Raw genomic sequence first — 245,897 nt, forward strand, 5'->3', positions numbered from 1 at the left:
CCCTGTGAGGAATTACAGAATCATTAGGGTTGGAAAAGACCTCTCAGATCATCCAATCTGACCACTGACCCAGCACTGACATGTCAAAATGTTCACATGTACCCATGTGCCACATCTACAATTTTTTAAACACTCCCATGGATGGTGATTTTACCACTTCCCTGAGCAAATTAAGTATGTGATTTAAGGTTTTTTGTCTTAGTGTTAACATGTCATGGCCCAAGAGACCAGTGTGCTGAATTACTGACATTATTGGGAACTTCTGAGGACTAACAAAAAGGAGCAAACAATGATACATTCCCATTCAATAAAGGGTGCTGTGTGTTTCTTACTCCATCATATCTGTCTGTGCCGCTAGGAGTCTAAACAGAGAGCTGAAGGGAGGAATACCTACCAAGCTGCAGGGCAATTCACATCCACCAAAATACTTAAAGCCTAGCTCACAGCATCACCTAAAACCTGAGAGCTTGCATGTTTCTCGGTAAATCTGTGGTTTGACCACTCCTTCACATTCCTACCACAAGAAAACTTCACAGGCTGAGTCTATGAAAAGTTCATACAGTCAGTGTGACAGGTATACTCTAGAGAGGATTCCTCACGTTAGACTTTAGAGCACTTCTCATCACTGCACTTGTATGAGGGAAGGGAAGAAACAGTTAAGAACATAAATGAGATCATACAGATTATTTTCTAAATATTACTAAACCAGTAATATTTATACATTTTTAAGAAACCTTCACAAAAAACAAAATTAAGCATGAACAGTTCAACATAAAAAGGTAAAAGTCCCATTGCTTAGTAATGCTAGGAAAAAGTTCATATTTAATCAGAAGTGGAAGTTCACAGCCATTTGTTCTAAAGACAGCGTTGTGTTTTAAATACAGCCTTGAAATTAGTGTCTTTATTAAACTCTTAGTACTAAAATAATAATAATAATAATAATAATAGTAATAACAATTACATTTAGATAGCACAGACAAAGCACAAGATGATATATAAGCATAAAAGTGCAAGTTATAACCTAAGTCAAAGTGCCTACTGGTCAAACAGGTTCAAACTATGTTCAGAGAACAAGCATAAACCAGACTAACAACAATCCATGCCTTTTGCTTTCCCTCTCATTCCCATCAGAAGTCATTGCAAGTAACACTGATAACAGTCTGAAGTGACATCAATTCCAAATGAGAGTACATGAGAGGAGAGTCAGGCCCATGTCTTGATGGAAAACTGATCCTCATTTCCTCTGTGCAATGCCAATTAATCCACAGGCTTTGCTCTGAATACCCGAGCACAGAGAGAAAGAATAATAACTTGGATGCCACATTCAAGGGAGGCAGAAGCAGCATTTAAGAGCAGGGGGTACATCAAGCCCTTGTCTGTTCCTCTGGAGTCACATCCCCCAGCTGATTTATTGACTCCAGCCATAAAAAAAATGACTAGGAGGGAGTTAAGTAACACTGCTCTTCATTTGAAAATTAAAAAGACTACCCTCAGAAGTATGATTTTTCCCTTCCTGTTCGTCTTATTTTTCTACTTCAGAGATAAAATATCTTTTACAATATCAGCTCATTATTGTGCTCATTCCCTTTAAAGGCAAACAGCTTAAAAGATCCTGTCAGCAGAAAGGGGTGGGATGAGGGCAGAGGCAGACCTTTTATTAAACCTTTAAAAAGATTTCTAACTTATTTTGAAAGTGAGAACAACAAAAACCATAAAACTCCAGCAAAGGAAAGCTGTCACTGAGATTAAGCAGATCCAAACTCCGCCATCCATTTTTCATACTTCTCCAGGTCTGCAGCAGAAACAGATTTGGAGATTTTCTTCAGAGCCAGCTCAAAGTCCCCCTTGGTAACTGGCATCTGAAGCTCTTCTTTAGAAAGTGCACGAATCTCTTCTGGAGTTAAGCCATTAATACGTCTTCTCATTGCCATTAAAGATGCATCCCTGAAAATACAGGACAATGCATGGCAGCTAATTGCTAGCAGAATGTGCTGTAAGCCTATGAATTTTGATTGTATACTCTTGCTAGAAACCACTGGCAGGAACACTTAGGACAGCATTTATTTACCATAGAAGATGCAGTTCACATCTTTCGTAGCTTCCATGTTCCCAGATCACTACATTAATTCAACATAAAGAATGCACTGGCACCAAAACCCATTTAAGCATATGGTAAATGTGCAGAGATAATTAAAACTATAAAACTGAAAACCTTTTACAATGATTCATGGAGATGAAATTTTACAGCTTTAGAGCAGAAAAGGGCAGGGTGGGAGACAAACTCAAAAGACTTTTTTTTTAAAGTAATCTGGATTTTTACACTGCATTTCTTTTAGACTTCAACTTTCTCCCTGCAGTGTAGCCCCAAAGGACAGTCAGCAAGGGTTAAGAGTGCAGCCCAGCTGAGCTGCCTGCTTGTCCATAGCACCTGGATGTGTGAAGGGCAGAGCAGGAGGCAACAGACACAGCATCACATGGCCCTGCAGTGCTGAGGCCATGGGTGCCTGTGGCTCCTCATGCTCTGCCTGTTCTGTGACTCCTCCCCAGCTCAGATCCTGCCAGCCTGGCCCACCAGCTTGAAGAACACTGCTCATTTTCTCACACTGTGGCCCACAGGCAGTCTGAAATTACATTTTCTTTTTCCCTGGGTTTTTCCCAGCAAGGGATAACACAAGCCTTAGGGAGAAAGGTAATTTCACTACTACGTGACACACACCGAGTTTTCAAATCCATGGAGTGATTTCATATTTTCAGGAAGGCAGCAGGGGGAGAAGAAAAAAGATTCCCAAGCCATACTCTTGCAGGATCAGTTTCTCTTGACAGGATTCTTAAGGGACATAGACTTCCTTCAGATAAGTTTCTTCAAATATCTACCCCTCACCAGAAAAGACTGATTTGTCAAAAATGAGATAAATTGTGGGAACAGGACAGAAATAAATTAAATGCTAATATTATAATCTATGTCCCCCTTGGACCTAGAAGATTCAGGGAGACACCAAGATTCAGCTGCACTGGGGGCTGTCCAAACATGCAGCACATAGAAGTCCCAAAGAAGTGTTCTGTGAAAGGATTTTTTTTGGATTATGGTCTAGCTCTTAAACTAATGTGATTTAAAAAAAAACCCAACAATCTGCTTTGCACTACATTAACAAATGCAGATAACTACGTAAATGCAGCCAATTGTAACATGAGATCAGCTCAGATAATTTTTTTCACTTCAGATCCAAGAAAAACACATCTCACAGAAAGACTTCATGGTATTTGGACCACTCCACGTGACAGTAATACATGAATACAGTAAATAGATGTGGGCCTAATACACAGACACTGTGAGCATGGCTTCAGCTGGAGTGGGTATTGCCTTTCATCAGATAATGCAAATGATGACTTCCCATGCAGTTCTATTTGCAAATTAAGGGCAATGTGTTACCTGCAAACATTAGTGATGTCAGCACCAGAATAGCCTTCAATCTTCTCTGCAATTTCTTCAAGGCTGATATCAGGATCTAGTTCTACTTCCCGAAGATTAATCTTCAGTAGTTCTGCTCTGCCCTTTGCTAGAATGTAAAAACATTTGTTTGAAGACTGGCAAGAGTTGCACTAAAAAAAGATATAAACACAACCTAGATTTTTCAGTGAAAAGTATGAACAAAAGAGTTCAATATAAGAAAAGAGAGAGAACAAGTCATAGTGAAGTGTGCAATCAAATATAGTAAAGTATTTGGTTAAATGCAGTATATAAAACAGCATGGTCGAGAGATATTTGTCAAAGTGATCTGTCACTAAAAACGTCTGTTATGTCTCAGGTGATAAAGCATTTGGTCACATATCACCCAAGGGCACAAAAGCACAATCCTACAAATTTCTGTTTCTTCTCGCATCCCTTTGGATCCACTCCATGTTCGAGGGTTTGACTGCATATTATTCATAGGGTTTCATTATAACTACAATAAGGATTCTATTAAAAAAGCTTCAGACAGCACAAACCCCTTAACAACAGGCTGAACTTTAAGCATATGTTTAAGCAGTTTATTCAGTTTATTCAGCTGGGACCCAAGAAATCAGCTGAAGTCTGATAGAAAACAGACACATTAATAAACCTATATTAATATATTTTCGATAGAAATGTCTTGGTATCCCACTTTCCTACCCAGATGCAGTGTGCACACAGTGATAACCAGCTGAGTAAATGAGCACTTATGCAGTCAATTAACCATTCCTCTTGCAGGGGGCACGTGCATATGTGCATTTGGGTGCACATGTTAAGCAGCCTAAGCTTGTAAGAGGGAATTTGACAGCTTAGGGCTCTGTGTTACTGTGCACAAGGGTGGGAAAGAAGAGAATGACTGGTTTCTTGGCTTTCACTGTACAGGAAAAATATGCCAGCTCAGCATCTTTATTCCCCAAGTGATCAATTTTTATGACCTATAAAAAAGGACAACCGCAACAGAAGTAGCAGGAGGAAAGGCTAAACGTCTTAAAGAAATGTCCAATAAAATACATTATGTTTTATTCATTGTTGCCCCTAATTCTTATTTTTTTAACTTTTGCAGAAGGAGAAATACAAAAGAAAAAAGAAAGCTTCTCTAGAGCTGCTGGTTTTGTGTGCTTTGCAGAACTGTCAAGAGCACAGAGTTATCCATCACACACAACTGGCACTAGCTATAAAATGGGGATTTATTATTTAGAGGGCACAATGTACACAGAGTATACCTGCAGGGAGTATCCTGCATCAGAGAACATTCTTCTAATTGTTGCTGTGGGGCGTAGCAAGTCTGTGCAGCATTTTGAAAATTAAACACTACAGAATATATGCTTGCATCAAATTCCACAATACACAGGTGCATACATGCTACCATGCCACTATTTCAGTTAAAATGCCTGACTACATCAAATCACACAACTCAGTTATAAATGCATCACTAAGACTTGCCCAGAGTAGCACAACATTCTTACTTGCAGAACAGATACAACAGAAACTAAGACTGGAAATAAAACCAGATCACATCTCCTATGTTGTCCAGGGTGTAATACACTGTGTTAAAAAACAATCTGGTTTAACTAGAAACAAGAGGAAGAGCTGATAGGATTTTAAACTAATTGGTGATAAAGACAGGCATCCTGTTAGGGGCTGTTACTGCCTGTAAGCTGCACAGACAAGCTGTAGAACTATTAAGTGTCCTTAGACCTGCTAAACTCAATCACAACCACTGTCACCATGGACATGCATCTTGTTATCTTGACTGCTCATGCAGGCAGATGAGGCATCCACTGTACCAAGAAGAAAGGGAGCTATGCAAACTTCAAGTGATAGGAATCTCAAAATTAATAGGACAGGTGAATGACAGCTAGGAAAGACAATACAAGCTGAGATGTCTTAGGGCAGGAAAGCAATCAGCCTGCTGCATTCTGAGTGACTGGAAGCACAGTAATAAAGGCAAGCAAGCAGTGATTTGCAATGAACTAAGCCTGTAAGTGAAAATTCATGGATCTACTTCTTTCCATTTGTCTGCAAGGGCATGGAGTGCATTTGCAATATTTGTGAACATGTCCAAAGGCTGCCTTTGATGATCACTCAAGGGCTGACTGTTAAACATTTAAAATAATTCCAGGCTCATTAAAACTAACTCTCTTTCAAAATATAAGAACCCATCAATGGCTTGCAATGAAATGCCACAGTTCTTTGTTTTTCAGCCCCCAAGCAAGCAGCATTTCTCTTTTTTCCACTCTTTAAAAATAAAGCGATCCAGACAAATGATTAACCCCTGAATTACACTGCTCATCACAAAACCATCAGGATTCCTTACAAGCACAACAGTCCTGCAGTTATCCTAAACTCATCTTGTATAGAGAGGAAAAGAAAATGGTCTTATCAAACACACCTGTGGGCAAAGGTATATAAATCCTCTTCTCCAGTCTTCGTCGGAGAGCTTCGTCAATGTCCCAGGGAAAATTTGTAGCAGATAATACCATAACCATCTTGGAAGGGTCATCGTTTTCCAGAGCACCACCTACCCCTGCAAGCATAACAGTTCAGAGCAATTTTACTCCAGAGCTCTTATTGATGGAGATGCTTGCTGAGAAAGACTGCACAGACAAACATAGCCTGGACAAAGTTAAGCAAAAGCTCTCTATAGTCCTTTCCAAACTTCCCATAGCTAGGTGTCACAAGACCATCATTATTACAGAGAGAGGGACAGTTCATTATTTTGCTGAGTAAGGGGAGGGCTTTCTTGGACACTGCTAATAACAGCAATATGTGAGTGTAGCCCTACTAGTCCCACTGACAGTGCTATCTCTGTCGAGTCTGCTCATAGAAGAAACAGGAGTCACTCAGCTTACCAAGTGAGGACTGCAAAGAGACCAAAAGCTTTTCTATCCTGAGCTTACCACAATGAACCTGCAAATTTGAGAACATTTAAAATAGTAGTTTATATACAGCAGTTTATACAGCAGTTCATGATAGCTGCAATATAAATGTGGCTATCAAACCTCTACACCATACAATATTCCTTAGATGGTCATGCTTGCTGTGTGCACCTGCACAAAACAGGTACTACATCTGACTTAAAAGGGTAGTATTAGCTGCCATCATAGAATACAGCAACAGCAGATCTCACAATGGGGTTCCACAGTTGGAGAGTCTAGCAAAGGGCAGAATTTTGTTTAAACTGAATACAAATTAAATACCTGCATTAAACTGCACAAATCTCCATTATCTGCTTCTCGTGCAGTCTGTGTCTCTTTAATATGTGCTTTCAAGTCACCCTAAAAATAGCCATTTTAGAAAAAATAAAGCAGAACACCCTTTTCAGTTATCTGTTGTTGAACACTCCAAAAATACACTCATCTCAAGTTGTGCTTCATTTTTCTCTCATGCATAAAGCCAGGTTTTCCAGATGGCTTGAGTTCTTACATTCCCACCTGTAAAGAAGCAGCATCCCAGCCCCAAAGCCAGATCTAAGTCCTTGTTACCATCCATTTGCACAAGCAGCTCTGACTTGACTCTGCGACTGGCCTCGTGCTCGTCAGACGTGCCTCTGCGGCTGCAGATGGAATCTATCTCGTCAATGAAGATCGTTGTTGGCGCATAAAACCGTGCCTTTATTCAAATGAAAACATCACTGTTAAGGCTGCTCAGCAAGCACAGGCCCTCATCAGACCACAACCCAGCCCTGCTGGACATACTGCATACATATCTTCCCTGACTGTCACAAGGGAGGAATTCAAACCTTCATTTAGAAACTGTCACATGCCGAGGTTTATACACTTTGAATTGTACTCCTTGGGTCAGTGTTGGTTGGCTTGCCCCAGCAAATGACATTGGAAAGGGGAAAAGAAACACTACCACAATAGGATACTCTTCTTGACACAATACAAGCAGTTTTCACATCCAGGTTTTAGGTTGGTGAGGGTTAGGCATAAGGGACAGAAGGGAGCTCAGCAATCCCAAGAGACTCAGGTTTTAGCTGTGAATATTACAAGAGTGCAGGGAGGGTCCCAGAGGTGTAGCCTACATGGACATGTCCTTCACACACCCTACATGACGGACTGCACCCACAGCTTCACTGAGGGGATTGTGACCATGATTCAGAATAAAAACAGAACAAAAACATGTATGGCTTCTAGAATAACTGTTCCAAATCCCTTCCAATTTCAAATCTACTTCACATGGGATTGCTACCCCATAACCAAACAAGTACTGAATTTCTGTTGAGGTCACGACTCTTGATTTAGTCTGGAAAATGCTATCCTAAATATGGGTGACGAAGCATTTCCTTCTTAATCCTCAGTAACACACCATATGTGGTAACCCAGAAATTATGTTTTTCTAATTGGTTGAGGGGGTGTCAGTTCAGTGAACTCCATGCTTTCAGCAAGCTACTGGAAAGGCAGGAAACCAAGAGTGCTGTCCTTCCTCACCTGAATGAGCCCCCAGAGCACGTCATGGAGGACATACCATTTCAAACAAGAGGCGGACCAGCTTCTCAGACTCGCCTCTGTACTTAGATGTCAGTGTAGAGGAGGACACGTTGAAGAATGTTGTCCCACACTCTGTAGCAACAGCTTTTGCTAGCATTGTTTTGCCAGTGCCAGGAGGACCAACCATCAGCACACCCTGAAAGGTGAGAACAAAGGTAATGAACAACAAATTAAGAAAACTTTGTCATTGGTACTTTACATAACACCTCTATATGAACCAAGATCTGGATTAAAATTAATAACATAATCCTCCTCAGTGTGAAACAGAAAACAAGTATCCTGCTTTTAAGGACAATGTGGAAGTGTTCTGCCATTCTTACCACTCCACTGGAGTCAAAACCACAAAAGCCAGTACCTGTTGCTTGTCCTAATACCTAGGAAATGGACAAGAGATTTACAGCCTTGCTCAGCATCAGAGTCTAGACTTGAACTTAGGCCATTCCCAGCTCACAAGGAGCTGCACATGCAGATGAAGATGGTAAACTCTGTTTTTGGAACAAAGGCCCCTTCACGAGAAAGTTTCACAGAAACCAAAATACTTTTGCAGTAAGTTGTGTTTCCTCAGTAGAGAAATTTTCTACAGAAAAACCATTTCCCAAAAGATCCTGACAATATGTATGAATCTGGTTGATGTTTACATTTGCATGAGAGCATTCACTGAACACATCAGTTTGTTTTTTGCTTAATCTCCCGATCTCAATGTTCCTATGACCACACTACTGCATCATAGCAATTTCTGGATGAAACACCATCCTCATCATGCTGGATGACTGGACTGCACTGCTATTCCTATTTTACAGATAAGCAACTGTGGCTCATGTGGACTACTGCTTAGTCCCACAAAAGCCTAATCTGAATTTCAGTGATTATTCAGAAAGCTTTAAACTACAAACAACTCTTATATCCACATCATCAGACTATCTTTCCATCTGTGGTCTGTGAAAGAAAGAAGCACACATGTCTGCAGCTCAGCACATTTACCCATCATTACACAAATAGTTTTTTGGTTTTACACACAGTTCTCTCAGAACTCATGTTAAGATTGTATTACTGAATGGGTTAATCACTCTTGATAATACTACTAAGTACAGCCATCTTTATGGGTAGTCTTTCCAACCCTTTCAGCAGCAGCACTAGAGAAGGACAAAACACTGTTCCATGCTCTGCACTGTGCTAGTATAGGGCCCTGTGATTTTAAGTAAATCAGTGAAAATGTAGTGCTCAAGCAGCTTGGGGTTTTTTTTCTCCTCCCAATTGCAAGATCTTATTACATGCTAACAAGAGTTTCCTAAAATTGTACTGTATTGCAAGGGTAATCAAATTAGCTAGTGTTAGAATTGCACATCATAATGTGCTTTGCAATTAATAACTTACATAAAATGCCGCAGCAATAAAATATCTGTTAAATGCAAGCCATATAGCAAATTAGATTTCATCTGTTCCTCACAAAAATCTACTTCAAAAAGCACAAAGAATGACATGGAAGAGATCTATAAAAACAAATCAACCGGGAATGCAATTATTCAAAAATGTCCCATTCAAAAGCAATAGCCTCTCTGTATTCCATTTTCCATTAACTCTTAATACCTTTATTGCCATTTAATACTTAGCTAATGCAAGCTCAACATACATTCATCGGTAAATTAAATCAGAAATGTTCACACGCCATCTCTACAGCTAACAGTCCAAAGTCACTCCTCAGGCTGTCCAAGGCTTCCTAAGCTCCAGAGCAGCAAGCATAAAAAGCAAATGGACTCTCTTTTCTCCCCGTGAACACTCAGACATTCTGATTTGAGATGCTGCACAGTTATACTGATATTACAGCAATATTGCAAATACAGCCCTGGAGTGACTGGGTGAAAATTACTCAGCCTGTAATATGCAGGTCAGAGATGACTTACATCTCTCTCTGAGCTTCAAATATGTTCATTTAATATTTTTTTTTAAACTTCACCTCAATTCAAATCACATTCAAAGCATGTGTTTGATAAACTGCGTTTAGTGCAGGACCTGGTGATATAGGGAAGTAATGACATTTTTGGGATATTGGTTCAATTCTCCACTATTCTGGAAGGTCAAATCCTGGCTTCAGGTACACATGCAAAAACTGAAACCCATCCATTGTTTTTCACCTCCTGCTAAGTACTACAAGAAGCATTACCCTGAACGTGATACTGGTGGCATTATACATGTGCATAACACAGGTGCAAAGCAGGGGGAAAGTAAGGTCTCAGGGGATAGAGACAGTAGAAATATCAGTTAAAAAAAAAAAAAGAAAAAAAAAAGAACTTGAGTTCACAGCAAAACAAGATGTGCATGGCTGCAAACAGAAACACATAGGATCAAGTTGCTCTTTCTGCAAACTAGGAGGCTGCCACTTACTATTTAAAATCCTTGACAAACACAAAGACTTCTTTATTCTTCTTCTAAGGCTCTGTTAATCCAAAGTATTCCAATAAGAAGCTGAAATGCACCGCAGGGAGTAAGTGTTTTGATGAAATCACTGCAGGGTTACTTCTTGTTGTTGTAACAATCACTAACAGAGCAGTGGGAAGCACAGTGAGCAACCAGGCTTTCTTGGCACAAAACATTTCAGAGAAACAGAAAGAGCAAACCCATGGACACTCAGAAACCCATGGCTGCAACTACACAGCACCTGTGTTGAATCAGGGAAGACAGCTGGCTCCTTCAGACAAGGCACAGTTCTCTGAATACAAGCACAAACTGTGAGGGCTGTCTTGGGAATTGTTCTCAGGGGAGCCTGAGCATCCAAAACCAGCTTCGGCTGCCTTTTTCCCTGAATTATTGTCCTGAATTCCTAGGCTCAACAAATGCCTGCTGCTACACTGATTACTGCAAGAAACAGCCTTCCCTTCAATACTTTTCATCCTTATAGCACAGTCAGAGGTCAACAGTAGGGAAAACACATGCTGTTCTGTGTGAAAAATAAATTCATGAGAGTTACAGCTTCACAAGTCACCAGGGAAAAGGCTAACAATGAAGACTCTTCATAGCCTTGTCAGAAATCAATTTGCATTTCAGACTGAAGAGAGGAAATAATCTTAGAATCTTTTCCATGTCTACAACCACCTGGTTTTCAGAGGTGACACTGCTCGGTAGGAAAAGGTAGTCTTGTGCAAAGAGATGGAGACTGTAACTCTTTAAAGGACCAAGCTGTTGCTCCTTTATCCCCTGCCACAGCACTTGGAGACAAGGTCAGTGGCATTTTTCACATTTCCTGCAGTCTGCTGAAGTACCTGCCTTAAAGACAGATGGCCACTGCCTCCTCTATGCATGCTAACAGGCGAAAAGAAAGCAGAGCAGATCTTTATTCCGTTAGAAGATTTTGAACAGTAGACAGATGGGGCCCCCATAGTCTATAACAAGAGTATGGATCAACTTCCTCTAAGCTGAGAAGAAAGAGATTCAGCTGTTCAAAATACACTAAAATATCACCCTACACATTTAACCCACAACATCTAGGCTCTGTCCAAGATGATGGCTCAGTTAACCCTAAGGTTAACCACAAGGCCACTGGTACTGACCACAAGCACTCTAACTCCAAAGGCTGGGGCCAGGTTCGCACTGAGTATATGTTTGGGCTCCCTCCCTGCAACTCACTAAAACTCTGCAGCAGCTCTCAAGCAGCAATCTCCCAGCTCCTGCTGAGTCTGACCTAGGTATAAGCCAGGGAAGCACAAGGACCGATCAGGAAAAGACAGAACAAGTGTTAGCAGAGCAAGATCCAACACACGCTGCTGAACCAGCACGCTGAACAGGAAACTACTCGTGCACACAGCATTCCCTACACACGCCACTTCCTTCCACACTCAGAGCAACAGACAACTTGCAAGTCTCTTTTCCCCAGTAATGCTTCTCAATAACCAAAAAAGCCTTGTTTTGTGACTAGTTATTCCCCAAACAAGCATCAATTAGAAGCAAAATAATGCAGCTTGCTGTTTACAGAAATGCTCGCCAAACTCCTCCCTCCTCTTCCTTCTTAGCTCTAAGCAAGGCCCAGACTGGGCTCACTTCTGGTCAGTCAGCCTAGTTCAGTCCTATATCCTTCCTGCTGCCCTGTCTGCAACTCCTTCTCCTACTCTGAATTTCCCACTCCAGCTACAACTATGCCCAGCTGCAAATCTAGACCAGACTGGCCCCCTCTTTCCTTGCTTCCTTTACCATGCATGCTGCAGTTTGCAGTCTGAGTGAGAAATAGTTGAAACATTGGAGAAAAACAGTCCAAGGATTGTTTTCTTCTGGGAAGTGATGACAACTGGACACCATAAGCCTATGTATAACTGTCTGTTAAGCATTTATGCTTCAGTCAATATAATCTGTTTGCTCACATCCTCAGGTTGGCATATAGAAAGTATTATAATAGCAACAAGCTATAAGTAAGTAAATAAACAGAAAATACTGTTTAGTCCAAGGGCCAGATACACTTCCAGCTGTTTCTTTCAGTGCCTTTTACATGAATCATTATGAGAGGATTTAATAAACAAATTCATGATCTTTTCTTTTTAGCCCTTGCTACAGATATCCACGTTGCAGCAGGAGTCTCACATAGCTACAGCTTGCCATTTACTAAAACATCACATAAATTCTCACCTTCCAAGGTCTTCTGATCCCTTTGAAAAAATCAGGCATCCACATTGGAAGAACAACAGCTTCTCTTAATAATTTCTTGGCTTCTTCCAAATCTGCTATGTCATCCCTGTGCAAGATGAAGAAACTTGTATAAGATTCTCATAGAACTCTATTTCTTCTATTTTTATACAAGAGAAACAGAAAAGCTTTTCACTTAGTACCATTTCTTTTAGTATGCAAGCATATGCCTCATGAGAGCACTCCTATCATACTGTGACCTAAAATTGAATCCACTTTTGGAAGACAGGGAAAAAATTATTTTCAACTCAAGTTACCCAGAGCTGCTTAATTAAAAATTGTTTTGGACAATGTGAACACCAAAGCAGTATCTTTAAAGATCTCTGGAGCATATGTTCATTTCAGCAGTACCTGTAATGAATGTACTGCACTTAATATCAATTAGCATCAAAAACTTAACTTTAATCAAATTAATAAACTGTTAAAGCAAAAGATCTCATTTTTGCCTGTCTGTAGAAGATTATCTTGTCTCCCTATTTTAGGAGTTTCAAGATGGGTAATTTCTCTCCTTTCTCACACTAGCAAAAACACTTGAATTGGGAAAATCCTCATACCAATGAATGCTTGGATTCCTTGACACAATGTCTCTTTCAAGAGCTTCGATCAGGTCTTTGTCGTAACCTGCTCCATCAAATTTTGGAATATCCCCATCACCAAATTCCTGGGGTATTTTCTTTCCCTAGAAGTGAAAAATCATACAGACCCATAAGAATATTACACAACTGACACACTTCCTGGCCAACCAAAGGTATGAATGCAGGAACAGCCCCACATAGGTGGCTGTGTCACAACTAGCTGAACACCAGAGCATCCAAAGCACATATTGAAGGTGCTACACTAGCCACCTGTCAGAAGTAACATCTGACACTATCATCACTGAAAAGGAACAGGGAAGTTTCACACGCATTGTCTTTGATGGAGGAAAACCAAGGTTCTCTCCCTTTGTTTCATTAAAGCCTTCCTGCCCTGCAATATCTGCTTTGCTCAACTACAAACTATCCATGTCTCGCCTCTCATTTGCATGCCAGCTTCAAAAACAATTAAAATGCTTTTCATAGGTTGTGTTTATTTAAGGGCTGCACCAAAAGCCCTAAAAGAAGCTCCAAAGACACCCAGGTTTCAATAATTTTTGCAACACACCAATGCTACATCAGTGATCAAGCCACACTCTGTCCCAAGTGGGCCCGAGCTTCTGGTTAGTACTTCCACAGGGCAGTTCAGCCGATGGGGGTGAAGTAACATTTTCCCTTTGAAGCATCGGGGCTCACGCTCCTCCTCTCTCAGTTCTGAAGGAAATCGCTTCCCCTCCCACCATTCAGGGTGCCTGAAAAGCAGCTGCGCTGGTTTAACGGAGGGGGCTGAGCAGGGAGCTACTTTAGGACTCTTAACTCAGCTTCTAAACACTATCAGCAGCAAGTTAAAGAATCCCAGCTGGCTGGACAAAAGCGTCCTAGACGAAGGCGGGTTGAGAGGCAGCTGGAGACACACAAATAACCTCGCAGTGGAAAAACAAAAAGGCAGCGATTACACCCCTCCCAGTTGCCGTTTGCCCACGACGACTTGGGAGGGAGTAGTTTCTCTTCCCACTACTTTTATTTCTTGCTTCCAAGCGAACTCTTGTGTTGTTTAGTACTTCTAACTCAGCTTTTTGCAATGGAAACGAAGCTCAGAGTTGTGTTTAAGCAGAAAGCTGGTGTAAAAAATGTAGTAGTCTGGTGTAAAACAGAAACGGTAAAAAGACACCCTGTGGAGTTTTCAAGATTTAAGGAGAGAGAAAATAGAATCCAAATGTAACCATTAAAAAATTAGTAAGAACAAGAAAACAGGACAATGAAATGAAAGGCAGTTGTTGTCTGCTACATACTCCTCTTGTTCCGCAATGGACTGGCATTCCTGGCAGAAAAATTTTTCTGCACATCACAGAACAATTGGTTTATCTAGTTGCGGTTGGGTTTTGTTTTTTCCTGAGTGACACCGAGTTAAGGCAGGAGCTGAAGAGCAGGGCAGGGAGGGCGGCACACGCCGGGGCACCCGAGAGCCCCCGAGCCGGGGGCAGCCGGCGCAGCGCGGCCCAGCGGGGCGGAGCAGAAACCCACAAATGAAACGGGGAAGGAAGGCCCGGGCCGGGAGAGCGCCGGCAGCCCCGGGGCGGCAGCACGGCCCCGATCCCGGCCCCGATCCCGGCCCCGATCCCGGCCCCGATCCCGGCCCCGCGGGACGCGCTGTGCCCGAGACCGCTGCCTCTCCTGCCCCTGCGGAACGTCCCGCCAGCGGGACGATGGAGAAGGGCGGCCAGCGGGCAGACATGCTCTCAGCATCACCTCGGCTCTCACTGGAGTGACACTGAGCTATTCTTTTTTTTTTTTCTTTTTTTACCCCCAGTTCCATAATGAAATCAAGATTTAAAGTAGTTGTAGTTTTCACAAGTAATACGATTGTTAATGCTGGTCCCAAATTGGTCCAACCTGCAATTCTCAGTCAGCAGGTAAGTGAGCATAGACTAGAAATAATGATTTTTTTAAAATGTCACCTGAAACTAGGCAGCAGGAGTAAGCATAATTTTTCCAGTCATCTCTTCGGGTACTACTTTCACAAAATAGCTTTAAATAAAGTTACTGTGATGGCTTCTCTCTAAGAGGGTATGCCAACAGATAGGTATACAGGGCTGCAAAAATCTACTCCCACCCTTGGCAATCCCATCTCATAATTTCAGGCAACCAATATCTGTCTTAAACATTTAGAAATCAGCTGTCCTTTCCATCAGGGAGAGCTATTAGACCTGCACTAACACACTGGAACAAAAACCTTGTTTCCAAAATTGATGTTATTCCTACTCCTAAATTTCTGCAATAGTTTCAGCAGTTCGTTCCTTGGTGTGTTCTCCACACTGATCCACTTGCATCAGGCTTTATGTGCTCTCTCTTCATTTACCAAATTAAGTCTCCTTTTGGAACATAAGCTGAACATAATTACCCATTCACTTTGTCAATGCTTTTTTTTTTCTCTCCCTCCTAATGTTAACATATCTTTCTTGAGTGTGGTTGTACACAAAATACTCCAGCTGTTTTCTCAGCAGATCCCCCCTATAATGGCACAGGTATCTCTTCTCTCTGCTGGGAACACCTCAACAATCTGGGATTTTGTTTACATTTGCATCCACAGCATTATTATACTGCTCCCCCTTCAAGGCAATCTCAGAAGATTAATCACATAGAATAATCTTGAGGGCTGTAATGGCCAGAACTGGACTCTGAAGACACCTTGCCTTCCTGCAGGTTCTTCCCACTGCATACAAATGCCAAATAACCACTGTCACACGCAGCCTCCACCCCTCACTGCCAAAGCCAAAGGTGGCACCTGACTGTGCCTCACCCCTTCCCAAGCAGCCAGCCCTTCCCATCACCACCAGGAAAAGGTAATGTGCCAAATGGAAGTTCAGCCTGGTCCAGTTTCTGCTGATACATCCAAATCTGTCTTCTCCTCTACTGCTGAGTTCCCAGCTTCTAGCAAAAACTCTTGTTACAGTTTCCAGGAACACAGCCTGCTGTTCTGCACCTCTAAACATTATCCCATTTCCATTATTCCAACACAGAGTCATCCAATTCTTCCTGTGCAACAGCCTCATTTGTCTTTTGTGGTGATGGTGCTTCCCAACTTGGTGTCATGAGCAAATTCAGTGCATGTCTCTTTTTTGTGGCAAGTTAAATTGGCACAAAAATATTAATTTAAATACAAAATAAGAGTCAAAAATTATTTGCCAGTTGACTGCCACTTCTCCTTTCAGTATTGCTTGTTTACTTTCCCCTTGCTGCCACTTTAAATTCCTCTACACCACACACTAGATTAACAAATTGCTTCCCATGTGGTATCTGGGTAGATGGATTTCTTTCTAAAGGACATTAACTAGAACTCTAAAGAAATCCTGGCAGAGGCAACACCTTTGCTTAAGAAACCATATTTCACTCTATTCCACTTTTCAATTAGTTCCGAGTCTTCAGCTTTTCGCTTTTCATCCACTCTAAATTTGTTGTAAAACATATAACAATTAACAACTCTAGTTGCCTGGATCATTTTTCCTTTCCTCTTCTCAACAGAGGCAATGTCAACACAACTCACCATTCACATGAGACAGCATCAAACTAAGTAAATTTTACTGTAAAAATGTGCTCCCAGCCCTGCAATTTCACCCAACAGTTCTTTCAGTGTTTTCAGTGGAGGTTATGCAGCCTTCCAGTCCCAATGCACGGAGGTCTGTGCTTTCACCTAAATGCAACTATCTCATCTCATGTCACAGTTGGTGATGCACAGGAGGATAATCAATCAAAAATAATTTAATTTTTTAAGTCCTTTCACTGACATGGCTGTGCAGCCCTCGGCTGTTTCATATCCTTCATAATATTTACTGTCTTTATCCACTGACAGTCTAAAATAATCTAAAGAGTACTCCCAGAAAAGTGTTCCACTACTTAGATATGGTATTATGCAATTTCTAAAAGACATACTAATAGCATTCATGCTGCCTCTTTAAACTGAAATATTAAACAGAAGCTAAAACTCTTGGTAATGCTTCAGCAGAAGGTACCTTGAGAACAAGCCTAATAATTTCCAGTGGAACTAAGAAGGAAAAAAACAACTTGAAAGCAGTATTTTAGGAAAAAAAAGACACATAAGGATTTAGTGGATAGACACAATCTGGTGGGTTTAGTTCAAAATTATTTATATAGCACTAAAAAATGTAATTTTATTGGCATAGTTAGGTTAAAATTACCTATCCCAAGATGGTTACTGTCAGAATGAAAAGATGTTATGGTCTAGAGAGGAAAAACATTGAAAGACAGCATTTGTTTCAACTGAGGCAGAGCATTTCTAAAATATATGTGCTATACTTACATTTACCTTGAAAAAAAAATATGCATTACATTGTGGTATTATAGGCAGGACAGCACACAACCTATTACACTGCAGTCAATGTCTTAGGAAATGGATAGTTCATGACATGCTCTAAGTAGTCCTATCCTTGCACCCAAACCCAAAAACTACAAAGCTGAAACATTTAGTAGGAGAAAAGATACCTGGTTACTTAATTTAAAGCTTCAGCTTTGCCCTATTATTTTTAATTGAACATGATAAGTTGCCAAATCTCTTTGATTTGACATAGCAGTCTATAGAACAAAGTTGCTTGATGGTGCAAACTCAGAAACTGAAGAACAAACACTTGTAAACTAAGAAAGGATAAAACTGAAAGGTAAACCTATTTTCATGCGTCTGTGCAAAATATAGGAAGTTGCATTAACTTCTTCCTCTTCCCACACCTGGCTATTTCTTCTTTCATTCAAAATCTTTCTCAAAGGCAAATCATGGATCCCTTACAAGAACCATTATATAGCACATGTGGATTTGTAACCTCGGGTGATTTTCAGTCACGTATCCCAGACAAAGGAACTAGAATAACCACCCAGGAGCTAGACAAAGGGGAGTACAAGAGCACATGTACTGGAATGTTTTGAGGAGTAGACATATTTTCCTTCTGCCACCTAGTGACCAATTTATTCGGGTAAGAGCAGTGTTTCAAATGTACCATATTAAATGGAACACCTCCATGACTTTTCCTGCACCTCACAGCAGTAGTACTGCTAATCACATTATTCCCAGAGACAAGTATTATACAAGTCATGTTGTTGTAGGCTCCTTATAGTAAAGCCCTATAATGCTCATCACCGGAAAGCTTGGAGAGCAGAGTTCACCCTCATTAGAGCTAAGACTTTGAAGGCTGCCTTACACAAGCACATCTGGTGAACCTGTCACACACCATGACTCCAATTCCCCATATAGCTGGCAAATCTTTCAATAATTTCACAGATCTTCATGAGATTTTTATAGCTTGCAGGAGGCACACTTGTTATTTTAAATCTTACTGATCCAGGGTAGAGAGATTTCTAAAATGCTTGATCTGTACAGTCACTCAGTGGCACTGCTGAAAATGTGCCTGGCCCTACCTTCTGATTGTCATAAGGGCTAGGATTACTTAATAGTTTTCCTGTGTATCAGAAAACAATTTATGATGGAAAAAGCATATCTTCAAGTTGTTCCTAAGCTGTCAAGAAGTGCAATAGAAAGGTCACAAAGGAACTAACCAAATTTTGGAAGAAAACTGGCCTAAATATTTTCTTATTCATCTCTCAAGATCTGTACAATACTGTGTGCCTCCATAGGAAGGCATGTCTTGTATCTTTGTCTGTCAGGAAAGTAATGCCACTTCAGAACAGTCTCAGCTTGTATAATAAACACCACAGAGTCCTTGGGTTCCTGGCACTAACTCCACAGTTAAATTTAAAAACACAAGTGTCTCAGAAACAGCGATTTGCACACTGACATTTTTCCAGCCACAAAACAGTCCTGGTTTTGACATCACCACTTTATACTGAATCACTGTTTCTCCTTTTCTTTCACTTCAGCACTGCTCCCTTTTCATGGATCTTCAGAAGAAAGTATCTCCAGATTAGACTAGTTTAATTCATTGCTTTTACTTCTAAAACAAAACAGTTCCAAGAAGCTTCTTTCTAAACACTATAATAAATACAATACCCCTTTCATAAACCAGAGAAAATGAATGTTGCTTAGAGTTTGGTTTTAATACTTCTCCCTCATATTATTTTCAAATATGTAACTTCAAATAATTTGGCACAGATTTACCTACCATCAATGCATTTATGGAACTGTTCTGAACTCCTAGGCATGCCTACATTATACTATGGTATGGCAGAGGTAATGGTACTGTGGAACTCCAGTCATAATGCTTCAAGTCTAGGTAAGGGCACTGGTCTCATTTTTGCACTTTTTATATTAATATCTTTACATTTACAAAAGTCCTGTATTGGATTCCTTTATGGAAGGAAAAAAAAAAAAAACAAACCAAAAAAAATACAACCCACCAAATATGGGGGGAAAGGAGGAGAAGGGACTACATGCCTGAATGACACTTAGAGATTAGAGACAAACCCATGGTCTTCACTCAAAGAATAAGAAACCCCCAGCAACAGGACACTATTCTTCCCTTCCTCAAAAATGTTACACCAAGATGGAGCAAACACGACAGAACTTTTCTTAATTTGGTGTAATTATTAATAATAAACTTTTCTTAATTTGGTGTAATTATTATTATTATTAATAATAATGATAAATGTCACCACTATACAAGCTTTGATCGTGGGGAAAAAGAAAGCACTAAGTTTTCCCACAAGTGATTATTGTGAATTTTATTATCTGTATTAAATGACTAAGAGTGCTCCCCTTTGCCACCTGCTGCAGCACAACAGCTCCCTGCCAAGTTCTTTCCCACCTCTTACCTTGTCATCCCTTGCCCTGGCTCTGGATTCCCTTTCGCGGCTGCCGGAGGATTTCTCCCCCTTGGACACCAGGTGTGCTCTGCCCGCGGGCCCGCGCGGCTGCAGCCCTGGGGAGTCTTTCTTCAAAGATTTGCCATCTCGGTTGGGACGTTTTATCTGAGGTGGAGCCCTAACAACAGCAACCACAACAAAAACATGCTAAAAACAGCGAAAAAAAGAGCAACATTAAGAAGGATAGATTCTAATTTGCCTTAGTACATTATTACTAAAGCTGCCAAGACCCTAAGCCTTATTTCCCTGTATCTACAAATCCAAAACCACATTCCTGGTTCTGTCTGATACCCAAAGTAAGAAGAAAAAACACAAAAGAACAGATTAATAACATTATCAGATCAGTATTCCCAATCAGTCTTAAAACAAACCAACACCCTTGTAACAAAAGAGGAAACAATTTAGCAAAAGTCGTCAAATCGAATATTCCTCTGACTCCAAGCCAGAAGATTATATTAGGCTACATTCACATGCACAAATTCTACAAAAAATAGATGACATTCCTGGTAAAATAAAGATTTTTAAAATAGAGACATAAAAAAAAAGGTGGCTAAAATCTTTGACAGGCCCCAAAACAAAACAGGGAGGATTTTAAACAATCCGCCTACCTCTGACTTCATTCCCCTGTGTGAAAATGTCAAAACATAAAAATTGCCTTGAAAGCAAAAGCAAACAGAGCTGAACTGCAATCACCTATATTTGTGTGCATCACCCACAATGTCAAAGAGTACACAGCAGTAGAATGAGGAGAAAGAATTTGGTTTTAAGACAAGAAGTCATTGTCATTTTTCTCCAGGGATTGAATTTGAAATACAAAAGTACAATAAACAGCCAGGAATGCCACCCAAATTTAATAAGTGTCCACTATTGAATCTTGTACTGATTCTTGTTTTGAGTAACTCAAAATTTGTTAACTCCAAAAACATTTTCCTGGAATATGCTTTAAATTAGGCACATTCTTAAATACATTGCTGGATACAATGGCAACATTTTGCTTTTCATGCATTTTCTTTAAACTTAACAAGAGAGAACAGTGCCTAAGTTTCCTTACTTATTTGCACAAGATTTAAATTTCAGCCTAAAAGAAGCAGATGAACTGTTGAGGGTTTACCACTAAGGAAAATATAAGAATAAATGCATCTTGAACTTTACATAACATTACCACAGAAAATCTGAGTTATTTCTACCACTCATAAAAGTAATCAGCATTAATATAATATTACACATATTCTTAGGTTGGGGTTTTTTTAAAAACAAAGATCTTTTTGATAATCATGAAGCACAGAAAGTTATAAATAAACTTGGCATTTCTTTCCGTTAACCAAGATCTCTCATTTTACTTTGCTCCTTTGCTTATGTGAGTATACACATGTTAAAATTCTGTGCTCTTATGTTAAAAAACTATTGGCATGATAAATGCTATTTTTGTCTGTAAACTGAATCTGTTTCCAACCAGCTCTGTTAGGTTGAAAATAGGGATTTCAGAAAATGCACAAGGATCTGTTTTAAGAAATCTATCAGCTAACTGAAGTTACCTTAAATATGGTTAGAGAAGAGATATACCATGCGTAACAGAACATGTTTAGCAATTAAACTAACCAATGGATTAAACACAGGTTGAACTATCTGTAGCTAGGGAGTGATTTCTAACCACCATGTCCTTCAAGATCCTTCAGTTCCAGCTCCTTACAGACTTCTCAGTCATCAATTAATTCTTTTGCTCAAATAAACTGAAATGGAAAAGTTTTCTCCTTGCACATGAGAACATGTCACCAAAAGCCCACTTACCTCTGCAGCAGATTCTAGTTCCACACACTTAGTTACTCCTACCAGAATAAAGGAGTGACTCTCTTTAGGATATCAGAAATAAATCCGACTGTAGTTTAAATACTTTTTTCTCAATTAATTATATTTACTCCTTATTACAAGTGAATAAATTAAATGTAATAAATGCGTAAATTAAATGTGATTTTCATGTTACAGAAGCATTCACAAACAAATATAAAATTATGGTGACCCACCTTTATTCCACCCACTCTGCTTGAGCCTCTCCTTACCTGTGTTCAGCTGGAACAGGAGGAGGCCAAACAGCTGGATCTCTGAAAGGCTCATCTTGACAGGATACAGAGATATCTGGAGGTCTGTCCATTTTAAAACTCTCTAGAGTGTTGACAATGCTCTTAACTTGTTCATATTCTTCAACTAATTCTTGTCGGACCTTGAGAAGCACGTATGTTATTTAAAAATTGTTACAATTCAAACTTTAAAAAGAACCAAACAAACACAGAAAGTACCTCAAGAACCTCAAAGGCAGGGACTCAGAAGACTTCCTATTCACAAACCCCAGACCTATCAGGTTGATGAGAGACATTTAACAGCAGCATAAACAATTGAGTTCATTTTCCTGCTTGTTAATGTCCCAAGCAGACAGGATTGCTAACACAGTGATCACTCTGCTGTAATGTATGCTGATGCCTGGATTTGTGTGTGCATGCTGACGTGTATGCACACGTGCTTTCACACTAGTAAGGGTGCTCTTGCAGATCTGCAGCAATGTGCTACTGTTTTGGCATAAAAAAATCTCTGATTACAGTCTCTGATGTCCTAGTTATAAAACTGGCCAAATCATTAAAATATAATATTACAAAATGAACTCTGTGAGGAGCACAACATTAGAGTGTGTCCAAAGGAGAGCAACTAACATGGTGAAAGGGCAAGACTTGTGAGGAGCAGCTGAGGTTACTTGGTTTGTTCAGCTTGGAGAAGAGAAAGCTGAGGAGTGACCTCACAGTGGTCTACAACTTCCTCAAGGCAGGCAGCAGAGAAGGTGCTGCTGATCTCCTCTCCCTGGGGACCAGAGATGGAATAAAGCTGCACCAGGGCAAGTTCAGATTGGACATTAGGTTCTTCACTGAGAGGGCGGTCACTGGAACAAGCTCCCCAGTAAAGCAGTCATGGAAGCAAGTCTGCCAGAGTTCAAGGAGTGTCTAGACAATGTTCTTAGTCGTGTGGTTTAGTTTTAGGTAGGAGCAGGGAGTTGGACTCAATGATCCTTATGACTTCCTTCCAGCTTGAGAGTTTCCACCAAGATTTTATTGATATATGTGAGTGTCATCAGTGAGATACTGGCATGGACAGAGGGAAAGAGAAGGGTAAACCCCCAAGACCCTGAACAGATCTCAAAACACTGCATTTACTTTACCAGAAGGTTTATGAACATCTATACAAAAAGAGCCTTAAGTACAGGAAGATCTTGATCATTTCACAGGGCAAAGCAGCCTTCTTGCTCTTTCCAGATGAGGTGACTGTATCTCTCCAAAGACACAAGACATCCAGCTCAGGCAGGATTATTCCTGCCCTGCTTTGCTGTCTTTGCTTTCTCATCACACAATCAGTGGACACATTCCCCAATGTGAGAGCTTCCAGCTGAGTTACAAATGTGATTGATTACTAACTTGGTTCCTTCAAGCTGTCTTCACACACATCCCTCCTGTCCAAAAATAAATCCAGCCAAACAGCTGCTGTGAGGTACAAAAGAATGATACAGCATAAATCCTCCAGGGCACCACTCCATGAGAGACAGCCACTTCCTACTCCAGTGCTCCAAGAGTACTGACAGGATCCATTCTATCAGCCTTCCAACACATGCAGAGAAATTGGTGGAAAACAACTTTCTAGCACTAACAGCCAGTGTGCTGTTGTTCACCTCACTGGACCAGCAAGAGGATGGTATCTGAAAACTGAGGGAAAGTGACCATTTGATGCTTTGGAAGATGAAAACAGACTAGTGTCTGCCAGCCATCTCTTAACCTGACCTGAGCAGACCAAACTCTGAAATACACACCCTATTTCTTATTCAATACCTGGCAAATCAACCAACAAGGAATCCTCAGCGTGTGGACCACAAAGGAAAACCAGCCATAAACTCCTAGAGGCCTTAAAGAAACTGACTCAGATGAAACCCGTGCAGAAAGACTTCCTTGCAGTTGAGAAACAACCCAGACATGGGCCAAAAAGGCTGTGCCACAATTATGAAGTTGACAGAGCAGTGTCTTTCAGTGATCACTGCTACTCTGAAGCAACCTAGGAAGGATGCAAATGGAAAAATCACTGGTTTAGACTCACCCAGTCTCCTTGTCCCCCATCATACACACCATTATGTGCCAGATCCCTTAGGAGGCACCAGCTCAGGTTTTAGAGAGCCTGAAGAATACTTTTAAGTTGTTTATGTTTAAGCAGTTTCAAGAGATAATGTGCCAATTAGCAGCTCACTGCTGCCAAATAGAAAAAAACTCCCTTCACTTCTCCCCAGCCACACTGCCCTGCTCTTCTGGATTCAATTCTAACATCTCAGTACAGTAAGACAGGTTGGTAAAATTGCAAAAAATGGCCTGGGAGGGAGGCCAAAAAAAAAAAATAAAGGACACTTCTGCTGGGTTAGCAAACTGCACATGCACACCATCCTGTGATCAGGTAAAACCCAGGAAAAAAAACAGGACAGGGGACAGAGGAGGGAGAGAAGCTGGCACAGATGGAATGAAGAAAAGGTAGGGAAGAGCTTGGCCTCCCTAGGCATGGCAGGATGTTAGCTGGATTCAGCTACCATGTGAAACTGCCTGGTCCCCAGAGGCAGGCTCTGGTACAGCCACTACAGTTGCCCTACCAGCCCCATCACCTCCCCTGGGCAGTGAGTGGTGTTGGAAGGCCCAACAAAAAGCCTTTCAGCCCATGAGATGGCCCCACAGTTTTGTTTTGACATGCCACCCCCAAGAATTTCCAGTAACCAAGCAGAAAACACATCCTATCGTATGGGTATAAAACACAGTGAACAAGAATTGAGTTCACTCGTTCTTAGTGGTAGTTACAAAACCCATTTCAGGGTTCTAACTCTGTATTTCATAATCTGGCAACTGTTATACCTTCTCCATCACCAGCTTTTATTTGCTATGCTAGAGCTTGTACTTCTATACCCATTGTAATAAGCGTGGGCATTTGTGCCTTGGTAAATACAAATAATGTGTGGGATTTTTCTTTTGTGGAAGAAAACTGATCAAGTTTATCTCTAAGAGTTTTCCAAACCTGAAATTACAAACCTGCAATTAGTGTTAGCTATTGAACAAGCTCGATCTTTTAAAAAGTGAAAATAAAAGATTCCTTAACCAGGTATCCTGCAACCCTGTCTGATCACAGAGTGAGGGTATAGCTCCTATAATGACACCTCTTCATGAGTTACCCACAGAATGTTTCTTAATTAAGTTAATCACAAGATGACCTACTAAATGTTAATGAAACAGGCATGAAGCAAAAAACAACAAAAGCACAGATTGACTAAAATGTGTTTGAAATAATAATAAGAAGAATTTACCCTTTATTCTTTAAGCAGGAATAAAGTGCACCTAATCAGTGCACCTGCACCAGTGACCATAGTCAGTCAGAGTGCCCTGCTGGCTGCTCCAAGCACTCAGGGAATCACTGAACTCCTGCCTGAGCTCCAGTGGAGGCCCCTGTGCTCTCAGCTCTTGTGCAACACGGAGCACATGGCTCTAACACGCAGCAGGTTTAGCTTGACAGCCGCTGGCCTTGTCGTAAGCCAGCACTATCTCCCAGGGGCACGCTCTGCTGTCATTCTGCAGCTGCTGAGCTGTCACTGAAGCTGCTCGTTCCTACAAGCCAGCTGTCTAGTAAAAACACTGCAGCAGCCAAGAAACTCTCTCAGAATAAACAGGGAGAACGTCAACACAAGTTCACAGTAGTGGACATGAGACTAAACCTACCTTTTAGTTTTGGGAAGGATGAGTTGCTTCTGATTTTGTATCTTTCCAGTCCCAGCCTGCATTTACATGAATTAATATGCCTACCTGCCAGCCTAACCTCAAAGCACAACAAAGTAACTTTCTCTTTTTTAAATGAGCTCCGGTGGCCTAGGAGTGAAGATGCAAATGGAGGTACACTTGGCCAACCCAAGTGCAAGCTGGGAACTCCCTGGATGCAAAACAAGGATGGTCTCAAGACCAGGTCACCCTGACATCCCCAGGATAAACCAGTCAAGAGATGATGATCAGTGGCTGTGAATTTTCCATGAAGTCAGAGGAATTCTTATGCTGTCATGTCTCTGCTTTGGTGGATCCTCAGCATGCATCTTTTGCCCTGTTTAAGATCTGCAGGGTGTGCCAGACAGTAACAGAATCCCTCTTCCCTGGTTAGCACTGATTTGGAATTCCCAGAAGCAGTACTGCATCAGCTGTAACTGAATGAGTCAGCTGTTCGCAGAGGAGATGTTAACATGTTCATATTCCTCCTCATCCCAACCATTAGCTCCAAGCAGGAGGAATCCTCAAAATCAAGACATCCAGTTGCAAAGCTGAAGCTGTCTCTCAGTGTGACATGAAATACAGCCCAACAAATACTTCCACAGAACATAATTCTGTCCAGACCAATCTGTAGCAATTTTAAAACAATGACACTTCTGCAAAGAGATGTAGATCAAGAGCATTTGGGAATCTGACCCAAAATCCCAACTAGTTCTGGTTCACCTGGGCTTTGACATTGCTCAATAAACTACTGAGAAAATCCTCTGTCATATACAAAAGCAGATCCAGGATGGAGCACCCGCTGTTGAGAAGGACCAAACAGGAAGAACAATGGTGCATGTAAGAGATGTAAGTTGGTCAGCTGCACAGCCACAGCTGAAACCATTCTTTGAGATGTTCCTCAAATGAACATTTTTGTTTTAAAATGGAACTTGTCCACAAACACACGAAACTTAGATCACTGCCCTAGAAGTTTCAGTAGGACAAAAACCCTGTTAGTGAGCTGCACACAAACCATACAGAAAGGAAGGGGATGCTTCATACTGACACTCAGCACCCCAGGAATCCTTCAGAAGGCTCAATATTGTGAATGTGTATGCAGACAGTACATCCCAGAGAAGAACTAGTTTAAGTAACATTCTTCTCCTTTGAGCACGCACGTACAAGGACATTCAAGAGTAAAAGCTCCCACAGTGTTAGTGATTGCTAAACTCCACCTCCAAAAGGCACCAGTGGTACTATCTTCTCCAGATTCCTCAGATGATGGAGAAGCTGAAGAACCTGAAGAACAGGCTAGTTCCATATGCTTGAGAAGACAGAATTTCAGGTAAAAATCAACTGCATTAATCCCCTTACCCCTGACCTAAGGGTTGCTTTGCTTCTCAAGCCACTTGCAAGAACCACACTGGTATGGGAATCTTTTGCTTCTGCACATTACTGGTACCAAGTGGGTTGGACTTGAAATTTGCTAAACTTACATAATGTGTATGGCATAACTCTTGAATGAGAAAGATCTAAAATTAATATCTAGATGTTGCTTTAATACTGTGAATGAGTTTTACTTGTGATCCAACTTCTCAGTTACATTTTTTTCAGAACAGGTTGTCATTCAAGACAGCTCCTTGACTGTGACTGACAGTGTGAATGTAGCTGCTGTTGGAGCTGGAAAGTAGCGCTAACATCCACATCACCAGACTCCTTCTTAGTCTGTCTCAAGAAGTGAGAAAGCACAACAATTATTTATTTATAAAGAGTGGGTAAGGAAAGCAGGTCTATCTCTATAGGTCTCACCTAAACATGCAAGCTCTGGTATGGAAAAGCTAGTAATTCCAGGGCTGCATTGTTTGCTCTTGGGCTGTATCACTTTGTTCCCACAAACAAATGAGAAGGGAAATAACCTAGGGATGAAGCCCTTCATTTTTTTTTTTCAGTCACACTTCTTATTTTTTGCTGTTTGTCTCCAAGCCTGGCACCAGTAACAGCAAAGCAATATTCTGACAAAGCTCATCTGCCACTACTATGTTGGGAAGTTCCAGAATTAACATGAGTGCACAGTGTGACAGACGCTACCCCACCTGCTGCAGATCTTATTTGGGACACATCTCTAAAGCATTTATGTGACATGGTCAGGAGCAATTCTTCTTTTGCCTAAAGGGGATAATTTCTGAGAAGGTGCCAACTTCAGATCCTCTGCTGGAGAGACAGCTGCTTTCCGCAGGGAATAAATCCTGGAAACTGTGTTGATGGTCCTTTTGTACTTGAGGTTTGTCTCCAATGTGCAGCACACATTCCATGGTGCACAGGCTTCTGTGAAGCAGTTCAAACAACACACAGTAACATGAGACTTGAGTGACCTTCACAACACAAGAGCTGTTGGAAGTTTATTGGAAGAATCAGTGTCATCAGAAGAAACACTAAATACTAGATGTGAAGACAATGCAGTGGTTCAGCTGCAGAATGAGGAAATCCTCATACTCTACCTTCACATCAGCTACAAGTTTGGCAGGAACTAAGGACATGTACTGGGCATGAACACCTTGTATCAGCATGTCCTGGGGTGGGAAAAAGCTTGAATACAAGTACTTGAATGTGAATATCTCCTACACAACATCCAGCTTACTACATTACCAGGAAAACTATCTCTGCTGGATGTACAGGCACATGCTTTGCAGACAAGCTCTTCATAGACATTCTATGATAAACACCTATGAATAGTAGTTACTACAAAGTGGTCGTTAACAGTGTTGTACTTATCAGTGCACAAAATACTCTATGTTAGTGTCAGAAGTTTCAAACACAAACCCATAAACAAATCATCTGCTGCAATAAAAAGGAAAATTTCCTTCTGTTTTCAGGTGATATCATTCAAACATATATTTAGAAAAACTCTTACTGAAATCATCTCTTTAGGTACCTAGTGCAAAATTGTATCTTTCATAGGAGATATGTTATTCTTTCAAAACATAGTCTTTATGCAACATGAATTCTTTATTCTTGGAAACATCTTTATATGGTTTTACTCCTTTTTATGTTTATAGAACACAGTTTGTACCATGAAAAATGGGCTAAAAAATGTGATGAAGACTTAAATACTGAAAGTAATAAAAATAGATGGGGTTCTTATATTTCACCTGCAGATTACTTCCATGGTTTCAACAGTACTCTGTCTAGCAAGGAGACAGATGTGTGCAAGATTCAGGATAAGAGTATGACTTGCAGTTTTAGAAACCTGATCCAAATTTGTACACTATAGTAATTTAGTGTACATTTAGGGTACATTTAGTGTTATTATAGTCAGACAACAATTCTAGTGATGCTAACCCACTCACTCACATTTTAGTTTACTGGACATTAGATGGCCAAAAGATACAAGGGGAAAAGAAAGTCCTCAATTTTTTCAAAAGTATGCAGTCACAGAGAGTATGCAGAGAGAAACAGACCAGGAATTAGACAGATATCCTAGGTGACAACAACAGAAGAATTGATTCAGTTAGAACAATAGAATTCCTTTTGAACACACCATGAAAAATATTTTCCCATGAATATCAACAAAATATTGTACAACTGTTGCCAACATCACTGAAATGTAAGTCCTCTGCATCTTATAGGGTTTGGGAGGTATAGTGTGGTTTTCAAATATCAAGTAATAGAATATGGTCAATGTTATTTCACCCTACCTGTTGCCATTTGCCCTTAATTGCTGGATCTCTGATTGACTGGCAATGTCTCTGGATTTGCTGGATGACACCCTGGTAATACACCATAGAAGAGTCATAATTCCCAAGGAGTGCATATTCTCTTCCTTTTTTGGCATTATCACAAATCTCTGCTAAATTCATCTTCACTAAGAAATCTAAAAGAGAACATAATTACCAGAAAAAATGAATTTTACATGCTGTAGAATAATTCAGACAGTGATGCTTTAGTTTTCTTATTTTTCTCATAGCTGAACTGTTCCAACACTGTTCCCATCCAGTCCTGCTCTTCTACAACCATTTATGTCTGGAGTATCTCTTTACTAGCCTAAAGTTTCAGATCATGAATCATAACTCTTTTATAGTGATTAAAACCACAACTTCTTTGCTGCCTTTGGCCTCAATCCTGTTAAATTAATGCAACAAAATTAAATGCCCTTCCCACACTGAAACTAACAAACTCAACTTTAATTTGTAGATCACCACAATGTATTAGCAGCCATCAGCTGTGAATCACAAATCACACGAGGCATTAAATTGCTTTTTATTCTGTTATATTACATACATGCCTAAATGTGCCAACCAGCATCAGGGATGTCTGCACTTCACACTTTCAAGAGCCCTCACCCTAATGAGATTATGATATGGTTGAATGACTGCTCTACTATAGATGAAGTTGAGAGCCTCATTCTGTTTAAATATTCTTTCAAAGTACTCCAACATCTACATGCTGACTTGAATTTTTTCATTAAATTTAACATGTCACTTCGAGATTTATGGCAGTTAGCAATCCAAATTTAACATTCCTTAGAACAGTGATTCCCAAAGTACAAACTTCCCCTAGTCCTCAAATTGCATGACTTTAAGGCAAACCCATAGCCCAGCTTTTCCCAGTAACCTGTCAAGAAAGAAATAACCCAGACATTCAGAATTCAGCTGTATTGTACAGCTAGGTTTGTATTTAAGGTTCAGGATTGAAGCAGTGCCTGCCCTTTTATCTGAATCCCATGTGACCCAAAGTTTAGGTCCCCACCACAGAAAAAGAGCATCAGTTCTTTTCCCTTGTGCTCTCAATGTGTGTGGGATCCCTGATATTCACCAAGACATAAACCTCTAGAAATGAAAAATAAAAAATTGCATTTCATAGCTATGCAATGCAGAGTTGCATTGAGCAAGAGGGAGGAGGTCAGCTCTGGAGTGGGGTTCACTAGTTGTATCAAGGGTTTGGCAAGACCAAGGAGATGAAGAGGAAACTGGGAAGGAGGGATACAAACACAGTTTAGACTACACAGCTGAAAACAGCCCATGCTACAGGAGTGCACACAGAAGGAACAGGTGGTAGGAGACAGAAGCCAGAACAGGCAGAAGCAACCTTTTACATCCTAGTGGGTTATAAAAATGTTAGTAGGTTTTATAAACAGACAAGAGCAAGATGGCATTAAGGAGCATGTGTCTTATGCTTTTGTACTCCCTTGTGCTTAGCAAAATTCAAACCCCTGACAAGTTAAACAGACATCCACACGAAATTCATTCTGCCCTGAGCAAACACGCGCTGCACCTCCCGAGGGTGCCACACCGATGGTCCTAACTGCTGCCTACAGCTGCACACCAGGTCTGCTCCACCACCTCACCACTCCTGCTCCCTGCAGCAAAGCCATGGAAACTGCACCCTCCCTTAAACCCACAGGTCACACAGCTTGCATGGGGCTGATGGCTTGGAGAGCAAGAACGTGCTGCTACCCTGCAGCTGACACTCCACCAAGCACAGCAGGACTTACTGGGCTTTACTTGTCCTCATGCTGTGCTGCACATTTCAGCTTGCACAGCATTCCTGCTGGCTGTTGTAAACTACTGGGGAGGAGAAAATCTAAGGTGGAAAGGGTGACAACCCTAATTTTGTTTCCTGACATAGGCAGGATACATCATTACCAAGATCGGGATTAGCAGCAACTAAGATAATTTAATTTTTGAATACAGAAGATTGCCACTAATAGGAAAAAAAAAGTGATGTCACCCACATTGCACAGGAAATACATAAAATGATAGGAACTGAAGATAGTTTATAACCCATTCAGATCTCATGAGTCAGCTTACAAATGAACAGAACACCATGTGGGGCAGAAGCCTTTGACCTGTCTTCAAACACATCCAGGTCAGGATCTGCTTCACAACCAGCCTGTCACTATTAAGAAAAGCATTCCTCAAATCTCTGGAGGTTTTCTGCATATGTAGTGAAAGACAGCAAGTAAATAAAACATTTTTAAGGAACTGCTGAATTTAATTCCTAGAAATCCATTAAACAGAAAACACACTTGCTTTACAACCTCTCATTGCTCCTTATTACAGCTAATTCCCACCCTCTGGGCATATTTAACTCTCTTTTGCCTTAAGAGGACTGATATTCACAACCAACTCCCTTAATTCCAGAAGAGTCCCCTGCTCACCAGAGGAGACAACCTCCTCATCTCTGCCTGTGGTGGGATCTGGGTCAATCCACAGGCAGGAGGCAAGCCATAGGAGCCATGCAAACATGTGCCCACTTCAGGACAAGGAAGATGAGAGGCAGGAAGCAGAAAAATGTACGCAGTTTTAAAATTGCAGGAGCAAACCAAACAAGACTCTCCCATTTCCTCCAGCTAGCAAGAGTATGGAGGCCTCTAGCCTCATGCTTGTGATGCCAAAGTTTATGCATGAGCTTGATGCCCGGTGTGTCACACTGAAGAGCTTATAAAACACTGACAGCACTGAAACTTGGAGCATGGAGGGAGGCTGGTGGATGTACACCTATGTACCTCCTGAATGGTCAATGCCTCCAGAGCTAGGCTGACAAAAGCCCTTGGATCTTTCTTGTGGATTCAGGCACTTCAGTTTTTACTTATTACCTACGCTAGAGGTAGGTAATAAGTAAAAAAGGTGTCATACAGCTTGAAAAGGTGAATATTTACCTGAGCTTTATTTGAAACAGCAGCTATAGGCCTCACTCCTAAACCAGTGATTTCCTGGAACCCCAGGCAGTTTGCTGAGATTCTACTGCTATTTAAAACTAATGCTAAAAATGATTTAAACAAACTACAAGCTTCCTATGCACACCAGTGAAGGTAATGTTAATTCAGAATATCCAAAGCAAATCAAAACAAGTAAGTCCAAAATCAAGGGAAAATCATTTTTTGGAAGGAATTATTTCCTGTGTTGTTTCCTCATCATCCCATTCTTCAATGTCAGGGATGGAAAGGGAGGGAGAAGTAACTACAACTAGGTGAGGACCTTTTCATGCTATGTACTCACTCTTTATTATCTATTCTACATTGTATTATGGAGTTCATACAACATCAGAGACATCCAAGGAACCAGAAATACAGAAATCATAAAGAAAGCATTTTGTTGTTTGTTATCTGGAGCTTTGTTTAGATATTTAATTTTCCTACCATACCACAGCCACATCTTTTAAGTAAATATACAGCCAGGGACAACAGTTGTCAAGTACATTTAGAACAACTTACACACTACTTGTGACACCAGCTTTTCATTGTACCGTTGTGTGGCTCTCTCCTGCACTAGACCGTAACAGCTCCACTGCAAGTCAAGATATCCTTGGAGATTCCTCAGTTCACGGATCATTGACAAGAAGAGACATTACAGACATTCAAGTCGGTGTAGCTGCCACACATGGGGTCTTAAACCCACTCGTTAAAAAACCTGCAGTAGCCAGGCTAAAAGGTCACAGGGGATATTAATCTCTATTCTGGAGCATAAGCTGAGCTGATCCCTATCTTGGGTCAGAAAAGAATTTTTCTCCCAGAACTAAAGCAATGCACAATGGAGCAAGATGCAAAAATCAGTCTCTACTTCAACATCAAAGCATTATACACACAAATATATCCATGGGCAGATACAGTGACTGTGTGGACGACAGGCAAAGGGGGACAACCTAGCACATTATTCCAAACTTGTGTGCAACACCAGTAGGAATGGATTCAGGACTGGCCCCCTTCAAACCATCTCTCAGCACTATCTCACCACAGTGTTACCAGAGGAGAAAATGCTCTCCCCTGTAGAGGGGGTCTGCAGCAGGGCTTTTCCCCTTGCTTGATCCCAAATATTCACTCTGCAAGTGCCAAAATGGAAGGCATCTGCTATCTCTACGTGTCTCTTTTATGCATGTGTTTTGACACAACCAGTGACACCACAGCATTCCAATTTTTCCACAAGCCCTTGACTCTTGCACAGGATGAAGGACTCTCATTAAATGAGCTGTTAGACACTTTTGCTTTATTCACATTGTTTCAATACTCACATCAAGCCATAATTAATACCTACTAATCAGACTTTTCTCCAAATCAGATGTTATTTCCCCACTGAGAGGGCTATACCATATGTGGATTTTCCTGGACTTGTGTCTTTCTCTGATCAAAATTTTATCCTGGCAAAACAAAAGCATTCCACAGCTTCCTGAGATTGCTGGACATATGCTCTCACATCATGGCAGCCCTGTAGTACTGCTGACTGGACAGCTGAACATCTGGAAAGGCCTGGACATACGCTGATGAAGATTGGTTGCTAACCCTGTTTCTCATTTTCTGTAAATCAGCCGTGCGTGATGTTGGGCATCCTGAAATGCAATGTAAGAGTTACAACTAATGTCACAAGACAGAGAGTCACACTGTTAGGCACCATCTCCTGAACACAGTGCTTATGACTGAGGTATGACTGTACATTCTCCACTTGTACAAGGCAGAGCCAGGATGATTCTCTGCCACGCACAGTCCCAGAAAGGTCAATTGCCACAGAGAGCAAAGCAAGCAAGAGAAGCCCATTGTTAAGAGGTTTTGATTTTTGGATTTGTATACTTTTCATGTGCAACCAGTTCCATTATCAGAGTCTAAGTCATAAACTGAAGTTGTTTTTTCCTCAAATTCCTCTTACTGCTTGGAAGTTTTTCACTACAGTTAATTGAAACCTGCCCTTCTTAAGTTAAAGCCATATTGGTTTTGTAAGCCAACTTTGACCAGTTTCAAACAGCTCTCTCTCCCTCAATTATGTCATCACTTAAATAGCACAATGATCTGATTTTCAGTCTTCTCTTCAAACTTAAAAATTGTTAAAACGGAGACATGTAACAGTATGACAATGCTTTACCTGAGAGAGCATAAACAGCAACACTAACTGGAACATTGTCAGAGGAACAAAAAAGTGTTTTTCCCCACATGACATGTGACTCCAACTAGAAGCCTACAGAATTCTATTTCTAACATAAATACAGACTACATTTTTACATGGTTGATACATTTCATTTGATTTTTAAGAATAAGATATTAAAAATACAATAATTAAAATAGATTAAATAAGTCTTTCCTGCTTTATTATAAAGATTATCTCTCATTTTGGTGTTGGATGCAGAAAAACTGATCTTCATTGCCAATAACAGTCTGTCCCTGTTCAGAAGCAATTGCTGATGCTGCAGACATTACGTTTGCATGACAAAAACATTTTAACTGATTATTGTCGGATAAAAAACAAACAAACAAAAATCTTGCCAAGTTTCACAGCTAAATCCATCTTTCCCTGTTAACATGGCTTTGTTTGAACATGCAGCTGTAGTCCCATGGACTGGTGTGAAAACTAACAATCATGACTTCACAGGATCACAACTCCTGTTAAAAACATATCTATAAGTAAAGACATGGCTCAGTTCCAGCAGATTTGAATTTAAACTACATGTAAATGAATCAAAGATGAGAAATGTGTTATGCCAGTGCTGTTTTTTCTTTTTGCTGTGTACATTAGCAGTGACAAGGCTGGCTACAACGGCAGCAGCAGACATCAGATAAAACACACACACACATACACACACACACACACATATATACCATCATCCAGGAAACCCAGCACCAAGGGATCTTTTAACTCAGTCAGCTGCTTTCTGCTAACTGGATTTTGGCCTCTTGCATTGAAAATGTTTTGCAATGGCAGACGTGGAGTTAATGGGGAAATGTGTATGGAAGTGGGAAGGAGAAGAAGCATGCATGCAGGCCTCAAACTATTTTTGTGCACATTCTTAACTTGAAACAGAGAATTACTTTGAGTGCAAGTGAAAAAAAAATCTCCAAATGAAGTAAAGACATTCATCACAAGTTAAAAGTAAACTCATAAGAAAACACTAAATAGGTGGCCAGTCTTTTAAATAAAGATTAATTTAGAGATTTAAATTAGAGATTTCATTAGTTTGGTGAACCAAACAGCAAGCATCCTGGAGAATGAAATAGCCATTTGCAGAGCCTTTGAAGTACAGTTCTCTGAAGAAGCAGAAAGGACAATCAGAGACAGCTGTGGCTGTGCCATTGCTAAAACTGAGTGTGAGCCATATCCTTCTCCAAGCACCTCATACACCAGTTTCAGACCCATCCATGTGGGCCCATCACCATCCTTGGGGTAATGAGGTGTTCATTAGCAAGGCCGGGTAGTGAAAAGAGCTAAAACAAACGCTGTGGGGCACTCTGGGGGGTGTAACTCCATACACACACAGGGGTCAGGCAGTGACAGCTCACCAGCTTCTGCTCCATCTTAGCCCAGGCTGGCTGCTCACCTCTCTCTCCTCTCCAGCACAGCCTCCAGGGCTTCTGGTACTAGTAACAAATCAAACCCAGGCCCATGATCAGTCAAACCCCTCCTCTGACAGGATGCAGGGCCCAGAGACCTGAAGGAATCTGTAGGGCCTGTCTGGAGCCCAACAAAGCCTGAGTCAATAATCCTTCTGGTCCTTTGTGGAGCCACTTGCTCCTCTGCATATCACGTGTGTAAGCACTTCTGGTAGAGCAAACATGCCACCAAAGGCTCCCAAGATGGGTCTGCACAGAGCCAGCTCGGGTTCCGAGCGTTTCTTAGGTTGGGCTCTGTGCCAAGAAAGGCAGTGGAACTGCTCCTGCACCTGGCCCTGGATACAGCACTCCCGTGTTCCCCCGCAACAGACCACAGCCAGCTCCACAAAGACTCAGTGCTGCTGCTGCTCCATTCCAGCTCAGCCAAGCTGCATCCCAGATAAGCTTTCCATGAATAACTGGAGGTTTAATACACTCACACAGGTGTTTATAACCCTGAGTCATAAGGTCAGAATTTTGGGCTGAATATTTTTCTGCCTCTTGAACTCCACTCTGAATTTCAAAGAATTGGCTCTTTAGGACTAAGGATATGTATTACATAAATAGCATACATCTTTTTAAATATACATTCATATGCATATTGCTGTTAGTGCTACAGACACCAAGTCTTCAGATTTCTCAGTTCATCCCCAGAAGAATCAGCTTTTTTTTTCTATTAATTACACAGAAAACCAGATAAAGGCCTATCATTTTTTTCTTGTATTCCATTTATTTCTTTTGATTGGGATTAGGTCAGGGCAGGAACTATTTCTCCCCATTACCTGCTCAAAAGCCCAAATCTCCAAGAGCCAGGGACCCTGGAAGCACTCTGCAGCTGCAATGTTCCCTTCTGCAGTGTGGCAAGCACCAGGAGCTGCAAGAAGCTGAAGCCTGTCTAGGATATAGCTGACATAGGGGTTGGGGGGAAAGGAAGAAAAAGGAAACTGCTCAGCAATCCGCAGCTGCAATCAAGCATTCATTGGAAAGAAACCTATCTCTGTGAAATGTGAAACTGTAGTAGGAATAGACATTCAATATTCATATACAAGGGAGTACTAATGCACTGATGCTTTTAAGATACAGATTTTCAGGAAGAAAAAATGACACTCCCTTATATACCAATCATAAACACGTGTATTTTAAGTATGATATATAGAAAAACTGTAATTTTATTCTCCCTCATGACTGTTAGAGAACACAAGATAAAGAATAACACAGAACTGTCAGGAGAGGAAATGGACAGAGAAAAGGGACAAATGCCGGTATCATGACAGAATTTTGGGGGAAAAAAAATAGAAATGTAGCAGAATAATTTTAAAAAAGTAACACTGTGTCCAGACCACCTACTGCAACAAGCTCATCAGAGCCCAAGCGTGGTAGGAGACATGAAACTGGAAACCATCAATGCAAACTGGCTGGGGAAACTTTCCAGAGCTCCCTCTGACCATTGCTTCCTTGGTACCCATTCCCAGCCTCCGGGCTGCTCGGCCTTCTGCACAGCTCTCTGTCCATCTGCTCCACCACTCCTCCTCCAGCACATCTCTCTCTCTCCATCCATCCATCCATCCATCCATCCATCCATCCATCCATCCATCCATCCATCCATCCATCCATCCATCCATCCATCCGCCCCTTCCCCTGTATTCTTTCTCTCCCCCACAGGCATCCAGACGCCCCCAGCCCACCCTCCCCTCACGGCAGGCACCCACCCGTGTTTCTCCCGCACCACCCCCATTCACTGCCCTGCCCCGCGCCTCCCTCTGCAGCCGCACCGCCCCTGCGCCCACCCTGCCAGCCGGCCCTGCCGCACCGCCCCTCCCTCCGGCCCCTCCCGCCCCGGCAGCGGCACAGGGGCTCCTCTCCCTCGCTGTTCCGCGGGCAGAGCCGCCTCAGCGCCCTCGTTCAGAGGGAGCCTCCCGTCCCCATAGGGCTCCCCTCCGCAGCACCTCTCCCCCCCTATCCGCCGAGAGTGCTGGGGGCTGTAGTTCCCTCCCTCCGCTTCTCCCGGCAGCCCCCAGCGCCCGGCGGGGGGCGCGGACTACACTTCCCGGCACGCTCCGCGAGAGATGGGGGGCGCCCCTGCCCTCCTCCAGCCTCTACCGCTGGTTTCCCCCCCATCCCCGCCGCCTCTCTCGGCGTGGCGGGGTCCGAGCCGCCGCCGCCCGCCGCGGGCAGCAGCGCCGTGAGGGGCTGCCCCGTTCCCGGGCCCTGCCGTTACCTGGGAGAGCCGGGGGTGCGTGTCCGCGGGCGGGAGCGGCGCGGGGAGGGGGCGCAGCGCTGCGGCTCTGTCAGAGCGGGGCCGGGGGGGGAGAGGCGCGGGGGGGCGGGCGGGGAAGGGGGTGCGCGCGCGCGGCGACGGGCGGTTGCCATGGCGGCGGCGGCGGGCGCGGGGAGGGGACGGCACCGCCGCTCCGGCCTCCGGAGCGCCTCCGCCTCGTCCTGCCGCCGGGGGAAAGGGATTTTCCTTAAGGAAAGGAAAACGCCGCGGCACCGGCGGCGATGGCTGCGGGCGCCGCCGCCCGGCCCGCGTTTAGCAGCCCTGGGCAGGGCTCCGCGCTGAGCATCCCAGGCGGAGGCGGGCGGGAGCCGGAGCGGCGCGGGGCCCGGCCGGGCAGCAGGGAGGGAGCGCCGGAGCCCAGCGACCGGGCTGGCTGCTGAGCCCGCCGTGCTCTGCGCTGTGCTGCGCCAGGGCTCGGGGCGGGGAGGCTGAAAACACAAAAACACAGAGTCACAGGGTGCGTCAGCCTGGAAGGGACCCCAGTGCGGCATCTGGTCCAGACTCCCTGCTCAGGCAGGGCCGTGCCACAGCACATGGCGCAATTGCGTCCAGAGCCTTCTTGAATAGCTCCAGTGAGGGAGGCTCCACAAGCACTCTGGGCAATCTGTTCCATTGCACGGTCACTGCACAGTAAAGAAGTCCTTCCTCATGTTCAGCTGGAACTTCCTGTGCATCGCGTTCTGCCCTTGCGTCGTGTCCTTGCAGCTGGAACCAGCGGGAAGAGCTCTGAATACACATCAGAGCTCAGAATACACATCAGAGTTCATTCACGCTCTGAATGCAAACCTCATGTGCCTCCACCTTGTCTGTGGGAGTGCAGAGCATACGTTTGTCCTGTGTGGGCATGCAGAAGGGCACTGGACTGTCTTTGCTATAGCCGTGTAATACACTTTCATAGTACCATAAAGGAACAGATTTAGGGATTTGCCCTGTTCCTGCGCCAAAGCGATCGGAGGCAGTCTCACAGGGTGGCACCCCCCAGTTTGTGTCATCTGAGGGTGAATGTTACCTAGCGTTTCTGAAACGTGCGGCTAACTGTTAATACGAGCAGCCTGGTGCCCTGTAAGGGGAGCCATGCAGTTATAAACCTTTCTAAGGATGTAATTTCACGGTTAATGCAAGACAGCCTGTGTCTGTATTGCCACCGAAAGGGGCAGTCCTGCATTCTACTCTGATCAAGGATATTCCCTCCTGTTTGTTATTTACACCGCAGTAACACTGATGATGCCATCTGGCAAGGCAAGCCTGGGATCTGATCTGGTGGAGAGCCAGTTTTGCTCCTCCAAAAAATTAACCGAGTTCAGCTGGAACTGAAAGTTCCTGAATTAGCTGAGTCTGTGGAGCTGCTGCAGGCACAAGGAAGGCAGAGGAGATGTGCAGGCAGGAGCAGCCCATTGAATCTGCAGCCCAGTGGAGCTGAGCTGTGTTTCTGTGTGCAGCTGCACCACTGCAGTGAGCCCTTACTGCTGAAACTGCCTTGTCACAGCTCTGAGAGTGTCCCAGTGATGATGATCTTGTGATCACACCCGATAGTTGCACACTTTTTCTCCAGAAAATTTCTGTTGTTGTTACTTTAAGGCAGCAGCATGAGGTTGTATCTCACAATAAGGTTCTCAGAAATGCTAACTGACACAAGTGAGAGAGCAGGGATTGAAACTAAAAGCTCAGTATGCCTCTTAAACAATACAGCATGCATGAATGTGTCACTCATATATCTACAGATCTTGCTTCCCTCAAAATCATGTGGAGATTCTTATGTCTTTGTGAGGATTTTGGAACCGGGGCCAAAATCGTGATGAATTCATAACAGCTGCAACTCTGGCTTCCCCCTTTCCCAGATTTCTCCAAACTTGCCTGCCCATGACATCAATTCCTGCTGGTTTTTCACATACACAAAAGCATAGATGCTGTGCAGACCTTACAGAGTTCAGCCTTTCTAGGGGAGAGCAGATGATAAGCAGCCTCGTCCCAGCACTTCCATAACATCTCTTCCCACAAGACCATGTACCTCTTACCACATTAGGCAACCTGTGAAGTGCTTTGTGTGAGGATTGTGTCCCCCAGCTAGGAAATTGTGACCCAGAGAAGGCTGGTAATTTGGGTGTAATCTCTATTTGTCTGGTTGGGGTTTTTTTCCCCATCCCTTCTTCTAGTAACCATTGAGTCGAGCGGGGCTGCTTCTTAGTGGCAGAGGGTCCCCATGCTACAGCTGACCTCCCTTCTGAAAAGCACTTTTTCAACACCAGAACAATACCAGTGTCAACCTATTTTGACCACTCTGAGGGAAAGTTTGGTGAGCATGGGTCTCCACAGGTTGCTAAGATAGGCTGTGGCTGTGTCAGCAGGAAGAACTGTGTCTTCAGGTTCCTGGCCACACACATTAGGTGTATAGGGTAATTCATGTTGGAGGGGACCTCAGAAGTTCATCTAGTCCAGCCAGACAGGCAGAAGTTCATAAACCTGTTAGTAAGCCATAAGAATGATAATTTTAAGTGTGAAATTTCTTAGCCTTCTACTGCTGGGTCAAATTTGAGCAAATCTGGCTGGACTTCTGCAAAAGATACTGCTTCCCTGACCTCCTTACTGAAGGTTCCTGCCTTCTCAGCAGTCCCTGAATTGAAAAACAGTAATGTTTTCAAACCATTTTAGTGCAAAATATGATGTTAAAGTCATTTTATGAGCAGTTTAGGCTAATTTGCAGGACCTTGTGCTGAAGCAGCTGGGACTAGTGTGTGTGTCTCATTCCACCAGCTCCGCTGTGAGGCAGTAATATCAGGCAAAGAGGAGGTAGGAAATTGCTGGGAGGGGAGATGACACCTTAAGCCACTGAAGCTTGTTCTACTTTGAGCATATTCTCATGGCTTACAACTGTTTTTTGATAGGGGCTATAAACCTAGCAGTTCTGGATAAGAGGCTATAAACCTAGCAGCTCTGGATGAGACATGATGATGGTGGGTGTCAGCGAGTGTGGTTAGGCAGGATCCAGCTGTGTTGGTGGAGGAGAGCATTACTCACAGCCAGACCCCAGAGACTTATCATGGCCCTTTCCAGCAATCTGCAAATCTGCCAGCAGAGCTGATTGTGTGCCCGCTCACTCTGATTTATTCTAGTCAGTTCAATCAGAAGCTGATAGAAATTAATGTAACTCTTTTGCCATGAACATTAGATTTGGTTCAGAAGTGTCTCTTCAGCTAGAGTAATTGCAGACACTGTCAGGGAAGTTTAAAGCTGTGCAGTCTTGGGGTCTCTGACAGATTAACAAAACTGGTTTCTGAATTGATTTGGTTATCATTACATAAATTCCACTGACTAGAGGGCTGGCACAGGTTTTTAGCACAAAGTAGCAGAGAGCTTCATTTGTAACCTCCTCCCACCCACAAAGTTCTGCAAGGAGAAGGTTGAAACCATGTGAGAAGTCTATGAATTATGAACTGCCCTCTGCTTCTGTCTTCCTTTCCCATTGCAATTATATTTAACTAGACTACAGGAATTATTGTGCCTTCATAATAAGCTTTAATGCTCAGATGCAAACATAACTCTTTACCAAAGGTCTTACAGGCTATATGGAGAAATGCTGTAATAATGAAAAGGGAAAAACAATAGGGAAGCAGTAGGGAGAAGAAGGTGCATGTTACGTATTCATGGACATTACCCTTCCAAGGGAAGTTATGCACAAGTCAGTAAAGGCATCAGTAGACTGTTAATTTTCATTCACACATAATAATTGTTCTTCTGCATGGATATTTTTATGGAATTATATTTACCACCATGACACATCCACCAATTTTTCTCCTAGGAAAGAATTTCAGAGTCTGAACCCTGAGAAAGATTTAGTCAACATCCTTCCCACAAGGCACATCTCAAAGTGCTGTGAATTGTTAATAGAGAACAGTGTAAGAGAAAGCAGTTGATTTTCAAACAGGATTGATTGCAATTAAGCCAGAAGGTGAGAGGTGGAGTAGACAAGGATGTTTTTATTTATCTGGTTAATGTAGACATCTGTCAAGTAGACTTTTGCTTCTGAGTTAAGACTTTGGGGATACAATTCCTGCTTCAACCAAGGTGGATTGTGGACTGAATGTGCTTAATTTTTTTCCAGTGCTTACAGCAGACTCATCTGATCAACATAAATGTAAGTGTTTGCACTGTAGATGTCTAAAGGTAGGTGACAGGAGTCCCACCCAATGTGTTGAGTTGTTAGAGCCTTAGAGAGGGAAAGCTGCCATGGCAGTTTTAAGTTGGTTGATTAAAATGATGAAGAACAGGCTAGTGTTACTTTAATGGAAATCACAGGTCGAAGAGAAGACAGATCTTTGAGGTGAATTGAAACAAGCCCACAGTACACTGGGAAAACAACCCACCTGTTCTGCTTTGAGTCTGTGGACAGAAATTAGAAAAATAAACAGGAACTAGGATATTGTGTTTCTTTTATGAGTATACTTAATATGTTGGAGTATTACTTTTTGGAGAGGAATAAGAAAGGAGTTTACAGGAGTCAAAACAAAGAGAGAGGAAACTTGCACAGAAACCTCAGAGAAAGTAGAGTCATGCCCAAGGAGCTGGATGTCAGCAACTGTTAAGTGAAAACCTGGACCAGGAAAGAAAGTTTATTCACACCATCTCGACTTTGTGGCACACCACTAGACAGTATCATGTGGCAAAGTTCCCTTAATCCGTCTGCTGGGGTTGAGAGCTGAGAGAAAATCTCTTGTGATGTGCTTTTGTTTGGTGGTACAACTCTTTCATGGTAAAATGTGAACTTTAGGCTGTTTCTTAAAGATGTGACATTCTGGAGCTTCACTGTCTGGAGCTTCACTGTCTGGAGTTTCACTGTCTGTCCCACTGCAATAAGTTTGAGCCTCACTGCTCAGTTTCTGCCACATGTGCAGAAGGATGGAGGTGTAACCAAGTTCCTTTTTGTTTTGTAGTAAGTAGCACAGTAGAAAAGGTACGCTCAGCTGGTGCTTCTGCTGAGCACAACGCAGGCAGAGTCAGCTCTTGTAGATTTCATCAGGCAGCGAGCTGCCCAGGGTGCCCATGTAAAATGACTGGCAGCTCCCCACCTAACGATACCCACAGCACCTGCTTCTGGGCACAAGTTGCAATACCATGTATGATCCATTGGCAAGTTTATTGAAGGGATGAGGGGTTAGTGGAAGTGGATACAACACCACAGGATAGTAGGCTTTGATAGTTTGAACCAGTTACATCAGTTGAGCCCATTAACTCAGGCAGAGCCATTTTAAGTCATGCTGGTATATATTATTTTCATTCCCCTGTAGATGTTTTTCTGACTTAGCTGTGGCAGTTTCAAATCAGGGAGCTGTTGGGCAGCTTTTTGCACACACTGTGTAGATGCTCAAACCACTAGAATAAACAAATCACAGTCTAATACATATTAATGGCTTGCCCAGCATGTTTGATTTCTTAGGCATGTTAGTTGCAGTTCCACAGTGTGAGACACTAGAAAATGAATTGGTTTTAACAATCCACTCCTGTAAACATATTCATCCAGGAGAGAAGATAGCTACATTTAAAGAGCATTCCTTCCACAACTTTGAATAGTGCTGTGATCAATGGCAATGAGCATGTTTACACTGGAGAAAGACACACTGAAAATTGGTGTTTTGGTGTGTGCCTCAGTATCAAGATTTTGCAGGGCAGGAGGTAAGCCATGCATCTTCACTGAAAGAACAACTTCACAACTTCTGGCATTTTTTGATAAACTCTGAAACCCACATCTCTGAATATGTAAAAAGTTCTGAGTAGATAAGAGCAATGTAGACAAGATGTAATTATAGATCAAAGCTCCTAATTGAAACACTTTTAAAAAAAGTTTGAGGAGAGCAATAAAGTTAAATATACACTGGTGATCATTGTGAAGAATCTATTTTCCCTTTCTGGTCCCCTAAAATGATTACTACTGGGAATTTGCAGTGGTTTCCATGTGAACAACTTAATCTGGTTTGTATCTTAAGAGTAAAATTGGGAATCTTTTTTTAACTTCAGAATTTAGACCGTCACTGAACAATGTGCGTTCTGTTAATGTTGTTCATTTATCTAATAAACGAGCAACATGGTTGTGTCAGTAGAGGATTGGTGGCACAAAGAACAGTATCTCATAAAAGAACACGCATTGGCATCACAGCTTCAGTGAAACATGTTTTAAACTATTATAACATCCCATTCACATTCTCGGGGGAATATTCACTGCCTACATTTAAACATCTAACTTAGATGCCTAAATTTGGAGGCTTGTCTCCCTAGATGCCTTGCATAGTTGAAGGAGTGAGAGAGGCTCCTCCAGAGAGCAGTTCAGACTGTTAGTTAGGCTTCTGCTCTGAATTATCTAGAGGAGCCTCTTCAACTTCGAATGCCTTTCTGTGCTATTCTTTGCATCTTTTCCTTGGTAACTAAACTGACTTACCTGATCTCCACCCCTCAGCACTTGTTCTTGCCTTCTGCTTTACATACCAGTCTGTCTCTTGGGCTAGTACAGGGGTTGATGTGATGGTACTGCCAGCTAGGTTGGTGAAATCACCTGAATGGAACCCTGCTGAAGAAGGTGTAACTTTTAACCTGGGTTATGTCTGATATTCTTAATTGCATGATCTTGTAAACAGATCTGAGGAAGGGATGATCTTTAGCAAGGGACAGAAATGCGCTGTTGACCTCTTTGCCAAGTGTGTAATCAAGAAAAAGATATTTTTAAGATGTAAGTTAAGGAGACTGACTTGTATCTAAGCATCGTTCTGTTCAAGTACATTATTTTTATACCTTTACACTTTCAAAAATGTCATGAAAGTTTATTATGGTTTGCATCACTGTAAGAAAGATATAATCTAGCCATGTGTCTCTATTATCTGTGTAAAAAGTGGCCATAATTTATACAGAATTATTGATAGTATTTACAAATGTACCATGAAAAGGTGTGCCAAACTTTATAAAGAAGCCTAGAAGCGTGGTGTTGCCACTAGCATAGAGCAGCTGCAGTCAAGTAGGAGTAGCTTAAGAGATTCCCCACCCATCAGCCATGCTGGATGCAGTGTGCCTACCTTTAATGGTTTACAATGCAGGCATCTGCATGTGAACTAGTTGTCTAAAATTCTTTCCAAATTCAGTGGAAAATCTGGCCTTCTGGATGATGCTTTATATGACCCGTGAGAGATGCTGAGATATGAAATGCCGACATTTGGGCAGCTGGATCCCACCTCCAGGCTGAGCAGCTGCTCCTTGTACATGGAGCCCTGCTGACTACAACAAGCAGGGTTCAACTGCCCTGTGTGCTGACCTCTGAAACCACCCAGGCTCAGCTGCTAGTATGTCACTACAGCTTCATTTCCTAATTGTTAAAACTCATTCCAGTTCAGACAGACTTGATGCTACTGGTGTCCACCACCAGGACACTTTTGCAGTCTCTGGCAGTTAAGGTATTTCATGTTGTTACAGAGTTAACCATCCTGTTATAAAACAGTATTCTTTTAAAATAAGCATGTATTAGGAATGTGAGCCACAAACCCAATGAGGTGAGAGAATTATTAGTAGTTTTTAATAGTTTTGCATTGCATCTTTTGCTGTTTTTTAAATTCCTGGTAAGCATCTTAATAACCTGTGAAGACATTACCTGTGACCTTCTATTGCTTCACTCACCCAATTGCTTCTTTTAGCTAAAGTACTCACCTTTTTCTGGTCCTTTTCCATGCAAGTAAGAATAAAAATATTCCTAAAGATTTAAATAAGGAAGAAGCTAAAATCCACAAGGAAGCACAGCTGAAGATAAACCTCAATATGCTAAGCTGGAGTTAAACCTATATATGCTGTTGTCCTTCTGTATGCATTTCCTCATTCAAACAATTTTTCATGTCACCTTAAAGGAAAAAAAAAAAGAGGGGAAGTGTTACATTTAATTTTCATGCTTGATGCATTTATAAATGTAATGAATTTACAAAATGAGCCTGTTGTGGCTTAACCCCATTAGGCAGCTCAGCCCCACACGGCTGCTTGCTCACTCCCTGGACAGTAGGATGGGAGAATCAGAAGGGTGAAAGTGAGAAAACACATGGGCTGAGATAAAAACAGTTTAATAGGTAATGCACAAGCCCCACAAGCCAGCAAAGAAAATTAAGGAATTCATTCACAACTTCTCAGAGCCAGGCAGGTGTTCAGCCATCTCCCAGGAAAGCCAGACTCCATCATGCTTAATGATTACTTAGGGGGATCAACATCATGACTCTGAACATCTCCCCATCTTCCTTCTTCCTCCAGCTTTATACACTGAGCATGACACCCCCTGGTCTGGGATATCCCGTTGGTCAGCCGGGGTCAGCTGTCCCTGCTGTGTCCCCTCCCAGCTCCATGTGCACCCCCAGCCCAGTCACTGGTGGGGTGGGGTGAGAGGCAGAAAGGGCCTCGACCCTGTGTAAGCCCTGCTCAGCAGCAACCAAAACATCCCCGTGTTATTACAGCACAAATCCAAAACACAGCCCAGCACCAGCTACTGTGAAGAAAATTAACTTTATCCCAGCCAAAATCAATACAAGAGCCTAAAGTCTTCACATCCTTCTATAGTGTAGGAATACATATATGATGAGGGTACTTGTGCTTTAGAAGATAGAGGTTGCTATAATTACAGGTTACAAAAGAAAAAGGCTATCAAAAGAAGTTGTTCCTAGTGCACAGGAGATTAATATTCTATGGATTTCTCAGGATGGGGAAGGTAATAATTTTTATAATTTTTATTCTGGGTTCCTGTTTTGCTCAGATACCAAAAAAAACCCCTCCTATTGAGACAGTCCTTGGGACCTTTTTATGTGATGAAAGCAGTCTCCATTGCCACTGTTGAGTGCAGTGCTGGCTGATATGGGCAGACAACCTATGCCATTATTTGCAAGTGTCTGCAAAGTCTGTATCTACCCAAGAGAGACAGAGTTTTCCATCCCAAGGCTCAGTGGTGCGTGCTGATGCACACCAGGGATGCTTAGGGCTACTCCAGACTGCTCTGTCTACACCACACAGCCCTGTACCCTGGATCTCACATGGATGTACCCTGTGGTGTCCATCTCTGCCCAATGCAGAACCCACAGGAATAGTGGTGGGAGACAGCATGGGTCTGGGAGAGCCAAATACAATGTTCCTGGCCTTACTGCCATTTGGGGGCAATCTCGAGAGTGAGTGCAGGGGATGTACCTGAAGAGGTCCCCAAGGAGAAAGCTGCAATTCAGCAGAGGGGACAGTTGGGTGCTCAGACTTCCTCCCTGTCAGTGTGGGACACAGTGGTGACATTTCCTAAGTACCCAGTTTTAGTCCAATGGTGGGATGAGTTCTATATAAACACACACATTCCTATAGATTAGCTGAGCATCTGTGTTACTGTATGCAGATTTTGGAAACACAAGTGGTTAATACCATATATCTGAGGCACCTTAGTCTTTCATATATACTGCTGAAATAAAACCACTTACATTCCTAGTTAGTAGCTTACCTGCAACTCGGCAGAGCTTTGGCTGGGTCTTAGATGTAAACATAACATTTTCTTTCCTGAGATAGCCTACACTTCAGTGATATTTTTAGTAGAAATGCAGTGCAAAAGTGAAATAGATTATATTAATCGTTGTCTAGAAGCTTTCTATCCACTGTATAGGAAGTCCTTATTACATTTTTCATCAGGCCATATGGCATCTAAATATAATGTGCTAAATTACTAATGCAGGACAATAAATAACATTATGATTATGTGTTATGGGTGCCACCTCATATGTGCACAACAAGTAATTATAGTTGGGATGAGTAATGGAGATTTGAGTGTGATATTTAGGAATATATGGGAAAGGACACAATTTGTCATTAAGGATGGTAATTGTCTCATCTCACTTTGCAGATTCAATAAGTAGGTGTCCATACTAAGCCAATCATCTGTGACTGCATCTGTGATCAGTGGAGAGGAACAGGGACTTCAAAAGATAAATGGTCCTTCCTCTCTTAGACAAATATTTTCAGAGGACTGCATCCCAAAGTCTCACACAAACAGAACAACATCTTTCTAGGGAAAAAAAGAGCATCCAGGAAGACCTGGTCACACATTGTAACCTTTCTCAGATGAATCTCCAAGTCTTCTCTGCTTCAGTGAGTGATCGTCCATAGTGAAACTTTTGATGGTGTTTATTTAAGCCTTTTTTTATGTTCCAGTGAAAAGTTTCATTACTTCCCTAGGCACTGTATACCAGTGCTTAATTTCCCTTAATCCTACTCTGTTGTCTAGTGGTTTAATGTAAATATCCTTTACTGCATTTTATCCCTATTGCTTCTTGTTCTAATCGACATAAACAAGTTTATTTCATCCTTTTTCACAAGCACTTTCACATATTTAAAGATTCCCCTGCCCCCTGTTTTCTCTCTTCTTGACATCGTTTGTGTCTTGACACCGAACTAAAGTACAAGTAAAGCGATATTAGTAGGATTTATGTAGAGTTAAACCTTCCCTCCCCTACCCCTTCACACCCCCAGTAACCTCAGTGTTGCACAGACTCCACGACAGCACTGATCTATCTTGCTGCACCCGTGGTTGTGACTCCCTAATACTGTTGGTCTCTCAGCCCTGGCTAATTTCAAGTGAGCACTCCCAGCTTCTTCCTGGAAAATTGAGGACGGGAGAGAGTTAAGTGTTTGGTTGTTTAACACTTTTTATGGACACTAGCTGCTTCACAGCTTTGTCAGTGTTTACAAGCATAATGTAGTTTTTTACTCATATCTGCCTTTTTAATTTTCATGTATAATTTTCACTGACCTTCCATGCTTTTTAATTTCTTTACAGTGATACCTTCATAATTTCCACAAATCCAGCCATTTTGTTTGAGTGTACTGAAACATGCTTAAGGATTTTGTGAGTTACGCTTCACAGAGAACATTTCACAGAACTATACATTATACCACAAAATTGTTCTTACCATGCTAATTTAAAACATATTTTTCTTTAGATTAGTTCATAAAGAGAGAGGAAGGAAGATATTTAGCTCCAGACAGCACTTGCAATAGAAATCAGTTATTTCTGTACAGCATCTTTCCTTTGAAATATCACTAAATGATTTCCAGAGAGAGGAAGAATGTAATTTAATGATCCCTTGCACAGCTCAAACACCTTTCATCAGAGCATCTCAAAGCATTTCAGACAAGCCTCAAAGCTTGTCTGTTTTTCCCCAACTATTTCAGTTGGCCTAATAAAAGATACTGTCTTCCTACACACATTGTATTGTTTAGCACTCAAAGCATTATCATACTTGTTTTACCGATAAGTAAAAGGGGCACAAAGAATCCACATAGTTTTATTTGAGACGGTGAATCTAAGGTGAACTCTGTGTGGTCTGGTTTTCACTGAGTCTCCAGGATGTGCAGAATACATGTTCTCAGATTACAGGTAGACATGTAGAGGGGAGTCTTCATTCCACTTACATCAGTGGCAGAGTTCCCACTGATCTGAATAAGGCTGAAATCACATCCCAGCTTTTCTAGCTGCTGCCTGCCAAAGTCAGCTTCAGACCTGTGCATCCTTCCCATCTTCTGTGTCACTGTTAGTAATGGAGGTTCTGTCACACCATGCCTGCATTTCCCCCCCAGATAAGTGAACAAGACAAGTCTAAATAAGGAATGAGAGACCCCAGCAACAGGAGGGGGTGAGTGTGTGGTGTGTGGTTAACAGTGTCCCTGCAGTCACTGCAGATCCCTGCATCTGCCTGCACGCTCCCTGTGCTGACTAAAGGGCCCCTATGAAGAGCCCTTTGGACAGGCTTGCCCTGAACTGGATGTGTGCTGTCCTGGCTCATGAGCGTCCCAGGCTGCAAATGTGCTGCTGATACCACCACAAAAACCATATCACGTCTCTGTTACTATGTCTGACCTTTTTAATTAAAGGACAATCTAACCATTTTGAGAAATCTAGCAATCTCTTTCGGCTTCATTCTTGCGTAATTAAGACTGTGGATTTGGGCATACAGCACCAAATGCATCCAAAGAAACTGTTGTCTTAAGGAATTAAGAGTCTCAAAACAATGATCATTAAATCTTTTTACATACTGCCTGTGGAGTATGCACTTTCATCAGAAGCCGTATTGTACAACAGAAATACAAACGCCTTAAACTACAGATTACAAAAAGGAGCACAAAGAGAGAGAACTCCATATACAGATGTCTTCTGCTATTGAGGATAGATGAATATGGTTCTAATGAGAAACAGAAGATATGTTCATTCTCACTCCCTGTACTGTCCATTTGTCCCTTGCTACAGGGGTCTTCTCAAGCTTGATGCGGGTGCAGCCTGGGTGGCTGGTCTTAGTATATTCTTGTTTATTTTTAAGCAAAATGATCACTAAATCCTCTTGCTGTGGTGCTAGACTGAGAACAGAAAGCTCTTGCCCATCTGGCATTTGTTATCTTCAGCTGCCTTTCCTCTTTCATAGGTATTTCAGGTCATGGATAAGTTAGAGGAAAAAAGAAAGTTTTTCATACCACCAGTTTCAATTTGAAGGTAAAGAACACCAAACAGAAAAGGTCTGAGTGTAACTTCTAAGCTCACAGAAACATTTTCATGTCTTTTTGGCAAAATTATATGCTAGTGTTTCTATACACATCATGTATTACAAGCCACTTTCAAATCTTTATATCTGATCATTCTCTCATTGTGTTGGAAAACAATATGTGGGAGTTTCTTTCCATACTAGATCTTTGTGGGTAACTTGCTAGTAAACTAATTTTACATGACTCAGATTTAAATAATAAAAAGGCTTAACTCCAGTCTGAGAAGAGTTTATTGTCCACAACTGTAGCCTAGAGACAAACTCCAGCACCTTTGGGACTTGGCTGAGGCAGCAATTAGGCAGCATTTTATTGTGATGCAGTGAGTGCGCAAAAGATGAAGCTGGACTACTCTCAAGAGCTTAGAAACAAAATTGGCTTCCTGGAGAGAGAACATAAGAAATCTGGCAACCTAAAAATATTTAAAGAGCTTAGGGCTCCCAGGGGAGAATTTCAAGCTATTGAAGTGGAAAAGACTGAGCATTTGCTAAGATTGAAAAAAAAAAGAGGGGGGGCTTACATGAAAAACGACAAAGTGGGGATTTTTTTACTGTAGCATTTTTCAAAGGGGAAAATATAATAAACCTGAAATCAATCAGTAACACAGACTTCAATGCAGTGTTCCAAATCAAACAGCCATGGCTTGAAAACAGGAGTCAAAAGAGATTTTTTTTTTCATTTCAGAATTATAAGGGATTGAGGCCAAGAAACCATTAAATGAGGTGAAAGGTCTAGGGTAGAGGGCATCTTGAGCAAGTCTAATGAAGTCATGGTTGCTTCAGCAGCCACGTTCCCGAAGGGTTTTTCTGTGTCTGTCACTGTGTGTCTATTCCTCTGAATCTGGCTCCCTGGCCTCTGGGGTTACATGCCAGAGCGTGCTGCACCAGGCACCCTACAGAGCCCCTTTCTGCAGCCCCAGAACGTGAAGCATCCCTGTGTCAGAATGCAGCCGTGCAAAGTGGGATTTATCTCGCCATCATTTGGTGTGTGTCATGTGTTCACCTGGGAGCTGGCTATGCCTGACTCCATGTATTATCAGCGGGGAGCAGCAGGAGCTCACGAGGCACAATTGAGTTCAGCTGAGTGTAAATTTCTATCTTATGCCAAAAGTGTCCATTTTTCTCACTTAAAACGGCGTCCTAAGGTGACTGAGTAGCAAATGGACACCTACTGCTTAAACATCTACATTTGTTCAATGAGCACTACCCACGCAACTGGCATCACCCCCGTGCAGACTGTGTGTTAGAGGTTTCTCTGCTGTTTTCTTCATGCAACATGTATCTAGGACTAAGATGAATTAGCTGGAACAGTTGCATTTATGTCCCAACAGGAAGTAGAGGGTGCAGAGTGTTTACCTTGTTGTAGGCTCTTCTCTTACTTGCCACCATTCCTCCACATTATGCTGACAGCCCTGTCTTATATCACCCCTCCAGCCAGATTTGGGTCTGAGGAATGACTGTCAGTAAGGAGAGAGGGATGAGGATCACCACAGAATGGAAATGAAGAGGGCAGGTGGAGGGAAGGAAGCAATGCAGTGTGAGGAAGGGCTAGGATACTTTATACACAGAGTAACAGCAGCCCAGTGTGTCTCCTGGGCATCTGCAGGGCAGTGCAGTTCACAGTCCTGAGCTCTGTATGTGTAAGGCAGCTGAGGAACAGATCACTCAAGTTCTCCACCTGGGTCCTGGGCTGCACTGCAGGTAGAGGGAGCATGCTGTGTGTTATTCTCTGACATGAAATGAACCCTGCCACACACATCCTATCTGCATCTGGTATTACCACCCTGCCTCAGCCATACAGCTCAGCCCATGGTTTCATGTATCAGAGGCAAACCCATCAAATGACAAAAGAAACTCAGAGATGTCTGAAGGATTTCTCCCCCAAGGGCAGAGCCAGGCAACTGATCAAAAAGCAAAGTCATGCTCTGCTCTTCTGTACCTGAGTAAACTTCACCTGCACAAACTTTTGACATCTCTGTTGACTGACAAAGCTGTGTGTAGGCAGAACGAGTCAATGAGTTTTAAATAGTCTCCTGAGAATTACCCATTCAGTGCTGAAAGTAATTTCTTCTCATGGTCCCAAGGCATCCCTTTCATGTATTTAATGTCATAGGCTTCCCATGCTGTTGTTGTGTTGCTGGTTTTGAAGTTTATTATCTCTGTCTGCAATTCGCAGTGCAGACAGTGTTTGCTGCTGTTATCACTAATCATCAGTCTAAGGGCCTGGTACAAGTGTGATACCCAGTATCAGGGGGCTTTGTTGAGCCCTACTCACAGGCTGTATTTTGTAAAGCCATCTTGCTCACCCTGCACTTGATTATTGGGAAATTGCCCAGAATTCATCTCTTTTGTTTGCCAGAAATTAGGGTTATGATAAGCAGAAGGGAAAAGGACAGCATTATCTTCTCTGAAATGCACCAGCATAGCAGCCAATTTCTGGACACACCATTCATATACCAGGAAGCAAAGTGCTGGCTGGTGTGCAAATGTAACAGCAAACACAGCATTCCCTGGAGAGGCTGAGCTGTAATGTGCAGAGACAATGTGGGCAGCTCTGGATGAGCAGAGGACATGTGGATCTCAGTGTGCTGCAGACAGCTGTGGCTCTGCTATGGCACGGTGGAAGGCCAGACATATACTTAAGGCATTTCCTGCCTCACCATTGTCTGCTCAGAGCACGATACACACTTTCTATATGTCCAGAAGACCTCAGATAAAAGCAGTCACATCTGCAGGAGAGGGGGATTTGAACCCTATACCCAGGAGCCCATGTTCAGGACCTGTATGGAAGTACTCTGTGGTCACTGCCATATCAGTGGAAAGGATCATCACACTGCCTGGCACCCCATGATGCTGAAGAGGAGACAGTGCTGAGGATCTGTGCAAATGCACCCATCCCAGGCCTGAGCTGCTTTGTGCTGGAGATCCTGTCACTTCACTGAAGTGGTGCACAGGAGAAGGAGCATGATGGAGGGTGGATTCAGCTAAACATGGGAAGGAACAGCCTGGGCTATGAAGGGAAGTGGGTATATCTTAAATGGGTTTGTTGTTGACAGGACAATCTGCAGCCCCAGAGTCAGGGCCTTATGGTAGAAATCCAGAGCCATGTGCCCTTCTGCAGTACACCCTTTGTTGCTGGATGAGCATCCACAGACAAAGCACATATTGCAGCAAGGCTTGCAAGAAAGCAGGTATAATCCATTGTCATATTGCTAGGTGACAAGAAAATAAATGCTTTTATGCCTACCAAGATGTGACTAGCTTTGTCAGTTATGTAACCCACTTGTTCATGCTGTTGTCAGGATCAAAAGATCTTACAGAGCTTCTTGGCCTTCAGAAACCCTAAAGATCTGGGCTACATTGCATTAACATGATGCATACTATAGAAGGATTAGGACATCCTCAATAAACTCTTCTTGTGGCCATATATTTGCTTTTCTCAGGTGAGCTCAAATCTACAATACACATTGATTAAAAAAAATGCCAACTCTTACAAGTCTTTCAACTTTAAAGTTACATATTTAATAAACAATTCACCCAAATCATACCTTGTTTTATAGTAGAGATGTGAAAGGGGATCAGATGTATGAAGTGTCAGGTCAAGGCTAGTTTAAGACACACTTCAGACACCTAAAAAACACCAGTAGCATTTTGTACTCTTGTTGAGATCTCACCAAGCTACACCATCTCAAAGTATTCTGCAAACAAGCAGTTGTGCCTCTGCTGTAAGAGATATCAGTATTACTCCCATTACAGATAGGAAAAGTTAAAACAAAAGGGACATGGATTTGTCTCTTTTCGGTGGCAGAGCTGGGATCGGATTCACTTGTCCTGATTTTTTGCTCTAAGCACCAGCATTGTTTCTCAGGTGTTATCTCAGCCAAGCCTTCACTGATGAACAATGGGGCAGGAAGCAGAGTAAAGCCAAATAAGGCCAGTGTTCATCTTGAATTAGATCAATACTAATGGAACCTGAGTAGCTGCTTGGAAATTACTACAGGTTGACAACTCGATAATATGGGAAGAGAAAGACCTCTGCATTTTGGTGAGGAAAGAGGTCCTTGGGGAAAAACTCTTACAAACTGAAACCAGACTAACAGGTGAATTTTGGTATCTGTTCATCTGTTCTTTGTGGTGTAGCTGAGTTTGACAAATGTCATTACTTTCCTTGGTTTACAGTTATTTTATTTTGTACCTAGAAATCCCCACTACTCACAGTGAACTGTTGCCCACTAGATGCTCTGAACACACAGTTCATGGCCCCTGTGATCTTCCTGAGCATTGAAGATGCATTGAACCTGGTCAAGAACATGGCAGAGGCAAGGGGACTTGCCTCAAGGTACAGAATTGAGATGGCAAGAACATGGCAGAGGCAAGGGGACTTGCCTCAAGGTACAGAATTGAGATGGCACTGCATGAAACACAGCCATCGGCATCTCTGTAGACACTGATTCACTTTCAGAATTATAGGTTCCAGGGTATGGAATAGAGGGGGAAGAAACCCAAGGAGAGCCCTTCTCAGGCAGATGAAGCACTTTGAGTGCTGTTCTGGTGAGGAATGCTTTTTTATCTTCTGTCATGTGCATGAGCCACTTCCCTTGGAGCATTCCTCTCTGCCGTTGTTCTCATCTCTACTGTCCCCACTCCTAGGCAGATGCTGATGCTGTCTGGACATGCCTTGTGGAAATGAGCTTCTCTATGGGATGGAGGACTGCACGCTTTGGAGAAAAGGAGGGCCAGGATTACTGCTCCCAGAAGAACTGAAATAGCTATTTACCCACAGCAAGAAAATGTTATTTTGGGGGCAAAAGGGAGCTGTAATGTTTTCCTGTTACAGTAGTTGGCAGCATTTCTCTATAGCCCAAACAGTTCTTTCTTTACTCTTTGCTGTAAGTTTATTAGAAGGAGAGACATATATGAGCAATTCTGTAATTCAAACAATATACTGACAGTAAGACAGGTTTAAACCCTGGGAGACTATGGAGATGGAGTGAAGGAATAGCAGAGTGGAACCCTGAACCAAGAGCCTGAGCTGAGAGGATACTGGTGGCTATGTGCAGAGAAATGTTGCATGCACAGTGATTTTCAAAGCATAGACTATTTGGAATAAAGTAAGGACATCTCTTGCAGTTTTTTTCCTGGGTTCATTCAGATGTTTCAATTTACTAGATTGGAGTGGTGGCATGGGGAAATGTGAACCAAATTAGTTAGCTAAGACAACTGCATTTTGAGGCTGAGGTAGCTGAATGAGCTGATCTAAAACAGGAGGAGCATTTCATGGAAATACTGAAGTAAGCTGCGTAGCAACTTGCCTTTCCTACAGAACAGATTATAAGCCATCCAATGACCCTGGTTTTCCTCTTCCATTAACATCTTAAACCTCTTTTGCTTCAGGGGAAGGTTAATGGAGAGGCTGCAGTGGCTTAATCCAGGCAGAACTTGTCTTACTCTGTAGCTTCATCTTACAGGGGTCACACAAACCTGACAGACAAGCGAAGAATGAGTTCTCCCTTCAGGGAATGCTGAGGGGCCTCTAGTTCAGCTGGTTGCCAGTGTTTGCCCATTTTGCCTAGTCAGTGTGAGCACTAGGTCCTTTTCTGCACAGTTCCCCACACAGCTGCAGCACTGACTTTTCACCAGACACTCTTCCCCCAGGTCAGGCACCTACCAAATACACTCTCCCATCAGCAGCGTGCCATAACCAAGAAAGAAAGACACTTGATTTTGGACAACATTTTGTTCTTTGGAGACAGTGTTGACCATGATGTGGCAGATTCAGCCAGGTATAAGCTGCTGCTGTAGCTATAGCCATGGTGCAGCAGGTGTTAAATCTAGTGCATGGGTTGCACTGAACACATTTGCAGCTTGGGTGCATAGCTGGATGGTAAAACTGTAAACACCTCAGGCCTAAATACCACAGGAAAACCCCACACTTGCACATATATCAGATGTGTTTTCCTCATGGCACCACTCTTTAACAGATGGTTTTTAAAGCCCTTTTCTCTGTGTTCAAAGGAGCAGAGGAATGTTTGCATCCGTCCCATGGTAAGGCAGTGGCCTGCCCTGCCTTCCTCCCGCGGGCATTTGGGGTGGTTTGTGGGCACTGCAGAAGCTGTGTGGTTTGGTGCACAGCCCTCTGACTCCTGGGGGCTCAGCCCCACAGTGGCAGAAAGGCCAGACTTGCACTTTCCAGCTCGGCAACCCTGGCCATCTCCTTGTGCCAGCTCCAGTGTCCACCCAAGCAGTCAGCCAATTCAGCAAACTGAGCCAACTGAAAATTAACCCTACCAAAAGAGAAAAACACCAGAAGGGGAGGATTGCACTGAGACCAATCAGCCCCTGGCACCACAGACCCTACAGCCAAAGGAGCACAAGAGTCAGCAGAGGGGGAGAGCTGCCTTTTGGCTGGAGCCCAGCTGTAGGTCAGCTTAGGCCAGTTGTGAAACCGCACAGCCCCTGCGCTGCCCAGAGAGCGGGTGTGCTCACCAAGAAACCTCTCTGTGGAGAGCTTCACTGCCAGTGTTTGTGTTAGGGAGCCTGGAACGTCCCTCGTGGATCCAGCCACTTCCGTGATTCATGTCTGAGGCCTTGAAGATTTAATGGCTATTTTCCCAAGCAAGAAAAGTGCAGATTCTCACTGCACGTGCACTGTGAGTGCCCTTTGAGGGTGACTTTGTGTCATCCCACTAGAGGAAGTGCCTCAGGGCAGAGCTGGGTCTTGTTCTTTTGCAAAGTGGGAGGCATAAATAGTTAATAGAAGAACAAAAGAGGACAGCTCTGCCAGGGTATACACCAGGGAAAGTGAGAGCACAAATTAACCTTATGGCTTGCCTTTTGAAGAACCACACAAAGTTTTGGATGTTTTTACAGTAGAGTAGCAGCAGTGATGGTGTGAGGCTATAACCATGACAGAATTTATAGAAAGAGATTAGGTCTACCAGCTGACCATGTTGTAGTAAGCAGACACATAAGCTCTTCTTCAGGCCTGTTTTAGATTTGAAGAACTTATGTCTCTGAAAGCATGTTTTGCCTAGGTTGGTCTAACAAACATCTTTTCAACCGGTCCTGCCCCACTGCTGATTTAAGGGCACTCCTCTGGCAAAAGTTTCAGCTGGAAATTTAATTCTCAGTCTTGAAACATTAACTCATAGATCTACATTGTTAAAGGCACATCAGAGGCAGGAGTGCGGTGCACCCAGTTACACACTGAATTAATTCTTCTGCCTTCCCTCCCCCCTGCCAGGCACCACCACACGCCATCTAGTGAAGTAACAAAGAACGCTGCCAGACATACTGTGCACATGTAGGCTACATTTATCGTATTAAACCATGAAACGATGCCTACTGGAGAGAGCAGGCTCGTTTTTTCAAACTCCAGTTATTTGTTTTAAGGTAGCTACCCTAAGGAAAGGGCCCTTCCCAGCCTTTGCTGTTACATAGACTGGGGCACTTATCATCACTACTGCGATGGGATTGATATGAGCAGAAGACAAAATTTACACCAAAATTGCTTGATTCATACTCAGTAAGCGTGAAGATGCCTGTAAGGTATCTGTTGCCTGAAATACTTCCTGGCTCAAAGGCAGTAGCTGTTTCAAAACTAACTTTACCACGGTGAAACTGCAGCCCGGAGTGAGCTGCGCTCCTTGGCCCTTGAAAGCCACATTCCTGCCGCTGGCGTGGCTGCAGCCTGCGCTGCGGAGCTGCGGATCCCTGCGTCCTTCCTGCTTGGGGCTGTCGTGCTGTAGCAGCAGCCAGAGTACAGGAAGCAATGCCGAGCACACACCCTCCCTTTGTGCTTTAGGAACCTTCCAAAGGCAGCAAACACTTGTCCTTTGTCAGCGAATAAAGCACAGAGCGTAAGGCACAGAAGATTTATAGGTGTGCTGTCCCGGCACTGCGTGCTTGGATTTACCCTCACTCAGATCCCATTTACTTTAATAGGGATGTTGCTGCTAAAACCCGGCACGATGTTTAAAATATTTACCCCATAGAGAGCAGATAATCTGGGAAGTAACAAGGTGTCATTTCCTACCAAATGTGCTCTCTGACTATAACCACATGTTAATGGTACTATTTAGGGGCATGCTAGAGCAAGGAGCCAATTCACCACTTACCAGCACAGTTAAGCTGCGCCGCCATGTGAACTAGGAGGGTTCTGTTTGCTGTCATGCTGATATTTGTCAGATAGGAAAAAGAAAAAAAATTATAATACCAAAGCTGGAACATCAGGCTTCCTTGTGTGTGGCTTGCTTTCATTATTATTCTTTTAATCCTCAGGACAAAATAATTTTTTTCTTGCAGTCCAACTCTGAAGTTTATTAGATTTCTACGAGTGAAATCACACACACGTGACCACCACAGATGACATGGTGGTCCTAGAGATCATGTTAAGCATGGCAGAAGGATGCTTAACATCAGGAATTCTGCCTCCCTTTTTAAGAATATCAAAATGCTGCCTAGCCTTTCATTTTGCCATGATTTTGCCCATTCTGGTGTTGACATCAGCAGATTTTACTCTGTCATTTGCAACATGAAGCAAAGACAGCAGCTGAGTTCTCCCATCACTTCACCTACCCCTTGCTCAGTTCTGAATGGAGGCACATCAGCACAGCACAGCTCAAAACCTCTGAAGAAGCCATAAAACCCAACAGCCCCTATGAAACTGTAGCCTTTCTCCTGCCCAGACTAAAGTGGTGCTTGATTGACTCTCCTTGTCAGTGGACAAGGAGACTTGTTATGAGATGTATTAATGAGTGTGTTGGGAGGGATTAACCACAGTCCCTCACCTTGAAATTGCTTCAGCTTGATTTCTTATGGAAATGAGGGCAGCTGTATACATATATCTCAGTCTCTGCTTTTCTGCATATCTGCCCTTCCCCCAGCAATTTCTGAATTCTTTGACCAATGTCAGCAATCTGTAATAGAGGAGTAGCAGTCTTAAAGATAATTAAGTTGCTAAATGTTCATTAAAGCTGGCCATGAACTACAGGAGAAAGGACTTATTGTCATTTAAAATAACAATGTGGCTCAAAACTAACTTGTCCCAAAGAATCCTTGCTGGGGAGGATATTATGCGAACCCTTTTTTCCCTCCCTACACATGTGCTTAGTACAGCAGAATCCAGCCCTAAAAACTGCAGTTTCTTTATAAATGATTTCTAAGGTGGAATCCCAGATATTATTGCATAGATAATTAACCATCAAACACTAATGAATTCCTTTAAATATGGTGCAAGGCCCCACAGAGGGTGTGCTGTAACGTGCTGCCAAATGAAGCAGTCTATTCAAAACTGTAATGGGATCACTAGTAGAGTTGCCCAAAACTCTAGAAATAATCTAATGGGATTAGAAAAGTTCCCTTTGATGAGGGCTATGTGGTAACATCCAAACGGTTTTCACCAGGTGCTCGCGTGGAGCTTGTTGGGCATGTTGAGCTTGTGCACATGTTGCTGTTCACCCATTTTGTACTCTAACCCCATCCATTTTGTGCATGCTGGCATGGCAGCAGCAGCAGCATCTCTGTCTCAGGCAGTTTGCAGGGAGGAATCACCTCACTCTGCAGCCCTGCCCCACAAATATAAGAGAGCAGAGTCTCGGAGCACAGATTGAGCAAAGAGCTGACATTGGGAGCCCAAAGCCCCTTGTGCTGTGACACAGAGAAGGGCTGGGAGTGACAGACGTTCCCTGCTCATCCCCGAGCCCAGAGCTACCACTTGAAACAGATGTCTGTGTGAAAAAGGCCTCACACCTGCCAAACCACCAGCCTCAAGCTTCCTTCCTTGTTTCTTCAGGCCTCAGAATAATAACAGCATTTGTGCAATATGTACTGCGGCCTGTGGTTTTCCCTTGTCCCTGTACACATGCTATTGAACCTCCCCGGAGCAAAAATCAGACAGCAAAGCCTTACAAGATGGCAGAAAAGAGGTGAACAGTGAAGCAATGCGTACTCTGCTCAGCTGGGTTCACTTTTCAACACCAATAAAAAAGGAGGAAAAGCGTGGGTCAGTGTTGCAAACCTTGCTGGAGTGGCATTTGAATCTGATAAATACTACAAGCACCTCATTTGCACATTGACTGCAGAGCACTAAACTAGGAAAACAATCCGTTAACAGCAAAGTCATCTTGAATCGGAAACTTTCAAGATTTCATTTTTAACTGCGGTGAGAATTAAGCGTTTATTGCTGCTTTGCTTTTGGTTCCTGTTTTTGCTAGCATTGAGAAATGAGGTGCCTTAGGAAGCCGCATGGTATGTAACAGGCAGGAGCAGCCTGTATACAAAGGAAGGAAGATGATGTGGCAGAACATTGTTGAGGAAAGATCCTGTTTGTACAGGGAGCTGCAGAATAGTAAACCAGAACAGAGCAGGGATGCAGAATTGAAAGGAAATCGACCCAAAATGATCCTGAATCCTGTTTGTGTGCAAGAGCCCACTAGAGCCACCAATAAAATTTAAAAATCAGGCTTGTCTTTTCTCTGATTTCTTATTCTGCAGTGGAGCAGAGAAGAGAGAAGAAGAGAGGGTAGACATGCTAGCTTGAATTCCCTTGCCAGTCTTTCTTCCCAGTGCAGTCCTGCAGCAGTGACTGCAGCAGCACTCAGGTTTGCTTTAAAACTGCTAGAGCTGACCAAAAGTTTCTCAAAAGTCATTCCTAGCTGTGTTTTATCCCAGGGACACTTATTTCAGGAAGAATTTCTGAAAACATCCTGACTACCTTTCTGATTTTTTGAGATATATTAAAAAAAAACATCTCTTAGGGCTTGGTTTTGGTTGTTTTGTTTTTTTTTTTTAAACAATTAACTGATTCAATGAGCTTCAGTTCCTGATAAATATTTGCCTATTCTGCAGATGCTGTATGTGTAGCAGAGGGAAGTGACTTCCCTGCAATATATGCCCATTTCAGGTCACATACTCTTTTGTTAGCCCTTTTAAAGAACAGCCACTTAAGGTCATTACATTCTCTAAATAAGTCTCTAATATGATTTTCAATAAACTTATCTCCTCAAAGTCATATCAAACATCTTGATAACATCTTGTTATCCCTGCAACAGGAGGATTAGCCTGTGAGTAATCTGGGTGGTGCTGCAGCAAGTGTTTGGGTTTTTTTAATTGCTTCAAGTGGTTTATGGTCAAATTTAGAGACCAATACATGCAAATCCTGCATCCAAACCTGAGCATTTGTAGTTACTTTTTTGCTTGTATGTAACCTTCTTGCTTTGGTGTGAGCAACTTTGATCTTTGATACACTGACCAGCTTCCTGCAGTAGGCGGAAAAGACATTCTTAACTCTGTCTGCAAGCTGCCTCAAGAGTTTATCCAAATTGCTGACTCCTAAAATTCAGGCGAGCAGTGCCACAGCACATACTATAAATGACCTTTTTATCCTGGCCTGCTGGCTGTAAACAAGCTTTATACAAACATAGGCAAGGAAAGCACCATGCTAAGGTGTTTTTTGATTTCTTTGTGTTGTTGATATGGTAGTTGGGGTGGGCCCTGCTGAAGTCCCCTATAAAAAAATGCAGTGCATGAAAATGCCTCCCCCATGAAATTTGAAATAATCTTAATTGTAACATGCCAGAGATATTCTAGCACATATCAGAGGTGTCCTGGACCCGAGCAAAGAATGACATGATTCTTATCCCAAGGCACACAAAATGCAGTCAGCCAGTGCTGAGTGGGGAGTGAATCACTGATTCAATGAGCTTCAGTTCCTGATAACATGTCTGGGAGAGAAGTAACTGGTCAAGGAGTTTTTCTAGGCATTGAGAGCCTAGAAAGCCTGTTTCCTCAGGAAATTTCCAGGAGGAATTTGCGTGGTTTGTGCCTTTCTATGGGTGATGAATGATGTCACTGGATAATTTTGGTCATTCTAATGGCAGTGCAATATGGGTGGGGCAAAGGGAAAGCAAAGGGGGCTAAAATTCCTCCCTTGTTTTAGATATGTCATGTGCTCCTCACAATGTGGCTGGCACCTCTCACTCCCTGTGCTGATGGGGTGAGGCAAAGTGACACAGGAGCCAGCCAGAGCTCTTGTGCATAGCTGCAGCAAGGTGGGGCAGTGCCATGGACTCCATCAGCTCTCCCTGCCAGGCATGGCGAGGTGCTGTATGGCTGGGAGATCCCCAGACACAGTGAAGTGCCACGTGGCCAGGGGATCTCAGGCCTGGAGGGCTTGTGGGCAAGTATGGGCTCCAGGCAGCAAGTCCTGCCTTCCCATGTGGCCCAAATATGAAGTCAGGCATTTGTCTGGTATATATATATGTATATATCCGAGTGATCCCTCCTAGAGGTCCCATCCCATGCTGGGGACACATGGGATGTATGCCTCCCCAGCATGCACACTGTCGCTTTCAAAACTGGCAGTGAATGACCTAACTCTCTGTGAGGCAGCAGCAGTGATGCAAGTTTTAAATTAAGAAAAAAAAAAAAAAGCCCCAGCACACTTCCCAGTCCTTATGTTCTGATGTCTGAGTATGCCATGTGGCATCCCAGGTGGGATGGGAGCTGTGGATGTGTACTTCAGGTAGCCATCAGCACCAAGGTATGTATCTGCAGGATGTGGGTATGGGAAGTGCCTGCCCAGGTCTGCTTCTGCTGCTTCAGTGTTGAGTAAGCATACTAAAAACTTCATTGTGGTAAGGAATGTCCTCTCTTCTCACCGTTTTGGTACATTTGTGCAGCCTCTCTGGGTTTATATGCTGCATGTCTGAAAAGGAAACAGGAAGGAGCTGCAAGTGGAAATTTCAAGCTGTCAGCAACAGAGCAAACCCCAACCAACTTCCTATAGCCTAGGTGTAAAACTCAGGCTGTGCACTTCACCTTCAAATGACAGAAGATGCTGAATTTTACACAGAGTCTTCTGAGATCAGCAAGGGCTGAAGATTTAAAAAATGGCTTTGTCTTGGTTGTATCTGCCCCAGGAGAGGGCCCAGGTTCCAGCCCCCCTTGGCACAGCTCTGCCTGTTGCCTGTGAGCCCTCTCTGAGATGTTTTTCCTTAGGCTGGGCCACCCTATTTTGTTTGGAGGTGGCTGTGGGAGAGGAGCTTGCCGTGTATAAAAGCTCTGCTGCGCCACTTGATGATGGGGGAGAGAACACTCCTTGGTCTGTTTTGCTCACAACATAAATCACAGTGTCACATTTGTCTTTGGCTTCACCAGAATTGTACCAGAGAGTTTTAGCCCATAGCTGTATAATGCATGTCCAGCTGCCATGAAAATGCATGTGAATAGAACAGGAGAAAAGATCTATGATATGAGAGCCTAATACCTGTATTGTCAAATATTTCTGTGTGTACACCATCACCCAATCCAGAACTGGTCACAAACTGTGCATGGAAGAGTACAGAATTTATTCTGATCTCCAGTTAATCAGTTTCTCACCCAAGGACTGATGAGTGTGTGACCTTTTTCTAGGAAAGAGTCACTCCCACCAGCTATAAAATTTCACAAATCCACAAAACAAACAAGTTGCCATTCTGCAAAACCCTCATACCTATGGAATCCTCATTTCCTGCGAGGTGTGGATTTCAGGTGAGCAGTGTTGGATTCTTGGATTACTTTGCTAGGAAGGAGCATACCCAATACATCTGTATCTCTAAGTTGATATGAATCCAACAAAAAAAAATTAGCAGTGAAATTGTGCAAGTTTTGCAAACTTACAGTGTCCCACATAGGTGGTTGTTGGGCTGGTCTGCTTTCATACAGGTAAGGGCTTCCTTCTATGTAAGCGTGAGGATGAGTGAAAATGTGATTGTCCCATAGTACTGACAGATTAAAAACATGATTTTCTAGAGCTGTGAACTCTAGACTTGGTAGAATGGACAGAAAGAGGATAATTTTCCTGGAAAAGACTGGGTAGCTGAATAGGGATTCTTTTAAATAGGATGAAAGTAAGAGAGCAAGGGGTGTGGATCATCAGTGCTTCGCATTTGGAAAAAAGAGCGTGAGGATTTTCAGTCCATGGAGAGATGAATGGAGACAGAAAGCAAGTCCAGAATATGTGAAGGTAGAATCTTCATAAGGCCTTGCTGCAGGGCTGGTTTTATGTGCTAGTGATTCGGGGAACTGGTAAAACTGGACAGGGATATTAAAGGCTATAATCCCAATTCATCATTTATAGCCTGCTCGTGTCCAGGCAGACATGGCCATCCCAGCCTTCTCAGATCCAGTGAACTGCTGCATTTCACAATCATGGAAAGGGCTTCCCAGCTGCACGATCTGAGCGTTTTGAAGTGACACATGGTGCATTATATTAACTTGGTTCAGACAACCAGCTTTAAACATCTGAATCTGATTTCTTGATGCTAATTCTTCTTGCTCAATCTTTATTTCAGCTGTGTGGAATTCTCAGACCTTTTTGACCCTGACTTATCATTTCCTGATGTTTTATTGCTAAGTCATTGAGGTTTCAGGGAGGCTGATGTTTCTAAAATGTGCACACCTTTGATTGTATGCATGGCTGGCGTGTCAGAGCAAACTTTTCATATTCTCTGTATATATCACTGTCTGCAGTGCTGTGTGCTCTGCAGTTGCACCATTTGGTGTGCTTATCTGCATGCCCCATTAGTGCAGTCCTCCTTAAAATGTGGTTGTTATTTAAGGCTTTTCAAAAGCTCAGCCTCTGCACAGTACAAAATTTGATCTGAGCCTACGTCCGCTCTTGTCACTCAAGTACAGGTTCCATCTGTTCCCCTTTTCCTCTCCCGTTGCTGCTTGCCACATCCAGACCACATGCTGCTTATACATTGTACAATAGACATTTCTGCACACACACTTCTGAAAATGTGGCTCTTAGTGCTTTATTGTTCACATGTGTCTTGTTGCTTAAGGCAAGTTTTATCAGTAACAATTTTGTTGTTTACTGACACATAGAATAAAATGGGTACTGTTAAAATGTGACTTGAGGAGAGTAAAAAGACCTTTGATACACCAATTACACAATTTCTGCCAGCTTTCTGATCACTCTCCCCTGCCACCACTTCCCCAAATTCAGTAGTTACCCAAGAATAAAGCAAGATCCTAACATCACTCACGGTAAGGGCCACTCCACTCTGCATGAGGCTGCTCCATGTTGGTAAAAATTCACCAGCACCTCCCCTGCTTCTGTGTCTGGTGAGGAGAAAAGATGGGACCTTCTAGCACTCCTTTCCAGCAAGGCAGCTCTGGCTTCTGCTTTAGATCTCTTTTACAGGTCCCCCATGGTACCTTGAAAAATGGCTACATTCTTCCTTTTGGGGAAAAAAAATTCCCTATAGGAACTAGTTCCAGAAGAGAAATCAGTGCTAGGAAAGCCTATGAAGACACTTCTTTTGCAGGAGTTGAGCTGAGCTCTAGCAGCTCCCCCAGTGTGCAGACTGGAGCAGACCCAGAGGTATGCAATGACAAGGGAATTAACACAGGCAGATTCCCTGGGAGCCTTCTCAGGCCTTTCCCATCACACCTCACTCCAGACATGTGGTGAGACTGGAGTATCTGCAAACAGATCACAATGGGTGTAACTCCCAGTAATGTTCCTGGGTGTCTGCAGCAGGGATGGCACACAGCCCAATACACTGGATTATTGCCACCCAGGGATTTCCCACACCAGGAAAATCCCCAACTGCCCAAAACCTCCAGTTTCCCACCTGGAGAAACCCAAGATGTGCCCATGGCAATGATAATTTCTCCTACTGGGGAAGACCACAAATGGTAGGAATAGAGCAGTTTCTATCCGATGAAAGCTCCCCTGCCAAAGACAGCGTGTGCTTCTGACACAGACACAGTCCCCTATGAGCAGCCACACATCTCCCTTGCATCCTGCACGTGCAACCAGAGGCTGAAAAACCACCTCAGGACAGGATCATAAAGAGCCTTTTCTGGCCATGGACTACAGCCATGGCTCATAGGGTGTCTCATGGCTACTGTTCCACCCTGTGGCTCCCATCCCACCCAGTCCTCTCTGCAGATCAGCAGAAGCAGTGAGGAGACCCGAGGTCTCTTTTTCCCTCAGAGGGGGTGGGTAGGAAGAGCCAACTTTTGTTTGCACCAAAATTCTCATCATTTTCAGATACAATTCACTGAATATTCTGTGTACCGCCCTGTACCAAATTTGAGGTCATCCATTGGAGGGGAAGCATGAAGGATACAAAAGAAGAGAATGGAGCAAGGATACAAAAGAAGAGAATGGAGCAAAGCTCTTGGCAAACTGTAGTAAATTGGAAAGGAGGCAGGTAGGAACAAAAATGAAGCAAGTGCTTAAAAGAGTTATTCAGGAGAAACAAGGGCTTTAAGTGACATTTGAGTACGGGAAAGAAATCAGTATCCGTGGTTTCCACTGGTGTTCGGAGTGCTAAAAGCAGAAGTGGTTGCTGAAGTCTAAACAGGAATGTGAGGCTGAGCTCTCAGCTTCCTCCCAAATTGTATGATTTACAGGCTCACTTGATTTACAGGCTCACATGCAGAAGAGGCCTTATTTTATAGAATTTCAGGCCTTTTTGAAACAAATTGCTTTGTGAGCAGTGGAACTAGTAGCTCGTGGTGTCCTGAGGGTCTCTGACCACTGCTTCATATTTACCTCCCTTCTCTCCTCTCCTCCTAAAATAAAATGGCTGCAATGAGCTCCACTCTTCCCTCATTATATGCTCCAAGACCCTTTCCTGGGCTGCAGTCAGGTCCATATATGCTGGCTGATCAGCTAATGCATACATGGCCAGCCAGCATGCACATAGCCAGGTGACTGCTGGCTGCATTTCTTTAGCCGAGGTCCCTGCCCCTCACACTGCAATCAGTTTGCACAAAATTTGGAGAGGAAATCAGTAGCTGTTGAAATTTCTACCTTTCAGTCCTGTGTGAAATCAGGTGCAAATTATTGATGGAGCTGGACAGACAGATGGAATCTGAGCTAAAAAGCTTCTGCTGTATTGGCTTTGGATGTACATATTAGTCCAGGTTCTGGAATTCATTTCTCTCTCTCTTTCTCTCTCTCTTTTCCAGCTATTTTTAACCTGGATGTGTTCTGTGATATGTTTCCCACACAGCACAGAAACTGGCACAGCTGAAGGGTGAGTGAGTGGTGGGAGAGGGGAAATCAGGGGATGCTTATGTTGGTGCTGCTGCTGAAAGAAGTGCTCATCAAATGATAGCCTCTCAGATCTGTGTAATGTGGAGTCCCACACCTCCCCACAGAAAAATTGTTACTCTAAATATATTCACAGTCTTAAAGTGCTCAGATACAGGGCAAAAAGAGCTAGAGAAATTAAGGGGAACTCTAAAAATAACCAGCAGAAACAGCAGCCAGTTTTGAAATGTAATATTTTCTGTCATAGCTTAACATCTTCGTACTGCCCACATTCTTGTGTGTACATCTCAAGATATCCCTTGCAGAGGATCTCATAAGGAAAATTCTGTTTGTGGCAGCTCAGTCTCTGCACAGAGTGCACATCAACTCAGAAACCCTTTATCTGACTTACTATGCATGCAAACCTCAAGCTTGAACAAACAGAGTTTTTGTATGGAAAAATATAGGAAAAAGCTTCTTGAGTATTACTTTACAAAATGAGACCTCTAAATGTGAAGGATTTCTTCAGTTAACTATAGATAATTATAATGTGTGAGATCTGCTTTTCCCCCCATGTTCTGTTTAACACTGTTTGTTAGACATGAAAGGAAAAGAGGATTAAAAGGGAGAGATGGTATTGTAAACAACCCTTCAGGGGAGGTGGGAAAACAACAGTAACTCTCTCAAACAGAACACAAAGATGCCCTTAGGAAAAGGTTTTCAGTGTCCTGCATTTGAAAGTTAATAAGTAAATTGATGTCAAATATTGCTTTAAGGACTGACATTGCCATCTTTAAGATCTCAAGCATGCACCACAACTGAGAAGAGACAAAGGGAATTTTTAATGGGCAATAAATTGATTAATATTTTTTGAAGCAAAGCTACAAGCAGGTTAGTTCTCATGGGATGTGAATTTGGTCTGTACTTCCTGGCACTGTGACTTTATTTTTTCATTGCTTTACACTGTCTTTTGATGAAGCACTGATTTTTCTTTTAAAAAGAAAAAAAAAAAAAAGAAGTGGTCTTAGTAAATAATCCTCCTTCAAGTTACAGTAAGTCCCTTGAGGAGTACAGAGTTGGCTGGTTTGGGGGTTGTGTAGGCACATGCCAGAACATCTGCCCACTATCCTGTTATGCCTTGCCTCACACCAAGCTCAGGTTGCTTGGTCATCTCTGCCCCTGCAGAGATGTTGCAAGACCACCTTGTACAGATGCCTCCTTCACCCAGAGCTACCTGCCAAGAATGTTTTAAGACCCTACTAATGTCTTCCCAACCTTTTACCCACCCAGGGATCCCAAAACCATACCACCTGTTCCCAGCTGCCTCTTACTTATCCTCACACCTCAGAAATGCACAGGCCACTTCACAAACCTTTCCTACTCCCCATTTCTCAAAAAACTCCTTTGCCATCACCACAACATTGAGACCCATCTGCTTACACTACCATAAGTTGCCAGCCCAAAAAAAAAAAAAAAAAAAAAAAAAAAAGAAGAGAGAATCAGCTCCTCAAGTTTAGACACACAGACACAAGGGAGCACATGCCCAGCCTTGAGGGAGTGCATCAATAACACGTCCACCCTTTTATCACTGCTGCTATCTGGCTCACTTAACCTATTCCCAAGGGTCAGACACTACCTTCCAGTACTTTCTCTGTGGATAAAAAACACTTAGTTTAACTTTTCTGCTCAGCTGCTATGTTCTAGCTCTTCCAGAGCAACTAAAACCCCAGTCTGTTCACACTTTCATGCCAGACCCTGCCTCTCAGAGCTAAAGGGTTGTACTGCTCCTTGAAAACCTCCCAGCACTCAGCTTCTCTCCAGGAGACATCCTGACCTGGTGCAGCATCTGCCCTCTCTGCAGGAGAGGTGCCTGTGCTCCAGCACGGATCACATGGCTCCCTTGTCTCTGCAAGCTCGAGTACTTCAGTACTTGGACAGAGAGACAGGCTTGGCTCCTCAGTGTCATCTGCCTCTCCTCTCAGGGCATTTTTCAATACATTCCCCATCTCCTCCCTCTCACTAGCTTCTGGGTTAGGTGCGGGCTCATCCCTATCTAAATGACAGGCTGCCAAACAGGCACATGAGCTTTCACTTGGCTTCCACCAGGGAATATAGCTTTGATCTGCTAAGAATGTAACTCTTAACAGTTCTCCTGCCCCATCAGAGATGACACCATGTGGGATCAGCTCGGCTGTGCTTTCTCTCTCCCCTTTGGAAGCCCCCACCAGCAAGGATGCAAGCTTTACACTATCCAAAAGCAAGATCCCACCTTTCATACACAGGTACATACTCAGACATACATACACTAGCTCAACTGCATCCTGTCCCATTTCTGAGCAATCAGAGCATGAAAGTAGGGAAGCAAGAGGTTACTGAGGTGCTCTATGTTTTTGTGAGAGAGAGACTGCTTGAACCAAGTGGCTGAGTTCTGTGTAGTCCCAGCTAACTGGCTCAAGGCTCTAGCCAAGCTTGTTGTGACCCTCTTTGGAAAAACTGGAGTTCAGCTTTCGTCTGGCTGATAAAGTTTGTATTGTAAAGAAACCAGAAATACAAGTCCTACTCAAGAGCTGTGCTGTGCCTCAGGCAAGAATATGAACACAGGCTTCTCCTTCCAAATTACAGTGGAAAAATCAGGTATTCTCAGAACAGCCCTGGCTGGCAAAGCCTTGCTTGCTGAGATACATGTAGTTTGTACATCTAAGGGCAATGATGCGAGACTGGAGACAGCTGGGGCAGGGAAACACAAACCCATTTGGATAAAGGGTTTCCCCATGGTGCAGAACCAAAGAGTTTCAGCATCATGTTTCTCCTAGGCACAAGTCAAACCATCTTGATGCCTCATTTGATTTGACTCACCAAGAACAGCATCATGTTCAGCACAAGGTGAAGCACAGAGTAATTGCATGGGCAGGTGTTTGCAGAGAAGCAGATGGGAAAGGTGTGTGCTCCAATACTATCATGGCAAGCATGGAAGGAAGAGTTTGAAGAGGGCTAGGAAAAAATCTCAAAATTCTCCTTACCATGCATGAGATCAATTGGTACAGCAAAGTTAAGTCTGGGTCTTTTCAGTGGGAGAAGGAAACCTCCCAGGCTGAAAACTGTGCTCCCATTCCTTGTCCTCATCCAATGCCCAGATTCATGTCAAGCATCAATATTGTGTGAAACACGAGCCCTAGTACACATCAATGTAAAAATCCTTGAATTCAAGCAAGTTCCATCACACTCCAGGGAATGTCCAGTTTCCAGCTTGTTTTCTGCTCCTTCTGTGCCTTGATTCATGCTAGACATGGATTTAGTCTTTTAAAAAAGACACTTGGATTGAACAAAACAGTCTTATTACTGAAAAACCTGTCCTGAAAAACCACACTCCAACATCCCTTTCCTCCCACTCCCTTGCTGCAAGGGCAATGCTGGGCATAAGTCATCGCTCCACATGCAGGTGTCAAATCAGAAAAGGAAAACCAAGCAAACTCCTGGGACTCCAGTTAGTGAACTGACTGGATCTGCACTGAGTGTAAAGCACAAGCTACACTCCAGAACTCACTGACACCTCCCTGAAATCCTGAGGATGCACAGTTGGAGACCCAAAGCCAGACCTATAATGTGCTGTAGAAAAATAACAGCTGCTGCGAGGTCCCAAGTCTTGCCATAGCAGGGACTCTTTGGCAGGTATTTCAGAGTCAACATATCTAGACCCCTAACATTATTCCATCCAGTACTGGTGTCTATTTTAACTTGGACAGTGCCCAATCTGCACAGTTAGTGTTTTCCACACAAAAATGCCTGGTTGGTAAACTTCCAAGAAGTTCTATTTTAGATTCAATGAAGAGTAGCAGCTTTCCATGAAACTTAACTTTGTTCTTTCTTCTTCTCTTTTTCCTCACCCCAAGATCCCTAAAAGACCCATAAATTTTCATTTGGAAATGCTACTGGGGTGCCTCATGGATGTCAGAGTTCATTTGTTCTGTCCTTCAGGCAGTGGGACAGTTTCATTAGAAGCCCTTTTGTACCTTGAAAAAATACCTGGGGGGGCAAGGAAGGTTACAGTGTCCCATCTTTACCTTCTCATTGAACTGCTTTTCCTGAAAAGAGTGCAGTAGAGGCTCTGCTGTTGACTTCTGAAAATTCACAATTTTTAGCACTGTGCTGCTTCTCCTGTGTTGTGTACGAATGTATGGTCACTCATCACCATGAGGATGAGGAGCAGAATCACAGCTGTGGAGATTCTCCATGGTCAGCAGAATATCAATCTGCTGATGTGCAATTGCCTCAGAGTGGGAGACACACACAAATCCTACTGGAAACCTCTTATTCTCCTGCATCCAGGTTCCCCTACTTCTGCATAAGAGCTGTTCCACAGCCTGGAAACCATGTCCTAAACAGCTGAAATTTGCAGGAGTATGCCATCTCCGTATCAGCTCCCACTTTGCAGTACATTTCTATACTTGTTTTGTCCCATTCTGTGTCTCCATAGCTCTCAGAAAGAACTGAGCTCCTTCCAAGTTGTAATGATCCTCACTTGTTCAGTCCCTCACAAACAGGAATCACTTTGGCCAAAAGCCAGGACTGCAAAAAGGGCCAGGCACATACACAGGCAGCTTAAAAGCACCTCAGCTTTGGGAAATCCTGCTGGGCTGTAAAAGCTGCCACAAACCCAAATCATATCAAGCAAGGCCTGTCTGATAATTCTTTGGCTCAATCCCCAAACTAGCTAAACTGCTTTTCCATACAAAGTATTTCCAGGTGGGTTATTAGGTCCTGTATCCCTTCCATGTTGTATTCTCTCATGGTTGAAAAAGACATTCCTTAGAACAAGCTATTTTTAAAAGAAAAGCAAATATTCTCCTTTATATTTCTGGCTCCTCTAAACCAGAAGGATATTTTGCAAGACACAAACTGTTCCCACTGAGTAGCACATGGGTCTTATCTGCCCACAGTGTCTGTGCCTGTGCAGGACTTTCAGCTGGGGATATAATTTACATTTTCACAAGGAGATTGATGCTGGTAGAAGTACCAGTGTGAAGAGTTATGCAAGTATGAAGGGTCATGCTTTGTTAAACCTAGTTTCCCTTCCTATATTTTTATAGCAGCATCACTACAGCCACATTTGAGTCTGTGCTGCTTTAATGGTGCCAGAGGAGTTAAAAGGAAAGAACTGAGCCAAGGGTGCCCCACAGCTGGTTCTGGCTGGGCTGTGTGAGTCGCAGTGTGAGGAGGAGGCAGAAGCCTGGCTCCACACAGCCCTCCCAGCTTCAGGTAGGCACACCTGGGCTGTTTTACATGTGTGCACACGAGATCCACCAGTAAAGCTTTGCTGAAATAGCTGCACCTATATAAACCCTTCATGGTGTAAGAGAGCAAAGCTTTGGGAGGGCTGGTTTGCTGCACTTGCTGTGGTGGATGGAGCAGGCATTGATCGACTTGCTGTGACTTTGGCCCATAGCAAAAATCTATGCCCAATGTGAACAGGATTGTTGGAAACCAACCACAAGTGTGAGACCTGTAGATCAGTAACTGGATACTGCATGACAGAAGTAGGTAAGGAAAAAACAGGGCTTTCATTTGAAAAATGTAAGGAAAAAAAATGGTTTGTTGGTTGATTTGAGTCTCTCGGGTTTTGGAAGGGAGGTGGAGACAGAACAGTACGAAACCCCGAGGTTTCTGTGAGTTAGAACAAACTGTTTCACTTTGAGACGCTTGCAGACACTTTGATCTGCACATGTGTCTTTAGAAAAAAAAAAAAATACCCCGCAGTGACCAACAAAATCTGGCCAGGCGGCGATCGCCGGGGTCTGACCGAGCTGCGGGTGAGAGGCCTGTCCCCAGGGCGGGCTGCCTGAGGCACACGGTGCCAGCCAGCATTTCTCTCTCAGCGCTGCAGGGAACAGGCACGTCTCGATGGGAGCCCTGTCAGCTGCGTGCCGCCTCGCCAGCGGCTGCTCCGGGCTGCAGGCAGGGCCGGAGCGGGCAGGGCCGGAGCAGGCAGGGCCGGAGCTCGGGCCGCAGCGCTGCAGGCAGGGCCGCGGCACCGCCGTGACTCAGGCTGCCCTGCACGGCCTTCCTCCCCGCGGCCTCCCCGGGCCGCGATGCTGACATCGCCCACTCTGGATACCGTCATCTTTTTCCAAAGACAGCGCTGCCAAGCGCTGCTGCCAGCGGCTCACGGCTGTGCCAGGCACTCGGCCAAAGCTCCTGCCCTTAGCCCAGGCAGCCCGGCTCGTCGATGAGTGCCAGTGAGACAGCGTGAGGGCTCCTCTGGGCTGCAGAACAAGCTGGGAGTCCTGGAAAAACTGCGGCATTACCGGCCTGGCAGAGCCTGGAGAGAGCCCCGTGCTCCTGCGGGAGAGCAAAACAAAGCAGGAGCTGTTGCAAACACTTTCTATTTCCTCCCAGTGAATAGTAGAAAGCCTCACCCACATTTCACTCCCCACTCCCACTTCATGTTAAAAAACAAACACACTCAAAAAAAAAAAAAAAAAAAAAAAAAAAAAAAAGGAAAAAAAGTCAACATTTGCTACTGCGTGTTGTCCTTGCTTCCATGTGACCCAGGCATGTGATTAAGTTGTTGATACTTGTTTTTTATAGGATCAAATTCATAGCTGCTGTAGAAGCCTGTGTAACTTGTCAGAGCAATTCTTTACCCTGGCAAGTTACACAAGCTGAGGAGCTTCTGTCGGCCACAGGGTATCCTGCCCATCTCAGCCTTCTCCCTGCACGTGTGGCTCCTTCTCTCCATCCCAGCAAAGCCACCAGTTGTATACATTTTTGGGAAAACAGGCAAAATCCCTCTTAGCTGCACAGCAGATCTTGGTGAGAGGCCCCCACCCCATGGCAAGTCAGTATTTTCTTCCAGCCTTTCTTTCTTCCTCTTGTAAGTGCTGCTTAAATACAAGAGAAGGATAAGACTCCACCAAAAAAAAAAAAAAAAAAAAATAAAAGGCCCAGCTTGCCAGCCCACGGCGCACTCTGTGTTTGGTTTCCGCTCGCAGCCTGCACAGCCCTGCCTGTGTGGATCTGTTGAGTCATGTTGCATGGCTGGATGGGATGGGGCTGTTTGCTTCCAGCCTGCTTTTTGTTCCCAGCTCTCCTGAACCATCAGATGTTACCTGTGCTAGGGAGCCACAGTGTTGCCATCAGGCCCCTTTCCCTCCTTGGCAGGCAGGAACTCTGTGGGACCAAGGGGTCATGCAGAGCCTGTGTAGGGAAAGCATGGGGACACCCTTTTCCTCAGGTGGTAGAAATAACCATGGCCCTGCTTGTGGTGTCTCCCTGTGACCAGTGTGCAATGCACTGGGCCACATCAGCCCAGCAGCCACTTCTTAGGTCTCAGTAGTTCCTGTAAATAATGGGGGAAGCCTCTGCATCTGTGACTGCCTTTGAGCAAGCCTCTGAGATACCTACACAAGGCTCTGCTGCTGGGGCTGGCCAGGGAGCAGGCCAGCACCTGATCTGAGGTGTCCTATTTATGAACCTGGAGTCCAGCCACAGGCCCATGATTACACAGAGGCACAAGTAGGAACCAGTGCTGCACTGTTGCTCCTCAGCACCCTGTCAGGGGAGCACTGGGGGTGTGAAATGCCTGTGTCTTTACCTCAGCTTTAATTCCTGAGTACCACAGAATCATGGGATGTGTCAGGCTGGAAGGGACCACAGTGGGGCTTCTGGTCCAACTCTCTGCTCAAGCAGGGCCATCCTAGAGCACATGGCACAGGATTGTGTTTAGACACCTCTCTGGGTGTATTGAGGCAGAAGACACAAGTGTCAACCTTAGAGATCTCCCCAGTTTGCCCCAAATCCATGTGTGCTTCTAACTGATGCAACACAGTCTTCTTGGGATTTGCTTTTAATTACAAATGAGTTTTTGTTCACAGTAGTAGGTACTACCTTTCCCTATTGGCTTTAACGGCTTGCAAAATTGCTCCTGCAGCAGTGGTGTCCCTTCCACTCTTTCTGCAAGGCTCACTGGTGTTAAATTGCTGTGGATGCTTCTACCTGCAGCCATCCATAAGCAATGGAGACACTGCACGTTTTTTGAAGCAGGAATCAGGTGTAACAGTCATATAATCTGCCCCAAACAGAAAAATATTCTATTTTTCTGTGGGTGTCTTGTTTCTGTCAAACATAAAGCCTGAAGGCAGCACTGGACACATGCTTGCTTTTCCCGTTTCCCAATGTTTCCCTTCTTCTGTACTTTGCCACTCTATCTTCCTTCTTGTTGGAAAGATAAATCTTTGGACATAATAATTTATCATCCCCTCTTGTCGTAATGCCTGGATTTGAATAAGAAAGTCACAATCTCTAAAACTCATTGCAAACTTTTTGAGTTGCCCCATTCTTTGGGAAAAAATTGTGATGTTGGAGTTCTTCTGTTTGAAAAAAATATTTGGAAACAGCACATTGCTTTTAATGGCAGTTTAGACTGTCAGATCCAGGAAATTTTAGGCTTTCTGTGCTGAAGTAAGAAATCATAAAATTGATAACTTTGTTTGGGTTAGAAAAGACCTTTAAAGATCATCTGGTCCACCCCCACTGCTGTGGGCAGGGACATTGTTCAACTGGATCATCCGACCTGTCTTTTAACACTTCCAGTGATGGACATCCACTTTTCTGGGCAAGCTGTGCCAGTGTTTGGATGTCAGTCAGCATACATCATATCCCCAAAATATATTTATTTATAGCTTTTTTAGTTTTTTGATTTTCTAGTCTTCTTGATCATGGCCTGTGTGAGCACCTAGTAGCTTCTCTAGGCTCTCTCCTGTGGCACGCTAGTCTGAAATTCCTTCTCTCCCAAAGAACTCAGGCAACTTGTGTCTGGTTTGCATCAGACCTCTTGTGTCTCTGACACAGGCTGAGGTCTCTGTGCATTACTGGTTTCTTTTTGCTGAACAGGAGCCTCTAAATTTTTAAAAACCTTTATTCCCATGGTTGGGGAATGTTCTCTTTTGTCAGATCACCAAACCATCAGCATGGAGATGCCAATTATCCATAGGTCCCTGAGCAATTAGTTGGATAGGGTTGAGTGTGTGGTACTCAGGAGCAGTCAGTATAAATTTTTTGTTTTTTTTCAGATCAGTATAGCTTGTTGTTTCTTGTTGAGAATTACTTTCTGATATTAGCAACCCCCTCTCTTCTCAGAACTCTCTTTTTTCCTTAGTGATGCCAGCAGGAAACCCATTTCTGATGGCAGATATTTATAGGAGTAATAGACCTTCAGTTTTCCAGATTTTAACTGAAATGTCTACTTTGCATTTCAAAAAAAGAGTCTGAAATACTCTGAGAAGGTCTGCCATTTTCTGAGAAACTCTATTAAAAATTAATTTTCAGTTCCTTCCTTTTCTGCCTGCCAATATTCTCTGGCAGGTGGGTGTTTTCTCTGGCCAGGAGGGGGGCTAATCCACATCTGTTTTCTTCTTTAGCCTGGCAAGGCCTATAGGGCAGAGATTGCTCTGGTACTTGTGCTGCTGCTGAGGGCAATACGCTGAAGGTCTTCACAAAAAACAGTTCAGCTGCTTTCATTCTCCCAAATCAACAGCTACTTGCAAAAACACAGAGGAGTATTTTTGCCAGTCTCAGATCTCTCTTATTTCCCCATGCAAAGTTACATAGACTTCTGTGCCAGGCAGGGGAGAAACATCAACTCTCCTCAGTGGTCATCACAATTAACTTGAAGCTGTGAGCCGGAGCTGCATTTCATGAGCCCAGAGCTTTCCCATGCAGGAGCTTTAACTTCAGTGATGGGTGGCACATTAGAGATGAGCTTCCAGGCTCCCAACAGCAAGTCTGTTGCAATAACTCTGTTGATCAAATAAAGTTTCTGTTCACAGCACAGAGCCAAAAACTGTTTTTGATTGCAGCCTTGAGGGGTATTTCTTGGCTCATAGTCAATGTTTTAAGCAATGTGCTGCTCTACAAGTCATTACCAATGTTTGAAATCTCTTCCTTCTTACTATTATCCTCAGAGATGTGGAATAAAGACTATTTACCTTTTCCTTATAGTTCATTATGATTATTAAGCCAGGTATGAGGACTTGTGCATGACAGTTGAATATAGAAGGCCTGTTCTGGCTGTGATATTATTTTCAGAAGAAGTGAGTATATTCAGAAATATGGCCAAGTTTTTCTTTTTTTCTTCTCCTAACTGTATTTGTGTACAGAGATTTCAGGATTTCACAATACCATGTTGTATATGCACTCTGTGCTGGAAGCAGTAATAACAAGGTTTCTCACTGCTACATTACCAAGACACTTAAACAAGCCTCTCATTAATAAACTGCTGCCTATACCATCAGATTCCAGTGCCTGGTCTCACCACTGCTCATTCTCTCAGCTGTCTTTCCACCCCTCCGCTGAATTTAAAGCTACTTTGGGTGCCCCACCTCCCCCTTTGGGTCCTACCAGCTCCTGTGAAACACATCCTGAGGCCATCTCAGAGAAGTGAGGAGTGAGCGAGGTCCCAGCATAGATGGGGAATGTGGGCACTTGCAGATGTGTCCCCACCACACCCACAGCAGCTGTTTCCAGCTGGAGCCACCATGTGCTGCTGTGCAGTGCCATGCAGGGGTGCTGTGAGGGTAGGAAAGGGTGGATGTCTGCATTGGCCCTGGGTTACATGGCAGCAAAAGAGCAAAACTTGTTCAGCCAGGCTTTGATCAACCTGGCTATGCTGATTCTAGCCCTGGGGGCACCTTGGGCTCTTCAGACCACCTTCACTTGCTGCAGTGGAGGTGGATCCTGACGTCCTTCATGGCTTTCTCGCTACACGATTGAGCCCTGTTTTCAAGCAGGCTCATTTACATGAGACTTCCACACATTAATAATTACATTCAGGCTCCTCCATGCCAAAATCTCTTTGGAAAATGCAAGTTGCTGTTATAAGTCACTGCAGACAGTGGGTGGATTAATTGTCTCATCTGAAGTCTGTGAGTAATATTTCTCTCAGCCCCTTTTTCCAAGGATGGGGAGATGGCAGTGGTGAAGATCCTGCTGTTGATGGAAGTGGGAACACAGAGAGCAAGCTGCAGTGGGTACAGAGCCTGAACTGTCCTCTTCTTCCCTTTAAATTTAGTCTTGACAGGTCACTGTGGAACAACCTGATGTATTTGTTCTCTGGATGGAGAAAACTGAAATTTCTCAGGCTTTTTATTTGTCTTGTTTCATAAGCACTTCACCCATTCTTAAATAAAAATGACATGTCTGCATAGACCATGAGCACTTTCACACTGTACAGTTTTCTCCTGAAAAGCAAACTTTTCCTACTCTGAAGAATGTGGGGTTTTGCTGGGCACATCAATTTGCACATTCTCCCCACTGGCCCTGTCCTTCATCTTCTGCTTCCAGGTCACCGTGGCACTGCATTGGAGTCTGCAGGAACAGGGACTGTTTCATGACTTGTAGCACCTACAAAAGTGAGGTTTTAATCTAAACACACATCCCTAGTCCATAAATACAATAAATTGGTATAATGAAAATGGATAACGGGGAGTGCATTTCATTGTGGAAATAGTACCTAATATGGGAATAATTCCTAAATCCTCAGGGTTCCAGTGCTCCTTTCTGCTTTGCTTCGAGCACTCAAAGGCATGCTCACCACAAGATGGTTTGTGTTAAGAATGATGACATTTGCTTAATTAAATTTCAAAAATATCTAAGTGGCAGCCCTACTGGGCCAGAGTCAAGAACTTTTCCATGTTTTGTGGTGCTCAGGCAATGCTGTTGGTTGGTGACTACTGAGTTTTCAGTTTATACTCTCAACAACATGTTGCTGATGGCAAATATGATCTGACTCTTTGGTCTGGAAGCCTTACCAATACAAATCTGTCTTTATAACTTAGCTATGCTACTCTAGCCAAAGAGAAAGCAGCATTAACTAATAATTCTGTAGGTATGTGGATGACTTTTATTAATAATATAACCAGGTATTTTATTAATGTTACAGTCCCTGAGAGCAAATGCTCATAACCAGGATCATGCTGCATTGGACTCTCAGCAAGGAACAGGACATACATGCTCCAAAGTGGTTGACTGCAAGAAAAAATAGATGGATGTAGATAGGATCATGTAGGGCCAGGAGCAGGTATGGATACAAGGCTCTGCTAGCAGAACCGAGCAATGGGGACAGTGTCTCATCTTACATGGAGCTGTCACCAAGGTTAAGTCAACCTGTCTCAAAACTGTGTCCATGAAGAAAAAGAGACAGGTCATTGCCATGGAAGACTCCCTTCTGAAGGGAGAAGAAGGCCCCATATGCTGGCTGGAACCACTTCTGAGGGAGGTGTGCTGCCTGTCTGGGACATGGCTTTAAGATGTGAAGAGAAAGGTTCTTGCCCTCGGGTTGTTCTCCACTATTAGTTTTCTGGTAGGCAGCACTGAAGTCCAAAGGCAATCAGGAGACACTTCAGAGATTTGGGACAATTGGTTAAGGGATCTGGACCATAGGCAGTGTTCTCCCTTATCCTACCAGTTGCAGGGGATGATAAGGAAGGAAATAGGAAGAGACAACAGATCAATACCTGTCTCTGAGCCCAGTGTCACCCACAGCATTTGGGGGATTTTGATCATGGGTCAGTTTACATGACAGCAGGGCCACTGGTCACAGGTGGGACATACTTGTGTCAGAGGGGGAAAAGGATCTTTGCCCTGAATACTTGGAAAAATTTGTTCACCAAGGGGATTGTCAAGCATTGGAACAGGCTGCCTAGGGAAGTGATGAAGTCACTGTTCCTGGGGGTATTTAAAAGACATGTAGCTGTGGCACTGAGGGACATGGTTTAGTGGTGCACTTGGAACTGCGGGGTTAACAGTTGGGCCCAATGCTGTTATAACGCTTTTCCAACATAAATGATTCTATGATTCTATGACTGCATTCCGGCCTATCCACGTGCCTTTAAAATCAATACTCAAGATCCTTTCGGTCAGCAGATCAGAACAAGGTTGTCTTTTAAGCAGTAGCAAATGTTGAGATACCAAAAATACCATGTGTACGTACAAAATGTTGTCAGTTCCTGGCCCTTACTAGATACTCCTCCAGCTCCAGAGCATGCACACAGCCCCATACATGTAGCAGCTCCCCCAGACCTCATGCCAATCTCCCTGAAACTTGAAAACGTGGTACATGCAGGTGTACTTTGTAATGGCAGCACATTTCAGCAAGGCACAGTGTTTGGTGCTAGTGCAGCTCTGAGGGAACTGTAGCTTCTCTGTGTCATCTTTCACTGATTCCTCTTTTGCTTCTGTCTCCATTCCATCTGTTTTAATTAGGTTCATCATAGCTGCCACAATACTGCTGCTGCAGAGCTCCCCAGAATGTCTGGCCCTGTCAGTACCTGGCACAGTGAGCAGAGGTTGTAGGGCTGCTGTCTGCCACGAGGAGAGCTAACAGAGCTGCTGGGACCAAGTCATCATGGGCTGAATGCAGTTTGGGGTGAAAAGGCTAGCACAGGCACTCGGCTGCCAGAACACTCATGGGCGGAGAGGAGCCCTGAGGCAGCACTTTTGTGCCATGTCTTCACTTTGAGGATTGGATCTGGCCTTGAGGGCATCTCAGAGCCCTGGGAGGCTTTGAGGGTGGTACTGGGGCTGTGTATGGGTGTGCTGTTGATGCATTATGGAATTCAGAGGGCAAAAGCTTGGTCAAAGCAACAGCAATTAGTCCAGAGGTGCCTAAAACTGAAGAGAGCAGATGGAGCAAGTAACCCAGATGTATCCAGCTGGACAAAACAAGTTGTATATAAACAGTCTCAAACTGTTTACAAAGTCCAAAAGAAAGAGGAATACGAAAGATTACTTTTCTCTGTGAGAGCAGAGGACACATGCTGGTTCTTTGTCCCTTCCACCATTGTTGGACAGCTTGTTGCTGGTGATGACATGGCCTGTGCCTGTGGTGTTTTGGAGTGTGGGGCTCCCCGTGTTACACAAGCGCTTCCATTGGTCACCCAGCCATTTCTGCAGTCTCTGCAGATACATCAGGAGAAGCAGAACAACTACAGGCACCCGTTCATTTGACTTCTTTCTCTTCTGCCCTTCTCCTTGTATCAGAGCACCAAATCCTCCTCTGCCCTGGGGCAATCAGTCATTAACAAGGACCTTGCTACTGCCAGGGCTCTTCTCAAGCCACTGAAGTCAAGATGACTTCTGGGAAAGAGAAAGCAAGTTCGACTTTCATCTGCTGCAAAAAGGAAAAAAAGACCATTTTAAAACTCTGTGGGGGATTTTTTTACCCCATACCCATGCAGGACAGCAGGGTAAGGCTGCAGCACTGCAGAGAGATGGCTTATCAGAAGCTTGTCTGCCATGATGAGTAAATAAAAACTCAGCAACTAGATCCCCTTTTCCCAAGAGAGGGGGAAGTTGGCAGAGGACATTCAGAGAATGCAAAGGGCTAGTAAACATTGCAAAGATTGGAGTGGCATGGAGTTGCAGATCTCTGGCTAGAGAAAGAAATTGTTTCAGGCAGCCAGAGGATGCTGCATGACCCCTCTGTTAGCAGAAAAGGAGCCTGCTGAAGTGTCTGTGGTGTGCATGAGTGGAAGCAGCAATAAACTGTGCTAGGATCCTCAAGTGAACAGAACCTGCTGCAAGGAGACATGGTCTGGGTTAGTTGATGACAAGCAGAATTCCCAGCAACAATTGCCTCCTACCCTGGGATATCTCTTCTTCTACTATTTAGTTCTGAGTGAAGCAATTGGACTGTCAACACTCATGGCTAGACCATGCTCACAGGACCACAAGCCATGTTTCTGCAGCAAAGTGGAGACCAGAGGTGGACACAACACACTGCTGCCTGTGGGAGAAGGAAGAGTGGAGAGGGACTAGCATTTCTTAACATTTACTGCTAGCTTCTTGGAAAGAAGACTGCAGGACTAGCTCCTTAGTTGGCATAAAAAGACACGTATCCATGGAGCTGAAGAGTGTTCATTTCCTTCACTAGGAAAATAATAGAAACACAAAAATGTTTGGAAAAGTCCTGTGAAGGCCCAAGGTCATCCCGGCTCCTGCTTAGCACAGGACTATCACATTACATCAAGTCAGCTTTGGCATTGTCTAGCCAACTCATGAAAGCCTCCAATGATGGAGAATGCACAGTCTCCCTCTCTGGGACATGTTTTCTGCTAACGTCCATTCTCTTCTCCCAAGCTCCAGGCTGGGTTTGTTGCCCCCCGTTTGTCCACCTGTTGCCTGCAGGATGGATTGGGGTCCGTCCATCTCCTCCTGAGGGAGGTGTGATTGGCAATAGGGTCCTGTTGGATCACCCCTCCATCTCCCTGTCTCTGGACTAACCCTACCCAGCTCGCTCAGCCTCTGCTCCTAGCTCCTGCGCTCTGCCCCAGCTGTCTCAGACCCCTCTGACTGGCTCTGCTCACACTGAGGGGTCCAGAGCAGCAGGGAACCTCACCCATGGCCTCTGTGGAACAGAGGCTTCCCTCTCCCTGCCAGCTACATGCCTCCTCCTGCAGTCTGCCAGGCACTTTGTCCTGCTGGCAATGCCAGCACACGCTGGGCTCAGACAAGGTGGGACCTGTAATTATAGCAACATGAAAAGGAGCAGAGGTCTCATTCACTGCATGGAGATAGTACAGTAAGCAAACTGATTTAAAATCCAATTTCATAGACACAGAGATTACATTAATCTCTTTTAATAGCTAAACAATTCCATTTTCAAGACAGGACAAAGCATGGGGATATTCTTGACAAAACTGGTGCTTCAAAGGTGCCTACATCAGATTTCCAATCCTAACTCCTAAGCTGCTAATGGTAGAACCGATTGTATCTTTTCATACAGTAGTGCTACAAAACTTGCTTTTAATCTCCTCTTTTTGTAACACGCTGTAGCTGCCTGGGCTTGCCTGTGGGAAGCAAATGTAGATTGTCTTTGCTTTCAAACACCATATGAGGAAACTTACCCAGCCCTCACCAACTGATCTTGGGGGCCTGTGGAACAATAAAAGCCCAAGTTATCAAAGTATCTGTAAACTGGCTTCTGATTTCTAGCTGGAGTACCTCCCTGAATCTGGACCCTTTGATTTAAGGTAGCTGCTTTCTTTCACCATGTCTCAACAGGCAGGAAAGAGCATAGCTTTAATTCCTGTTGGCTCAGTCACATTTGCTCAACATGACTGAAAACCCCCTTGACCTCTAGAAATGCAAAAGTGAATGTGGATCTACATTGGAATCTTCTGCCCTTGTAGTAAGTACTGTGTAATATGCATGGATGTTTCTATACTGCCAAAAATATTGGTGTAAAATGCTTTTCTTGTTGACACTGTTTTGCTTGGAGAATCCAAGTTATCTGTCCCAGGGAAGGCACTATTTATTTAACTAGATTGCACGTTTTTAGAGAATTTTCAGGTCTTGTAGTCTAGCCATATCCATTTTGGGTTGATTTCTAGTGTTTGTGTTGTGATTTAGGGCTCTGACAAATGAGCTCTAACAAGTGATGGTGAGGTGACTGAAGAGGACCCACCCAGCTGCCCTTACTGCTCTGCTGATAAAGATTACAGTCCCTGCAGTGGAGCTGACAGAAGACAACATTTGTCCAGGGCAAAGCTGCTCCAAATGGCATTGGAGTTGAAATCTCCAAGGAGGTGGGCTTATACTAAACAGAAGACTGTGAACTAGAGATACTGAGATGTTGTCCATAATGGTTTATGCCCACCTAGAACAGCTCTGCTTCAGTGCCTCAAGTCCTAACAGATCCTGCCTCATGTTCTTGTCCCTTCCTTTACACCAGAACTGGCAGTCATCTGATGCTAATACAAAATTATATAGAGCCTTCAAGCCAACCAAATTTTCTTCTCATTCACCCAGAAGGTGTGGAGGGGACTGAAACACCACCAACTTCTATCAGATTAATCATGGTAACCTGTTTCTCAGGTAGCAGTGAAAGTGTTCCTGGGTCTCAGTGCCACTCTACCCTGTGGTCACAGAGTGATGTCAAGCAACAGCAGGTGACAGTGTCTTCATCTGTTCATTTGTTTTCCACCCAAACAACAAACTGGGGCCAGAGCCTTCCCCTGATGCTCCTGCATGGCCAGCCAGCAAGGCTCTGCTGCCAGGGAAGTCCCTTCTGTCCTGTTCTGCTACAGGGGTAACGTGCTGTAGTGGTGGCCTGGCTGTCAGGAATGGAGCTGGCATGAGCAGTTGTCTCTTTCCCCTCCTGACTCAGAGGGTGTCTGCCCAGAGACTGCCCTTGCACCCCCATGCAGCAGCGAGCAGGAACCACAGCAGGAGAGTCAGGACTGACTGACCTGAGCACTATTTCCTGGCTAAATTACATAAGAGTTTTCCTCTCCCTGGCCCATTACTAACATGGCAAAAAATCAGTGGGAAAATGCCTGGGCCTTAAATATACAATGAGCCTTTCCCCACCCATTACCACCTAACTGATAAGCTGCTCCAGGCTATCTTGTTTATGTTTATGAGTCTTTAATACCTCGTAGCATTTGCGTTTGCCTTGAAGCTACAGGCAGCTATGTGCTGTAGCGTGCTGAATTTTTGTGCTGTAAGTACAAACAGATGTTTGAAGATCTGCTTTGAAGCAAATCTATGCCCTCTACATTCTCTCCCAAGACTCCTCAGGAACAGTATGCATCACTGTATTCAGAGGAAAGCTTTGAAGGGCAGTGAGAGAGGAGACACATAGGAATAGTTAGCAGTGGAACAGGAACACAGTCACATTTCTATTGCATAAATCCTTCACAGCAACGCTTCGGACAGCAGTGTGCATTAAAAAATTTGCAGGGCCTCATTCCTACAAAGCAGCTGCTGCTGTATGAACGTCTTGCCTAGCCTAAGTCACTAGCTAGATCCTTGTTGCCCTCAAGAGCTATTTCCTGCCGCCTAAATAATTTCCCTGATACCAAAAATCTCAGGGTGAGCAGAAGTAGTAAAACCTGAGCAATGTGCACAGATGGCTCTTGCTCACTTCCACTGCTTCTGCCAGCTGCTCTTAGGCGTGGAAAAGCTTCAGGAGGTGGACTCAAGTGGCATTAAGTAATTTGACTCTCTCAAAAACTCAATTTAGAGTCAAAACCTGTGAGACACCCCATAATACTTCATGTTGCATGCAAAATAATGGGGAAGCTTAAACAGCTTCTGCCTCAGGCAGCTCCCAGTTTATGTCAGAACACAACAGAAAGGCTGAGAGGGAAAGGTAAGATGGCAGTGGTGAAAGCAGCCAAGATTGTGTGGTGATTGCTGTGTGGGAGGTTGCAGCCAGGACTCTCAAATGACTCAAACCACCATGGTATGGTTTTGGTTTTATTTCTTCTTTTCTCACATTCTGAGGGAGAAGAGGGTGTGTCTGGAGGTTCAGATGCTAGCTTGGAACTTGGGTGATCTACATTCAGGTATCTGCCTTGCCAGTGTCTCCCCTGTGTATGCTGGTCCCATCCTTCTGCCTTTTGCCCCTCATTTTCCAAGGAAGAATGTGTTTCCATACCCCTGAGGTGTGTGAGGTTAATACCTGTGAGGAATTTAGCTACAGTATGAGAGAGAGTCATATCAGGCCATGAAGTGGTTTGGTCTGTATTACCTTTTTACCGTAGGCAATGGACAGCAAAGGGGATCCTTCAGAGCACTGTGTAGCTGACTTTTAAATGCAAAGCAGTGTTTGACCTGAGCTGCACAGGGAGCTGATATTGTGCTGTAAATCTCTCTAATTCCCTCTGGAGAATGCTTTTCCTTAATTCTGCTTCATTTCATACCTCTCACATTTCTTGCTTAAACATGAAAACTATTCATATCTTTATTTATAGAATTCTTTTTCATTTCCTAGTAACCACTCTTTTGTCTTGCCTAATTCCATTTCATCTGATACAGTTCTTCCTCCCTTCCTCCTCCTCCTCCTCCTCATCCATGAGCTTAGGGGATCTCAAAAGGACCTATCTGGGAGCCTGAAAGCTGCTTGCTGTACCCCTCCTTACCCAGCACCCCTAAAGTGGCCTGAGTGGAGAAAAGAAGACATTCTGGGGGGGACAGCTGACTGACAGCAGGGCCTTCCCCTGAGGATTACACCGTGTACATCAGTACTGTAGTGAACAAATCTTGGCAGAGGTAGTGGCTCCTGCAAGTCATGTACAGCAGATCTCCTTTAAGCAGCAATGAAATTTGTGATGTTTTTGTTTGATATCTGCAACCTCAGGGGAAAGAAAGTGTGACTCCTACCTTGTGTTTGCAGCTGAAAACGTATTAAGGACAGAAAAGAAGATGCACCTCTATTTTTTTAATATTCTGCATGTACAAACACGGTTCTTTCAGTGTAAATTGAGAGGTGTAAGGCTCTGTGGGAGTGATCTCCTTCTAGGAATTTATTTCATGTGGCTGTGAGGGGCTCAGCAAGATAGGATGGGGAAAAAAAAAAAGAAAGAGGCCCAAATCTCTAGATAACTGAAAAAGTGAAAGTGCTCAGTGAACGAATCCTCACATGAAATCTCCTGTTTCTCCAAAAGAAATGAAACCTTTCCCAGGGATCTGACACCTACTTATAGTGTTTTGTCTTCTAAAGAACATCCAAGTTACATAGGAAGTATGACCTGCCCAATCATAAGTCAAAACAAATAAATATTCTTGGGGTTTGCCTTTTGCCTGCTCAGTGCCAGTTTTTCTGTGCCTAGCATGAGTCTTTTAATAAATTCTCCATGAACATGGAGGCCAGGTAGGCAGCTCCCTGGCCCTGTCACCTCCACAGTGGCTGACAAAACACAGGAGAGCTCAGATAGCCAATGATCCCACATCCCAACAGGTTGGCACTCCATTTTTGACCTTGCTAGTTCTCAGTACAGGGCTTCCTGCTCGATCTTGTCTTTCAAGGAGGGGCTGTCCAGTTCCCTTTTAGAAAGGGCAGTTTTTTAAATTGTCCTTGTTTGAAAGAAAACACTGTGTTGGGCAGCAGTGAAAACAGAGAGCTGAATGCAGTCTGGTGTGTGCTGTGCTGATGTGATGAGGCTGGGCCATGAGTCCAGGAAGTTTTGCTCATTTCTGTACAGTGTGGTGGTAAGCTGCTCTGTACATTATTTTTCCTTTACCCTGGAGCTTCCTCTCAGGACCCTGCCAGTAACTTGATCTTGCATTGATAAACCATCATGCAGACACGATGTGAAACTGTAGTCCTAATGACCTGTGTTATTTAAAAATCAAATGACACTTTCTCAAGAGAAAGTTCTTTAGTTCCAGTGTTTTCCTAAGATAACTATACCAAGGCAGCATATTACCCTCCCCATAGTTTCATTTATTGCTCACTTTGTCTAAACTCCTGCATGCCATAGCGCTGCACTATTTTGTCATGTTCCACCCCATCATTTCAAAATAGCTTCTCTGTTTGTTTAAAAGTACAGCACAAGCTTTAAAGACTTGAGGAAAGTGATGCTATATACTTTGTGTAATGATGTACAGCCTGCCGGCTCAATTTCACTGCCTTGTAGCACCGAGTTACGAAACTCTTTGCCTCTTCATCTCCCCTGTCTTCTGAGCTAGCAAGAGATAAACAGGAAAAAGGGGAGACACCTTCTGTTTGATATTGTCTGACTCTCAAGTCAGTTCAGGCTCTGATATTAATAACTTCCTGTTTTGCTGTAAGCCTTCTGATAAGTGAAAAGCCTCCATGCATGTTGACTTTTCATCCTGAACTCAGGCAACTACATGACTGCTGTATTCCCAGCCCCTGGCTACAAATTCCAGTTAGATGCTTACCTCCAGGCCAGAATTTTAGAGTTGGAATTCAAATCACTGAAAATTTAGGTGCCTAAATGCACAGTTAGTTGCCAAAATACAAATGACCTGACTTGCTGACTCTGTGAGTGTAGTGGGACTTGAGAGGACAGAATCTATACAAATCAGACTAATTTTATTTAAGAACTCAAGTAAGGATCCTAATCTGAAATGTTGGGCTGTTGTTCATTGCTCAGGATGTGCTCAGAAGCTAGAAACAGAAAAGAGGATCTGCAAAATAATGTGGAGAAAGGTGCATTTGTGTAATATCACTTGTGCAAGATGCTTGTGAAATGTAGTATACGCTGCATTGAGTATTTTTTTCACACATGCTTAAAATAGTAAGGCCTTTTCTTTTCCAACTATGTGTAGCAGGTTGACCCTGGCTGGGTGCCAGGTGCCCACTAAGCCAAGGGGACAGGGGAGACAATAAGATGGAGAGCAACCAGTGGGTGAGGTAAGGCAGTTTTATTACAGCGAAAGAAAAGAAATAAGCGAGAACCTGCGTGTGTGCACAAAAGAAGGGAAACGTCAGTCTCTACTTCCCATCAGCAAGCAATGTTCAGACACCTCTGGGAGGCAGGGCTTCAGCATGTGTAATGGCTCCCTTCTATCAGTCCAGAGGCCAGTTTTTTAGGGTGTTTGCCTATTCAGGAGTAAATTCCCAGGCAATGGGAGATGATTTAGGTGATTTAGAACCGCCCTAGGAACCTGCCCAAATCCCTCCACACACCCTTCTGCCCAGGAACTGGATGCCTCAGGGCTCATTTTAATAGCTCCTCACCCAAAGGTTTTTTCTCTTGCACTAGGGTGATGACAAATTCCATTAATTCCATAGAATAACAGCAGTATGGGTTAATACTATTAACAGTATCAGACAGCTTGTAAGGATTGCCAACAACCGTGGAAGTCTGCAGTAAAAAATCGTCCACATTCAACATACAATCTTTACTTAGAACAACAAAAACAACTAAACTAAACAGAAAGAAAAGGAAAAAAATGTTGCCCACACCAGATCCAGAAAAACCCCATCATCACAATACAGAACAAAAATGGACAAACTACACAAAATCCACCCCTAGACCCTTCACTACAATTCCTTCACTACAATGCAAATTCCCCACTATCATTCTACTTCATAACATGGTTTAATAATTGGTTTGCCCAATATTTCTCCCAATTTATATCCTTATCTCAAAGTCCTTGTTCGTGCCTACATTCTCCACCAAAAACTGTTGTGGTTTGACAGTGCCAAACACCAGGCACCCATAAAAGCTGTTCACTCATCCTCCCCTGCCACAGCTGGGCAGAAGAGAGAAAAGTTTAATGAAGGGTTGAGATAAGGACCAGGAGAAAACACTCCAAGGGCAAAACAGACAACTTGGAAGTGCAAAGTGAATTTATTACTACCATAGTCAGAGAAGGATAATGAGAAGTAAAATAATCCCTTAAAACACCTTTTCTTCCCCAACCCCCTCCCTGCTTTCCACTGACAGTGCAGGGAGACAGGGCATGGGGGTTTGATCAGTTCACCTCCCAAGATTTTCTTCCACTGCTCAGGGAGAGGAGTCCTTTCCCTGCTATGCCATGAGGTCCCTTCCCTAGGGAGACAGTTCTCCATGAACTTCTCCAGTGTGTTTCCAATCTCACAAGCAGCAGTTCTCCCAAAACTGCTGCACTGTGAGTCCCTCCCATGGGCACACAGTCCTCCCAAAACTGCTGTGAGTGGATCACTCTTCCACAGGGTGCAGCCCTCCAAGGACAGGCTGCTCCAGCCTGGAAGCAGGGGCTCGCTCTCTCCACTGGGTCTCCCACTGGACCACAGCCTCCTCCAGGCATCCACACACTCCAGCATGGCAGCTGCCCCACAGGCTGTGAGTGGATCTCTGCATCCCCCATGGATCCCCATGGACTACAGAGGGACAGCTGCCTCACCATGGCCTCCTTACAGCTTGCAGAGGAATCTCGGCTCTGGTGCCTCGAGTATCTCCTGCCCTTCCTTCTCCACCAACCATGGTGTCTCCATGTTGTTTCCCTCATGTATTCTCACCCCCTCCTCTTCTCTAGCTGGAATTAACACTGTGCACACACCTCACTTAGTTTTGATTTTCTTCTTAAATCTGTTATCACAGAGGTGTTACCAACCTTCCCAATTGGCCCAGGTTTGGCCAGCATCATGTCCATCTTCAGAGCCATTGGCTCTGCTGGACATGGTGGAAGCTTCCAGCAGCTTCTCATAGAAGCCACCTCTGTGGCTCCCCTGCTACCAAAAACCAGGCCATGCAAACCCAGCACACTACGAGTTATTCAAATAACTTTCCTTATGAACTGAACTGTTTCCTGTGGATAATGCACTGTTTTGCTACCTGCTGCAGAGATAGAGTCCCCCTGAATGCCTAATGCCTGTGTAGTGCTGCTCTGCATGACTGGGAACAGTCTCCTGATCACAGTGTGAGACAGGAAAGCTTGGACTTAGCAGTTCTGTGAGATTTACAAATCATAACAGCTAATCAAGATTTAAAGCAGCTCTGGACTGAAAAGGCTAGCAAGTGGTCCAGCTGTGAGTTAATTCATTAGTTGCGGTAAATATCACTGGAAGAGCTTGTCAAAAGGAAATGTGAAGCAGCTGAAAAGAATCGTCCTTAAAGTGAATGTCAGAGGTTTTTGCAGCTGTCATCCAGTGGACTGGAGACTCTGGGCATTGGAGAGAAAATGAGGGTGAAAGACATAAAAATTTGAGTACAGAGGATAAAGTACCAGTTCCCACTGAGTGATTATAAAGGAAGCAATCTCACCACTACAGGGACCTAATTAGAGACTGAATCTCACAACCATCACGGCACTCTGAGAACCCAAACCAGTGAACACAGCCTGCTCCGAGCAGCAGCAGGAGGAGGCTCTGCTGCCTCAGCAGCACGATGGAATATCACGTTTGTGTAGCTGGGGGCATTTCCAGTGTCCTTGTGTTCTGCTCAGCGATCACTTGGGTCCAGAGGAGCCACATCATTTTCCTGCCTGCCAGCACAGCTTTGTCCTGGTCCTACAGAAGGCAACAACAGGCTTCCACTGCCACATATCTGAGCATCCCAGAGGAAAGGCACCAGGACCCTTTTCCCCAGGCAAATATAAGAGTTAATTGTCAACATTAACAAGACAGATTTTTGCATTTCTATGACTGATCTGATAAATCACCACTTTTCTTGCTCTCCTAAATGTGCAGATCGATGTGAGTCCTCAGGCCTCCCTGGAGACACCAGTGCTGTCAGCCAGAGGTTGCATGTATGGTTCACTCAAGCCTTGGTGCAGGGCTCAGCTCCACCTCACTCCAGATATTGCCTGTCTGAGACACTGTCACCCTTCCCTCCATCTTTATGGAAATGTGGAAACACTGGCTTTAGTTTGAAGTTAATTTTTGGCAGCAATGCCCACTGCCCTGCTCTAGCTGCTCCTTCCTACCTCTGGGTTGCAGTGCATCACCTAATCATTGGTATGCCAAGCAGGGAGTTCTCTGAGTTGGGTCTTTTCTTTGTCTGGTGATTATTTCTAAGCAGCAGCAAGTTTTCACTGGATTTTATTTATGACTGGGTCATTCTGGGTGCTGGTCCTTGGCACATCCCTCCTGGTGCCAGGAAGGACTGTTGCCTGCAGGAACCATGCTCTGGGGTGGGTGAGCAGCAGGGTCAGCAAGAAGGAGTTCTTGTACCTCGTATGGCAGGAAAGGCACTTTTAATGTAACCCTGTGAGGGTTGCAGGGATGTCTACCATTATCACTACTACTAGCAATGACATTTTTCTCTAGCAGGATTTTCCAGGCATAGGGAAGGAAGCCTTCTGAGACAACTTGGGCAGCTCAGGGAAGAGAAGGGATAACTGCTCAGGATGCACAGATGTATCATGTTTGGGGGGCAGTGGTTTATGGGTCTCCTCTGGAGCTGGTAGGAGATTGGTGACCTGCCCAGAGAGAATTCAACTGACATCTGACAAGGACATTTTCATAGCCAAGATAAATAGATGCCTTTCGTTTTATTCTAGGGAAAGCAAATTACTGGCCTGAGGTCAGGCTAAACCTGACAAGCCTAAACCACTTCATTTGAGGTTGTTATTTATTTGGGTCAATATGAAACATTTCTAGCATTTATTTTCCATTTTTGGCCATCACATGCTGCTGTTTTCACTCCTATGTATGTTTTCTTCTCTAACATTTCAGATCTTCTCTCTTGTAATATTTAAAATCCTTATTTGACTGATGCTGCAGGTGGAGAGTATTAGTTACCTCCCATGACCACTCTGGCCACAATGGCTTCCTTTGCTTGACAAGCTGATTACTTTGTCAAGGTGAGTGTTAAGTCTGCCAGGAGTATCTCTGTATGTCTTGTGTAAGATTGAGGTTGCAAGCTGGTTTCTTATTGGACATGCAGTTTCTCCAGACACAGAATCCCTCTGAGGGGATATTTCCCCCCTCACTTTCCTCCTGAGAGTGATGTTGCTGCAGTTTATGCAGTAAGATTTAGATGGCTGTATCTCTGAATTTGACAAGCTAGTGGATGGCAAGCAAACCCAACCGATGAAATTCCATTGATAAAGAAAATTCTCATCCTAGCAACTACCCAGAAAAGTCCACAAGTAGAGATTAGGAGTTAATAACAACTGCACCAAGTCTGCCAAAGCTGCTGGGGATGTAACCAACAGACACTTGTGTGGAGCCAAAGAATCACTGCAGTGCCTGCTCCTGCTGCCCCTCATCAGCAGGTTTGGAAAAGCACAATCTCAGGAGGGTGATGGGGCTGATGGGCTCCCCAAAGTACCAGTTACAGGCAGTAGGGATCAGTCAGGGCCCTTTGTGACAGCTTTGCAAAAACTGGCTCAACACTGCGTAGACTCATTAAAGTAGAAAAGAAATTTCCTGTCAATTGTCACTGGGGTTGGTGTCTCAGATTGCCGCTGACACGGGAGTCCATAGCCCTGCTTCACAGAGCCAGAGCACAGTGCAGGATCCAGGTGTGTCTCTGCTTGCCAAAGTGGCTGTAGGCAGGACCAAACTTTGCCATGCACAACCCACCCAGGCCTCCAGAGACCTTCAAATGGTCATATCCTGCATGATCCCTAAAAGAGGCCAGACAGAACTGCATCAGGGAAGCTGTAGCATAAGTAGCGCCTTCAGATTGTCCATTGGATATAGTTGAGACACAAGAGCAAAGCTCAAGTAAATGAAATGCATTTCTTAGCAGTTCCTGAGAGTGAACACGTTGTGTTGTTTGTGAGCTGCAAGCCACATCTGCAAGTGGGGTGGGTGTTCCACAGAGAAATTGCTGCCTCTGGCCCCAAAATATCATTGTAAGAAGGTAGGAAAACATCCAAATTTCTCTTAATTTTTGCTAGATGGTACATTATGAGCAACTGGCAGTCAGACCACTATAGATGATAAGAATTCAGGAAACATTACTAAGCAACACAAAGAACAGAAAACAGTGTGTATTTTCTGAGAAGATTGGGGAAAAAGTCCTGTGCCACTGAATGCTTTGGGAGAATGAGTCCTAATAGTTACAGTAGCCAAATGTCACCCGGGACCAGCACGTGAACAATTCTTTTGTAATATTATTTGGCAAATGTCTCAACATCTTGAGCTTATTGCAGAATAGAAAAGAAAATGATGGCCAGTGTTGTATTCTGGTGGTACAGGAACAATAATTTCTCTAACCCTGTGTGGTGGTATCTGACCATACCTGAGGGGGCAGGTCAAAGGAAAGCAATGTGTAGATGTGGTTTTCAAAGGCACCTATTTCCTCATTTACTGCTAGGAATAAATTTCTTCCTGGCATATTGTGAAAGAAATAGTAAAATAAACAAAAGGATGGTATACTTTGTAAGATGAGGCAAACATTTGTAAGAAGTCCTTTGTAAGATGAACCTCAGGGCTACACTGCCCATAGGCAAACCAGCTCTGGGTGCTATGTAAGCACTGAGGGCAAACCCTTGGCTGCTCTTTTTCCAAGCAAATGCTGTCCTGGGGCTTCTTTCCTCACGGCAGGAAGGAGAAAAAGCAGCTTTTACTATCCAAGTGCATGACATTCCTGCTCCTCCTGGGTGGATGTTGGAACCCAGGAAATTCCTCTGGCTGCCCTGGAGGACTCGAGACCCTGACAGGGGGCTCGGGGACCTTGGCACAGAATCAAAAACACCTGTGCCTTCAATTTTAGCCCTTGGCAAAAACAATTACCAACCTTATATGAGGATTCACAAGCTACAAAGTTTAAGTAGAATGATAGTTAGTTTGTTACAAGATAGAGAAGTAGAATTTTGAGTTTTTAGAATGGGGGTTCAGAAGCCGAGATGGAGGGATTTGGGCATGCCTTGTCCTTCTTCTTTCTTCTTCTTAGCCTCCATCTTCTGGGTGATGTTGGCACTTTTGGATTGGTTTAGAGTAGAAACACACTGTCTAACATGGGTGATAGGTATCGGGAAGTTATTGTAAATGATATAAATGTATTTTTTAGTATAAAAAGATAACACTGCCCCTGAAGGCGGTCAGTGTGCCTCGGACCAACCTGCTAGACAGACCTCAGCAGATCAGAAAAGGAATGTCATAGATAACAAAGAATAAACAACCTTGAAAACCAGAACAGAAGAGTCTCGACTCCTTCCGCTGCTGAGCTGGGAAAAGAGACTCTCTAACACATCTCAGGGTCATCTTGACCACAGAGACGCCCGAGAGGTGGAAAAGAGAGGGAGCTCTTCTCCCCCTCTGCCTGCGAGGGAAGCACTGGCTATTGCTGTGAGGGGCAGCAAGCTGTGTCGGGGCAGACCTCGTTCCCCGCAGGGGTCTGCACCCCGGCCATTCCCTGCCCAAGACCAGTGTGCTGGGATGCCCTGGCCTGCCCTTCCCACGCCCCCCTTCTCTGTAGCTCCGAGCTCTGCCACTTTCTGTCTCCTTGGAAAGGCAGAGGTGGGGGAGCAGGGGGTCTCCATCGGGGGTGTCTCCTTGTAGGAGAGGAAGAAGGCACTGGCTGCCGACAGGAGCACCCACCAGCCTCCCTCTGCAGCCGGCAGCGCTCTGCCTCTCTCGTTGTTTATTATCTGACGTCTGTTTTGGTGTGTTTCCCTGCAGGCCGGGAGCCAGGAGGGCTGGCGCTCGGGACACCTCCTCCTGGTGCGCTGCCAAGGACGGTGGCGGTGTCCTGCGGCCAGAGCGGTGGCCCCGGGCACTCGGCATCCGTCCTGCGGCTCGCCCGACCCTCCCCTCGAGACCTACTTCTGCCGGGACAGGCAAGGTAACTCGCTCTGAAAATAGCTGGGACGGCGGCCAGCCGAGATTAATGCCTTCATTAACGTCCCCTGTTTATTTATAGGCTTAAAAATGCCTTGGACCTGCAAACCGAGCACAGTTGCTCCGTGGAAGCCAGGGAATCACAGGTCTCCTGCTTCTGCCTTTCCCCTTCCTGCTATTTCGTTCTGATTGCTGGGACTGTAAAACCTCTCTGGAGCAGGCACCGTTTCCCATTGTGAAGCTACTTTGTAAACCTTCCTAACTGAAGGGACACACACAGATACTCTTTTTCATTCTTTCTTTTTTTTTTTTTTTTTTTTTTTTTGTCCCAAGAATGATGTATTTGTCTGGTCTCCTTCCTCTACCAACTTCTTTTTGTGTGCACACTCTGTCCTGTGGCCCTCTTGGAGAAAATTCTCTTTTTGATGAATTCCTGAGGCAAAGGCTGAGCAGCCATCACAGGAATTAGTGATTTCCCACCTTGGGTTTTAAACTGTGAGCTCTGTGGAAGGAAGACTGAGATTCTCATGGCTGTGGAGAGCATGGAGAGCACTTAGGATGTGTAGGGCCCTAGTGAGAAATGCAGATGCAATTAGTGATCGTGCAGGTCTTCCAACAAAAGCAGCAGAGCTAGCCCAGCACCCAGGTCCTCCAGAAGCCTCATGGGACTGGTGAGAAAAGAAAAAAACCACCCCAAGTGTGTTGGCCCCAGCTGAGGAGTTTTTGGCTCATGACCTGTGGCCATACTGCCTGGCCTGTCTCCCAGAGGTCAGTGAAAGGTAAGTGAGAAAGGAGACTTGTTGTCAGCAAGCACAAATCCAAGGGATAGGCTGTGTGACTGGGAGATAGGAGGCTCCATGAGTAGGAGAAAAAGGTAAAAATGCCTGTCCTCACACCCAGAAGCATGGCAGCTCATGGAAGTGAGGTTGTTTCACAGGGCAGCCACCCTTCACTTCACTGTTGCTTTTTTGTTGTATCAGAGATAAGCTCCTGTGACAGTGTCCTCTTGGCCCTCATCTTCTAGGGATGAAATAAAGAGCCAGCAGAGAACCGCTCAAACCAGTGTTGTCTTAATTTTCCCTCTGGGCAGTGAGAATACTTCAGAGCAGAGTGAATGAGCCCAAAATGGTAGAAGGAGAGTTTCTGTGTCACTACAGGTGAAGCCACAACCCTGGGATACCCTCACCCTGCCAGCAACTGGTGGTTTTGAGGCATCTTTGGGCCTTGCTTTCCCCTTCCTCTCTTTCCCACTTGGGTTCTTGGCTCCAGATCTCCTCCATCCCATCTTGGCCAGGCCCCAGCTCTCCTGGGATGGGGCTGTGATGAGGATGGGAATGCCTGCTCACATCTCACTTTCCACATCTGTTAAATGGGACCATGAAATTCTAACTTTATATGGAAGTGTTCCAGGCCAGGTTGGATGGGGCTTGGAGCAATCTGGTCTAGTGGAACGTGTCCCTGCTCATGGCAGGAGAATTGGAACTGGATGGTCTTTAAAGGTCCTCCCAACCCAAACCATTCTGTGATTTTCTACAGTCCATGGAAGGGTAAAAGCAGACATGCAATTGTTCAGCCATCCAAAGGTGATAGCTGGGAGAATATTTCTATGCCTGATATACATGAGATCCTGTGTCATTTTAAAGGCTTCAAAGAAAAGACAAGTCATATGCAGCGCCTGAGACAAAGCCAGGAAGGGGGAAAAGAGTCGTGTGTAACTGTATTCTATTTATTCTAGGAAAGAGACACATTTTAAATTGTGTCTCATCTAAATTCCTGAACATCTGACCAGAAAAGGCAATGCAGCTTTCTCACTAGACAGATGTCAGAGCAGGGGAGTGAGTCTTGTGACAAGAGACCATCTGCATCTCAGACTGATTACCTGCTTTGAAGAGTGAATATAAAAAGTAGAGGGTTTTGGGTTTTTTTTAAACAAGATGGCAAGACTTCATTTCAGCTCTGGGACACCCATCCCTGAATGCTGGTGCTATCCAGCTTCTGTGACATTACTCACCCTGATACAGAAAGCAAGAGCTGGGGATTTTTCCTGTTTCATTGGGCTACACCCAGTTGTAACCATATTTAACCTTCCTTTTTCTAGCTGCCAACACTGGGTGGCACTAAGTAACTCCTTCTGACATTTTACAAAATTGACTCTAAAACCTTGAATCACACCGATTTGGCTCCACTCTGTCTTGACAGCAAATGGTTTTGTTTGAGAAACTTTGGATCATATGGTTGTTGCATAGAAACATCTGACTTGCATGGCATGTTTTGTACTTCCCTGGTTTGTTAGGTTGTTAAAACTCTTATGAAACTCTGGCCTTACAGCCTGGTAAAGGTTGAATGTGCTGTTGGACTTGAAAGCCAAATTTCCTGTGTTGAGTCAAGAATTTATGGAATACTTGAATATATAGACCTGAATATCCAATCTGTGCTTTATGACAGAGGTTTAAATAAGTCTCACTGAAAGGCTGAGGTTGAAAGGCACCTCTGGGGATCATGTAGGCCAAGTCTTCTACTTGAGCAAGGTCAGCCAAAGCAGGGTTAACCAGGTGGTCCCCAAAGGGTTCCAGGAGCCGGTTGCCAGCCCCAGAGTTTCCTTGTCAGTCTCTAACCAGAGCCTGGACACTGCCATGTCTGCTGGCTACCACTGCCAGCTACACTCTGTAAAAATCCTGCTAAAATAAATCAGCTTTAAAAGAAACACCCCACAAACACATGGCTGTCACCCCCACTGGCTGTGCTCACCCTACAAGCACCCAGCCACCCTTTAACCAGCCTGTCCAGTGGGCTCTGGGAGATGCTGGTGCATATGGTGATGGAGGTGGCAAAAGATCAGGGCCAAGTGGTTTGTCCTCAGAGGACACCCAGGTCTATGAGCAGCCTGACCTGGTGGCCATGCCCATGATGGAAGGTTGGAACTAGATGATCTTTAAGGCCCCTTCCAGCTCAAGCCATTCTATGATGCTATGGCAATGGCTTGTGGCCATTGTCAGCTACGCCACTGTGGAGCCCACTGCCATGTCCTGGTAACAAACATTACCATTGTTGTGCATGTACCTGTCCCTAAGAAGGTGTTTACATTCTAACAGAGAGCAGATGGCATAACCTGATGGACACATAAAGATGTGTGTCCTGAAAGGAGGACATAGAAGCACCACTTATAGTAGCTAAAAATGCTCAATACAGAAATTAGGTGAGCAAGTCTTGACAGACTGGCCATGGCCATTCTGACAGCAGTGGGAGAGGTGCAGCTGAGGAAGAAGCTGCCCAGGGTGAGAGATGGTAACTGCTGAAGGTCCTTGATGTCTCCCAACAGAAGAGCAGGCAGAGGGTGAGACCATCTGGCAACTACATTGGAGCCAGGGCAGCAAGGATCATATAGGAAGCAGTACCTGCAGTATCCCTTCCCTCTCCTGTGGCAGTGGGAAGGGGGCACAAGTAAAGCAAATGATGTCTGAAGAACAGCTTAGTCACTGAAAAGCACAGCTTCTGGTTGACTGAAGCTATCTGCCAATTGGTGTGCAACCATTCATCAGAATTAGCCCCGAAAATTAGAAACATAAAAATGGCTTGCTTTGTTGGTTTGAGGTTCCTTTTACTTGTTTTTTGAAGATGATCTCAAAAGGAAACCTCAGCTGGAGCGAGGATTTACCCAACACGCTGTGTCTTCAGAGTGTGGCCAAACCACAGGACAGCCTGCAATGGGGCTCTCCTAATCCTCTTGCTCAGGGTAGAATTATTTACTCTGTTTATTGGACCAGATAGAGCAGGAACACCAGCAGGACTAAACTGCCTGCCCCAAAGAGCAGGCCTGGGATCCGGTCGCTAGTGGACAAGAGCAGTTGTTTCAGAGTAGCATTTGCTGCTCAGGGCCAGCCAACAAAAAAGAGGCTGAATTTGACAGCATAGCATGGCACTTGACTCCAGCTTAGCTTGGCCCTGTGTGTTGGGCTTATGGACCTAAGAGCAAACCAAAGTATTGTTGTAAGTTTGGTGGTTTTTTATCCCAGCATAAAATGCCCAGAAGATGATGCTATAGCTCACCAGTGCTGAATTCCAGAGGGTGTGATGTAGCATGGTCTGGATTGAGGCATGAGAGTGTTCAGGAGAGCTGGAGGATGGAAAGGCTGGTGGGACCATGCTGGAGGAACATCCTGAGGGAAATGAGACAGAGCTTGTTCATGTGGCTCTTGCAAGTTGTCCCAGGAGTATCCATGCCCAGAGAAGCACTGCCTGGCGGCTGGAGGGAGCTGCTTGTCCCAGTCCAGAGGACAGCATAGGTGTGTGCTGACCAACACCATGGGAACAGGCAGGATGAGGACCCAGAGTCAGCTGGGGAGCTGTGTCTGACATTGTAGGCACATCTGACAGCTATAGCTACATCACCAGCAAAGAACAGATGGACTCCAGCCCTGGATTTGTGCTCATTGTCTGCTGGGCTCTCTGCTAACTCTGAGCCTTTGGTGTGGATCACTCCAAGTAGCAATTGCCAAGGTAAATGTTCTCCTTGGGAAGCAAGCTCTAGGCACAGTGCCTGCGAGCCCAGGGGTGCCACTCTGCCCTGGCCTTTGTGCTGAGCAGTGTGGGCACAGCAGGGCACAGCCAGGCTCCTGCCTCTTTGTGCTGCATCTCCATGTGCCTCTGGTGCTGCCTGGCACACTGGGTGTGATATTGCTTCCAGGAAACCTTTTAAAAAATATTTTCCACTTGAGAAACAGAAGGGGTTTGAACTTGCATCCTGTGTGCTCTGAGGCTGTGTTGTAGGCAGTGGATTGCAGTGGGTGATAGCTTCCCTTCATAGGCCTTGTGGCTGAGGACAAAGTTTCCTTGGGAATCTCCCTTTCCATTCCATGAGGGTTTAGGGGTTGGCCTGTATCATGCTTTTTTAGCCTTTAGTTTGATTGCCAAACAGAAAATCAACTATTGGAAGATCTGCCTTGTCAAACAGACAAAGGCCCCGAGAGGCAGAAGCTTTTTGGAAAGAGGCCTTAGCTTTGCGGGGATCATGAGGATTGGGCAGGATTCAGGCAGAGGATAAACCCCACTATCCAAGAGGATAACTTGAGGAAAGGGAGTTGCACAGGATTTTTCCACTGCTGTAGGAACCTTTGCTGTAATTCGGCTCGTGTTGATTAACCCTGGATGCTGGATTCTTAAAAAGTGATTAGTGAGATCACCCTGGAAATAGAAGCAGATGTGCCATCTGTTATGCAGTGTATGGGGCTTAGAGGGAGGTTTTCCTGAAGCACTGAAAGAAAGGAGGAGATCCCAACACTGAAATGAGGTTTCACTCCTGTCACCTTCCTGTTTACCTCCCCAGAAGCTAAACACCCCTGTGAACACGTGAGGTGAACTGGTGGGATTCACTGTCAGTGGACTGGAGCTGTAGTTCTGGCCAGTGACTGGGTTGAGAGATGAGCTATGGTGGCACCTCAGCCTTCAGGGGAAGACATGGTATATATCTTGGTGTCAGAGACACTCTCCAAGCACCTGGAATCCCAAAGTGGGAAGTCTGGGCTTCAGTCTGAACTTGTGCTGGTGCTGCCTCAGAGCACCTTTCCCCTTAGTGAAATGTAAACTGGAGGTAGTTTTTTTTAATACTTCTAGGGAGTTGTTCCCATGTTGTACCCCTGCCCCGAAATGCTCTCTCCCTTCATCGTGTAGTGACTCACTGCAGGTCCCAAGGATTATCAGAAGCACTAAGCAGCTCTGAGACAGCAATTGCAATTATGCTTCTACAGCTGTGATTGTCCACAGCCATGCTTTCTGTCTTCCTCCAGAGCAACGGAGGATTTTAAGGAATGGTGCAAGGCTGAAGAAGGCAATACATCCATATGTGCTTTCCTAAATCTAATCTGGCATCCTTCTGGCTGCCATAACCTCTGGAGAGCAAAGTGCACGTTTGTGCTGTTCATAGCACTGCTGCCTGATAAGCAATATCTGCTCTAACAGGGGAAGCACTGCCGCACCTGGGGAGAACAGGAGCGGGTTCCCTTTGATCTGCAGGGCACCTCTCTCAGCACAGCTGCACAGCCAGCTAGAAAACTGTCAGGACTCTTGTTTTCTGCTTCCTTTTTCTCAGACTAAACCTCGAGTTTCATACTCAAAAAGAGCCTCTGGCAGGCCTGCATGTAAAAATATAACAATGTCACTACTATTTGTTATTCATACATACTGTCTATTCATATTCAGGAGCAGAGAAGGGCCACTGCTTTATGACCGTGCAATAAAACAGGTCACTGCTCCCCATGTGCTTTGAAGCCCAGGACATGATCCAGTGGGGGTAGAAAATGAGACTCCAGGCACATAAAAGGGATTGCTGCAGTGGATCTCTTGGCAGAGACCAGACCTAAATACGCAGCACACCTACAAAGCACAGGTACAGCTCCACAGTGGAATAGGAGCCCAGTATCCAGCTGCCTCCCTCAAGCAGAGGTGTTCAAGGAAGGCTGGGCACTGCTTCACCAACACCTTTGGGGATCTGCTGAATGTGGAGCCTGCTGGCATTGCCCTGGTTTTACCTGGCTAAATCCAGCTGCCCCATAAAACAAATGACTTGACTGCCCTCCTGTTGCTCCTCTTGCCCACCTCTACCACTATCACCTGCCCTTGTCTCTGGAGTCTCCACTGGGACCAAGGTGGGGCTGGTGACATGCCATAAGGAGGAGGGTGACCAGATGGATTCAGCATGCAGTTGTTCCTTACATTTTCAAAATGTCATCTCAACCCCCACCAACACCCCCAGCTTCAGCATTTCATGGCTATCCCCATGTCTTGCTCCCCAGGATGCTGGAAGTTTGGAATTTGGAATTCAGGAGGGTAGAGGGGACAGCCTGGAGAAGATAGCTCACTTTCTGGACACCAGGGCACATCTTGGAGCAGGTAGAAACTTCAAGAGCTGAGTCATCATCTCCTCCCAACACCGCCTGTGTGGTGAGGAACCCAAGTAGACCCCACCAGCTCTATTCACTCCAACAGGAATCTGGGGACACAAAAATGTGTGGTGAGCAAGAAGGGCTCAGGTTTGCTCTCTGCTTCCCTACAGAGGCATTTTGGCCTCACAAGGAGTTAGGGGACAGGCAAGCACAGCACAGGGAGAAAGCAGGATGCTGTGGAAGCCGGTGGAGACAGCAACCCCACCAACATCTCTTTTTTTCCCCCAGCAGTGGCAGCAACCCTCTGCCTCCCATCCCAAATGGAGCTGCCCCCAGCAAGCCCAGCTGTCCTCAAGGATGACTTTGCTCTTCCGGGCTCCCCCTTGTTCATGCAGGGCTGATCCAAAAAAGATGTTGGCAGAAGATGTTACAGACCTTTCAAAATCCCCCTCCATATTCCAGCACTTCCTCTTCTCCATCCTCAGACAGGAATCACACAGGTCTGGACCTCATTCCCCAGCCCTGGAGCCCTGGCAAGCAGAAGCCGGTGCCCGCAGCAAGTCCTCCCAATTACTCCTTCTAAAACACTCTCACCAAAGAGTTGATTAACACAACAAAACGTCCTCTCTGAGCACCCTACCATGCACAAGGATCACACACCCACTGCCCAGGGAGAGGATGGGGTCCAGACTCCTCCTGGAAGCCCTAATGGGAGAGGGGAGAAGGGATGTTATCAGGAAGGGCAATGGTTATCCTCAGAAAAAAGTCACGTAAGATAAATCTTTTTGTCCCTCTAAAGCCATGGAACAAAAAGACGTTGTTACTCTCTATTTCCATGGAGCTTTCATCAGAAAAATGGAAAGCATGTTTAAAAAATAGGGAGAAGGATGTGGGGAGCCTTACCAAAGGTGTCTGAAATGTCTGAGCACACCTGCCTGGCTGTGTTAGCGCTGCTGGACCCTGTGCCCTGGAGCTCAGCGATGCTCAGGCGACCAGGCAGTGCACCCATGGGGGGCTTTTTCCCTGTCAGCGTTCACACAGCTGGAGCAAGGACACAGGAGGAAGTGCTGGTGGTCCTGAATGTTTTGTTTGAGCAGCTGAAGGGAGAGATGTTTTCTCCCATGGTTTATTGGAAAAGCGGAGTACAGTGTGGCTGCCAGCACAGTGACAAGGTCCCCACTCGGTGATGAAGGTCTGCACTCAAGGGCGTGCTGGAGCACACTCTGTCATGGCAGCCCAGCCTCCCCTGGGACAGAAACCACTCAGTGCTGGACCTACAACCACCCACAACAATCCTCACACTGCCCCTTGGGGCTGCCTGCCCTAATAATAACTCAGTAGTAACTCCCCTCTCCACACACCCAAGCATAACCACACATTTTTCCCAAGTGTTTAGCAAATGTAACCTCTGTGTTTTATACCTTTCACTCATTGATCAAGCTGATGTGTTTCTCTTTTGGACAAATAGTCATTACATCTGAAAGTTTATGGCTTGGCTTTGAAGTTAATGTTCTCTGAGATGAAGGAGAAAGTTCACACTTCTTCTATTGCTTCCAGCCCTTCTGGCTGCAGACCAGATAAGAGAGTGATGCCTTCAATTTACAAGTGATGACTATTTTTTCAGGCAGAAAAGCTGAAAGACTTCTTAATGTAATAATGGCTTGAATATTGCTATAGTGCTCAGCAAAATGCTAGAAAAGGAGGGAAGTGAGTCCATGAAACATATGGACACCTCAGACTGGTTATTTCTCTATTTACAGTCTCATTTTCATCTGAGGCTGCATTTCCCTTCCTCCACTCTTGCTGTTGCAGCCACTCTGACTCTGTTTGTCCACAAGCTGTCATTTTCTGCCAGCAACCTTCCTGTGTGGAAGAGCAGCCTTCACAGCCAAAAAGTTTTCTCCAGCTTAACATTAAGAGGTCTCTCCCTCTAATTCTCCTTGAATAGGTAAAGAAAATGCAGTTTTACAGCACACTCCATTAACAGCCAAGACTGAGTGTTTAAGTTGGAGGGTGTTAAGGCATCCAGTTCCTTCACACTTATTTGGAAATTGCAGCCTTGGTGTGACCTTTTCAAGACTCCTACTTCTCCTCCTTCCTATTTCAGCATCAGCTCCTCCAGCCTTCACTGGGAGAAAGATTTTAGAAGCTTTTAGGAGCAACATGCACAGAATGCTTGGAGTATGACTGTCACTACCTGCAAGCTCCAGGGAGAGTAAGCAAGCCCTGAAGGGACTTTGGAGAGGGATTGGGTTTCCCAGAGATCCATCAAGCCAGCTTTGGGAAGTCTCTAAAGATGGCAGAGCCACCACTTGACTAGAGGCACCTGTGCTTGCCCATATCCTGCTCCCCTGCCCACCATATCCCTCTAGGCCTCTTCACCCAGACATGGCTTTTCCATTTGACCCCACCAGTCACAGGACTGGCCAAAAAGAGATGCCAGGAAGACCTAAGTGTACCTCTCAGCTGGGGCTATCTGAGCTGTGAAATGCAGCTCTGGCAAGAGCTCCTGCAGAGCGTGCACAAAATTGCCACTATTTTGATACTGCTAATGAGTAGATGCTTGTATAAATAAAATACCTTCTGATATGTCATTTACAAAACATCAAGGTTTTCAGTAATTTAGGATTGAATTACACCCTGTTGTAGCACATAAGGGGAAGGATTAGGGCACTGCAGCTCACAGCTGGGCAGCTAAACCTGCTTTTCCTGTTCAATCGTCTGCCTTCGATCTGTTTCTCTTTAATATTCAGCTGAAATTCAGCTGAGAGGCATCAGCCATGCTCAGGTCAGTAAGGTACCACTGGATGAATGTTTGTGCTCTTTGTTAAGTGAAATTTGGCACCTGACTGGAGGGACCACAAGCCCCCCAGCAAATCCTGGATGCCTCCCTGTTGTTGGGTCAGGTGCTGCTGAGAATTGGCAGCCCAGCAGCACAAGGCTCTCAAGTCTCCCTGGCACAATCACAAGGATCAGCCAGAAAATCCCTCCCAGGAGGTGATGGAAAACCCCAGGGTGCCACCAGCATCCCCCACACCAGCCAACAGAGTCCCTCCACCACTACAGACCTGCAGCATCCTCTGCCACATGCAGTAATTCCCTTTTGTTGGCATCTGTGCTGCTCATTTATTTGCCTCTGTCAGCATGACCAAGTGATGGGATGGGCTCTGCAGGATTTGTATTGATCTTCCTCCATGTCTTGGCATTGGGATCTGGCTTACTGACCACTCAAGAAACTTCCTTTTCCTTTATTTCACTCCATTTCATCCTTTGATGTTATGCTAAATAAAATCTACTTATCGTTAACCACACCTCACAACAGCAGTGGTTATGTTTGTTGCTGGTTTAGTTTCCAAGTAATTTAAATAAACAACTGAGCCATGAGGAGAAACTACAAAACATCCTTTTCCCCTGGACATCATGACAAGGCAGGCTATTAATATTTCTTTAGCACAGCAAACTTTGAGGCTTGAAATACATACCTTGGTTTGCCAAATGGGATAATTATTAACATTTTCAACTATTCAGCTAATGAGTTCCAGTGTTGCAGCGAATGTGGTGCTGTATGGTGTTTCTCACACTAATTTCTTGGGAAATCTGGGTCTGTAATTCGGTGCAGTCCTCACAGCAGGAATGTGTTTCATCTTCTAAGGTGACGTCAGCCACTCTTGTCCTGGCATTAAAAGTCAGCCAGTGTCCCTTCCAGCTTTCCCAGGCAATCAGCAGCCAGAAAATCCGTGTTGTGCTTGGGAACACCAGTGTCAGGAAGTGTGAAGGTGGTTGTCCTGCTTCTGGTGTCAGGGCTACCCTCTGGGAACCAGCCCCAGTGCAACACCCCCTCTATTTCAGGGAATGCCCAATTTTCCTTCAGGAGCACCTACAAGTGCTTGGCAGTGCCACACTGGGGACACAATGGATAAATCTCCTCCTGGAGAACTCAGGGGCTGGCAGTCACTTTAGGGTCTTTGATGCTTTTCTCTCCTTCCCCTGGGGAAGGCAGGGCCAGTGGGAGGGGGGCTGGGTACCAGTGGCACTGGAGCATCCCTGGGGCTAGCAGGGGCACCAGGACATCCCATGCTGTGGCCCTGCTCTGTTTCTGTGGTGCTGCCTGCTCACTTCCATTTTCAGAGGGTGGCATGGCTGAAAGTGAAGCTGTGCACCCTTCGGGGGAGACATTCTGGAGAGCACCAGCCTGTTCCCCAACTGCACCGCAGAGCAATATTGTTTCACCACAAAAAAATCTCACTGGCCGACACACAGCAGGTCTGGAGCAGCCCCTGAGAAGCACCAGGCTCTGCATCCCATTAGGGCTGCCCGGAGGAAGCTGGACAGGATTTTTATTAAATCAAGATCAGTCAATGCTTAAAGAAGGGCTTTTTTGAATTACGAGCTGAACCTCATGTTTGGTGCCCTGCCAAGCTCAGGATAGTGCGAGGAAGAAAAGGAGATGTATTTTTGGACTCCATGTCTGCTAACAGGCTGTTAGATAAAATTAAAGAGGCTGTTTGTAAAGAATCCGCTGGTGCTGAAGCAGATGTGGAGGCCCGAGTTTATGACAAGATATATTTCTGGTGTTGGCACGAACAATCAATTTCATTCAGGACTTTCCTCATGTTGTAATGATTTGTTGGTTTGGGGTTGATTTTTTTTTTATTTATTTCATTATTTTAACTGAAACTGGCACAATGCCCTCATTACTTGTGATAAACTTGTTTGTTTACTCATGTCGTGGTAACCGGAGAGCTGGACTCAGGCTCTGCTTCCTTGGATGCCGCTTGTTTCCTACCAGAGCACTTGGAGCTGGCTGACACTGGCACTGTGTTTTAAAAAACACTGCTTTCCTCAGCCTTGCAGGCAGCAAGGGCATCGCTGTGCTTTTACAAGAGAAGTCAAGAGCACAAGTGAAGGCACATTGTCATTAATTATGTATCGTTTGGGTTTTTCCTGCCTTGCTGCTCCTCCTTGGACCCAACACTGAGTCCTGACTTCCTTATGGCACAGATAAAAACTTGAAAGAGAAAAGCCCAACATGATTGCTGTGATCTAAATCTACAGCAGGGCATTGCATATGGAAGGCATAATATTTGATGGTAAATTTTTGTTTGACATTATAGTAGAAGTTAAGGGAAAAGGTGTCATCCTTGGCCTAGGGTTTCATAAGTGCCACAGGCAGATGGGTTCCTTTAAACCTTTCTCTCCTCTTCTAAAAGGAGAAACAATCTGGACTCAAGCAAACCTTAAAGTCATAAAATCCCAGGTTCCAATAAATCTTTGTTTTATAAAAACATATTGAGCATATATCAAAACAGAAACTGTAAAAGAAATTAAACATGTGTGTGTCACATACTCTGCTGGGTGCTCCCTAATAGTTTTGCAGGATCAGTGGAATAACGAGGTGCAGTTTTGCTCTGTGAAGTTTTGGCACCTCCCTGCAGCGCTGTTGGGCTGCCCAGGGCGCCCACCCAGAACACGAGCAAGCACCAGGGGAGGGGATGGCAGCTCCACTCCCACCTCCTCTCCCTTCTTTCCCAGTGTGGACAAGCTGGGCTGTAGCTGTGCCCCCACAGGGCATCACAACATCTTCCCTTTGGGGGCCCAGCGAAGTGGGGACTTGCTCCTCCAGCCCAGTGAATGGCAAGGCCATGGCAAAAAACAGTGCTGTAAGTCAAAGGGAGGGAAAAGTAAAATGATATCTGGGAGGAGGATTTGCCTGCCTGTTCCCATAAAGTGGAAGAGCAAAGCAAAAATGAAAGGAACTGGGATCACACTGCAGAGACAGAGATTTTAACAAGCTCCTTTTCAGGGCTTTAAAAGATTAGGCATGTGACGTAATCTTGACATTTCCTGGCTGACTGGTGATTTCCTCGGATCAAATACCCGGAATGCTGGGGACTTGTCACCACCTCGTGCAGCTCCTATTGCTTGCAGCACCCCGGGGACGCAGAAGGGGTGAGGCACAGGGCTCTGGGGCAGGGAGCAGGACCCGCACCCCTCTCCCTGTGCTCCCTCTCATCCTGGCTGGGTGAGCCATGGAGCACACACCTTCCCTTTTAGAAATTCCTCTTAACTTTGAGAGTTGAGGTTTAAGGCTCCTGGCCACGGGTCCTGCACACAGAAGCCTTGGCAGAGAGACTAAAGCCTGCGAGAACCCTGGCAGGGACAGACCCTCAGACCTTGTCACAATATATAATCTATTTCATTCAATCTCTTGTCGAATGACAGTTTTATAAAATTCTAATTGGCTTGCTAGAGTAGTCAAAACCAAGACCAAAAGCCAGCAAAGCACTATAAATTTTGGGAATCTTCTTATTATGAAGATTCATCAAGTTTCTGCTGGTAGTGTGCTGAAACTTGAAAGTTATGGGGGAAAAAAAAAAAGCAGCAAAACATTTATTTGCATTTTGTCAAGCATTGAGACAGGCTTCCCAGGAAAGTGGTAGAGCTGCCAAACCTGGAGCTTGCAACCAGAGCAGGCACAGCGGCAAACCCCCATCCTGACTTGAGATCCTCCAACCTCTGCTGTAGTGGGTAGAAGGAAAACAACCCCAAACTCTTGCCAGATTTTTTTTTAATCTGGATTTCCAAAGAGTGTCTAAATTTGGGTTGCTCAGGTGCTCTGTATTATTAATTACCCTAAAATAGGTACAACCAAAGGCAAGCAAAGAAGCACCTGTCTGGGAAGCACTCATAGCGTGACCAAAGACTCCAGGCAGCTCTTCCCCACCAGGGAACCACTGGCAAATCAAACCAGCTGGAGGCTGCAGGGCATCAGGGTGGTGGGAGCTGCAGGGGCCACCCTTCTGCTCCTGACCCGGCAGGTTCAGGCTGTGTGTAAACAGGGAAGCTGCAGCTGAGAGGTTAATGCAACTCCCCTCTTAAAAAGTATTTAGAAAAGGCATTTAAAAGAGTATCACCAGCTAGTTTAATGCAGCACCAGCATGGCTTTAGTAGTATTTTGAAAAAATAATCCTAATATTAGAAAGAATATATATTTTGTTACATTTTTCCCCATAACTTCCGTGCAAATAGTGTAAATAATTGATAGAGGATGTTGCAACCCTTCCAGCACAGCCCTGCACAGCAGAAAGAGAAAGTGAAACAAAGTGCAAGCTGGAAAGCCCCTGGGAAGGCAGGGAGACAAGGCCAGCAGGAGCCTTTGGCAGGGCTCCTGTCTGCCCAGTGCCTGCCCCAGGCTCCCAATCCCAGGCAAAGTCTGGGCAGAAGGTTAAAGCAAGGATTAGTTAAGCAGCATGGGCTGGTTTTGGTTTTTAGCTTAAATATATCCCATGCTCTGGCTTTTTATACTCACATGGAGATGCATGATGTGATTTTTGGGCTTGGGTCACTTCAATTTTATTATTGCAGGTGGCCCAAATAAATTTTCCCGAGGTTTTTCTTGTATGTTTTCTAAAGAGAACTGTAAAATGAACAGTTAGAGTGGTTTGTTGGAGCTTTTGAATAAGGATGGGGAGCAGCTTCCCCATCAGTTTTACAATTATGCACTCTGCCTCAATCCTGACATTAAATGCATCGTCCCAACACCAAAAAAATCAACAGAACTTACCTGAGAGATGCAGATATTCAGATGTACAAAACAACTGTTTATTACAGGCATTTCAGGCAATTTGAATTGTGTCATGCATTTCTGTTTCCACCTTTCTTTCCTCCATTTTGCTTCACTAAAAACCTCCACAAAGCTGCATGCACGCAAATCTGCTTCACACACAAAACTTCCCAAGGTTAATTTATAACCAATTAACTTGAGGAGCTCAACACCTTTGCAAAGGTTGGTGTGAACTCTCAAAATCTATAGCTGGAAATCAAATACAGGTAAATCTCTGATTAAAAAAAATAAATAAGGAACATGATTAGTAATCCTTTGGTGTTTGGCAACCAAAGCAAGCGGAAAAAGGGAGCAAGGCTAATGATCACACACCCCTTTTAGGAGCAGAGCTACACACTGTGCAGCACAGTAGGTTCTCTCTAAAGCATTTTTAAAAGTCTTCTGTGGGACAAAGGAGTTGTCCTGAACTTTTATTGTTTTAAAATTAATACAGAAAAACAGGAAAATAGTGAGTTGCCTCTGCAAAAGTCATGGACCAGTGATTAAGCACAGGGGTTATCAACTTGATCTCAAGTTTTGAGAGCACTGAATAGAGAAAAGTCCATGTAGAATACCCAGTTTGCAAGTTTACCTTTGAAAAACCACCTGTGGAGCCTCTTCTGGCCTTTTGGCCTTTTTCATGAAATCCAGGAGATCTCAGTGATGAGAGATTTCTGCACGCTGTGGGCACGAGACACTGCTCGGAGCAGCGCTCTGGAACGCGCTGTCTCCTTGTTTATATTTCAGTGCTACGCGGGATTAATCCTCCATTTCATTCATTGTCTTCTTACTTCTCTGCTACTGGGAACAGTAAATAAGAGGGAAGTTGTAACAAGAGCCTCCCTTTTATTCAGAGACCTTCTGTTTCCTGCAGGCTGGCAGCTTCGAAAAAAATCACAGCTCCATTGTGCTCCAAAGTCATACTGAATGATTCAGATGGAAAGAAAAACCCACGTCAGAAGGAACAGGGGACTCAAAGACCAGTGTCGAGGCCAGCAGACCAGGGACATCGATCCCAGGCAGCAGCACACCCTGAGAATGTTGTACCCTGGGACAGCAGCGACACTGAGGTTTACGCCTCTGCACCGGGGGTCTGTGGAAGCCAAGTGCTGCTCCCGGTATTGGGGTGTCCCTGAGCACCCCTGGCCCCACGGGACTGGCATCGACTGCCTGGGGGTGCTGGGGCAGCAGGAAAACCATCCTGTCCTACCTGGAGGATGCTGATCCAGCTCCCAGCAGCTGGGGGGGTGAACTCACTCTTTCCTCCTGGAGCAGGGCTGCCAGCAGTGGGTCAGGCAGGGCAGGAGAAGGGACAGGGTCACCGGCGGCAGAGGCAGGCGGGCAGAGCCCGGGGGCTCCTGGGCGGAAGCAGAGCATGCAGTGATGGAGACAGCGTTGCCATCACCGAACGTCTGGTGTGAAGGCTCCCCAAAAATAGACCACTTCCTTCTTCCACCTCAAAGGAAACGCTGTTGGAAGGAGACTCAGAGACAGCAGGGCTGGTGCGAGGTGGGGTCTCGTTCACTGTCAGCCTCCCACCGGGAGCCACTTAAACATTCTGGGGTGTGACTCTGGGACCAGACATCAGTCTCAGGCAGGTTCTAAGGGATCAGTCCTGTGAAACGCCCCGACAACCCACGTGGGTGCCGAGCCTCCCAGCACCCCGGAGCAGAAACCCACCAGCCCTTTCCATCGGTGCCTGGTATTGCCAAACCAATCCCTCTCTTCCCAAAAGCCGCTCCGGTGCTGAGGGGCTCAGGCTGTGATCAGCCCTCACCTGCATTTTCCCATATCAGTTTTACATCACAGTGCTGCTTCACAGCATCTTCCTTATTGGCAGGCGTCAGGAGAAATGTGTGTCAACAAATCTGAAGCGAGCGTAAGCACCGCTACAGTGAAGTCTGATAATAAAACATGAGTCACTGTTATTCAATCATTTACCAGCGCACGTCTTGCAAGAAAGTTCTCTCTTCTAAGAATCACCACCACAGAAATTTGGGAGTTGTTTTAAAGAGCACCCTGATTTTACCTTCAGCTGCGTGGCTGAGTTTTCAGGGGGCTGGTTCCTGCTGTCCCTACTTGCAGCCCACCGCCCCGTGCTCCCTCTGCATCTGCGTTTCAAAGCCAGCCATGAGGCACCCAGCCCTGGCATGACCTGATGCTCTTCCCAGGAGTTTTCACACTCAGGGTCTCCCCAACATCAGGAGTGAACTGGCAGCAAGGAGAGAGCTGCTGGGACTGACTCCCCCAGCTGCCATCAATGCCCCCCACCCCATGTGTAGTGTTGCTGCACAGTGTTCCAGGGATGCACAATTTTCCCTGGGGACGGGATGAGGAAGAGCATGGTCAACCCCAGCATTTTGGAAAGGAAGACTTCTTCCCATAAAAATATTATTTTCATTGTTTTCCTTCATTTCAGTTTGGGAAGGAGCAGGAGGGGTCAGGAATGTCATCCCAGACATTTCTTCAAAACTGTTTTTATCCTTGGTAACAAATGCCCCTGCCAAACACAGCAGCACACGTCCTCGGTTTCCCCTCCATAAGCCTGATTTTTTGAATGGCTTCTTGGAAAAAGCATTTACATGGTGACCTATTGCTGCTGTAAGATGTGCAGGGAGATGGGTCCTTTCCAGGCATTCAAGCTGCAGTGCTTGGTCCTTCCTGTTTTTACTGAGGAATTTTTGGGAGGTCAGAAATACATGAATTGAGCTTTTGCTGCCTTAATAGGTGAAAGGCTGCTGGAAGCACGTGGATAAACTTCCTCTGTGCCAAATGACCGTCATTTAATTCAAACACTGTTTAACAATAGAGGCAAAATTTTAAAAGGTGTAGTTTAAAAAAAACCCCACATTTGCCTGTCTGTCCTCCTTGCTCCGTGCTGCTCTGCCTCTTGCTGCCTAGCTTGATCTCGAGCACTCCTGCTGCAGGGAAGGAGCTTCTGATGTGGCAAACAGGTAGACTAAGCTAATTTATCACTCTAGTCTTTTATTCCATCACAGAGTGGCAAAAGAGAAGGCTCGTCTCTCTTGTGGGTCACCTCTAATAGCAATTGCTTCAGCAAGATGGATTTCAAAATTAGGTGCTCTTGAAGCAGAAGCCACACTGTATTTTTCAACAGCACAAAGCAGCCGTAAGAGGAATCTGACCTTCATTCTTCATAATAAATTCACTGGGGAAAAAAAAAAATCCATCTTTGTTTTTCAGCTTGAAGTACTGTCAAAAGAAAAGCCAGAGCACACACAACATTTACAAAATAAAAATACAAGACAACTTCAGCAAAATGATAAAAAACTCAGGGATTTACTTTTCCTGCTTTTTCTTATTTAAACATTGGAATAGAGTCTGACAGCTTGCCTGCAAGTACATTGTTTTGAAATAAAGGCTGGTGTTAATTTAAAGTGGATCTATACTAGGCTAAATTAAGGCCACCTCAAAGTGCTTTTCACATGTAGAGCGCAATCCAGTAGCTAAGTCTGGGGAAAAGTTTATTGATACACACCCACATTTAGGCACTCCATTGGACTTAGCATGTTTGTAAAATGTCTCTGAATGTATTTCAGGTGCTAAAATAATGTCTGCTGCAGCCTGCCAAAGGAAAATGTCACAGTTATTTTCTGCTAAAGTGCCCCCAAAAGATGTGATCTGCAGACAAGTACAGACTCGTAAGCTAAAGAATATAATGGAGGAATCCTTGAAAATATTTAGCATTTTACAGTGACTAATAAAATGATTGGTACATTTGAGTCTTAAAAGCCTGTAACTGGTCAGCTGTCACTGGCACAGCCTGGAAATGGTGAAAATTAATCATCAAAATGAAACACTACCTTTGTATTTTGCCATGTCTCCATTACAGACTCTATATTGAATAACTCATTATAACCCAATGCAGCACATTGCCTTTATTCCTTTAATCTCCTGTCAGGCATAGCTGGGAAGGCAGAATGGGAATGTTTATTCTAACCAGCAGGTCTGACCCTTAGGCTAGTGAGAATTAGGAGAGGTTTTTTCCAAGCTCCGCTTGTCCCCCATATAGAGAACCTAATGCTGTGGCATTGTGCAATCCACCTGGCTCTTCTTCTGGAGGAGTCACTCAAATCCATCTTCCCACTTTCCAGCAAGCCTAGACCCAGCTGTTTCTCAGCCTTTTCTTTCCAGGATGGGCTGGTTACACTGATAAAAGCAGCTGTAGAGGCTGTGTCAGCAGTGTCCTAATTAAGCTGCAGAAATCAGCCACTTCACACCCCTTAGTTCAGGTTTCCAGGGGCCGGTTTGCCTGGACAGAAACATTTTGTTAAATAAGCTCAGCTTTTTGCTAGAGCTGGTGAGATCACTGAAGGCCTGGCAGGAGGGATGAACAGTGTCCATACACTTAGTTAAACCAGCTCAAAATTACAGAGCATATCTAGCATAACTAGGTGGCTCCTTTCAGGACCAACTCAAATAAACAACCATAAACATCAGTCTGGCTTCATTTGGCATTCAAGGTATCGTAACTCCCACATATTAATATTCAAGTTCTCTCCAGACCAATCAATATTTGTTGTTGTTTAGAAAAGGAAAAGCTTTTTCTTGACCTCTGCAACAAGCATTTACATGAAGGTTAAAGCCCGAGCTTTTTGATAGCGATGTCAAGGCTGTCAGCCCCCTGTGGGGAACCACCACCTGAACAGTCGCAATTTCACCGCTCATTATCCCTCTTCTACAGCAGGCACCCACTTTTAAAGATCAAGGGGAGGCAGGTTCAAGCTGAAGTGCCATCAGTGACTGACCTCCGACCAAGTAATCTAGGAGTGGAGGCTCAGACAGTTTTGACCAAGAGGATTTATTCAACCACTGGAGCTTGCAGGGGAGCACAGCTGCGGAACAGGAAGGTCCTTTCCAGCAACAACCCTCAGCAGCTCTTCCTTAAAAAGGGCAATTAATCTCCCTATGGCATTCCTCTTCACCGAAGAACACTTGCACTGTTTCAGAACAGTTTTACAGCAGACACAAGCAAAGGCTTCAGTCCCAATATCCATGTGCTGGCTCAGCTGAATTACAGGCACCTACCGAATGCTCCTGAGAAAACCACGGCCACTCTGGAGAGCTGGGGAAGCTTTAGGGCATCTCCCACCCAACACTGGCCTCTGCAGTGAGATGCGGGGGGCTGTTCTCCTCGGCAAGCAGCACTGATAATTACATTACCTACCCTCTTTGGCCTGAGCACGCTGTGTTTGTTACCCACGTGCTAAAGGCAAGGCAAAGGCCATGCCTGGCTGCCAGGGAAGCGCTCACTACCCTCTTTTAAGTTCAGCTGAATCCTCTCGGTTAGGTCTGTCAACATCAAGCACCGAGAACAAAGGCACAAGATTAGGGGGATCTCATTAAGTATGCTTGTTCCAAGAGCAAGAAATGTGTCTACTTTCCTCTGATGACCTGGGGAAACAAAAAAACCCTTCAGCACAGAAAATTTATTTGTCATCGGTTAAGAGCATTTGAATGTGTAATATCCAGTTTAAGGAGACAAAAAACGTCTGTCTGTCCTACCCTTTCTATAGAGACCTTGCAAACAGCATCATTCTTCTGCTTGGAACAGAAAGCAGGGATGTACACATCTGAGAACACCAACACACACAAAAAGCCCCAAATCCTTAGGGTATTAAGTGAGCCATTTAACTAAGTATTTAAAACCTCTGCAATTATTAGTTTATTAGTATCATCCAGGATTTCAGATGTTCAATATTTCTCCTGAAGTTATACATAAATGCAAATTGAAATAAGAATCTGAAAGTCAAAATTGTATAACAAAACAATACTCCATCACAAAAGCGTGTAAAATTACAAGAATGCTTTTTTTTTGTTTGTTTTTAAACACTGGCACTTAAGAGAACCATAATTTTGTAACCACAAAATTGCCGAATTGTCCCCCAGACTGGTAAGCAGGTATATGTGAAAATAGTTACAGCTGCCAGCACTTGAAGTTTTACTAAATATGCAAAAAACCCCTTAGCTTTGGTTTTGGAAGAGAACTGTATTTGACCAAATTAGACATTGTTGGTATACCATAAACATTTAACTTTTTAATGCAAAATTTAATAAAATGTACTTTTCCATACAACTATATTTAACTTAAAAATGGGCAAACATCAAGAGTGCGGTATAAAACCTAACAGGAAAAATACATCTTATCTCATTTTCAATTTGAGACAATATACAACTTTGTTTAAAGGGCTAAAACTAGAATTTCAAGAATACAAATATGAATTTACATAGATTTAACAAATAATAATGGTACCATTTATAGAAATCTTAGAAAGAAAAATCATTTCTTGTGGGCCCTTTGCTACCAGGAGTCTCATGGTATAAAGCCCGTGGCCATCACCAGACCTGTCACCAAAAAATAATATGGTCATTTCATGCTTTTAACTTTACACATTTTAGGTACGCTCATCACTCCCAGGTGTTCAGAGATTTACAAATATAACTTCCATTACATGGTAACAGAGTCACACGTGTAAATTTCTCTACACCGGATGGACATACACTCTTCCTATGGGTCCTCCTAGGACAAAATTTAACATTCCCTCCCTCCCCACCCCCCAAAGTATTTAGTTTCTGTAAAATTGAACTCTATACTTCTCAACTCTCCAAGACTGGTAAACTCATGCAACGCAATAGAATATTACATTTCACAAAAATCTGAACAAGTATCCGTTTGCTGAGATTGAATTTTTGTTGTTTCCAGTTATGGAAGATTTTCATCATATGCCTATATATTTCTTTTCTTACCCTATCATGATAATGCAGGGTATGCAGATCAAAGCTTTGTTTATCAGCCGGTTATATGAAAGATGAAAACTGTAATATTCCCGTGATCCCATACGGGCATTCAATAAAGCAAAAGATGAGTTCCCCTCAAAAAACAAAAAAAAGAAAAAAAAAAAAAGAAAAAGAAAAAAAAAAGTATGATTCTCAAGGGCACCTATTAAAAGGACAACAATACTAATAAAAAAAATTGTATTTACTTAGAAGCATTCAGAATGTCAACAAAACAGCTGCAACTTTTTTTCTTCCTTTTTGCAATTACAGAGTGGTATTCAGTTAACAGAACAACAATTATTTTTTTATGATGCATCAGAGACAACTGAAGATGAGAAATGAACTACATCCCCAAATATAACTAAATTTGTGCTGTGCACCAACAAGAACCTGCTTTAATAACTCCCATGCCAATTTACAACCCCCACACTGTACCAGGCAAGGTTAGTGGCCATTGAAATACCACTAAGGACAGGGCTATCTAAAGACACATTCGGTAGTGTGTTAACTATACAAAAAAAGAGACACTGTACAGTTTAAAAACAAATCTTACACAGCCTTACATTTCAATTTTTTTTTTCTTTAAAAGGAGTGAGTTGTGTACAGGGGGGTTAAATGCTTTATAGACAAGAAAGAAATTGCTCTAAAAGAGACTTATTCATCATCATCATCATCTTCATCCTCCTCTTCTTCCTCCTCTTCATCATCTTCATCCTCTTCATCTTCGTCCTCATCCTCCTCCTCTTCCTTCTTCTTCTTGCTCTTCTCAGCCTTGGCAACTACTTTCTTGCCTCCATCAACCTTCCCTTTGGCCCGGTATGCAGCGATATCCTTGGAGAAGAAAAGCAGGGACAATCTCTCAAAGACTTACCCAGCCAAGAGGTCTGAGCAACCTCCACAGAGCAGCTGTGAAAGAAGAGACCCAGCTACCTGCCCTTTCTGCACATCCACCGGGGCAGGACCAGGAGGGAGCTGTGGCTTCAGCTCTGAGGCGAACTGAAGCCAAAGGAACAGGAACCCTCTAACACAGAAATGACACTGGCATGCTGCTGCACACTGCTTATGGCTGCTAAGCAATCTCCACTGTTGGGCTTCTGGGAACAGCCTGGAAAAGCTGCTACCTCTGATGGTAAAGGCACAGCTGAGCCCACTATCCCATAAGGAAATGGAGTAGGGAGACCTCTTAAGTTCCCTTTCTAGCCCTACCTTCTACAGTGCCTAAAGAAACGCACAGGAAACCCTCGTTTGAGGCACAAACGTGGGATCAGCCACCCAGAATGACCCAGCCTAACAGCTGCAATGTTATGCCTCAGCAAAGAGCAGTTAAGACTGAACCCTGCCTAACAGAAGTTTACTAAATAAAAGGTATAAGAACTTGATTAAAGGGTAGACACTGCCACCTTCTGCATGCAATAAATTTATTCCAGTCGTTTGAAATGCACAAAATTCAGCTCCTGCTACAGGGAAGTTAAAACCATACCTGGAAGGCATAGTCATAAAAACAGTTAAGACTTCCCAACTTTATGCCAAAACAGTAAAATCATTAGATAGGAGAACTGATCTACAAAGCTTACACACACCAGCTAGAGAGAAACATCACCACATTCACACAGATGGTCCAAATCTTCAAATATTCCCCACCTAATAAACACTACACCACTAATCTTACTGCTCTCTTGGACTCTCTTAAACTTAGCAGGAAATTTTGAGAAGATATGATACCCACTAAGTCAAAGGCCAAGCAGTGAAATAGTGAAGATTACTACCCCTTAAAATCCTACATGTAAGTCTAAGAAATAAGGACATTACTACTGAAAATCAAAATAATATCTGCAAATAAAGACTAATAAAATGCCTGAGTTTCCTTGGCTGTGTGTAGAAGCAATTACTATGAAGCTGTACAGAAAGCATCATAGATCTGCAACTCCTCTCTGGCACATCAACAGGGCTCCAAGGCTCCACCTTGCATACTACAGTGCAAAAATTTTGAACTTGGATTTGTTTGCCAGCAGAAGAAATACCCAGAGGAAAGTGACAGCACACAATGGACATAGGTGCTGTATGGCAGCACAGTGGTCCCTGACCCCTTGTGAAGCATCATCAGGGGATGCCAAGGTGCATTCCTCCTCTTCCCTTGGCTTCCACATACTGGCATGAGAATCTGCCTCTAGAAATAAAACGTGTAGCACAGTCCTGTGTGCACAAGAGAATTCTGCAACTCCAACGAGGATGGCAGGGTTTAGCCTTAATAATTAAAAAAATTGTACGACAAGCTGCTTCATATGCATAATTAACGAAATTCATTACTAGAAAGGACATGGACACAAAGTAGGTCCAGGAAAAACACAGGCCTAAAAGTAGTTATCTCATTTTGTGTTTTGACATTTTTCCTGGAGTACATTTAAATTATCAGCTATGTGTATCAATTATCCTAACATTCAATGATGCTCACCAGCATCTCCAAAATTAGGGAGAACCAATTCATTCCTTACCAGTATTACTTACTGCTACCAACTCAACTCAAATTCTGCTGTGACTTGCTGATTTAGTAACAATACAGAGCCTACAGTATTTATTCAAGCACCAATAACAAGTCAAAACTACAGACAAATGCAAACAGTTCAAGGTAAAGGACTCCAATTTACTGTTATGCCAATCAATCATGTGCCCCTGCACACAGCCCTTTTCAGCAAATCTAATGAATTACGTCATCAGCATTCTATAACTTGCTACATCAGGTATCAGGGTACACAGTAAGGGAAAAAGTGTCCAGAAAACTGAGGTGCGACCTCCCCAAAGCATGTCCCTAAATGTCAGTGTTACCTTTTCGTATTTCTCCTTCAGCTTAGCAGCCTTCTTTTCGTAAGGCTGTTTATCGTCTGCAGCGGTGTTGTTCCACATCTCTCCCAGCTTCTTTGCCACATCTCCAATGGACAGACCGGGATGTTCTCCTTTGATTTTTGGACGAAACTCAGAGCAAAACAAGAAAAAAGCCGAACTACAGAGGAAAAATAAAAGAAGATTTAAATTTTAGACTTTGCTACAGCAGCAACTTTTGGGGCCTTTGCTCCTTAAGAGCATTTTGGAAAAGGCACCTAAAAGTGAGACAGACATTGATTACAATGGAAGGTATCAGAACTGAATGAGCCACTTCGCAAACTCAATGCACCCTTTTCTCTTAAGTAATGCTGCACATCTGGTCCCATTTCTGGCAGAATCCCCAGACAGGCAGACTTTATACACCAGACCCAGAGAAAATCTTTAGAAATTAGACTAAGTCAATGATGCTAGGCCAGCATATGTTATGTCAGAACTGTCAGAGGTGGCAGGCTGCAATATTTGTTAGAAAAGTAGGATTTCCAGACCACAGCACCAGCTCAAGCAAGAACATTAGCTTGTAAAGGATCTTCCCTGTCCTTTTCAGCATTAGCTCAGTTCAAAACACAGACATACACACACAATAAAGTGCTGGTGTCCAGAAGATGAATTTGAAGCCAGCTGTCATTATGTTGTGGCTAAAGTTTTAACTTTCCAGGCTGGTTTTGAGGAAGATCACCCCTGAAACTCTTTCTGTGCAAAAGCCTCCAATTTTAAATTGACTGCCAAGCAAAACTTCTGCTCAAGCCAAGAGGTGATGAGAGCAGGGCCAGCAGTACTTTACTGCCAATTACACTGGAATCACCCTCTTAACAGAAATTCGAAGAATCAGTCAGAATCACACATAGTCTATTTTAGCATCTAATTTTAAATGCTGCCATTACTCCAACTTTTATAGTGGGACCGCCTACCTGAAAATAAAAGCTTAGCATTCGTAACTAAAATCTCAACCTATCTTTACACCACTGGTGAGGAAGATCATACACTCTTGTATTTCTGAAGCTCCTGGATAAAATTACCCTTTTACAGATCCACACCAGTGTGATGGTCCCAAACAGACAACCTACAGCTAGGAATCTACTTACGGAGGCCTCTTCGGTGCATTTGGATCCTTGAACTTCTTTTTTGTTTCCCCCTTAGGTGGTACATAGTTTTTCATTTCTTTTTCATAACGAAGCTTGTCAGCCTTTGCCATATCTTCAAACTTCCCTTTCTCCTTAGAAGACATAGTCTGCAAGGCAATCAGAATCACAGAGTACCTTAGAAGGGACACGTAAGGATCAAAACAGTATTTTAATTTCAAAAACATATCAAAGCCCTTTCCAAAATTTCAGCTGGGGGAGCTAAAGGTAAGACAAGGATAATGGATAGTTACCAGTAACTTCACAACTACACTTCATACTTACCCAAAACCTGAGCTCCCAAAGAAATAATTTACAATCCTGAATGGTATTCCAAAAAACCAGTCATTTAAGGTTTTGTGGCTTTTTTATTTTTTAAGCAACTATTCCTACCTTCCATCGTTCTGAGCATTTTTTTGAGAACTCTGAGAAGTTCACTGACGCATCTGGATGTTTCTTCTTGTGCTCCTCCCGACAGGTTTGCACAAAGAAGGCGTACGAAGACATTTTACCTCTCGGCTTCTTAGGATCACCTTTACCCATTTTTGCTGATTTTCTGTAATGAAGCAAATGAGACACCTTTAAAACCTGTATTTTCAACCAATCAGGGCAGAAAGTAAGTCACAACCAGGGGTCATGACAAACAGGACCTGCTGGAGCAGTATTCTGAAATCTTACAATGAGAAGATTCCCTTCTGGAAAATTTGCTGAAGATTTTTGTCATCCCTGTCTGAGGTGACCTGGATGTAAGCAACCTAAAATCTCAAAGGGCCTTTAAAATGTGCTGTGATGGTCTTTTGCAAACAAGAACTGTCCTTCCAAGCAATCTGAAGGCAAGCATTGCAGTGGAGACTGCATACTGCAATTATTACCAGTGTATTAATCATATGCTTGGGAAGAATAAACACTATTGAAAGAGGGAACAAGTACCCAAGCATCCTGTCTCAGTGGCCTTCTGGATTACCGATTTGTTTCTTTTCACAGCCCATGTTTTCTACCTCTTCCCTGTAGGCCCCGTGTGTTTATTTACAAAATATGGTTTTTATTATTTTCTATACCATATGTTTGACCGATCTTTATGTGTACTGCAAAAACCTACTCTTTGCAGGTATACACTGAAATATGGGAATGAAACAGCTCACTTGGTCAAATATGTTATAAACTACACAGGGAAAAGCACAACATTTATGTACAGCAGCAGAGCTGTGCTCAGCAAGAGCACTATCTGACACTTTCAGGGACTGAAAAATGCCTTCCTGGGACTTTCACACCCAAGTCTGACATTTGGAGTATTTCTTCATAGCTCCCTGAAAAAGTCACTTGCACCCTGACAAGCTCTGCTTTTGAGCAGAGTTAAAAGAAGGATAAAACAAAAAAAAGGCGTGAAAGTAAAAAAAAAAAAAAAAAGGGGCCAGGCGGTGCCTGTCCGTATTGCCACAGAAGCTGTATTTCCTATCGGTTTGGCGGATAGACAGAAACAGATTTCTGCTCTGTGACTAAACACGTCCGGTTTGAAGTTTCTACCAAGTAAACAAGAGGGCTGAGGAAGCAGGAGCCGCTGCAGCCTGCACGGGGCCGCTCCCAGCGCGGCCGGGCCGGGGCTCGGCGGGGCAGGGGCGGCCGCGGGCAGGGCTCGGCACCGCGACCCCGGCGCTGCCGTTTGAAAGCCGCCTCCTTCCCGCCATTTTGGACGCTTCCCCTACCAGGGGGCAGAGGGAAACTTCTGAAGTCCCTCAACAGACCTGCTGGAGGTGGAAGGAAAAAAAAAAAAAAAAAGAAAAGAAAAAAAAAAAGAAAAAAAAAAAAGAAACAACTAGTCCCGTTATTAGGGAGAACATGTGTAAGTTTTATTCCGCGTTCAGGCGAGGGCTCGCAGCGGCGAGCACATGCCCAGGAGTCGGACACGCACCGGGGTGCAGCTGCCCGCCGGCGGCGACCCCCGGCCCCTGCGGGACAAAGCGTTCTCCCGCCGCTGCCCCCGTCCCCCCGCGGCGGGGGGAGCGTGCCCATGCTCAGCCCTGCCCGCTCCGGCCGCCATGAGGCGAGGCGGCCCCGGCCTGCGCTCGCTCCCTCCCTGCCGGCCGCGCCGCCGCAGCGGCGGTGTCGGCGGGAGCGGCCGCCATGGCGCAGGCTCCTGGCGGAGGAGGTCACCCGCCGCCGAGCCTCCTTCCATTTTGTGCGCCGAGGAGCAGAGCCGGCCGCTCCCCACCCCCCCGCCGCCACCACACCCCCCGCGGCCGGGCGGGGCGGCGAGCCCGGGCGGCGGGACCCCCGCCGAGAGGGGCCGCGGCGGGGCCGGGCGGCGACCCCCGCCCGCGGGGGCGGCGGTGGCAGCGCAGCCCGGGCGGCGCGGAATGGCCGCTGTGGCGTCGCCCGCTGCCGCCGCCGCACAGAGAACATGGCTCCTTCCTCCCTTCCCTTCCCTTTGTGTGAGCGCGCCGCTACCCTGGCGCACACGCTCAGCCATTGCAGCCGAGGGAGGGCGGGCGGGAGACGGGGGGAGGTGGGTGGGAGCGGGGGGGAAGAAGATGGGGGGGACCAAGCGCGCTTTCGGTGCCCGCCCGAGCCCCGGCGGCGCGGTAGAAGCCCCGGGGGGGACGCCCCGCTCGCTCCCTAGCCCCGCCGAGCTGTGCGGCCCCGGGGCTGCCAGCCCCGCGCCCGGGCGAGCGGCGGCTGCTGGAGAAAAAAGTTCCCCCGAACTGCGCCCCCGCCCGCCCGAGCGCCTCCTCTGCTGCTCCGCGCCGCTCGCCTTGTTTTCTCGCTCGCGGCTGCCGTCAGCCATGTTACAGCCGGGCGGCCGCGGGGCCAGCGGCGCCCCGGCCCGCGCCCCGCTTCCCCGCGCTCCCCACCGCCCCGGCGGCGCGGCGCGGCCCGCCCGGAGCCCCTGCCGCCCCGCCGCCCGCCCCGCCGCGGCGGCGATGGCCACGGCGAGGCACCGTGTAAGCGGCTTACGGCGGGGCACGGCGCGGCCCTCGCCCCCCGCGGCGGGCGACCCCCGGCCGCTCGCCCGGTTCCCATCGCCCGCCTCTCTCTCCCCACCTCGCTTCTTGCCTCCCGCCGCCCCGCTCTCCCGAAGTCGCCCGCCGCCCCCGCCCCGCCCCGGCCGAGGGGCTCGCCGCCCAGGAAAGGGTCTCCCGGGCACAGCCCCGCTCGCCTTTGTGTACGGGCGTCCGAGCCGGCGCTGCCCCGCGCTCCGCGGTCGCGCAGCGGCGGCGGCACGACGGCCACCACAGGCTCACCGCCCGGCTGCGAGCGGGCGGGCGAGCGGGCGAGCGCGCCCGGCCGGCCCAGCGGCCCCCGGCGCGTACTCACCCGTGTCAGACAGAGTCGGCACGCAGTCCTCGCTCGGTCCCGAGCCCCAGAGACGCTCCCGCGGCCGCCCGCCCGGCCCCAGCGCTGGCTGGGTCGCTGTGCAGCCCGGTGCACCGCAATGGCTGAGCGCGGGATCGATACGCAGCCTCCTCACACTCGCGGCGCTGGTAACATTACTCTCTGCACAGCCCCGCGCCCATTGGCCGCCGCCAAGCCGAGCGCCGCGCCGATTGGCCCAGGCGCTCCCATTGTCCTGACCAGAGCGCGCCGCGGGTTGGGCGCGCGGCGGGACACGTCACCGAGCAGGGAAATGGCGCGCAAATATAAAAGTGAGCGCAGGGAGCCGGGCGGCGGCGGGGCCCGCACAGCGGCGGTGGCCGCCCGGCGCTGTACTGCCAACCGCGAGGGGCGCGGGCCCCGCCGCCCCCACCGCACCGGGGGGACCAACGCGGCCACCCGCGGTGAGGAGCGGGGCGCCGCCGCCCCCCCCCCTGCGGCCGCGCCGCCCCGCCGCGGAAACCGGAGCTCAGCGGGGAGCCGAGCCGAGCCCGCGTGTCTCGGCTCCTCTTGCCCCGTTCCAGCCGGGGCACGGGGCTCCCCTCCGCCGCCGCGGCGCTGTGCGCGGCTCTGCCCCCTCCTTGAGGTTGGGGGACGTTTGTTTTGTTTTGTTGTTCGTGGTTTTTTGGGTTTTTTTCTTTCTTTTTCCAGAAACGGCTTCATCACCTGTGTGAGCAACAGGCGGAAGGTGCCGGCTTTCCACAACCTCCCGGGTGACAAGGAGCAGCCCGCAGCGCTCGGGCAGCTCCCCCAAAGTCTCAGCAGTGCTGCAGCCATGGCCCGGCGCCGTCCCGCGCATCCCGGTGCAGGGGCGCGCTGAGCCACACCTCACCTGTCCTTCGCTGCTGCTCCTCTCTCTGCTTTTTTACTGTCATTTGCACCGCATGAGGCTCCTGTACAGGACCAGCGATCGGGAGAAATACCCCTTAACAGCAGCTTCGCTGTTTACACTTCTTTATTAGTGCCAACAACGCTGGGAGGAGCGCTGCTGAGAAAAATCCAAAACCACTGCTTTGCCCCGAAAGGCAGTGTCAGGGCACTTGTTGTAATAGCACAAACTTGAGTGACGAGAGGTGTACATTGCTCAAAAATATTCGAGTATAAATAGCTGATTTCAATAATTGCCTAATTATCACGCTCTCTCAAAATCTATCCATGGAGTTTTGGAAGGGTCTGTGGTCTGACACACAAGGGATAGCAATTGTTTAGGAAGGCATGGTGCTTCATGGAAGGCAGAGATCCTTCTGAACAACGACCCTAATTCTAAAATTGCCTCATTTGTGAAGAAGTGCTAGTCGACGTACAAAGAGAGTTGATTCTGCTACCTGAAATCATGCAAAAATACGTGAATAATAAGGAACACCAGTGTTTCTGTCTCAAGGAAAGTTTTTGTTTGTGGCTTGATGGGGTTTTTTTTTCTGGTTTGCATTTAAAGTTAAAACCTTTATATGGAACAGAAGAAAACTAAAAATCACTACTATTTATGTGGTGTACTGTGCAGAAGCTGGTAGCTTTGTACGTACAGAAATTGAAGGTTTATTCCATGAAAACCAGACCTGAAAGGAAAGCAAAGTAATGCTTTTATTTCTTGCTCTTGTCCATAGCTGAACCTTCAGCAAAAGGCAAGTGAGGAGATTTTGATTATGTGACATACTCCTGTAAGGGTTTTCCTTCATCTCTGGCAGTTATATGCTCAGGCCCATACAGGCTTGCATATTCCAGTGGGTTTCTTCTGTAATCCTTGATGACAGAAATACAAAAGAATTTACTCATCAGTTGCAGACAGCAGCATTTTTTACGGAAGCAATATATGTTTTTTCTCTTGTTCATGCTGTGCCACATCCCTTCTGATACTTCACAAACATGCCTTCTTCTGCAAACCTCACTGAAGTTCAAATCTGTTTTACATTACACCCCACTAGGCAGGTGCAGTCACTGAGATCACTTGGATAACACGAAACACCTTTGACTTCTTGCACATAAGCTTTGCCCACAACATTTGGGCCACAACAGCCCAGTACCACTGCTCCAAGAAAAAAAAAGTATGTAGCTGCAGAGGAAGTTTCAAAACCCCTGTTTAGTAATTTTAATGTTTTGCAAAGCAGGGTATACTTTGGGAAAAGACACACAGATTGGTTGTCATATTGCAAAGAAAGACTAAAACTAGGATTTCTATCAGAAAATAAACTACTTCAGTTTTTAGGATACCTGTTGTAGCTACTTATTTGGAAACATGCAGAAATGGTTGTAAGAAGCCTTTTGGTTCAACTCCTTTTCCACGTAAGGCAAGCTGAACTTGAATGGGAACATCAGCTATATCAAACTTTTTTTAAAGCATCCTTTTGTTCTCCAGTTTTCTTTAGAGGTAACAGAGGAAGGCCTCTCCAAGGACAGAACTGTTCTTCTTAACAATGTAGTCTTGAGTAGGAACAGAAAAGTTCCAAATGAATTACAAAAAAAGTTTTAATTAAAATTTTCCTCTCACTTCCTATCATTCCCTATGTAGCTCACAACCAAAGACTTCTAGCAAACACGAACAAGGATGGAGAATTCCAACAAGAACAGACTACCTGGTTGGCAGTGGAGCGTGACAGAGAAAGAGATGCAGAGATCTCATTCTCCCCCATTCCCAAAATAACTGAAACACATTGGTGACACTACACCAGCAGAATTTTTGATGAACTCACAGTATATAAAGAACCTTAGAAAGCTTCTGCCCACTTTAGTGCTGTGGTTGTTGACAGAGGTGGGAAAACACACTTGCATCAGTTCCAGAAATCACAGGGTCTGGGGCAGCACACTTCCCATGGGGCAGGAACGTGGTTCTTCCGTGCCCTCATGTTCTCCTGCAAAACGTGTTCTGTGAAGGACACTGCTTACTCCCCAGTGGGATTTGGCAGGAAAGCAGATGATTTCATAGCTTGCTTTGACAACAAAGAGATTCAGTGTCGTCACAGGACCTCCAGATTTTGTCACTGTCCTCCCTCCCAAGGAATGAGATCATTGTTTCTTTGGGTCAAAATTACTAGACTATTACAGTGAAAATGGCACAGTAACAACTACCTTGTCAGTCAAATCCAAAGCTACTATTAGACGATTTTTAACAAGATCTAAAAGCCGTTTTCAACAAAGAAGTTACATTTTCAGCTCAAAATGAGACCAAAACATCTGTGGAGACAGGTCACCTGGGCACAAGTACTTCTGATGGAGCTGCTGGTAATGTAGATTTTCATTCTTGCTTTTGAACACTTCCATCCCTACAGTGGGCACGGTTTTCACAGCGTATTTGAAAAAAAACCCTGGCCATATCTGCCCTTTTCCTGAGGCTGCAGTGCCAGCCTGTGCACAGCCCAGATGAACACAATTCTCAGTTGCTCATTAGATGCAGACTTGAAGTCAGTATTTTCCTCTGGTGTCTTTATTTGAAATCTGAAGGAGATACACTTTAAGTATTGCCTTAAAATCATTTCTGGAAGAGACTCTGTTCAAAGGAATGAGAATCAGCATGTCTGCAGACAGTACCAATGCATGGAACCTGATTTGCTTTACCTTTCTCTCTGGATTTGCTCACACTGTGTCAAGTCATCTGTGCAGGCTGCTGTCCCTCTTCTATCAGTGAGCAGGGTTTCAAGTGGCTTTTTGTCCACTCCAACGGATGAGTGGCTGGCTGACCCAGGTGTGTAAGTGGAGCAGTGGAGCAGTGGCAGACAGGCCAGGGAACCTTGGCTGACTAAAGGCAGCGGTCTGGGAGAGGCAGGCAGGGAGCAGGGATGGCACCGGGGCCGCTGCAGCGTTCTCCTCGCCAAGCTTCACGTGTGAACCAGCTGATCTTTGCTGACATGTGAGCCCTGAAGACAATTCCATCGTTTCTAGAGCTGATACATTCTTAAATCAGGGTCAGTACTTACACAGTGATTTTATCCACAAAATGGGTAACATGAAAATTTGTACATTTTTTGTGGAATTAGCAGATGCATGGCAAAGTATTCAAGTAAACAGGTTTTCACAGCAAAAGCATATACTCACACTGTTCAGCTCAGAAAGATGGTGAAGATACATCAGTATGGACTTTTCCTCAGATGATCAGTATACCATGAACATTTTTTAGAGTGAATATGTGTATAGAAAGTAACTATTTTATGGTAAGATTAATAGCTTTACTCTTATGAAATATGATTCCTTCAGCATCTTATTCCTTATGCATAAGTACATAACTTCTTTAAGTGCCTCAGTGAAGCTCTCAATGTACAGTTTCAGACAGATGGAACTGTGTTCAGCTTCAACAGCAAAAAGGAGTTCAAAAAATGTTCTTTCAGGACTGCACTATTTCTGAAATCGCTGACCTGCTGAGATGCTTGCTTTGCTGAGAACACAACATGCAGTGCAATATCCATTTATCTCTTCAACTTTCTGGAAACATGGCATCAAATATTCAGTCCCCTCCAAAATCTCCAGATCATTTATGTATTGTACACTGAAGCCTACCACTGAGATAAGAGTTAATAGCTGCTTCTAATAAACCCAAAATGCTGCTGTCCATCTTCACAGACACTGCTCTAAAGGTGTTAGTACTCTGTCTCACTCACTCCAGTAGAGAGGCAGGCAAGCTTCTGATGCTGACACCACTGTTAGACTTCTACACCTGAACAGACAGAATCCAACCAGGCCTAAGGTGATGAAAAATACCTGAGATGCCCTTCCTTCCTATTTTATCCAGCCCAGAAGATTCAGCAGGACATGCTGTCACAGCCAGGACTCCTTTAGACGGATCTCAGTGCTCCATGTCAAACTGGAAAGATTCCTAGAGCTAGGTACAGTACTGGGACAGAGCTATGGTTTCCTTATCTAATGTTTTCTGAAAATACACAATATATAACCATCACCTGACCCGTACTCTGGTCCTTTATATGGGACTGCAACACAGACTAAACCATCTGCTTCTGGATATGAGGATGACACCTTAATGCCAACACAGTCCCTGATATTAGAAATCCTGGCACAGTCTTATGTGAATTTATGGGATGCTGATACCCAAAAAACCAGGATGCAACATACACCTCTCTAGTAACTACTCAGGACCTACTGTGAATGTTGACTGCATACAAGCAGTTACAGGAACTGCTGGAGGAAATAACCATTAGCTCACAGCTTCAAAAGGGGAACTCACACAGTTTGACAGGACAGTCTTACCCTTTTGCTGGATAGAGCCAAGTGTACATGGGTGTCACTGAGTAGTGACTGTCTCATCCCTTACAATGCAATGGAGAGTTTCTCATCCATTTGAGGAGTTGTCCACATCCTCAGGAACTTCATAAACCTGCTAACTTCCCATGGAGATATGGTGCCCAAGGCAGATCACAAGTACTACAAGTTATCAGCATATAACTCATTAGGGAGGGCAAAGAACATATCTTGGAAGAGCAGAAGCAGCCTCAAAAAACTCTTATCCTTTCTCCATCTCTCTCCTTTCTGTGCCCCCGTTCTTCACTTCTTTTGTCCACACTCCTGTGCAAAGATAAACTGAAAAATGCATTCTGGCAGCTGTATCTGCTCACCAAATAGTCATCAGTAGCATTATTTAATGGGAAAGTAATTTTCTAGCCAGACCTCTCTCCCCTCACTTCCAAAATGGTTTTCCAGTATGTACTGCGCTGCACTGGGTGCTGCATTGGTGAAACATCCACCATTACAGGCAGTCATAGCAATTTATTACTGGCTCAGAAAGGAGGATCACCTTTTAACTGGCTGTTCAGAGAAAAGAAGTCATGCTAGTATTCTCACAAAGACTGTCTCCAGCTTCTGTCATAACCATCCTGTTTCTTCTACCATCATATTTTCCAGGGATGTAATCTCCTTCTATTTAATGGTTCTATTCCAAGATTTCTGAGACTCAGGAGAAGAAACTGAGGTAACCTAGAATGTGAGAAATCACATACTTTACACTGACTAAGCCTGTGATACCAAAAAGCATTCAAGGGAATGCCCACTTCTCTTGCCTTTTCTAACAGCAGTTGATTGTTTTGAAAAGGGCTCTGTGAGCTCATCATTGCAGGGGGACAACTCCTACCCCAAGTCACCCAGTGTTACCAAAATCTTAGTAATAACTTTTCCATTAACACACAAAAATTAATAGTCTAAATATGTTTAGCTCAGTACTTTCTTAACTAGAGCTCAGTTCTTGTTCGCCTTTACTTCTTTTCCATGAGTTTTAGAGGATTCTAAGTCTTTTTGCATTACTTTAAATCTCATTCCTTCCTCATTTACCATGTTTCCATGAACTTTCCTTTTGCTGAAACAAATGAAGACCTTTGTGGAATATGCCCAGAATTTCACAAAGGGAATGCTGCCACAAGGGAAAGATGCATTCTTTTCCAAGTCAAAGCTCAAGTCAGTTCGGACAAAAAAGTCAATGTGGTGACCTCAAAGTTTTGTCAGACACAACATTAGACAGACTTGCATCAAACTGATCTGCACCACTGAGAGTTTAAACAGTCTGAAGTTGGATTTAATGTAAAATCTGATGGTTTCCAGGAGGAATAAGTGTGGGGCTGGGAGTGCAGATCCAATTCAGATGCTTATATGCATGATATGCATGAAAATCAATGGGTAGGCTGAGATGTTTTGACTAGACAGGCATCTGATTAGTCTTGTTCATGTAAATTTAACTTAACCTTGTCCTAAAGTATGGATGCAAATCAAAATAAATAGCCACCCCTTTGGAAAGAAATACTGAAGCAGTGAAACTTTCAAGAGCCTCTTTGAAGCTCTGGATTTTGATTGTTTCAACTTTTACATGACTTAATAGAGACAATCTTTATAAAAAACAGAATTCTTAATACTATGTTATTTTTTCTACTTCAGCAGAACAGCTCACATAACTGTTCTTGGGTTTCCAAATATAAGCAAGTGGCTACTTATAGGATTAAATGGATGTAAGGGATATGTACATTCACATCCACTTAGTCTCTGTTTCCAGTGACCCACAACAGTGTGTTAATAACAAACATTTCTCATTCAGTCCTACAAAATTTCTGCAACTATGCATTACTATGCTAAACACAGCACTTAAGTTTTGATGTATTATTGTTGCTTTACAATTAAAATTCTTATTTTTATTTTCACTTCTAGCTCCTTAAAAACCTCAACATGAATACTTTACATGAATACTTTTGGCATCCCTCCTGCACACCCACTCTTGCTGATGTGTGGATCACTTAAAAATATTTAAATGTTTTTAAAGTCATCCATCCATCTTCCTCTAATAATTACACTCAGGTGTGTATAAGTCATATTAAGTTTTTTTTAGGGGTTTTTTAATCTGACCTTGCAATAATATCAATTTCTAACCATACTAACATAAGAGGAACTAGAGAGGTAATTTTACTCCTGTGCATGTGACTAGTAACACAGAATTTTATGGATAGAAAAGAGCCACAAAAATAATCCAGGAATGTTAAAAAATAATGAGAACCCTAAAAAGCACAATCTGTTTAGCTTTGTCTAAAAACAAACAAACAACAACAAAAATCATATTGAGAAGTAACTTGATCACAGGGTAAAAGCACCTTCCTGGGGAGAAAATAGTCAGTCCTAAAGAGCTCTTTAATCCATCAGAGAAGGCATAACAAGAATCAATGACTAGAAGCTGAAGGCAAACAAATGCAAATGAAATAACGTAGAAAATTTTTAGCAGCAGGCATGATTAGTACTCATATTTTCCTAGTACCTGGAAGCCAAATCATGGATCAGGGCTCAGTTAGGTGCTCAGTTAGATAAAAAAACTCAACCCCAAACCAAAAGAAGACATCTCAAACACAGAAAAAAAACCGTGATCCCTGCCAAAAGGTTACAAAAAGCAGGTAAGATGAAGTAACATAATAAATCAGTGATAATATTATCTGATATGACAGGCAGCAGTTTCAGGCCATGGTTTCATGATACAAAGTGTTGAGTTGAGATACAGACTTAAGGTGATTCTACGTATCAAGACTGTTTTGTCCCATTCCCACAATTTCTCTACAGCTATGAAATGTTGAAAACTGATCCTTATTTAAAAAAATATCAGTACTAAAATCAGGGTTTTCATTTTTATTTTGTAGTAAAATGCCAGTGAACACTTTTGCAAGTATTTTGATTTTTATGAATTTCAGTGAATGGGTTGAACAAATTTTCCCTAACAGTATTCTCACCAGCTCTTTTTACAGGAACTTGCTGCATTACTTGCAAGAAAAGACTGTATATCCCAGAGAAAAGCATGCAAAAGCAAAGTATGAGGTTGTTTTGTTTTCCTCATATCAAATCACTAGGCTTGGTGACCAAATCTCAAGCACTATCCATAGATAAAGCAGACATTAACAAAAACTGAAACTCAGACCATGATCTGGCAAGGTTTCTCTGAAAAAAACTTATTATGCTACCAAATACTAACATAAAAGATAACAAGATGAGCTTGTGTTCTCAACACAATTGCTCTGGCCCTGGAGCCTACACAACATCCTTGGTAGCTTACAAACACAAAAGGCCACTACAATTTGACTGAGAAGAAGATTAAAGAGGTAAACCAAGAGCAAAATTTTCTATTATTAAAGTTTTTGCCATCTATTTGTGAGATCAAGGATCAGAAGCATAGCCCCTGAAATTCATTGTGGAGAGAACTGAGAGCATCTCCTCTTATTTTTCAACAAGAAAACGTAGGAGAAAAGCCCATCCTTGATTTCTTTTTCTTCATTTAAATGATTAGCAGACTACAGCAACACTCCCAATGTCTATTGCACTGAGAAGCTCTGGAGGAGCTAATTTTTGGGCTGGGAATGCTGAAGAGAAAACAAAAGCTAAGAGCTAGGGTCAACATTCCACAAATAGTCCCTGAGACTTGGAAGCAAGTTGGATACAGCCATGGCATTAAGCACCCATCCTTCTTCCTTCCCTTCCTCCCTGGAGGTAGCCAGCCTCCTCCCATCGGCTGACGTTCTGTGTTTCACTGAGCTGGATATTCACGTTCACAGGCTACACAGGGAATTGGTTACAATCAGTTCTAAAAGCTTTCATTTTCCGCTTGTTTCTTGTTAAAAATACTTTGAGCTATGGCTATAATAAGTGACATTAAAAGAACACTGCTTCATTGCAAAGTTTAAAGACGCTTAACAGCCTTACTCTTTGGCCTTGTGCACTGTGCTGAATTTTTCCATGGGACTGCAGCCACTCTGTGTGTGCAGGACACAGCTCAGGAAGTGAATCAGGGCTGCGCATCAAATTGGATTATTTATTGGTTGGTATACATGTTGTCTTTAGGAGTTCTGCTGAGAACAAGACAGACAACTACAGGAAGAGAGCGATGGGCATGTGGTTAAGGCAGTTGAACGCCACACAGAACACTCAGTTCTGCCTCTGCCCTCACCAGCAGCCCCCGGCAGCGAGGAGCGAGCCAGACCTCGTGCCCTGGCAGGTGGCCAACCAGCCTTGTCTTCCTCATTTTCTGGGGGTCCAAACACAAACACCTTGGGCCTTTCACGTAGAAATGTAAAGCAGATGATGGCAATGGAAGGTTTTGGTCTTGAGGGAAAAATGGAGTCGGAGGCACAAGGTTAAAAGGCAGGAGAATCCATTTAATATCATTGACTTTACCACTGACTAAACAAGTGGCTCAGTTTTCTCCTTGGTCTAACAGGACAATGGTGCTTTTCTGTTCAGGGAATATGCAAAAATTAATCAAATTCTGTGAAGCTCCTTAATATCATTGTAATTAGCCTACAAAAACCAAAAAAGTTTCTCTGATTCTTTGTATGGAAAGGATGTTTTGGATCTTTTGGACCTCTTAATTATCCTACACTGCTACACACTTGCTTTAAAAATATATAGAACATAAATACTAACATGTATAGAGATAGAACACATCTGTTTTTTCTCTCACACTCTATTTGTGATCACACTCTACATGTGATTTTTCAAAGTCCTTTCTACAGCTTCTACCAAGGCTATTCAGTGAAACTGCAATATGGAATAGGACAGGGAACAGCACTTATTGTCAACAAAAGGTATACACTGGCTCAAAAATTAAAAATATCTTCACTCTCAGTCGAATGTTGTGTAACCACAGCCACAGGAATAGAAAAGCAACAGGAGAGCTAGTAAAGGGTCATTTCCTACTTATTTTATTACATCAGAGTATCATCGTACTGTAAGCTTTTAGTAATACTAGGCTACCAAGTTTGCAAAATAAAATATTATACTTTGAGTTCAGCAAGAAATAAACAAATCTACCTGTATCTTTAAAAATAACCTGAACAGTTTCAACAGTTACTCTGACTTAAAAATTTGAGTTAAGAGAAATATCACGACTGAAAACACAGGTGATGATCTTCTCTATTTTAGGTAGAAAGGCACTAAACAGAAAAATCTAATACAATAATCAGAGCAATCAGGAGGTTTAGGCACACAACAGAACAGAAATATTTTAACAATGTCTGACAACATCCCAAACAAACAGTGTCTGAACACTACTAAAGTGGATGTGCATGAGACTCAAAGACAACACCATTTCAAAGGATAATTTTCATCATTTAAGAAGCAAACAGACAGGAAAACAAAATAGAAATTAAGGTTCAGGCCTACAATCAGATCTTCAGAGTGAGAACCTGCAGTCACCAGAGTCCCATGGACTTCATCAGGCCCCCAGGCTCTTGAGGTCCATTTGAACAAATCCAGTTACAGGACTAGGACCTAAATATGTAAAGAGAAAAAGAATGAAATCAGGTAACACAGCACACAGCTCTAATTAAAGAGACACCAAACTAATCACAGAAAATAATCTGAGTGCCTAGACCATGACAAGATCTCTATTTTTACCCTAAAATGCTGCAGCTACAGCAAAGGCAACAGTAATTTCTTATGCCAAGAGATTTATAGAGCATTAATTGATCACAGCACATTCCCCTTCAGGCAAACACAAGTACCTGCAGTGTTTGCTCACCTCCTGTGTGCTACTGCTTTTTTGTTGTTATATGTAATTTGTTTTATTATTTTTAATAAAAGAGAGTGGTCTAAAATCAATAAAGGTGATTTATCTTCTTCAGCTCTTCATGGAGATTTTCAGCCTCTTAGTAACACGATGGCCAAAACTAAAATATCTGCCTGTATTTTAAAACACTGTAAAACTGACAGAAAGTAAATGATATTTCTATAAGAACTGTCATTGCTATGACTATCTGAAGGTTGTGAGAAGTTCTAGCTTGGCAGTGTGTCTCCCCAGGGTTTCAGTAAAGCCCCATGGTAGCATGCACCTAGTATCATTCAACTGCTAATGAGAGGAGAGAGTAGCAAAAAAATGCCTACCTCATAATGAGGTTTGCCCACTGAAATACAGACTTTAACACAACAAGAGAGTGTGATAGAAGCAATGAAGACACTACAGGAATATCAGATTTATGGTGGCACAAGCACATGGAATCCCCACAGGCTACACCATGGGGAGCTGTGTCATCCAGACTTCCATGCCAGCACTTATCATCCACCCCAGGGACCCAGGAAGGGGTCCATGATTCCTCTCTGCCTGAGGCTCTCTCTCAGCCTGGGAGGCCACAATGGCCAATTCACCATGCCTGTAAATGTCACCACTGCACCTTGTACCTTCACTAGCATGACCTCTTTGAGACAGCCAGACCAAAGACAGAATGAATGAATACTCCAGACCAGGAGTATGATACCATTCTTCCTATTACTAGAGCAGAATTACACCTTCAGAGATCACCATGTAACCAGACAAATCAATTTAAATACACCTTCTACCCAAAAAATGTTCAAGACAATCAACAATCTCTGATTACTTTTGTATCTCCTACAGGATGGCTTAAGCTGCACCAAGATCCTTTACATAAAAAAAATTAGTAAGTTTAAAAATTAACTCAAGATACACGAGGACATTCACTGAGACATTGGTTTGCTTATAGCACTCATAGAGAGATAAGGACTCAAACTGCTATTATTTCTGGATAGGAAAAAAATAGTAGTATATACAAAGTTTTCCATGCACAGGGACATTAAGAAGCCTTTTTGCCAAGATGACACACTAACTTAGACCACTTATATATACGTAAACTCAGATATGCAAGGCAGATGAGATTTCCAAAATTTGTGAAGAAATGATGTGTTTATCTTTTCAGAATTGGTGTTAGCTCAGGACAGATAACAAAATTTTTACTCCCATTTTAATATTGAATTCCCAGTTATATCCCACATGTATGTCTGAAACTGGCACATACTAAAGAATCTACAACACTGGACTTCAAATTAAGTGTCAGATTTTGGTTATTTTATCTCCAGAGAGTTCCAGCCTCAAACCTGGGGTCACTCAGTAGGCACACAGGGACTTGGGGGGAAGATGCAGCTGGCAGGGCTCGGCCTGGTGCAGGCAGAGGCCCCAGGACCCAGTATGCCCATGGGGTATGTTTGCTCAATGGATTTATGATTTCACAAATGTTCATCAAGCAGAGAGTAATCTACTGCCTTATCTGGCTATCACTGCTCTTTCTTTGAACAACTTGAAACTATTGATGGGCCATTAATATCAAATTCCTTGCCAGAGTTACATTTCCAAAGAAAGGCAGGTTTTCTTTTCCTGAAGTGTTATCTTTTTAATCTGGACACCTAACTACTCAACACCTAAGACAATTCTTCTTGCTGTTGCAAACATACACTAACAGTTTAGTTTCCACACCTGGGAGAAATTTATCGAAAAACAACAACAACAAAAAAGCTGTTTGGAATTTTTTTTCTTCAGACCATGCCTCCTTGATGCTAAAGCCGCCTCTTCCCTTGTTTAAGTCAGAAAAGCCTAGAAAAAATTCTAACTCACACCTATTTGCTACCATGTCCATACAACTACACACCACTGGAAAGTTAGCCAAGAGCAGATGTATTTCCTCTGTCCGTCCTCAACCTGTGAGATCCAGGACATGCTGAAGGGGTAAGGGAAAAATGACTGTGGCTGGTATGGGACATGGCTATAAAATTCTCAAGCAAGCTGAAAGCTTCCTCCTCCTGGGGGGAATTCTTGTATCATCAGGCAGAATCAGACTGAGGAACAGAATCAATTAATTATTACAGAAATACTATGGAGTATTGTTATTAGAAGGCTCGACTTCATAATTTAATTGTAGGGAAATTACTGCATCTGTGTTCACCATTACTATAAACCAAATGAAAAGATCAGTGCCTTCCCAGCAAATGCAAAATACATCTTTTCATACTAGGCATCCCACTGTGACATTACAAATCAAACTCAACAATTAATGACCAGTCCTTTGTGGCAGGTGGGGAAATATTCTAAGCAATATTATGTGGGAAGCAGTTGTAGGAGTGAAGAACGTCAAATAATACAATTATATTTGAGGACAGATTTTACAGTTTTTCCTATGAATGACTTAACTGTTGGTGACACACACAAAGCTGCACAGCTACACCATCATCCTGCCTATTGCTCAGACATGTAACTCTAGCATCACCTTACATCCCAAAGATACTCCAAATCCCAAGATTCATATTCATAATTTGCGGATACTTTCAATGCAACATTTCCAAGATGGTATTTTTCTTAATCCTCCCAATCAGCTAAAGTATTCAATTGGTTAATCATCATCATCATGTTTTCATTCAGCAAGATTTTGCTCTCTGTTTTTTGATTCAGCAGCATTTTTTCTCTTTGCTTTTGACAAACACAGTCTCATATCACACACATTCACTCAGAGAACTGCTGCAAAAACCTTTTTCCTGTCAATCACTTGGAGAGCACATCACTATCTCCACAGCTCTCCCTGGATATTTCTGCAGCATCTGCCACTTGTCTTCACTTTCAAGGTCCATCCTTGCTGATCACCACCACACCTATTACTCCTTAATCTTTTTCAGGAAGACAACTGTGGTTTACTCATGTTTGAAACCGGGCCAATTTTCATAAAACATAGCTCAAAAGACCATTAGATCATGCTGTCTAATTTGATTGTTATGTTTTTTTTGGCTAAAACACTTTAAAAGCCCTCCACTTTTTACTGATACAAAAATAAATTTCAGGGATGCTTCTTGTATCTCTTCCCTTCCTATCTCCCACCTGCCATTCAGTGTCAGGAGTCCAGTTTCCAGCTTCTCTCACACCCACATGGTGTATTTTCAAAAAAACTTCTTGTGCCTTTTTCTGTTTTACACCTTACACTTTATGGAAACTCCCTTAAATATCTGACAACATACTGCATTACTGTTGCTCAAAGTTTTCTCTGAAATTCAGCTTACTAACCTGCCTCTACAGCCCCAATGAGCAAAATGTGTGATAAGTAGTTATATACACATCACCTGTTTTCAAATGTCAAAAGTAAGCAAGAGTGGTATGTAGGAGACAGATCCTACCCTACAGTAAATAGAGAGAGGCTCCTTGAGAGAGATTTGGCTGAAGGAACTCCTGAAATGCTACAAAATGTCCTGTGAAGGAATCTCTGCATACACTGTGGCAATGGCCTAAGGAAATCAGTCTTTTGATTTAGTTACAGGAGTTGGATCCCTAAAGTTTGAATGTTCCCTGACTACTAGCATTTCCATTTTCCTCTGTGTATTTGCTACTTTCAGCTGTATTATATTTACACTGCTAGAATTTAAAATTGCAGATATCCTTTCCAGCACACATCTGCGTGATGCAAAGCATCACAGGAACTATTTGACCATCATACAAAAACAGTCTTACAACAGTATTTCAGCTATACAGTATTTCATTAGACAGATCCTGATCATGTAATTATCATAGCATTACACACATATGCCTGGTGAATGGTGCACAGCTCTGTGCACTAACTTCAACCCTGATGTTTACTAAATTCCTCAATCCTATAATAAAGACCTGGAATGCATTCATATCTCGCACTGGCTTTTTTCTCCCCACTGTGAATCATGGGCAAATCCTCAAGACAAATCAACACAGCTAAAAAAAAACAGAGAAGGGAAAAGAAGAATATTAGGAAGAATTAGGATATCAAGAAGAATTTATTCATATAAAGGGTGATTCGACATTGGAATGGGCTGCATAAACAATAATCAAAAGTCATACCAGGCACCATGTAAAAAAGAAAATAGAATAGAAAACTGCTACTGGTGATAATCTAGTTCTTGCTCCAGATAACAGAAAACAAGTTCTTTCAAAGCCCAAAGAGAAAAATGCCTCCTGAAGCAATCAAACAAAAAATGAGGACAGAGTCAGTCATAGATGAAAATCTGATCAAAATCTAACCAGGGAAAATATTGAATTAAATGATTTGATTTCATGATAATAAATGTCTTTAATAGCAAAGAGTTAACCGCAAAATGCTGAAAGGGACGTATTTGGTCCTGTATTACAGTACAGTTGTTAATAAATCAGAAACTGGGGCAAGTATCATGGCAGAAAATCTGCAGTCATTTCAGTTACTCAGAATGAAGGAAAATTATTAATCTAACCAAAATTAATAAGTGGACCCAGAAACACTAAATAAGGTTCAAATGATGACAGACAGATAACAGACACATATTAAAATAAACCCATTTAAAAAAAAAAAGTCTGTGTTTCATGAGGTTTCAAATTAAAGACACAACTGTAAGGAACTCAGTGCAATAAAACTCAATGTGTTAGGCAAAGGGAGGGTAACAGTTACCTACAAAATCTCCAGATAATTTGATGTTAGTCACTAACATTTAGCCTCTCATAGATTGAATTTACTCACAGTCTTATGTTCACATACTCACAAGCACTGACACTTTAAAGATCTGTTTAAAGGTCTAGGCAAGATAACTTCCATGAAAAACAAAAGACAAGGGCCATCAGCTATGAAGTCCTTACCCCATTTCAGGAGTTGTTTTAATTATCAATTTCAATTAGACAAGTCATACAATTATAAAATGGTTTGGTTAGGAGGGGACCTTAAAGATCATCTAGTTCCAACTCTCCCTGCCATGGGTAAGAACACCTTTCACTGGACCAGGTGGCTCAAAGACCCATCCAATCTGGCCTTGAACACTTCCAGAGATGGGGCATCCACAGCTTCTCTGGGAAACTTGTTCCAGTACCTCACCACACTCACAGTAAAGAACTACTTCCTAACATCTAATCTATCTCCTTTCACTTTGAAGCCATTAACCCTTGTCCTATCACTACATGCCAGTGTCAGGTGCAAGGGGCTGGTAGGATTGCATTTGTTTAATGGAAGTCAATCATTAGATCAGTTATCCCATACTGGGAAAACACACCAGTTGCTTTAGCCTCAGGAAGGAACCAGGGCCCACTTAAGCAGTTTAGTGAAAATGAAAACACACCACTACAACCAAAATAAAAAAATAAAACAGGCAGCTTAAACACTGCAAGACAATTAGAAGAAAACCAGTGTAACAGGATTATAAAAATCAGCGCCGTGACCTTACCAGAAAAAAAAATCCTGTATGAGGTACAGGTCACTCTCCCTTCAAAAGGATACTAAAGATATAGACAGGGTTCAAGTGTGAACAGCACTAAACATAGAAAATATCCTATGAAGAGAAATTAGAACGTTTCAAATTAGGAATATTATGCATACACATGTAAAGTAATTGCTCTAGAGAGGTCAGATCCGACATTTGTATGCTTGCTCTCTACAACACAAGAAAAATACAAAGCAGCACTGAAAGTGTGGAAAATTCAAAACTGAGCAGAAGAAATGTTTTTTTTCACATCATATATAACCAATTCATATTAATTATCATGGAAATGAAGTTATTAATCTTAACACAATGTTCCTATCAATGACAGTATAAATTAAATCAGTTACTACATAGAGAAATCAGGAAGCAACTTAGTCACATTTAACATCTACTGAAGCATTAGGAGGTATTTTACCAAATGGGAAATTGTATTATGGTTTAAGCAAATATGATAAGCAGATATGCCTATGTAAAATATAAATTAAAAAAGGAATAGCAGATTGATTTCATTATTGAAATTTTATTCACAATCTCACAGAAACTCTTCCTACAGTTTGCATTAAATACTATTAATAGCTCATTAACAACAGTAGTTGTCTTTAGAAGGTTTTGAAACAAGTAAAGTTTGGACACATTAAACTTTTATGTAAGCAGTAAAGTCAAGTACATGAAAAATTAAAAACTGCATGATTATGAACTTGTTTACTCCATCACTGCAGGTTCTATCTAAAACATCTTTTTTCCTCATTTCCAATCACAGCCAGTTTCTTAGAAGCTTGCCTATTTTTCAAAGATGTGATACTGAACAGTGTTCCCTTTATCACTTTTTTAAAAGATTATTTTAACAAGGATTCTCATCACAAATCTTGCTAACAAGCACCCAAAAACTGACTACTTACCACTCACCCACAGACAAGCCAGCTAGAATTAGCTTAAGCACCGAGTCCTTAGCATGCCACAACTATACTGCTTGGTTATCTTGATAAGATCATCCTGGTTTAGTTTGTAATGCACATTGTCACTGCACATACTGAGACCCACGCTGCCCTGTTGTATTGGCAATTACGAAAACATATATAGCATTATAAACTATATAAAACATATAGCATTATAATTTTTTATCAAGGAGCAGAGTCTCAATTTTATGAGGATAGGCAAAAATGAAAGAGAGCATAAAGATGTGGCTTCATATATTTTGGTTGATTTTTCCCATTGTATCTGAGAAGGTAAAGAGAATATGATACTGTCTGGTTGTGGGGGAGCAGAAGAGGCTGCCAGCACTGTTAATGCAAGGTTGGACCTAGTCAGGGGCTGGGTCAGGTAAACAGGGCAGAAGTAAAAGGCTGCAGCATCACACAGTACATGAGACAGTAAAAGTGAAGACTCACACGTCAATAGCATAGAGAGGGCAAAGAACCAAAATGATTGCCTGGGAATTCTTTCTTGGATAAAGAGAATGCAGCTTGTACTAGGACACAAGAAATGGAGAGATTTAAAAAGCTATATGAACTTCATGTGGTGATACTTGAGTGTAGGCTCTGGTTCTGGTAGAGCAGGGAATTTCAGTCCATGGGCAGCTGTGGGTCTGAGAAGACCTTAATGCCAGCAATGATAGGAAAACTGTCTGGAATAAAAGCAATGCAACAGGTTGCAGAAAGGCTATATAAAGGCTATATAGTCACCCAAAAGGCAATCTGTGTTCTGAAAGCAGATCATCCACCACCAGGATACTAAGAACATAAAAATTATTCTCCTGGGGTGACTTACTGTTTTGCTGTTTTCATGGGCCGTGTATTTGAGTGCAAGAACTGTCACTTGGCAGATTTACCTTTCAGCTGTATAGTTTCTACCTGTGATTGTTTTAATAACACATCCCATTAACAAATTACTCTGAAATAAAAGTGACATTTTGCTTTTCTAAAGCTATTATATGCTTGATAGTATGTTCTGAATGTACATAACTTGAAATATACCTCATTGGACATTTACCTGCAAAGTTGTCCCATGCTTTTTTCCTTTTAAGCAGAAGGTGGGCAAGAGCAATAAACTAAACTCATGGGAGAAAGGATGTAAACTTACTACACCTAGATGTAAAGGAATTTCTTGTTAAGACACTTCTTTGCTCATTCCAACAGTACCAAAGCTATTTATTTGGTAATAAACAGTACCAACGCTATTTATTTGGTAATAAGAGTTTCTGGACTGAAACAGACATTTCTGAACTTGTTGTTGATGATTAATGTGCAGTTTAAGAGAGCCATTACTTTGTGACAGGCACTACAGAAGCCAAGTGTCAGATAATATATCAACTTCTGCTCCAGTCTAATTCTAATTTAATGGTTAGAACTCTTATTCTTACGGTCTTGTTTCAAATATGATACTACAAAGAGTTCAGCAGGATACATAGTAGTTGCTGTGAAAGTCTTGTAGTGCGAATATCATGTAGACATTAAATTCGATGTATTTTAACATTAGCCAAAGCACGTTTTCAAAGAAGAACAAGTGCCACAATCCCCTGCATAACCACGGAAGGAAGAGCGAAGTTTCTGCTGTAAGTGCACAAAAGGAACCTGACATGAAGGCAGCGTGGAGCGGGCGCTCCGCCCGCCCGGTGCAGCGGCTGTTCGGCGGGCAAAGGTCCCTCCAGCCCCAGCCCCAGCCCCAGTCCCGGCCGCTGCCGCTCCCGGGGCCGCCGCCAGCGACCTGCCGAGGGAGGGGGACAGAGGGAGGCACGAGCGGCCGGGTCCTAACGCCGCCGGCCCGGGCAGGAGCCGCTCGCATCCCGCCCCGGCGGGCTGAAGGCACCGAGGCCGTGCCCGGACCATCCCAATGGAGACATTTCTGGCCGCGCTGGCCCGAGGACAGATCCCACGGGAACACCCTGAGGCCACTCGGACGTGCTCATGTGCAACACGGTCCGTGGGCAGGTAACCGGCAGAGCTGAGCACTGCCACGGGTGAAGCCACCTCCCCATCCCCCAGAGATAAAAGCATTGAAGGATTCCACGGGAAAAGGAAGAGGATGGTACCACCAGTCCCTGACAGCGACGCTCCTTCTGTACTTGTAAGAAACCCTGATTTGTTAGTCAAAACTCAGCCCCCGAGCTTTACCTGAGAGCTGCACATCATCATGCAGTACAGGAACAGGTGGGAAAGTGAGAGATCAGGACTAAAACTGTACACGCTGCAGCAGACACCAGCACGATTCCAGGATCTCTCCTGACAAACAAAGAAGGCTCTTGACAAGCCAAAGACTGCAAGAAGTCCAACGAGGCAGCTTTTACACCTATAGATGTGGAATACACCAGCACATCTGCTTTCTGGCTTGCTGTTGTTACTATGGTCTATTATAAGCAGATGCAGCTGTACAAGATTACCAGCCTCTGTGCCATCACACCGTTCTTTCAAACATATCAGCTGGCCAGAGCAGTAATTTCTGATGTATTTTCACTTTGCTACCTCCTCCTTCTTGCCTATACCTCAACACCACTTGAAGATCAAACAGTAGACTTGTTATAACTTTATATGTTTTAATACCATTTTAGTGAGACATCCTTAAGTGACCTGAGATGACTTGGTCTGGGGGCACTAGAACTGCAAACAGGATTGAAACAGTTGCTTTTATTGCCTTCCAGTGTTTCCTGTGCAATTGTGATCGATGTTGTTAACAGTTGCACATAGTTTTCATTGACGTGCCTGGTCTTGCTGCCAAAGCTGACAGGGGATGGGACAGACAAACTCCCCATCAGTGAAAGTAGAGTTAGGTGGGCAGTGACAACCTCCTCATGAAAACAAGCAGGGACACAGACAGAAAAAGTTGCACCCAAAGTACAGCCATGAGTAATGTTGAATGAAAAATTTATATTGAAGAGTGGTCTTCCCATAAATGTATCTGTTCACTTTGGCATGAACTCCTCCACTGCATACTATGCACGACAGAACAAGATCATTATTTAAAAGCCAAAATACCTGACTTGTGATATGTTTTATCTATCCTGTCACAGCAATCTGTCTTACTCCTATCAAAACCACAAAACAAAACGACAGAACAAAAATTCTGGAGCCATACACATACTTTCACTACATGAATCAATGAAGACTTAGAGTTAACACCACTATATGGCACGTGAAAAAAAAGCCCAAGTGTCCTAAAAATTCAAAACAGTATCAAAAAAGTTTTACTTCATATACTTTTCAAAGCCTTTCCTCTCACTGCTGTGAGTGCACATCTCTCTCCCTATTACAGATACCACAGAGCCTGCTCCTAGCAACATTCTGATGTGAAGCTTCTGTAATGTGATAATTTTTGTGACTTCATCAATAGGTAAATCTGTTTCACCTTTCACATTCTTATTAAACAATGAAAAATCAAATGGGTAAGAAAGCCAAAATTCAAAGAGAGCTAAGGTAATCAGGTCCAGCTTGTTCAATCTAATACTAATTAGTGTTTTCACAATGTGGAGAGCATTAGATCTGTGCTATCAACTTCCAAAATAAAACAATTTCTGAATCTGTCAAAATACTTTAAAAAATGCACAGGTGGCAACGCAAATCAGATACTTCTGTAGCTTCTCATCAAACAGTCCAGAAATGAATACAATGAAACTGTACCACCTTGTTAAAAGAAACAAAAAAAACAACTAAAAATTACCACTTCTCAGTTCCAACTTGAGCTCACAAGACAGATGTAGCTTACAAACTCAGCAAATCAACACTGTGAAAAAGAGCAATGAGACATGGTAAACCACAGCTTTTTGAAAGGACATACATTGAGTAATTGCTAGCACACGTGTCCAAAGTGCAGAGAACTTCCCAAGGATTCAAACGGATACGAGCATCTTCCACATTTTTCTGTGCAATGGCATCAAGTTTCACTGTGGGCTGCAATAGCGAGGGCATGCCTTGGGGCTGGCATGTTCATTTAACATATGAGTCATTCAGTGTGGAAACAACATAACAGAAATATCCACAAACCAATGAATTGTGAAAGAACTATAACATTTTCCCCCTCAGGCCTGCACCTAGTAAAGTGTCACAAATGAAGTTAATATCACAGAAATTATTCAGCAAAAGAGGAATTAAGCAGAAAATGACAGTCAACTCTTTTACAAGTCAATAACTTAACTGTTTTTATTTGAAACCATACCAGTCAGCACAGTCATCTTAGAAAAGACCAACAAAAAAAAGACACTCCAGACTTGACTTTTATAACTACTGCACCCGCAGATAATGTACATCTACAATAAGGAAATTGCAAAGTAGGTTTTTCTTCACTGGTATCCTCCTTCAGAATCTGAGGGAATTTAAAACTCAGAACTTAACACCACTCCCTTAGCCCTCTCTCCCTCCACCCCTCCCCCTGAAAAAAGTTGGTTTAAAATATAAATAAGATAAAATAATTAACCAAACACTTGACGTGCAATGAACCTGAGTGAAAGATTAGCTTGGCAAGAAAAATATAAGTTGTAGAGGAGCCTAGTTTCCTCTCCATTAGCTTCTTACTACATTAGCCCAGAGAATTACAGCAGTCCAAAAAAAACCCATTTATAAGTACATCAAAGCAGCTAAGTTTACATTCATATATCTAACATGCATATTTGTCCAAGTGCACTAGGGAACCTGGTATGCCCCTAAATTTAAGGTGCTGATTTGTGCTTCATGTTTTGGCACTGGAATGAGTACACAGTACTTTGAGGGCCAGATTTTATCTCACTCCCACCTCAAAAGTAAGAATGAAAAACTGAGTGTTAGAGAAAGGGATATTAAATAGTCACTCTTAGTCACCTTGCTTGCCAATCTAATTTCAAATAAGGAGACTGTTTACATTAATCTTTTTAGGTCTAACTTATGTACTTATATGAGACCTTTGGAGTGTGGCCACAGACCTTTCAGGAGCTCACCTACCAGGCATTCTCTGTCCTTCCTCCCTCAGTATCTCAGTGAGGATGCTCTGTTTCAATGAATGCTGCCCTAGGTACCTGTTATGATGTACATCTACACTGTGCAATGGAGTCCAGAGCAGCTGGGCTCTGCCAGCCTGGCTGGCGCTCACCCCCATGAGAACACACCCCTGTTTTCCTGCTCTCACTGTGTGTGCATGGGAAGTATCTGTGCTGGCACAAGGATGTGTCTGAGCTCCTTATCCTTGCCTCTGAGCAGGGCTAAGGCCTCTGCCAGGCCCGCTGTTAGCACTCAGACATGAGCCACCAACCCTCTGCCCAACACAGACTATCCGATTAACGCCTAATCCGCTTGTGGATCGGCTCCCGGCCACCGCTGCTTTCTGCAGGGCATGACAAAATTCAGAGTTCCTGAGGTGTGTCTAAACCCCGACTTCACTGCAAGTAGCATGCTCTGGAACAGCTATCTCAGCTATGAAACTGGCTCAGCAGAAGAATGTGCAGTGTCTGTGCTGCTCTTTACTACAGAGCATATGCACATCCAGCACCTCAAAATACCCTTAACCAAGGAGCTTTGGGAATTGCCAGCTGCCACAGAACAGTTCCACTTCAATATAAACCACCAGTGGGATTCAAAGAATAGGATGGAAAAGAGGCACAAATTCCTTGTTAATTTCAAGAAGTCATTATCTACAAAGATAAGAATATACTTTGTTTTGGTGAAAACAAAAATTTTTGCTTAGGGAATTGTTGGCCTAAGTTATTTCAAATACTAAACTTAAAGGAATCACTTGTACTCCATTGCAGTTACAGTAAAACTTTAATTGGTGCTTTTACTTGCACTTTCTAATTGTATACATTATTTAAATGGTGTGAAACTTCCAACAAAGTAGTACCAATCAGTAACTTAGCATGCGGCCATATTTTTTTAACCAATATGAGGATTAAAAGTTTCCAGCTATGATTAGTTTGTCAATAATTATGTGTTTTGTATCTCCTGCAAAGCTGGATGCAACGCCTGTTAGAACATTCCATGTATACCACTCATGTATAGTGGTGAAATATACCATGAGAGAGTATACTCTGAGTGAAAAAAGAGCAGTTTTTTTTTTAAATGACAGTTCAAAAATATTCAGTTCTAAATATTCAGAGAAACAGGCTCACAAACAGTGAGCCATAATTGGCCACTAACTCCCTCTCTAAAATAACTTTTCTAAAAAGATGTTTTCACTATTTTTATATGCAAGAACTCAATGCTAAGTAAAGTTGTTGTACAATGCTTCAGAATTTAAAATACTTCATGATATAGAACAATCCTCCTACTTTTCACATTTTAGAAGAAAATTTCATCAGACAAATCCTCAGAGAGAGACACAAACACATTTTACTGAGAACTATCATGTAGTGTTCAATAAATTGCATGCAAATTCTTACCAGAATGCCACTGCTTTTGAAGATGCCATATCCATTGTTATCCTCAAGATATCCATTCTTATTCATCATTAGTACCCTGCTTCCTTTGCACTCAAGCTTCGGAACGGATTTCTGACAAGCAACCCACACCTACCAAAACGGTTTCTAGAAAGCAAATTATATAGCTGTAAGACATGGAAAACAAACCAGCAATTTGCAAACCACTGCAAGTGCAATGCAAACACAGCAAATAGAAAATTCATTCTGAAACATTCATCCTATTATGCTGGACACTAATATAACCACAGCTGTAACATTATACTTTTAAATCATGGTTCACCTATAGAAAAACTGAAAGAGCAAAATTCCTTTTTATCCCATGGAATCTCATATGTTTCATCTCATTAAGGGTGGTCCTTTGCTTGTGAATGATTTTTATAAAAGAACAGAATAAAGGAACATTATTCTTAAACTATACTTAAGGTTTTCGAAGGACTTATGAAAATTGAAGTTCCATTTATGCTGGATAGAGCAAATACACAGAACAGTAAAAGGTCCCTGACCACATTAAAAGAACAAGTCTAAACAGGTAAGACAGCACAGGGGAAAAGTCCACACACAGCACAAACAGCAGGACTGCAGTAAATGTAACAGTAGTTCTACTTTGCAGGTGGCTTTTGCTTGCAAACAACATAGAAGGAGGTACAGGGTAAGGAGGGCACATTGGGTGGGAGGAAGCATATGTAGTATGCAGGAACGAAGCAGAAGTGAAGAGGTAGAACAGACAGCAAGAGGTGGAAGAAACAATCAGTAAGCACAGGACAGAGAACAGCTAATTAAAGTTAGTGAATGTTCTCTGAATGGTCAAAGGTCCCTGGACTCTTGGCTCTTTCTGTTTCTGTGAGTTAGTCTCTGGCAAGGTCCCTTCTTTACTGCTCCCAGGCTTAGAGCAGTATATTTAGACTTATTTTATACGTATTTTCAGTTCTTTTCCACATCACAATCCCCTCCCCACATATTTAAGATCTCTCCCTTACTTGTAGCTTTAAAACATAGATGATCTGAATCTACTCAACAATATCTATATAGAACAAGCACATGCAGATCAGCCCTATTTGCAAGTGATCCAAGTTCTTATATTCTGACTTCAACCTTCCTAACTCTTTCTTAGGTAACATACTGGATAGTAGAAAAGTGAGTCAAGACACTGTTCTATAAAAGAGCAGTTGAAAGTTGATAAAACATTGTACTTCATGCTGAAAACAGAGTTGTTAGGATTCAGGATGGGGACAGCTGCTCTATAGGCTCTGGTGCACACAGCCAGATGGAAATATTCTAACCTTCACAGTGAACTGTACTTGTTCTAGCATTAACTGAATAGATTAGGGTTATATCAGAACAGAAGATGCATTTTCATTGTCAAAACACTCATTGTTTATATCCTTTAGCATAAATGGAGATAAGTCAGTGTAAAGAGCAAGTCTGCCTACAAAGGCAAATCAAACCTGTGAAACTGAAGTGGGGTAATTTTTTATGGGGCTGTATGGATAAGGGCAAATAAACTAGATTGAAGTCACTTTCATCTGGTGCAAGATCTCCAATAAGAATAATTTATACTGGCATAGCAACTGCAATATAATTAAAAACAATTCCTGGAATTAGGCCAGTGCTGCCAGGTTGTTTCCTTCTGTGTGGAAATAAGCTACCAATAGATACAGTTTTATACTGATACAGCTCTGTTCACACTGGGGAAAGGTGGCTGATACTTTAATTATGCCAGTACAGATAAAGAAGAGAAACGCCTGATAGAAAACCAGGTGTCTCAGATATAGTCCATTTACCTATTGCAAGAGAGTAACAACATTCCTAGCACAGGCAACACTTTGGAGTACTAATTCTTAACTTAAAAAATAATCCCTCCTGTGTCATTCTCAGAACACCACCAACCTTTGAAATGCTAATGGAATTACTAGAGACAAACCAGACTTTGAATTACTGCCAGATTCTGTCAGGAGTTCATCTGACAAAAGTTTTCTCGGTGCCACTCAAGTGTCACTATTCTCTTCCTATCTCCTTTTCTTTTAAAACAAACTTTTTTTTTTTTTTTTTTTAAGCAACAATGTTGTGGTAATTTTGAATCTTTGTAAAAACACTGGTAAAAGTAAAGTGTGTGTCTTGGCTTGAAAAATACACATAAAAGCAATTCTCTGCCAGACTACAGCTTTGGAAATTACCTGTAACTTGCCAATGACAATAACAAGCAAGTAGTTATCCATCAAAATACCTTTAGCTCAGCTGCACAATAGTACTTCCACACTACCTGCACTTTACCTGGTTGTTTGAAACAGCATCTGCCAATTCCAGCTGTGCTGTTAAAAAAACCCCCAAAAACCAAACAAAAATGCAAATGTTTTGCTTCTAAAGGAATAAAGTTTAGCTATTTATCCCAGTGTTCCTTAAAGGACAAAACAAATGAAAAAAAAAGTTTTAACTACTGTGTTGTCCCTGGGACACTAAGAATGGTAACTCCCAGACAACTGAGTTGAGACACCAGCATAATCTGATAAAACAAGAATGCATTTTCCTCTTTACTTGTGACTTCTTTACGACAGCTTCCAAAAGAGACTCAAGAGAAATGCATTGTTTTTGTCTCCCTATCTCTGCCTCCCCCTAAAATAAGATCTCTGCTCTCAGGAATCTTAGAATAAAGTGAAATATCTACAACTGTAACTTACCTATCAAAGGTGAACTGCATGTGCCTCACTAAGAACATGAACTGCAGCAACCATAATCTAGCACAGTACTGATAGGTTAGTCACTAAAAAATAGTAAAATATTGACTTTTAATAGCATGAATGTTCTCATCCAGGGATCAACCTGTGTTAAAAAGTGAGGTGCTTGAAAGTAGGGGGTTTTTGTTTGCTAGTTGATGAACCTCAGCAAGAAGAAAAAAGTTGAAAATAAAACTCAACATTACAATTCTTGTATAGCATGCTATCATAAATTAATGTGAAGGGCATACTTATATAGAAAATCTTGTTAAACAAACAAGACTTGTTTGTTTGTCTCTATTTAGAAAAAATATCTCATTGCAAATAATTAATAGAACACTTTAAAGACCTGCCAGTAAATGTAGTCTATTATATGCAAAATTTATCATTTCTCAATACTCTGAAATTCTGTAAAAATTAATTTAAAATACTTTTAACTTACAGAAAGCAGAAAGCATCTTGAAGGATGCAATACTTAATCTACTCCTTAAAAATCAACTTCACTGCTCTTTTTGACAGTATTCTATAATGTACACAATTACCATTCCACAGCATGATAATGAAGTTAATCGTCCAAGCACTGCACAGGCTTCATCATCTCCTCTTGGTGAGCATGTCAGGAATGAGATATCCTCTTTTGGAAGACCCTGAAACTCCCATAGCTATACTGCAGATAAGGCAACAGATTCTCCTCCTCCAAAAATATAATCAACCAGTTCAATATGACAACAATAAAAGACTGGGATCCAAGAGGAGATCATTTAAGCTAGATGTTCATGATCAGGATAACAAATTTCTGGGCCTGCTCTCAAAAAAAAGGATTGAGGTTGGGACCCAAAATCAGTGTAGCACTATGGCTGGTATCCAGTCCTGCCACTGTTGCTAAGCCCTAAGGTAAGCTACACATCAGCTCCCACATGAGTCCTCTCTTAGACATTCATGAAACACAAGCCCCAAGAACAAGTTAAGATACGTCCTTCTGAGCAGGCAGGAAGCTGTGTTCTAAAGAACACTGGAACAAAGATATTCCATAAAACTAATATATCAGTGGGTTACCCACAGAGAGAGGTACATGCACAGCTGATGTGTTGCTCAGAGACTTCTATTTTAAAGTGCTAACAAACTTATCTACAGTGGTATGAACTGTGTCTTAAAACATGTCACTTCTCTAAGATTGAATGTGCTGTGTGCTACATGATTTTTTTTTAAATTATAAAGAACCTTTAATAACTGTTGATCAGATTTTCTATAACTTTACAAATTCAAGAGGTACAGGAACTTGCCCCCAATAGTTTAGTATATCCTGTGGCAAAAATTACAGTGATTACTCATTTCTACAGGGAAAAAAAACCCCAAACCTTGTATTCTTCACCACTTAGGAACACACAACTTATTACAAGCATGCAATTCTCCTTCTACTTACTTAAATGAATTAGGAAGCTACTACAGAGCCATTTGTATTTAAATAGGTTTTTTTAACCAATTGCTTGGAAGGAATTATTGCTTACTTTTTAAAGTAGATGATCTATTTCAGATGCAGCTGTTTCTCTCACATTCTATATTGCCTATAGAACTGAACACAGAAAACCCTAAATATATCTCATTGATGTTAACAGCCCATTGAAGTTAAATATCTTAAAAGTAATACATGTATTTCTTTGATTTGTTGTAATCTTTTATCTTAAAATACTCTCAATTTTTATTCTTGATCTCAAAATACTGATCCTTTTATATTATCTTTCTGGTTTTGAAGGTGGCAAGGAAGTAAGTCTATAGTTGAAATTGGGTAAGTCTTAAAAACAAATACCCAAATCTGTCATGTTTTCTCTTTGAAACAACAGAAGAAAAACTTTTTGGTTTTTAACAAGGAAAACTTACTGCTTTTTTTAACAATTACAGAACTATTTTCCACCTTTTTCCTGCCCATCCCTCCCAAAAAGCAGAGCAAAAGAGGACCCTGGAAGATGAACTAGGAGAAGCCACCAGAGATAGGCATAACAGCTCCTGCTGCCATTGCACAGGGCTCCTCTCCAAGTTTCCTGCTCCCAGTACTGAGGCAGCAGCACCACTGTACTTTCCAAGAGCAGAAATAAACCACAGCAGCACCAGTTCTAGGTGACCTTAAAGCTCTTTGTTACCAACTATACTGAGCTGTCACAAGAAAATTTAGTTACCCTGTTCTTGGAGAAAGTGGGGACTAGCCAAAGCAGGAAACAAACCAAGTTAATCCCATGATCTGAACAGAGCCCCTATTACTTACTCTAATATGGAAGCTGTTAGTTCTAAATCATACATTCAATATGAGAAGACATCTCTGTCTTTGCAAAATAAAAACCACAGTAGTTGAACCAACTACACACAGGTTCACATTGGAAAATGGGATTAGAACTAGACATTCATGTTCTGTGTCAGTATAGAAGTCCTCTTTAGAAACAGTACTGCTGGAATGTTAGATAATTATATAAGGCTCAAACTGCAACTAACAAATCCTCTCACAAATATAGACATGTCTATTTTAAATTAAATGTTAAGTGGGAAATATTTATAGTTTAAGTTGCACACTTTGCTACTTAATTGTCATAATTTTAAAAAGAAGACACCTTTAATTTCCTCCTCCAAAGAAGTTATTTACCTGATCTGTAGCCTGGGAGTCCCCAGTAGTCAGTTCTGAGATTCTCATCCCACTGAATGTCAAGGACCTAGCATTTGAAGGATGGTATTTCAACATCAGTTATTGACAACTTAACTTTGACTCACCAAAGATAAACCAACCTTCATTCCCACTCAGGTCAGCTCATTGATTTCACAGAAAACACATTTAGAAAGCAGAGCTGAATGCTTTCAGAAATTCCACTGATGAGATAAAAAGGGAAAAAAAAAACCCAGCCAGCAAAAAGGAACTGATATAAAATGCTTGAGACTTGTTGATGCACGATGATTCAAGTATTTTTGTATATTTCCGTGCAAAGTAACAAATAACCGAAATTACTGTTAACTGCTTGCTGAAATGATATAATCTCAAATACCTTACCTTCTTAATCTTCAGATACAGGACTCTGTTCTTTGACAAAAACCCAGTTTTATCCTTGTACCAGAGGTTGTGTTAGGAAAATAACAGTTCTGCTGAAAGAGTCTGAAAAAAAAAAATACACTTGCTGCTCTCAATATCCATATTACAGACACCATAAGCATTATTATGAATAATATGGAACTTAGTTTCTGTTTTACTCTTGTCCTACTTTGGGTTCAATGGAACTGTGTTCCATTAAAGTCTGACTTCATGTGCAGCTGGAATAGATTCTCACCAACAGGACCTAATAAGCTTAAGAATAAATATTGTCCTTCAATTACCTTAAAAATAAATTTGGATACACCAAAGCCCTCAGTTTTTATAATTCTGTGTCATTAAAAAAATAATTAAAATCATATCTAGTGAACACTATTCATAGCATTCATACTGCAAAATAGGACCAGATAATTCTGGTTTGTGGGGATTATATTGACATGTATTTCAATTTTTAGAAGTACACTGAAGCAACAGCCTCCTTTTCACTACTGCTCTTCCTGTTTGGAGTACACAAACAATTCAAAAGCTATTTTAAACTAGTCTCTGACTTCTAATTATCCATTACATTATAAAGCATTTATTTAAAACATCATCTTCATGATTCCTACAAGAATGAGGGGACTAAACTAAAGGCTTACACTTCAAAAAAAGCAATGCTCTTTCTATGTCACTGAAGTTCTCAGCATCAGTTCTCTACCAGGGAGGCATTGACAGGAAGTCAAACGTGCATGAAAACATGCAGAACAGGAGCCTCTGTTTCCAGACCCAAAAGATACCACAAAAATATGCCTGAGAAATCTGAAATCCATTTAATTCAGCAGGATTTTTAGCATGACAAATGATATTGTTAAGGCTTCTCAGATCATATATGCATCTAGAAAAAGGCAAGCGATTGAGTAATTTAACTAATAAATCTAATTTAACTAACTAAACTAATAATTTAACTAACGGAGTAGACAGATATCATTAAAAGATTCTTGATTTGTGTACCACTGAAAAGGCTCACTAACTGTACTCTGCCTGATAAGAAGCATTTGCTGTTGGGTTTTTTCCCACATTATCATTTATTTGTCTGCTGGTTGGAACACCTCACCCATCAACAATTAAAGAATCCCCACAGTTTGCAATGAGAACACAAGAAATTCAAGTGCCTGTTTAAATATTCACAATTATTTTATTAATTTACTGCTAATAGTTCTTATTGAATGTACATTGCATATAGCTCTCATACAGAATATTACTAGAAACCAACTTGTGCTGTGACATCATGATTAAGTTATTAAAATAATTGGATGTCTTGAAAAAAACTAAACACTGCATAGAGAAACCATTAGTCTAAAATTAAATCCTGGTCAGGTGTTACAACGCCAAGATTTAATAACACACTTTAGAAAAAATAAAATTAAAATAATTTTTTAAAAATTCCAAGGCTGATTTTTTTAAAGTAGAAAATTTTCCAAGCTGTGAAAACCTAACTGTGCCTTCCTTTTTACTGCCTCTGAGTGACTTGAGACCTAATAACATTTTGATACAAAACAACAACTCAGGCTTAGCAAGTACTGAATTTATATAATAAACACATACAAAAATTCTGAAAAAGCATGCAGCAAAAGGGAATTGTGTCATTAAGATCATAACCTCCATTGACAGCTACTCCATGGATAATAAATGGTGCCAGAATTATTTTCCAGACTATTTCTCTCTACTCATCTCATATGTCTGCTCCTACATGTGCCTTTTAATTTCAACACACTTCATGCGTCAAATGACCAACACAAAGGCTCTGACAGGACATAGCATACATGCTCATGTAAATGAAATGCCAGCATACCAAACCCAAGTAAGAATAATTAAACAAAACGTACCTGGACTTGAAAAAGCACCCTTGAGCTGCATCAGTGCTAATTCCCAAATGAAGACTCTTCCTTGCAAATGAGTGAGCTTTCCTCAGATCATTATTCTGTGGCACAGGCTCCTCCAAATGGCAGAATGAATGTATTGCCATTATTGAAAATTTACAGATCATCTGAAGTAATTGAACTGAAAGCAAGAAGCAACTTGATTTGGTCTAAACTTACTGAAAATACTTCACTTAGTTTTCAAGAACTTGTTACTTAACAATAGCATTTAAAATACATAAAGGATATGTATATGCAGTGATTGATAAAGTATAAATTGATTCATTAAACCAGACAGACAGTTCATCTAAGCAGAGATGCCCAGATAAGGAACTTCCATTTAATGCTACTGCAGAGCACCACTTCCATACATTTTAGGGATGTTTTTATACATTATATATTTCTTCTCTTCAAAGAGGCTTTCACCAGGGTATCTATAATGATACATGTATTTTGCAGAATATTTTGCTTGTAATATAGAATTATCTTCAAGTAGTTGAAGTTACCCCTTCCAGCACGAATTATTTTGTAACTAAAACTACCAAGTGCCATCTACCACCATCGTGCTAATACAGACAGCTTTAGAAGACTGCCTTCAAGTTTCTCACAACTTCAAGTTTCTCTGATTTTACAGAATGTATTCTGTACTGCTTGGGATGCTTACTTGAGGGCAAGATGAGTCACAGATTCTACAGGCATAATCTGATGAGCATCTATTCTGGTGAAATGCCAGTTCAAAGAGAGAGAACCCTCCTGCTGCTTGTTCTGATCCTTAGGCCATGATCCCATCTCCTGGTGGAGCCACCCACTAGACCAGAGTGAGGAACTAGCTTGGGTCAGAAATTGCTGCTTGCCACAGACTCCTCTCGAAGTCAGGATCAATTTTCTGATTCAAGTCACTGCATGATAGCACAAATCACTGTGCTAATACAGCAGGAGGGAAATTGAGGGAGCAAGACCACACAGCTAATTGCAGCTACAAAAGTCAGTACTTAAGAACTGCTGTTGTCACCTGAGTGTAAACTACAAGGTACATCACAGCTTTGCCACTGAAAGCAGCACAGCATACTCCTGGACTGCTTTAACTTTCAGTTCCACCTCTGCATCACTGGTCATCATCCCCACAATGACATCAAAAATGACAACTTGTAGAGCCTCACCCAAATTGCGTGGGGTACAATTTCCTGCCAAAGGCCACACACTGCAAGTTTAAGGTGGGATGAACTAAACAGGGTGTGTGAGTGTATCAGTATATAGATTCATCCCTCTCTTGTCTACTAATAACAGAAGCAACTTAGTCATTCTTTAGATTGCTAAACACAGAAGAGATTAATGCAGTTAAACATGTCTGCTTAGGTTAGGCCTGGCATTTTCTAACTTTCAAATCCACTCCCTGATTTCAAACTTTATCAAAAAGGAAAATTGAAAAGTCATTTATAGTTTAATAAGAATTCAGAGATTTCAGAAATCCCAGTACTGGGCAGATAAACCCACAAACAGACCAAAGTGAAGTACAGACCGCAATCTATGCCCTTGTTATTAGGGAACAAACACACAAGCAAGGGACACATGACAAGTACCCAGCTGCAGCTGGTATTTTTCATTACCTCTAAGATACAACTGCATAGAAAGCTGTTGTATCTTGTGCTCACAGAACTACTAGACTACCCATGCAGAATTCAAAGCTACTTAAGTGGCATTAAAATAAGAGTCCTTGGTCTGCAAATTCCAGCTCTGCTCTTTGTGTTCAGTTTGGAAGTACAGTATGTACAGCACTTGACAGCTTCCGGTCTCCTGGCACAGCATCTCATCCTAACGAGATGCATTCTTCTTAGCAGATCAGCCACTTCATCCTTTAGAACCACTAAAGGAATGAATAGCATCGAGTCCTGGTGACTTAGGAGTCTTTAGCACTTCATTCTAGCATTCAGTCTTTCGCCACTCTAATCCCATAATCAGATAACATCCAATCAACATTATTTGAAAAGAATAAAATGCCCACAACATCCTTGTGGTGAAGAGCAGCATAAAGAAATAACTCCACTCCTTCCTAGCACCTCTTATTCCTTCTAATTGCTTTCTATACTCCCTAAAAGCCCAAGAGACCTGCCAGGTCCTTAACACATTACTTGAAATGTTACCATACTCCTTGTATTTTTAAATAAAAGCACACAAACGTGTTTTCCTGAAATACACTGCTACCAATAAGACATGACAACAACCATAGCCTGTTACTGAGATTAATGCAACTATTGGGAGGCTTAAAATGTTACATAAAAACATTTCTAATTGCATGGAAGTGAAAGTGATTGGCCTTTTACAGGCAGCAGATAAGGGATTTCCTCTTCTTGCTTAAAAATAAGTAATTAACAATACCAAATGAGAACAGTTATAGAAGTATCAATGGGTATAAAGTTTATCCAGACACAGGAAGAAAATCCATATGATTCGCTGCACCTGAGAAGGATTATTGTTTAATAAACTCAACCTGCTGTGTCTCAACATCTACATATATTCAGATTCTACATACAGTGGGGGAGTTTGTTGGGGTGCTAGTGGGTTTGGGATTTTTTTTTTTTTTATATAAGAATGCCCTCTCACATTCCGAGTCCTTGCTTTGCAAAGTTTTTAGGGTCTCAAGCCTTTCTTAGGCTGCTAACCTGCACTGATGCCTTCGTTACTGTAGTCTCAGTACTAGTGGTACCTGAATTAGGCAGAGTAAGTTTAAATCCATTCACACACCTCAATTGCACAATAAAGCACCAAATTTTCAGCCACTCTTCTCTGGACTAATTCTAGAACAAGTCAACCGAATTCAATCTGACATAAAACTGTATACAAAGAATTTGAATCAATACACAAAAAAGGCATGAGTGTATTCCTCTTACTGTTTAAGATTTTAAACAGTAAGAGGAATACACTCATGCCTTTTGATCCAATTTGCAATTCCATGCTACAACATGATGCAATTAGGTAAAATAACGGCAGTGACTTACTAGAGTTTAGCTTATCCAACAAATGATTTTTTTTATAAAGGAAATTATCTATTTGCATAATACAAGTGTGATAATCATAAAACCATACTAGTAGGAACAGGCCTCAGAGGTCATCTAGTTCAATCTCTGCTCAAAGCAGCATTAATATGTGAATACTCACTAATGATACAAGTTGTACTCTCAACCTTGCAGGCCACTAATCACAAGTAATCCTTAATCAAATGCACTCAACTGCCTTTGATAGGATTACTTATCTGCAGAAGGGTTTGTGGGACCAGTCACTTGCCACACACTACTCCTAAGCATGGAACATTATAGCACTTCCAGCTGTACTCAGAACCAGTGCCACCCCTGCTTTTCACTTCAAATGTCTTCTAATCAGTACTGTTATGAGAGCAGCTTTCCAAGGGGACCTGCTGTACAGGGGTAGATTCTGATGGATGACAAAAGGATGGAGTGAAGTAGGGGGTGATGAACCCCTAAGCAAGGTAGAAGCACAAGGCTGGGTCCTGGTTGCAGATGGTTTGCAGGTTGATGAATGTAGGATAGAGGTCCTGCCCCGAGAGATACCTATAAACCTAAAAAATACCTATAAAGAGAAATTAACCCCACTGGGACCAACAGTCCTTTAGATATCAAGATCAGGGACCGAACTTCAGCAGGATAAGTTTGGGAACTTCTGTTATAGTACTGCCATTTTGTTTTGTTCCTCCAGTTTTGCTCTGATAAGGACCTCCATTTTGGATTTTTGCTTAAGTTTACACCTTTATTTCATGCATGAAATATGGTACAGCATTGTTAATTACAAAAAAAAAATTAAGAAACACTCACTGAAACAATCCACAAGTAATAATAAAATGTTGAAATGTTTTATAAAAACATAGTTACCCAATTACACAAGTTGAATTACAAAATAAATTTGCCTTATATTAGTTCAGTAATATCCTCTGTTCTGAAGCATGAAATACAGTGACAATTTATCTATGCTGTGTAACAATAAGTGACCTCTGCCAAACAAACTAAATAAAGAAAAGTTAATCTTCTAAATAATTATTTCATTTGAACATTTAATACCTGATGTTGTAAGTAACTTCAAATATTAATATTGGAGCACTACTGTAAACAATATAGGCACTATTTAAGTGGTAACAACAGAAACAAGAAATAAATAGCAGAATGTGTAGAAAAAAAAAATTTACTTTAGCAGCTTTGCTAACCTCAGTCTTAGGACCATTCAAAAGGCATTTTAAAACACTGGGTTCTAGGGTATTTTTAAATACACTGAAAACTGTTTAAATTCTACAGTTCCAGACATTGTTTACATGCCTTCCCCAAGCATTCATTAGTAGCCACTGCTGTTTGCTAGGTTGCATCGAGGGCCTGTCCCTATTTGACCTCACTCACTCAAACTACAGTTTACTCCAACAACATCCACGGAAGGAGTTAAATTTCCCACCAGCGTTTAAGGGGCAGAAGTTAGGTCACAGGATGGTGCACCCATATCAACCACAAAGTCATGAAAGTAAGGGACATGGTTCAAAGATGCAGGTAGGAAGAGACAACAATCAAGCCAGCAATTCTAAAGCCAAAAATAAGTGGTCATTCAGATTCTCAAACAGACAGAGCATCTTCACCAGCAAATTCCTACCTTAGATATCTTTGTTTTATACTTGTGCTAAGGAACTTCAATATTTTGTCTGATTAATAGAGAGGAGTAATTGATTCTACTAAACATTTAAGTTCTCTTTTAACAACAAATTCAATTGCTTTTGTGTTTTAGAAAGAAAAAAATTACATTAGAATAGTTGTTTGCAACAAAACTAACTGCATTCCAGGTTTGCAACCCTTCTTAGAAGTGTGGTGTTTGGCATACTAGCTGAGAAAGGAAGGGCAATACCTGACTATCAAGCAACAAATTCCTGTCCTGGCACCCTGTCTGAGAGAAGAGAGAATAAATTGCAAGGAGATGCTCCATGGTATGTTGCCAATACAGGTATGCCCACACATTGCTAGGTGCTGCTGCCATGTAAAAAGCAGATGATTGGGTTTGAGTTTTAGCCAAGGTGCAAAATTACTTTACTGAAAACTTTAACTAGGTAAAAGACAACCAAAACAGAAAGAGAGAGAGAGAAAGAGTTTTGTCAATTATACCATATTGTGTACAGAGAATGACATCAGCACACCTCAAAACTTTCCATTAGCACACCACAGGTTATATAAAAATTACCAGTCTGCCTAGTTAATAACATTTCTGATATACAGAAAAAGCACTATCAGGCTGAAAAGGACAATTACAGCCATTCCCTTCTGTTCTAAAGGCAAAGGTAGAAATGATGCTTTACATAGAACAAGTACTGAACACTACCATAGCTTTGGAACATCTCTCTAATTTTAAAGTACAAAGAAAGGTTGAGAGACTGACAGGGAAGAGGACATGCAATTAGATGCACTTAACAGGCCAATGGGTTGCAACACTTGAAGAAAGAAGTGCTAAATTTACATCAGCGAACCAGAACTCAGCAATATTTCATTTCAGCTAGAAGGTGAACTATTGATATTTTAGGCTAGAGGGAAAAAAGGTAATCATTTTTTGTTACCACCATGATCCCACTCATCCACTCCCTAAACCCCCTGTCAATCCAGGGTCCAAGAATTACAGAAAAAATGCTCTAAAAACAGTTTGGAGATTAAAAAAAAAATTATTTAGAAAAGGGTAGTGGTGTCCAGGCCCAAAACGTCTCCTGGGTGAAGAGCTACATGCATTCTTACAGCAACTAGCATAACAAAATCATGTGGTGATTCAGCACCAGAAGCAAATCAAAACTGTCACATAAAAATATCTGGGTCCTACACTTTATTTAAAGACAAATTATTTTCTTTCATTAGCCCTACCTAAGGAATTACTTAATATACAAATAAAATTTTCAGACATTAAGAAAGCCAAACAAAACCACCACAGGATAACTCAGAAACAAGAAAGATTTTGCAAGGGCTTTAAGCTCACACAAAATTAGTTCCACCAACTTTAACAAACTCTTTAGACTCAAGCAACACTGAGAAATATTAGGGAAGTATGCAATATTCTGGCAATTCCAGAAAGAGGAGACAGGACAAGCAGTTGCAACTCTTCAGAATAAGCATCAGTCTTTGTTTGAATTTGCACAGCACTTACTGGAAAGAGATGCCAGAACCTGGAGCCTCTGTTCACACACAGTGTAAAGTGGCTGTAACAATACCAGGGTCCTTACACAGCATGTTTAATCAAATGGGACTGCAGAAAGCAAAAACCTCCAAGACTAAATAAGAAAAGAACCACAAGATAATGGTGATAAAATGTAGCTCAAGTGCTTCAAGTACCAGAGGGTACTTGAAGTCTCTAATGGACAGGTAATGCTACATCAGTGTAAGTTTAAATAGTAAGTAAGAATGGATAATCTGTCACTTTCAAATTTCACAAAATGGATCATTGTTCTTTTTCCTTTGTCAGTACCAATTGACATCTTACAAACTTAGGATCAGTCCACTTGAAAAGACTTCTTCCTTCTCAAAGTACCAGAATACCTGAAAAATACCTTCAAGCACAATATGGAGTGTAAAAATAACAGGCCAATTTCTTGGACAGCGAGTGTGTTACTTAATATTCTTTGCTCTGCTAACATAGGAACTGGGTGCTGCAGCCAAGATATTTAGAATTTTTTTCTTAAGAGTCACAAAGGTTCAACTTTAACTAATATATGTTTGATTACCACTACTTCTTTCAAGAAGACAAAACAGCCTTTAATGTTACTTTGAAAACAGAATGAAACAACTAAGATTCTTTTTAAAAGTGTCGTTATATCAATTATTGTTTACTTGCATAGATATAATTTAGTATTGATTTCCCTTTTATAAACACACCCAAAAGAGTGTTAACACCTTTTACATCACCACAGTTTTCCTAAATTCCTGTTCAATACCATCTTTAGCAACTACTGCTGAAAATCACTATTCTCAAAATGAATGAAATTTTACTTGATAATACATCTTGGAATTCTGCTATAAGTCAATCAGTTAAACCTAAAACCACCTTAGAAATTCCAGACTTCCATAAAGAGAAAGAGAAAAACAGTACAAAGGCCAAACAAAAAGGAGAGTCAAATACAACCTGCCTTAAAAGAGCAATTAATGCATGAAACCAGAAACCAGCATATCACATCTGGGCAAGTGTTAACTATTTGTTCATTTAATTTCAAAGCATTTGGCTTGCTGTAATCCTTTCTTACTCTGTAAGTCTTTTAACCAATGCAACTCCAAACTTCCACATCAGTTTTTCAAGTCTTTAACATCAAGCTAGCCAATATCTTTGTCCCTACAGAGACATGAATTTTGTTTGATTACTGCTATATTACCTCATTCAGAGTCCCATCCAAATCCTTCCATCAACATTAAGCTGTATTTTCTATTTTTGCTGATTTTCACAAGAGTAGCAATACAACACCACAGAAACCTAATTACTGGAAGATTCCTAAGGACACAAACGCACAACATAACCACCATGATCATATCAGACAGCAATCAGCTTTCCACGGGTTTCAGTAACAACATTTCATAACTGGTATTTTCCCACTAGAAAGATTCCTGAAAATAATTCATTTTTGGAAACACAAGAGATACTAAGTTAATTCTTGGCTGTTGTTCCTACTAGAAGGGGGTCAGAAGCCTACAGGCTGTAGAAAATGGAGGTAAAATAACTTCAAGAATAGTATGAAAAATAAGAAATTATTTTGAAGGCCAGCTGCAATTCCCAAATGGAAATCTTTGCAGTGATTTCTGAAAGCACTGCATCAGGTGTCAAGTTTCTCTCTTTCTACACAGCAAAAAACACACTCCTGTTAAGGACGACAAAATAAGAGGCACTCTCATAAGATCCAAGAAGAAAAAAGAAATCTACCTTTACCTCAGAGCAATATATAGATTTCTCCTGCTCTGTCAAGGCTACAGGCACCATAGTAGGGAAAAATGCAGCACTTCTTTTTTTTCCTGTACTTTTGAAAATGAGTCATAAAAATGTAAGAGGATTTTACTCCAGAAAAAATAAAGGGTTTAAACAGGCAGCAGTTGACAAAAAAAATCTGGTCTCCTATTTTAGAATCTCTCTCTTAGAAAAGATCTCCTTCCCTTTGGTTAAAGTACTGCAATGCAATAGCAAAAGGATACTACATGTATATATCATAGTCAGTAATGTTACTAATTTTTGGGCTTAAAAATAGTTGAGGAATGCAAAAAAAATTACAATCACAGTCACCTGGACTTCATATACAAAGAAAAAAAAAAAATCTAAGTGAAACAATGGTTTTCTTGTGACCTGTACTTGAAAAACAGAACATAATTAATATATTTAAGCAATTAAACAGAGAAAAAGAGGCACATATATAATTAGTTACTTTATTTTTCTTACATTAAAATTTAAACTTGCAAAGTGCCATTTTGGAAATGTTCTTATGTTAGGTTTTGGAAAAAGGGGGAAAGTCAAGCAGAAGTAAAATCCAAGAAACAAAACCTTTAAAGCAAAAGTTTTCAGCTCTTTCCTCCCACTCCATTCTCAGTTTCTCAGAGATCATCATGCAGCAACAACATGGTTAGAACTGAGCAGCCAGCGGGTGTGTAATTTGCATGTGAAAATATTTTTAGAAGACACACATGAATAGCATATGCTCTCAGCCCAAGTACAATTTTCTAAATAAATACCCTGAATATTGTTTTCCCAACATTCTTAACTATGTTCCAGATAATGGTTTCTCATACAGATTTGTTACTCTTTGAAAGCACCAGATATATATATGCCCATATAAACATAGATACATACACATGTGTGTATATATATATATATATATATATATATATAAAGCCTTAAACAACGTTCATTTCAAGAGTTCATCTTGGGGTTTGAGGGGAGACTGAGTCTTCACAGTGTCCATGTAATCACAAAGTTGGAAAACAATGCTTGAACAGAGTGCAACAAGAGGATGATTCCCTGATTCAGGAAGTTAAATCAGACATGGATGCCCATTCACTTGCCTGAACCAAAGGAACTTCAAAAATTGTATCTTAAAACCCTCCTAATTCTTTCTGTGTTGTGAAAAAAGTTTCAAAAGGCAGATAGAAATTGATAAAACAAGAAACAAGCCATGTGCTCATGCACTGTTAGTTAAATCGAAACCAAATCTAGTCAAATTGACACAACATGCAAGACAAAACTCCATTTGAGCAAACAGCAGTCTAACTAGATCCCAAAATCATCAGCAGTCCACATCTGGAACACTCAAATCAATTCCTTGTGACTGCAGAGTTGGCATCACATAGTAACTATTACTATAGGATTCTTTTGTTCAGGACAAATGAAGTTCTATGGTAAAATGAGATGAAAACATCAGTTTCTTTTCTTTGCCAACACACAAATTCTGTTCCTTAAGCATATGGAAAAACTCAGGTTCTGGATTCTGTCTGTGTTTTCCTTTAATCAACTTGAATGTCAGGGAGGAAAGAAGATAAAGGACAACAGGAAATCCTACTCTGGTACCCAGTAAAAAACACCTGAATCTTACTGTGGTACCATTTAAAAAACACCTGAAATAATGGAATACTTTGGGTTGGAAGGGACCTTTAAAGCTCATCTAGTCCAACCTCATGCAATGAGCACAGACATTACAAGACCAGGTTGCTCAGAGTCCTGGCCCAAATGACCTTGAATGTTTCCATGGATGAGGCATCTACCATCTCTCTACAACCTGACAGTTTTTCACCACCCTCACTGTAAAGTATTTCTTCCTAGACCCTGCTAAAATGCCTGTCCCCAAATATAAGTTAATTGACCAAGAAAGTTGGAGGTGGAAGGGAGGAGACAAAGCAGAGAATGGAGGCATTAGGCAGTTTAAAAAGTCTTAACAGTATTGAGTAATGAATTCTAATTTACCAGAGAACTGGGATTTAGTACTAGAGCTTTTTCAAAATCAGCCCCGGCTAACAAGCAGCAAAAACATCTATTTAATCCTTCCAGAGCACAAACACACATAAGTTAACACCTTTTGCAACATTATCTCTTAGGCTTTACACACTTGAAACAAAAGTTTGTGGAAGGCCGAAACAAAACGGCAGACTCTAGCCAGTCCTGGGAAAAGGTAAAACTTGCACTAAAATCAAAGCACTAATGAAGCAAACCCCAATATCAATCTAAAAAATAAGCACTCGTGACATAATTCTTCACAAATTTCAGCGCAGTATTTCTCCAGTCAGGCATAAAACTTCCTCCAAATAGAACAAAATACTCCCAACCATTAATTCAACCTTGACAACATTGCTGCACAAATTAAAGGAATAACTACAGCAAAAAATTAGATTACGGATGTTACGACGGACCCGTTATAGTAACACATCATTTCGCAATGCAAATCATACAGGGCTAAGCGCTTTTTAAAAACGCAGCCAGGAGCAGCGTGTCAGGACAGCAGAGGCAGGCAGGAGGAGAGAAGGATATTCTGTGCTATCACTGGAACAATCTCCTAACTCACTGGCTCCGCAGCCGCGGGGAGCAGAGCCTGGGGCCGCACTGACAGCTCTCCTGACGCAAGAGACGCGGAGCACTGACCTAAATGCCGCAGCTGTGAGCTCCTTGCGGCTCAGCCCGAGGAAAAGGGGCCGGCAGGGATTCTAGCGCCAGCCACAAACACTCCTGCAGCCCGAGGCTGCTGCTGCACACACGCTCGCCGAGACCCCCACATCACCTCGACCTCTTGAGCCTGAAACTTCCAAAAACGACTGCGAGGCGCGCTCTAGGTTGAGATTTAGAGCAGAGATTTTCAACAGGGAGCTGCACATCCCTGTAGCGCTTCGGCGGCAGCAGCAGAACTGGCCGCCCCAGGGTCTCGGGCAGTCACACGGGAGGCACCGAGCCCCGGACAAGGTTAAACCCCACCCTGGGCGCGACTTTAGGCAGGCACTCAATGGCCCGCAGGTTAATCATCAACTCCCTGCGCCGGGCACCGCGCCGAGCGGCGGCGCGGCCCCTCCCGCTACCGGGGCGAGCGCCGCGGGGCCGCCGCCCCCCGGGCCTCGGCTGGGGGGGAGCAGGAGCAGGAGCAGGAGCAGGAGCGGGCCCCTCCCTGCCCGGGGAGGCGCCGCGGGACCGGCCCTCGCCGCCGGGCCCTCCCACCGCGCCGCGTGAGTGACGGAGCGGGGCGGAAGGACGCGGAGGAGAGGGGGAGGGAGCGAGAAATACCTCGGGCGCTGCCGGCCCCGCTCGGCGCAGCCCAGGGCCCGCCCGGCGGTGGCTCCGCCTGCGCTGGCTGCCGGGAGCGGGGCGGGCCGGGCCCGTATGGAGGCGGGAGCGCGCCGGAAGCTGCGCAGCGGCCGCGACCGGGCGGGCGGCGGCGGAGGAGGGCCACGCGCGGCGGGGTCCGGGGCAGCGGCGGGAGCCGGGAGTGGCGGCGGCCGCAGGTGAGAGCGGGGCCGCCGAGCGCAGCGGGCCGGGGCTCGGCTGGCGCCGGGAGCGGCGGGCCCGGCCTGTCCCGGTCCCTTCGGTGCGAGCGGGGCGCAGGGCGGGGGCGTCTCGCGGGTCCCGAAATGCCGACTGAGTATTTCATGTCAGTAGCATGGCGGGGAAGGAAGGGTGCGGGCCTTCCGCGCCTCGCTCCTCAGAGAGGCACCGCGTGTGTGTGTCCGCTCGCGTCTGCCCCCGGCACGGTTCTCTGGTGCTCAGCGATTAACTCTGAACGCTTTTTCCCTCTGCAGTAGCGTGTGGATCACTCTGGATGTGGAATAAGAGCTCAGGAGGCAGTTTACCCCTAGGTTTACCGAAAAAGCCGAGCACATTTCGGGCAGGGAGGGAGGGAGGGAGCCCCGCACTGGGCCGGCTCTGCCCTGACACCTCGTTAAGTGGCATCCACACCCCCGTGCCTCTCGTTTCCACTGCCTTGGGACACAGATCGCCTGCCTTCCTGAAATCTTGCCTCTTCGCTGCAGCTAGAATAAACTGCACTAGTTCAGGCTGTGTTTTTCGGACATTCCCATTTTTGTTTCGGAAAACGTAGTCCCTGTCCCTTGTCGTACACCCGTTTAATTTGTGGGCATCTCAGAGAAGTCTGCCTGCAGAAGAAACTCTTAGAACAGTGGAATAATGATGTTGCATGCTGGTTCGTTTTGCAATGTCATCAGATTTATCTGTATTTGCTTAGTCTATGTTAGACTATTTTCAGGAAGGGAATTCATGTTTTCCCCTACACCCTGGAGCCTTGAAGTTCTGCCCAGTACTCACAGGCTAGGCTGGAGAGAGAGTTGCTTTCTCACAGGAACAGTGTTACTGTTGCATCTAACAAAATATATTTTGTGGCCAAAGCTGTCAATTTTTGAGCGAGGGACTGGAATTTGGATATTTGTAGTTATGATGTCAGATAAAGAAAAACCTTAGTACTCTGATTTCTTATTGTGTAAAGAATGGAAAGGTAACTAACACCACTTTCTTTTTCTTCACAATTGTTTCTTTTAATCTTTTCAATGTCCCATTGATGAAGATAAAAAGACTTGTAAGGTGATTTACAAAAAGGTCATTTTTAAATGTCCTTTTAGCCTGTAAACAAGGAGATGTCCTCTTCACTGTAGTGTAACCACTGTTGTTGCCTGCTTTTTGCAATTGGTAACTGATTCTAATTCATAAGGCCCAGGTCCCTTTTTCTGTAGAATTGTTTGATGCGATGGTTTGGGCTGGAAGGGACCTTTAAAGATCATTTAGTTCCAACCCCCCTGCAGTGGGCAGGGATGCTTTGCACTAGACCAGGTTCTTCTAAGCTCTGTCCCACCTGACCTTGAACATTTCCGATGATGAGACATCCACATCTTCCTTGAGCAGCCCCTCCCAGTGTCTCTCCATCCTGATTGTAGAGAATTTCTTCCTTTAATCCAATCTAAATCTGCCCTCTTTAAATTTAAAACTGCTGCACATTGTACCATCACCACAGATCTCAGTAAAAGCCTCTATCTCTCAAAAGCTTTTTTTAATTACTAAAAGGCTGCAGTAAGGTCTCCCCAGAGCCTGCTCTTCTCCTGGCTGAACAATCTCAACTCTCACAGCATTTCTGCATAGGAGAGGTGCTCTGGACTTGCTCCACAGGTCGACATCATTACTCAGTTCCCAGCACTTCAGTAGGGGTCTCACCAGAGCAGGCTGGAGGAGCAGAATCTAGATCCCACAGTCTGTGTCTCTGCTAAAGATAGTAAATAGTATTGGCCCTTCTGTGGGCCCTTGAGGGACACCACAGGTTTGTGCTTGGTACATTGACCTGCAGGTGTTTGGATGTGCCCATCCAGCCAGTTCCTCAGGCATTTAGCAGTTCTATTTCAAGGCCATGTGTCTCTATTACTTCATCTTTTCCTTATTTTCTATCTTCTGCCCTCCCTAGGTCGTTGGAGTTCTCACAGGCCAATTTAATTCCATGGAATAGCAAAAAAACTTGTTCTTTACTAAGTTTTCTGCTGTTTTGTGAGTTCATTTAGTTCATAAAAAGTCTGATTAGGATGTGAGCTGTCAGGAAAAGTGGGGGGAAGGGAAATAAAGAGAAAAGTGATGCCCCTATTTTGCAGCAGCAAGTTGTTAGATCTACTCAAGGAAGTGCAGCCACAGCATGATGATAACTTAGTCACATCCATAGCATATTTTGCATAACATTTTTCAATGTGCAGACTTAAAGAAGGAAAGCAGCATTAATTGTTTAGAACATGCCCTAGTAAAGCTGAGTGTGCCTTCCTTTGCACTTGCCCATCTGTAATGCAGTTATTGCCCGTGGCTGCAATGAGTTGTTGCAGTACTTGATGCAGCAGTCTTTACTTGGCTGTTTTTCTTGGCAGGGTTAATCTGAAGCCCAGTGTTTGTACACTGTGCAAAGATCACCAGTACCTTCCTGTAATGTTAGAAACTTGGAAGAGTAAAGGCAGGCCTCTTGGTACCACTCTGCATATCTAGCACTGGCAGACCTATTTTATTTGCTCATTGTGCTGGTCTTTGAACTAAAAGGATAATCAATTTTCTTTAAATGTTATTATTTTAGTAAGAAATAAAAGTCTTTATTTCAATATTGTGGTACTATTGTTTGGGTGACTATAGCTGAGGGAGGTATTGTACATCTCAGAACATCTTATAAACTCAGTATTTTAAGATTTAAAAAGAAGAGCAGAAGAAACAGAAACTGAACACAACCAGAAAAAAGCAGCTTGATTTCCTTTTGAGAGAGCTGGTAGCATAAACAGGGCCTTGCAAAGAAATACATATGTTTTATAAAACCAAGGGGCATGCTTAAAACAGAATAACCTGCAGGTTCTTAGTGTTACTAACCTTCTGAGTGTGTGGTGAATTTTTGTGGTGAGAAATTTCTCAGGAGTTTCTGTCATGTGATCTGTTTTTTATTTACTCTGGAGCGCTGAGACTGCTTCATGCCAAGTAATCAACTAAAAGTCCCTTGAAAAATAAAGTTATGTATTACAGTATGATATAGCCTATGATAAAGGTTCTTATCTGTACAACTTGTAATTGTATAAGACAAGTCAACTTCCTGGCTAGACTAAATATATTATAACAGAGTTGAGTTGCAGTGTGATAGTGCTGTTGCTGCTGTGTGAAAAGTTGGGGTGCTTGTCTTTCTTTACACTCCAACAAGCTTGTATACCTTGAGCTAATTCATTAATTTTCAATTTGTATGAGCCCATGCTGTTTCATGGGCACCCTACTACAACATTACTTGGAAAGCTAAATGTGCTCCAAGGGACATGGATAGTTATTTTTATGCTCTTGCCTTCTATTACAACCATTAGTTTCATCAGTCAGGGAATACTGCCTCTACGTGCTGCAGACTGATAATTCTGAAAAGGGCTGCTGGACACACTGAAGGTTTAGGTAGGATATCATCTCATTTTGACCCACTCTTAAGTTGCCATGGGGGTCTGATTTGAAATCTGAGTGGTTGTGTTTTTCTGTTGCACTTTTTTAGTTCATGCTCTGTTGGTTTTTGGCATTCCATGCAGTTCTGTAGGGTCTCTTCTTGCCAAGCATTGTAAGTAGGTTTAGGTTGAATGAGTATTTATACTGGTCTCAAGAATGCCTGGAGAAATTTTTTTTTTGTAAGGAGTTGTTGCTGTACTGTATAAAGGGCTGAAAGGACATCATGGTGTGGGAGAAAATGTTTTTCATTGAAGTAATGAAAAGGGAGCAATTGTGGCTGAAGGAAAGATACTGCATTGATGACTTTGCAATTCAACCTAACTTCATCATGCATCTTGAAGAGATGTATATTTATTCTAGTCAGTTTCAAGTCCACAGGAGCAGGATTGGGTTCCTGTAGTTCTTAGTTTAAAGTTTTGAGTTCGCAATCTGCACTAGAACAAAAAAAAGTATTTTCAGTTTAGGAAATACTCTTCTGAATTAATTTCCACAAACTATGCAAGCTGCATTGTTGCTGGTATTTTTTTTTCCCAAACTTCAGTCTAATTTTTCTTTCATTGTTTTATTCACTTCTTATTTTTCAGGAGTCTGAAAAATCCTTAGTGGTCATGACATTGTTACAAGTGACATAAATTAGCCAGTGGCTCAGAATGATGGATACCCAGAAGACTACAAATGGTTTGCAAGTGATTGGAGAAGGGACTGGTATAGGGAAATCGACACTCCACATGGTGGGGTATTTGGGAAAAGTCAGTTGAAACTTGTTTTACATATGTGCAAAGTTCATATTTTTCTCTGTTTTGAGAAATTTTTAATTGGTCTTAATTTTACCCCCAAAAAAATTCAAATTTATTTTCCACGGAAATCTATAACAATGGCGAAAGATTATTCTAAGTAAATATGTGCCTATGTTTTTTACTGGCACTATTTTTACAACTGTTTGCATTCCTATGAAAATTGATTTGTCTTTCAAAGATCTGAGCTTGTGTTCCCTGGCAATAAGGGTCCTGTGGTTTAGTTCAAGTAAAATAAAACATGCATAAAAGTACATAAAATGTGCAAAAATAAAATGTATTGTTAAAGACACTTTATTTGAATATTTAACTAAAAAGATAAATTTATTTAAATCATGCTACCATACAAATATATTAAAATATTTAAAAAGAAACCAATGTAGTTTGCTTTTTATATTGTATTGTATTATATCTAGAAATTGAACAGTGATTTTGTATAAGAATGTCTTACCTTGGGATAATGTATGAAATACATAAATTTATGCTGCTTTATCTTTCTTGGTTTGTTTTTATTTTAGAGCTGTAATCCTGTGGAAACAACTGCACATGGGTATTGTCCAGTCTGCAAAGAGAAGGGTCAGATCCAAGGTTTACGGACTTACCGCCTTAATTTTCAAGAGTCCATTTTCCTTTGTGAAAATCCTCAGGTATTACACTAATAAAGAGTTTTATTTGGCCCTGCAGAGGCCCTTACCTTCAGCAGTTACACCTCTCTAAGTCTGTGATTTTGTTGGTAGTAGGCAGACTGTTGAAATAGGACCCCTCTGAGTCTGTATGCTGCAGGATGTTTGCTTGCAAACAGGGAAAACCAGAACTAACCTGTGTATATGCAGTGTTTAGGCATAGGTAGCTCCCCTAAAGGATTAAAAAGAGTAAAAAAATAATGAAATAAAGGAGGGTTCTTCTTGATAGCAAGGGATCACAAGTGGTACTAAATGAATTTTTGTACAAGTCAGACTAGAAGGTGAATATTTGATGATCTGTGGAACTAGTACGTAACTAGCAGATCTGAGTCTCCCATTTTCCCTTCTATAAGTCTGGGTAATGCATATAGGTTTGTAATTGTAATTACTATGCTTTTATTTCTTTTTTCCCCCATTTTAAATTTTAACCTTAGCTGGATTTCTGTGCTGCTTAATATTTGACTTGTGATTTTGCTACCTCTCCCTTCACTGCTCCATGTATGTGGGAAGGGTATAGCAATCACAAACAGACTTAAATTGCCCTTAAATTAGTAGAAACTTGACTAGATATGGGTCTCAGAGTTGGTTTTCCCATTCTTTCCTGCTTTTAACTAATTATGGTATAGTTCTGGAGATTGGTAATAGGGATTTGTCTATATTCATTGAGCTAGCCTGAAAAATACCTTGTCAATTTGGGCACCAGTAGTCTCTCAGGCATGAGATAATAATGTCAAATCTGTACCCTAAAGGAGTGGATTTAGCAGAATAAGACAAGAGGACTCTCCTTAGCAAAATTAAGTTGTTTGCAGAGGTTGGGAGAATTTACTGGAAAAGTAGTGTTGAAGTATCACTACTGATGTATTTATTTGCTTATAAGACAGTGGTGGCATAACACGCCCTTTCTGTCATATCTGTGTTGAATATATGTATTAATTTAATTAAAAATCACTTTACAGGAGTCCCTATTGCTGGGTTGGATGGAGGTCTAAGCAACTCGGTCCAGTAGAAGGTGTCCCTGCCCATGGCAGGGGGTTTGGAACTGGGTGGTCTGTAGCATCCTTTCTAAACCAAGCCATTTTATGATTTGTGATTCAACTCCATTTTAAAAATATGTTTTGCACTTTCTTTAGCTCTCATTCACCTGAAATTGCTTTGTAGATTTCACTGTAACCTTTTTTCTTTCCTGTAGTGTATCTACCCACTTGGTTATAAACCATTAAACAGCATAATTACTTCTACGGGTTCAGAAAATCATCAAGCTCCATCTACTCACAAGAAGAGGAAATTTGGTAATATCAGTGACTTTCCTGCTGTTGGATCAGATCCAAAAAAAGCAAATAACAACGTGCTCAATGTTGAGCAGGCCATTAATGCAGACTCAGTTGCGAAAGGCTGCCAGAATAGTTTGTGTATTCCCAAGGCAAGCCTACACAGTGTATTACAAAATGACCAGCAAAACCCTGGCAATCATGTGGGGTCTTGCATGCAGAACGTGGATTTTGAAACAACCACCAAGACCAACAACTACCGAGAAAGTCCACCAAAGACTTCTAGTCCCAAAACACAACTATTGCCAAATTCTCAGAATTTGTCAACAGCATCTGAAATTTCACTCAAAGAGGATAAAGGTTCTACTAATAACAGAGATTTGTGTCTTCAGTGGAGAAACAAACATAATCTTTGTTGGTTAGATTGTATTTTGTCAGCACTGGTACACTTAGAAACATTAAAATGTGCTCTAGCAGAAGAATGTAACAATGGAAAATGTTTACTCCAGAAACTTATAACAAAGTATAATCAAGCGTCTGTTCTTCTGAATACCTGTAAAAGGAGTAAAGTAAAAGGTGAGTAAATTTAGCTGCTGTTTTCTATAGTCAGACTGATTTGCTACAAATATGTGGAATTTTTATATATGCCTCTGTTCTATTTCAAGATGGCAAAAAATACAACTATTACCATGAATTTGCAGAATAGTGTGCATTCTCTAGCAAAATCCTGGTAACATCTGAAATTGTTTTTCTTGGGCAAACATGCACTCTGAAGGCATCAAGCACCAAGCATCTCTTAATTTTTTTTTGTCATATCCAACATAAAGATATTATGAATTATTTATGTAATTCACCCTTACTTTGTTTCCTTCCCCTCTGTAGGTTAACATATTAGGATACTGTTATAAGCTTGATCTTTGAAACAATTTCTGTTGTGGTTTATATCCTTGTGTAAATGGGCAGTTGCCTTGTCACACTGAAAATAGTAAAGCTGGGAACATAAGTTCTTTTCTGGCTCCAGCTGTGCTCATTGGAGGAGTGCTTCCCCTGAGGTCTGCAAGCTGCTGTAGATGACAGTGTTTCCTAACCTGCTTCAGCCTGAAGTAGTCAAACACATGAACCTGGATCCTATGGTCTGGAAAGGATTAGTTAGTACTCAGTAACCCTTAACAAGGGGTTAGCAGGTCAGCTTAGCTTTACACATTGGAGGATTGTAACTGAGGAGGATGTCACTGTATTCTGCTGGTGTGGCCTTTAGTCATTCTCTGTTCTGTGGATTCTGTTTAAGACTTCTAAACTAAGATCATGGGTTTTTATTTCTCTTGAGCTGGACCATTGGTGTCATAAGTCTAAACTTCTAAGATATGGTCTGTTACAGAAGGAATAAAGCTCTCTGGTTAGCCAGTACCTCTCCTGAATTTCAGTGGACACTCTGTTGTACTATGTGTATTTGAATATAAAAAGCACAGTCACAGAACAGCCCTAGGTACATTGAGAAAGGTCCTATCTTTCCTGGGAAAAATAATGTGCATCAGAAGTGCTTTAATCCATGTTACAAAGTGGGGAGAAAACCCCAAAATATTCTGAACTAGTTCATGTACTGTGCTTGCCAGGAAGTCAGGATGCTTGAGTTTAGGTGTTCAGCTGTTACTGGGAAGTCCTTTGCTATCCTAGAACCTGTCTGAGATGTTTATCTTTGTTGGGCTGGGTTTGCAAAGGAGCTCTGCTGGTGTGCAGTAACCCTTAAATGGGAATGTTAAGTGTTGGAATACAGTGTTGGTTTGAAAGTACTTAAACCTTTTCATTTCAATTGCTGCAAAACAAATCAGTTTATTTGGGTAACAGCGGAGAGGGGATTGGGTGAAGAGTATTTTTGTGGAGAATAGGTGTAGAATTCATTCTGTTCTTTTGTGTAATTTTACCATATCTTTTGCATGCAGCTATTTTTTAAAACAATCCAAAGCAATATAGCTGCAAGAAACTTTGTTTCTTTTTTCTATACACGGTTTATATGTATTAAGCAGTTTCAATGGCTATTCTAAATATTTCCTTTAATTTCTGCAGGTTATGATCATGATTGTGTAGTAGAAGTTATGTTCTTGCTTGTGTTTGAGGAATGTATTTGTGTTTAGACAACATGCAAAATTAAAATACTAAGATATATAAAGTAAAAAGTTATTTTTAAATTTAAAATTATTTTTACTGTTTGAAAAGCTCACTTAGGGAATTGGTATTTAATCTGAAACAATACATTAAAGTGTTTTATTATTTGAATTGTATAGCCTTAAAATGCATGTAAGCAAATTTTTGTGCTTTTGGTCTTAATGCTTAAGTTTTAAATTTTTCTTTTAATCTCTGAGTCTTCAGGATTTGTAATGTGTGGTCACACTATCCTTAAAAATTGTTACTACATAGCTGTTGGTGCAGGCTCTTAGTCATAAGTCAGAGCAAGTAGTTTTTAGTCAGCAGACTGCAGTAAACTGAGTAACTTGTGTAAATTCTTCTCCAATTTTCAAACCCATTAATACCAAGAATTGGCTGTTCTACCAGCAAGCCTTAGGCAAGTATGGGTCAATATGAAAGGCATTGGTTTGCAGAGAGGGAGTGCATGCTGGGGGTACATATGTGTGTGAAAAGGTGTGGGGCTATTACACATGACTACATGAACACATACGTATTTTTTTCTTTAGATGTTCTTCCAAAAGCAGAATCTCAGCTCAATGAAATCAGAAATGTAATGTTTACAGAACTTAAGCCTCAGCTGACATGTGAATTGGGTAAGTAATTAGTGCAGCATCTCAGTAATTACTTTCAGGAAACCCTAGATATAAAGCCTATTATGTCATACATAAAAGTACGTGTGTAGGAATGCATACAAGAAAGTTTGGAAATACATTTGTTTCTATTGGTGACTTACACATACTTTACAGTATGATCAGCTGATTTGTCCTTTGCCCATTTTGACTTTTTAGAGAGCAGATAATCAGCAAGTAATTCTGCTGTAGTCATAAAATTGTCACTGATAACAATCTAATAACATGGATCAATCCCTTTGCTGTGAGAATTGCAAATAGAGCCTCGAAATAATAACTGACATTTAAATTGAAGTAATAAGCCTTCTTATTACTTCCTTTTTGAGGTACTGAAAGGTGATTTCAGATATTTAGTGGCCATTTTTTTCTGCCCCATCTTTGAAGGTAATATGAAGAATCCAGTGTTTGCACTTCAGCTACTCCTACAAGTGGATCAACAAGCTGAGAAACTATTCTTGCATTCATTTTCATGGAAGTTTGAATGTGTACATTGTGGCCACAAATACCAGGACCGGTGAGATTTTTATAGAAATAGCTTCTACATAGCTGTTCTACCTTACCTTTTTAAATCTGCATATAATAGTTGGTTTTCTTCAGATTTCCAGGTTTAAGGTTGTTGTTGAAGTTTTACATCATCTGCTTTTTCATTTGCAAATAGTTTACTGCTATTCCATGTCTTAAGCAACCATGTTATCAATTAATTAAGAAAGAAAGAATAGGTAACTGCGTGAGTGTCTGGACATACTTACTGTGAGATTTTGTTGAGAGTATGCAGATTGCTGTGGTTCTAAAGAATGTATGCCTAGAACACTTTTGCTATTGAGAAATACCTGGAATATTCACTTGGGCTACAAAGAATCAGAGATTCTCTAACATGGTTTGTTTATTTTAAAATCGTTTTACAGGGGAGTAATTTCTTGAGAATTGATTTAGTTCGGTGTAGCCACAGGTACAAGCTTGTAATTTAGGCTCCTTTTAGAGTCAGCAGGTAAAGAGAGATACCTTAAGAATACAGTTCATTTTATTTGAAAAACATCTGTATTACCTAGTAAATTATGCAGATCCTGGTACAAGCTCCGTCTTATGTTGGAAAGGAAACAGAGATAACATTAGAAGGAAGAAAAAGCAAATATTGTGAAACTGAAGGCCACAGAGCTGCTGAAAACAAATTGTGACTGACGCTGTTTGGCAGAACTGAATTCAGGGCTGACTTGGATGTGATGCTGTCATAGTGAATTCCACACAAGTGGCATGAGCATGAATAGTATTTGGTTTTTATAATGTTTTTATAACTTGTTTCCTGGTAAAGTATGTATATTTATGGCTTTCTGATCACCAACTCAGCTTACTCTTTATTTGTGTGTGTGTGTCCAGATTGAAGAAAACCCTAACAACGTTTACAAATGTAATCCCTGATTGGCATCCTCTCAATGCTGTTCATATTGGACCGTGTATTAACTGTGGAAATACGTCTCAAAGACAACAGATGATCTTGGAAAAGTAAGTTTGAATATGTGAACTTGAAAGTAAAATACATGAAGTTCTGAGACTTCATTTATTGAACCTATGACTTCTGAAACCAAACTATTACTGTGGGTTTGCAGAGATTCTAAACCTTAAATTCTGATCACTACTTACTTTTAAAGATTTTTAGATCATTCTTATAAGCTGAAATAGCAAGTAGTGTTTACTAAAGATGAAACAGAGCAGTGTTTAACATGCTGACCAGCATGTGTTTGAACTAGGTCATAAATACTTAACTATCAAGTAGTAAATACAGACAACTGATATCCAATGTCAGCCTTTTCACAGCTCCTGCTGTGGATAAAAGTTGTTTGATCATTTGTTTACTTAATTGACCTGGGAACAATGTCCCTTGCTACTGTGTTTATGGCACAGGAATGTTTTTTTTTTTTTTCTCAACTTTTCCCCACTCCCCAAATCTCTTATTTGGTGTTGGGTTTTTTTCCCCCCTAATCTATAATTAAATGAAACATCCAGTTGGGATATTCTTTTTCCTTTCTGCTTACTGTGCAATCTGAAGAGTCTGTGAGGAAGTAGAATAGTAAGGGCAGAACCAAATACTCGTAGAGATGTCTTACTTTTTCATTAGGAACTTTTGCCACTGTTCTATTGTAATAAACTCGTTCTTTATTGTTTCTTTGTCAGAGTACCCTCAATATTAACCTTACATTTTGTGGAAGGCTTGCCACATAACAACCTGGAGAAATACTCATTTCAATTTGAGGAAGACACCTACCAAATAACATCTGTTGTTCAGTATCAAACAGATAAGAAGCACTTCATAAGCTGGTCTTTGAATCCTGATGGTAAGAATCACAGAATGGGTCAGGTTGGAAGGGGCCACAGGGGGTCATCCAACTTGCCTGCTCAAGCAGGGCCATCCCAGAGCACATGGCACAGGATGACATCCAGATGGTTCTTGAATATTTCCTATGAGGGAAAGCCCACAACCTCTCTGGGCAATCTGCTCCATTGTGTTGTCACTGCACAGTAAGGAAGTCCTTCCTTATGTTCAGGTGGGACTTCCTGTGCATCAGTTTCTGCCTTTTGCCTTCTGTCCTATTGCTGAGCACTGCTAAGCAGGGCCTGCCGTGTGTCTTCCGACACCTCCCTCTGGATACTTACAGACACTGGTGAGGTCCCCTCTCAATTGTCTTTTTTGAAGGCTGAACAGGCCCAACTCCCTCAGTCTTTCCTCATAAAAGAGAGAGATAAGATAAAGTTTATGGTTCTTATCTACCATAATATTTCATGAGTTTTATGGGTTGCTGCAGTATTCTCAACCGTTGATATATAATAACAAAGATTTCTTTTGTCTGCAATCTAAACTTCATATTAAATTGTTGCAAATAATTTGGTTTCTCAGAGTGAAGGTTTTCGGTTGGTTTTACTGCACTGTACTGTCTTACAGAGCACTTACTGGAAAAAGTAATTTGGCTATAGAGTTTTTTTCCCTTCATAACTTCGTAAAAGTTAAAAAATGCAGTCTGACCATAACTGTGGAACAAATAGTATTGTTTATTTTTAAACCAGTGATTCATCCATTCTTGGCTGGAAACAAGGTAACCTATGGTACTATGAGCAATTAATGAAGTTATTTTTTACATCTGAACTTTATGGCACCTCAGGGGTGGGAGGCAGAAATCCATGTTGGAAACATTACTAATGGTATGATGGTTGTACCACTGATGGAAGATCCATAAATAGAGAAGGTGAAAAGGTGATATTTTGATAATCATGCCTCTGTAGAGAGCATGGGGTACAGTCTTATGAAGTGTTGTGACAACATGAAAATTGTCTAAGTCGTACTGCCAGAGATAAAAAAGAAATGGGAAGAGGAAGCAGTTGGGAAATGCCTAGTTAAGAAGCTCCTATATGCCATATATATCTGTTTTAAAATTCTTAAAGCTATAAAATATTCTTTCATGATCTATGAACAGTTTGCAGGTGATGAGACTGCTTAAAATAAGCAGTTTCTTTTTAGCTCCTGTGCTTACCCAGGCAATTAAAAAGTCTACAGAGAAACTTAATTTAAGAGGTGGTTCTTACCTCAGACTTGTGAGAGTATTTTCAGACAAGATGTTTCAGCCAAAAAATCCCTTAGCTAGCTTTGTTTTATGGTTGACCTACTCTGACCTGTAATAATATTGCTGCATCTTCTTATATTTGCTCTTTTTACAGTGGAAGTCTCCTAGTTTTCTCTGGAGAAAAAAAACCCCAAACTCTATTTTCTGCTTGCCAGGAGAATGGGTTAATAAAAATACTTGACAAGTGTGAGGATAGTGATTTCAATTTTAAAAGTCTCTGAGTCTCTGCACTGATTGCTATTTTTCAGGAACTTGGCTTGAATGCGATGATTTAAAGGGTCCGTATTGCAAGAGACGTAAAAGATTTGAAGTTCCCCCTTCAGAGATTCATATTGTTATCTGGGAAAAGAAAGCATCCCATGTGCCACAAGAGCTGAATTCACAGTTCCAAAGTAGAAATAGTGAAGATACTCGTCATAATAATGTACATTCAGATTCCACGGTGTTGAATTGTTTTGATAACACTGTCGGCAAAACACCTGCAGAACCTCACAAAGAGCATTCTGTGAGGACTCCAGAGAAGAAACAGCAGCAAGTAACTGAGGACAAAAGTATTGTTCATCATGGTTCAGAAAATCTGGCAGATGGTGATCTTGTGACACTGATGCCTGAAGAAGTTCTGGTTGACTCAGAAGATAAATCGCTGCCTAACGGATGGATGGTGGGAAATAACCTTCTTGATGGATGGGGCACACCAGAACAGCTGGAACCAGCTTTTTCACTTAGCACTCCTTATGCAGGAGAGTTTGCTGGAACTAGTCTAGCTATGAACAATAAATCCATGTTGTATGAAAATTCCAGTATTTGCTTTCCTCTAGAAGAGTTGAACCCAGTAAATATTACTGCTCCTGAGCCCAAAAAACATGACCCTGATTCATCTGACGCATCACCTTCTCAATTAAATGACACAGCTAATTTAGCTAACAGAGAACATGGATTAAATTCAGAACTACTGCTAAGCAAGAATTGGTTAGCAGTAGAAAATACTATACAAAAACCACCTGACTTGAGAGATGCAAGCAAAACTGTAGTTAATTCTCAAGTTGGCAGTTCTTCTGGTGCCAGTAATTCAGTTCAGTCCTCACACAAAGACCGAAAAGGAGGATTTGTAGGAAGCTGGGTAAAGAAATTAAGCAAGAGTACTTCTTTTATGCCTTCAAGTGCCTCAGCTCTCAAGAATGAGAGAAATTGCAAAACTCCCTCATTGCAAAAAATAAGTGAAGTTCGGCTGCCAGTTAAGGGTGCAAGTAACTTCGGTGGCTTTCAGAGCAGAGGTACAAAGAAAACAACTGAGACCCCAAAGTTACTGGCTCCTCAGAGTAATAATACTCATCCTTTATCAAATTTCAAAGGACTTTCTCAAAGCACTTGTCTTCCAACAGCAAATCATACCACTATTGTAGGTCCAACTTGGTTTAAGTCACAAAGTATGTTGGGTACCTCAGGTAAAGTGACTCAGTTCCCCTCACCTGGCTATAACTCTGGCAAGGCAGAAGAGTCAGAGAGTGACAAAACAAAAAAACTTCGCCTAAAATTGTTAAAAAAACTTAATGCTAAAAAGAAGAAGTTGGCTTCACTGGATAGATTAGCAGTGGAACAGATGAAACAGGAAAAACCTGTGAGTGGAGACGTGAGCACCCCATCGCCGACTGAATCTCAGAATGACAGTGAATTATTGCAGAGCTTAAGGGAGCTGCAGTATCAGATTGATGTCACGGGGAATGGACCTGGATTGAATGCAAACGCTGTGCCAGGGTGCACTGGCCCTGATAACGCTGATGAAATACTGGCAGAAATACTGTCCCCTATTTCCACTGTCGCTTCCTTGGAGGAGCCCAAGAGCGGAGATGAGTGCATGTACATGGAAATGGTGCACGGCAGCGCGGCAACGACCGTGCCCCAGGAGAACACCACTGTGCCACAGGCAGCAGTGACAAGTGAGGACCACAATTACTACAGTCCTGTGAAGGACACCACTTCGGAGCTTGATGCAATAAACAAACACAGTGGGAAAAAACTTTCTTTTGAAAGTCCTACAAGAGATGATATCCTCGAAGACCTGTTCTCCATTTCAGCACCAAGCTCAATGGCAGATGACATGGATTTACCTCATTTTGATGAAACTCTGTTTGAAACTTGGTAAATACTCAGTTTCTTGAGTTTTTTTTCAGTATTATGTATATTTTGAAACAAAGCACTACTGAATTATATTTTATAACTAGTTTAATTGCACACTGGCTGTACTTGAACAATTTACATTTGAGATTTTTTTTCTTAATATTTTACTGTAACAAGCAAATCAGGGTTTAATGTATTCTATTCTTCTGAGAAGCAGTTACTTTAGCTGTCAGATATGACAATGATTTTTAATTAAAAGCTCCTAAGAGTCTTAATTTTTGCTGCTTTTAATATGAAAATCTTCCATACTCTAGTGTGTTTGAGAACTAATTAAGTTCTGTAGTCTTGATGATATAATGGTGTAAGAAATACTATTTATATAGTAATGAATTTACAGAACCACTCAACTCCTGAAGTTATTTTGTCCAACATTTAAAAAAAGAATTAAGTACCTTCTGTAAGTAGGGAATTTTTGCATTCTCTGATATGAACTTAGAGGTTTCTTAGAATTAATTTAACTGTAAGTTAATGCCTATTACTGTTGTCACTTGGAGTTTTTCATGACTCAGGCAGTGCACCCCCGACTGTATGTGAGGTGCCAAGAAGAGGCAAGGTCAGTAGGAAGAAAGTAATGGAAAAATGTGGCAAGACAGCAGTGAGTAAGCAGAGGGATTCACACCTTGGTGTTTCTGGATATGTATAGCTTTCATTTTGCCAGATTGGAGTCTTTTTTTAAATGCATGGCCACAAAGCTGAGGGTATTATATGCCAAGTTAGATTAGCTGTACACTTTTCTTGTTCTTGGAAATAAGGATTTTATCAGCAAGTCTTTATATCAGGCATATTCAGAACTGTCCTGCATTTTTTCATTGTTTCAGATTCCAAGCTCAAAACATTAAATGCTCAGTCTTACTTTTCCAGTAGATGCAGTTAAACATAATGCTATTACAAGGCATGGTTACAGATTCTAATGGTTTTGGGTTGTTTGAACTAGTGTTTGAAAAATTATCATTGGCCCTGAACTTGTTGCAATTTGATACATTGTTATCAAACTGGTACTTGAGGCAATGAATTTTTGAAATTTAAGTTATTGTGAAGAACTTGAGCTTCTTCTTTGTTTTAAATACTGTAATTGGTAATGTTAAAATAGAAAACGAATGGATTCTGAATGTTAAGGGCTGGTGTACTGCTTGTGAAATGTTTGCCCATTTATGAATTCCCTAATTAAAAAAAAAAAAGAGGAAAAAAAAAGAAAAATAAAAAGAAAGAAAAAGAGCTGACCAAAATGAGAGCTTGATTTATCCATGAATGGATTGCAGTGACTTGCAGCTGTGACATGGGAGCTCCTTCACCACTGGCTTGGGACACAAACACAGACCCAGGGGTGAGTAAAGCAGTGCGCCCAGTGTTGGTGATGCAGAATGCACAGGGGGGGAGAAACAGGAGGAAGAAACCCTGCTAGAAGATGTGGAGATCCTGGTGGAGAGGTTTATAATGAGGTTCAAGGCAGAGGAGGGAGGGTGTGGGGGCACACCTGCTGTTGCACATGCACCTAGACAGAAGCAAGAACGTCTGGTCACCACTGGCACCCCCTCCACAAACTGAAGCTGGGAGTGTTTGGTCTGCAGCTGCGTGGGATTCAGTGTGGGTACAGGTATATATAGAAGCTCCAAGAGCAAACAAATAGCACTTGAGATTAAAGAAGGTATGAAAATAAATCTGTTGGTGCTGCATGTTCCTGGCTGCCTTTTTCTCTGAAACAGAAAACTAAAGATGACGCAGTGCAGATTTGCTTGTTTCCATAAATGTTTTACTGCCTCTGATCCTGTGCAAGTGAGAATTCAGCCGAGTTTGAATGAAAATCCCATGACTAAAGAAATTGTTTGGAATTTGAAATGTTACTGGTTGTTTTATATTAAGAGTAGTTTTTAAATGCAGCTCTTAATTTGCCATGAAGAGAATACAAAGTATTGTAGTCATCTTTTGTCAGTTGGAAGTACAGGTAGTGATCAGAAACTGGCCCCTTTGTTATGGAGGTTTTATTAGTGTTCTAGGATAGATTTCCCAAAGTCTAAGGGCTTTGAGCACTGCCATCTTCACCACTGAACCATGTCCCTAAATGCCACATCTACATTTTTTGAACAATTCCAGGGATGATAACTTCACCACTTCCCCGGGCAGTCTCTTCCAATTCCTAACCATCCTTTCAGAGAGGAGATTTTTCCTAACATCCAATCTAACCTCCCATGGCACAACTTGAAACCATATCCTCTCATCCTGTCTCATTACCTACGACAAAAGACCTGCCCCCACCTGGCTACGCTCTCTTTTCAAGTAGTTGTGGAGAGCAGTAAGGTCCCCCCTGAGCCTCCTTTTCTTCGGGCTAAACACCATTAGCAGCTCCTCATCAATCTTGCTCTCCAGATCCTTTCCCAGCTCCGTTGCCCTGCTCTGGACACACTGCAGCCCCTGTAGTGAGGGGCCCAGAACTGAGAAGGGCACAGAACTTGAGGTGTGGCCTCACCAGTGCTGAGTACAGGGGCACAATCCCTGCCCTGCTCCTGCTGGCCACACTACTGCTGACACAAGCCAGGATGCCATTGCCAGCATTCCCATTTCCTTTTCCACTGGGCAGCTTTCCAGACACTGCCCTCAGTGCCTCCAGCACTGCCTGGGGTTGTGACCCAAGGGCAGGACCAAGTGCTTGGTCTAGTTGAACCTCATACAATTGGCCTTGGCTCATCAACCCAGCCTGTCCAGAGCCCTCTGCAGAGCCTTGTTAGTCTGTGTCTTCTGCTTTGGTAAAGGCACAATCGTGGCACTCAGAGTGTGGAATCAGCTCTGCAGAAAAGGTGCTGTGATTCAGATCTGACTACTTGATGATACATTCAAACACTTCTTATAACACAGTAAAGGGTGAAAAACAGGGCTGCCCTCTAGCATCTTGCCTACAATAAACCAACACACCTGCATAGGAGCTGCCTGGAGGGATTTCTAGCCATATACCTGCTAGAGCACTGTTCAAGAAATCTATGGTGGTGCCGACTACAAATATGATTTTGATCTTGATGTTTTTCATGGCTGGGTATTGCCATTTATTCTTCCATCACTGGTTTTCTGCTCTAAAGAATTACTCCCTTCCTGACAACATATCCACAAGAGCCATTGTGTGTTGTCTGTGTTCCTTTTGCAAAACTAAACAGCTGCTCTTGGTGTGAGGCCCTTGGTGCCCAGAGCAAAACACATTGCCTTTGAGCAGCTTATACTCGAAAGTGTGTGCTGTCCTTTGAAGTCCGCCAGGATTCGGTGTTGGAGTGGAAGAAAATTCCAGTCTAAGTATTGATCTAAGACAGGGTGCAGGCAGAGCAAGAGAGAAGAGAAGTTTAGTGGGATAAGAAGGCTGATGGAATTTGCAGCATTTTTAGTTTTACACTGTTGTGCACAAACACGCTGTGGTTGTTTGCGAGGGAGATGCTGAGGCTGCACAGCCCAAGAGAACACGGGGGAGCCACAGGGCTCACAAAGGAGAGGAAATGCTGGGAAAGGAGTGTAGGGAAGAAGGGGCTGGGTGTCTCCAGCTATGTTTTTGAGGAAGAGGCTGGAGAAACCCTCAGAAGAAGCTTGTCCCCCGACGTGGATCTATATTACTCTTTTTATGTAAGTTAATAGCTGATGGGCCTTCTGTAATGCCCACGGCGAGTGGTTGTAGTTTTTGTCTCAAGTTTTCTGATGTTCAGACCGTTTCAGCTGAAGCTCCTTTCCCCTCCTCTGGGCGATCTTTCCGGAAAAAACACGTTTGCTGAGGAGCTCGGGCGTGGGAATGAAGCAGAGCTTCAGCACAGGCCCCAGCCCTGCCCCTGCTCCTCCCTGGCGGTCCCCGGCAGCCCAGGAGGCCGCTCGCCCTCTCCCACGGTGGGGCGGAGGATGAGCCCCGCGGCTAAAGAGGAAACCAGGAAACACATCCGCGGTGACACGGGAAAGGAAAAAGAAAAAAAAAAAAGCTGTGTTTCCGCCCGGTTTCGAACCGGGGACCTTTCGCGTGTTAGGCGAACGTGATAACCACTACACTACGGAAACTCCCGTTAGAGCGCTGCCCTCCTGCAGTCCCACTTGACCAATCAAACGGAGCACCCGCAGCCCTGCTGTGAGCACACGGTGTGGGTGGAATTCCTCCTGGCCGAGCATGACGAGCGAGGTCCCGGAGCCAAAAGCGGGTCTCGGGCAGTTCCCGCCGCTATAAAGGCGGCGCGGGCCGGTTACAGCCGCCGCCTCTTGCGGGAGGGAAGGAAAAAAAATCACTGTGCGCCACAAAAGAACTCCGCTCCGTCCCTGGGTGGGCTCGAACCACCAACCTTTCGGTTAACAGCCGAACGCGCTAACCGATTGCGCCACAGAGACGCGCTGCAGCGGCAGCCCGCCGAGCCACGCCTGGCTCCCGCGGCGGCCGGGGCGGGCTCTGCGCTCCTTCGTGTCCTTCCTGTTCCCGCTCCTTCGGGGGCGGCCTGGGCTGGGCTTTAATCACCGGCTGTGGGGCCTGAGTGGTTTTTTAATCTGAAAAACGGCCCTTCCTTTTCTTCCCTTTTTTTTTTTTCCTCCGTGGCCTTTTCCTTTGTTTTCCTGGGAGACTGGGGAAGAGTGGACAAGCAGAAAAATGTAGTGGTTGAAGTTCTGCCTCTTGGTGGGACGGTTGCCAATGGGAGCCGGAAAGCTGCTCTCCGAGACAGCTCAGCTGGCAAGAGGAAGCTCTGACACCATGTGCCAGGGATGAGGAAGGCAAAAATTAGCATTGCCCTGTTATTAAGGTGGTCAAGGGATCCAACATCTTTCCTTCTGATAATTCCAAAAGGAGTAGTAGTGACCACAGACTTTGTGAAAAACGCCAATCACTTGTTTTTAAAATTTTTAAAGTTTAATAATAATAAAATGGTTATAAAAATAACAATATAATTAGAGTAATAATAATTTGGACAATTTGGATTAGGGCAATATGAGACAATAAAAACAAAGAGTTATGGGTGTCTGGGTACCTGTTCTGGGCAGCATAAGCCCAAAAAAGACACCCGTTAATAGAGGATTAACCCTTAAAAGCAACAGCCTGTTGCATGTTCATACACCCCATACATGACGCGTAAATTCCATTCAAACAAAGGATTCTGTCTGGTCAGTGTCAACTTCCTCTTAATCCTAATGGCATCTTCAGGGATGAGCTAGGTGGGAAGAACTTGATAAGAGAGCAATAAATTTGTTTTCTCTGAAAGATTTAGGTGTACTGTGGCTGTTATTTAGCTCTGAGTCCTTTCGTTTAAAAAAAAGTATCTTACACAGCATAGTTTCTATTTTAACATTATGTTATTATGTTAAAACTATATTTAACACATTACTTAAGAAAATTAATACAGCATAACTTTCTTATACAACATATATAATATTCATTTTAATATTTGTTAAAAGCCAATCATAAAATATGCATATTTCACAACATGAAGAACAGAAGACAAAATTAACTCCACAGTGACTTTTGATTCATAGTCCTCTGATAATTATTTGCAAGAGCCAATGGAAAGCAGGAACAGAAATGAGACAGGATGAGAGTCTTCTCAAAGCAGAGTGGAGAGAAAGACCTGTGCATCTGCTGCCCAGGCAGCCTCACCTCTCTATAAAATGAATTGAAACTAATTATTAATCAAATTGCAGCCCCCTAAAAGGTGATAAGGTGATAATGGCAGCAAACATGAGTTAAAAAAAACAAATCAGCAAGGAAGATATACCCTAGATGGATGAGGGCCAAGTCTGGGAATACTTAAGCAACCTGCATGTGCATAAATCCATTGGCCCTGGTGGGATATACCCACAGGTGCTGAGACAGATGGTAGATCCATTGCAGTTTCCATCAGCCTTGATCAGTCATGGCAATGAGGGGAAGTGCCCAAGGATGGGAATAAAGCAACATCACCCCCACCTTCCAGAAGGGCAGGAAGGATGACTGGGGGAACTACTGACTGGGGTCAGCTTCACCTCAGTGCCTGGGAAGGTGATGGATGAGCTAACCCTGGAAACCATCCTCAGGCCCATCAAAGACAGTGGTAGTGCCAACAGTTGGTCGCTATGGCTTGAACAAGGGGAAGTCACGTTAGACAGTTTGGTAAACCCCCATGGTGAAGTGATTGGCCTGGTAGAGGAGAGCAGAGCAGGGGTATTGTCTGCCTGGACTTCAGTGAGGCCTTTGACACTGTCTCCCATGAGATCCTTGCAGAGAAGCTGTTCGTGTGTGGGTTCGATAAGCAGACAGTGAGGTGGACTGAAAAGTGGCCAAACTGTTGTGTCCAGAGTATGGTGGCATGATGTAGTTGGATGCCATCAGGGATCAATATTGCACAACATTCCATTAGTGATCTGGATGATGGGCCACAGTTTAGCCTCAGCAAGTTTGCAGACAGCACCAGACCCACAGGAGTGGCAGACAGAGCAGAAGGTGATGCTGCTATCCAGAGGCACCTTGACAGGTTGTAGAAATGGGCTGATGGGAACCTCATGAAGTTCAGCAAGGAGAAGTGCAAAGTCCTGCAGCTGTAGACAAAAAAAACCATCATGCACCAGGACATGCTGGGGGTACCCATCTAGAATTCAACCTGGCAGGAAGGAATTTGGTTGTCCTGGTGGACAGCAGGTTGACCATGAGCCCGCAGTGGGCCTTTGTGGTCAAGAAGGTGAGTGGTACCCTGGGTCACATTAGACAAAGCATTGCCAGCAGGTCAAGAAAAGTGATTCTGCTTCTTTGCTCAGCTCTGGTGAGGCCAGATCTGCAATACTCTGGGTAGAGTTAATTTTCTTCCTAGCTTCTGGCATGTAGCTCTGGTTTGGACTGGTGCTGGAAGCACTGCTGATCACAAAGGGTTGTTTTTGTCACTGCTGAGCAGGACTTATGCAAAGTCTAGGCCTTTTCTGTGTCTCACATCACCCTACCAGTGAGTTGAGAGGGGACAGAGAGGGGACATCTGACCCCAGCAGATCCAAGGATTATCCCGTAACATATGGAACTATGCTTTGCATATAAAGCTGGTGGAAGAAGGAGAAAGGAGAGAACATTTGGAGTGATGGCATTGTCTCCCACAGTAACCATTATGTGTGATGGAACCTGGCTTTCCTGGAAATGGCTGAACACTTGCCTGCCTGTGGGAAGAGGTGAATGCATTTATTGTTTTTATTTGCCTGCATGTGTGGAATTTCCTAACCCTTTCCTCACTTTTATCCTCCTGATTCTCTCCCCCATCTCACTGGTGGGGAGTGAGGGAGTGGCTGTGTGGGGCTAAGTTGTGGCTGGGGTTGAACCGTGACAAAGGGACAAAGAGGGTGAGGAGGGGGAGGCTGTGCCAAGGGACCTGAAGGGACTACTGCTTCTGTCTTCCAGCTCTGTTTTGAGCTGAATTTGTACCAAAGGAATATGAAAACAGTGAGTGAAAGGAGGAAGCCTGTGAAATGTGGAGAAGGAGGGGTTTTTGAGGCGGTGCTCTGTCGGCTCATTCTCTTGGCTATGCAGAATGAAGGCAGCATTTTAAAACCTGCAGCATTGCCCTTTTCTTTGTGCTGCACTTCACAGTTCCAGCTCTGTTCATGCTCTCTGCTGGGGTTTTGTCAGGTTCAGCGAGGATGGGATGCTGAGGCAGGCAGGGAGTCACCCACACGTGTGCCTGTGCGCTACAGCTGATGGGGCTGCGGCGCTTTACCTTTGCAAAGCACACTGCTCGTATTAACCAGACAGTCCAAGGGGCTTGTGTCCCCTTGCATTTGTGACAAAGCATGACAGCTGAGTGTCACCTGCCTTTCATATGTGGGAGCTTCACACGAGCAGCCTTTATTTTATCAAGAGGCACACTTTCATTGGACTCCTTTCTCCTGAGCTCTGATCAGAGTGCATGAGAGGAGAGATGAGCATCCCCAGAGGTATTTATAGATCTGCGTTCCCACTCCTTTCCTCTTCACCATGAAAGCAATTCTACAAAGGGATTATTTTGACTGGCTGTTCAAGATTCCAGGGGAGGAGATTAATGTGCAGGAAGCCTTGCAGTGCAACTGGAAAAGCTTGCTGGCTTTGCACATTTTCGTGAGCTTCATGGCTCACTGTGTCAAGGTTATCTTCCTTGGACAGGATGATGTGGATGTCAAAGAGCCATGCAGCAAGCAAAAGGGCTGGGATCTGACAGTAGCTGCTGAAGTGCTGAATTGCCTGTGCCCGAAGAAGTCTGACCACAGCTGGGGGTTACAGAAGGGGCAGGCACAGTTCCCCAAGGTGTGTATCCCTCCCCTCATACCCCCTTTTCATTTTTTTTTTTTTGTCCACTCAGGAGAATCCCTTATTTCAAACAGCCAAGTGAGATATGATGGAGGTGTTTTGCACTGCTGTTTCTTCCAGGTGAATGGGATTTTCCAGTGGTGCCAACTTTGTCTTATCCAGACACTGATCCTGTGTGTGTTTAGGTCTCAGGGAGAGGGAACAATGTAGATATGGAAAAAGCTGCTGCAGAGTCATTTTAGCTCTCCCTTGCCAAGGCAATTCCTCAAATTGCAAAAATATTGCCAGAATCTCCTTCTACCTTTCAGCTATTACAGTGCCAAGGGGTATGGAAGGTAATATTCCTTCCCACAAGAGGTTTCTGCTCAGTCTGGCTACACAACAGTGTTGCCTTGCCATGGTAAAGGGAATTATTCTTCAATGTCTCACATACCATCCTAATTTCCTTGTTTTTCCTCAAGCAGAGCCCTCAGAGTGATGCTGACTTAAAAAACCAAACAAACAACAAAAACCAAACAAAACAAAACCCTGCAGTTCCTTTCTTAAGGCAGCCATACCAAAGTGGTTCTTGCTGGCAAAGCTTTTTTCTCCTTGCACACCAAGAAATCATTTTAACAAGCCCTGGAGTTGATGTTATGGGGTTTTTTTTTACTGCAGGGAGGAGTGTGAAACCCTGCTTTCCTCCACACATACATGTGGGATGGCTTTGGAGCAAACCTGGGTGAGAGGAGGGAACAGGCTGGGTTTCCAGAAAAGCTCTGGCGATGTCAAGTGCCAAAATGCCAAAGCAGTTCCAGGGGACAGGGGGAAATCAGAAGGGCGGAGCAGAAGAGCAAAGTGGGGATGAGTCTGTGCTGAGAGGCACTGAGCAGCAGCAAAGCAAAGAGCTGCAAAACAAAGAGCAGGACAAGGAGAAAGCAAAGGCATCAGCAGCTCATCTCTCACGATGTGGCCAGCGCACAGGGATGGGAGCTTGGGTCAGCCAGCTGGAAAGCCTGCTGGCACAAACTCCTGGTGTCTTGTGGGGTTTTTTGCATTATGGCAACTTCACACCTCAGCAGCCTGGTTCCTACCCTCTTTTATACAAGAGTTCTGCTGAGTAGAAGTCACCTCTGGGAAGCCTTTGATAGCAGGGAAGTGTGTGTGTTTCCTTGGCAAGGTGGAGCAGGCTCATGTGCTTGTACTGCCACTTGTAAATCAAAAGCAAGCTGCAGGCTGCCTGCTAGGTTTGCACCAGCACAAAACAGGTAGCAGAAGGAGAATGCCTGCTGCAGAAGGATGAGTGGGAATCCTCCTGCCACAGATGCCCTGAGGACCTGTGCTGTCCCCTTTGCCCTCTCCTGTCAGCAGCTCCCCCTGCTTGCCCATGCCCATGCACAGCTCCTCTCTTTACAGTCGTAACACTCATCTCTGCTTAGGCAATATTCTTCTTTTGACTTCATTCCATCATGGCTTTTAGGTGATGGGTTCTTCTTCTCAGAGCACTAGTAGATGCTTAACATTAAATACCATCCCTAAATACCAGCTACAATCCTGTGCTCCATAGACCACAAAACATAAACATTGATGTTCAAGTAGGAAAAGATCATATTCTGGGGAAAAGAGAGCTTTAGCCTGAATAAAAGCATTCACAAAGAGCTGTTGTCATTCTCTTTATGTTCTTGGATTTGGGCTTTTTCCTAAAGCAAATCTGGCAAAAGTTAAAAATCTGAAGAAAAAAATCACAGGCTGAATCTAAACCTTGATATTCTTTATGGTCTTGCTTCTCACACAGCTGTATCTGTATGGACTCTAGGGGAGGCATCCCAGAAAGACAGCCTTTTCCTATGCTGATAACTATGTCACAGCTCACAGTTAATCACCTACCTCTGCCAGTTCATTTCTGTGTATTTGTTTATACCCAAAGTATATGAGTGTTTTCCATATGTAAGACTATGGATGATAAAAATTTGCATGATAGAGAGACTGAGTAAAAACACCATTGTAAGTAAATGTGTCCCCATTGAAAAAGATAAGTAATGCAGGTTGGCTCCTGCTGGAACTCCTGCCTGGCTGTGTCCCACCCAGAGTGAGGTCTGATTTGCCTGTGACAGTAACTGGTGAGTAATCTCTCCCTGCCCTTATCTCAACCCCTTAGCCTTTTGTTGCATTTTCTCTTCCCTGTCCAGCTGAGGAGGGAAGATATAGAGTGGCTTGGGTGGGCACCTGATGTTCAGCCAAGGTCAGCCCACCCCTCTGTCCAGCACTGCAGCCTGTGCTTCTGTGCCAGCTTCATGGAGGGGTTGGATCTGGGCTGTGAACATGCTGCAGCAGTTGTACTCAGGTATACTGGGCTTCAAGCACTAAAATTGGAGCACAGCTGTGAAGTCTGAGCCTGTAAAACACTGAATACTTGTAGCTGTCACTGTCTTCCAAGGAGTTATTCGTAGGGGGCAGGATGCAGGATCCATGCCTGGTAACAAAAGACATATTTCTGTGCTCAGCAGCAATGCTCACAGCACTGCTGTACTGCCCATTCCAAAATGCCAGGCAGTTCAGGAGCTCTGGCTTGTGATGTGCAGGCCTGGGGTCTCCTCACTGGTGAGACTTACGGAGATATGACCAGGGAGAGCATCTGCATGATGATGGGGACTGATGGAGATGTGACCAGGGAGAGTATCTGTATGAGAGCAGCACCATTGCTGAGACTTGTCCACATTATTTCTCCTCCCAGCTGCTTGTGGAGTGTCCGGGCACTTGCTGTCAATGCCGTGGTAGCCTGACTGGTTTCTTCCAGCCTTCTGCTGTTCCACACAGCCAGCCAAATGCTCAGACATGCTTTAGATATCCAGGTTTTGCTTGTGTGTAGGAAGGGCAATAGGTATCTTTCCACATTATGTATCATCTTAGATCACAGACGTGTAATCTCTTTCCCTGGGCTTCATCTGTACAAGTGAGTGAGTGAGCCTGCGGTTGTTGGTCTGACAGGCACCAGAGCAGAGGGTGTTGCCACTCTCCTGTGAAACCATAGGAAGTGTTTCATGATTCAAGATAAGACCTTCACTTCCTCGTTCTGTGCTCGTACCACTGAGCTGCCACCAAGGCTGCACCATCCACCCCGAGAGCCCTCTCACGAAATGGACCAGGAGACCCTGGGAAGCATTGTCCTGCTTGTCATCGTCACCCTGATCAGTGTCGTCCAGAATGGTAAGACAAAAATGAACTTTTTTTTAAGGGATAGAAGGGAGCTGAGGAAAGTTCAGGATGATGTATGCTGAGCTGATCTTTGGATTGAAAATATTTAGTTATAAGTGCATGCATGCTTAGGCATGGCTTTGGCTTTAGAAACAGCCATCTAGGCATGGAATTTTGTATGACATTGTGGCAGTATCCTGACAGTCACATCTTACTCTCTGACATTCTGGAGTGAGTTTTCAGCTAATGTAAGGACTAATATGCGAGGATACCCTGTGGCAATATGCATTTTGATTTGATTATTAAGACCTCCTTTTCTGACCTAGGTCCCTGCTATGGTCAGGCAGAACTGCATTCAAGCTGGAGCCATGCTGCCATGGGCAGGGATGGAGTCCCTGCGGGTGGCAAGGGGAGCTGGGTGAAGGGAACAGAATTGGAGGAGTCTGTGTGGGCTATTTGTGGGCAGGCAGCTCTCCTGCTTTCCTGCATCTCCAAGTCCTGCAGTATAACTAATCTCAATTTACTGTGGTCCCAAGAACACTGTACATTTCCTTGAGATGGTGAAGTTTCCTTGCATAGACCCTTGTATAGTCTTCAAGATTTTTTAAATAAAACAAGTATCTCTCCTGTGCAAATTTGATTTTAACTTCTTCGTCCTCTCTTACAAATACTTTTTTTAGCAGGAAATTCTGCCCAGAATTTAAAGAAAGGATTGAGTTTTGCCTCAGCAGCAATATGTTTGCCCAGGTTCAAAGAGATTCAGCAGTGGGCTGGGCAGCTGGTGAAAATTCCAGAAATCTGTAGTGAAGGCTTCTTATTACAAATAGGAGATTCCCACTGAACACAAAGTCCTAGGAAATTAACTATTATTCTATTCTTGGGCTGCTGCAGAGAGGGGGAAGTAGTGGGATCCTAGCTGCCAAGGAGCAAAAAAAAAAGTAGATGCAGACTGCTTTAGTTTCAACATAGGCAGTAAATGCCACATCATTTAACCCAAGGCTATTCTCTGGAAAATGAACAATGTGTGACATCACCAGAATATGGCACATTAAGACCAGAGCACATACCGTAATTAAGAAAATGTGACAAATATACATTTCTTGCTATGTAATCATATGACTTTATAGACAGGTTTTTTTCTCTCACTCGGACATGTCAGACTTCCATCCATGTGCTTTTATCTGTCTGTGAGATTATGGACCCAACTGCTAAAAAGGGGAAGTAGGATGCTTGGCAGAGTCTGCCAAGCACGTGAGGCAGACAGCCCTAAACCAGGATTTCAAGCTTTGCGTCATCCAGTTTCCTCTTCCCAAGATTTCTTTCTAGAAAGACCAGACCTGATATGCAGTCTTGCAGTGTGTTATGCTTCACATTGCAATTATAAAAGCAGTAGAAATGTTTGTCAAGGGGTATCAGGAATGTTGAACTCTTGCTGTGGCTGTCATTCAGCAAAGCTCTTGGGCCTCTGCTTGACTGTCTCTGAGCGCATGAAGTCAGTACCACGTAAATTTGTGATTAAATACTTCTCTGCAAAGGGTGCAGGACTAGAAAACATGTTGAATGCTGCTGTTCCTGAAGATGGAGGTGGGCTGTGGTGCTGCCCCAGTCTGGTGTCCATTTACTGTCATTTTGTTAATGATGTAATCTTTACATCCTACAGAATGACTCAGGTGGCCGCATACCACTGAGTGACGCACGCAGCCTAAAGTTTTGCTCTTTTACCGGAGATATGTTGCAATCCAGCATCTTTCAGGGCAAATTAGGGGTCATTGATGAGCAGATCAGGACAGAGAAAGCAGAGTGGAGAGAAATAAGGGGCATATTTGCAAGCACTGGCTATATGGGATCATCAGCTCCCAGTTTCTGTTTGCATGGACTTGTGAAACAACCAGGCTTACATTGAACTCTTGCACATTACCTTGATCAGAGTGGGACTGCCACTGTTCAGCCTCTGGGCAGTCTGTGGAACCTTGGAGCCTCAGGGAATTATCTCCTGGGATAACTGAGGTGAATTAAACTTCTCCACTCCAGCCTTGCTCTGCTCACTCCCCTCATGATGGTTTGTGAAAGCACCCTCTTGCCTCCCAGCATAGTGGAACTTCTCTGCAGCAGCAAGCTGATATTTGGGAAGTGGCAGGACCTGCAGCAGTGGAGAGGGAGATAAATAGCTTACTTGGCTTTCTCAGAAAAAAGAAAGCCAAGTATGTGGTATTTTCTAGAGACTTTCAAGCATGATAAAAGAAAGGGAAGAGGTGTGCTACCAGTGAGTCCATGGGGTTGCAGACCTGCAGGAAGTCCATTGCTGCAGCTCAGTACTGGACAAAAAAGTGCTGATCAACTCTGTCCTCTTCAATTAGGTCCTCTTAGTGACTGTAGGCAGGGTAACCTCTTGCCAGAGGCTGTGCTGGTGTGCAGATGGAGATGTTGAGAACTCTGTGCCACCGGATGATGTCTGGTCTGGGTCCCCCAGGAGCCAGTGCTGGTGGCTGTGAGAGGATCTGCAGCCTGGCTCAGAGTAGGGGTGCTGGCTTAAAGCACTGTGGGTTTTTCTGCAGAAGGGCTGTATGTACCTAGGGGATCCCACAACACTGGGAACTGAAAAACCCAGTCATTTTTGTTAAAGACTGTGGAAGTACAAAGGACCTATTTACAGCATCGATGAAGGGGGAAAAAAGAGGCAACTCTTCAGATTGCAGGGATGAAATCCTGCAGCTTATCTAGCTAAATTTTTATTGCTATAATAATGTATTTCCTGATGGGCTATCTTTCATGTGTATATATTAGGTTAATATTCCAAGCCATAGAGTGATTTGGAAGCACTTGAGATGGGGTGCACGACAGCAGAAAGCTTGCAGCTTGTAGCCTGCCAGAGCTCTCTCTGGTGTACTTAGACATATGATTGATGGTCTCTGGTTTAGTGTCATCAGATAAAACGTGTTTGTCAAGAGCATGATGCATTATCTTGAGGTGCTGCATTTTTGCAGCAGCTAACATTCTGACACAACTCTGTTGCCTAAAAGGAGGATACACAGAAATCAGCCATTAAGACCAGGCTTTCTTTGGGCCTTTCTGGGAAAAGAACCAGTCCTGAAGGATGTCCTTGGTTTGGCAAATGGGTTTCACTAAAAGAGAATAGACTCCCTTGTCTCCCTACTCTGTTGGAGAGCAAGATTTGGGGTTGGCAGCTCTGATGGAAAGCTCTTTTCCCACTGGGAGCTCAAAGGGCTGGGTCAGGGCAGTGCTTCTGCAGCAGAGATGCAGAGACTGCCCAAAGTGTAAAGCTGGGATGAGGGAGGGATTGGAAGTGAGAGCCTGTTACCCGTGACATACAGACATGTGGGGATGCACGGAGGGTTTGGTTAAACCTGGGTGACAGAGCGAGCACACTGGCCACATCCTGCACCCTCATGCACCTGTGTCTTTGTCTTCTCCTGCCATCTGTCCATGGGAACAGAGCTGAGCCCACAATGCCCAGCTTCTGCAATATCTTCAGGTGACATCTCAGACTGAATACTCTGTGGTTTTTTGACAGCTTTTTTTGCAAACAAAGTGGAGCATGAAAGCAGACACTGCAATGGGAAGGTGTTGCAGCGGCAGGGATCCTCCTCCTTCGACCGTGTCTACACTGCCAAGTGAGTAGACAAGAACTGAGGAGTCGGTGTGGGCAGAGTGGGGTTCATTATGCTGTGCATTAAAATTAAATCCAAACCCTTTTGGGGGCCAGGGGTGGATTCCAGATTGACTCAGATGAGAGCTTTATACTTAATCCCTAGCTGTGCTCAGTGTTCAGACATGAGGTTTTTGGATATATTTGCTGGCTGAATCCAGCAACCTTCTTGCCACCATGTGCTGCATGTATATAGGTTTTGCAGCCATCACAAGTATTGTGTCCCTTCATTTGGGAACCAGTTCACTCTTCCCTGGCACAGCCAGGGTGTCAAGGGCTCAAAAGGAAAGGGCCAGCAGAGACATCAGCCTGCTGAGGAGCAGGTAGGTGGCAGAGCTGACACAAATCCCTTCGTCTCTGGCACCTCCCTTGGCACACAGCTCTCCACTTCTCTTCTCCTTGGCCACATGGAATCACTCTCAACTTCTTCACTTCTCCCCCTCAGAAAGCATTCACAGCTGAAGGAGGCAGCTGGACACCATTCCTGTTCCCCTGCAAAGACACATGTTAACTCTGTGAGACACTCTTAGTTGTGATGCACTTCTACATTTGTTGGTTTCATCCTATAGCTTCATTAGTATGACTCAGTTAAAAGGACTTTAGTCCAGTAAAGTTCACAGCATCTATCATGATCAAACAGGTTAGGGGGAAAGTGGCTTTCACAGGTGCCAGGCATGCACAGGATGGTTTGTTTTCCTCATCAGGCAGCACAAAGGCATCCATTATCTGAGTGAGAAAACAGGGAAGCAGACCTGGGTGAGGAGCCCAGCCCTTGGCAGTCAGGGGCCTCCTACTGCTCTGTGGTAACAGCCTGCTCTCAAGAGCCCTAGTGCAGCCCAAATTCACCTGCCACCAGTCGCTTCTGGTGAAACATACTGATTTTTTTGTATTTGCCTGTGCTCTGATTTCTCTCCTGTAAATTCCATTCCAGTCAGAACTGTGGACACGCATACCCTACGTTCCTCGCTGTGCTTTGGTGTGCTGGCCTTCTCTGCAGCCAAGGTAACACTCTTATTTGTTTGTTTGTTTTCTTTTCCTCCTTCAACCTGGCACCACATACAGCAGAGGATGGTGAGCACTGTGGAAGTTACACTTTCAGGAATCAAGCCTCCTGCAGCAGGGGAGCCTCTCTTACCCCCCTGTCCTGGAGCTAAGCATGCTGCTGGAGGAGCAGCACACTCATGGCATGGCTTGGCTTATGTCAACAGATGTGTTCCCAGACCTAATTCAAGGTAGTCCAGGCCAGGGACATTTCCCATACTGGCACTATGGATGAGTTCCCTTTGTTTTGGGTAGAGGGTTCAGTACTTGGTTGCTGGATTATTGCCACATTATTTCATCTAGGGACAGAAAATGAGCTCAATTTATTAAATTGCCAGACCTGCCACCTCTCCCCTGTGCTGAGGGCCACGTGGGACTATTGACCTGCATTTCTAATTGTTATCCCCTCCAATGCAATGTCAGTTTATATAAAATGGAGATGCGTGCTTACCTGGGGTACATGTGTATTCTTTCTGGAAAAAAACCTGAGTTTCTTAACCAGGAGAAGAAGTGGGGTGGGAAAGCCTAGAATTATGGGGGAAAGGTCCTTTTTTAATGCTCAAAAGTTAGCATTGGACCATAATGTATCCTCTACCTGCTCCTAGTGAAGTACATCTACCAACGGCCTTCTGTTTCTGGTGAGAACAGTGCCTGAGTTGGGGCTCTCTTTCCTGAGCCTGGTGCAGCCCATACTGGGTTTCACAAAATCATAGAATGGTTTGGGTTGGAAAAGATCTCAAAGATCGTCTTTTTACAGCTCCCTTGCCCCGGGCAGGATCACCTTCCACTAGACCAGGTAGTTCAAAGCTCCTTCCTGCCTGGCCTTAAACACTTCCAGGGATGGGGCATCCCCAACTTCTCTGGGAAACTTGTGCCAGTGCCTCATCACTCTCACAATTAAGAACTTTTTCCTTTTATATAATCTAAACCTGCTTTCTTTCAGGTTAAAGCCATTTCCCCTTTTCCTGTGAGTTCATGTCCTTGTGAAAAGTCCCTCTCTAGCTTTCTTGTAGGCTCCCTTTAGGTACTGGAAGGATGGTGGTGAGTGTGTGCTCTGCAGTGGGCACAGCTGTGTGCAGGATGACACCCACAAAGTTTTCAGAAAAGCTGGAGTGAAGGCAAGGCAAGTGCTGTTTCCCATGCAGAGGTCTCTATCCCAGTTCCAGTGCTTGTCCTATCACCCAAGACTGCAGATTCCTGTTTCCATTCCAGCCCTGCCAGCAGATGGGGACAGTGCGTATTGTGAGAGCTGGGCTGGTGTTGTTAATGCCTTGTTTTGTCCCTTGCCCAGCTCCTGCTGCCTTTGCGGGCCTGATGTACCTGTTTGTGAGGCAGAAGTACTTTGTGGGCTACCTCGGGGAGAGAACTCAGAGGTAAGGACTTGCAGAGCCTCTTTAAAAAAAATCTAGGATGTGATAGCAGCACAGCTGGATGCTGCACTTCCACAGGCAGAGCCACTGGCTTCTGGTGCTGCCTGCAAGAGCTGCTGGTATTGGGTAGTGCAGGAAAGCCCCTCTCTTTTGGATGAATGAGGGTTGCTGTGGGAGATGTTGGATATGCAGCAGCACTGGGGTCAGGGGCCTGCAGCTCCTGCTCACAGGATTCTCTGGAAACACAGGTTTGCATGTTGGTGCCACTATTTGCACAAGATTGCCTTTTCATATTAATATATATATTTTATTTATATTAATAAAGCAAATTACACACATGTGAAACAGAGTTGCACCACAGCCTGTAATGGATAAGAGCACATTCCAGTACCTCCAAACAGACACTTTTGTAATCAGCAGCCTGCACTGAAAACAGAAGGCCAAATCCAGATCCAAATGGATCCTGAAAATTACATTTAAGTCCTCTCAACTGCCTGGGAATGAAAGACAGAAAAGAAATTTTTCCCCACTCTCTCAGCCCCTGAGGTCTTTCAGCTGGTCTCACCAATAGAGTCTGAAGTCTGAGGGTTCTCATGTGAGATGATGCACAATAACAAATTGCTTTCCCCCATTTCTGTCTCCTCAGCACTCCCGGTTACCTGTTTGGAAAGCGCATCATTTTGTTCCTGTTCCTCATGTCTGTGGCTGGAATACTCAACTACTATCTTGTCTTCTTTTTCGGAAGTGACTTTGAAATACACATTAAGACGATAACCAGCGCGATCTCTCCATTGCTGCTCATACCCTAACTCCCCAGAGCACTGAGGGGGTCAGCACGCTTCCTATATTGATGCCCAAAAGCTGCTATAATTCAACTGTTTAAGAAATGAACCCATAACCCAGTGAGATTTCTGTAAATCTCATGCTTGACAAGCTCTGTAGTTTGATTTAGCCTTGCTTTTTTTTCTTCGGCAAAAAGATTTATCATGAGCACTTGGCACGCCCAAGGAATGGTAACAACTTTTCAGTTAATTCTTTAGAATTTTTTCCCTAAAGGGCATCTTGTAAGCTGCCTGCATGACTGGAAGGGACATTGTATGCTTGCTTCATAACTGTGTCGTGCTTAGCTTTTGTCCCAAACCCCAGGATCCTCCCAGCGTCGTTCGTGTCTGGTGGCTCCCCCAGTCACCCTCAGATGCAAGAACAGCCTTTCACCAGCATTCCCCACGGCCCTGCCCACACAAAGGCATGGACCAGCCTCTTCACCTACCCTTTCCCTCCGACTTGTTGATGACCAAGCTCTTGCTGGTGCAGGAGGGTGGCAAATTGGCCCCTTTCTGGTCTTGTTGATAAATAAATATTCATGTGTGTAACACTCACCACGCTGATCTCATTTACACTTCAGCCTCTTTGTTCTCCCAGAACTGGGAAAAGGAGTGGTGTGTAAATGAGGAGCTGGTGTATCACCGGTGGGGTTGGGTTTGTTTTGATTTGCTTTGTTTAATAAAACAGTCTAAAGCAATGAAATGTGTCTGCTGCTGTCTTTGCCTGGTGCGCAATCCCAGCGCTCCGTGGCTCAGCATCCAGCCAGAGAGTGGAGCCAGGGCAGGGGCACTGGGCTCTTTGTGTGAGCTGCTGATCGCCCCGAGAGGACCGAGCTGAACAAGTCCCCCTCTATGAGCACGGTCTGTGCTCTGCTCCCAGCTCTGACCGTGTGCCCCACAGGTCCACGCTGAGGAAGAGAGCTTTGATTAGTGGTGCAGATCAAGGAAGGCAAACAGGTCTGTGCAATCTTTTTAAACATTGCTACCCTCCGAGTGCTTAAGTGCTTAAGCCTGTCTGATTGCTGCATGCAGGAAGGATAAAGCTGTATTTTATGACTCCTTCGGGAGGGAATGAGACTCCTCGCTATGTGAGAAGAGAGTTAGCAGAGCTGTTCACAAAAGAAGGTGCAGAAAGCCATCTGCCTTGGTACTACACCAGGCTGGAGGGTTTTGGTGCTGTCTCATGGGGCAAAGGTGCTTGTGCATGGTTGATCTCCTCGACATCTTTTCTTTTTTTTTTTTCCTTTTATTTTTTTTTTGTGTTATACAGGAATCTTAGATGCGAAAGATTAGTAACAGACACATTTATCGCATGATGATTATAAATGTTCTCACTGGTTAGAATAGGTAATTAAAACTATTTAATCTAGCCTTCCAACCTATGGCTGCTGAGACACCTTATTCCCAGGCAGGACACTCATGTTTGTTTCCTCCCATCCTTCTCATGACACATTCCAAATACTCCTCACATCATGCTATTCTGCTGTAGCTCTCTTCAGAGCTGATGCCAGCTGCCTATCCGTGCTGGAAACGCTCTACCCTTCTGCCCCATGGCGTCAACCCCTCAAGGGATGGCAGCACCTCAGGAGGAGAGGGGTAACCCCAGGGCTCTGGAGCTACAGAGCTCTTCTGCATTGCTGGGATCAGCAAGGGCTCATGCTGCCACCACCTTTAGCCAGTTCAGAGCAGGAGAAGATTCACCAGCACCAGTCCCTGCTCTCCAGCCTGTTTGGTCTCCCTGAGGTCTGGGACTTGTTAATGGAAACCATCACTTGTGGGAGGTGACTCTCCCAACTCTGTGTGTCCACCTTGCAGGTCTCCTCAGATGGCTGAGTCTCCCCTGGGGCTTTTTTGTCCTCTATATCAAGAAACAGCTCACTTGAAGTTCTACTTTCCCCTGTTAGCATGAGAAGTGACTCTCTACCAGCCAGCTATAAAGGGAAGAAGGTTCAAGTGTCTATTTTGGGTCAGATAAGCTATCATAGCACTCTGTGGCTTTTCTATCAAACTTGATGGTCCTTGTGGGTCCCTTCCTACTCAAGATATTCTGTGATTCTTTGTCAACTTGATGGTTGGTTTTTACATAGTTGTAGGTATGATCAGATCAGAGGAACCAAAGCCCATCTTTTGCTGCAATGTTTTATTTCGCAAGAGCGTCTCCTACTTGCTTCCTCAAAACCTTTCTGATAATCAGACAGATTTAAATGTAGGCAAAATCCATTTTCTATCTATTTGTAAATGGAAATAGTGACAGTATCAGACAAACAGGGGCAACATAAATTGATCACTATGTAAATTCTTGGTGAATATCATGGTGTATTTTCCATATTACAGGCAGGCCTTGTGGTTGCATTTGCCTTCCCACTCTTTCTGTGAAAAGAAGGCGACGTCAGTGATATTTGGGCTTTTCTTACAGTCTTACACAGCTCCAAGTTTTGTTTTCAGCATCAAAACTACCCTGATCTTGTTGGTACAGTTGTCAGCACTTAGCACACCATCTACTCAGAAAGCTGCACACACAGGCTCTTTGCAAGGGGTTTGGACTAGATGACCTTTAAAGGTCCTTTCCATCCCAAACCAGTCTATGATTTTATGATTCTACGGATAAACATGCAAAAATACAAACACCACTGTAAACATGCATGCTGGGGTTACATACACAAGAACCTGCGAGGACCTACTGAGCTGCATTGGACTTGGGGATGTGGTTGGTGGTAGAAGTGGCAGTCCCCTCTGATGGCTCCTGCTTAAGGCTGGCTTGAAAACTCCAGGGGCGAGCGCACGTGTTTGGTGCAATGCACAGCATGGCAGCTCCTGACCTGGAGCCACAGCTGTATGTGAAGAGCTAATGCTTCCCAATTCTGCTGATCATCAGCAGTGTGGCCAGCAGGACCAGGGAAATTATCAACCCCATGTAGTCAGCACTGATGTGGCATTGGAGATCTTATTGCTCTCTACAGCTACCCAAAAGGTCTCCCAAACAGCCAAGTGATAGGACAAGAGGGAATAGCCCCAAGTTCCACCAGAGGAGATTTAAATTGGATATTTGGTGAAATTTCTTTACTGAGAGGGTGATCAGGCATTGGAACAGACTGCTGAGGGAAGTGATGGAGTCACCATCCTTGGAGGTATTTAAAAGCTGTGGAGATGTGGCATTGAGGGACAAGGTTTAGTGTTGGACTTGACAGTCCTGGATAACAGTTGGACTCAAAGACCTTCTGAGACTTCTCCAACCTGAATGACGCCGTGATTCTCTCATTGTGCTGAGGCTGCTAGTTGTCCCACTCACAGTGTTGCCAGGCTGTGGGCTTTGCTTCACCAGTGGTGCCTGACTCACTGCCACGGCGTGCCACTGCCACACCTCATGGCTGTTTGTGCATCAGAATCCCAGATGCACAAACAAACATTCTGTCCATCAGTGCAAATGCATAGGCACAGGGTGTTTGCTTACCATCTCTCTCTCTATTATCTATCTATCTATCTATCTATCTATCTATCTATCTATCTATCTATCTATCTATCTATCTATCTATCTATTTATGTCTCTAGCCATGCTGTAGGTGCTGAGGCTGTTCAGGGAAGGCAGGGAAGCAGGCTGCTCAGGCCGCAGCCCTCTCCCAGCCTGCCGGCTGTGCACATCAGAGACTGCAGAGCCTGCTGGAAGCCGGGGTATGTCAGGTTGCTTTTGATCTACTGACAAAGGCCTGGAATGCATTGCAATATTTCTGCCACAGTAACCACGTCTGCTTCCTTACAGCACTACAACCCTCTAGTGGAAACTCGGCCCCATCGGCACGCTGGTGCTGCTGGCCCTGGCACGAGCTGTTCCCTCAGGGTTTGAGGCCTGACAGCAATGCAAAAGCATCCACATTTCTGAACAGGTGTATTGTTTCTAGTGAATGCTGGTTTTTATTATTCTTTTAAATAGGAGGCCCAGCCCTGAAGCAGGACCCATCCCCTACCCGTGCCAAAGAAAGCAGTCCTGCTTAGTAGAGGATCTGAGCAAGCAGGTAAAATCCAAGTGAAATAAGAAATTTGTGTGTACCAGACACAAGGATTTCCTGCAGTAGTTCCTATATTCCTAGTTTCCCAGAGCTTGAAAAATCATCTTGTGCAGTATCAGTTTGGTCTAAGTCACATCTCTGCCAGGTGAGGTTTCCAAATGTGTGAGGATTGGGAAAGCAATTCTGCTGGCATGGAGAAAAGACTGGCACTGGACACTTTCCTCAACTCTCACCTGCTGAGTAGTAGGTTTAATATTCACAGAAAGCTTTCCAATGTCCTGTTGGGGTGGGATACTGCAAGGCACTGAGCACTGGGCCTAAGCAGTGGAGTGCCACTTGCAGATGGCACTGGGAGCAAGACCAGGCCATGCTTGGAAATAGTCCACCCATGATAAGTGAAAGGGCAGTAAAAAACTGAAAATAGTGGTAAACCCATGCATTGTGTGATTTTAAGTTGGTCTCATGTTCCTGCTGGAGCGAGCAGGATGAGCATTCCCATGAAAAAAACCCTTTTTGAGGGGCTCTGCAGAGCCCAGCAGAGCCTACCAGCACCCTTGCAGAGAACATGAGGACTCCTGGGAGAGGGAAGGACATTGTACACCATGATATTCCTTTGGAACACGTGGGGGACATACCAGCTCTTCACAATCCCTTTGGGTGAAGAGGACTGTTATCCCTGGAGCTGCCAGGGAGCATGCAGGACACCTCAGCCGTGGTTCCTATCAAGGCAGTTCAATGCCTCAGGGGGTGAGTGTGGAGAATCAGCCCTTGCATTGCTGACTGGCTGCAGTGGAGCAAGAGATGCTCTTAGCAGCAGTGCTGTGATCCCCATGGAGAGAGGAGTGCTGAACTGTGCTCCTCATTGTGCCTGCCCTGGCACAGGGAGGCTGTGGGCAGCAGAGCACCAGCTCTGCTCCATCCTGCCTGCCAGAACATCTCACTGCTCCCAGCCAGCACACAGAAACACAGAAGCTGGCAAAAGTGAGATTCTGCCCCAGAGGACAAACAGCCTCCACAGTGAGATGATATTCCCCTTTAGAGGAGAAATAAATAACTTTTCAATTTCATCTGCAAGGATCTTCACACTGTGAGATGATTTCATCAGACAGAGGAGCTCCTGGGGCTTGGTGCTGGCTGCCTACTGAGCTGCTCAGATGCTGTCCTCTGGAGCTTCCTGCTCATCCTCAGGGGAAAGGAACCAGACACCAAAGGGGCAGCTGTGACACGGGGTGCAGGGAGGAAATGGGATGTGTTTTCCACCTAAAGAAATGAAGGTATGATGATGTTGCAGTTATGGCAGTGCTGTTTCTGCCATTTGGGAGCTGGCAGGGACCTGCTTGTGTGCCATGACCTCTTGCAAGGCCAGGGGAGGCTTTGGGAGGCCTCAGAGCAGCAGGCTGCTGCCTGCTGTGCTGCTGTTGGCCACCACTTGTACAAGCATACCATTGATTCATTGTTCCTGTGTTTGCCCAAGAGAGTGCCACTGCTGCCTTCATCCCCAAACAATGTTTTCTGTGCTTTTGGCACAGCACCTCAGAGGGTGTCAGTCTGATCCAGCAAGAGCCCCCTTGATCCTCTGGGATTGAACAGAACAGCGTGGTATCTCCTGGCCACCGGCTTCTTGCTATGCCTTTTGCTGCAGCAAAGGAATTTCTTTTCAAAAGGCAGTGCCAGCCTTCCCATTGCCCTCAGCAGATGGGAGGGGATGTTGGAAGTCTCTGCCAGCAGCTCTGAGGCTGCAGTTGTGTGCCCCTGTGCTCTGCCACCACTGTGGGGACCACACCTTTGCTGGTGGACAGATTTACCTCCTTCTCTCAGCCCAGGCAGCTTCAGACATAAACCAAAGCAGGCAGTCATTTGTCACAGTTCAAGCTGCAGCTCAGTCCTGAGCTATGTTTAACAATACTGAGGTTTCTTGGAGTGTGTCTTGCTCCACTTGCCTTCAGCAGAGGCATTGCTGAAGAGCAGAAAATAATGGTTTTCACGGCATGACCCCACTGCTTGGTACAGCTCTGACTTCATTCCCCAAATCTCATGTGCCCACTCTCCCTGCTCCCTTCAGGCTGCTTCCCAAGCATTCCTTTCAGTGCCTGCTTCACTCATTCATCCCCCTCTGTGTTTGTTGTCCCCTCCATATCCCTCCTAATCAATGCATCTACTGGTAGAGCCACCTGATAAGCCATACAGGGATCTGATCTGGCTGAAAACAACATTTTCCCTCCCTTTACTGGTTTGTTTTTAACCTACCTCAACTCTCTGGTCCCCATTTCTGCATGTGGGGACCTTAACAGAGGTCCTTGTGAGGCTCACGGTGTGTCCCTTCTGCACAGTGTAAATGCTATGCTGCTGAATCAGTCTTGAGGTGCTCCTATGGGGTTTGGTTGTCCTTCCCCTGGTTCACACCAAGTCACCACAGAGTCACTCAGGGGCCAACCTTCCTTGTCTCCCCTCACACTGTAGGATTGGCACAGCATCCCACACAGCACAGAAAACATCACTGACCTGGGGCTCTTGCCCAGCTTGCAACCTCTGCTGCAGATCCCTGGCAGCACAGACCCATGACATATCAGTGAGTGACACTGCTCACAGGTGTGAAATAGCAGCAGGAAACTCTGTCCAAGCTTGTTATGGGGACCAAAACCCTGCTGGTTATTGCTCATCCCACCCATGGCTGGCTTTGTTTGTAGGTTGCTATATTTCAGAAGAGTACTTTAATTTCCCAAACAGGGTCTTTGGTTTGTAAGGTTGTGGGGGCTTTTCTGACTGAAGTAGAAGGATGTAGCCCTTCTGACAGGGCTGGCAGCAGCACAGACTTGGCTCAAATTTAGAGGTTACCAATAACACATTAGCTCCAACTCCTTGGCAAAAGTCAGCTGAACTTTTCCTGTTCACACACAGTTCACACAGCCTTGGAAACAGTCTTTTATAGCAGAAATTAAAACCAGAAAGGGGGACAAACAATGACACACTCCTACCTGTTCACAGCCATCCCAGCCATCCCAGTGAGGTGCCCTGAGCCAGCAGGCTGTTTGCTCCCATGAGGCGACAAGTCCCCATCCCACCAGAGCCACCACTTCTCTCTGGGATTGTGTGTGCTTCCCCAAACCTGACATTTCTCAGATGCTGCAAGCCCAGAGCTCATGACTTATCACATTTGCACCTCAGTAATAGCTACCTCCAGGATTTCACTGTGAAATGTGTTTGGAAGAGGCTGACCTGGTTTCCAAGGTGTTGAGTGTCCTGCATCCCCACTCACTCTGTGGTGGGCTGATTTGGCATGCTGAATCACCCCTTGCCTCTCTTCCCTCTTATCTCCCAGATCCCCTGTGACATGTTCTGGTTTTCCCCTGCCTTGAGAGGTCTGAGGAGCTTTCAGATGACAGCGTAGTCAACGTGCTCATTTGGAGCAGCAGGGTCCCACCAGGGCTGTGTTCCCAGCACTCATCGGGCGCTGGGCACAATGTGCTGGGTGTTTGCTTCCTGTGGGAGGCAGAGATGCTCATCTGTGGCCATGGGCATTGCAGACCCACCAACAGCTGTGTGATGCACAGAGCAGCCCCAGGGAAACCTCTTGCACTGCTGGGTGGGTGTGAGGGGATCTGGGTAGGTCTCCCACATGCTGCCCCCCTGCAAATTAGGAGGGTAAGGAAGGTTGAGTTGTGAGGCTGCACATCACATGAGAACACTGTGGTTTCACACACCACTGAGCACATTTGATATCTTGCAGGCACTGGAAGGAAGGGGTTCATAGCTTTGTGTGCTTATCCCAACCCTTGCTTTCCCAGTCCAGGTCCCAGTGTCTCATCACCACCTCTGCTTCAGCACCAGCAGTCAGCAAATCTCTCCCTGAACTGCTCTATCCCTTCAAATGGCAGAAGACCTCTCATTTCTCTGGGTTACACCTGTCTACAGAAGGAGCCTGAGAGACTGGATCTTCTGCCAGGATAATTGCAAGGTGGGGAGTTGTGTTCATCTCTGTGCAGTGTGTTCTCCTCAGTGTAGCTGAAGAGGTTGCACTTGAAGATGGTGTTGAACTTGGGATCAGCACAGGCTTATCCTGTGCAGGCTCAAATGCTGCTTTTAAATACAGCCAGAATTACTAGGAGGCCTGGGAAGTATCATTCTGTTTGCCTTGTGTTTACACTTAGTCACAGGGATCTCACTCTCAGCCACCAGCAGAGGTAGGATCACGTTGACAAGCACACTGCTAACCAATTAAGAGACACCCTGCCAAATTTGTTTCTTTGTCAAACGATTCAGCAAATGACTACAGGATGGTACAAATGGCTTTTATTAGTGTAGCATGAAAAATTCACCACTGTAAATGAGAGAAAGATTAGTCCACAGGCCCTCACAACCATAGCCTGTTCTCTCTCTCCACCATCTGATGACCATGAGTCACACACAAGCCTCAAGCCCAGATGGTGCCAAGCTGCTCCAGAGCTTGCAGTGGAGAAGTAGCCATGTCCTAACATTTCCCAGGGGATGAGACTTCTCTGCAGCCTGGGGTGTGCCACAGCTCTTGTGCAGGAGCTCCACACAGCTGCAGCCCCAAGGGCAATAACAGCATCGAGGTGGGTGCAAACACTCTCCTCAAGGCTTGGGTGAAGGGGACATGTCCTGGGACTTGTGGTGATGGGACCAGCAGCCCACAGAGTAAAGCATCCCATTGTCATCCCCTGTCCACTTGAGGAAGCTCACACAAGCCTGCAGAGTCACACCTCCTGCAAACTGTGCTCAGCCTCCTTCAGCAAAAATGCCACCAAATGCAGGCAGGCTCAGGGCAGACACAGGTCAGATGTGTGGCTCCAGCAGCTGTAGCCTGGGACAACATTTGGCAGGATCCTTAATGCTTCGTCCCCTCCCTTTTGGGCTGAAAGAACCCAGAGGGTGATGCAGCAATTGTTTCCTCAGCACAGCCTGTGTTGCAGCTCGTTGTACCAAGCCTGAGAAAGCAGCACATCCCAGGAAATCTTTGTGTGTGGACAGCTCCCTAACCCTAGTTCAAACCAGCCTGCACTGGGTTTTGGCCAGGGTCATTTGGGGAACTTTTCCTAAAAGTTTCCAAACATGTCAGTGCTTTTTACTGTTGCTTTGTGGGGTTTTCTAACCCAGATGGCAAATTCCAATTGGCTTTTCCCCACGTTTGGCTAGTGTAATATCTGTAATACTGTGATAGATTTTACAGTAAAAAGAGACCTAACATTGATTAGGAAAGACCAGTTTCTTGGTCTTTCCTTATAAAACACAGCAGAAATTTGTGGGAGATTTGCTTAAGGTATCCGTCCCTACCATAAGTGCAGTTGTGGTGTAGCCCTGTCAGAACTATACAAGGGTACATAACTCATTCTTTATACTCATCATATATGTGGGTAAAGATGAAATTATGACATATACCCAAAGTTCTGGGGGCAAAGTACTGTGCTCAGTGCACCAGGAGACCCTACTGATTACATGATGACATTTGTCGCTTTACCACGGACAAAAGTCTAGTGACATTGAGATTTTAGGTACAGGATTAGGTGTGCCTTGGATGGAATGTGCAAAGAGCACTGAAACAGAGTCAGCTTCTCACAAAGGACCTCTCTGTGCCGTTGCTGTGAGGGAAGCAGAGCTGTGTCCCCTGTTCCTGAGGATCTGTCACTGTCTGGTGCCTCAAATATTGTAGTTTTGGGGTTGGGGTAAGACAAACTGGGCTAACTCACACGCTCCTCTTCTGCCTCAGCAGATATTATATCACTCAGGTCAGTGCTTTCCAACAGGTCTCAGGATTTAGTGCCATTCATATTTGATCAGGCAGACATCCCCAAGGAATCATTTGAATAGCAGAGGATATGAGTACAGAATATGAAGGGACCACCTGGGCCATTAAACCCGGTCCCCTGTTGTCCCTTACAACCACATAACAGACATTTAATCCAGAAAGGTCTGGATTAAATGGAACTGCCTCCATTCCTCCTCCCCTGTGTGGCTGAAGCCTGCAACATGATATTAAAGCCATCACTGAAAGCACATTTTTTGCTGCAAAAAGGCAGAGCTCCCAGAAAATGGAAAGTCTCTGGTGTCTTTGACCATAATATATTGCTAGGAATAACACAGTTCCTAGCAATAGCATTTCACACTGAGCCAGACTTGGCATTTCCCCAAACAGTTTCTCAGCCATTCTAGAGATTTATAACTAATAATTGCATAGCTGGATAAATAATTAGACTCTGAGGTTTTGTCTTAGCTTTTCCTTATAAATAAATCCCTTATTCACAAGCTATATTAAAATACCTGTCGGTGGTGTAATGTGCATTTCATATTGCACTTGCTTATTTACTGCCTGGGTACATTGATTTCATTTCCATTATCTGTACTTTATTTTTGCAATTATCAGACCTGTCTTTCATCAGAAATACACTTATTACATCTGTATAGGTGTATATCACTCTGTTGGAGATGGTTCACATACACAAACTGTTGTGGTTTAACCCCAGCCAGAAACCAAGCGCCGTGCAGCTGCTTGCTCACTCCTCTCTACCCCCATTGGATGGGGAGGAGAGTTAAGAAGGGAAAAAAACCCTGTGGGTTGAGATAAGGACAGTTGATAATTGAAACAAAGTAAAATAAAATAATGATGATAACAAAAACAATAACAGCAACAGTAACAATAACAATGAAGGAAAATAAAACTCAATTGAAAAAAAATCATGAGTGATGCACAATGCAATTGCTCACCACCTGCTGACCAATGTCCAGTCCATATTTGAACAGCTATCAGTCTGTCCCCTGGTCAACAGCCTCCAGTTTAGACATGATGTCATGTCATGATGTCATGGTCATGATGTTCTATGGTATGGAATATCCATTCCATATCCATTCCAAGAATATCCCTTTGGCCAGTTCGGCTCAGCTGTCCTGGCCATGCTCCCTCCCAGCTTCTTGTGCAGCTCCTCACCAGCAGAGCACAGGAAACTGAAAAGTCCTTGACTTAGGGTGAGCACTGCTTAACAATAGCCAAAACATCACTGTATTACCAACATTATTCCCATACTGAATCCAAAATTGTAACAGCACTGTACCAGCTACTAATAAAAAAATTATCTATATCTCAGAAGAAAACAGGAGACAAACACACATACAAAAAGAATAACAGAGAAGCGGATCAGCTCAAGGCAGAAACCCATCATGAAATGATGAAGTCGTTCTAAATTGCATCTGATTGCCCTGAGTGAATGCTGGGATATGGCAGAGCTATGGCAGACTGTCTTGTCCCAGTGAAGGAGCATTTTAAAGCAAAAGCAGTGATTCCCAAGAACAAACTCAAACCCTGCAGAAGAGCTGTTGGTTAATGTTTATACAGTATTTATAGGAAGACAGAAAGAGCTACTGCAGCACTGCATCCTCGCAGGACCTGGTTTTAGAAGACATATATTAAGCATATAAGAAAGTGAGGGATAAAGAAGCACAAAGAGCAGCATGAGCAATATATTCACCTCTCAGAATTTTACACCACTCCCATTTTCATTCTTGGCATGCCCAGAAGTTGCACAGCTACTTACAGTCAGGACAGGACAAGAGACATCAGATTAGATTTATAAGAGGACAGGCACCCTCAGCACTGGAAATAGATGAACACATCTCCTTCCATCAGCTTGAGGCAGATTTGTGGGAAGGAGGACGTGGGAGGCCATCAGGGCTGTTGCTCTCCCCCACCCAGTTCTGCTGCCTTGTACGGCACATGCACTGCCCCTCATCAGCGCTGCAGCCATTTTCATTTCTGGCCCCATTTTAATTTCCACCACTGCAAATCCCTGGTGCAGCTTTACCCTCTCTCCCTGTCTTCACTCCTCTCCCACGTTAGCCAAAATCTCTTCTGGGAAGTTTTCAGCCCACAGTAATTAGCCTCTCCTTGGGATGTGTGTGGAGGGAAGTGTTGTCTGGGAGCAGACTGATTCTTACTCAAACAGAAACATAAACTCTGAAGATCCAAAAGACCCAAAAGACTCTTTTCTCCACACTTGATCCTCCTTCCATTGTGTGCCAGCTGGGTGCTGCTGTGAGCTAAAAGCAATGGAGCTGCACCAAGAGGGATGGGCAAGACCTGTGACCATTACTGAATCCTACAACAAAGACTGGGTACAACAGTATGGACCTGAGTCCATCTGCCCTCTCTCATGAAAACTGAACTCACTTCTGTATCGATAAACTTGATTTCATGGTTGTGTTGCCAGAAGAGTAAATAAAGACACTTTCTTCTGGCCCAACATCTCATGCCTCAGCTCTGACCCAGGGCAAAGGTGACAGACACAGGATGTGCAAGATGTGTTTCTTAAAGACCTTTAATGTATTTCTGAAGATCTTTAGTAGAACACCAGCAAGTTCCCATAGTAAAGCAGGTAGAGAAGCACTGCTTTTCCTGTTTAATCTACTGATGGGCATATTTTGCATCACTCAGTTGTTAAACACAGACTCTAATGGGCTGAGTCAGACAAAAGCAATCTGTAGGAACTCATTACTATTTCCTCCTAACCACATTTTTCTTTTCTCCATTGGGCTCAAGCCTTGCAGCAAGGGTAATAGCGAAGCTTCTAAAAATGCACAGATGGATGCATGCATACAAATGAATATGATTCTGCTGGAATTCCACAGGAAGGGGAAGGACAGTGGAGCCAGCAAGCCAGGCTTGGCAATGCATCTTCCCCTTGCCCCCACCCCAGCCACACGCTGGGCTTCTGAGTTCTCTGCAAAATTGAACATTTTCATATTGCTGGCTGGCAGGAGGTCCACTTGTCCCTGGCTTTTGTTGAGGGGCATTGTGGAGCAGCTGCTCCCCCAGAGCCAAGGCAGAGCTGTCAAGTGGTCGTGGTAGTTGGCTGGCCGCTGGAAGGGGGCCAGGAGTTTCAGGAAAGACATTAGTCATTCGACTTACTAGAAAAATCCTCGGTAACCACCAAGTGCTTTCCTGGTCCTATGAGACTTTGTTTCATTGTTTTTTGGAAATTTTTTTCCCATTTCTTTGGCCTGTTGAGTTTTGGTTTTGATACTACCTTGTGAAAATAACTGATTCTGTGAAACACCCCAGAAAACCTCTGCCTTTAGCAGCCAAACCTGTTCTGCCTCACTGAGCAGGCAGCTGTCCCCATGGCCCTGTGGATGCAGCACACCTCTGCTGATGCACAGCCCTCAGAGGAGCATCCCTCAGAGAGCTACCAGACAGACACTGCTGCCACTGCCCTGCACTCACAGAAGGGCACAGGCATTGAAAGAAAGCCAATCTATTTTTTACGCCATTGGGTGCTTTTGTGGGTCACTTCACACTGCATGTAGAAGGGAATAAGGGGGGTGAACTCACTTATATTTATCATAAATTTTCACACAGTTTAAAGGACTTTCTGTGTAGGGTCCATGCTGGCCCATGCAGACCTGAGCAGTAAGAGGTTATCAGGACAATGTGGTGGGAACAGACAAACTGTTCCTTGATGAGGTGGCCTGTGGGACAGAAAGGCTGAAGGACATTTCAGAGAGTGCCACTGTGTCTGAGTTAGGGAATTCCACTTCATAACCCATACAGGAAGCATTCCTACTGATGTTAAGTCATGTCCTCTTCAATGAACTTAGAGAAAGGGCAGAGAGGACAAGTAAATTGATCAAGGTAATGAAGCAACTTCTAAGGAAGGCTCTGGAGACAAGGAAACTGTGGGTTATGACTGACATTTGCAAAATCACGAAGGCAGTGGATGAGGTGATTGCAGAATGCTTATTCATCCCTAGAGCTCGGAGAAGCATGATGAAACTAGTGGTAGATCAGTCTAAGATAGATAAAAGTGCTTCTTTGCATTTAAGGTAGCGAGCCATCCTCAGAGCCCTCTCTGAGCTTCATCATGGAAAGAGCTGGATGGACCACATGCAAAACTGAACAAAGGAATGAGCCAGAAACTGAGCAGTGCATTGGTCAGAGAAGGTCAGGGTCCATTATCTCGTCTTCTGTTAATCATAACCATATGTATATCTCAACTGTATATTCGTCAATACATTTTATACAAGCTTTGTAGGCACTCATGTATTTGCCTTGTTACAAGAACATATCCACAGCCTGTAATTCTTGCAAAGAAAGCAAAATAAGAATTAAAAGCTGTGATTTACAAGAGTGAGTAAAGCAGTGTTTAACCTAGCCAGCTAATTCTTCTTTAAATCTCTGCTGAAAGCCACAGGCAGGCTTCCAGACAGCAAGACTTTCTTCAGTATTTCCTATAATTTGAACAAGAGTTCAGCTGGAGTTCCAAATTACTGAGGGGAGTTGATTCTTCTCTGCCTGGTTTCCACCAGTTCTGCCAAGATCACACAGAAATTGAAACAAACTTCCTAAAATTTCAAGAACGTGCTGTAAGCATTGGAAGGTAGTGGGAAACACTAATGCAATAACCTACCAGCACAGCTGGCTGCAAAAAAACTGAACTTCTAGCTGCAGCGTGACCCAAGCAGTCTGAGAAGAAACAAGTGCTAGGTCATGTATGAGGAAGAATTCCTCATCCACCCAAGTTAGTGGCAGCCACTGGAATGGTTTGGGAACTCCACTTTCCATTCAACCTACATGGAAAGAAATCTGGAAACTGCCAAACCACCCCCCACTCGAAGTCAAACAAAAAATTTGTCAAGCCTAAAGGAAACATGTTTGCTAGAAATGTTAGTGCTTCTACTCATGCGCATTTCCAGTGAAAGGCCAAGAAACACCCTGGGGCAATTATCCTGCCTTTTCAGTATGCTCAGCAGCTATTCCTGAACACTGTAAGAAATTTGTTGTGGGTGAGGTACAGGCAGGTTGCATGGAGCTGCAAGTGGAGCTGGCAGAATGCAGAGAGGAGAAATTGCTGTACAGCTCAAGATGTTTAATGTGAGCATTAACCTCTAATACTCACATCACTGGGGACACAGGAGACTGCAGGTTCAATTTAACTCACCGCAGAAACCCTTCACTCACTCTGGAAATGTTTGTTGCATGTCGATTTGTTTAACAAACTTGTGGGGAAAGCTGAGAAGTGAACATTTATCATCGCTCAGGGCTGCTCAATCTATAGGATTTACTTTTAACAGTTATTTTGTAGCTGTGACTTTCAGGCAGAGAATAGAGCAGATCTTCGTGAGGTGAATGTTAATACTGAGCTGCTCTGGGCTTGGGAGAAAGAGAGGCAGAAATTTGGGTAGTTGCAGCCTTTGGAGAGACAGCCATTTCATAGGCTGGTCTCAAACTTTTACAAATCTGGCCAGTGTCTACAGAATTCTGTTCTGCTGAGAGCGCTGATGACACAGGCAGGATTTTCTAGCAGGGCATCCTTCAGCAGCCTCAATGGGCAGCCTCTTCCCTCAGCTGTGTTGTTTGTGGCAGGATGCAGAGACCAGTCCTGGAAACTGATCCAGCTTGCTAATAATCTTAAGAAAAAAGAGGTAAGGGGTTACTCCTGGTCCATATCAGTGTGCTGACACAGAGATGTTAATAAATATTCAGCTGTAGAAAGTCCACGAGCAATTAGCAGCAGAAGCTGCTGAGGGTGGAAGTGCTGCAGTAAGAAATGTTTGTATACCCATATCTTGAAAAGTTAAAACTTTGGCCAGTACTTCAGCAAAGGACTTAAACTGATATGCAGGTCAGCAGGTACGTAAAGTGATGCAGACCAAGAATCTTGTCCCCTTCTTATAACTTCCAACACATGAGCTTATCACTCTTATCATAAAAACTAAAATATCCTTTCTCAGTATATCCACATCTTAGATATGGCATCATCAATTCTTCCAGCTCCCCATGAGATTTCAACCAACAGATGGCAGCAGCCCTATTCATAATGGCACTACTGATGCAGTTTTTTTTCTCATCCAGGCACATGGTCGCCAGGTTCCCTGGGATGCTCCCGACCTCACTGATGAGCCTGGTGGCCAGAAGGGCATAAGAAATGCCCCTGTAACAGACCAAGCAGCCATGAAACACAAAAAGTCTTGACTGGCTGCAGTCTCCACTGCTTAGGGGTTGGATGACTTAAATGGGATTGCATATGCCTTAGAAAGCACAGCTGAGCTCTGTCAGAGACATTAAACAGCACAGCCCCACAAGCTGCATAGCAGCTGACATTCAGCATCACTGTTTTTCATACCTGAACTCTGCATGGTTTATGTAACATTTATTTAGGCACTGCCTCCACCGTGTTTGCAGAGCAGCACTTGGCACAAAGCGTGTGTGGGTGGTCCTCTCGGTCAGACACCACAGGCACTTCTCACTTCCACTGGCTCCTTGCCACTTGTCATGTAAAAGCATTTGGCCATTCACGACTGCCACAGGCTTTTCCCTCTGAAAAACCACTTGAAACTCAATCTCCTCGCATGAAAGTTTTCTTTCTTTGAGAGCACTCACATTTTACACCCGCTCTTTATTTTACAAGTGTAGTTAGGTTGTCCATGCACACCAGTGATATAAAAGCAATGTTTTTGTGGTTATGTAACAGTCCTCACCCATCTTGTACACATTTTGCTGTATGTGCAACATACAGCCCCAGGGCTAAAGACAGTGTACCAAAATATTTCCTTGGCCTGCCACGCTACACTGAGACAGGAATCCAGTAGATCTGAGAGGTTGGGTATTGCAGTGCTGACTGTGCCTGGCTGAATTCTTTCTCTTCTTCCTGATGGCATTGTGATGGCAACTTCCTCTCCTGGGGCAGTGGTCACTGCACATCTCATGGTGAAAGGGTAGGCATGGGGATGGACAGGACAAATGCTACTGAGAGGAGGCAGCAAAGGGGAAACTGTGGGCCTGCTGCGGAAGGGGAAGGGGATCTGGTGACAATGGACATGAAAGATGCTGACATACCCAATGCCATCCTTGACTTGGTCATGGTGATTCCAGTACAGATTTCCTTCGGCAGTCCCAGGCTCTTGAGACTCCTGGGAATGTCAGGAGCAAAGAAGAGTTACTCTCTCTGGAGGAGGCACAGTTTAGGGAACTGAATTGAATTTAAATCAACTAGACATATAGAAGTCTGTGGGATCTGATGGGAGCACCCATAAGTGCCGAGGGAGCTGGCTAATGTAGCTACAAGGCCACTCTTAAATATACTTGAAAGGTTGTGGTGACCAGGGAAAGTAGCTAAGGATAAGGAGAAAGCAAATGTGACTCCTACCTTTAAGAAGAGCAAGGAAAAAGTCTGGGGAACCACAGGCTGGTCAGCCTCACATTAATATCTGAGAAGATAAAGGAGCAAATAATCCTGGAAACTAACTCCAAATATATGAAGAAGAAAACCATGACTGCAAGAAGTCAGCATGATTTATGAGGGTTATGAGGGTGAAATCATGTTTGGCTGGCCAAAGAGCATTTTAAGATGAGATGACTGGTGGATGAGCAGAGAACAGTGGTCTTTTTTTACCCTGATTTTAGTCAAGTCTTTCTCCACAGATCAACTGAGGAAGTTCAAGCTAGGTATGTGAGTGCTGAGCTGGACTGAAAGCCAGCTGATCTACTGAGTTCAGAGGAATGTGATTGATGACATGAAGCCCTGTCAGAGGCCAGGGCCTAGTGCAATACCCCAGGGTCCCTACTGGGTCCAATACAATTTCATTAATGATCTTGATTGTGGGACGGAGGATACAGAATGCCAGCTGGCTGTGTTGCCATTCAGAGGGACCTCAGGAGATGGAGAAATGGATCTCACCAAGTTCAGGGGCAGGGATCTCACCAAGTTCAGCAAAGAGGAGCACCAAGCTTTGCCCCTTGGCAAGAATAATGGCCCTGAGACTTGAGGGTCCTAGCCTACCATAAGCCAGTGGTGTATCCTTGTGAGAGAGTTGGCCAGACTCCTCCTGGGCTGCATTAGGAAGAGTGTCCCTAGTAGGGCTATGGAGGTGAACATTCCCATCTGCTTAGCCCTGGTAAGACAAATCTTGGCTGCTGTGTCCCAGTCTGGGATCCTCAGTACAGGAGATAAATGGACATACTGGACAGAGTCCCTCGAAGGACCTGAAGGTAATTAAGGGATTGGAGCATCTGACATATGAGGAAATGCTGAAGGACCTGGGACTGTTCAGCCCAGAGAAGGGAAGGCTCAGGGGGCCATTATAAATCTAAGGTTGGGAGACAGTGAAGAAGACAGAGACAGATTTTCTTATTGGTGGTAAATGAATGGTTGGGAGGTAATGCAAACAACTTGAAATGCAGACCATTTTTTTTTACCATACAACAGTTATCCAACACTGGAACAAGTTACTCTGAGAGGTCATGTTGTCACTGTCACTGGAGGTATTCTAAATCCATCTGGTTGTGGTCCTGGGCAGCCATCTCTAGTGGTTTTGCCTGAGCAAGGCAAGGACTCATTCTCAAATATTCTATGATTGTTGTATTCTTTAAATAACCTTGTTTTAAAATAAAGTCAAATGCATATTTTTCCTGAAGTGAGAGCCGAAGCCAAAGAATGACACAGAAAGATGAATCAGTGGAATCTTATGATTTCAGAAAATGTTTTTCTGTAATTTCACTGTTCCTTAAAGTAATTATGTGGCTGAGCCTTGTTCTTAACTTTATTCCTTGGAAACTGAAAGCCTGCTTAATTCCAGTCCACATAAAAGTCAACCCTGCCAATAGCCCGGACACCAGACCAATAACCTTCCTCCTCCATCACCATTTGGGCTAAACAAAATACACTAGGCAACTTAATTAGGTATGTGCAGTCATCTTGGAAGGCTCATAGAAGATGACCTAATCCATAATTAGCTCACCGAGTCTGGATTCTGTGGGAATTTTCTTGCGCTCTTGATTTTGCTGCATACATTGGCGTAGCCCTGCAAAAGCCTCGGAGGCTGACGAGAATACACAAGCACGGCCACGACAGCACTGTCCTTGTCCTTCTGCTCTTACCACTGGGCTGTGCTTTGTCGCTGTGGTGCCCCAGCGAGGGACCCTTCTGGAGCTCTGCTCATGAGTATCCCAGGCACAAAGGGGCTCTCTTGACTCTGCTGCACATGAGCACGTCAGCTTGCTGCTCTCCATCTCGTTTATGCAATCCCCAGGGGAGCACTAGTGGTGCTTGCCTCAGAAGAAAGAAAAGAGAAAGCTTGCCTTACCAGCCCTCCCTCAAGGGCCAGGTACAGCTCCCACCTCTGCCCTGAGAGGAGGACAGTGCCCAGGGGCCATGGCAGGGCCTGGATGTCCATACCTGGCAGGAGGGAGCCAGGGATGTGCACGGCTGTGATGCTCACAGGGAAGGTGACAGCGGGGCTCGCAGTCGCAGTCACGGTGCTCAAAGAGAAATGGGTGTGCAGTCACAGTACTCAAAGAGAAATGTGCAGCCCTAGAAGATGTTTCACTCTTTTGAGCAAAATTCAGGCAAAAATAAATCAAAATAAACATCCCAGCTTCCACAGAGTCGCTGAAATGCAGCCCAGCTGGAAAAAAAAAAAATCATGCACAGTGTATAGCTCATTTCCCCCTCTGTAGGTTAACCAGAGAAGGTCACACCAATCATGTTTAATAAAAGAAGGTTTCCCTTATTTCCTGGCACTAGCTCTGAGCAATTGGCTGTGAGGGCTCCTTTCAAATCACTCCCCAGTTATTCTGTCTCTTTTCTGCTCAATATTCCTTGAGGAACTTGCAGCCAAGTAGATTATCTCTCTCATTTTGTTTTTTTTTTAATGAAAAGATTATATTAATCTAGCTCAGATTTCAACCAACACACATTATAAGTCTCCACAGATTGTATATTAGCATGGGAACTTCGAATGCACAATAGTTGAACTGTATTACATTCAAATAAAGTCTCAAGAGAGCAGCTTCAAGTGCCAGTTTAATTCTACTGGTTTTTTTAAAGTCTGATCATGGTATGAAAATAAGTCACTGGGAGAGACTCTCCCCACAGTGATGAACTGTTTCACTGCTTTCTCCTAATGGTACCTTGTGTTTTTTCTTTGGCAGCTGAAAAATTTGGTTTGATTATCAGCAGATTTTTCAGGCTGTAGTCCTGGTTGACAATGGTTTGTGTGGTGCAAACTGTCCTTATTTCACACCTTGCCCATCACTCAGAACACAGCCACCTCTCAGTACCAGTTGACTCACACTACCTGTGGCTGCATCCATCTTTCCCAAGAGCAACCACACTGCCTGGCCTGCCTGCCCAGCCTGGCTATGGACTCTGCTGCAGCTCTGCCTGCAGGACAATTGTGCCAGCCCCTTCCCAGAATGGCACCTGCTTATCTGGAACCCCCCCTTTTGGGGTCTTCACTGGGGCTGCTGCTCTGTGGGGGCTGGGCAGTGCCTGCAGAGCCCAGTTAATGCCCGCAGGGAATGAGTCAGGCAGCACAGCTGTCACTGCCGCCCACCCAAGGAGCTGAGAGCCCTGCCAATGGAGAGGGAGCTGCAGCTTGTCCTAAAAACAGAGCTCACAGGAGGGTGTGCTCATGCACATGCCACCAGCATGGGCTTCTGGGGACACTGGCCCTGCATGAGCCTCAGCCATAGGTGACAGTAATCTTTGGGACAGCCTGGTCATGGCTGGCTTGGGATACTGGACACAGAGATGGCATCTGCAAAAGGGAGGGAGCCAGACAGACATTTCCCAAGTCAGAACCCTCTGGGAAATACCCAGCTCAATGTCCCCAGGAGATGAAGGGCCCTACACAAGGAGGACCCTGCCTCTCCACACCCACCTACTAGCACAAGTCCTGAAATGGCCTAACTCCTAACTCTCAGTGCCTGGGCTTCACTGCTACAGCTTCAGCCTAAAGCAGCCAATGGACTAGGGGAATTTCTGCTTCCCTTTCCTCAGTCCCTTTTGCATATTGTTGATCGAAAAACACCCAAAAGTCGTCTTTCAAATCAGCTTCGGAGCAGTGGAGCTTTGAGAGCTGGGGCTCCCTGGGAATGTCTGAGGGCAGGCTGGGAGAGGAGGAAGACAACCCCTTATGTGCCTGTGTCTGCATTTCCCCATCATAAAGCTGTCTAGATCCCATGAACACCCTTCTTGCTTGGAAGATTTTAGTGGGAAACATGATTCAGCAGCCTCAGTCTGCAGACATCAGCCTTCCTGTACTGCTGGTCTGCATCTCTCATCCCTGCTGCCTAAGCCCCAGCAGCCAAAGTTTGCCCTCAGCCTGCCCATGTGTGAACCTCACTGCTGCTGATCCCAGGCCAGCTCCCATCCTGCCTGCACTCAGAACCTTCTCTCCTGCTCATACCCCATCTCCTGTGGCTGCTCACCTGTTGTATCTTGCAATTGAACACCATTTTGAACACCAGGAATTTTAATACAAGTTAGCCAGCAGAAGAGACTGGAAGATGCCTCACACTCTTCATGCCCTAAGGAGCTCTAAAACCAAAATATTTCAGCAATTAATTAAATCCTAGTCCATGTTTTTTTATCTTCAATGTCAGGTTCAACAGCTAAGACTGATCACCAAGATTGTGGCTTTTATTGGTAAGCTGCACTCAGGGGTGGAAAACTGGGAAACGGCCTGGCTACAACTCAAGAAAGTGCTGAGGATCTTAGAGCCCTAGAAAAAAGAAGGCAGGGTAGGGAAAAGCCAGCAGATGAAATGCTCCCCTTACTGAAGTCAGCTAGAAACAGCTCCCATGAGGATATTTCTAGGAAGGGTCATTCCTGACTGCCCTGAGATGGGGATCTGTGCAAACAAGTCAGTAGGTGTCATTGCAATGTCTTCAATCTCAGCTGGAAAAGCAGCAGCAGGACAACAAAGCCTTTAAGGTACATATCCCTCTGAAATCCCAGAACTCTCTGCAGGATGATAAAAAAAGTGATAGAGCCCAAACTGCTCCAGGTTTCTGAGAAAGAATTTAAATATTCACACAGGCAATAGGAGCAGAGTTTAGGCAGAAATAGGATATTACAGTTTAACAATTATTGACGTTACTAAGCGCTCTTACTCCAGGCCACACCAGGAGAGCTGAAATCACTGTCTCCCACAACTCTCAGTTTTAAGAGGTAGTCCTTTGAGAAAATGCTAGCAACACTCAGGTGTGTTATTTTCCAAGATGTGTTAGTCAACATATTTTTTCCAACAACATAAAGATTTTGAAAATAGGAGGGACCTTTCAGAATACCTGGGCAAGGCAAATAACTTTGAACTGATACAGCTGGAATTTTGGGATGTATGAACACAAGTAGTGCCATTAATTCCAGCAGGATAAGTTTTGATAAAATGAGGAGTTAATGGATGCTTTTAAGTACTAAAGGTCTTGACTGTGGAAAAGGCTGGCATTATCTTTACTCTAAAGAAATGAAAACTGTGAGCATTAACTATGATGAGTTCTTGTTCTAAGCACAAGGAAGATCACCATCGCCAACAGGATGAAAAGTTATAATTTTAAATATAACCACCAAGAAAAAAGGAAAGAGCCTATTGTGAGTGAAAGGAAGACATGGACAACAAAACATGCCATTTCTTCTTGGTTAAGTAGTACTGGGAAGAAGTAAGCATTGACAAATATCAAAGTAAGTTAGAAACAAGACAACAAAACAAAAAATATGGCAAAAAGCTCTTAGAGCAAAGGGAGCTATTTACAATCAGTACAGGATAAAGACTAGAGACTACCCATGTATAGCATCCAAAACGAACACCCATTTATAGGCTTGTGTTCAGAAACTATCTGGTATACAATGTACAATATCCACAGATTAGCTTCAGGCAACATCTGAAATGAAGTAAGTATAGGGTATAAATAGAAAGAGAGAGAAGGGCTCTTTTAAATGGGAAACTAGCTTCCAGAGAATCCTGGGTGAATATCTGAGGGCAAAAGAAGGATCCTGTAAGAATTTTTCAGAAAAGGTAGTGAGAAAAAGTAGATCAAGTAATTTTGAACCTAGCTCATGCAAATCTTTTCAAAGTACTCCTGAAGGTGACATGCTGCAGACAGTACATTTCTGGCACCTGCAAGGGCAGAGCACTGGCTGCAGAAGAGCAAGGAGTATCATCAGTGCAAATAAAACTATGCAAACCGATTGTAAGGGGGCTCACTTCCAGTAAAAGAAACACGATATTCTCTTTTACATGCTTTCACTATGTGTCAGATAGAGCTATCATGTTGATACTTTTTTTCTATTGAAGTATTTCAACCCAATGAGCAAAGCACAAAAAAATCTTGGACTCATGAAAAAGATATTAAGTGGTTTCACTCACCATGTCCAGTACAACCAGACTACTCACTTTCATGAAGATGACTTTCATGAAAATAGAGAAAGCATTGGTTTGGTCTAACAAATTTTATAAAAAATCTCTTAACTGCAGTGATTTGGTTTTTGTTCACATTTTTTTCAAGATGTATGTATGCTACAAGTGTTTGCATGCACAAGTTTAGCTCAAGTTGCCTGCATCGTCAGTAGATTGCTTGCAACACTGTGAATTCAAAGGCATTCAGTTTCTCCAAAAAGTTGTTTTGTTCACTGATAATGGAAATATCTTGAACCTTTCCTTTGCATTATCATCAAAATAAGTGAGGAAGAAGAGGGAACAAACCCAAGCAGAGTCCCATCTCAGCATCTGGACTGTGTCCTGGGTATTCCTAGGGTAAAGCCATTGCAGAAAAGTCTGTCCCACTTGAATGATGCCCTACACTCTTCTGTTCTCTGTGAGGCTGCCTAGCTCCACGGACCATGGATTTGCCCAGGCTTCCCCTAGGACTGGGACAGTAGATCTCGCTATTATTCTTGCACTTCCTCACTGGTTAATGCTACATGGTCCAGCAGGACAAATCTGATCCTGATTGAGGCTAAATACCCAGTTTCCCTTCTATTACATTATCCTGAGCCCATCAGGATATTTGATCTGACTTTATGCTTCAATCAGTCTTCTGATGTGCTGTGGAAGGACAAGCAATGCCTTTTCTGGCATGAAATTACAGTGGCTGACAGCAAACTCCGTCGTGTGTAAAGTGTGCACTCTCACAAGGGTGGGTGGATACTGCTTCTATTCCTTGTGCAACGGCTGCAGGAGTTTTGGTTCATTATTGGGCCATTTAAACACAGATTTATGTCTCTTAGAGCTGCAGCACTGCTCTGATTAACATTGTGTGACTGCATTTTCTCCCCCTCTCCACCAACACATCGTGATGTTTGATAGGATGTTACTCTCTTCAGGAATCTGGGTAAGAGCAGCAGTTCTGACCTGGAAGGCACAGCGGGCTCTTTTCTGCCCTGAACTGAGCAGCACTTTCCCTGTGCTCCCCTCATTGCCCTGTGGCACCAGTGGCAGTACCAGAGCTAAGCCCAGCTCGGCCTCACAGCAACCCTGGTGGAGGAAATAACGAAGGGGAGGGCTCAGCTTTACCTCTGCCACAGAGCAGAAAGTCAGGTGGGCAGCATGGCAGAAAGGCAGGCTAGGGAGAAAGTCTGCCTTGCATTTTCAGACTAATTTAGTTTGTCCTTGGTTGTCATTGCAATGCCTTCCACGCTCATTTAAAAATACATTTCTGTAGGCTGAGCGGTGACTAAAGTGGAGCGGCACAGCCTGATATGCCGCAGGAGGCAGGACAATAGGAATGTATCCAGTTTTTCTTCCTTCCCAGAGGTGCTCCTGGAGTTGTAGATTTGCTCCTGACCGTCAGGACACGATTTTGGAGCTGAGCCCATTGCAGCCTCCCCATGCTCGGTGCCCCCAGCTGCTGCAGGGGCACCTTGTCGTGCTCTTGGCCCCATCTCATGCATGCTCTCATTGCCTTCAGTTAAAAACTCTGCTTACATAAGCAATACTAAAACCAAGCTTTCCAAGGAGTTTCAGCTTCATTATGTCCTTAAGGTATTTTGCTCTTAGAAAGAGTAGCTCTTTGTATAAAACCACAACATAATAGTGAAGTGCTCCAGCCTTCAGCTCATGTATCACAAGTTCCTTAAAATTCAGCAATGTTTAGAAATAAAATTTTCAGTTATTTAACAGTAGAAAGAAAATTTTCAGTTATTTAATATTAGGAAGAAAAAAATTGGACGCACAATTTTATTCTGCATGAACAGTCTGTGGATGTTGGTTGGTGTTCAAATCCTCTTTCTGAAATGTTTAATGTGAATTCTTGGTGATTTTGTTTTGCTGCTGTCACATATGCTCCATCTGTAAGATTTGAATCACTCTTGAAGAAAACAGGAGGATCTCCATGGTGACAAATTCCTGTGGTCTGAAGAAAAAGAAATAAAAAAGATAATATTTTCTCTATATTCTTGTGGTTTTATTTTGTAATTTTCCCCCCCAAGATGAGTTAACAATGATAAACATATAAGAGCATACTTTGTAATATTCAGTATAAATAAAATTTTCTTGAATGTTCAAAGAATCTGTCCTCTCTTGCGTACACCTGCAGAAAGCTATCAGCATGCTGCTATGTAGTGAGAACTCTGCAGGAGGGATACATGAACAAAAACTGCTGCAGTTTCACCCACACGAGAGTTCCAGAGCTGGAGGATGTTGTTTCCTTAGCCTTCCCTTATGAAAAATTAACGCAGAAACATGTCTCTCATAGATCCTACCAAGATGAAAACACACAGCATTCTGTGTTTATACACCCTAGTGAGTGATGCCTGTGAGGCTGCTCTGAGCAAGCAGAGCAGAGGGAATCCCTTTGAAGGGGGCAAGCTTTGGCCCCCCATTATGATGACAGCAACACTCAGAAGTCCTTCTTGTTCCCATGACCCACCATGCAAAGGAGGAAATGGAACATTTGTCCCTAAGGTCTCACATTCCTAGGTACAGACTTTGAGCTGTTTTACTCAAATCACAGAAAATTGTAAAAGAATACCCATCAAAGTTAGGGTGAAAAAACACCCAGTGTCTTCTACTTTGCACCATCTTGGAATGGTTTATCTCAAAAACACCATGGGATTGAACTGTGATTTTAGCACAAATTCAACTTACATTGAATAATAAATATAAACAAAATATTTCTAGCAGTCACCTTGTTGTGGGTACATCCTACAATCTATGTGAATAAAACTGTATGGGTTTTTAACTGGAAGACTAAACTGTGCAAAATGGCTGGCAAAGAAAGCCCAGTTGTGTTTTGCTCCTCTAGCACCCTATATTCACATTGATCCCATTAAAAACATTACAGGATTTCCTGTAGGATAGCAGCCAGCTGAGCTTATGCATTTTCTTGTTGCTCCTAACACATTATATAGCAAATTCATTTCTGTTAAAGCTTCTTGTAAAGTATTCCAGATCATGATTTTTCAGTTTGTCATTGAGAGAAAAAAGGCAAGGAAAAGGAACACAGAATTATAAAGGTCATGGTTTAACCACAGCCAGCACCTAAGCCCCAGCAGCTGCTCGCTCACTACCACAGTGGAATGGAGGGAGGAAATCTGAATGGTAAAAGTAATAAAATATGGTGGGTTAAGATGAAAACAGTTTATTAGATAAAGAAAAACTGTGCATGCAAGCACAGCAAAGCAAAACAAGGAGTTAATTCACTGCTTTCCATGGTCAGGGAGGTGTTCAGTCATCTCCAGGAAAGCCAGGCTCCCTCACAGTGGCTTAGGAAGACAAGAGCTATGACTCTTAACATCCTCCCCTTCCTTCCTCTTCTCCCAGCTTTGTGTGCTAAGCATGATGCCACATGTTCTGGGATATCCCTTTGGTCAGCTGGGGTCAGCTGTGGCCTTTCCCAACCCATTGTGCACTCCCAGCCCACTCACTGATGGGTGGGATAAGGAGCAGAAAAGACCTGGATGCTGTGTAAGCCCTGCTCAGCAATAACTAAAACATCCCTATGTTATCAATGCTGTTTCCAGCACAAAAGCAAAACACGGCTCCATACCAGATACTGTGAAGAAAATTAACCCCAGCTGAAGTTAGAATAATAGGACAGAGTTTTTTAAGCTTTGAATTCTGGGGAAAAAATTTCTGGAACAAATTCGCGATTTGTAAATATGAAAATGAGTAATAGATAAAATGAATTTGTCAAGGACAATCTGTCAAATTAATCTGCATCACTTTTGTGTGATAGGTCTTGTGAGTAAAGGAGAAATATAACATAAGTTATACATCTAGAGTTCAGCAAAATCTCAGCTGTTTTATGTGTAACTTTCATTGGCAGGAGAGGAAAATATGGACTAAATGAAATTGTGACTAAAAGGTGTAAAAATAATTAGATGGCATATCAGGCTGAAATTAAAAAGATTAACTCATCAAATGAGCAGATAAATTGACTGTAGGACATCTGCTGCTCATCCTGAACTGAAGTCCATTGCATTCTTTCATTAGTAATTGACAGCAGCACCAAGCACTCACCCAAAAAACCTACCTGGCAAAAAAGGCAGGTTGCAGCTGTGGCCATTTGAATCACTGTCTAGACTATGCTGACGGTACCAAGCAATCTCCATCAGCTGTAATAAGAGCTGAGATTCCTGTCTCACACATAGACCCCCACATTTTTTTCTTAGTTAAGAGTAAGTTAGTGAATCATATTTCAGCCAATTTTTAAAGAAGTTATTTTTGACATTCAGTAGTTTAGGTCCAATAGCAAACCATGAAAGAGAGTAAGAATTTTGCCCTATTCCTCATGGTGGAAGAGGCCTTCAAGTTCTTGGGAACAAAATTCCTTCATTTGGTTCATTTTATGGTTCTACTGTTACTGACAAATGGAGAATATTAGCTCCTATTACTTGTTTTCTCCCCGTTAGCACCAAGCACCTCACAGACAGGGTTAGGTAATCCTGCCTTTCTCCAGACACCAAAATAGAGACAACAGATACATGGAAAATCAGTGCAAAACTGAGAGCAAGACCGCATGACTTGTCATATCCACCCACCAGGTCTTGATGTCCTGTGACAAATTTTAACTGCAAATTGTATTTTTCCTGTTCTAATAGAAATCTGCATAATTTAATGGAGGCACCAGGCACCAAAACACAGAAGCAATAAAGAGAAAAGAGTGGAGAAAAATAAGTTATAAGCTACTGCGTGTGTATTCAAAATACCATTGTCTCGCACTTCTCATTGGGGATTCCTGCTCTGGATACTTCACTTAGGCATGTTTGGGACCAGATCATGTTAAATGCAAAAGACCCAATGTCTCCTTTCCCCCTTTCATTATAGAAGGCTTGATCACATTGTGCAAATGTTTGACCCCCAAAAGGAGCAGAATCAGACAAGAAGGTAACAGTCCTTCTGCCACTATTAAAGCATTCATGTTCATTAACATCACAGTGGGGAAAAAGCACAAAAATGGAGGCTTCCAGCCAAGCAAAATATATTATAGAATACCGAGAATTTGTGAGTAATGAGATGTATGATCCAGCATCAGTCAGCTTTCTCATTTCCAAATTGCAATGAGATCTGAAATTGCCCATTTTCTCGTCATTTACCGAGGGTTAACAAAAAGAACCATTCTTTCTCACACTGTGCTCCCTAGAGAATTTCTAAATCATGTGATTTTGCCATTGTGGCCCTTTTTGCTTTCAGAAGTGTCTCTGGAAAAATGTCTATTGTCCCCAAATGCCTGTTAATTGTGCTCAGTTTACTATGAAATCATTGTTTATTCTTCTAATGGCTTCTTCTGCAAATCAAACAGAGATCAGCTCATCCATCTGAGCTCACGCTTTCCTGCACATTAACAACAGTGCAGAAGGAAGCTAAATTGGGCCCACAGTTATTGCAGGCAGCCATGATCTTCCAGCTAATCTCAGACTAATGTCACTGGAATCCCATTATCTTCAGCAGTAGAGATTAGGCTGATTTAATCAGTTATTTGCTATCAAGTTCCTCCTCTACCACGTACTGAAGTTTCAGGGCTGATATAGAGTGTTAACAACTTTCCAGCACAGCTTGGATTCAGTGCCTCAGTGAAGTGCTGGCTTTCCTGGCTGCATTGGCACTGCACACGTGTGTGCTCGCCCCAGAGGTGGGGCGTTGACAGCAATGCAAGCAGACAAAATCCATTTCCATTGAGCTTCAGCAGTGCAGAAGTACCTGTCTGAAGATGGTCAATACAAGCCATCACTGGACAGATCAAAACTGACCATGAGCAAGGCCAGAAACTGGAGCTCTAATAGTTAGATCAGTCAGGTCCTGGCACACGGGATTTTTAGAAAAATTCGGTGCTGAAGTGGGGGTAGCTCAGATGTAACCATCCTCCTTCACGAAGCTGCAGGAATGCAGTGCTCCAGACTGCTGTCCAGCTACAGACAGCCTCCAAAAGTGACCCCAGATAGGAAAAATGCCTGTTCATGCATGGAGACTTCAGGCTTCCCACCCCAGCAGCTGCCTGTACCTCCCAACCCTCAGCTGCAGGCTTCCTGGGACAGCACAGGAGTTCCAGCAGGGAAGTGTACACTGCTCACCACTAAATATGTTCCTTTTTTAGATTAAACTGCTGTTTCATCTGAGCTGGTAATTTGCACTCCTAAATTATATATCCCAATTAAATCAAAAAGAAAAAATAAAGTAACTACAAATTGATGTGAAAACTGGGATAATCAGTGGAACCTAAAACCTATGATACATTTTTAACATTTCAGTGTGCACAAAAAAGCTATAAATGTATCTCCATAAAACTCCAACTGCTGCTGTAACAGAAACATGTTCATAAATTATCAGGAAAGTTGTAATCGGGCATTTAAGCATTTGCAGGCTAATTTTGCCCCAGAGCACTCAAGTTCCTCTCCTTGTTCCATAATTTTCTTGAACTGTAATTTTAATTCCTACTCCCCACAAGACCCACAAGGTGGTATGGCATTGGCTTCAGTTTTACTCAAGGCACCTGAAAGTTTGGCAAACCAAAGCTGGTTATAACATACTGCCAAGACATGTCCAATAGCTCTATCAGTCTGTCAGTCACATTAAATTGCAGTACTTGAGCATGAATGGTTGGATGCTTCAAGAGCAGTGTTGGCATTTCTGTATCTGAGCAAATTTAGCCAGAAGTTAATTTTTCTGGAGTTAAAATTCTCCATTTGTTCTTGTTACAAACTGAAGTTTACACATGAAGTGTATTCTCAGTTTAAAACACCACCCTTGCTACTGCTACCACAGTCCAAAATTGCACTTGCTTGGACAGTACATGGGAAACCGCTGGCATCAGGGAGATTGTGTGGAAGGGAAGGAAAATCCTGGAAGTCTCCAAGGCAGCAGAAGTTTGTAAGAAACCTGCACCTCTTTAAGATGCTTTCTGTGAAAGCTCAGCAAACTCCTTCTCAAATTAATTTTGCACACTTCCTGAGGCCACTAATGGATGTGAACACCGATGTTTTCTCTGGCAGCTGCAAATAGGAGATCATGCATGAAGTCTTACTGGAGCCAGCTGAGGGCCATGTGGTTCAGCTGAGCAATTGAAATACCTGGATAATGCACTCAGTGTACAATTACTGCATCTTCTTACCACCTCATAATCTTGAGGCTTTCCAACAAGAGAACCTCTGTTCTGGCTTCTGAACACAGCCAAAGAGCAGCAATTCATTAAAGGACTTGTTAAGTTGACTAGAATATTTTCAGTGTTGTGGGATGGCTTTCAAGCTAAGAAATCAATGAAGCCTTTCCAAATATCCATAAATCACCTTGAAATATTTCTCAATAATTTAAACTCCTGCCCAACCCCACTGAAGATAACAACATTAAACAGGCATGGTTGTAAGACAGAGCTCAGTGAAGGACACCAGCCAAGGGGGAATTTTAGGAAGAACAACAGAAGTCTGAGTAGGGCTCACAAGCCAAAAAAGTCCATGGTGGCCCTGGGACACTTCCAGCAGAAAACCTCCTGCAGAAATAATTTTTAAAAGATCACTTAAAATTTTACCAGTAGAGGGAAACAGAGCATTTCTGCTGCAGCATGCTCAGAGACTCAGGGCTGTCACTGCTTCTCTGATGAGGAGCTGTTCTCCTGCTCCTTCTCCTGCTCACCCACTGCACCCTGCAGCTGCACACTTGCATGCAGGCAGCCCCATGCCTGGGGGCAGCTGAGGGCCCTGCACTGGCCACTCCATCTGCTCAGGTCAGAGATGAGCAACTCCTTCATCATCTTGCTGTCCAGGCTTTTCTCTTTCTGAAAATGGGATCGTTTGCCCTTGGTATATAAATGAAACCTTCAAGGTTTGTTTCATGAAGTTAGGTTGCTAAATATCCGTTAAAGCTCTTAAATACAAGTAGCTTAATCTTCAAAGCTGTTACATACCTCTGACTTAATGGAATTTGTGGCTTCTTAGTACTTCTGAAAATCCGGCCCCTAAATGTGCCCTTCATCACTCACATTTGGCATTAGGATCCTGCTAGAGAGACAGAGTTGTTTGGAGCGGGGTAGGTTGATTTGTTTTCCTTCAATTTGTCATGAAATATTTAAATGCTTTTATATTAAACCTATAATTGCTATTTTCACTTGCTCTTCAGACTCTGCTTTTTTCATAGATGTGATTTGTGGTGTACAAGTTTAGTTAAAAAGGCATTATATCTGTGCCTTGTATGGTATATAATATACCATACCAAGGGTCAGGTCTCGAAGGAAATATTCAAGAGGGCTGCTAGAGTATGCAGGAAAAAAATTAGGGAGGCCAAAGCTCAGTTTGAACTCAGGATGGCGACTACTGTTAAGGATAATAAAAAATGTTTTTATAAATATATTAATGGTAGGAAGAAAGGTAGGACCAGTCTTTGTTCTTTACTGGACAAAGGTGGGAAGTTAGTATTTGCAGACGAGGAGAAGGCAGAATTGTTTAATGCCTATTTTGCCTCGGTTTTTAATGGGACTATGACTTGCCCTCAAGACTCCCGTCCGTCTGGGCTGGTTGATGGTTTTAGGGAACAGAATGGTCCCCACATTATCCAAGAGGAGGCTGTTATAGAACTATTGAAATGCTTGGACATTCACAAATCTATGGGACCAGACAGGATCCACCCCAGGGTAATGAGAGAACTGGCAAATGAGATTGCAAAGCCACTCTCTATCATTTACCAACAGTCATGGATTACTGGTGAGGTTCCGGATGACTGGAAGCTGGCCAATGTGATACCCATTCACAAAAAAGGTGCAAAGGAAGATCCTGGCAATTATAGACCAGTCAGCCTGACCTCTATACCTGGCAAAATAATGGAACAGTTTATATTACGTGCCATCATGCAAAATTTGCAGGATGGCCAGGGTATCAGACCCAGCCAGCACGGATTTAGGAAGGGTAGATCATGTCTGACTAACCTGATCACCTTTTATGACCAGGTAACACAGCTAGTGGACGCAGGGAAGGCTGTAGATGTTGCTTTTCTGGATTTCAGCGAGGCCTTCGACACTGTATCCCATAGCATACTCCTACACAAGCTAGCTGGCCGTGGTCTGGATAGGAATACCCTTTGCTGGGTTCAGAACTGGCTGGATGGCCGGGCCCAGAGAGTGCTGGTGAATGGTGTCACATCCAGCTGGCGACCAGTCACCAGTGGTGTCCCTCAGGGGTCTGTGTTGGGACCAGTTCTGTTCAATATTTTTATTGACGATATGGATGAGGGCTTAGAGTCTTTTATTAGTAAATTTGCTGATGACACTAAATTGGGAAAGAGTGTAGATCTGCTAGAGGGGTGTAGGGCTCTCCAGAGAGATTTGGAACGGTTGGACGTATGGGCAGAATCAAACGGGATGAACTTCAATAAGTCCAAGTGCCGAGTCCTGCACTTTGGCCACAATAACCCCCTGCACCGATATAAGCTGGGGACGGTGTGGCCGGACAGTGCTCAGGTGGAAAGGGACCTGGGGGTGCTGGTTGACAGTCGGCTGAACATGAGCCAGCAGTGTGCCCAGGTGGCCAAGAAGGCCAATGCTATCCTGGCCAGTATCAGGAACGGTGTGGCCAGCAGGAACACGGAGGTCATTCTTCCCCGGCACTCGGCACTGGTGAGGCCTCACCTGGAGTATTGCGTCCAGTTCTGGGCCCCTCACTTTAGGAGGGACGTTGAGTTGCTTGAGCGTGTCCAGAGGAGGGCAACGAGACTAGTAAGGGGCTTGGAGCACAAGCCATACGAAGAGCGACTGAGGGAGCTGGGGTTGTTTAGCCTGGAGAAAAGGAGACTCAGGGGCGACCTCATCACTCTCTACAACTTCCTGAAGGGTGGCTGTAGTGAGCTGGGGGTCGGTCTCTTTCTCCGGGCGACAACAGATAGAACAAGAGGACACAGTCTCAAGCTGCGTCAAGCGAGATGTAAGTTAGAATTAAGAAGGAAATATTTCACAGAAAGAGTGGTCAGATACTGGAATCATTTACCCAGTGAGGTGGTGGAGTCATCATCCCTTGAAGAATTCAAAAAAAGACTGGATGTGGCACTTGCTGCCATGATCTAGTTGAACAGTTAGAACATGGGCTGGACTTGATGATCTTATAGGTCTCTTCCAGCCTTGAACTTCTGTGATTCTGTGTGATTCTGTGTATGAGCATAGCAGCAGTTTCTTGCAAGCAATGATATCATGAAGTCTCAAAAGGAAAAATAATTCCTTGCCCCTTCCCTTGGTTGGATCCTGTCTTTGGCAACTGGGTAGAAATAGCATGGTCAGAGGAATTTTCTACTTGTGCAAATCTACATGCAATTTGTGCTTCACTACTCATCCCAGCTTCCTCTTCTGTGTTCCATCATCTGCAGTGGCACCCTCACATCTTGAAAAATTGCTTCTGTTAGCAGTGGTAAAGAAGGGAAGCAGGCAGGCTGTGTTTAAATTCTGCCATCATAGTGCAGCAGTTACACAGAGCAAGGTCGGGCCGGTTGTTTTAAGCTACAACAAGTTGTAAATAACTTTTTAAATGGATTTCATTTCCTGAAGTCACACAGTGGGGAGGAAGAGCAGGAGGTCAGGGTTGGTGGGAACGTCACCAAAGTCAGGAGAGGTTCTGCCTTTGGCCAGAACTTGTCAGAGAGTACAGCTCACTCTAGGATGTGACTGTGATGGGCACTCAGGCCTTAAGGGCACTTCTGGGTCCTGAAACTGAGAGCGCTTCTTGAAGAGACCTAAACTTGCAATCACTTTTCTGTGTGCACAAGCGAGCAGCCTCAGTTGGTGCTTTGGTTCCTGAAAGCCACAGTCTCACAGCAAAGTGCTCCAGAAGTGTGAGTCATAATTAGTGGAGCTTTTACAGGTTCAGTTTCACTGTTGAGTATCCCCATGCCCATTAATGCAGCCTTCTTCTTAAAGGAGTCAATATTCTACCACCATTCAACAGCAATTTAAATAAAAGTGTCTCAATAGGAGGATTATCATTCTCTAGATGATTTTTCCAAGAATCTAGGTTATTTTGGGGTTTTGTCTCACCACCAAAATTTCCTTGCATTGAGAAATTGGTCTTACAGAGAACCATTGAGGAATTACTGGAAATGAGAGAGTCTGGCAGTGTTGCACAGGAAATCTGTGTTTTTTCAGTTGTGCTCTTACAGGTTTGTCAGTGAAAGGTATACATGTAGCACCACATCAGTATTTTATGGGCAAGAATCTTTAATTTTACTCTTTCTTATAGAACATACTATTACAAAAATCACTGCTTATCATGATAAGCTTGTACATTGCTGGGAAAATGTTGAACAAATGATACAGCACATGAAATTATCAGTATCATTTGTTTCAAAGTGAGACTAGCAGACTGTTTTAGTATAGGCACTTTTACAGGCTTTTTTCTGAAGTTTTGTTCTGTTTGGCTTTAATAACAGTCTGTGCAAGAGTGATACAGAGAAATAGTTACAACATTTTTTTTCAGAGTGAACTATAAGCTACAAGTAAAATACAATAGATAGGATTATATTAAATTGTCTCAGCCATCAAGCCTTTTTTTTCTGCCAGTTATCTTTTACATTTAAAGCATTGCTTATTTGATTCATTTTTGCATCTTGTTTGTTGAAAGGGGAAAAGGAGAAAGTTTTCTTGCACTTCCCTCATTTTAGCTGAACTTCTTTTTTTGTAAAGAGTTATTGGATTATCTAAAACTAAACTTGGTAATGACAGTGGCAGCTCTTCTACAACATGAATTAGTTAACAGAAATCATAACACTGGATCAAAAATAATTTCTTCCAAATAATTTAGGCTGAAAATTTATTTCCTTTTTAAGTAATCTGGATCATGCTTAAAGGTTATTTCTTCTAGGTAAAAGGACAAGGAACTTGCTTTCCAATGGAAGCAGTGGAGTTTTATTCCATTTTCCTTTGATACTAAAGGATAAATATTGAATACATTGCATGTATATTAACAAGAACTTCCTGAGAGCTGGAAACAAAAACTAACAGTATTGTCAAGATTTTCAAGGGCGGGTGGATAAAGCTGGAAGACAGCTTCATCAAAAGACATTTATTCATCTATTTAGCTCTTGTATTGACAATTGGAAAGAATAATTTTGTAACTTTAAATTATTTTTTAAGCCTCTATTTCTGTATGAGTTTGGCTGAGGGATGCTTTAGGTAACAGAAACTGACCTGTATGTTTTTTCCTTTTTCATAAAATATGAACCCCTGTTAAAAAAAAAAAAAAAGCCGCACACTGAAACCCAGAAAAATATTCTCTTCCAAAGCAATAGCTGATAGCAGTACCAATGATGTTTTGCTTACCTGAGCTCTATTGCCCACCTCCCATGGTATGAAGACTACAGAGAAAATAATTTTAAGCAAGCCATTAGTATTCTTTAAAAATGTCTAAATAAAAAAAAAAAAAAAAAACAGTACATAAGGCAATACCCGTATGTATTGCCTGTTCTTTTTTCTTCTTGCATTTAAAATTGTTACAATAAAAAAACAGCAAAACCACAAACAAATAACAAATAACAAGCAAAAAAACCCCAACCAAACAAACAAAAAACCCCAAAAACAAACAAACAAACAAACAAACAAACAAAAAAACACAAAAAAAAACAAAAAAAACCCAAAAAACAACAGAAAACCTCCAAACAAACAAAAATAAATAGTCCACCTGGTGCTCCCTGTCTCAGTCAGAGTGTGGCTTTTTGATCATTTGGGCTGCAGCAGTGTGTCTCCCCTAGTTACCCTGATTCTCCTGCCATTTGCTGGAAGTTATCATGAATGCTGACTGCTTGATCTGAAGCTATTTTACATTTTGCCACGTGTTTCTCCCATGCCCTGAAGATTTAAGCAAATAGCAAGGCAGATTTGGAGGTCCAAGCAAAGCATGAAATACACTTCTTATTTCACTAAACTGATCTACATTCAAATTAGCTATTCATTGCAAGATATACCTTTCTATGGCAACAAGTTCAAAAAAAAAGTACTTTGCAATGACCAGGTGAAAACCATTTTTGCATCTGTATCTCTGCAAACGTTGTCATACTCTTCTGAAGTGCTTTTAGCTTGTAAATTATTCAGATGGAAATATTATGCTGCGTATGATCACACCAAAGAACTGCGAAATGAAGTGGTGCACTGGGACAGAAGAAAGGTATGCAGAGACTTTGCAAGTAGCTTCTTCTGTTCCTCAAAATCCTAAATTTGCAAGGATTTCTGATGTGTACAGGAAAAAATATTGCTCTCCAGTGCTTAACTTGATAGGGAATGTTCTCCTCACCCTTCCAGGCCATTACTTCTGCTGAAGCACTGTAGCAGCAGACAAGCACAGTTCACAGTAGGTGCTTCTGGGGTTTTGTGCTATTTGGTTAACTTCATAACACTAACGAGTTTAATATTGGACCAGCTTTCTTCTCCCTTATTTTGTCCCCACAGACTTGCCATGTTTTTATTTTGTAAGCTCTTTGTAACACCTCAGGCAATACAGACTGTCAAAGACAAAATAAAGCTCCTGGTACCACTCAGTTTGGCTTACAGCAGTCTCTGGTACTTGGCTTCTGTGTGGACATGACACAAATTCCAGCCTGTGTGACAATGGCTTAGGACTCAAGGATTTTTGCCCTGCTTGTAGTCTTATGCATGAATTTCATGCTAACAACTCAGTGTGGCAGTCACGTACAGCCTTCCTCCACCTCCTCCCCCACTGCTGGTGTGTTAGGAGAAATAATTCTCACTCTGTGGCTGCTAGATAACAAAAGATAACAAAAAAGTCCCTGCAATGCATGAACCAGGCACCCCTCACCGATTCAAGCTCAGCTGTGACATTGTGTCCAGGATGGCCTCACATATGACCTGGAGTATGGACCACTGCTCCATCAAACAAATTTGTAAGGATGCTCACGGGCATGATTTACAGGAGGCAGGGATTGCAAGTGTGCTGCTGGTTGTAATCTCTGCTCAAGTGTGTAGCAGGGATGTTTGGGTTTTCTTTTTCTGCATGCTGGAGCCTGGGTGAGACAAGCTGTTTTTTGATTATAGGGATTGAAGCTACATGCATATTGTTCACAGTTACACAGCATGTTAGATTACTAACATTTTAGAAATCACCAGCTCTTCTTCTGGCAAAACCGATCCTTTTCTGCAGTCTCACAGCATGAACATTGTTGTCACTTGAAAATGAATTTTTCAGGATTGTGGTTTGTATTACAGCTCTCTTCTTTCCCTAATGTAGCTTCCACCTGTGTTTTTCATAGATGCAGATAGAGTATATGCTGGAAAAACACCAAGCAGGGCATCATTCTTTTGCTTTCACTAGTAACATGCTCCTGTTGATAGTAGCTGCTGTGACAGGTGGGAGCCCTGAATCTGTAGCAGGTTCCCACTGAGGTAGTGACTCCATAAACCCAGGAAATGTTGAACTATACCTTGGGAGTTTACACCAGAAGTGTGTGCAATAGGTACATATCAAATACATGAGTACAAGAAAGTCTATGGAATATGGTAAAGGAGGGGATACAAATAAAACAAGCTTAGTGAATATAGAATGGCTTGGTTGGGGAGGAGCATTAAAAATCATCTAGTTCCAACCTCCCCCAAGGCAGGGACACTATTCTAGACCAGGTTGCTCAGAGCTCCACGCAGCCCGGCCTTAAACACTTCCACGGATGGGGCATCCACAGCTTCTCTGTGAAACGTGTTCTGGTGCCTCACTACCCTCACAGTAAATAATTTCTTCCTAATATCTAGTCTGAGCCTGCTCTCTTGCAGTTTGAAACCACTCTCCCTCATCTTGTCACTACATGCTCCTGTGAATTGTCTCTCATGGTAAATGCATCAGAGAGTGCAAGTGCTCAGCCTCACTTCAAGCCTGCAAAGAGCTTCTGGAAAGGAAATGTATGATGAATGCTGCACTGTACATCCCTCAACCCCTAAATGTCTCTTCTGTGAATGGGACTTGGCAAAGAGGAGACAGACAGCCAGACACAGAGCTGTCACAAGCAGTTTGGGAGAACCTAATTACCAGTAATGTGTGATAAAACCATGGGTTTGGCATGCTGAATTACATGGCTGGCTGTTCAGATGGAAGATGGAGTATAAGCCAAAAACATCCAAATGGTTCTGCAATTCTAACTCCACATAGTCCTGGATATTGGCTCTGCAATGAGCAGTTCTGATCTGACAGAGGAATCAAATCTCTCATTTTCACAGTATGAGCTTCCCAAAAGGGGGATTGCTGCTCAGACAAGCCATTCCCAGACACTTCCCCATGTCAGTCAGGCCACAAGCCAGCAGTGAACCCACCAAGTGTGGAGCTGAGGTGAAGTTCTGCTTTTCCTGACTGAGCTCAGCCTCCAAGTGTTGGAGGAGAAATGAAAGAATGTGTGGATGGGCAGGATGTAACACTGAGGAAGGGAAGCTGGGATGCTGGAGCCTACAGGATTGTTTGAAGAAAACAAAAGCTGCTGAGGATGCGAATCCTCTGGCAACAAGTGCAGCTAGACAGGCATAGGAGAATCTACTAACTGGAAGAAATTCCTGCCCATGGATGTTGGCTGCTTTGTCTTCTGAGTAAGGCTGGGTTTCTGAGAGGACACAGTGACATGAGCTGCTTCCTGGGGAAAGACAATGCTGAGGCTGTGTGCAGGACCTGAGCGTGCATGACATGAATAACAAATTTCCACAAGTCAAATCTCTCTGAATAAAGAAATGTCATCTCTTTCTTCAGCCAATTATTTATTCACTTTCATGAAAGCAGGATGGGGTGAGAGAAAGAATACCAGCAGACATTGGAATTCGAGGGTAAAATTCTAATTTTAATTTGTCTTTTACTCATGAGGCAAAATTCTTAAGATAAAGATTTTGCATGCTCCTATTACAATGGCTGCATGAGCAGGCATTGCTGCTGCTGGTGTGGGGCCCTGCCTTGCAAACAACTGGCTTTGATGCAGTCAGGTGTGCAAGAAAGAGAGGTAAAGGGCCAGGCAGCAGCTCTTCCTCAGGGCACCAGCAAGAGAAGGAGCCGAGGCTGGGATGGATATAACCTGGGGTTAAAAGAAAGTTAAAGTCAAGTCTGGCTGGAACCTTCTGCTGCAGGGGAGATAGAGATAACACTAACAGGAGCAGCAGCTGGAGCTGTCAGGGCTGGGCTTTGCAGTCACTTGGAGATGCCTGTACAATCCTGCTGGGGCTGCCTTTGGAAGGCCAAGAGAGCTGAGCAAATTTCCATCCCTGTCAGTATTGCCCCTCTTACTTCCTGCTCTCCTCAAATCCCTTCCCAAAGGTTTCCTGTGCAGAATACAAAAATGTCTGCTGTGGCCAGCCCTTTTGCTGCTTTCATCCTGCTGCCTCTCCTGCAGGATCTACCCAGTTCCTGCTTCAGCAGCTGGATCCTGGCTCTGGGCTGTGTGTGCAACATTACAAATGTGACAGCGTGGCTCTGGATCGATCCCTGCTGATGCCACCTGCAGTGTGTGTGCTGATAATGAAGCAAAGTGCTGCTCTGCCCCCATCACTTACCATCTCAGCATCTTCTTAATTACTACTGCTCAAGGAGCTTATTTGTGCAGTAAATTGTTGATGAAAGCAGCTCTGTGAAAATTTGAAATTTTTGTGTGTCATTCTACTGAATGAATAACAGTGCATAAGCACCTGCAGCGAACATCACGTGTCCCTGATCTGAAGAAAGGGAGGGAAAAATAGACAAAAGCACTTTCCTTAGGTTACTGCAAAGGTACAGAAAATATTTTGCTTGTCTCTGATCATATATGATTTTCCTAGGAGCTATGTTCATATTAAAGAGTGACTGAGCACTGGAGCAGATTGCCCAGAGGGGTTGTGGATTCTCCCTGACTGGAGATATTCAAGAACCACCTGGATGCAATCCTGTGCCATGTGCTCCAGGATGGCCCTGCTTGAGCAGGGAGACTGGACCAGATGTCCCACTGTGGTCCCTTCCAGCCTGACCCATTCTGTGATTCTGTGAGTGTAGTGAGCTCCCAGCAGCTATCAGGAGACACTCAGCTTGAAATGAGGAGACAGCAGTGGATTAAATATAGGATGCTTCCTTCAAAGCATTGCATCCTCATTGTCTTATTTGGGGAGTATGTATAAATGGGATCTTGTTTGCATAAGCATAGTAAATTTATTTAAGAAAATAATCTGAGTGGAAGAGAATTGTCTGCTGATTGATCCAGAGCTGCCCCTTCTAGAAGCACAAGCTCCAGGCTCTGGGGCAATGCACTGCACAGCATCACTGTGGTGTGACTGGCAGCCCCATGGGTGACTTCTGTCTTTAACACTTGCTTTCTTCTGTTACTTTGCAACTTTGGACAAAAAAATTACTCTTGAAGTATTTCAGAGGCTGAATTCTGTGTTTCAGGTATGGGTTTGCCAGCAAAATGGCTATCTCTATTACAGCATGAGAAAAAATGCCCAGAATGGGCCAAGGAGGGACAGAGAAAAGAGCTGTCAAAGTTCTGTTCTGTTGGAGCTGGAAGGCTGGCACTTGCCTGGAAAGGCAGGAGCAGGTTGGGCAGCCTACACAAAGCAGCTGCAGTACTGCCAAAGAGGCAGTGCTATTCCTTTGCTCCCCCTCCAAACTGAAGTTAGGCAGCGAAATGCATCCCTTTTCCTGCTGCTGTTGGCAAGATGAAAAGCTGGAGCTGTGCTGGGAGATTCCCACATGGCTGTGGGTGAGGAGGATCAGGGGTGATCAAAACCTCTGCCTGTGCTCCCAACCAAGCCCCAGCTCAGGATGCTGATCCAGCATGGGAGTTTTGGCAAAAATGAAAAGAGCAAGGTTCTAGTTTGGCAAATTTCTTGCTGTGGAGTCCTGGGGAGAGTGCTATGTGGTACTTTCAGGGTCCCCTGTGGCAGGAAGGAAAGATGAATCTGACTCCATGTTCTTAGAAGGCTAATTTATTATTTTATGATATTGTATTTTATTAAAGAATGCTATACTAAAACTATACTAAAGAATAGAGAAAGGATAGAGACAGAAGGCTTAATAAGATACTAACGAAAAACTCATGACTCTCCAGAGCCTTGACGCAGTTGGCTGTGATTGGTCATTAGTTAAAACAATTCACATGAAACCAATCAAACAATGACCAGTTGGTAAACAATGTCCAAACATTCCAAAGCAGTAAAACACAGGAGAAGCAAATCAGATAATTATTGTTTCCATTTTTCTCTGAGGTTTCTCAGTTTCCCAGGAGAAGAAATCCTGGTGAAGGGATTTTCCAGAAAGTATGACAGTGACAGTGCTGTTACCCTTTAAATAATAAACAGACAGCCCTGGTTTCTGGGAGACCTGACATGATCACATCTCTCAGAACTGGCACATGGAGTCATGGTAGACCCCCCTGTCTGCCCTGAGGGTCACAAGGGACAGGAAAGACAGGAGGACACAAGGGCTGCCTGAGGAGGTGACACAGCCTGGGCAGAGGGCAGGACTGGGGGAAGAGGATGCAGTGCTCACTCAGTTTCTCCCCTTTTTCCATGGAAGTTGCTCTGTGGACAGGACTCTGCAACAGGCTGGGCCTCAGGAAGGAGAAAAGAGTGGAAATGAGGACCTGAATGGGGAAAATGTGGAACAGAGAGATCAGAGAAAGGAGCAAGTGCAAGGAGCCAGGGAGGAGGAAAAGTCATGAGCTAAACAAGATGCGCAAGAAGGAAGAAAATCAGCCCAAACCAGAAAGCCAGCCTCAGAGGTGTCAGAAGAGTGCAAAGGTGTGAACAAGTCGTCCACTTTCAGCTTAGAGTGTCCTGACAAGGACATTTGCACATTTCAAAGGGCTGTGGGGGCTGCAGTGGAGCAGTGCTCTGCGCTTCCAGGTGCTTGGGGACATTTCCACCTGCCAACCACTGCTCAAAAGCTGCTCTCAAGTCCCAGGAGGGGCTTTGTGGGTATCCAGAAAAAATTGTCCCACTCTTGTGTACACAAGATCCATAACTTCACCTGACACCTTTAAAGCACTTTACCATACTTGTGTAGAATTTTCACAAGATGCAAACTATGCTTTTCTCAACAATGTATTTCTAAGGAGCCTGAAACTACCGTAATTTGTTTTGTACTGCAGAAAAAGCCCCGGGCTTCTTTCCTGGCTTTTGTTTTCCATCATTATTAAGCAATAATTATACTACTGTATCCAGATGTCTAAAAAGTAGCCAAACAGGTTTTCATTTTATTCAATAGTATAGCCAGGTTAAAAGAAGAAGGGAATTAAGCCCTGTTGCCATGATCTGCTGGAGTCAGGTGAGAGGATCCTCCCCAATATCCTAAGGTAATACTAAGCTGGAATTTATCGACTACTGTAATAATCAACTCATGATGGATTTAATAAAATTACTGTATTTCTAGAGAGAATTGTTCAGAAGTGCAAGCTCACATTAACACACTCATTTATGAGTGATCCTTAAGCAAACCCAAAATAACCTTTCTCAGAAATGTGTCTTCCACTCCCAGGAGCTGGAAAAAAAAAGGCTATAGGTCAGTGCCTGTGGAGAAGTTCAAGTGGGTAATAAAGAAGTGCATGAGTCCACATAGCACTGTCTGTGAACTACAATTTTTAAAAGCCTAAAAAGCAGGACTGCTATTTGCTAAAGCATAGCTCTGTTCTGTGCACCTAATCCTGAGGACAGGAGATTTTTCAACAGCAGTACAATATTGGAGACACTGATTTGCCCAGAATGCTCTGAACCCCAGAATATTAGCAATTTAAAAATATGAGAGAGTATATTTTAAACATACATTTTCTCTCCATGTCCAGAGTGGTTACTTGTTTATGGTTATGGAATGTGGGAGTGTGAGGTGTTTGCCTTAAGTAAAAGCTGTAGGACAACTCTGCAAAGAGTATTACACAGAATTGAGATACATTGATATTTACTTTGTCATGACAGATATGACATTTTAATGTAAAATGAACCCTAATCTGATCTATATTTGGGGAAAAAATTAATTTCTAAAATTCTGATACTCGTACGGACATCAGCATGAAGACAAAGACTGTGAAACCATACTATTTCCAGCTGAGTAAAAATCTGCTCTGAAAATAAAACATTCTAATTCAATTACTCTTGACATAATGTCTGTGTCAAAGTTGTATCATACACACTTTTCAGAGTCATAGTCAAGTTGAAAAAGTTTTCATGGAAAATTCTGCTTTGCAACAGGAAGAATTCAGTGTGTGTATGCATGTGGGACAGCTTTGGGGTCTTGTAGTTTGTTTTGTCTCATTTGGAGGACAGTCCAAAGTCTTTCAAGTAAAAACAGGAATAAGAGCTGCAGCCTCAGAAGTTCATAAATAGGATTTTAGTAAAGGTTTGCAATATATCAAAGAGAGGAAGTATTACATGATATTCAAATTTCACATTAAAATTCTCCTTTAATATGGAATTTTTCATTCTATTTTACCCAAGATATTGCTTGGGTTTTGTACAAATTGAGAAATATATTTGGAAAATTATCCTTATTGCCTGATCCTCCTCAAACTGGCTCAAAGGCAGGATCCACATCACTGTCCCTGCTTCTTTCCTTGTGCAGCAATAATCACTTGCTGGACACTCTTCTAAAAACCACAGGAGCCTTTCCATGACACTCCCAAATGCAGCCATATGTTGTGAAGACCTGAGGCAAGGGTCAGCTTCACTGCCAGAAAAGGGATGTGTGGAATTATCCCTGGAATTATCCCTTGATTTGTCCATGCCATAAGCGATGAGCAGGATGCTGATCCCAGGTGGATTTGATGTCTCTTCCCTCTCCGTTGTATTTAACAGGAAGCTGCTGTGCTGCACTCAGCCTGGTGAGGGTCACATTCTGTTTGCCTTCCCCCTCTGCAAGGTGTCCCCTCAGGTATGTGAGGGGACAGCCACACACAGAGACCTTGTCTGCAGCAGCACCTTGTCTGCTCATGGAGCATGGGGGTGGCAACTCCTCATGTGCTCTTTTAGGAGGCTGCCAAGGAGAAGCCAAAGTGGGTGTTGGCTCTCACTGTTTGACAGTGCAGCAAACTCCTTCTGGGGAGAGAGAAAGTGGTCTGTGCTTGCAGTATTGTGTGGTATTGTGGCAGGAAGGAAATGATGAATGTGACTCCAGATTCTTAGAAGGCTAATTTATTATTTTATGATCTATATTATATTAAAGAATACTATACTAAACTATACTAAATAATGGAGAAAGGATACAGACAGAAGGCTAAAAGATACTAAGGAAAACTCGTGACTCTCTCTTCAGATACTGACACAGCTTAGCCCCACTTGGCCAATAAGTAAAAACAATTCACATGTTGGATAATCAATCTCCAACCACATTCCAAAGCAGCAAAACACAGGAGAAGCAAATGAGATAATATTGTTTTCCTTTTTCTCTGAGGCATCTCTTCTTCCCAGGAGAGAAATTCTGGGCAAAGGGATTTTTCCAGAAAATATGACAGTGACACTATTGGATCCCCCTGGCCTTGATATCAATTCAGGTCTTATGTGATATTCCTCCACAATATGCTGTTGGATGTATGAAGCTGTAGCATTAAATAGGTCACTTTGTCTCTCTTCATTATAGTCTTAATTTTATCACTCTACTCACATTATGTGCTTGGGTGTTTATTGACCTTGAAGTCAGACCTAAATGGTAGTGTATGGCTGCATCCTGCCCTTGATGTGAGTGAATGTGAAATCCAGCTAATGCCTTTTGAGGGCCTGCCTCCAAAATATTTGGCACTTAGGAATGTTCAGTACAAATGGGAGGTGACACTGATTGACAATACCAGTTTCCTCGTGCCTAGCCATTCCCTGCTTTATGCTGGGGATGGAGGAAAATGTTTCACCTCTCCCAAAGAAAGGCATTTTGCCTTCTGCTGTGAGAATTGGAGGCCATTTGCCTGAGGAGAGCAGTGGGTAAGTG

At 43.5% G+C, this 245,897-nt stretch overlaps 4 protein-coding genes, 3 long non-coding RNA genes and 2 other non-coding genes across 19 annotated transcripts; 3 read left to right on the forward strand and 6 right to left on the reverse strand.

Moving 5' to 3' along the window:
* Window positions 1-867: 867 nt before the first annotated feature.
* KATNAL1 (katanin catalytic subunit A1 like 1) lies at window positions 868-38,493 on the reverse strand. Of its 2 annotated transcripts, XM_063149111.1 has the most exons (12): window positions 38,407-38,493; window positions 36,971-37,094; window positions 29,536-29,711; window positions 22,106-22,266; window positions 19,998-20,166; window positions 13,206-13,330; window positions 12,595-12,700; window positions 7,961-8,119; window positions 6,976-7,102; window positions 5,883-6,017; window positions 3,431-3,557; window positions 868-1,944 (listed from the first exon to the last, which is right to left on the reverse strand). In XM_063149111.1, exons 3-12 carry the CDS (start codon window positions 29,695-29,697, stop codon window positions 1,746-1,748), a joined length of 1,470 nt encoding a protein of 489 aa, XP_063005181.1. In that variant the 5' UTR covers window positions 29,698-29,711; window positions 36,971-37,094; window positions 38,407-38,493; the 3' UTR covers window positions 868-1,745. The 2 variants fall into 2 exon arrangements, with proteins under 2 accessions (XP_063005181.1, XP_063005180.1); XM_063149110.1 differs by lacking the exon at window positions 36,971-37,094 and having other exon boundaries at window positions 38,407-38,488.
* LOC134414482 (uncharacterized) lies at window positions 38,334-111,744 on the forward strand. Of its 5 annotated transcripts, none has more exons than XR_010026750.1 (6): window positions 38,334-38,421; window positions 68,001-68,068; window positions 84,121-84,247; window positions 93,023-93,102; window positions 95,873-96,035; window positions 111,387-111,744. It is a non-coding gene; the product is annotated as an uncharacterized LOC134414482 (long non-coding RNA). The 5 variants fall into 5 exon arrangements; XR_010026748.1 differs by lacking the exon at window positions 111,387-111,744 and adding an exon at window positions 105,017-106,215; XR_010026747.1 differs by lacking the exon at window positions 111,387-111,744 and adding an exon at window positions 96,114-99,687 and having other exon boundaries at window positions 92,975-93,102.
* LOC134414483 (uncharacterized) lies at window positions 102,484-110,742 on the reverse strand. The gene is made up of 3 exons (XR_010026751.1): window positions 110,474-110,742; window positions 110,219-110,326; window positions 102,484-103,016 (listed from the first exon to the last, which is right to left on the reverse strand). It is a non-coding gene; the product is annotated as an uncharacterized LOC134414483 (long non-coding RNA).
* Window positions 111,745-116,174: 4,430 nt separating the features above from the next.
* Window positions 116,175-124,762, reverse strand: HMGB1 (high mobility group box 1). Its single transcript, XM_063149112.1, has 5 exons — window positions 124,621-124,762; window positions 121,702-121,864; window positions 121,273-121,418; window positions 120,134-120,308; window positions 116,175-118,141 (listed from the first exon to the last, which is right to left on the reverse strand). Exons 2-5 carry the CDS (start codon window positions 121,849-121,851, stop codon window positions 117,965-117,967), a joined length of 648 nt encoding a protein of 215 aa, XP_063005182.1. The 5' UTR covers window positions 121,852-121,864; window positions 124,621-124,762; the 3' UTR covers window positions 116,175-117,964.
* Window positions 124,763-134,261: 9,499 nt separating this feature from the next.
* On the reverse strand, window positions 134,262-167,486 carry LOC134414484 (uncharacterized). 3 transcript variants are annotated; one of them, XR_010026754.1, is made up of 6 exons: window positions 167,440-167,486; window positions 156,157-156,331; window positions 154,256-154,357; window positions 153,857-153,923; window positions 148,475-148,618; window positions 134,262-135,396 (listed from the first exon to the last, which is right to left on the reverse strand). It is a non-coding gene; the product is annotated as an uncharacterized LOC134414484 (long non-coding RNA). The 3 variants fall into 3 exon arrangements; XR_010026752.1 differs by lacking the exon at window positions 167,440-167,486 and adding an exon at window positions 166,810-167,208; XR_010026753.1 differs by lacking the exon at window positions 167,440-167,486 and adding an exon at window positions 156,854-159,043.
* A 131-nt stretch (window positions 167,487-167,617) lies between these two features.
* Window positions 167,618-184,167, forward strand: USPL1 (ubiquitin specific peptidase like 1). Of its 3 annotated transcripts, none has more exons than XM_063149114.1 (9): window positions 167,618-167,657; window positions 171,732-171,896; window positions 172,460-172,588; window positions 173,814-174,468; window positions 176,583-176,669; window positions 177,090-177,219; window positions 178,080-178,205; window positions 178,875-179,035; window positions 180,565-184,167. In XM_063149114.1, the coding sequence occupies exons 2-9, from the start codon at window positions 171,798-171,800 to the stop codon at window positions 182,457-182,459; spliced, it is 3,282 nt and encodes a 1,093-aa protein (XP_063005184.1). In that variant the 5' UTR covers window positions 167,618-167,657; window positions 171,732-171,797; the 3' UTR covers window positions 182,460-184,167. The 3 variants fall into 3 exon arrangements, with proteins under 3 accessions (XP_063005184.1, XP_063005186.1, XP_063005185.1); XM_063149115.1 differs by having other exon boundaries at window positions 167,641-167,657; window positions 171,732-171,825; XM_063149116.1 differs by lacking the exon at window positions 171,732-171,896.
* Window positions 184,168-186,438: 2,271 nt separating this feature from the next.
* TRNAV-AAC (transfer RNA valine (anticodon AAC)) lies at window positions 186,439-186,511 on the reverse strand. The gene has a single exon. It is a non-coding gene; the product is annotated as a tRNA-Val (tRNA).
* Window positions 186,466-201,503, forward strand: ALOX5AP (arachidonate 5-lipoxygenase activating protein). Of its 2 annotated transcripts, XM_063150482.1 has the most exons (7): window positions 186,466-186,589; window positions 189,548-189,616; window positions 193,692-193,910; window positions 197,431-197,530; window positions 198,497-198,567; window positions 199,898-199,979; window positions 200,623-201,503. In XM_063150482.1, the coding sequence occupies exons 3-7, from the start codon at window positions 193,745-193,747 to the stop codon at window positions 200,783-200,785; spliced, it is 582 nt and encodes a 193-aa protein (XP_063006552.1). In that variant the 5' UTR covers window positions 186,466-186,589; window positions 189,548-189,616; window positions 193,692-193,744; the 3' UTR covers window positions 200,786-201,503. The 2 variants fall into 2 exon arrangements, with proteins under 2 accessions (XP_063006552.1, XP_063006553.1); XM_063150483.1 differs by lacking the exons at window positions 186,466-186,589; window positions 189,548-189,616 and adding an exon at window positions 190,680-190,721.
* TRNAN-GUU (transfer RNA asparagine (anticodon GUU)) lies at window positions 186,759-186,832 on the reverse strand. The gene has a single exon. It is a non-coding gene; the product is annotated as a tRNA-Asn (tRNA).
* Window positions 201,504-245,897: the final 44,394 nt, after the last annotated feature.

This window comes from Melospiza melodia, chromosome 2 (assembly GCF_035770615.1).
Source record: "Melospiza melodia melodia isolate bMelMel2 chromosome 2, bMelMel2.pri, whole genome shotgun sequence".
Lineage (NCBI taxonomy): Eukaryota > Metazoa > Chordata > Aves > Passeriformes > Passerellidae > Melospiza > Melospiza melodia.

Excerpts from the sequence above, each read along its gene's own strand:
- KATNAL1 (XM_063149111.1), bottom strand. The coding sequence starts at position 29,697 with ATGAATTTAGCAGAGATTTGTGATAATGCCAAAAAAGGAAGAGAATAT. Across the intron at positions 12,701-13,205 it reads AGGAATCCAAGCATTCATTG|GGATGACATAGCAGATTTGG; the intron begins GTATGAGGATTT and ends CATCTTGCACAG. Across the intron at positions 3,558-5,882 it reads TTATATACCTTTGCCCACAG|CAAAGGGCAGAGCAGAACTA; the intron begins GTGTGTTTGATA and ends TTTACATTCTAG.
- HMGB1 (XM_063149112.1), bottom strand. The coding sequence starts at position 121,851 with ATGGGTAAAGGTGATCCTAAGAAGCCGAGAGGTAAAATGTCTTCGTAC. Across the intron at positions 121,419-121,701 it reads AATGCTCAGAACGATGGAAG|ACTATGTCTTCTAAGGAGAA; the intron begins GTAGGAATAGTT and ends ATTGCCTTGCAG. Across the intron at positions 118,142-120,133 it reads TGAAGGAGAAATACGAAAAG|GATATCGCTGCATACCGGGC; the intron begins GTAACACTGACA and ends TTCTTCTCCAAG.
- ALOX5AP (XM_063150482.1), top strand. The coding sequence starts at position 193,745 with ATGATTCAAGATAAGACCTTCACTTCCTCGTTCTGTGCTCGTACCACT. Across the intron at positions 193,911-197,430 it reads GATCAGTGTCGTCCAGAATG|CTTTTTTTGCAAACAAAGTG; the intron begins GTAAGACAAAAA and ends GTTTTTTGACAG. Across the intron at positions 199,980-200,622 it reads CTCGGGGAGAGAACTCAGAG|CACTCCCGGTTACCTGTTTG; the intron begins GTAAGGACTTGC and ends CTGTCTCCTCAG.
- USPL1 (XM_063149114.1), top strand. The coding sequence starts at position 171,798 with ATGATGGATACCCAGAAGACTACAAATGGTTTGCAAGTGATTGGAGAA. Across the intron at positions 171,897-172,459 it reads TGGTGGGGTATTTGGGAAAA|AGCTGTAATCCTGTGGAAAC; the intron begins GTCAGTTGAAAC and ends TTTTTATTTTAG. Across the intron at positions 174,469-176,582 it reads TAAAAGGAGTAAAGTAAAAG|ATGTTCTTCCAAAAGCAGAA; the intron begins GTGAGTAAATTT and ends TTTTTTCTTTAG.